Raw genomic sequence first — 288,358 nt, forward strand, 5'->3', positions numbered from 1 at the left:
ACATCTTTAGGATAAAAGTCCTTAAGCCACCATGCCACTGGGGACAGTTTCTTGGCAGCTTCATTCTCACTTCTATTTCATCTAATTCCTTCTCAGCCCCATACAATATTGCTGGCTTCTCGGCTCTCAAATACAGAGAGGTAAAGCTCTCTTTGGTCCTTATTCCCAAAGTTACCCTTGCATATTCAAGGTGAACTTTCGTATTCAAGTTCCACTGAACAGCACAGCTGGATGGCAGTTGTGATTACATGTAGCAGGTTTTGTAGGCATCATACCTGCATTGGGCTACCTTTGGCCCATGGTCTGTTTTTAGGATCGTAGCAGTGAAAATGAGATGATGAATGTAAAAGGCAAATCACAGCATCTATAAGTGAATACCTGGTAGTCATTTAATAAGTGTTAGGTATTATTATTATTATTAGAGTAACAATGTTCAATTGATACTGCTTCTCTCATTGAGAAAAATGTTGAGTTTTTCTATTCTTCTAGTGCAGAATAGTCTTAATTCGAACATAGAAGCCTCCAGAATCTGGATTTGGAGAAGGAGACTGTCAGGGGTCATGGACAGCTAGTTCTCAGGATAGATTGATTCTTGGGGTGATTTTATAGGAATGCCAGCTGTGTTTCTCTGTTACCATATTTCAGTGGTGGAATGCCACAGCTAACCATGCAATAGTCAAGCACATGAGCACTGGATATCAGTCAAAGAACTAATTCATCACTAAGGAAATGTAATAACTATCATTTAAAGTATCAAAGAGCTTCCTAAGCTGATTAATAATTTACCCTGAGCTTCACAACCCAAAATAAACAATAAAAACGTACAACCAACCAACATCTTGGAAATCACACCCCTTTGAATCTTCTGTCCTTCACACTCTTGCCTCTTACTCCCTTCATTAATTTTCTCCCTTAATCTGTCCTGCTTTTTTCCCCTTATTTTTCCTTTCTAAAAATTCTTCTGCCTCCTTAGATCCATTGCTTTAATTGATTATGAGTTGAGAACTACAGTAGTTTACTTTTCCTTTGAACTACTTATGCATATTTAATAAATAATCAGTTTCACTTGTCAAAGTAGCTAGACTATTTTCCTCTGTAAGTAAAGCAAAACTTCTTAAGTTATTTTTTACAGTCAAGTGATTTTCCTTTGAGGATACTAATCCTTAAGAAAATGGTTTATTCATACTGGCTCAAATGTTTCTCCTCCAGGCTGTATCTTTCTCCCTCCCTGTGGCTTCTTGACTCTAGCTTTTCAAGTTATTTATTATTCAACCATTTCTTGAAGACACTGAGGCGGATGCTGTAGATTAAATAAGATTTGGCATGTAGTATATTTTGAGAGACAAGATGTAAAAACACACAATACATATTTTAAGTAAGAGTTCAAGACATTCTATAAAATTGTCCTATGGTATGTCCTGTTAAGAGGTTTAACACTTAAATACAACAGACCCAGTTTAGTGATAAATTATATTGTCTTTAATTTCCTAGCAACAGACTAAATTCTAACAAAAGACACCAACCAATGCTCTTTCAAAGGAAAGCAACAAGTATATTTGTTATCTTTTAGAATGAGATCTGAAAAGGTGACACAGTCACGGATTATTATAACAGATTTACTCTGTATTCTAGATTTGCTATCTCTGGCACTCACTCAAAATAGAGTATCACTTAAAAGAAAAGTAATTCTTTCTTGAAGTATATGACTAATATTTCATATAAAATGTCATTTTAGATGTGACAGTTAAGTACCTGAACTCAGTCAGGCAAAAATAGCAGTATTCTCTATAAAAGGAACTTAATGAAGAGAAACGTAGGTACTTTTTTTAATGTAGGAAGGAAAAAAATACTTTCTTAGGTTACTCTCTGGTTGTTGGAGATGGGGAATAAATTACATGACCTCAGAAAGTCCTTAACCAGGAAGAAGACAGCATCTTTCCTTTCTGACATCTTGGGGACAAGTGAGCGAGGCCGACCTCACTTCTCAAGACAATGTATGTTTTTGTCACCTTTGCACCTGGGAGGCTCACAGATCTGTGACCTCCTCTGAGATCACAGGTCATTGTGGAGACAGTCAGACAAGAATTGACAAACTTACATATATTTTTCAGATAGCCACTTGAATTTTAACTTATTTTGTTAGAAAAGTATATTTCTATATAGAGAGCAGGGACAGGAATACAGGGTAGGAGAAATCAGTGTTCATATATCGCCTGAAGTCCTCAAAAATATTGTTCCCCTGACTTAGTTAACAAGGCAGTTTCTCAGAGACTTTGAACTTCCTTGGGCATGAGGAGAGAGGGGGTAGGGGTAGGGGGTAGTGGCAAATAGAAAGTTAGAAATTGTAGGCATTTAAGATGCTGAACAAGATGGTGCAGAAAAGGAAAATGTAATGAAGAAGAGAATGCTGGCTTGACTGGGGAGAGGAAATCATAGAATTTCAGGACCTCTGGTTTAGAAAGCCACATCAATGATGGGTCTTGAAACTAAGTGAGAATATTCTGTTTAGTGGGCCTGAGAAGTTTCTAATCTCTAGCATTTCTCTGTGTGTGTTGTGTACGTGTGTTTAAATATGTAATACATGCACATTTCAAATGTTTGAAAGGCTTACAAAGATATACAGTGAAAATGTTCCTACAGTCACTGCCTCTAAGCCATCCAGGTCCCAATCTTGGAGGAAATTGATGTTACCAGTATATTTCTAGAGATATTTGATGCATATATAATATGACTATATTTATTTTCTTCTGTTGCCAAGATGGAGGAAGGGTTTTTGAGTCTACTGTGTTGATGATTTTGCTTATCAGTTAAGCCATCTGAAAGTTATGTGTGCCCTCTGTAATAAAAGACAAGCTCAGGACTGTTATAAGAATTGACTAGAATGCCAACTCGTTTTCCTGAGAGATAAAACAGAAAATGGAGAAGTAATTTGCTGAAAATGGAGCAATACGTGCAATTATTTTTTCATAAGGATCACTGTTAGGAATCTGTATTTGTCTATACTATGGAAAGTATAAGGGCACTGTGCCTTGCCTCATGTTATAGGGGAGACATCACTGAATACAAGGGTAAAAGTGGAAAGGTAATGTGACCTAAGCAAAGAGGGACCTTCAGAGCTATGTTAGATTATAGTTTAGGTACATTTTTCAAGAATTATTGTGTAATATTCATTTTCAGAAATTCAGGAACTTAATTTCAAAGTCATGTCTGGAAAGAAGAAATGAGTAGCCTTGGACCTACTCATTATCTGTTTCTTCTTGATTCCATTTGACAGGCTGTGAGTTTCTAGAAACTTTTCCATTTCTTCTGGATTGTCCATTTTGGGGGCATATAACTGTTCATAGTATATTCTTATGATTTTTTGTATTTCTATGGTATTAGTTATTTTTTCCTTTTTCATTTCTTATTTTGTTTCTTTGGGTCCTCTCTCTTGGGCCTGGCTACAGGTTTGTTGATTTTGTTTACCCTTTCCAAAAACCAGTTCTTGGTTTTATAGATTTCTTTCTATTGTTTTTTTAAACTCTATTTTATTTAATTCTTCTCTGATCTTTATTATTTCCTTCTTTCTGCTGAATTTAGGTTTTGTTTTTTCTTCTTTTTCTAATTCTTTTTGATGATAGGTTAGGTTGTTTATTTGAGATTTTTCTTGTTTTTTGAGGAAGACCTGTATTGCTATGAACTGAGCTCTTGCTCAATATGGCTATGGCTATGGTATAGCCTGTTCCCACCTTATATTCCACTCCTCAAAGCCAGAAACTGTGCTTTATTTATCCTTGTATTTCTTACCTAGCCTAATGCTTAGGACTTGGTAGCTACTGTATAAATATGTGTTGAATGAATGAATAGATGAGTACATTTATAAATAAATCAACCACCCATCAAACAATCTATGTTTAATTTCGGCACTTTTCAACAATGAGTATTTCTGTTTGAGCTTTGATGAAGATAGAAAAAAAGTTATAACTGTCCAGTTTTTAATACTTCTTTATAGGAACACTCCATGAAGTATAAGGTGCATTTCTTATGTCAGTTTTGCTAAATTAAGATGTTAATGAAGAAAAATTCATGAGCCTTGAAATTCCTTTTTTAGCTGCCCTACCTTCACTTTCCAAAAGGGCAAATGAACATCTGTGTGCCTGGAACAAAAAACAAATTAAAAATAAGAGCTTAATTAAGGATTGGATAGACATTTTTTAACACAAAGTTTAGTACTATAGAAATAGGGGAAATCAATCATTTCAAATGTGCTAAATTGAGGGGAGATGGATTTTATTGATTAATTTACTTAAAAGCTGACTCAGGCTGAACAATTAGAATATCAGGCAAAGAACACAGGCTTTTGCATATAAGAAACAAGCTTTGGAAGGATTGTCCATTAAGTACTATGATTGATGCAAAAAATAAATAAATAAATAAATAAATAAATAACATGCTTTGCACAGCTCTGTTATCAGGAGCCTTTACACTTGACATTTTGGAAGCAAAGAAAGTGAATGGCCTGAAAAGTTGAAAAGCCAATACATCATGATGTCTGACATTTTAGAGCTGATATTATTGTCTGCAATTTAAAATTCAGAATTTATAAAGTGCCATCGTATAATACAGCCCAGCAAACAAAAGGTCTTGCTGAAATGTCTGTACTTATCTGGGAAAGCAATATAATCACAAAAAGTTGATGGTTTTGAATTTGAATATTTATTCCTCCCCACCTCACTCCTCAATTTTAGAAAATAACGAACTTCTACCTTCTGCAACCAACAAACTTCTATGTACAAGAAACTAATTTTATATAGGGAAATTTAAACATCTACTACATGGTCTCTGTTATTATGGTTAAGAAACTTTTCTTGAATATGCATCATATGATGTTTGTTGATCATCGTTTGCTTTATTTCTGCTCAAAATATGAAGCATATGAAAATATGTTCAAAGGTACTCTGGGAATTCTGCTTAGAATACCAATGGTAGTTGTGCTGCTGCTGTGTGATTATGAGTAAGATTTCCTAGTCCAGAGATTACTATATGGTAACATCAGAAGGTATTTTCAGTAATGTCTGCATCAGAATGCATCCAGTTGGATATATTCAGTTCAGCTTTGGAAACCACAGTCTCAAGTCACAGAAGGTGCCCCTCAGAGTTCTTGGGCCCAGATAATCTTCTTGGCCTGAACCTGATCATCTAGTTTCCTTTTCATCAAGGGAAACAGCATTAGGATTGAGAGGACATGAACCATTTTATGCTCACTCCTTTCCTTCTCTGGCATTGACAGTCTTGCTGCTCTCTCTCCTTAAGATTGTTTTGCTCTGTGTACTGTGCTCAGGTTTCCTGCAGTTATGCTTAGATCAACAGAGCAAAATATTCCCTTTCTTCTTTCCTTACAAATACTTCAAGAAAAAACACCCAGTGATTTATACAATTGACAACTGCAACCACTGCTTCAGGGCAGATTGAGAAAAAGTCATGTTCTCTCTAACATAACCCAGAAGTGCCTGTTCATCTACCTTATGGCAGAGACATGTGTTTCATTGCTGCTCTGTGATCTAATTCAGAGGAGAGATAGCTGCTGCATTTTCAGTTGATACATAAAAATAGCTGGCTGCACTAGACACCATCTGACGTCAATGGAATCATTAAAAAGCAGTGACCAGTCTGAAGAACATCTCCACGGAAGCCACTGCAGCTCATTGTGCAGATACTTAAGCCATATCATTTTTTCTTTTGGCAGACAGTCATTCTCTGTTGTAAGGTAATTTTCATCAACCACTTAGCTAAATATGTGGTCAAAGCTCAAGTTTTCTCCACTACAGCATGGTGCATAATCCTGTGTTAAAGTTCAGCTACATTTGAGAAGAGTTCATATCCTGTGGAGATGGAGAGAATGGATAGTGAGAACCTCAGGAAATATCTTTTTAGACTCCTAAATAAACTTGAGCCCACAGCTAAGCTCTTCTTGTATTGGTTTCCAACTGTAGGCTATTGTACTAAAACTTAAAGTTGACTGATGCAGGAGGCCACTGGACAATAACCAGTATGGTGCTGAGGCCCACTTACAAATTCTTTCCAAGAGATGGAGCTCATACCAGGAACCAGATATGAATATCAAAATGCCGGATGGGGTCAGGCTTGAGTCTGCCAAGTCTGCTCTTCTGGAAAAAGTTCTGCTGTCCTTCCCTCCTGAATGGATTCCCTTCTCCATTCTTCACTGTCAAGCTAAAGTCTACCCACCCTGCAAATGACCTTGAAGTTTGAGCAACCACCCTGGCATCACATTATCTTTCCCCTTACTTATCAAACTACTCCTGCTCATGGACATTGCCCTAGCTCAGACATTCATCAAACTCTCTTTCACTGTCATGAAAGAATGCTTGCTGACCCCTGTTTACTATATCTCCACTCTGTCCTTCACCATACCCCAGTGCAATCCTTCTAAAATACCTTCTGATTATGCTAGGCCCTTGCTCAACAACTATCAGTGTCTCCCTGTGTGAGAGCTCCCCCATCGGGATTCCTTTTAACCAAGACAACTCATCCATGTCCTAGCCAGAAACCAATTAAACAAATTGTTGGTTCTCTAGGCCTTGGGACCCTTGATTTTACCTTACCCCTGCTTTTAGTAATTCAACTGTTCCTGCAACCACTTGACCTGTGATACTCTTGACTTCATTTAGAGTACTTACCCCTAACACTTGACAGATTTGCCTTTGTTAATGTTGAGCAGTTGTGTTCTCTTTTGAATATAATTTGTTATACTCCTATGACTACACAGGTAACATTCTGTTCAACCAGTATCCAGACCTAGGTCTCCTGATGGAATATGGTTCATCTCCCTCTTGGGAATAGGTCATATCCTCCTTCATTACCTGCAAGATAAACCCATTGGCACAGTACACAAAACTCCAGTCCATCATTCCAGACTCTTCTTCTAGCTGCTTCCCACTAGCTAGCTATTTTACATTTGGTAGTGTATATATGTCTATGCCACTCACTCACTTTGTCCCAGCTTACCCTTCCCCTTTCCTAAGTCCTCAAGTCCATTCTCTATATCTGCATCTGTATTTCTGTCCTGCCCTTAGGTTCATCAGAACCATTTTTTTTAGATTACATATATATGTGTTAGCATACAGTATTTGTTTTTCTCTTTCTGACTTACTTCACTATGTATGACAGACTCTAGGTCCATCCACCTCACTACAAATAACTAAATTTCATGTCTTTTTTATGGCTGAGTAATACTCCATTGTATATATGTGCCATGTCTTTTTTATCCATTCATCTGTCAATGGACACTTAGGTTGCTACCATATCCTGGCTATTGTAAATAGTGCTGCAATAAACATTGTGGTACATGACTCTTTTTGAATTATGGTTTTCTTTAGGTATATGCCCAGTAATGTGATTGCTGGGTCATATGGTAGTTTTATTTTTAGTTTTTTAAGGAACCTCCAATACTGTTCTCCATAGAGGCTGTATCAATTTATATTCCCACCAACAGTGCAAGAGGGCTCCCTTTTCTCCACATCTTCTCCAACATTTGTTGTTTGTAGATTTTTTGATGATGGCTATTCTGAGCAGTGAGAAGTGATACCTCTTTGTAGTTTTGATTTGCATTTCTCTCATGATGAACAACGTTGAGCATCCTTTCATGTGTTTCTTGGCAATCTGTATATCTTTTTTGAAGAAATGTCTGTTTAGGTCTTCTGCCCACTTTTGGATTGGGTTGTTTGTTTTTTTGATATTGAGCTACATGAGCTGCTTCTATATTTTGGAGATGCATCCTCTGTCAGTTGCTTCCCTTGCAAATATTTTCTACCATTCTTTTTTTTTTGAATTTTATTTTACTTATTTTTTTATACAGCAGGTTCTTATTAGTCATCCATTTTATATATACTAGTGTATATATGACAATCCCAATCTCCCAATTCATCACACCACCCCCTCCCCACCACTTTCCCCCCTTGCTGTCCATAAGATTTTTTCTCTACATCTGTGTCTCTATTTCGGCCCTGCAGACAAGTTCATCTGTACCATTTTTCTAGGTTCCACATATATGTGTTAACATACGACATTTGTGTTTCTCTTTCTGACTTACTTCACTCTGTATGACAGTCTCTAGATTCATCCATGTCTCTACAAATAAACCAATTTCATTCCTTTTTATGGCTGAGTAATATTCCATTGTATATATGTACCACATCTTTATCCATTCATCTGTCGATGGACATTTAGGTGGCTTCCATGACCTGGCTCTTGTAAATAGTGCTGCAATGAACATTGGGGTGCATGTGTCTTTTTGTATTATGGTTTTCTCTGGGTATATGCCCAGTAGTGGGATTGCTGGGTCATATGGTAATTCATTTTTTAGTTTTTTTTTTTTTTTTGGCGGTACTTGGGCCTCTCACTGTTGTGGCCTCTCCCCTTGCAGAGCACAGGCTCCGGACGCGCAGGCTCAGCAGCCATGGCTCACGGGCCCAGCTGCTCCGCAGCATGTGGGATCTTCCCGGACCGGGGCACGAACCCATGTCCCCTGCATCGGCAGGTGGACTCTCAACCACTGCGCCACCAGGGAAGCCCCATTTTTTAGTTTTTTAAGGAACATCTATACTGTTCTCTATAGCAGTTGTATCAATTTACATTCCCACCAACAGTGCAAGATGGTTCCCTTTTCTACAAACCCCCTCCAGCATTTGCTGTTTGTAGATTTTCTGATGATGCCCATTCTAACTGGTGTGAGGTGATAACTAATTGTAGTTTTGATTTGCATTTCTCTTATAATTAGAGATGTTTAGCAGCTTTTCATGTGCTTCTTGACCAGCAGTATGTCTTCTTTGGAGAAATGTCAGTTTACGTCTTCTGCCCATTTTTCGATTGGCTTGTTTGTTTTTTTGATATTGAGCTTCATGAGCTGCTTTTATATTTTGGAGATCAATCCCTTATTAGTTGTTTCACTTGCAAATAGTTTCTCCCATTCTGAGGGTTGTCTTTTCATCTTGTTTATGGTTTCCTTTGCTGTGCAAAAGTTTTAAGTTTCATTAGGTCCCATTTGTTTATTTTTGTTTTTATTTCCATTTCTCTACGAGGTGGGTCAAAAAGGATCTTGCTGTGATTTATGTCATAGAGTGTTCTGCCTATGTTTTCCTCTAAGAATTTGATAGTGTCTGGCCTTACATTTAGGTTTTTAATCCATTCTGAGTTTATTTTTGTGTATGGTGTTAAGGAGTGTTCTAATTTTATTCTTTTACATGTAGCTGTCCAGTTTTCCCAGCACCACTTATTGAAGAGACTTCTTTTCTCCATTGTATATCCTTGCCTCCTTTGTCATAGATTAGTTGACCATAGATGTGTGTGTTTATCTCTGGGCTTTACCTGTTCCATTGATTGATATTTCTGTTTTTGTGCCACTACCATATTGTCTTGATTACCGTAGCTTTGTAGTATAGTCTGAAGTCAGGAAGTCTGATTCCTCCAGCTCCAGTTTTTCCCTCAAGACTGCTTTGGCTATTCAGGGTTTTTTGTGTCTCCATACAAATTTTAAGATTTTTTGTTCTTGTTTTGTAAAAATTGCCATTGGTAATTTGATAAGGATTGCATTGAATCTGTAGATTTCTTTGGGTAGTATATTCATGTTCACTATATGGATTCTTCCAATCCAAGAACATGGTATAATGCTCCATCTCTTTGTATCATCTTTAATTTCTTTCATCAGTGTCTTATAGTTTTCTGTATACAGGTCTTTTGTCTCCCTAGGTAGGTTTATTCCTAGGTATTTTATTCTTTTTGTTGCAATGGTAAATGGGAGTGTTTCCTTAATTTCTCTTTCATATTTTTCAACACCAGTGTATAGGATGCAAGAGATTTCTCTGCATTAATTTTGTATCCTGCAACTTTAACAATTTCATTGATTAGCTCTAGTAGTTTTCTGTTGGCATCTTTAGGATTCTCTATGTATAGTATCATGTCATCTGAAAAGAGTGACAGTTTTACTTCTTCTTTTCCAATTTGTATTCCTTTTATTTCTTTTTCTTCTCTGATTGCTGAGGCTAGAACTTCCAAAACTGTGTTGAATAATAGGGGCAAGAGTGGCCATCCTTGTCTTGTTCCTGATCTTAGAGGAAATGGTTTCAGTTTTTCACCATTGAGAATGATGTGTGCTATGGGTTTGTCATATATGGCCTTTATTATGTTGAGAAAGGTTCCCTCTATGCCAGTTTTTATCATTAATGGGTGTTGAACTTTGTCAAAAGCTTTTTCTGCAACTATTGAGATGATCATATGGTTTTTATCCTTCAAATTGTTAATATAGTCTATCACAGTAATTGATTTGCATATACTGAAGAATCCTTGCATTCCTGGGATAAACCCCACTTGATCATGGTGTATGATCCTTTCAGTGTGCTGTTGGATTCTGTTTGCTAGTATTTTGTTGAGGATTTTTGCATCTATGCCCATCAGTGTTATTGGTTTGTAGTTTTTTTATGTGTGTGACATCTTTGTCTGGTTTTGGTATCAGGGTGATGGTGGCCTTGTACAATGAGTTTGAGAGTTTTCCTCCCTCTGTTATATTTTGGAAGAGTTTGAGAAGGATAAGTGTTAGCTCTTCTCTAAATATTTGATAGAATTAGCCTGTGAAGCCATCTGGTCTTGGGCTTTTGTTTGTTGTAAGATTTTAAATCACAGTTTCAATTTCAGTGCTTGCGATTTGTCTGTTTAAAGTTTCTATTTCTTCCTGGTTCAGTCTCAGAAGGTTGTACTTTTCAAAGAATTTGTCCATTTCTTCCATGTTGTCCATTTTATTTGCATAGAGTTTCTTGTTGTAATCTCTCATGATCCTTTTTATTTCTGCAGTATCAGTTGTTACTTCTTCTTTTTCATGTCTAATTCTGTTGATTTGAGTCTTCTCCCTTTTTTTCTTGATGGGTCTGTCTATTGCTTTATCACTTTTGTTTATCTTCTTGAATAACCTCCTTTTGGTTTTATTGATCTTTGCTATTGTTTCCTTCATTTCTTTTTCATTTATTTCTGATCTGATTTTTATGATTTCTTTCATTTGGCTAACTTTGGGTTTTTTTTTTTTTTGTTCTTCTTTCTGTAGTTGCTTTAGGTGTAAGGTTAGCTTGTTTATTTGAGATTTTTCATGTTTCTTGAGGTAGGATTGTATTGCTATAAACTTCCATCTTAGAACTGCTTTTTCTGCATCCCATAGGTTTTGGGTCGTCGTGTTTTCATTGTCATTTGTTTCTAGGTATTTTTTGATTTCCTCTTTGATTTCTTCAGTGATCTCTTGGTTATTTAGTAGTGTATTGTTTAGCCTCCATGTGTTTGTGTTTTTTACAGTTTTTTTCCTGTAATTGATATCTAGTCTCATAGCGTTGTGGTCAGAAAGGATGTTTGATATGAGTTGAATTTTCTTAAACTTACCAAGCTTTGTTCTGTGACCCAAGATATGATCTATCCTGGAGAATGTTCCATGAGCACTTGAGAAGAAATTGTATTCTGGTTTTTTTGAATGGAATGTCCTATAAATATCAATTAAGTCCATCTTGTTTAATGTGTCATATAAAGCTTGTGTTTCCTTAATAATTTTCTGTCTGGATGATCTGTCCATTGGTAAAAATGGGGTGTTAGTCCCCTAGTATAATTGTGTTACTGTTGATTTCCCCATTTATGACCATTAGCATTTGCCTTATGTATTGTGGTGCTCCTATGTTGCATGCATAAATACTTACAATTGTTATATCTTCTCCTTGGATTGATCCCTTTATCATTATGCAGTGTCCTTCTTTGTCTCTTGTTATAGTCTTTATTTTAAAGTCTATTTTGTCTGATATGAGAATTGCTACTCCAACTTTCTTTTGATTTCCATTTGCATGGAATATCTTTTTCCATCCCTTCACTTTCAGTCTGTATGTTTCCCTAGGTCTGAAGTGGGTCTCTTGTAGACAGCATATATACAGGTCTTGTTTTGTATCCATTCAACCAGTCTATGTATTTGGTTGGAGAATTAATCCATTTACATTTTAGGTAATCATCAATACGTATGTTCCTATTACCATTTTCTTAATTGTTCTGGGTTTGTTACTTCACTTGTGTTTCCTGCCTCAGAAGTTCCTTTAGCATTTGTTGTAAAGCTGGATTTGTCGTGCTGAATTCCCTTAGCTTTTGCTTGTCTGTAAAGGTTTTAATTTCTCCATCATATCTGAATGAGATCCTTGCTGGGTAGAGTAATCTTGGTTGTAGGTTTTTCCCTTTCATCACTTTAAATATATTCTGCCACTCCCTTCCAGCTTACAGAGTTTCTGCTGAAATATCAACTGTTAACCTTATGGGGATTCCCTTGTATGTTGCTTTTCCCTTGCTGCTTTAATATTTTTTCTTTGTATTTAATTTTTGATAGTTTGATTAATATGGGTCTTGGGGAGTTTCTCCTTGGATTTATCCTCTATGCGACTCTCTTTACTTACTGGACTCCATTGACTATTTCCTTTCCCATATTAGGGAAAGCTTCATCTATAATCTCTTCAAATACTTTTTCAGTCCATTTCTTTTTCTCTTCTTCTTCTAGGACCCCTATAATTCAAGTGTGGGTGCATTTAATGTTGTCCCAGAGGTCTCTAAAACTGTCCTCAATTCTTTTCATTCTTTTTTCTTTATTTTGCTCTGTGGTAGTTATTTCCACTATTTTATCTTCCACGTCACTTATCCATTCTTCTCCAACAGTTTTTCTGCTATTGATTCCTTCTAGAGAATTTTTAATTTCATTTATTGTGTTTTTCATCATTTTTTGTTTGCTGTTTAGTTCTTCTGGGTCCTTGTTAAACATTTCTTGTATTTTCTCCATTCTATTTCCAAGATTTTGGATCATCTCTACTATCATTACTCTGAATTCTTTTTCAGGTAGATTGCCTATTTTTTTCTTCATCTGTTTGGTGTGGTGGATTTTTACTTTGCTCCTTCATCTGCTGCATATTTCTCTGTGTTCTCATTTTGCTTAACTTACTGTATTTGGGGGTCTCCTTTTAGCAGGCTCCAGTTTTGTAGTTCCTGTTGTTTTTGATGTCTGCCTCCAGTGGCTAAGGTTGGTTCAGTGGCTTGTGTAGGCATCCTGGTGGAGGGGACTGGTGCCTGTGTTTTAGTGGATGAGGTTGGACTTTTTCAGTGGGGTGTCCAGCACTAGAGCTTGCTGGGTCTTGCATGGAGCTGGGTCTTAGCGTTGAGCTGGAGATCTCTGGGAGAGCTCTTGCCCATTGATATTACATGGGGCCAGGAGGTTCTGGTTGTCCAGTGTCCTGAACTCTGCTCTCCAACCTCAGAGGCTCAGGCCTGACAGCCGGCTGGAGCCCAAGACCCTGTCAGCTACACGGCTCAGAAGAAATGGGAGAATAAAAAATAAAATAAAATAAAATAAAAGTTTTAAAGTAAAAATTTAAGAAGGTATTATTAAAAAATAAAGTAATAAAAATAAAAGAAGTGAACAATCAAACCAATAAACAAATCCACGGATAATAACAAGTGCTAAAAAGTATACTAAGATACACATAAAAATCAGAAACTAGTCAGTCGCATACAGCACACCCCATGTCTACAGTTGCTCCCAAAGTCCACCACCTCAATTTGGGATGATTTGTTGTCTATGCAGGTATTCCACAGATGCAGGGTACATCAAGTTGACTGTGGAGATTTAATCCGCTGCTCCTGAGGCTCTGGGAGAGATTTCCTTTTCTCTTCTTTGTTCACACAGCTCCCAGGGTTCAGCTTTAGATTTGGCCCCACCTCTTCATGTAGGTCACCCTCTGATGTCTGTTCTTCCCACTGACAGGACGGGGTTAAAAAAGTCACTGATTAGGGGGCTCTGGTTCTCTCAGGCTGGGGGGCGGGAGGGTTATGCATTGTGGGGTGAGCCTGTGGAGGCAGAGGCTGGCATGACGTTGCAACAGCCTGAGGTGTGCTGTGTGTTCTCCCGGGGAAGTTGTCCCTGGATCATGGGACGCTGGCAGTGGCAGGCTGCATAGGCTCCAGGAGAGTAGGTGTGGATAGTGACCTGTGATTGCACACAGGCTTCTTGGCGGCTGCAACAACAGCCTTAGTGTTTCATGCCCATCTCTGGTGTCTGTGCTGATAGCCGCAGCTTGTGCCCATATCTGAAGCTCATTTAGGCCGTGTTCTGAATCCCCTCTCCTTGTGTACCCCAAAATAATGGTCTCTTACCTCTTACACAGGTCCAGACTTTTTCCTGGACTCCCTCCTGGCTAGCTGTCGTGCACTAGCCCCCTTCAGGCTGTGTTCATGCAGCCAAGCCCAGTCCTCTCCCTGGGATCCGACCTCCGAAGCCCGAGCCTCAGCTCTCAGCCCCCACCAGTCCCGGCGGGTGACCAGACAAGCCTCTCAGGCTGGTGAGTGCTGGTCAGCACCGATCCTCTGTGTGGGAATCTCTCTGCTTTGCCCTCCGCACCCCTGTTGCTGTGCTCTCCTCCGTGGCTCTGAACTTCCCTCCTCTGCCACACTCAGTCTCCGCCCACGAAGGGGCTTCTAGTGTGTGGAAACCTTTCCTCCTTCACAGCTCCCTCCCACTGGTGCAGGTCCCGTCCCTATTCTTTTGCCTCTGTTTTTTTCTTTTTTCTTTTGCCCTACCCAGGTACGTGGGGAGTTTCTTGCCTTTTGGGAGGTCTGAGGTCTTCTGCCAGTGTTCAGTAGGTGTTCTGTAGGAGTTGTTGCACATGTAGGTGTATTTTTGATGTATTTGTGGGGAGGAAGGTGATCTCCATGTCTTACTCCTCCGCCATCTTGAAGGTCCTCCCAAGGATATAGATTTTAAAGTTTTCAGTTATGACATCTTAATTGCTTCTGGAATGTGAATAATACTTTAAAACACACTATTTTTAGAACATTGAAAAAATACTAATCGAAAAATGACTCCAAGGAAAGTATACATGGAAGTTTTCTCCATTATTTTGGCAAGTTTTCTGTAAGTTTGAAATTATTTACAATAAAAAATGTTTTAAAAAAAGACCCCAAAAAATAAAAGTTAAAAATCTACTTAGCATTAATTTTTACTCTCTCATCTCTGGAATTCAGACTGAAGCCAAAGCAATAAAGGCCAACACTTTGAATAAAGGAAAGCAGTGCCCCCTACAGGACATGATTTCAGGGTAGTGAGAAAGTCTGTAAAGGATATTTGTATTTGTACTTGGTTAGAGCAACTTCTCACATCTTCTAGTCCAGAACTTCAATTTTCCTTGTAATCCACCATTTCCCCATCCTCCATCCATTCTCACAATTGGGAACTTGACGTGAAGCCCATCTCAGACCAATGAGACTCAAAATTTTCTTTCAGTTCAAATTATTGAGAAAAAGAAATTCTCTTTGATCATCTTGCCTTAGTGTGAAAAAACCGTACTTAAATATAGTCAATGTAGAGGCAAGTAAAACTGAGAGATGGAGAAAAATCAAGCCCTGATATTGTGTGAGAGCACAGATACAGTTATCCCCAAAGCTACTTCTTTTTCAGTTTCAATTAGCCTGAAAATACCCTCTTTTTTTTCCCTTTGGCTTAAATTAATTTGGGTTGTATTTCTATCACTTACGAACTGAGAAATTAAAAAAATAGCTTGGACTAAGAAGGTAAAATCTGCCTGGCCATTCATTAGGCTGGAATAACAGGCAGAGATTAAGTCAGCTCTTCAAAGTTAACAGGAAATACTTCTCTCAAGGACACACTGCAGCTCTGAAGTGTCACAATAACGCCCTTCTTGAGTAACGAAGGCTATTGGAAATTCTATCAGGACGAATGAAACATCCCACTCATGCACGCAGGATCTAAGTCAATTTGATACAGGAAATCAGCTTCAATTCTGAACCTGGGAGCAGAAATTCAGATCCAGGTTTTCTGCACACAGCCTTCCTCAGCTATCTTAACTTTGAAGGGCCAAGATATTAGGCTTGTTTTTCAGCCCAGACCCTTTACACAGGCTTACTTTGCTTTGAGCCTATCATAATAGACTTAAATTTCATCTAAAGTCCACCCCTGCACTGAACTCTGTAACAACTCTGTTTTCCTTAGTTTGGTGAGATAATCCATGTTTCAGCTTCCGTCTGGTCTCTCTTACTGCTATGAGTAAATAAACCTGACTTCATCAGACCACAAGTAGTTACTGGTGGCTTTAGGTTGATGAGGCTTGGTTTTCTTCTTTCCTTTATTAATTCCTCCACTCAAACTGTTTGTTTTATAGTTAAAGATTTGGTCATTTACCCTTCCCCCCCAAGTAAATCTCATGGAAAAGTCAAGACTTAGCAGTTGTTCTAAAGTTGGGCTCCATATCCTGGCTACTCAAAGTGGGATGCCTGCCATAGCAAGATCAGCATCATTTGGGAGCTTGTTTGAAAGTCAGAATCTGGGGCTCCATCCTCATTTTCCTGAATCAGAATCTGCATTTTATTAAGATTCTGGTAATTGAGGCATAATAAAGTTTGAGAAGTGCAGCTCAGAGGAGTCCTAGGAGTTTCTGTAGGAATACCCAGGAGAACTCATAGAAGGGGGACACAGAGCCATTGGCCTTTCCCATCTGTAATATGTTGTCTTGTGAGTTTAACCTTTCTGTAAATGTATCTTTAAAGTAAAAAATGTTTGAAAACCACTATTTTAAGCCCTGTTAATATCAATACTTCATTGTGAATAAGTTCATCAGATTGTTTGAGAGGGAATAAGTTTTCTTTGTGGTGGACAGGGGAAGGAGGAATCCCAGTAAGGAGAAGCTAGGTACCTGTACACAAAGTCCCTTACCCAATTTGCTCATTTGTCCATCTTGTGGAGATGGCTACATGCAGGAGCTGCTGGTCCTTTTAGGCCACATGCATCTGGGGTCCTAGAATGAAAGTAAATAACAGAATTGGGAGGGTGGGGGCCTCCCTGGTGGCGCAAGTGGTTGAGAGTCCGCCTGCCGATGCAGGGGATACGGGTTCGTGCCCCGGTCTGGGAGGATCCCATATGCCGCGGAGCGGCTGGGCCCGTGAGCCATGGCCGCTGAGCCTGCGCGTCCAGAGCCTGCGCGTCCGGAGCCTGTGCTCCGCAACGGGGGAGGCCACAGCAGTGAGAGGCCCGCATACCGCAAAAAAAAAAAAAAAAAAAAGAATTGGGAGGGTGGGTCTATCAGAGTCCTATTGTATAAGAACTAAGGAAATCCCTAGGATAACTTCTTGAGAGAAGGAAAAACCAGAAGATAAATTTGACCAGCAAAAACGCCTTGGTCCTCAGAGGGGAGCAGTGATTTTCAGAATGACATGGTGGCTGTCACTGGAATTGATTTCTGTCCCAAGTCCATAATGGGGAGAGAAAGAAAGAGGGAGGGAGTTGAATAGCTCTTTGCCTCTGATCTTGGTTAATTAATTATTTTGGGACACAAGAATGTAACATAAAGAGAGAAGTATTTCCTTACCTCTATTCACTTGGCAGTAGACCACTCATCACTTTGGCACCTGAGGACTTTATCTCTGGAATGATGTTCAGCTGGGGGTAAGCAGTGCCAACTGGGCAGGTTGCTGGTTCTGGTGGAGAAAGGGCAATGACTGGAGACCACAGGGGGCATTGAGATGAGAGTGCAGCAGCATCCAGTAGCCAGAGGCCATGAAGTTTTACTCGGCACAGAAAACATCTTCTGGGGATGCAGAAAAGTCTGGTGAAGGGGACAACCTTTCCAAAGGGTGTGTGAGCAGAACTCTTGTGTGGAAACAGGAGCCTGTGGAATTTTAGTTAATGTATTCACTCAACCCCACTTGTATCTGAAAGAGGATGAGGGATGGGAAAATTTAACAAGAGATTTGTTGAAGCTCAAAATGGAATCCCCTCGCGTACCCTTTCTCAGCTCCTTTTAAATCGATGCATCTTAATGCAAGTTCCCCTGGGTGCATATTCTTCACAAAGATTTAGAGTTGACTTTACAGCTAAGAGAAGAGGCCTTAGTGTTTGAAGAGGAAACCACGCAGTGTATTTTCCCCTAAAGTCTCCCAATATTGTCAATATTTCTCCAAGGAATGCAAGAGGTGGAGGATACTGCTGGTACTTTTTGGAACACTCATCAACATCCGACTATGCTCCGCATGTGCACAGCCCTGATCAAGCAGTTGTCTACGACTCGACTGGGTCATAACCTGTCACAACTTCATTTCATTGTTTCCAAACTGTTTTAATAACTGCTATGCCCTGGGAATACAAAAACAGCGAAGATGTGCCGCTAACTTTAAAGCTTAAAGCAAAGATTCATAACCTTTTAGTCCAATGAGAAAAGAATTATTGGTTCGAAATTAATATTTTCTGCCTTTTCTCCATGCCAAAATAGAAACCAGTCTGCAGGCACATTTTTCTTTTTCCATAATGAAAGTGTACAATTTAATAATAGCTGAGCAGTTGTGTTGAGGCAAGAGTTTTTTTTTTTTGTTTTTTTTTTTTTTTTTTTGCGGTACGCGGACCTCTCACTGTTGTGGCCTCTCCCGTTATGGAGCACAGGCTCCAGATGCGCAGGCTCAGCATCCATGGCTCACGGACCCAGCCGCTCCACAGCACGTGGGATCTTCCCGGACCGGGGCACGAACCCGTGTCCCCTGCATTGGCAGGCGGACTCTCAACCACTGCGCCACCAGGGAAGCCCGAGGCAAGAGATTTTTTCCTTCATTATTTCTCAATAAAACCCCAAGGGGTCAAGCTTACATGTTTCTCTGAAGGAAGAAGTGTGAGTAGAGGATAAACGTTCTGCCAAGGAAAGCTTGCAGCTTCCAACACTGGAGTTCTCCACCGCCCTCCTCTGCTTCTCACTCAGGGCACTAAATCCCACTTTCTAGAATTTAATGTGGTTCACCGTTGCCTAAAGCTCCAGATGCTCCCAGGGATATTTCTACCCATGGGACTGAAAGATGAATATGGTAGAAGATGCCCAGTTACATTTAGGTTCATGTCTTGCCACTTAATTCAGGGCGGTCATTATGACGGACAAATATTAAACCACCTGTTGACATCCAATGTTGAAATGCTCCATCGTACCACAATATTACTTTCCACTAAGAAAGAAATATTTCCTCCAAAGCCAGCTGATATGTGGACTCCTTTGATCTAGGAGGTATCACCATCTTTACCCCATGGGAGGGAGACACTTCTTTATGGGGTCTGCTTTACTTTAGGAGGTCAGCCTCTGCTGGCGAGAAAAAGAAGTTTCATCTGAAGCTCTGGAAGTGAGGGGAGCACAGAGAAGGGATGGAGCCTCTGTTTTTGCTGTTTTGGAGCTATGGATAGAATATGGCACCCGAGTTCATACACAGCATCCTATGCATGGTGACAGGGATCATGGCGGGGGAGAGGGGGGATCCACTCTTCATGATATGACCAACCTATTTCCCATTATACTTACTGTAGAAATTGTCCCTTTCTTCTCAGGCTTTCAGAAACAACTGTGGTTCAAACAGTTTTACTATCTGGGGATATTTCTTTGAAAAGATCATTGAGAATGAATTTATATTTGTTTGTTTAGAGGACAAAATGATGCCACCTGCTATTTCTAATGATAAACTACCTGAGATGTACTTATTCATTGTCCTAAAGAACATCTTAGAAATGCTTTGTAGTGATTAGCAGGGGACCTGCTGTATAGTAGGCATTTGGCAAATAATTGCTGAATTACTGAATAAATAAATAATGGCTGTGATAAAACTATAGTAGTGTTATGTTAAGGTCAAAGATATACTTATGTGGAATATTGTTTGAAGATATATATTATTTCATAAATGTAGAAATCATTACAGCTTTATAAATAGAAATCGTCTAATGTCATGAACATACTAGTGTATATAACAAGAAGAGCCTTTCGGGGGATTTATGTCCAAATTCAACCTCAAAAATAATCTTGGACCACATTTTTTGCTGGGTTTTTATAATACTATTACAATGCTTAAGTTTTGTTTTAAGACTGATTTAAACTCAACAAGTAGGGTTTATTTGGCGAAATACAACTTCACTTCTGACATAATGTTTCACGCATTGGACATAGTGGAGGTTCAGCAAAAGTAAATTTCACATTAAGCTTTTAACCTCAAGATGGTGTTTTATAATATTAATATACTATATTAACATAGTATTGCTATACTGATATTGGCCTTTGTGGCACTATCAGAAGCTAAAAGCATCAGACTTTTAGGTATCGGAGATACCTAACTTTGATGTAACAGAAACACTATGGCATTGCCTTTATTGGTGGAGAATACTATATTCTTTCACAGAGGAAATTCTAATATGGTGATTTATATTTTTCAAAAAGAATGATATTTCCTGTTGTTCTGAGTCATGTCCTATTTAAGAAATCCACTTTGGGGTTATCATGAGGCACTGATGAATATGAAATAAAAAAATTAAGACAACTGGTATCAGGACTTTATTAAGCTTTTCACTGGATACAAAGAAACTGTTTTAAACATTAAGAACACGACCTTATCAAAAAAAATTTCACATTTGCTAAACAGAACTGTAGGCATGTATTTTCTTTACACCACATTTATTAAAGTATCAATGACCAGATCCTAAAAAGAGAAGGCACAGATCTGTCTCCCTCTGGTGAATTTCTAGTGTCTAATGAAGGAAACGTCACCAGCTCTGCAAACTCCCATCCTATAGACATGAAGCAAATCAACACAAATGTGTGACAGCAGGGTCATGAGATGGAAAGGTTACATTAAGGGATTTGGATTTTCTTATCACTTACACAAATTTCAAGAGAGGAGGTAGCTATCCAAATGTTCTGAAACTCCATCCACACTTGGACTCTGCCAAGGATTCACCATTGGATACAACAGTATTTGAAAACTCTCTTTTAGGAATGCTATCATGGTTCTACTCTCTGAAAAGTGTTCTAGAGACTGGCCTTAGATCCCACTGTTCTTACTCTGGGACGTGTTGGGTTTCCTCAGAAAAATTGCTGGTTGTTATAATCTGCTTTGGCGAGCGTCTCTGTCAGGTGCTGGCTTCATTCTTAGGCACTACATTCTATCTCCCACCTGCTGCCCGAGTAGGCACCGACAGAGCTGTGTTCATACCTCAGACTCTTCTCTCTTCCTCAGGCAGTCAAGAGAGTTCCTTTCTATGTCAAAATTTCTACAGTTCCATAGGAGACCAGTTCTAATCTGATAAAAATAATTTATGGTAGGATGTTAATGAGAAAAGTAAGGGATTAGTTTGTTACCTCTCTGAAAGAAAAAGATAATAAACTTTAAAAGAGGTCCTGGTATGGGTTGGAACATGCTACTATACTCCAGGGTCATTTTAAATGTCTGGGTGTGTTACTGGTTGTTCCAATTATTGAGGAATGTTACTTAAGGGATTAAGGGGGGCAGGCAGAGCAAGACTTGGATCTTACAACAGGCCAGTGAATGTAGGATTAATCTTATAAAAGTTCTTATCTGATTATTCCTCCTATATTTGAGTTGGTCCTTCATAATGCATTTGTAGGACTTGACATGGGCCAATATTTTCCTTCATGAAGGGTTTTAGGACTATTTATTTTCATGAAGTATCTTAACACAGGAGTGTAAAAAGAGGTAGGATTTTACCCCCTATAGGTAGCCCTGATGAAAAAAGTAGAAAGTCAGGATGGATAGGAATGCCAGATTAGAAAAAAATACAAACACAACCAGTTAAATGTGAATTTCAGATAAACAATGAGTAATTTTTTTGTATAAGTACATCTCATGAAATATTGGGAAAATACTTATACTAAAAATATTCATATGTATCTGAAATTTGAATTTCACTGGGTGTCCTGTATTCTATCTAGCAACCTTAAATATGGGACAAAAATAATTGAAGGTGAAGAAAGAGAGGAAAGAAGATTGATTAATATTCCATACCAAGATCCCAGGCCCAAAGATTACAGAGTTTTGCTTTGAACATGACCACCTGTGCAGATCCTCAAATTAGTACTTAGTTTTTTATTGCTAGACTGCACATAGTCAGATAGCAAAAATTTAAGAGTGTTGCATCCTGTTTTTTTGCAAAGGGTACCACCTAATGTTGATGGGTCTTTAGTGACTCTCACAGGGCCAAGGTAGTTCATCTCACTTGAGAAGATCCAATTTTTTAAAAAGTAATGGTTTGGAGAAACAATTTTTTATGGAAAACATCCTTATAAGCAAAATGGGTTCCATATTTGGAAGAACAGCTTTAGGAATGCACTGGTTCTGTTGTTGATGGAAATGAATCTGAATTTAGTTTCTTTGCATGTTAATGAAGTTAATAAACTAATTGATGTTTGAAACTTAAAGAGCATTGGGTGTTCCACAAGCTGGACTATTTGCTTGTGGGAACTCAAATAAGTGCTAAAGCACATTTCTCATATGATTTTTAAAAAAAAGGCCATTTTAAACAAAAATATAATTTCTTTTAAAATTTTAATCCCAAATTGCAACAATAACAAAAATGTCAATGAATTAAGGCTGGTCATAATGTGCCCTTTTTCTTTAGGATAAGTTTGATTTTGTATAAGATACAGTGTACTTAACACACACATACCACATACAAGCACATACTTCTGACTCATACAAATACACATTTAGGACTAATACCTACAAAAGAGTATCACATATGAAATAAAAATTGCACAGTTTTCAACTGACTTAATCGACACGTTTAACAAACTCTACAGAACATTTTATCGCTGTCATTGGGAAAACAATTTAGAGCATTATTTAAAACTGTATGTAACACAGGAGCCACCAATAAGTTATGGCAAATACAGCATTTACACCATTGTATCACTGAAATCTAGTTGAAAAGACTAAAGTGCTATAAAATAAAATACTTTTAAAAACCTTGTTTAGCATATCCTGAGGGACACTATGCATTATTTTCTATTAGCAATTCAAAAAGCTAGCACTCTACCTGTGGAGCTCTCATTTGGACTAGCAACCAAAGGTAAGAAGATTGTGTCATTGGATCATTAAAATTTTAGAACTGAAAAAGTCATGAAAACTTACATTTCCTGAGACTTCCAAACTTCCAGTTTGGAATCCTAACAGGGGAGATCCTGAATGGGTAACCTTGGCTAAAACATGTTAGAACTCAAAGAACTTAAAACAACATTAAGCGAAGACGCACGTCTGTCTGTTTGTGATTTATATTTAAGTCCATCTTTGATTCTCCAGCTTGAAGTGTAATTGACAGTGCAGTTAGACTATTACTGCTAGGCATTTCTTATTTATGATGGTCTCATTTTTCATTGGTTTTCTAGTGATTTTTCTCCTCTTAAATATTTAAATATTTGAATTATGTTTGTTCCTACTTACGTAGGAGATATTAATTTTAAGAGTTAAAATGGCAATAGAATCAGGTTGAGTGATTAGAGTGCAGTTTCAGCTTGAATAATGTGTGAGATGTGCATGCTGTGTGTGTGTGTGTTTGTGTGTATGAGTACGTGTGTACACACACAGGTGCATACATACCAAACACTTTATGCTTTAATACATTCATTGTTAGGTGGCACACCATGAAACGTGAGTTTTCCCAGTATGGCTGAAAGTAAATATTGAGGTCATCATATAGAATATCCTAAGGCTTTTAAAAGATGCCTCCTCATTCTCTGCATTCATATGATTGTGTAGTGATAAGGGAGACATAAAGAATAATGGCAGGAGTATCTAAATATTGGCCCTTCGCAATTACAGACAGGAAAGCAAACCAAAAAATGATACTCTTTGTATACTTTCCCTCATCTCAGCCACTCACTCCTTTGATTTCCTGCTGTAGATTGGGTAAAAGTTGGATTTTGTTTCTGTTTTCTTTGCCTTGCAGGACTTGTGATGGAAAAGTCTTAAGAAATAAGCAAAACAAAAAATGCACCAAGATGTATCTCCTACCATTTGGGGGTCTATTTGTAGCCCTTGTGCTCTAACTCTCTGGAAACTCAATGCCCAGCTAAGAAAAAGGAGCTTAGGCTGATGGTAAGCTCTGATTGTATACCACTAGTCCTCACTCCCTACCTCTTTATTTAAGGCCCACAGCCTGCTCCCTAAGTGTGTCCCAGAGCAGGACCAATGGGCAAAAGACAGCCAAAGGCGTTTTCTCTCCATTCCCCTTGCAAAGGAATCCCTCCTAGTGAACTCTTCCTCTAGTGGAGGATGCATGGTTCACTTCTACCTGTTTCCTCCTTTAGAAATTAAGGCAAGTCCATTTACTCCCAGTGCCTGTTACATAGATAATGTATATACACATGGACACCAAACATTGGCTTGGAAGTATCTTTCATCAAACAAGGTCTCTATGTGCATATCATTAATAACAATTAAAAGCTTTCTCCAACTGAGAAACTGCACAATTAATCTAATGCTTCAGCATGTTTGTTTTTTTCCAGCACCCAAATGACAGATAGGACAAAGCTATTTCTAAGCAAACATAAGAAAGCATCTAAGTTCACGAAAATACAACATAGTTACCTCTATATTTTATTCATTTTTCATTTGTATTGAATATGTTGAAAGATCTGTTTTCTCATACATGTATAAGTTAAATCCTTGTGTCATTGCAAGTGTGCTTGGCTAAAGATCCTCCTGAGGGATGAATAATGAATAGTCAGAGAAAACCTCCCCCCAAAACAACTTCACAGGACATAAATTTCAATAAGCTATAGTCCTTTAGAAAGGATTCATATTCAATTGTATATAAAGAGCAGGTGAGAGAGACAGAAAGACAGTAAAACTACAAGGGGAGGGAAAGCAGAAAGAAAATTATATTTGTAGATAATTAATATCTATTTTTACAAAAATATTTGAATATGATCAGCTACTCTACTTTCAAAAATCTCATCAACTCCTTCTCATACATTGTTAAGGGTTTTGGTCCTAAAATTAAATTATTTAATATTACCTAAGTTTTCACTTGAAAAGAAGAATTTCACTGTGGCTATCCATGACTGTGTATGTTTGTGTGTATTTGTGTCTGTCTGCCTGCACAAGAGTGGGTATATATTGATATATTTTGTCTGTTGAGACATATACACACAATTGGAATGGAGATCATATCTGTTGTGTGTATATGCATGCTACTTGGTCAACCACACACACCTGCACACTTTTCATAAACGTTCTCTTCAGTATAAACAATTTATCTTCCTTCCCCCACAGTTGCTAATAAGCACTATTTTCTGATAGTGAGTATTTATAATCTTTTAATCAACTCTTGATTATTTATAATTTTGACGTACGTAACCTTGGAGTCAAATCCCTTACCTAGGACTCAGAGATTAAACCACATGTCATACATCTAAATTAATTGAAAGCTGAGAGCATGCTTTTATTTCTCTATGGCCCCAATTTACATGGACTGTGTTTTCCCAGGAAACTATTGAGGTGAGATTATTTCTAAAGAGGAAGATAAAATAATTCAGAATTGTATGAATTCAGAAAATTTTATAGATTTTTATAAATGCCTCACAATATTCCTGTGAAGCATATTCGTAAGGGTTATCATGCTCTTTTAAGATTGTTTAGAGCTGTCAAATATCACAAAGACACCAAGGCAGAAGCAATGCTCAAATTTGCATTACCATTTTTCTTCCTCATACACCTGGACTATCAAATGGTGGATGGCAGAAACTTTCTGTGAAACTTTGGCCTCTGCCTCAAACTTGACCCTGGGGTGGGACACAGTAGTGATTTTCAATAAGTCTGCCCAAATCACATGTAATTAAGAAACTCCTAAAAATGCTTCATGGATCCTTGAGAGTTCACGGTCATAGTTTCAAAAACATTGCTCTAATTCACTCTGCCACCCTTCCATTTTCCTCAACTTCAAGTAAAAATACTCAGATTGAAGCTTCTCAGAATATACTCCTCAAAATCTGGGATTTAGAATGACATATTTGGAAATCTCAATTTGTTAGGAAAGCTTGCTCAATCTTCCATTTCTTTCTTTTCTTCTTTTTATTTTTTCAGTCAAGATAATTGTTAGAAGAACTTTTGTGAGGGTTCTTTTCAGAGTTTCCTGATTTTAACAACACTTGTCATAATTTTTTATTTACTGAGCATTTGTAGGACAATATTATTTAAGAGATTTCTGAATTAAAATGACATCCATCTCTTCCCCCACCCCCATTTTTCACTATGGAGTTGGCACTAATAGTTCTTCCACAAAAGTTTTTACTCTATATTTATAGCTGCCTTAAATAGAAATACTGTGAAACACTATTGTTTTTATATAACACAAAAATTACTGATTATGGCCACCAATATTACTTATGCAGGGAAACAGATTTGATGCATATTGTTTATGACCCAAAGTTAGTGAGATTGCAGACTACAGAATATTATACCAGGTCCCACAAAACAAGTACATTTCGGTACAACAATGTATTGATAATACAAGTTATGTTGGACATTTAATTATTTTTAAGTCCCATACAACATCTGATTAAAAAGAGAGAGCTAGAGAGGGAGCAGAAAGGTTCATTTAGAGGATACACAGTGTAGGAGCCCTAGGTTGAAATCAGAAACACAATCAAGTAAACACTCATAAGTTACAAAAACTAATTCTGAGAAATGAAATGTACTAGTCTTTTTTTATTCCTAACACTAGAAGTAGGTTTTGCTCATCAAATGGCAAATGAAATATTTATAGTAATGAAGAGTATGATAATAATCACTGAAGAAATGGTTTCCCACTTTTCCCACCCACTTTCATCCCTTATTCCCTCAGAGACTCAGTGGAATAGGAAGATCAGAGTGTTTATAGATAATATGCCTAATACAGTGAGTTTTCTCTATCTTATTCACTGGCACTCCAAATGGTACTATCAAGTGTTGGCTTCCCCTTCATCAAAGACATAGTTGAGCTTTATGACAGTGCTGATGAAATCACCAAGTTCTACGAAATCGGCAGTGACAATATTGATGCCACTCTCTCCTGGCTTCTGCGTGCGGACCCACTGCATCATGGCAGGAAGAGCTCTGAGAAAGGAAAGAAAAAAGATAAGTCACAGAAGGAAAGATATTATTTTTTGAGCTCACAATTCCCAGGACTTCCTTTAGTTTTCTAAGTTATTAAAATAAATGCCCCAGTTACAGATACAGAATGGAGAAAAAAGCCAAATGAACAATGTCAAATTCTTAACCTCTGAAGTGACTCTGCAGGAGAAATACTGCCATTCCTGGAATCCATGAGGGATTGGTTCCAGGAATCCCCACAGATACCAAAGTCTGCGGATGCTCAAGTTTGTCTTATATAAAATGAAGTAATAAAGCCATACTTTCTCATCCGCGGTTTCTGCATCCGTGAATTCAACCAACCCAGGATCAATTTTATGGATACGGAACCCTAGGATATGGAAGGATGACTGTAGTCACTACCTTGGTCCACTTTGGACTCCATCTTTGGAGATCTCAGATGCCATGAGAATTTATAGAGAAGCTTCTCCACTAAGAAAACAATATTTTTGCACTCATATTCTAGTTTGGTATGGTGTGATCACAAACCCTGCAAAGCTATGGGGTAGTGAGGTCAGAGATGCATATATGCACTTAGCAAACATTTATTATGAACCCACTATTTTCAGCAAATATGCTGGATATTGTAAATAGATGTAAGGGCAAAACTCCCTGCATTTGACAAGTGCATGGTTTGGCGGTGGGCAGGTGGGCAAGGAAGAAAATTTTAATACTGTATAGCACAATCAATGCTCATCCTTTAAACATATTTACTGATCATCTCTTCTATTCCAGACACCCTTGAAGGCACTTGGAAAACTTGAGTGAACAAAGCAGATACAAATATCCACCTGTGTGGAGCTTACAGTCTAATAAGGGAAGACAAAAGATGACTAATAATCATAAATTAATTATATCATTTGATAGGAGGGAATAAGTGCTATTAAAACACAGCAAAAAAAAAGGATGTGGAGTGCATAGATAGAGAGGTGTGGAGCAGATCGCAACTTAAAATAGGTGCTTACACAGGTCCATTGACAAGCGGACATTTGTGAGAGGGTTTGAAGGAGACCAGGGAGTTGTCATGTAGAAAGCTAGGGAAAGCGTTTCAGTTACTGCCATGGCCCTGAAGGGGTAGCATGCCTAAATGTGGCAAAAGAAAGAAGAAAGTATTAAAAGATGAAGTTAGAGAAATAATAAGGAAAGGGAGGCAGATGCTGTAAAGCACTGTAGGCTATTATAAGGGTTTTGAGGTTTACTCTGAGCGAAATGGGGAGTCTTTGGAGGATCTTGAGCAGAAGAGTGTTATGATCTGACTTAATTATAAAAGATGATTCATTACCATGACAGCATAGTGGAGAGTTACCTAGTCTAGCTTGCAAAGTCAGGAAAAACTTTTCAGAAGAGTGCTCCCTGAATGTTGAGGGATTAGGAAGATTTAGCTGGGTAAAGGTGGGAACAGGGTGATGCAGTGCATTTTCAGACGGAAGAAATAGCATTCCTTCATTCATAGTCAGGAATAGGGCGTGCTTAGGAGTAGGGCATGCAGACAGATCCAGGAGATATCAGGAAAGATGCAATATCCTATGACAGCATATTGAAGAGAAACCACTCTGACCTAAGGGAGCAGGAAAGGGGGTTGACATGAAAAAGGGATAAATGAACTGAGGTCTGAGAGGTGGTAGTGCAATAACAATGAAAGAGTGAGGAAATACATGTGGACATTAATTTCCTGGATGAGATGGAGGGAGAGAGAGAAGTGAATGGGTAGAGAGACAATGATGAAATTTAGAATCTCAGAGAAGCTACAAAATTTAAGGAAGTCTTAAAAATGTTGGAGAAATAAGAAGGAACCAGATGATAGAGGGCTTTCAGAAATGTAGACCAACTGAAAGCTGTTAACCAGGGAAATAATATGCTTAGACTTGTGATTCAGAGAGAGTGGTCTGCCTTCATTGTGAACAAATGAATGGAAGAAAGCAAGACTGGGATCAGGGCTAACAATTAGGGAGCTGTGGAAGGAAGCCAGACCAGAGATAATGGTAGCTTACATCTCAGTGGCCACAATAGATATATTTGAAAGGAACTGAGGAGATAAAATGACAACATTTGACTGGTGTGGGATTGGATGTAGATGGAGAGGGAGAAAGAAGCCATGAATCTAGATTTCTAGTGGTATTTTGGTAGGTGAGCATCATTCGCTAATCTTGGAAAGACAGCACCAAAGGCTTTCCAGTGGATGTGCTAAGTTCAGTCTGAGACATGTTGACTTTTTTTTTTTTTGCGATTCGTGGGCCTCTCACCGCTGTGGCCCCTCCCACTGTGGAGCACAGGCTCCAGACGCGCAGGCTCAGTGGCCATGGCTCACGGGCCCAGCCGCTCTGCGGCATGTGGGATCCTCCCGGACCAGGGCACGAACCCGCGTCTCCTGCATCAGCAGGCAGACTCTTACCCACTGTGCCACAAGGGAAGCCCTGAGACATGTTGACTTTGAGGTGACTTTGGGACACATGAGTTGAGATCTTAATTCACAGTTAAGTACAGTTCTGATATTCAGGACATAGAGCTGGTCAAGGGTCATCACATAGAAAGAATAGTTAGAGTTATGAGAGTGGATAAAATTACATGGGAAGATAGTATAAAGAAGGACGAGAAGAGAAAATTTGAAAATCAACAACATGGGCAGAAAAGTTGATTCAATTAAAAAAAGAGAGAAGTAGACATAGAAGTAAGATGAAAATTAGGAGCATGCAGTGTCATGAAAATAAAAGAGAAAAGAAAGCCGTGCTTCTTTTGGTTTGTGAGGTTGAAGCATAGAATGTAATATGTGTGTCTTTCTCCAGACCTCAGAAAGTGTATCTAGTCAAACTTGACCCATCGGCAAAACTGAATCAACTGCCTTGGACTACATTCATCCTGTGGGTAATACCTTAAAAATTCGGATCCACATTTTTCAGCATACAGATAGAGGAGGACACAAGTGCTTCTAAAAGAGCATAACATTGATTTAAAAGGTCCATTGCCTTCAGAAAATAGACTGGCAGGTGGAGAAATTTGATCTTCACAGCAACAGCTTCAGAAGAGAATTCTATCTTGAAATGAAAAATCTGGATCCCTAGAGCACAGACTCAAGTGTATTCAAGTTCATTAGAAAGATAGATGCTGTGGCAATGTGTGTGCAGCCACTTGGGTTTGAATTCCATTACTTTCTCTTCTGGACTTGCTAGCACAGATGGTTATATCTCTGTTGTGAATATAGTATCACCTTGGCATTTTAGAAAAAGCAGACACTCTTTGGAAAAAGTATCAGAACGAGTGCATTTCCTGGGAAGAATAGTTCTCTAGCAGATATACTCACCTTGAGAGGTGAGAGGTGGGGTAGAGAAGCATGATGCTGAGGCCAATGCTGACTCTGTATTAAGTTCAACCAAGTAGCTGGCTTACCAGATCCCTGGGGTACTAGGTTTTGGGAGGCTCCTGAGCAACAGAACCCCCATTTTAGAACCATGACCATCACAGAAAGAGATACTCAGATGCCCACTACTGCTCTAAGACTGAAATTCCTGGGCCTGTATTTAGAACAACTAATTGTTATCCCCATGGAGATATGTTAGGAGAATATGAGGGCTCCTCTCTGTTCCTCTATAAAATAGATTGCTTTGAGGATTGATGAAATATCATTTTGGAATAGCTTTTAGGCCTCAGGTGAAATAGGAGTTTTACATTTAAATGCCATTTCTCTGAGTCATGGGAATATTTCTCTTTTTCTATTCAGATATAGTTTTGTAAAGTCAGTATGATACCAAAGACAAAACAAGCAATAACACCAAGTTGAATATGAAATACTCAGATAGACTTAAGTAGAATTATGTTAAACAGAAGACTCAGTATACTGGATTAAAACTAGCAAATGCTACTGAAGTAATGATGATTATTTAGAGTGGCATTTCTTAAACTTTTAAAATTATTTCCCCCTTATGGAGCCTTTAAAAATATTTTTTCCTCCTCACCCTCCTTCTCAATAAAATTTTAATACCACAGATAGACTCTAAATATGTTTATAAGTTGTTTGTATACACCTGTGCTTTTTACGTAAAAAGAGTAAATTTTTTATTTGTCCTCCTGAGAATCAATTTTTATATTAGGTAATTAGAGTAAATTGAAAAGCCTACTCTGGTGGTAATAAAGTATTGTCTCAGTGTAATAATTTTCATGGTATAAGACAAACTGGTTAACAAAGACCTACTGTATAGCACAGGGAGCTCTACTCAATATTCTGTAATGACCTATATGGGAAAATCATCTAAATGAGTGGATACGTGTACACGTATAACTGAATCACTTTTCTGTACACTTGAAACTAGCACAACATTGTTAATCAACCATACTCCAATATAATTTTTTTTTAATTTTTAAAAAATTAAAAAGAAAAACTGGTTTAACTTTAATTTTAAAAAATCACCCATTCACTCATTCAACAAAGATATACTGTATCTGTGGAAGACAGCATTCTAGGTGTAGCTCCCTAGAGCCATTTTGGGGTTCAGACCTTCCTCACCTCTCTCCAAGAAACGTTGCCACAGCCCTGCCACCAAACTGTTTTTTCGTGCCTTTTCTACACTACAGTCACAACACTCTTTCTCTCAACCAAATGCATTATTCTTCTACATGAACACTGCAAAGTCTTCTCTCACCTACAAGATACATAGGCTCTTGATCAGTATATATGAGTCCCTCCATCCTCCCTCACGCATCCATCACACACACCTCTCTTCAGCTGCATTTGTTGCTACTTCCTACCTGCTAATTTTTTCTCTAGTAATACTGAAATGTTTATGTTTTCTCCCAAACATACCCTGTGGTTTCATGCCTCTTTTTTTTTTTTTCAGGACTTCTCTCTATATGAAATACCATTCTTTATTTCAGTACCCTTCTTGGTCTAATTTCTGCTTGCCCTTCAAGACTTGGCCCAGGCAGCATCTCTATCCCTCAAGTCCAAATCTGGGTGAAGAACTCTTTTCTTGATGCTTTATCTCCTTAAGCACAGTTCAATAACTACACACTGCACATGGCATTCAGATTTCCCACTTCCATGCCTATTTCTATCAGCACCTGCACACTTTTCAAAAAACAAAAATCATATCATAGTCATCAAAATACCCCCTGTACTTGCCACAATCCCTGGGACCCAAAGGAAAATAGCACATTTATTGAACTCAAATGTTACCTAGAAATCCTGGTCTCAGCTGTCTCAAAGTCTAACAAGTAAAATGGATGTGAACTAACCATGACAATACAATATGGCACAGCAGACATGGACATAGGATTCTATGGGAGCATGTAGGTAAAATAATTTATTTCACTTGGGAGAAATTATGGAGGAATTTAAGGAGCATGTCACAAAATAGGTGACATATGAGCTTGGTCAAGACTTTTTAGATAAAGAAGAAGAAAGCATTTCAAGAAAAGGGAACAGCACATCCAATAGAATATGGGCTGTATAGTAGATCTCCAGAACTTATCTCTCATAACAGAAACTTTGTACACATTAATCATCACCTCCCCATTTCTCCCTCTCTCCAGCCCCTGTGAACACCATTCTATTCTCTGCTTCTACGAGTTTGACTGTTTTTGATTACACATATAACTGAGATCACATAGTATTTGTATTTCTCTGTTTGGCTTATTTCACTTAGCATAATGCCCTCCTAACAAAACTGTACTGTATACTAAGATTTGCTAAGAGGGTAGATCCTATGTTAAGTGCTCTTACCACACACACACATAAAAAAATAATAAAGGGGGCAGGAGGAAACTTTGGGAGGTGATGGATATATTTATAGCCTTGCTGGTATGGTTTCATGGGTATATACCTATCTCCAAACTCATCGAGTTGTATACATTAAAAATGTACACCATTTTATATGTCAGACCTCAATAAAGTGTTTTTTTTAAAAAAGTATATGGGCTTGAAAGAGAGGACATGATTAGGAAAGACAAGGTGACCAGAGAGTAGGCGCCATGGAGTTGTGGGGACACTAGGAGGACTGACTGGAATAGGGGAGGAACAGGAAGGTGTTGGGCCAGATGGTTAATGCCTCCTTTGACAACCTGTGAAGTCAGAGCTTCCCTTTATATGCACTTAGGTTTGCTGTTGATCTCGTCCAAAGAAGAGTTCTTTGATTTTCTCATGCAATGAAGAATCTCATATTAATTCCATACAAAGTCTATCATCTAATGGCACTGAAACTTGTATTCTCTTCACTTATAAATAAAGAGCTTAGGAAGTTCCCTTTGGAAGTTCTCAGATTGCTACGAGATCCTAAAAAGCCCTCATTTGCTCATTCATTCATTCATTTTTTCATATTAGTTCCACCTTTATAACCAAAAAGTTGTTAGCAGAAATTTGAAGAGCATTCACTAATATTATGAAGGAAAATATTTCTTAGTGAAATTATGTAGTCTGAAGAGATTACTAAATTCTCTTTGAATTTGTATATTGATATTTTAGTATCTATTTATGGAATAGTCTCCTTTGGTCTCCTATAGTCACATAGAAAGATGTGACTAAATAGATACTGCAATGTTGTCTTTTAAATGCCCCTCTTTTTCTTAATCTCTCATTTTCATTAGGTGCTGGATTTACAGTGTGGATTTAGACTGTTTATTCACAAGACCTCACTGACTACCAGGAGAGTCATTTCAAGATAAAGAAAAATTTAAATAAAATCCTAGCACTAGTGTCAAATCTGGAGCCAGACTGTTTCTGCTCAAGTCTCAGCACCAGCATTAATTATGAGCAAGTTAGTTAACACTCTAAGCCGCAGTTTTACCATCTATCACATTAGCATATTAATGAGGATTAAAGTGCTTAGATGAGTGCCTGGCTCTCTGTGAGTGGTAATGTATTGAATATCCACTGAGTGACAGCCCCGGCAATGCCCTGCTCCAGAGTCTCAAAGAAGTAAGGCAGCAGGGAATTCTGAGGGCAACACCCAGCCATACTACAGTTGTGATGTAAAAATGAGCCTGCAGGATTTTTTTCCAACCTTCACAATTTCCAATCAATGATAGAAAGTGGGTGGGGGAGATGTCCTTGTGTATAAGGGCAAGACTGAAAATGAAGCTTTAGGGAAGTATCCTTGGAAGGGTTTTTTTGGGGGGCATATAATTGGGGCAAACGTCCAAATATGTTTTTCCCATCATAGATTCTAACTTAAGTTAGCAAAAGAGCAGGTCCAGAACCAAAATTTGGTACATGAAACCTCAAAGCCCTTCTCCGGAATATGGAGCTCTCCTGAGGAAAGTCATCTTCAAACAGTTTGCAGGCTTCTTAGAGGAGAAACAGGCAAGTCTACAGGAATCAGAAAACCTTCCTCCAAGGAAGCAACAGGAGAGCAGAGATGTGGGAGCCAGGTCTTCTGATGTTCTAGCTTTGAGAAACAATTTTGAAAAGATTTAAAGGAAAAGATTTAGGAATTGGAAGTGCTGAGTTCAGTAACCCTCAGTGTGCTGACCCTGACTTATTAATTCATGTCAGTCTCCTACTTAGGATGCTTCAATCACCCCTCACTGCTTTTAGCATAAAGATAAAAATTCTTAACTGGTCTACAGGCTCTGAATAGCAGCTACTAGCTGCTCCTGCAGTTTCATCTCTGGTCACTCTCTCCCTCACTGAATTCTAGCCACATCCACAGTCTTGCTCATCTTGACCAGCCTAATTTTCCTCAGGGAACATTGTAAGGGCTGTTGTTTGTTCGCTGTTTTTTTTTTTTTTTTTTTTCACCAAGAATACCTCATCTTCCCTGCCCCTTCACTTGACAACTCACTCACTTTTCTTTCAGGTGATAATTTAAATGTCACTTCTTCAAAACACTAGTCAGAATTGTAATTATATTTACATGTTTGATCAGCACCTGCCCCTATCTAGACAGCAGTGGCTTTGAGGACAAAGACTGTCTGTTTTCTCATTGTTGGAGCCCAAAGGCTCAGCATAGCACTTGGCATAGACTGAGTACTCAATAAATTTGTATTGAATAAATAGATTTTATTTTTAGAAACAAAAGGTTGATTTTTAGAATAAAAGTGCATGCAGTAACATAATTCATGGAAAGACTGCTCAGTTTTCCTCACTGTGGCTATTGCCACAGATTTTAGTTTGTGAATTCACTGCTATTTTGCTGAACAAAAGCCTTTTAAAAATTAACTTGAAGGATTTTAACTTTTCTGTACTTGGCAGGTCTTACTGGCAAATTTCCAAATTGAACAGTCAATTTGCAAAATGACTTTTCCTGCATTATACGTAAAGTGTCCTGAGAGTCTGTGTTAATAACGGCAATAGTAGTCATCATCTTTCTAAGAATAAAGTTTATTAGCATTAAACTTAATTAAACAGATTTCTTTATTTACTATCAATTTATTATTAATTATAATTACTTATCATTTAATTAGAATTAAGTTTATTAGGAACCCATGTCAAATTCATGTTCAAGTGTGTGTGTATACATAATACTTTTACAAAAAATGCATTTTATATATGCTACTTCTCTAAATTCTCTAAACTATTGTATTTTGTGGTTATGAATGAACAATGTGGATAATAAAACACTTGAATCTTTCAGTGAATTTTATTTGAATATATTTAATTTTCAATGAAAATTTCTTTTGTTGAATGAAATAGAATCTTTAAATTAAATTAATTTTTATATAACTCTCTGATGCCCTTGGAAATAAAGATTACAATGAAATGTCAGAGCCTTGTTACTGCATTTCTTAAACCCAGCCTCTCCTGAGAAATGGAGGCTTCACTGGTCTGCAAAATTTAAAATAATGATCACAGGTCTTTCTTCCCTTGGGCAACTGAGTCACTCAGGACCAACTAATTCAACTCAAGTCTGACATATTTAAAATGTGATTTCCTGTCAATCTGGCCATTCTGAAGGCTTAGAAATTTCACTTGAAAATGTAAAGGAGAGAAAGATGAAACAAAAAGAAACTCTTTCCCAAAAGGTTGGCATTTCATGCACTGAATCATACAGTGATTGATAAAAGGCAGGGCCTTTTCATCTGTAGTTTTAAACCCCAGAAAGGGCTTCAAAATAACTTCAGGTAGATGGATGTATCTCAGAGATTGTAACTTGCATGAAGACAAGGCTTAGCATTTTTTGCTAAACCTATTTCTGTTTAGAAAGGAGCATATCTGATTTATGCCTGATAAAAATAACTCATTTTTGGAAAAAAAAAAAAACCTTTTTCCCCTGAGATTGCACTCAGAGAAAGAATGAAGTCATGTGAATGATCTGCAAAAACAAATGCCCTAAAATCAACTCTGGAGATTTTAGAGGACTTGGGCTTTCTTGAATAAGAGACTAAAGTCCTCCCAAGTCTTCCTATGACAAGCAACATGTACTTTCAGAACTAAATCACCACAACTATTTAGGTGTAAAACAGAAAATAATGAAAGTTACAACTAAATATATAGCTGGTTTGAATTTTTCCCTCTGTGGCCATGAAAGGAAGAAATACCTCTCTCCTTAACCTTCCCAGATTCTCTGCTCAAATCAAGTTCATACTCCATCTGCAGCTTGATAAAGACATCTGTTCAATGCATATTTATAAAGCACCTCTTATGTGCTACATATTATTCTGTGTGCTGAGGATGCCAGGGTGCTCAGAAAGAGACCCAGCCCTTGCCCTCTTGGTCCATACCCTCTAGTTGGGGGGAGAGAGATTTATGAAAAACAAACAACAAGCACCATTTATTGAAGAGGCTGTCTTTCCTCCATTGTATATTCTTGCCTCCTTTATTAAAGATAAGGTGACCATAGGAGCATGGGTTTATTTCTGGGCTTTCTATCCTGTTCCATTGATCTATATTTCTGTTTTTGTACCAGTACCATACTGTCTTGATTACTGTAGCTTTGTAGTATAGTCTGAAGTCAGGAAGTCTGATTCCTCCAGCTCCATTTTTCTTTCTCAAGATTGCTTTGGCTATTCGGGGTCTTTTGTGTTTGCATACAAATACCCTGAGAAAACCATAATTCAAAAAGAGTCAGGTACCACAATGTTCATTGCAGTACTATTTACAATAGCCAGAACATGGAAGCACCCTAAGTGTCCATTGACAGATGTATGGATAAAGAAGATGTGGCACAATATACAATGGAATATTACTCAGCCATAAAAGGAAACAAAATTGAGTTATTTGTAGTGAGGTGGATGGACTTAGAGTCTGTCATACAGAGTGAAGTAAGTCAGAAAGAGAAAAACAAATATCGTATGCTAACACATATACATGGGATTAAAAAAAAAAGGTTGTGAAGAACCTAGGGGCAGGACAGGAATAAAGATGCAGATGTAGAGAATGGACTTGAGGACAGGGGGAGGGGGAAAGGTAAGCTGGGACAAAGTGAGAGAGTGGCATTGACATATATACACTACCAAATATAAAATAGATAGCTAGTGGGAAACAGCCACATAGCACAGGGAGATCAGCTCAATGCTTTGTGACCACCTAGTGAGATGGGATAGGGAGGGTCGGGGGGAGATGCAAGAGGAAGAGGATATGGGGATATAAGTATACATATAGCTGATTCACTTTGTTATACAGCAGAAACTAACACACCATTGTAAAGCAATTATACTCCAATAAAGATGTTAAAAAAATAGACTATGTAAAATAAAAACAAAAACAAGAAAAACAAACAATGAACAAACAAAAACTATCAAGTCAATTGGATTGGTGTTGAGAGAAATTTCAGTTCTGGTCCTGACTATAGTAATGTCTTTTATTGTGTTTTATAATCTTGCATAAATTATATTAACCCTGTGAGTCCCAATTTTTCCTATTTGGAAAATTAGGTGTGACAACACTTGGGGTAGACACCCCCACACAAGGTGATGATCTCTATGTGGGTACTATTCAGATGTAAGGTCGAGGTTGTTCATAACACCTCGGCCACAGCCATGAGGGCTGACATGCTCTGGGGGCCACAAGATAAGGACACAAGAGCCACTGTCACACCAGGAATATCGGGGGACTGACTGACCCTCACCTTCACCCTAACTATCCTAGCCACCTTCAGTTTTCAAAGGGACAGATTCCAAGTTCTCAAGAAGACATGGGAACAATCCCACCTCTTCTCATGCCTGGAAGTTTGTTAGTTTAGTTTAGCTTTGTGTTTGTTTAACAAAAAGTAATGCAGTCAAATCAAAGCAAAAGACGCCATCTGTTTCCTTTGATGATGGCAAAAGTAGCCCTTTTTATTGTGGCAAGGAAGAAAACCATTAAAATCCATTTTCAATTAAAATAAGATCATATAAACTGCAAGAAGAATGGTGCTTAGAGTTCATAAAATGTGCTGTGTCCTCAGGCCCATCATTCCCTTCAGCCCCTGTTTCAGAATAAGCCATAGACCCTGCCAGAAGACAGAATATGAGCACAGTCAGCCCTCGATGGGACCTCCGGCTATGCGGGGACTATTCTGTCTGCTGATTTTCTAAGGGAGAGAAGGAAGAAAGAAAGCTTCGTACATTCTAAACAAAGAGACCCTTCAGTGTATTAATAAGATTTAGACTGCCAATGAGCTAGACAGTGTGTTTTCTTTCAAGGGTAGAGTCTCAATATAATGAACACTTCTGTGTGGGATCAAGTGTTCTCACCTCACAGTCTCTTCCTCAGTACCAAATAGCTGCTCACTCAGAAAAAATGCTCCGGGAATCTGGGGACTCAAAGCTCAGAAGCAATTTACTTTACTCAAAGCATACAGTTTCTATCTGATGGCACCTCCCTGTCCTTTCCATTTGCAGAGAAAGAGCTGCTGCTCACCTGTGCAGAAAGGAAGTTTTAACATTTCTGGTTTTGCCTGGAACAAACATGTCAAGGACTATCTAGGTTTATCTCTTCACTCTCAATTGTTCCTGACTTGAGGATCCTGGATCTCGGGATAGCAGAGGTAATAATGCTGAAAGTCACAAAAGAAATCAGTCACCCATGAACTGTGGTCACACAGTTTAACTGAAATGTTGCTCTTCTTTACCATGGGCAGAATCATTTTATCAGTTCAGGTTTAGTATTTAACCATCTGTTGCTTATTGGAAATTCTAGTGGAAATCTGCATGCTTTTAATTTTAACAATGGAGAGATAAATTATAACCTATAAAATATACATGTATTAAGAGAAGATGGTCTCTGTGAGGAAAAATGGTGTAAGAGATTCTTTGTTTAAACTGAATTATAGTTCTGTACAATATTATATAAGTTACAGGTGTACAATAAAGTGAGTCACAGTTTTTAAAGCTTACACTAATAGTTATTATAAAATATTGGCTACATTCCCTGTGTTGTACTATATATCCTTGTACTTATTTTATACACAGTAGTTTGTACCTCTTACTCCCCTACCCCTATATTTCCCCTCTCCCTTTACCTCTCCCCACTGGTAACCACTAGTTTGTTCTCTATATCTGTGAATCTGCTTCTTTTTTGTTTTATTCCTAGTTTGTCGAATTTTTTAGTTTCCACATGTAAGTGAAATCATACAGTATTTGTCTTTCTCTGTCTGACTTATCTCACTTAGCACAATACCCTCCAAGTCCATCCATGTTGTTGCAAATGGCAAAATTTCATTCTTTTTTATGGCTTAGTAGTATTCCATTGTATATATACCACATCTTCTTTATCCATCCATCTGTAGAGATTCTTGATGGTGAAATCCTGGGAACTATTTGTCCCCATCATGTTCATATATTCTCTCTCACTTTCAATAGATTTTATTGAGTACTAATCATGTAGCAATTGTTGGGGTGGGTACAGGGATGATCAGACATGGCCCTTGCCTTAATTATAGGACTAATTCAGGAAATACCTGAATTGTTACAAATAGAAATTGTTTAATTGCTCTGAATAGAGTTGCATGAAAACATTTGACAATGATGTCCATGAAGCCTCTTTTGGCCTCATGAACTAGCTGCTGGCCTCTTTCTTGGCACACATTCCAATTCCAAATGGAAATATTCCATGGAATCTTCTATATTTATGAGGCTAAATAAAGACTACTCTTTAAGTACTCATAAGTTAAGTGAGTATTTGTTGAGTTTTAATGGACTGCCTACAATTGATATAGGGGCAGTAGAAAGAATGAGAGCTTTAGAATTAGAGCCCTATTTGAGTTACTAATAATGTGTGACTTTGGGGAAGGTTGTTTTTCACTATAAAATGGGGATAACAATGACATGTAAATCCTAGGGTTTTTGCAAGACTAAAACAAAACAATACAAGATGGATAGGTGGTGTAACATAGAGGTTAAGAAAGAGGACTTTGCAGCAGACTGAGTTCAAATCCTGGCACTCTCACTAATACTCATGTAACTTTAGGTAAGTCACTTAAACTTTTCTAGCTTCAGTTTCCTCACTTGTGAAAGAGAATAAAAAGAGTGAATTAATGTGGAGATTAAATGAAATAGCATGCATAAAATTTTAACATAATACTTGAGTGGTGATAACTCAATAAATGATAGCTGTTACTCCATTCTTAGTGTTCATGCTTGAAGTGTCTAGTACATAGTAGACAGTAAATAAGTGTTAGCTACCTTCATTTTTCTTACTTTCAGATTACTTGAAGGCAAGTAACTCTATGAAAAAGTTACTCTCTATATTGATGTGTAGTGCCTGTTGTGAAGAGCTGACCAGATTTTCCCTTCCGGATTGAGAACAGTCATCTCAATGAGTGCTAGGAATGTTGTTGGCTGTCAGTTCTCAGCTGAGTTTCTATCTGAGAATTGCCCTCAGCTAAAGAGTTAGTCACACCACTCAAGGTCACACACCCTCTCTGGGGACAACCTGCATCCCATGACTGATCTTTGGGAAGGAGTGTATACAGGCACTTGCCTCAAGGTGAGACAACTTGGAAAGTTCATCCCAGCTCCAGAGCTTCCTGTAGGCTTGGCTAAGACCTTTGTTGTGACTGCATCACAACAGACCCCTCCCTCTACTCAATCCTGTTCCTTTCACTCTCCCACAGTCATGGATCCCAAGGGAACTCTGGAATAAAACTGCACACAAATCTCAGAGCCTTAGAGTCTATTTCTTGGGAAACCCAACCTACAAGTGTTCAATTTAAATGGCAAGAAATTCTGTGATCAGTGGACTTTCACCCAAGTAGGAATCAAGGGTAGCCTTTGGTAACCTTAATGAGATAGAGAAATTAAAACTACATTTCCATTTCTTAAATGCAAACAGGGTAGGTCCTATGGTGGTTTGAGGGTTGTTTTTCAAGAGGGAGAGTGGGAGAAGATCACCTGAGAAAAACTTCCTTTATGCTTAGTGCCATGCACTATGCAGAGTCATGTGGGCACCTCCACTTACTCTGGCAAAGCAGAAAGGCTACCAAGTCTAGACTACTTAGAAATAGTGATCACATAGTCTTACATTGGTCATCTGTTAGGATTTCCCTCTGGATACCATTATGCTATGAATAATGTATCAGAAGCTCAGAACATCTAAACCTACTTCTAAAGGAAACAATTGTCATGGTCACTCTAATGGGAGACTTTTCCAGTCCAAATTGCCCAGCAGAAGCTGGGGGTGGGGTGGTGGTGGCGAGGTGGTATTTATTCCATCATCACAACCTTTTATGTATAGTACTTTGTGCAACTCCATGTCCCTGACATGCTCTATCAAAGCTAAATATTGTTATAGCATCCATTTCAGATGTTCAATTTTTTTAAAAAGTCAAATTCAGAGATTTCCCATTCCTTAGAGAAAATGTTAACATGCAGAATGAATACAAACAGAATTTAATTTGATCATAATTTGCCAGGTGCTAATGTGTCTGTGTGTCTCTGGGGCTCTGCAATCATGTATAATTATCAGGGGGTGATTTCTTTGACCTTTTCCCCTTTAATCAGTGACAACTGCAGGTGCAAAGGGCAGAGGAACATGTCATTTGTTCTGCAAGAGAATAAGATTCATTATGCTGTTAATTCTATAATTTCCTCCTGACAGTGGTCTTACAAAGTCACGGTGTTTTAACAGTACCAAAAGAGTGCAAAATTTTAAGTCAGTTAGTATGAGAAGAGTGCTTTCCATTGTGTTGTCTGTTGGTTATATTTTTGGGAAATCGTGTTACCTGACACTTTAAAAATATTCTACTTTAGCATTCTTTGACAACATGGAAAATTCCTAGGAACTTAAAAACATACAATAAATATTGCCAAACCATATTGGTGCCATATATGTGTATTATTTGCTAATGCATCCTCCCTCTTCCTTGTATATTTCCTCCTTGCCACATTTAGAAAAGCACCAGAGGATATCAGGTTTGAAAATGTCTCTAAGATATTTATAATCTGTGACCACATTCTCTAAAAAATGTTACCTAAACAGAGTCCCATGTTACAATGTTTCATGAGCTACTGAAAGATATTCCTAAGACAAATAAATATTCCTTTGAATATTGGTTGAATAAATTTAGGTAATAGTGAAGCCTCTTTGATGTTCACAATACACATAGTAGCATATTAAACATATTGTCATATTAAGGACATTGAGATAAGTCAAGAACTTATTCCCCTGTCCACAGACTGGTGTTTTCCAAACTTATTTGACCCAAGAATAGTCCCAAAACTATTAACACATGGGCATGCACACACAAATACACCTTTTAAATTTCTTCCTACAAACAACCAACAGACATCTAGTGGACCTAATGTTCTACAGAACACTGTTCCGGAATTACTGTTGGAAAGCATCCTTTTCAGACTCAACTCTGTCATATGTTTCAAGGACTGAAAATTCTCACAGCCTCCTGAGTCAGACCCTCCCATCTTAAGACTGCTTCCACTATTAGAAGGTTCTTAAGTTCCCCCAGAACAAGTTTGCTCCTCTTCAACATGATATTCCTTTAAATGTTTGAAAATGATTGGGATTCTCCTACCCCACCATCTGTACCTGCCCTTCTCCATCTTAAACATCCCATTTTCTTTCCTTAGATGATTCCATTTGGAACATTTTTATTGTCCTTGCCAATCCCTTCTGAACACTCCACTTTGTGTATATTCCATACAAAAGAGTTGCCTTTGGAAAATCATGCAATTTTCTAACTTAGGTATAGAGTATAATAGAGTATCTCCACCCTCATTCTGGGCACTATGCTTCTCTTATTATGGCCAAAAATTCTTTTGACTATTTCTCTATTCATGTTTCCCAGCCATTCCATTGCCATCTTTTCCTTGGAATTCTTTAACAGCTTCTTCTTCTGAAGGAAGAAGGTATTAGGTGGTACCAATGGAGGGGAATCAGCTCTCCTTCTAGAAGAGTCAACACTAGCTTGTTACCTTACACATTCTTCTTCCTCTTGAGTTCAGGGAATCTCCTCTCTGTCACCAAAAAAGGTACCAAGCATGCAGAAGGCGAGGTCCCACCATAAATTTAAGAAGAGCCTTCAAGAGTAATCTGAGGCTGGATAGTTGCTGTAGACTAAGAAGCAGCAGCAGATGAGAAATATGGAAGTTTGATTCCTCTAGGAAGTAGCCCCAGCTGGCAGCAGCAACGGTATTGTCAGGGGATGTTAAACATCCAGGTGAGTCTCCACTGGGTTGTTTTAGAGTAAAGATAGCAATGAATACAGAGAAATCTAATTTTTTTCAGAACTTGGAATCATATATGCATGTGAATAGTTGGCCATGTAAATTATCTGCCTGTCTGATTGAGCCTGCACTTAGTGACTACAGAGCAGGGTTTGACAAAGTGACATGATGACAATAATGCTGCCCTTCCTCAGGGCTGGTACTCACTGTAGTTTTAATTAAGTCATTAATTAACTAGCTATTGATTCTAAGAGTCATTGAGCATAGATGTGCCCTATGAAGGAGAAGCATTATTTGCAACTGTGTCTGGTTATGTTTTAGGGCAGTGTTTGAAAATGTGGTCCTAAAAAGACACTTTTTTTAGCGGTATGCAGGCCTCTCACTGCCGCAGCCTCTCCCGTTGCAGAGCACAGGCTCCAGATGTGCAGGCTCTGTGGCATGTGGGATCTTCCTGGACTGGGGCATGAACCCGCATCCCCTGAATCAGCAGGCGGACCCCCAACCACTGCGCCACCAGGGAAGCCCACTACCCTTTTTTTTGTTTGTTTATTAATTAAAATCTCCCTCACATTCATCTAGAATGCAATAAAAATGACTCCTAGAAAGGTGAAATAAAATGCTCCCTCATGGCAGACACTATCCAGTCCTGGATTATCTCAGGGGAGGTTTGCAGGGATAGGTCTTTAAAAGTTGTTATAGGATTGATTCTGACTGGAATAGAAGAAAAATCACTGGCCATAAAGAAGATCAGAGGAGCCTTCAGGTGGGCACATGAAGACCTGTTGAAAATTCAGAAAAGAGGCTCTGGGGTGTGTGTGTGTGTGTGTGTGCATTTTCTGGGATCTCAATTAACTTCCAAAATTTTATAGAGTCACACCTACAATTGCATTAACTGCATGTTTTTCTATAGATGCTGCTCTCTTGACATCTGTTAGCAGTACCTCTGTGAGATACCAAGAAGCAGTCTCATTCAGGGAACATGATGGCCAGCAGGCACCATAGTCAGCCTTACGTCAGGGTATTTGCCTACAACTGAATTTTGAAATTGACTGCACACAGTGTCCTGAAAACAGATAACATGATCTTATAAAACAATTTAATTAAATAACTAGTATACTAAAATATCAAAATTACCCTAGAGGCAACAAAACATATGATATATAATTGATATTATATATCAATTACCTGAAAGTCATAAAATAATGTGAATGCCAAGTGTTCTCAGTTTCTCTGTTCTAGACTAGAAGTACAATGATAAAAGAAATGCCATGTATTCTTTTTCACTCTAGACTGGAAACTTTTCTTTCAAACAACTTGAGTCCAAATTTGAAAAGAAACCCACAAAGGGAAGTCGGTGGAGAACTAGATGGCAGCCCCTGTGATGGGCACTGTCTCTGACGGCTGTATGGGCCAGCTTCTCAACAGCTTTATGAGGGAGAGGCAAGAACACAGTAGAATCTTCTCCCAAGGTGTAAAATTGTCTCTGATAGGGAACTGTTTCAGAGGGTCGGTGCTATTTTCAAGAGAAAAAAATTAATGAATACTTTTCAACTAAAAGCTGAAATCAGCAGGAAAGAACCTAAAGAAAGTTGCTTCTAATTTTATTAGGAACTCATGTCCCACTGGAAGTCATTAAGTAGAAATCAGATGAAAATATCTTCAAATGTGTGGCTTTTGTAGCTACTAATGATAGAATATATTTTATAACAGGTTTTATTCCTGGTATTCAGTTCTATTTTAGGGGATAAAAAGGGTCTGATATTTAAAAAACAAATAGAAACATTTGATAATATCCTACCAAAGTACGACATTTCACATAAATGTAAAAGATGCTGCTCCTAAAATACTTTCCATTTTTGAATGACACTCATTACTATTTCCATAATGGTCCATAATGATGATTTACTTTTCTCAGCTACATTATGTTATTATATCTAGTAGAACTGAGTGGAAAAGAAAATCAGTAAGATTGACTTGAGAATTGTGAATCTTTGATTCTAAACCTGGTTCTACTACTAAGGACTACCCATGGAAGACAACAGCATCAATTTCACATCTCTAGACTGCTACATCAGTGTCCACATGGACATCATTCTTCCTGACTCTGAAAAAGTCATTCTTGAAACCAAGACTGCAAGCCTACTTAAACCATGTGTGCAAGTCACTGACCCGCTCTGTGTAATATACAGAATGGAAATATATCACTCCAACTCAGGGGTATTGGGAAGCTCAGATATAATTATGACTATGATCACCCTTGAAAATTGCAACGTGCCTTACAAATTTAAGTTGTTCCAATTAAATGAATTATGTGGAATTATGTAAACTGGAAATCCTCCTGCCCTCATTTGAACTTTTCACTTGTAAAAGGGTTGGATTGCCATTGGGTTTTCCATGTTTATTCATCCAACCTGCCTTGGCTATACATCATTCTTTTTACCTTATTAGAGGTAATAAAGAGTGGTGGAAAATAGTCAAGGTCATGGTAGAAAGTGAGTTTCTATCACTCTGTATTTTTACATTTCTTGGAGTCTTCCCCATGTTGCTAATCTCAAATGACTTGAATCTAAAACAAAGTTGGAGTCATCTAGTACTATGTACCTATAGGTTATAAACTGAAATTCCAGCTTGCTGCTTTGGGACCAAACAACTCAACTGGGTGACAAAGGAACACATTTTTAGTCATGGAGTTTCTACCATCCACAAGAAGGTTTTCTTCCAATTGTAATGAGACTTGATTATGGGGCTGAGGTCTCCTGTCTTCTCATTTATCTACTCAAGAATAAATCTAGGTAGCCTGGAAAAGATCTGTCCATTTTTGTAAATGAGCACAGCAGCAAGCAGGTGTGATTTTGAGGTCACCATCCCTTACAGGGTAATCTATATATCCTCCAGTTGATCAAGCCATGGTAACATCAGCTTGAGCAGAGTATTTCACTTTAGGATCATTCTGGCTAATGATGCCATAGTTTTCTATTTGCTCTTGTTAAACCAAATACTACTGCCCTTCAGGCACTGTGCTAGGCAGTGGAGGCAGTGCTCCAGGTGTTGAAGAGTGAGCTCAGAAGAGTATGTGAAGATGAGACCTTAAAGTTTTTAGTTTAAACCAAACACTAGAACATAAACTCAGGAAATGGCCCTAGTTTCACCATCTGTGCAGTAGTTTGATGTTACTAACTCTGTCCACCAAGCTCCTTAATGATGGTACAAAAAGATTTTGGTAAAAGATTTGGTAAAACTTAAAGAGTTTGAGCCAAAAGGCAGCTTGATGATTTAAGACGAAGGTTCACAAACTATATTTTATTGAACATACAAAATAAAATGTCCAGAATGCTTTGCAAATTTAATGTCAATATTCTATTATCAACTTCAGCATCTCATTCTTGTCTCTGTTTAATATATCAATAGTCACCAGCAACTATGATAGGAAAAATTTCAAAACAGAAGCAAAACACCCTAGTGCAGCAAAAATGTAAAACAGCAGGAAAGAAGGAGCTGATTCAGTCCAAAATTCACATATATAAGATTTTGTAATCTACTTAGTTATTTCAATAAGCTGATATCCTTGCTTCAAATACAGAAAAATATGAGCAATGGTGTTCCCCCCTTTTGGCGTTTTTCACATTTTACCTAAGAAGGATAACATCTGAACAAAGTTAAGAATAGTGGTGAATGACTGGGTGGGTCCTAGAAGTTGTCATGTCCTTAGAACTGAACATTTGACAGCTTCAAAGACCTATACTTACCCGAATGTGAGTATAGAGTGAAAATGGATATTCTTTTCATTAGAAGCACGTAAAAGTTTAATGGTAACTCATTACCATCAACACGCCTGTGCTATCAAAGCTGCTTCAAATTCACACAAGCTGTAGGATCCTTAGAGTTAAACCAGGTGGCTCTATCTTTTTCTGCCCTGTGTCCTTCACATACTGAGCTTCCAAGGGTATGGTACGTGGAGACTACTCAATACAACACAATGATACAGGGAAATTGGACTAAAGGTATTAAAAACATGTTCTTTCCTTCGAACAGAGGGACTATCTTTTATTATGCAATCTGAAGCCTTTATGTTTAATTGAAATCTGTTGCTTTGCTTCAAAAATCTTTTATATAAACAGAAAAAAATCCAAAGCCAAAACAAAATATCTCCAAGTATCCAAATGAATATTTTGAAGATGAATTACCATTAGGCAAAGGAAAATTAACTTTGTTTATATACAAAATGCCTTCCTTTTGGCTAAAATAAATGGTCAATTCAGTTCCAAAGTCAAAATATCTAACCCCAGTAGGTGGTTCTATGTTGGACTACCGCAAAAATCATTAAACTCAGTGTGTAGCCACAGCCTGACCATTGGATTGACATAATTTAAAACCATAACACATGTCTAGACTGAGTATATTTTTATTCACAATGAAAATCCAATATGCTTAAACCTGGAGAAAATAATGACTTCAGCTAATAGTGTATTCTGACATTTTTCTGATCTTAATGAAAATGTTTTTCAAGGTCAAGTCACAGTCATATTAAAGCATTTTTCCCTAAAACCCAAGCTTACATATGTTATACACAAGGCAAACATTTTAATTGTGTTATTTACTTGCTTGAGCTGAACTGGATGATTCTTTTGTTTGAAAAATTCTTTTTTACACCTCAGGCATCTATTTCAATTTCAGATGAGTAACAGAAAACTGTATTGCTTTTTTACTATCTTGTATTTGTTCTAAGTTTTTTTTGCGGTACGCGGGCCTCTCACTGTTGTGGCCTCTCCCGTTGCAGAGCACAGGCTCTGGACGTGCAGGCTCAGCGACCATGGCTCATGGGCCGAGCCGCTCCGCGGCACGTGGGATCTTCCCGGACCGGGGCACAAACCCGTGTCCCCTGCATCGGCAGGCGGACTCTCAACCACTGCACCACCAGGGAGGCCCTGTTCTAAGTTTTAAATGGCATCTATGGTTCTCCATTTGCCATAGAACATTATCTTGGAGTGAAGAAATAATCTTTCTAAATTGATATTTTGAATTAATGAGCATGTTGAAAAGGAATGATTTCAGATGGAGTTCTAAAACATGAATAATAAATTGGTCATAAAGGGCAAGAATTAAGCTGGCATTTAGAATCATCTCCATGAACACAGGATAGAAGAAGGCAAAAGGTAGTCTGTCCAATAGCTTATTGACATATTTGACCGAAAGAATAAGTGCCAAGTCAACCATGCAGAAGTGCAACTTATTTTTAGAAAGGGTAGAATTAAATCTGAAATTAAAATTTCAGATTTCTTCAGCTCTTATTCAAGAAAAAGTAGGACTTTTTATATTTGTCATTTCTTTTTCCACAGCAAAATGAAAATATAAACTCCAAATGACCAAATCATCAATTGAAGAAATATTTGAATCTAAAATGAAAGATCTATTTCCATTTTGTCACTTAAAATATTTTTGTTTTAAGTTTTATACTCAGCATACCTCTCATTAATTTTCTCTTATGACTTAATTTTAACTCATCAGTTTGCCTAGAAATTATTTTAGATGAAAAATATATAAATGTAACTGATGCCCATGACTCACATCAATTAACAGTAAATCATTAGTGTAAAAGAAATTACTATTGATTCCTAAAAATTAAAATTCCTAAGTTCCTGTTGGAAAATTTTCAGCTTAAAATTGCAACCTATGTTAGATACCATTTAGGAAAAGTTTCCTAATTCATTCAGAGCAAGGCATGTGTTAAAAATCATAATTTTATTTTACTTCACATAATTGAAATTTATATTTGTATTGGATTAAACTAATATATTTATCCATTCATTCATTTACTTACATATGTATTGCCTACCTACTCTGGGCTCCAGGGACTGGGGAATTAATGGTGAAAAAAATAAATTCATTCTCTACTCTCACATAACTCACAATTTAGTGGTGTGTGTGTGTGTGTGTGCAGGCATTAACAAGGTAATCATAAAAATAAGGATGTAATTACTAACTGTGGTAAGAGATATGTAAGGAGGTTAAATGGCTCTATAAGTGCATATAACAGGGTGACTTTGACCCAGTCAGGGTAGTCAGGATACTGACTTGGATATTTTTTTTTCAAAGTCCAAATACTAATTGATGAAGTAAGTCAACATTTGATTTCCCTCAAAATGAAATTATCTCTGAAGACATGGCTTGTCTTTGAGATTCTCCAAATTATGTCTTGGCTAAATTTAACCAGAGAAGACAAAAGAACTTGAGAGCAAAAATGTAGTTCAGAGAGCATGTAGTCCAACCCTCTTTTTGGATAGATGTGGAAATTATGCATGAGGAAGGGTGAGTAGCTTGCTTTGCATTGTTTCCACTCAGTGGTAGAGATGAAATTAGAACCCCATTATGCTAAAATCCTGTCCACAGTGAATCCCTCTCATCTGTACCACTCTATGTCTGGTTTATGTAATGTTATCTAATGCACTAAGGCAATAACTGGAATAGCAATATGGTAAGAAAACCAAGAAAATGAGAATATTCATGAAGGAACAATTGTTTTCTGAACACAACCTATCACTCAGCTCAAGCCACTGCTGAAAGAAAAATATAGCTATGCATACAACCAGATATCTTGTAAGTTTCCAATTATTTATCATGTTTAATCCTTTTCCCTATATTGTGTGTGTGTGTGCGTGCATGTATATTTTCAGGTTTAGAGCCACTAACTTTTATAGATTTTTACTCTTTTGCTCAAATCAAAACTGAAATTAACTCATGCTCCATCTTATATTTCATTTTTCCTGTATAATTATTTGACTTTATCCAAATGGATATTTTTTAATAGACTCTAGTTTTTAGAGAAGTTTTAAATTTATAGAAAATTCACAGAAAGTATGGAGAGTTTCCACATATACACTCTATCCCACCTCCCCACATGGTTTCTCGTATTATTAATATATTGCATAAGTATGGCACATTTGTTACAATCAATGAACCAATATTGATACATTATTATTAACTGAAGTCCATAGTTTACTTTAGAATTCATTCTTTGTGTTGTCAGTTCTATAGGTTTTGACAAATGAAAAATGTCCTGAATCTACCATTACTGTGTCATACAGTTTCACTGCCCTAAAAATCCTCTGTGCTCCACCTATTCAACCTATCCTCCCGTCCCCTAAACCCTTGGCAACCAATGATCTTTAACTGTCCATAGAGTTTTGTGTATGTGTACATAACATAAAATTTACAATTTTAACCATTTTTAAGTGTACAGTTCAGTGGGCACTAAGTATATTCACATTGTGCAACCAACAACCACTATCCAACTGTCTCTATAGTTTTTCCTTTCCCAAAATGTCATGTTGTTGGAATTGGAAAACACGTAGCCTTTTAGACTGGCTTCTTTCACTTATCAAAATCATTTAAGTTTCCTCCATGCCTTTTTGTGGCTCATTTCTATTCATATTGATATTATTCTGTTGTATGGATGTATCACAGTTTGTTTACCCGTTCACCTATTGTAGGACATCTTGGTTGCTACCAAGGTGTCGCAATTATGAATAAAGCTGCTGTAAACATCCATGTGCAGGTTTTTGTGTAGACATATTTTCAACTCATTTTGATAGATACCTAGGTATGAGATTTCTGGATCATATGGTAAGACTACGTTTAGCTTTTTAAGAAACTGCCAAACTGCCTTTCAAATAGCTGCTCCATTTTGTATTCCCACCAGGAAAGAATGAGAGTTCCTGTTGCTCCACATTTGGTGGAGCATTTGGTATTGTCAGCATTTTGGATCTTAGCCATTCTAATAGATGTGTAGTGGTATCTCATTGTTTTAATAAATGGACATTTTAGAACTTTCCAAATTACAATGTTGAAGAGAGTCCTCAGCACAGTAAAAGAAAATGCTTCACTTATTTAAATGATCTTTCATCCATTATTGGCAAAGCTTGCCACTCTGTAGAGTTGGTCCACTCTGGATATTTACTAGATCAGTTTCTAGGTCTTTAGCAACCTTTCAGTACAAGATGAAATGATTGATCTTTTTTCTGAGCTCTCATAGCACATTGTTCATACTTATATTACTTGCTTATCACACTGCACTGTAACCATCTACTGCAATGCCAGACTTTTTCACTGAACTCTGAGGTTCTAAAGGCAGAAAGCTTGATGTATGTGAGACTGTGGCCCTGTACTGAGCACAATGTCTATATGTGATGGTCATCATCTTAGAGTTATTCCTGATTGTGACAGATATTAGTAGAGGATGAGTGAGCCCAGCTCAAATTCATCCTGGCCTCAGTCTCACTATCTTCTCTCTAACACTTTTGCCTTAAGTTGCAGTTTTGGGCTTTCCCTGTTTTAAAACTAGATCAAGTAGAGGCACTGTTACTCAAAAAATCAACAAGTAAGGACAAGAAAGAAAAGATTGAGAGAGAAGAAACAAAATAGTCCCCAAGGGGTAACTAGTCCATTAACAATGAAAGTTGATGGCTTTATCAGTCTTTCCCTTTGCTTCCCCACCTCTCCAGGTAAAATATCAGTATCTACTACTCTAGCTTAACTAGTTAATTAACAAGACACAGTGTCTTTTGCAAATATAATAACAAAACGTCTTCCAACTCTGAAACAGATTTTTTTTCCAGAAATTTCATAACCATCATATAAAATGATGACTTGCAAATAGAGCAAGTTACCAGGGCATTTTGCTTTGATTTGGTTAGATCCCAAAGCCATTGGGCCAGAGATGATCTTGAATACAGTAGGTGATTGGCAGTCTCTACAATGCAGGCTCACTAACTAGAAAGGCATTGGGATCGAGACCTGCAGTTTCTCCATGAGTAATAGGTAAGGAAAAAGAGAGACATTTTTTTTAGTGTTCTTGTGGAAATCTTTACTCAAAATTACACTTGTAAAATGACAAATTACAAGATTCTTTTGTAATTTTGTATACTTCTTTTGTGATTATAAATTATGTAACAAATTATCAATTTGCTGTTTGACCACGTGATTCCCAAGCACTTTTGGACACTTTTTTCCAAGGATCTGATTGGTTCTTTTTTTTTTTTTAACTTCTATTGGAGCATAATTGGTTTACAATGTTGTGTTAGTTGCATGTGTACAGCAAAGTGAATCAGGTATACCTATACATATATTCACTCTTTTTAAAGATTCTTTTCCCATATAGGTCATTACAGAGTACTGAGTAGAGTTCCAGTAGGTCCTTACTAGTTATTTATTTTATATATAGTAGTGTGTCTATGTCAATCCCAATCTCCCACTTTATCTCTCCCTCTCTTTCCCCCTGGTAACCATAAGATTGTTTCTTACTTCTGTAACTCTATTTCTGTTTTGTTAATAAGTTCATTTGTACCATTTTTTAGGGTTACAAAAATGGTACAGAAGAGAGATTTTAAACTGCCTGAGAATGAGAACAAGCCTTCACTTTCAGAGAAAATGTAGAAACACTGAGCTTTGAAAAGTCTGCCAAGGGTAGTGAAAAGTGGTAGGGTTTAACAAGGTCAAATAGTAATCACACATCCAAGTACTTGCTCCAATTATCCAGTAACTGGATCTAAAACATATAATTCAAAATCCTTAGATGACTGTAATGTGATTTGCTAATCTTTCCTATGATTTATTGACAATATACATCAACAGATAGTGACTATCAATGCAAAAGTATTAGAAAGAGTCTAGATACTTATACTTTACCAGTTCTGCATCTGCAAGAAGACTCCTAATTTTATCCAATAGTTGTTTAATTGGCCAGTGTTTCCAAAGCAAGCTTTATTTTTTAAAAGGATAACGGGGCTTATTCAAGGCTGTTAGAACACTAAACATGACTTTAGGAAAAAAGGAGCAATCAGAAGTTCAAAGTGTCATGTCTGGCTGAAAAAAATGTTGTTTTGAGAATCAAACAGCTCCTAAGGAAGGCTGTCATTCTCAGGGAAATAACTTTCCCCACATTCAGAAATGTCAAGTCCTCGTTAGGAAAAGTGTATGGAATTCTTTAACATTTTGTTGTACTAAATTTATCACACACACAGTGTGATAAAAGGACATTATCCTGGAGAAATTAATATTCCTTTAAGCAGCAGCAACCAGGGCATATCCCACTCCATGGTGGGTGTGGAGTTGGAGGTGAGGGGTTGTCAAAAACATCTCATACTTTTCCCACATGAAATGGTCCAAGGGCTTAAAGCAGTGGGTCTTGTCCTTTGGAGATTTAAATGATGCTTTAAAATGCTAGAATTTTTTTGCTGCACGCTTGAGGAGATTAAAAGACAAAAAAGCAATAAGCAGGTGAGTAATTATTACAACACAATCACATGTAACACAGTGCCTATAAATCACCTAGGGTTACACAGCACTAGTCCCTTGGTGGTCCTTTAGTACTATGCTTATTCTTTTTACAGCCCTGACTGTATCCATGAACTCCCAAAGCAAAGTTGGAACGTCCTCATAAAACACAGGTTTTATTTTTTATTTACTGCTCTGTAGCATCTTGTTGCAGAGAACTGTATCCAGCTCTACCCTGTGCTGCCTAAGCTGTGCAGTTCAGCTAATATCTGTTTTCAGATGACTCCACGATGGCGTGAGGTTGATGAAGACCCCACTCACTTCCCATGCCAGAAGTTTGCACTGTCCCTTTTGTCACAAGATACCATAATCCTCACACATCTCCCGTTTGCTCAGGTTTTAAGTAGTTCTGCATAGAACATTTTTAACTTCAAGGTACCGAGGAGCTTGGAAAGCCAAATCATTCTCCTCTGTGCTGAGTATCTGCTAAGTCTCTTCCTCTTCATGTACTAAACATCAGGAGAAGTTTGCAGTCTGCTTTATTTTCACAACAAAGTCTAAATAAATTCTACACATTGATCAAAATTTGACAGTTCAGCATGCAGTTTTGCAACATGCTGCTTGAGTACCCTTGCTTTAAGATACTGAAGGATGGGCTTCCCTGGTGGTGCAGTGGTTGAGAGTCCGCCTGCCGATGCAGAGGACACGGGTTCGTGCCCCGGTTCGGGAAGATCCCACATGCCGCGGAGCGGCTGGGCCCGTGAGCCATAGCCGCTAAGCCTGCGCGTCCGGAGCCTGTGCTCCGCAACGGGAGAGGCCACAACAGTGAGAGGCCCACGTACCGCGAAAAAAAATAAAATAAAATACTCAAGGTCATTTCCACAGTGAGAATCCTAGAAATGACTGAGCTTGAAACACCTTACTCCTGGATTCGCCTCTTCTCCATTTCCCTCTCTTTAAGAGTCCAATTCTCTTATTCTTTTAGTTTCTCCTCTCTGTTTACTCATTGAAGATGCATGAGGCATATTTGATTTTAGGCAATTCTACAGCAGACCCCATAAGGGAGGTCCTGGGAGAGGTCTTTTTGCTACAGTTCTCACCACCTGACCCCACGTCTGCTGCACACCCCAGCTCTTTTTAAAACTCTCTCCACTTGCTCTTTTCCTCCATTTTTTCCTTTCTCTCCACATGAAGCTTAAGTATGGGAATTAATCTTAGGATATTAGGTCCTATCTCCATTATGCAGAGGATACTATGAATTTTCATGGGATTCTATCTTTCTTCTTAGGGTTTAGATACATTCCATTAGAAAAACTATTAAGGCAATGGAGAACTGGGTAACTAAATAGAAATTTCATCTTTCCTGAATCACACTTAAAGGAATACAATAAGTGATACCTGAGCATATAACATTGTATTAGAAAAATTAGGTGCAATCCTGTCCAAAGAGGAGGTCAATAAAATTTTTCTGGGTAGCCATTCTAAAATACTCAATATGGAAATACCCAGAAATCCATGAAGTAGGGCAATTATAAATAATAGAATTTTTCCCAGAAAATTACCTTTTAAAGTATGATGAAAAACAAAAAATATTTGCATAAACTAATAAAAATCTCATTAGTTGAATTCCTTTTTAGATCTTGTCTTTTTTTAAATTGTGGAATATGGGACTAGTATCTATTTTTGGCAACTTTATTTATGCCTTTACCACCATCTTGAAATGAAAAGCTCTACAAAGAACTGATTCCTACTCTTACAGTGGGCAAAATTCACCAAACCATACTTGATAATATTGTTTGTGGCAAGGATTGGAAAAACTTTAAATTAGGTGATGATATGTTTCATAAACTATCAAAGAAATCCCAAGAACTCAGAGCAGATACTTTTTCTGAAACAAACTTGCTCTAATCTTCAGATGGCTTGGACTTCTAAGAAAACAACAACAACAACAAAATCAGGGTAAATAATCTGACTCACTAGGTCCCTCTGACAAGTGTTTTCATTGGGCCATACATCTTTGCATGTAGCACGCCTTGCGGCTTGTCATTTCACATCAATGTGACTTCATTAGTACCACGCTAATATCTATTCCTGTTGAAGGCTAGTAGGGATGCTGTTTCCTTTTTCCATCATTGTATCCCCAGAACCTGGCAGGAGGTCTGAGCACACAGTAGGCTTCAATGAATACAAGGGAAATGAGGATCTCCATCCAACTTCCTATTTGGGCTCCTTGCAGAACAGAGGCTGTTCAAACATTATCTCAGTGATGAGAGGAAACATATAGTGAAAAGAAGCCACTGGAACAGGAGTTCAAAGGCCTGAATTTTAGGACCAACTCTGCTAAATTTCTCTTTGATTTGTGGTCATCAGTTTTCATATATTTAAAATGAAGTTGCAATAAGGAGAACAGTTAAGATGCTTTCCATTTTTCAAATTCCAGGGTTCTTTCTGCTGCCAGTGTAGTAAATTGTTTCTTCATTCATTCAGTGAATAAGCAATGTTAATGATATTACTACTGCCCATTACACTTTAAGGACCAATCAGATCTTGGTCTCAAGATGTTGAGTCTATATGATTTTTAAATTAAATCATATCACTCAACTTCCATGCATCACTTTACTGCTTTGAAATATGTCAGAAATATGCCATTTATTTATTTTTTTTGAGGAGACATTTGGGGAAAAAAAAGCAAAATAATTACAGTGTTCTGGCATGGTGAATATTAAATTTCATGGTGACTATTAGATTTTAGAACTAAGGCGTTTTTACCTAATTTATCTACTGCAACATTAAGTTATGTGGGCTTAATGAGGCCAGAAATGGCCTCTCCCAGAAATGTTCAGATTCTGAGAATTTTAATCAATGAACTTGACTGATGATAAAACTGGTCACAGTATGGACTGTAGCCACAGATACATTCTCCCTATGCATATATGTATTTAAAATTATAAAATACAGAACCATGTCTTCTTGTCAATTAAAAGGCTCGGCACACAAGGGAAACACTCCATTGTCTGACCTCTTTTAAACTTCTTGTTACTTCATCTGGTCCTTCCCACATGAACTTAGGTTCAAGACCCATTAAACACCTGTGTGTCTTGAATATGAACATTCTTGCCTATTTCTCACCTCCTACAATTTATATATAGTAGTCCTTCTGCCTCAAAAACTCTTTTTCCTGGGCTTCCCTGGTGACGCAGTGGTTGAGAGCCCACTTGCCGATGTAGGAGACATGGGTTCGTGCCCCGGTCCAGGAAGATCCCACATGCTGTGGAGCGGCTGGGCCCATGAGCCATGGCCGCTGAGCCTGCGTGTCCGGAGCCTGTTCTCCACAACGGTAGAGTCCACAACAGTGAGAGGCCCGCGTACCGGAAAAAAAAAAAAAATCCTTTTTCCTCAGATTCATCTGGGAAACTCTCAGATCAAAAATCACTTTCTCTGTGAAGTTTTCCTGAAAACCTCTGGGTTCATGAAGGCAGAGACAGTGTCTTATTTAACTTTAAATGGACAACATCTAGCAAATTCTAGAAAAGCAGGTGCTTGAGATATGAATGAATGATAATTAGCCCAGTATTAAATATCTGTCTTTTTTTCTTAATTTTCTTAATGTACTTGATCAGAATAAAGGTGTAATACATTATACAAGCCACCTTTTCTATTCAGAACTCTGTACTAGTAAGTCTGAAATGTTTTAAGACCCAGCTGTCTTTGATTTATTCAAGCAAATAACAAAAATACCTCTGAACAATTCTTGAGAGCTGAAAAAAGCTTTGTTTAGAGAGCTTAAAATGAGACAAATGTTTTTTAACAAGTCATTCTTTTGGAGTTGTGAAATTTTTTTTTTAAGTTTCAGGTAATTTTCTAGGAGAGCTCTACACGAGCAGAATTAACTTGAAAAAGGACCCATAGTGTCATCACTGGCTACGGAATACTTCCCAGACTTGAACCTATCTGAAGGAGAATCCTCTTAGTGAACATTTTAAAGAGCCAGATAATATGAAGATTTTCTCATATGATTTAAATACAGTGCCCATCATGCTAAGAAGTTTTACTAGAGGCACTGACTAATCCTCATGACACAGTGAACTCTTGCTTAACTAAAGTCAGCACACTGGAAACTTCAGTCAAAACCAATATCTTGAGCATTCAGCTTTCAAGAGAAGCCAAACACAAGAAAATTAATTCATATTAGTAGTTTTATACAAGCAGGCTTTCCTAGATATGGTTTGAGTTTAGTACACAACCAGTCCAGATGTATGATTGACATTTTATTCATACAACAAATGTTTTTTGAGCTTCTGTTATATGCCAGGCACCATGCTAGGCACTGGGGACACAAATGTGATCAAAAGAGACAACAATCTATGCCTTTGTGGAGTTTAAATTTTATCAAAGGGAGACAGATAGTAAACAAATTATCAGGTAAAATACAGAGTTACGCTGTGCTATGAAACCACTCCTTAAGTAAGCAATTGCTCAGGATTCTTCTACTTCTGAGTTTTAGTTGGAAACTTAGACGTAGAGGGACTGGTAGAAGCACTTTTCCTCTGGGCTCCAGCAATACTTCATTTCTCTACTCTGAGTGTTGGTGGCTCTGTATTATCCACTTGTCTCCCATCTCAGCAGACTTTGAACTTCTCCATGGATGAACAATGTTTCTTTTATCTTTATGTCTTCAGTGTATAAAATATGGGCCCCTTCTTGAAATCTTCTCCTTTGGCTTCTAGGAAGCCATACTCCTTGAGGTACTTTCTTCCAACCTTTGGCCCCTTCTTGGTTTTTCTGCAACCACTTTTCTTCTGTCCCAAACTAAAATGTTGGTGATTGTCAGAGTTCTGTCTACTTCTTTTGGATTTTCATTCCCTCTCTCAACAACCTCATGATTCCCATAGTTTAATTCCCATCTGTGTGATGTAACCCCTCCAAATACTTTTGCAGCCCAGACCTCTCTCCAGAACTCTAGACCTTTCTATCCAGGTTGCCTTATGCTCCTCAGGATATGGATGTCCTACATACCACTCAAAATACACATAGCTGAAACAAAGTATCATCTTCCCTCCCTCAACCTGCTCTACATCCAATGTTTCCAACCTCAGCGAATGGCATCATGAGTGATCCAAGCCAGAAAACTCTGTTTTTTTTTATTCCACCAAATCCTCCCCTCTCCCTATAACAAGTCAGTTGTTCAACTCCTATAGATTCTACCTCATAACATCTTTAGAATCTCTGTCCACCTCTCCTCTTTCAATCCCTACTGCCATCGCATTAGCTTAGTCCATCATCATATATCTAAATTACTATCACAGCCTCATTCAACAACAAACATTTATTGACTATCTGTTATGAACCTAGATCCTGAGGAGCAAAAATAGACAAAGTCCCTGCTTCATTGGGGATTTTGGTCTGGTAATTTCTCTCTGGTCTCCAGGGCTGTAGTATTTTCCCACTCAAATTCATTCCCTCCACTAAATCCAAATCTGATACTATTAATTCCCTGCATAAAACACTTCAATTAGTTCTCAAGAAAATCCTCAAATTTCTTAACATGAAATAAAAGGAAAGCCCTTCATAATGTGCACTGTTTTTTCCTCTAAACTTATCTCTTGCTTTAATCTCAATTGCTATATTACAGTACATAGAACCCATTGCTATTTCCCTAATGCACTGTGTGCTTTCTCTTACCTCCAGATACATTGCAGGTCTATATATCTAAAGAAAAAAACTCCTAGCAGAGTACAGACAGATATACATCAAGTTTCTGATATCCCAAATTTGTCTATGCTTACTCCAAGACAGACCTGACTGTACCCCCATCTCTTCCTTCCCCTAACACTAGCCTGATTCCAGGTATCAGTCTACTAAGAGTACAGAAGTAGGCAGTCTCTTAGACCTATGACAGACAGAAAATACCCTTAGAGTTCTAGATATCACAACTCCTAACCCAACATTCGATTGTGTGATGTAAAGGATTCTTCTGTCTTTGGAGACTGTATTTTAAAATACACAGAGCTACAAAGAGCCACACAGCACCTGGGGAAACACCTTTCCAGCCAGAACAGGGATGATGTACTCTAGAACACTCTTCAGCTTGCATAAGTATCTCTCTAGGTAATAACGCACTTATCTGAAATAATAACATCACGATCCACATCTACTGCAACCTCCATGCTCCTGCTTCAGCCTGAAGCTCCAGCTTTTTTTGAACTCTTAACAGAGTCATGCCATGGACTGTCAATGTTCACTGACACTGTCCAAACTCTCCCTGCGATGCTTGGAGAGGATGTCAATGTCAGCTAGGGGAGCTGGAAGACTGCCTAGGGATTTTTCTTGAATCCCTTTGACACATTGAAAGGAAATGTGTATCTTTGCATTGTTTTTATTCACTAAATGATGTCTCCCTCCCCATCCACACTGCCCAACTCACAAGAGCGGGCTGCATATAAGACATGGAGAATCAGCATGGGGGAGTGTTGGTCAGGTTTGAGCTTGGATTGGGACAGGTGACGATATCAGGAGAAGAAAATAACTTCTGCTCACCCTACCTCAGGGCTTATTTATTTTCCAACTACTGTATCTTTTTTTTCCTTGGACATAAAATGGTTTCCTTTGGCTTCAATTTTTAACTTATATGAAATGATTGTTTGCAAAACTGGGTCATTTATCTTTACTACCCAATCACTTCTTATCCAAAAACCTGAGCATCTTGATGTCCTTGACAGATTTACTACAATAATGGCATTATTACCAAAAGATGCTCTTGTGGTAGTGGGGAGAAAACTAGGCATGATTATAGAAGATGTTGATCTAGGCTAAAATTAGTAAATGACTTTGGGTAAGTCTTTTCATGTGATCTAAAAGCATAGGCACCAGCAATTACTGAGATACTATTACTATTGCCTGACTTTGGGGTCACTCATTTTAACTGTCCCTTCATTAACATAAGTGTTAAGTTTCTTATTATTGGGCATATCAATAATTGCCAAACTATGTGGATCCCTGTTTTTAAGAATGAAAATGACATCTCACTTTAACCCAGTTTACATATAACCTAGTTTACAGAGTATCATATCTGGACAAAGCTTTCTGCTATTAATGTATTTTGAAACACATGCTCTGAAACTTTATCAAAACCTCTTGGGGACATGCCTCCAGTGATAGGAGAAATCATCCTCCCTTCTCATCTTTCTGCTGATGGGGACAAAATGGGAAAGGCGCAGTAGGCCATGCCATCTGGAGGGTCATATGGTGTTACCATAAGCTACATGGCAAACAGGGAGAGCTGCGTGGGAGTGTGGAAAATTCATACATCCCAGGGCTCCACATGAGCTCCCAGAATTAGCTGCACAATTACCCCAGTCACACCAAGTTGTCACCAAGGGTGACAGAGATCCTAGAATCAACTTAATGAACCATTTTCAGTTTTACTATCACAACACTGTGTATGCAGACACGCTTGACCTCACCCCGAGATGGACATAAGCTTACTTGCAACAGAATCTGCTGGGTTGTTTTATGTATTTAAATAATGGTAATGTGATTAATGACAACAACATTTCTTTCTCAGAACAGTGCTTTGTCAACATTATCTAGCCAGCCCAACCTGTCAACAGATCCCTGAAGAACAAGTATTTAAACTATTCATTCATTGTAGCTAGTCTTTGCTCCTTGGTATAAATTGATATATCAATAGATGTCAGAAAAATACTAGAGACTGAGATTTTAGAAAACAATGTCATCAATTCAAAAATTGTTATTGTCATAAGTTAAGGTAACATTGGCCAATTATGAATTTGTCAGATATTAATTCATTTCTTAAAATATGAAAACTTTGTTTTTGTTTGGAATACATAACTCAAGTTCTCTTTTATTATCTTCTATGGTATGACTTCCAAAACTACTTACAAAATACATAATATATATCTTAAGACATTTTAGGGGTACAAAACTGAAGAGGTGGTGGTCCATTTCTTCAAGGACACGTGTAGATTGTAAAGTCCCACTGGTAATTCTGATGCACAAAATCACTGTAACACACTTCAGCTCAGTTCTCAAAATGATTATAGCAAAATAAAAATAATGATAAATATAATAAAAATCTATAATATTAGTATTAGAAACAAAACCCCAAGATATCTGTCACAAGATGGCCACAAAACATCTGACAATTAGTGTATGGAATTGTTATGTTTGCCCACATGTATTGAAAAACCCAAATCATCATGATGAACTCTACTTCAATGCAGTTCTATTTAAAGTAAACTTAATTAGTCTCATAACGAAATCGCTTCCTAGGAAATCAGGTTCTCAAAGAGGAGTATTTACTCTTTTAATTTAGCAGAGCATCATTGAGTGTCCTTACAAAATGCTTATTGTTAATAATAATAATGAAAGTCAACATTTATTAATCACTCACGGTGTGCCAGGCAGGTAAACACCTTGGGTGATTGTCTCCTGTATGCTTCACAATAGCCCTATGAGACGGGTGTATTTTTTTTTCCATTTTATGGAGAAGGAACTGGGCTCAGAGAGTTTAAGGAACTTGCCAAAGGTCACACAATGGCCAAGTGGCAGAGTCAGGACAAGCCCAGCATTGTGTCCAGAGTGGATGCTCTCAGCTACTTCATCTCTACTGGAAACTTGAATGAGATTCCCTAATGGAATGAACATGAGACTCTGCCTCACTCATTCCCAGGAAGGAGAACAAATAAAGGAATTAAGAAATGAATGGACAGATGTTTGCTCTTTGTTGGCAGCCACATCTCAAGGCTGTCAGTTAATTTCTTGCCTTATAATTCTCTACAATTTTACATACTACAATATGACCCAAACGTAATATGGTTAAAATGGATATTTCACTTAATTGACTATTTTAATCTTGAACTAATTATCATGATTTTAATATAAATAAGTCTCTCACAGATGGAAGTTAAAAGCTAGAGATAGAGGTGGCTGCTCTTTGGGCAAGCCACCAAACAGAACAACACACTTATTTTCATGTTAACATGTCTGGTAGTACACCAACCGAACGGATAACCTACAGATTGGATTGCCTTTTCCCCTCTCCCTGAAGCATTGGGATTTCAAAATATTCTGGATAAGAACTAATGACACTCCTTGGAAGTCATTTTCACATGTTGGGGAAAGCTACTCTCCTGACAGGACTTTTAAGTTATTGATCATTTAAAATCCCTGAATTTGGAAGTAGATATAAACATTTTCTTCTCTTTTATTTTGCAGTTGTTAGTAAATATGGGATACTTTCACATTATCACTATGGGTTACTTGTGAAAAGAATTATATAATTTCAGAACTTAATCACAGACAACTCCAAAGGTGGAGGGATATATGGGGGTAAAAAAAAGAAACACACACCCTGAAATCAGACAGACATAGGTTTGACTCCCAGTTCTGCCACAGACACTGTATAAGGTTAGGTGAGTTGGTTTACTTTGCTGAGCCTCATTTTCTCCCCCACACATAAAATAGAAGTGAAAATATCTGCATCATTCATTTGTTAGGAGGTCTAAAATGAGAACATATATTATGTGTCTATAGTAGTCACTTAGAATATATTATTTCTCATTCCAAGCCGTTCATTTTACAGTTGAGAATGGAGAATTCTGTTGAGGTCAGAAACCGATGTCCTGAAAGTCATACAAACTTGAACCTAGGTTGATGGATGTAACTTACATTTTTTTCCAATAATACATTAATTTAACAAAGAATTTGTGAATTATTTTAAATATAGACATTTTATTGTTTATATACTTCACTTCCCACTGCTTGCCATTTTCCTCGGATACAGCAACTTCTGGTCCACCAAAGCTACATATAGCTCACTATAACTCTGCCTAGTCCAGGAAGAAGAAAGTCAGGATAATTCATTTGGTTTATGATCATTCTTTAATAATGAACTATCAGTAACAGGTCACATCTCTCAACAGTTGCTCATGAACATCTAATGGGGCATTTCATCCTGTTTTGGTAATGATTCAAATGGAACTAATGGTTAATATTTAGATACTATAAGATTAGATTTCCCTTACAAAACACTGTAATACATATGCACTTGGGAATTGTCACTGTTACCATAGGCTCAGAATATTGATGCTAGAAGAGAGGACAAAGGTTAGCAATGTCTTCTCTGTACAAGATCAGGAAACTGAAGGCAAGTAAAATTAACTGACTTCCTCTAGTTTACACAGTTAGTTAGTAAGAGGCAGTGCTGGGTTGAGAAACCAGGTAAACACCTGCTTCTGATTTATCTTAGCACTTACTACACTGTTGGAATAAACTGTTCATGAATATGTCTCCCTACTAGAAAGTAACCTCCTTGAGAACCAGGATGTGCGTCATAGTCAATCTGAAGTGCAGGAACTTAACACAGACTCAGTAAAAGTTTTGTAAATATCTATCATTTTATCTAAGTAATACAAATAATAATAAATATATTTAAGGAAAGACTCTTTTTTTCAAAAACCAAGAACATTTTCTCTTAATCTTATTCTATGCAGTATGACTCCAACGTAGTTAGGTTTTCTTTTTATAACAAACACCCCCAAACTTACAAGCTGAAAGTGAGATATCATTCAGAATTGTTACCTGTGGAGATGATTGTTCACTCAACCCGTCAATGGTAGGAGACTCAAAATCTTTTTATGACTCCTCTATTGAAATTGCCTTCAGACTATGTTCACAAGGCACAAAAGAAAAATCAACCTCATTATTGTTCCACTTGGATTTGTCTCCAAACAGCATTCATCAGCTTTGCTCACCCACCTTATTTACTTGGCTCTGAATGAGTTTAGGCTGTTTCAAAAACCAATTCACCTTGAAAGGATCAAGATTTACCCCTCACTAAAATTATTCTTAAATTTCTTCAGTATCACTTGGATGGATGAGTAAATTCCCAGGGTGACTAATCTGAAGGCACCAGACACTGAAAATGGATACATTTTGGCATATTCATTGACACACAAAACAAGCTATATAACTAAATATTCTATGTTTCCTTAATCCCTGGGCAGTTGGTACCATCTATCTAACAAGTAAAGAAACTGAGCTTCAGGAGAAGTGATTATCACAAGACCTTTCGTGTGGGTGGCTGCCCTAGGCCAGTGGTTTTCAACCGGGGGTGGGGGGGATTTTTTTTCTCACATACACCCCTGAAGGGTGAATATTTGGCAATGTCTGGAGACATTTTTGACTGTCATGACTGGGGGGAGGGGAGGAAGTGCTACTGGCATCCAGCAGATGAGGCCAGTGATGGTGCTGAGCATCCTGCAGTGCACAGAACAGCCCCCCACCACAAAGAATTATCCTCTCCAAAATGTCAGCTCTGCTGAGGCTGAGAAAAACCCTGCTCTAGGCTGAGAATTCTGACTCCCAGGCTCTTTGGTCGCCTTCACTAGTATCAGTGTTAATATCCCCATGTCCCCCTGTTTCCATAAGTGAAAGGATGCACATGAATTCTTCTTTGGTGATGAAAGAGTAAATTTGTTCCATGCTATTATGCCACTTGAACATTTCCCTCTGCCTTAGGCTCCTTTACCAAAGAGTACTAAATTGTCACAGAGGTTGCCTGGAGATGTATTTGGCATCTTAAAACTCTAATTGGCAGGAAAATTAAAGCAACTTAAAATGTGTGTGCTCTTTAGAGAGATGTGCTATTCCCACCATATATTATTAGCTCTCAGAGACAGCTGGAGCAAGAACAGCTGGGACTTCTTGCTCTGCTGTTTTGTCAAGTTGCTATAAAATTGTCCCCCTCACTGAAAAACTGAGAAGAGAGGAAAAAAACAGGGCAAAGGCCAACTACACGTGTCAAAAGTTTGTTTCTCAACTGCCTTTCAGGTGTCCCAAAGGTGGCCCCCCTGTTTTAAATTCAATAAGTGAAGGAATGTACTTGGTTTGGTATGTAACTTTGAAAATAAAGCATATATCTTGGCATATACACTGCATAGGACAGAATGTCAAGCCTAAATGCATTCTTTTCCACCTCAGGTTTGTAAATTAAAACATGTAACATGTAGTTACCAAATTTTCTCAGAGGATTTGCTGAATTTTGTGGTCAAAAGAGAACACTTTCACATCATGCTTTTGCTTTCCCCCTCTCTCTCATAAACAGTTGTCACTAACACCAGTGAGGACACAAAGTGTTGAATGTCTGTGGCTGGGTCTTTCAAACTCCATGAAACTCTCACTCGTTGGCCTAATCTGAACCTTATTGTCTGGAAATAGTCCCCAAACCAAGCATAATTTTCTACCTTAGAAAGGACGCTTTTTACTCTTTTCACTGGTCAGTGATTGAACAACCACAAGAGTAGATTACATTTAAGTAGAGAAAACAGACGTGCTCTTGATATTTGAGCAAAATATTACAATCGTTCGAGGAAAGGTAAAGGGCAGGAAAGGTCAGGGTATTATTGTCCTGAGATATTAGAGAAGTCACTTTTGTCATCTTTCCTTTCTTTGAGCCCCTTCGGCATATGAAAGCTACAGGCTGAAATGTTAGTATGCAGCTGCACTCTGTCTTATACCATTCTGGAATTGTGTCTCATGTAAATCTCACATGCTAAGGAGATTGCCCTGAAAACCAAGGGCAAAGATCATGAGGCAAAATTTTATGACTCTACACCATGCCTTTCTTGTCTGCATGCCCAGTGCACTGCAGGGTCTTATTATGTTGTTGTTGAGGAACTGGCTGACTCAATAAATGGATGGATTCTTATGCTGGGACCCTGGGGAAAAAATGCTTTGGTTCATTTTGAAAAAGAGAAATTAAAATTCTTTAATGACATAGAATAAATAACATCCTGGTCACCAACTGGTGATATTACTTTCTTTCCCCTCTCCACCTCACCATATCTAAGTTCTGTCTGAATTTTTAGCAAGGATTAGAGAAGAAAAACCCCTCAAATATCACAGAGATAAATCATGCACTGTTGGGGAAGAACAAAAGTTTTCCCAGGTACAACCACCAAAGAAACCCCTCAAGAAAAACACTAAAGAAGAAATGAGGTCTAGAGCAAGCTTAAAGAATATAAATGCTCATTCCAGGACAATTATGAAACTAGGTGAGAAAGTTCTATGTTAGGTATTTGAGGATTTTTTCCTCTACCCTCAATTGGAAGATAAGGAAACACTGGATGTAAAACTCTTCCTTCCTGAGACGTTGTACATATATACAATGGAATACTACTCAGCCATAAAAAGAATGAAATAATGCCATTCACAACAACATGGATAGAACTAGAGATTATCATACTAAGTGAAGTAAGTCAGAAGGAAAAAGACAAATACTGTAAGATATCACTTATATGTGGAATCCAAAATATGATACAAATGAACATATCTATAAAACAGAAACAGACTCACAGACATAGAGAACAGACTTGTGGTTGCCAAGGGGGAAGGGGCTGGAGGACGTGTGGATAGGGAGTTTGGGATTAGCAGGTGCAAACTATTATATGTAGGATGGATAAACATCAAGGTCCTACTGAATAGCACAGGGAACTTTATTCAATATCCTCTGATAAATCATAATGGAAAAGAATATTAAAAAAAGAATGTATATATACATATAACTGAATCACTTTGCTGTACAGCAGAAATTAACACAACATTGTAAATCAACTATACTTCAATAAGGAAAGAACCTCTTCCTTCCTGCATGAGCAGGAGTAAAGCAATGTACTCTCACAGGTGTTGAGAGAAGAGTAGATTTCTACTTATTTTAACTACTTCTCTCACCCTTTTCAACACACACACACACACACACACACACACACACATTTAAAGCCTAAAGCTGCCTACCTACCTCGTGCTAGTTGGAGCAGAAATTGGTGGTTCACTGAAACAGCTTTTGTATGCGCAGCCCATGGCATGGAAACATCAAAATGTCCCTGCCCGTGGTTCACAGCTTTAAGGAGCCTTTCTTTATGATACAAGAGTCATTGGCCATATCTGGTTTGGAGGCTGCCTGGACACATGGGAGAAGTGCAAACACACAGTGGCAATGAGTTGTGTGTGCCTGAAAGGTGTGAAATTCTCCTACGTCTCGTAGAAGTGTGTAGGTATGCACATGGCAGCCTGCTCTGCTTGTGAATGACAGTAAGAGTCAAGTTCATTGCATAACCCCCTTAAGTGCTAACCAATAAATTGAAATCTGAGGTGGGAATAAAACTAATTTTCCTGGCTATTTTCTAACAACAGATCCATCATGACTTCCCTGAATCCACATATGGTCTCTGTTAACAGATTGAACTTAGACTGAACCTTGCACTCAACCAAGTTTCCCTACAATCTATTCATGACAAGCTACTTATTACAAGTATTTTTTTGGAGAAACAGGCAATATAAATTAACCCTTTCAGAATGAATCTAAAAAAATCTGAAAGATGAATTTTCATGAATAACTTTTTATAACATTATGGTGTTATTTATTTTCATGACTGTTTCATTTCTGAACCTGAGCTAAATCATATAGGCAACAGCTTTTCTGTTCAGTGTTCTAGATAAGCAGCAGCTCCATGGTGAATTTGATCAGTTTTACATTGGCCAAATCTCACATACATTTCCAAAGGGCAGTCTGTGTTTTAGCATTCACTAATGAAATCACACCTTATAATCTCACTGCCACATACTGCTCCTTCAAGACAGGATGTCACAGCTCCAGAAACAACTTGTAAGCTTCTTCTCTTTTAATAGCTGAGGCCACAGGGAAATAAGTGGTCAGCGGGTAGGAGGAAGGAATATTTTAAAGCCAAAATTCAAACTATACTTGTGATTTCTGAAAAAAAAAAGTCAATTATGACAAGCAAGTCTCTAGCTATTCTTGTCGAATTACTTTTAGTACTTTGAAATAAGTTAACTAGCAATAGGCTACAATCCCAGACATACAGAGCAAGAGCCAGAAGATTTGTACTTCATATAATAAAGCCAAATATTAGTGTCTTCAGTTGATACATGCAGTATTTTCTTCTGAAGTCCTCCAAGGCCAGATATTCTGAGAAAATTTCATATACCCAGCATTTTTTTTATTGTTGTTATTACATTGAAAAGATTATGAAAGAAAACATTTTATCAACTGAATGTGATACGTTAGAAGCTGAAATGTCATTGCGTAGAGTGGTGTTAGAAAGTTATTTGAGATTTATGCAACAATTTTGTTAGGTGGGGCACACTTTTTTTTTTTTTTTTTTTTTTTGCGGTACGTGGGCCTCTCACTGTTGCGGCCTCTCCCGTTGTGGAGCACAGGCTCCTGGAGCACAGGCTCCAGACGCACAGGCTCAGCGGCCATGGCTCATGGGCCCAGCCGCTCTGTGGCATGTGGGATCTTCCCGGACTGGGGCACGAACCCGTGTCCCCTGCATCAACAGGCAGACTCTTAACCACTGCACCACCAGGGAAGCCCAGGTGGGGCACATTTTTGACAGAGAAATGTTGGCTTATATCACCTCACTTAAATAAGCACTTATACTTATTGGAATCACCCTTGGTAATTAATAGATCAGTCACACAAAGTTGTGTCTTGCAAGTACACCCAGCACAAACAAGTTTTCAGGGACACTCATTCAAACAAGGCCAAGATAAATACATCTCCTGCTGCCAAAAAGGGCAAGAAAAAAAATTGGTTGAAAATATGATAGCTGGCCATCTCACCTTCTGCTCCTTTCTGCCTGGAATGAGTTGTAAAACCTTGGAGAAGGAAGTTGGAATGTTCACCAATATTAAAGAATCAGCAATTCCCTTTACAAAATGCTTTGTTTTCACATTTTTTTTTCCCGGTCTCAACTCCTTTGCTCTCCACCACCCAGGATTCCTGATACTTGTCAATCAATTCCAACCTTGCCCAATGAGACGGGCAGAAACTTAAGACCACAGGGAAAGTTGATTGTCTATATGACTCAATCTGAAGAGTTCGCATATTAGTAGATAAGCCCTGGGCTAGGTTTTCACCAACGCTTTGATTTGCCTCATTGTCAATATGATCTGGGCTTCTGCATAGATACAGCCTCAATTGTTTTAATGAGAAAAAGAACAACAAAGAAAAAGAACATGTAAAGCCTAATTCACATCAGAAAATTTCAAACCAAATGGAAATAAGTGCACTGAAAGGGGTGAATGAAAAGAAATTTAAAAGCAAGTCCTGACACCTGGAAGCTGGCCAGACTCTCACAACTAGGACAAGTTCTCCTCCTGATGGATGTAATCTCCCAGAATACCAACCTCAGACAAGATTACTTGAGACCATGAGAAAGTGAGATAAAAAAGGATACTTTGTAATTTTGTCTGAGCACAGAAACCATATCACCTACAAAATACAAAACACTGACCTCTCTAAACTAAAATGAACAACTTTCATTTCTTTGCCAATTAATTTATCATCACTCTAGTCCTATAGATAAGACATATTGAGATACCCAATTATAGACTTGCCCTGACAGCATCCAATCTAAAGAGGACCTCTGTTTCCTTTAAACCTTCCCCCAAGTCACCAACCTAAACCTTGATTCTATAAGAAGTCCTTTCTAACCTCTCTCACTGGGATATCTCATGGTTCCCATTGTGTGTGTCCTCCCGAAGGCCTCCTCTCACAGCCTCAGAATGTGGTCTGGGCTGTCCAGATCTAGTCCATTTTACTTCTTGAATCAGAAAACTCTTACTTGTTCATCTACTTGACAGTTCATGTCACAGTTCTTTTCAACCCAAACAAACCCCCCATTCCCTAAGTTGCTGACTGAAGTCCCCACACTATTGTGCCATGACCTGGTTGACTAAATATCCCTGCTGCCTAGATACTTCATCTTTATTCCCTCTACCCCCATCGCCAGCTACATACTAGGTTAGTTCCTCTTCAGATATTAAACTCCAGCAATTCCATATAAGAAAACTGAGATCCAGAGAGATTTACTAAAGTGAGTAAACCTCTATCCTAAACCATGTTTCCATGCTTTTTAGAAAAGTATATGTATTCTCTCTCTCTCTCTCTCTCTCTCTCACACACACACACACACACACACACACACACACACACACACACACACACACTCACCAGGCACTGAATGGGTATCTGACCTCTCAATAGCTTGGCAATTCTCTCCAGTCTTCGACTCGCTTGCTACAGATAATGAAAGGTTCCTATCCACATTTGCCTGTACTTTAATCTTACAACATCAGCAGAATGAAGGAGAGCAAGAGCTTTTATGCGTGTGCCTGCTTCAAAAATTCTTAGGTCAAAAGTTGTTAAGAGAGAGTTACAAGACAACCCTCCCTCCTTCCATACTTCAGCATGACCCAGGCTAAAATCACTCTTCTGTCACACAGCCTCGGGGTTGCAAGCTATTACAGAATCTTTTTTTTTTTTTTTTTTTTTTTTTTTTTGCTGCTTAAAATCAGGGCTGGGGAGGCCATTGGGTTGCAAAGAGCTGTGATGTTAATTGGTGCTGAAATGTTTATTGGTTTTGATGGAAGACACTGAGTCTGGAAGTTACTAAGCCTTCCATGGGGTGTGCTTTACAGCCCAGGGGAACAAAGAATCCCTCCCAGGAGCATTTCCCTGTGCTTCTGAAGCACAGTAATCCAAGGATAGAGCTATGTGACATGGGAGAGAAGATACATGGGAGAGAAGAACAGAGGACCATTATTTGGAAATCGATGATGGGCAGCTCTACCTTAGTGATAGGACAAGCAAATTTGAACTTAAATCTGGCAGGGCCTGTGGGTAGAGGAGTCATGGTTTAGATTTAAGGAAGAACTATCTGAACCTGGGGTGGGGAGGGGACTGATAAACCTTGGGGTTGACTCTCTTTCCAGATTTTTTAAAACCAACTTCAGCTGTTGGTGGGGGCGATTCAGGCACAGCTTGTTGGCAGACAAGAGCAGTGTTGCTCAAAGTGAGGCTCACTTGGGGTGCGTTAGAAATGAAACTCTTTGAGCATTGATTCATGAATCATAACCTCTGAGGGTGACATAAGCACTGCCCAGTTCGCCAAGCCCTGGGCTAGGGCAAATAATGCTTTCTGGAGCTTCCTTCTGATTTACAAACGAGACTTCTCGTTCTAGTGGTTCAAAAGACCTAGATTCTTTTTTTTTTAATTGAAGTATAGTTGATTTACAATATTGCGTTAGCTTCAGGTGTACAGGAAAGGGATTCAGTTATATATATATATATATATTTTTTTTTTTTCAGATTATTTTCCATTATAAGTTATTATAAGATATTGAATATAGTTCCCTGTGCTGTACAGTAAATCCTTGTTGCTTATCTGTTTTATATATAGTAGTTTGTATGTATTAATCCCATACTCCCAATTTATCCCTCCTTCCCTCCATTTCTCCTTTGGTAACCATAAGTTTGTTTTCCGTGAGTCTGTTATATATATAGATCCATTTGTATTACTTTTTAGATTCCACATATAAGTAATGTCATACAATATTTGTCTTTCTCTGTTGGACTTTCTTCAGTTAGTATGATAATCTCTAGGTCCATCCATGTTGCTTCAAATGGCAATATCAATATTTCACTCTTTTTTATTGTTGAGTAATATTCCAGTGTGTGTGTGTGTGTGTGTGTGTGTGTGTGTGTGTGTGTGTGTGTATCATATCTTCTTAAACCAATTGTCTGTTGATGAGCACTTGGGTGTTTCCATGTCTTGGCTATTGTAAATAGTGCTACTATGAACATGTATGTATCTTTTCCAATTAGAGTGTTCACAAAAGATCTAGATTCTGATTTGATACCAGCACTGGCTCACACCACCACCTGAACAACTTATTTAGCTTTCTGACCTTTGATTTTCTAAATTGCAAATTGGGAATAACATCTGTTGAACAAATGAAGCCTCTAATAAATATATGTTGAAAAATGAATCTTACAATGAAAGCATCTTGTAAACAATGATTATTGTAATGCTGGTTTTCCATAATGTCCTTGATATACTTTCTCCTTAGGCATATGTAGCCCAAAGAAGCAGCTTTCCCTTTTACTGAATAGAATGATAGCAGACCAGCTCTACTAATGCACTGACCTATTTGGGGCCATAGTCTAGGGGACAGAGCCAGAAAGCTGTCCGTCACCTGTAGCTGTCTTTGAACCATTCTGAGTCTCACTCCCTCAGTGTGGTGTTTCTTGGCTCCCCAAAGCTGCTAGGATGACTAGTGCTGCAGGGGAACAACTTCCCAGAGCCCAGCCCCCCACCAGCTGGGTCAGTGCACTGACAGGGTAAATCGGCAGCACAAGTGCTGTTTGGGGAGTTGCTGTGAGCTGGGATGTGTCCCCACTGAAAGGAAAAAATAGTCTATTATGCTTGTGAAGCAGAAAGAGATAGCACCCAGGGAAGTCTGCCCTGAACAAAATCTGTGGTCCATCCCCAGGCCCAACATCTGACCACTCTAGTCAAGGTTACAGGGCACCATGCTATGTTGTGCACAGTTCAGTCTGACAGCTGGTTCGCCCTTCCACGTTGTTCCCTGCAGCCTGATGTTCCCTGGCCCCCCTGATCTTCCTGTTCATTTTCTGTCCTCATCCCTCCCTGAAGTATGGAGGGCAGAATCTGCCTGCAAGCCGGGAGACCTGATTATGATTCCACCTTTGCTGCCAGTTACCTCCGTGACCTTGGGCGATATTTTAGCAGTCCTCTGGCCTCAGTTTCCTTACTAAATGGAAAACAGTGACATGGGCAATAGGCACAAGGAAAGGAGGATTGAGTCAGGTCACCTCTAAGTTCCCTTCCTTTTTATTATTCAACAGCAGTGCTTCCCTAGGGGACCCCTGCCAGTGTGCTATCTGGAGGCAAAGCCATACACTTCAGATCTGCTCTTTCATAGCCTTTCCTATCCCACCTCCAGTATACTTTACCTTCCCAATGCCTAGACCTGACTTTGCCCTCCAAGATGACAAATAATGCATTACATGCACCCACTGCTAAGAGGGTGAATTTCACCTAATTTGCAGGAGTAAGCATGGGACTTGGAGTCAGATCCAAATAACAATCCTGCCTTTGCTAAACTAATCTGGGACTTTTGAGCAAGGTACTAGACATTTCTCAGGCTCCATTTTCCATCTCTAATGGATGTAATGCCTACTTTGCAAGGTTGCAGGGAGGATTAAATGGATACAATTCATGTAAAGCACTTAGTACAGTGCCTGGCACAGAAAATGGTCTCAACAAATGTAGTTGCCTCCCTTTCCCCAGTTGGATAAAATTGGTGCTTAGTAAAAACCAACCACATCCTTCTTCCTTACCCTCAAGGCAATGACTGTGATCATGAGAATAAATGGGCAGGGCAGTTAGCATAGTGTTAAACAGAGAGCACTTAATAAATCATCATTACTATTACCATTATCATCATCATCATGATATAAACTGTTGACTTGTATAAACATTTTCTAAATTAATTTGGCATCAATTTACTTACAAAGATGCACTGCTCCTTAAATATTCTGACAGGTGGTCTAGCTGAACTTTTTTTTTAACTAAAAAAACCTATAATTTAATAAATTTCCACAAATTAGGGAAGGACTTGACTCAAGTTACACACCTTCTTTTTAAGAACATGTGAATTCTGTGAGGGTGAGGTGAAAAAGCTGGTGTTTGAAAAATAAATTAAAAATAGGTCTTTAAGAAATTAAAATCTGTGTCTTTTGGCATTGCTAAAATGTAGAGAATGCATCTGCAGTATTTGGAACCGGTGGCCAGAGTGAAAGGTATGGTACCTAAATCCAGGCTGGATTTAGTTCCCTGAAAGCCACCCACATCTTCAAACACTGTTTTCTAAATTCATGTGCTCAGAGTTTTATTAATCCAAATATAGACATAATGAAAAATTATAGTGAAACTAGTCAAATCCAGGATTGTAGGATTTTGGAACTGGAAAGGATCTTGGAGATAATTGAATTCAAACTCCAAATTTTGCAAATGAAAATATACTAAAGGTCCAGAGAAGTCTTAACATTGCCTAGTGACTTCTCCTTTGATGGCAAAGGACTTTCTTAGTGAGCAGCTTTGGCACAACAGCAAAAGGAAAGTGACAGTAAAAGTCTTTTTTGTGGGCTTTATCACTTGTGGAGAAGAGAAAAGAAATATATTTGGGGGGAGTCAAGTGCTTTTTCACTACCTGTATCAGGAGTAATAAGTTACCTTTGCAAGGCATTATCCAAGGATTGACAATGACCTTTTCCTATAGGCCTCACCTAGAAAGCTGAAATATGTCCAAAACAAACCTCTGGATTTCACATTAACACCATACACAGAATACAGGTTTTGTAATTGGTTTAAAAAGAGGCTTTCTAGTACTGAGACAAACTCCATTGAGAATGCTTATAGCAGAAGTATCATGGCCAGGTTCGGATATATTTGCAAGTCATTTGCATAATCCTAGAGAGGAAATAGTTGACTCTACCTATAGGTTCTTCATTTCTACTTTTTAAATTCTTTTCCCATTCTCTCTTTTCACTGGTAAAACTCTACTTTTCCAGATATATAAGCCAGAGGCAAGTGAAAGGTTCTGAATTAGAGCAGATGGCTGAGGACATTTTGTCAAAATTAATTCCATGGGTTGTTAATAAGTGTTATCTGAAAAAAAAATCAAGTTGCTTGGAAAACATTGTATTAGTTAAAATTAAATAGGATTCTTCACTTAAATACTTGTTAGTGCCTTTTATATGCTAATGTGCATTGTGAATCTTTTGGGAGAGTTGTGTAGATATATATTATCATGTTCAACACTCTCCTAACTTATCTGATCTTTATTCTACAAATCCTACTTTGGTAATGCTGTACTAAAGCATAAGTAACCAAAAAGCTGTTCAACATATAACTTGCAAAGTCCTATTGCATGAAATTGCATAAGAGAGAAAAATGAAAGTCATTTATTCCTTGAGTAGATTTTCCTTCTTGACTTATCAAAGGCTATTCCCTACACAGGTATGGAGTCAGGATATGGTTCTTGGCCAAATGCAAAGTAGGCAAATTGTACAGAAAAATGTTTTCCTAAGAATAGAACTATACAACAGAAGGCAAAGCTGGAAGGGAAGACTCCTTTCATGCCCAATATGTAAATGCTCGAAGTAAAGCTTTTTAAATTAAAGGTGTAGCAAGAATGAACAGAATTAGAGTCAGCCATTCCCCAGGCCCCTCCTGTCCCCTCCCCACCTCTACTGGGGATTCCTCAAAATCTGGAGGCTCTATGGGGTAGGTTTGAAAACAAAACATTCTTATGTGTATATAACTCCCTCATTTTTAAGTATGTAAGGTAAGTTGTTATTTATGAGAACAATTAATTTTTATAGAAAGTGGTTCTATTAAAGAAAAAGTCTTCTTGTTCTGATGAATACGTTGATGGGACTAACTGAATGTAGGCTTAGGGCCAGGGAGAGAGGTGAATAGTTTGGTGCAATAATCTAGAGGAGAGTGCAGCGTCTTCACTGCAATATGGGGTTGGGCGAAGAAAACAGATGAGAAAAGGTCAGGAAGGGGGTGGAGGAGAGGATTCAGTCAGGGGACGAGAGTCTAGGGTGAAAAGTGATACAGATGTCATCATAAGATATTCCAGGTCAGGAGATTTGTAATTCCAGATGAGTCTAAAATTCAACTTTAAGTCATCTACATTATTATGATTATAAAACCTCCCTTTTATGCTCAGATCTTCAGTAAAGTCTAAATAAACCACTATATAGAAATTGAGCAAGAAGCAAGTTTCATGTCTCAGGTTATAGAGGGTGGGACATGGATAGGCCACATGGAACGATCAATCCATAAAATTATGTAATCCAGAAGCAACAAGGGCTCTTTCCATAAGAATGTAAGAAATCTAGACATCAAGCAGAAATCTTAGGGAAGGCTTTACACTTGCATAGAGCGTACAGTGAGGATCCCCAGTAAGGGTTGGGGATCTTACTTGAATTGAAAGAACAGGGAGATCCCAGCAAATACCTGAATAACAGAAGGAAGTTATAATTTTGCATGGAGGAATACTTCCTCTCCAAGGACCTGTGGCTTTCATTGCCAAAAAATGCAGTATCCCCCAAACGAGTTAACCTATATTCTTAATGATCAACTGGATCTACTTGGATGCCTTTCTAGCACTTTAAATTTAGCATAATCCTGATTGTATCTTCCCCCTGTCCTCCCCAAGTCCCTGTATCTTTGTTTCTTCCTTCTTTGAATGCATCCATCACTCATTCTACTTCTCAAGAAGAAATTTTATTCTCCCCTCTTTTCTTTCATTCACACCACATAGCTAAAGAGTCATCCAACTTTTGCTGTCACATACTGTCCCCTTCTACATTTTCTCACTTCTTCAGTTTAGCTTGCATATCCTTGCTAAAATAGTTCCAAGCACCTCTTAACTGCTTACTTTCTCCACTCCATCTACGCTCCATGCTTCACCAATTATCTACCCAAAATGCAGATCTGGTCAAGTCACTCCACCACTAAATATCATTTTCTAGCTCCCCATTGCTCATAGGATGATATTCCCTGTAGCCTGGCTTTTAGCCATCCTCAGTGCCAGTTCCTAAGCTCCAGCCAGTGCCGGCTACAACCCCAGAGCCCTCCTCCACCTCACCTGTGATGGCGACAATTTTTTTCTCTTTTATATGTTATGATTTATTATATTTAATATGGTAAAATTTAGATTCATTATAATTTAATCTCTCATTACTTTAAGTTGTACAATTCATTAACTATATCCTCTAGACTGTGCAACGAGGCTTTTAGCCTTCTTGCAAATGTGTTCCTGCTCCACTACAAATTTCATCTGCCATTCTCCACCATATAGCATTTTCATCTCTAAAGGCCACCCACAGCATTTTCACCTCTGAATCTTTTCTCCTCATTTTCTTGTCTTTCCCTACAAGACCTTGTGCAAAACATTCATCCTCTGCCTCTTTACCATAATTCAAAATATCAATTAAAGTTAAAAATAAAAGGTGTGATAGGAATTGTGTTTGTTCTTCAATGTTTGCCTTGTTTAATACTTTAACTCAAAAGACTAAATAATATGTACAATGCTACATGTTGTATCAGGGGAATGAGTTACAAAGGTCTTTGGTGATTGCTAATTACACCTCACAGGTGACCACTACCCTACATGTATGTCTGGGCTTGACCAATGGAATGCCTACTCTCTGGGGATTGATTCTTGCTAACAATGTAGTGTAAAGGCATAGAATACAGCTTGAGAAAAATGGTGCTTGAGTCTTTGTTTCATCATTCATTGTCCAAGTGGCTTTAGGCAAAACATTTCACTTCTCTGAACTTTAATTTTTATCTGTTATACAGTCTCTACTTCCCAGGATTGTTATGCAGATCAAATGGAATCAAGTATGTGAAAATACTCTGAAAAAAAGTAGAGAAAGGGCTTTGTAATCTATAAAATGCTATGCAAATGTGAAAAGGAGTGCTATGAAAAGATAAGTGGACATGGGGTCAAAACGCATGGTGCAGGAATCCCCTGGCAGTCCAGTGGTTAGGACTCCATCTGTGCTTCCACTGCAGGGGGCCCAGGTTAGACCCCTGGTTGGGAAACTAAGATCCCGCAAGCTTCATGGTGTGGTAAAAACAAAACAAAAACAAAAACAAACAAACAAACAAAAGCCATGGTGCTGTGGGTTGACCTGTGTCCTACAAAATGACGTATTGAAGTCCTCATCCCCAGTACCTGTAAGTGTGACCTTATTTGGAAATAAGGCATTTGCAGATGTAATTAAATTAAGATGAGATCACTAGGGTGGGCCCTAATCCAATATGACTAGTGTCCTTATAAGAAGAGAAGACAGAGAAACAGGGAAGAATGCCATGTAAAGATGGGTTCAGAGACTGGAGTGTTGCATCTGTAAGCTAAGAACAACAATGGATGCCAACCATCACCAGAAGTTAATGCAGAGGCATGGAAAAGATTCTCCCTCAAAGCCCTCAGAAGGAGCCAGTCCTGCTGACACCTTGATTTCAGACTTCTAGCCTCTGGAACTGAAGGATGGTAATTTTCTTTTGTTTTAAGCTACCCAGCGTGTGACACTTTGTTGTGGCAGCCCTAGGAAACTAACTCACATGGGTGTGAATTAACTCCATCACTTATTAACTATTTGAATTTGGGTTTAATTACTTAAAAATTTCCCCTGATAACTTAAGGACACTTACCTTTCTGTGATCGTTTCTCTGAGACCACTGGCCACCCCTTTGACCACGGTGCTAGCTTTGGGGGTCAACACCACCTGAGATATAAAAAATGATCCCTTCTTCCTTCTCTCAGTGATGGATGCCTGAAGAAACTGGATCAGTTTTTCCGGGTCTGTGGTGTTGGCCCAGGGTGCTGGCATCATCTGCCCAGGCCAGAGAAAGGGTACTTCCAGAGCCACTGGACTGTGGTAGAAGACCAGCACTTGGTAGTCCTTCTCCCACAGGTACTTTAGACTCACTTCCTGGGCAAAAATCGCTGGGCACATTTTATTTCCATAGATGTCTTTCAGCATTTGGACGAGTTTTTCATGGTGATACTTCTGCATCCCATAAAAGTGGTTGAAGTCCAAGAATACTACCTCCTTATGGTGATCTGTGAGGAATGCATTGATCTCCTCAAGGCCTTCGTTGACTTTGGCACTGAACAAACCATGAGCAAAGTAGAGTTCATTGTCGGGGTCTCTAGGCTTGGTGGAAATTCGAAGATCAAAATAACGGATCCCAGCTCCTAGCTGACCAGTAAAGTTCATGGTTTGAGTGGCTAGCCATTTCCGCATCAGCTTTTTCGCCACAGTTCCAAACACAGAGACAAAATTCTGGACAGTTTCTGGCTGTTCAGGCCCCACTGGAGAGGCTTCATCAATGTAGAAGCTGAAGGAATCATGAGATCCTAGAAGAATAACAAGGCAAAATGTGGTTACATTTCAGTCCTTTGTCCTTCCCAAGTTCTTTCCCTCTTGCCATGTCCATATCTCCCCCTCAAATGAGCCAAAGGAAATACTAAGGAATATTTACCTAGCACATTCGAATGTCTTAGAAGGGTCTTTTTTTAATAACCTAGTATAGTACATGGAGGACTTCAACTGACCGAATGGCTTGTAAAATGATAAGAAAAAAATCCCAACTAATCAATTTTTTAAAATTCAAAAGATCATCTTCTACTTCTGTAAACCAAGAATTTAATATACTCATTAGGATTGGTTTTCCATATAGGTGGCGTAAGTGTCCATTCATAAAGTAGAATTTATAGGAACTCACCAGTTCCCAAATACTTTGTCTACAATCTTGACCTTTCCCTCTATTTTGGGTTGATTGTAAGCCTAGAGGGCTTGTTTCAAAGAATAAAGAAGACCTTTTCACAGGTAGATGATCAGTGTTACTTCCTGCACTTTGGAAAGCACAAGAGGTCATGGGAATAAAGGAGGGGAGAAATAAGGCAAGAGGACGGTACAATTGCTGATATTTTAACATCATTCTTGACCCTGCATTTGGGCAATTGTGAATGTAGATGAAGTCAGGTACTTTTTACATATTGAATAAACAATTATTTTTTTCTTGCAAGTTAACACAACTGACAGTATTTAAAAATTAACTAGTAGACTATTTTCTTCACAGATATTTCCTCTCTACAGTGAATGCTGTCTTTGGAGTTGTTTCCAAATTTAGAAGAATTTCTTTCTAGGGAGAACCAATTTAATTATTTATTTTTGGCAGTTACAAATATCAAACCTCCAGAAATGTAGCAATGAACATGTGTATGATTTGCCTGTAAGTACAGAGTGCCATTTAAAATATCATTGGACACAATAAAGGAAAATTATTTCATTTTAATTTTAGAAACACAGATGTAGAGAACAAACATATGGACACCAAGGGGGAAAAGTGGTGGGGGGTGGTGGTGGTGGGATGAATTGGGAGATTGGGATTGACATATATACACTAATATGTATAAGATGGATAACTAATAAGAATCTGCTGTATAAAAAATAAATTGAATTAAATTAAAAAATTTAAAAAAATATTCAGAAACATTACAGAGAATCTTCACCTAAAAGTTCTTTTAAATAATTTTTAAAGGTAAATGTAAGATTACCAGATCAAAATAAAGTTCTTTTGACTTTGAAAAAAAAAAGCCTCCTTTACTTCTTGGTAAAATTAAATTAATATATTCTGGATTTTTCACACATTAGAAAAGGCAGATGTCATTATTCCCCATCTGTTACTCAGGCTTCCTTACACCTTGCTGCTCACTCCTGATTTACATCCATTGAGGTACAGCTTTTTCTAGATTTTTCACTCTTCCAACCAAGATGTGTACCTGTGCACATGCATGCACACACACACACACACACCTGTAAGTTTATTATCATCACCTCAGGGCCTTTAACTCTTAAGCTATTTGAAGCAAATTTTTTTAGTGATGTGATATTTATCTTGTTTATATTCCATATCTATGTCAATCTATATCTCTGTGCCTGTACGTTTATCTATTTATCTATGTCTAGCAGTAAACAGCCTACAGTAATCACAAGAGTATGGATTTTAGACACCATGGTGGGTTGTTAGAAAAAATAGTTTGAAAAATACTTTGATACCTTGTAAATCATAACCTTTTAACACTTGGAACAGATAATTCCTCAGAATTATTGGAATTTTTCAAACAATGAAAGGTAACCCCAAAGTATAGAAATGCCACATTTAATTTCACCCAGAACTATCTGATCTATTTATCTTCAGTAGGTGGTATGGGAAGAAAATGTCAGCACTTTCTGGATAAGGAAAACTATCAGTTTGGGTCTGGAATTGGCAAATTTTAATAGGGATTTAAATTGCTGCATGTTGATTTATTTGTTGCTGTTCAGTGAGTGGCTAATATAAATGAAGAAACTAAACTGTACTATGGTTTAATATACAGCAAGATTATGTTTAAAGAAAGAAATAAAAAAGTGAGCTTAAGAAGAGTTATAATGAAATGATCTAGGATTGGATTAAAATAAGTATAAATAAATAAATAAACCCTCAAAATAAGGGTTATATTATAAAATTTTAAATTACTTTACAGGCATGTGAAGAAAAGGTGGATGAAAGTAATTAGTTACTTCTGTAATCTAATAGAAGACATATTTGGAAGCACGCAGAAAGGGAATTAAATATGACTAGATTTCTTCTTTCAGAAATGAGTTGCTCCTTGTTTTTGACATGTTACTGGAAATATTAATTTGTTATTAAGGCCAAAATAAGGTAATATTAAAAATAAAAAACAGATAACAGGCAGAAGGAGAAAGCACTGATACCCCCACCAGTATTTGTTCTAAGCTAGATGACTCTGATGTGCAGAATTATTCACCAGATGCAAATATTATTTGAAGAAGAGAATTAAATTATCAATCAACATAAAACACAATTTATGCATTTTGGGAGAAAATACATAACCTAACATTGTCCAAGAAAGAATATTTTCAAGACTTTTAATTTCATTTGGAATAGTAGTTCCTCCCCAATTTCAAAATTTCCTCTAAACCATGAAGATTTCTATTTATTTGAACTTAAAACAAAAATACAGCACTACTACTTTATGACTTTCAATAACAGAGAAAGCCTCTGGCCCAGCCCTGTGTCTTTAAAATCAGGGAGCCTGCCCATGAGCAACACAGTGCTAAACACTATTTCTTTGTTCTAAATCCACAACCTGTGTGCCTTATCTGGTCTAATATTTTGCTTCTACACTGGTTCAGCAGTTAAATATTTACATTCTGCCATGTTAAGAAAATTGATCTGTTATGTATATTAAGTACTACCTCTCTTCCATTCAATATCTTTCCAGTATTATTTATAAAATCTCTTTGAGATGGAGTTCTGGCTGGTCTCTCAGTTTGGCCACAGTTCCATTTCAAATTCTGTAAAATTATGGGTTTAATAAACATCAAAGAAAATGCATCAAGTTCATTTCATCTGTGAACCTTCAGAACAAGAAGGCCCAGGGGGCTAAGGTTTGACATGCTCATGAGTGTGCAATTCTGATATCTATATCCTGATCTTAGAATTCAGGCTCTGACTCCATCAATATAAGAACTGCTCCTCTCCTGGTCTCTGCAGGGCACTAATCTTGCTTGCAAAATTTATGCATGGCACTATGTATTTCCCTTTCCTTGCCTGTTTTATTCCTGTTTTATTTAGCACAGTGCCAAGATTTTTAAGATTCCTGTTTTCTGGGAACAGGTTTCCTGTGTATTTGGTATCTTGGTACCTTTTGTGATTATAAGGCCAACACCACAGGAGTAGGGAAGCATACGTACCTGCAATCTGTGAACCGAAAGAAGATTGCTGGATGAAAGGGTGCAAGAGTATATTTAGCTTTTGACGCCCTTTTCTAGGGCAGAAAATAAGCAGGTGGTAGTATCTCCACTTTCCATGGGAAGAGACAGAGTTCTGGAGTGAAGTTTACCCACTGGTCTTCCCTTCATGAAAGTCTCAGTCCTAGTCTTCTTTTGCAACTTACATGTATTCCCTTCTCTGTGGCAAAGCTTTTGTTCATTCATGGTGGTCTTCCTTTCCCCTGAATTCCAAGTTCGTCTAGTCTGAAGCTCCTTCTCATCAACCAGTAACAGTTATTAGATGTTGAAACTAATGCTCATTATGTTCATTGAATTTTTATTCAGTCTTTATATCTTGTTCTCCACTTGCAATCCCCCAACATACATATTGATTTTAATCTAGATTGTAAGCTTCCCCAAAAGAAAAAACTATGCCTTATAATCTCCTGTGCCCACTACTGTATCCACGTTTATAAATATAAAAACATTTGGTTCAAGTCAATGGGTCAAAATTTTTCACATGGGATATGCTATAAAAGTAAAATCACTACTTCTACTAATAACCATTTTTGCAGATTAGGCCATTATTGACCCCCTTTTTCTTTACTATTTCCTTTTAGATTTCTCAGAAAATTAGTCTACACAGCCTGGCTCTCTCTCCCTAACTTTGGTTCCATCTTTAACTGCTGTAATCACACTATCATGATTGTAACTCATATAAAACCTCTGTGAAATATCTTCAGTGACTACTAAAGAAACTCACCAGCCTTCTGTGATCTCATTCCTAAATCCTAGCACAGAGTTTAGCAGGCATTTAAATTAACATTGTTGAGTAAATGAATGAGTGGATCCTGCTCAGCCTTGCTGGAACATTTGATACTGCTATACTTCCTTCTTGAAATATTTTCCTCCTTTGGCTTTTTAGCCATGACTCTTTCCTAGTTTTTCTACTTTCTTGTAACTGTCTTTTCTCAGTCTCCTTTGCTGCCTCTTGCTGCTCTTACAATTTCTAAATGAGAGTGTTATCCAAAGTTCTATTCAAGACTTCAACTTGCTCCATGCTTCTTCCTAGGGTGATCTCATTCGTTTCTTTGGCCTCATGCCTTATAATAGATGCATAATAAATTGATATCATCTAATCTGACATACATTACAGAGTCCCTGTCTGCCTATCAGGTAACTAAATTTCACTGCTCCATGGGAAAATTAAACTTAAAATGTTTTAGATGAAACATAGTATCTTCCCCTTCAAACCTGCTCCTTTATATGTGTCCCTATCTTACTTAACTCATATTCCTTCCATCTCATCCTTGGATTCATCTTGAATTCTTACCTGCCCCTCAAACTTCACATTCAGTCAGCCTTAAAGTCCCATTGTACTGACCTCCAAATCCTCTCTCAAATATGGCCTCTTCTTTTCCATTCCATTGCCAATGGCCTGGTTTCCGGTTGGGACCACTGACATAGCTTTTAGGTAGTGTTCCCTTTATCCTAGCTACTACCATTTAACCTTCCTCTTCAGGCATTAACCTGCCTCAGCCTCTAGAATGGATTTAATCTTAGAAAAAAAGCTATAGAATTGATTCCAGACAATAGAGTGGCATGTCTCATCAAATTCCTCTTGCTCTCTGTCTCTCTTTCATTAACAGGAATCTTGCCTTGGTAACTTATCCAGTATTCAAGTCTTCTAAGGAAATTATTTTCTCTTATGACCCCCTCCCACCCTTAGGATACTGAAATTTCACCACTAAATGTTAGGCTGGTAAGTAGAACTTAGTTATGTGTTGAGTCTCTCTGCCTGTTGGCGTTCCTTCAATATCATTGACTCCAGAGTACTAATTAGTCAGCTCCATTCCCTGTTACCTTGTACTAAAATACCTAAACACAACTCTGTGTGGACTCTGGCCTTGAGAGGGTACAAACCTGATTGATGGCATATAGGACTCTGACGTCAGCACATGATCATCTCTGCAGGTAGATCTGTACTGCCCCATTCCCGGTAGTACTTAATAAACAAAACCTACTATTGGTTTCTGACTGTAATAGAGTAGGGAAAATACACAGATTATGAAAAAATATTAATTCTCAAATCACTTTTACTTGATCTGGGAGTCAGTCAATTCTCTCCAATTGTAACTACACAATGCTCAGTCTGACAGAAAAAAAAGTCAAAATTAATTATTTGGCTATTATTTGACAACCTACAATTAATCTCATTAATTTTCCCCCCATTGATTAAAGTGATCGGTTATTTGGATTTTTCAGAGACAAAGGCCAAACCTTGAATAAAGATCACTCCTTGCTTCAGTCCTCCAGCACACAATCAGGGCTTTGTGGACAATACAAGCGATTTTGTGTCATCAGAGACAATGCACAATATGTAACACAAACTAAAACACTTCTAAAACTGAACAGATAATTAAAAACTACACGTTTGTAATTTAATATTTGTACTTCACTTGACATAAATGTATAGGAAATACAATTTTTAATATTAAATTAAACCCGACACATCTTGTAGAACACTGAGATTAATCCTTTTGTAAAGGAAAAATCAAAATGATCATGCTGTGTTTTCTCCTTGGATAAATCTGTATCTTTCATATTGTGTAAAGCCTCACTCAGCACGTCTCAGAGACAGTAAGCTGAAGTAAAGGAGGTTGGTTTCTTTACTTTTAAGTCTTTTGATCCAGGATCCCAGATGCTAAATTTGAGAAGCCTTATTACATTAATGCCTCCCAGTAGAGAAGCTCAATATTCATCACAATTTCTTTAAACTTGCTGGGTTGTTTCTTTAAACCAATAGATGAGCTGACAGTGAATAGTTTAGAGCAGCAGCATTTCAGTCAAGGGGCAGAAAACAAAGCCTGTTCCAACTGCCACCCTTGGTGAAACTTATTAAACCTCTTTTTCATATAGATTTCCTTTTAAGGACTATCAATAGGGCTGTCTGAAAAATAATTAAAAGACACCCCAAGAAATAAAGAATCCTTAAATTACCGCTAACTTCACATAAACCAGCTCAGCTATACATTCTCCCTCTCCACTGCAGCATCTGCCTGGACCATTCTCAGCCGAGAGTCAAATGGAATCATTCCCTGAGGTTTTGCTGTGTACAGGAGCTGCTAAGCCAGGGATAACAGTATCCCAAACTTCTAAATCTGCCAACACAGCATTGGTGAGGGCAGCTTCCTAAATGGGAAGGTCCTGAGACCAGGAAGAATCTATATATGAAATCTAAAGATTTAAGAGGAAAATCAATAGAGCAGCAATACTGTTAAGTAATCAGAAAGACCAATAGACCCATCTGTTTCCCTAGAGAAGTGGTACTTAACCAGGGTTGATTTTGATCCAGGAAATATTTGACAACACCTGGAGATGTTTTGTGTTGTTATAAGTGAAGGGGGCAGTGCTACTGGCATTGAGAGGGTAGAGGGCTAGAGATGCAGCTGACCATCCTGCAATGCACTGGACAGCTTCCACAACAAAGAATGAACCAGCCCAAAATGTCTGTACAGCAGTCCCCCTCATCTGCAGGGGATATGTTCCAAGACACCCAGCGGATGCCTGAAACCAGGAATAGTACCAAATCCTATATATACTATGTTTTTTCCTATACGGACATACATATGATAAAGTTTAACTTATAAATTAGGCACAGTAAAAGACTATCTGAATTGCCAGTATCACTACTCTTGTACTTTGGGGCCAGTATTAAGTAAAATAAGTGTTACTTGGAACACAAGCACTGAGATACCATGGCAGTCTATCTGATAACCAAGATGGCTAAGTGACCAATGGGTGGGATACCCCGCTCAAAGGATGATTCACTGCCAAGGTGGGACAGAGTGGTCAGCATGAGGTTTCATCACACTAGTTAAACAGTCAGCAATTTAAAACTTATGAATTGTTCATTTCTGGAATTTTCCATGTCATATTTTTGGGCCAGAGATGACCCGGATAACTGAAACCTCAAAAAGCAGAACATCGAATAAGAGGGGACTACTGTACTAACAAGGTTGAGAAAGCTTGCTCTAGTTGAAACTGTACATGCAGATAAAGTAATTTCCAGAAGTAGAAACCAAACATGGAATTGTCTCCCTCCACCCACACACACATTTTCCCACAGTAAAACTCATCTCTCACGTGCTTCTCATTGTGCCAATTTACTTTGAAGATATAACAGCAACTAAAACTATCACACATGAAGCACTGCTTTTTGTGTGTGTGTATGTGGTATGTGGGCCTCTCACTGTTGTGGCCTCTCCCGTTGCGGAGCACAGGCTCCGGACGTGCAGGCTCAGCGGCCATGGCTCACGGGCCCAGCCACTCCGCAGCATGTGGGATCCTCCGGGACCAGGGCACGAACCCGCCTCCCATTCATCGGCAGACGGACTCTCAACCACTGCGCCACAAGGGAAGCCCTGCTTTTTATTTTTTAACATCTTTATTGGAGTATAAGTACAATCTTCTGTTAGTTTCTGCTTTATGATAAAGTGAATCAGCTATATGCATACATATATCCCTATATGCCCTCCTTCTTGTGTCTTCCTATCCACGCCTCTAGGTGGTCACAAAGCACGGAGCTGATCTCCCTGTGCTATGCAGCTGCTCCCCACTAGCTATCTATTTTACATTTGGTAGTGTATATATGTCCATGCCACTCTCTCACTTCTTCCCAGCTTGCCCTTCCCCCTCCCCATGTCCTCAAGTTCATTCTCTACATTTGTGTCTTTATTCCTCTCCTGTCACAAGGTTCTTCAGAACCATTTTTTTTTAGATTCCTTATATATGTGTTAGCATAAAGTATTTGTTTTTCTCTTTCTGACTTACTTACTCTGTATGACAGACTCTAGGTCCATCCACCTCATTACAAATAACTCAATTTCATTTTTTTTATGGCTGAGTAATATTCCATTGTATATATGTGTCACATCTCCTTTATCCATTCATCTGTTGATGGACACTTAGGTTGCTTCCATGTCCTGGCTATTATAAATAGAGCTGCAATGAACATTGTGGTATGACACTTTTTGAATTATGGTTTTCTCAGGGTATATGCCCAGTAGTGGGATTGCTGGGTCATACGGTAGTTCTACTTTTTGTTTATTAAGGAACTTCCATACTGTTCTCCATAGTGGCTGTATCAATTTACATTCCCACCAACAGTGCAAGAGGGTTCCATCCTCTCCAGCATTTATTGTTTGTGGATTCTTTGATGATGGCCATTCTGACTGGTGTGAGGTGATACCTCATTGTAGTTTTGATTTGCATTTCTCTAATGATTAGCGATGTTGAGCATCCTTTCATGTGTTTGTTGGCAATCTGTATATCTTCTTTGGAGAAATGTCTCCTTAGGACTTCTACCCATTTAGGGATTGGGTTGTTTGTTTTTTTTTGATATTGGGCTGCATGAGCTGCTTGTATATTTTGGACATTAATCCTTTGTCAGTTGCTTCATTGGCAAATATTTTCTCCCATTCTGATGGTTGTCTTTTCATCTTGTTTATGGTTTCCTTTGCTGTGCAAAAGCTTTTAAGTTTCATTAAGTCCCATTTGTTTATTTTTGTTTTTATTTCCATTTCTCTAGGAGGTGGGTCAAAAAGAATCTTGCTGTGATTTATGTCATGGAGTGTTCTGCCCATGTTTTCCTCTAAGAGTTTTATAGTGTCTGGCCTCACATGTAGGTCTCTAATCCATTTTAAGTTTATTTTTGTGTATGGTGTTAGGGAGGGCTCTAATTTCATTCTTGTACATGTAGCTGTCCAGTTTTCTCAGCACCACTTACTGAAGAGGCTGTCTTTCACCCATTGTATATTCTTGCCTCCTTTATCAAATATAAGGTGACCATTTGTTCGTGGGTTTATCTCTGGGCTTTCTCTCCTGTTCCACTGATCTATATTTCTGTTTTTGTACCAGTACCATACTGTCTTGATTACTGTAGCTTTGTAGTATACTCTGAAGTCAGGGAGCCTGATTTCTCCACCTCCGTTTTTCTTCTCAAGATTGCTTTGATGGGCTTCCCTGGTGGCGCAGTGGTTGAGGATCTGCCTGCCAATGCAGGGGACATGGGTTCGAGCCCTGGTCTGGGAAGATCCCACACGCTGCGGAGCAACTAGGCCCGTGAGCCACAACTACTGAGCCTGCGTGTCTGGAGCCTGTGCTCCACAACAAGAGAGGCCGCGACAGTGAGAGGCCCGCACACCGCGATGAAGAGTGGCCCCCGCTTGCCACAACTAGAGAAAGCCCTTGCACAGAAACGAAGACCCAACACGTCCATAAATTAATTAATTAATTAATTTTAAAAATGATTGCTTTGGCTATTCGGGGTCTTTTGTGTTTCCATACAAATTGTGAAGTTTTTTGTTCTAGTTCTGTGAAAAATGCCATTGGTAGTTTGATAGAGATTGCATTGAATCTGTAGATTGCTTTGGGTAGTAGAGTCATTTTCACAATGTTGATTCTTCTAATCCAAGAACATGGTATATCTCTCCATCTCTTTGTATCATCTTTAATTTCTTTCATCAGTGTCTTATAGTTTTCTGCATACAGGTCTTTTGTCTCCTTAGGTAGGTTTATTCCTAGATATTTTATTCTTTTTGTTCCAATGGTAATTGGGAGTGTTTCCTTAATTTCTCCTTCAGATTTTTCATCATTAGTGTATAGGAATGCAAGACATTGCTGTGCATTAATTTTGTATCCTGCTACTTTACCAAATTCATTGATTAGCTCTAGTAGATTTCTGGTAGCATCTTTAGGATTCTCTATGTATAGTATCATGTCATCTGCAGACAGTGACAGCTTTACTTCTTCTTTTCCAATTTGGATTCCTTTTATTTCTTTTTCTTCTCTGATTTCTGTGGCTAAAACTTCCAAAACTATGTTGAATAAGAGTGGTGAGAGTGGGCAACCTTGTTTTGTTCCTGATCTTAGTGAAAATGGTTTCAGTTTTTCACCATTGAGGATGATGTTGGCTGTGGGTTTGTCATATATGGCCTTATTTTGTTGATGTAGTTTCCCTCAGTGCCTACTTTCTGCAGGGTTTTTATCATAAATGGGTGTTGAATTTTGTCAAAAGCTTTTTCTGCATCAATTGAAATTATCATATGGTTTTTCTCCTTCAATTTGTTAATATGGTGTATCACATTGTTTGATTTGCATATATTGAAGAATCCTTGCATTCCTGGGGTAAACCGCACTTGATCATGGTGTATGATTCTTTAATGTGCTGTTGGTTTCTGTTTGCTAGTACTTTGTTGAGGATTTTTGCATCTGTGTTCATCACTGATACTGGCCTGTAGTTTTCTTTCTTTGTGACATCTTTGTCTTGTTTTGGTATCAGGGTGATGGTGGCCTAGTAGAATGAATTTGAGAGTGTTCTTCCCTCTGCTATATTTTGGAAGAGTTTGAGAAGGATAGGTGTTAGCTCTTCTCTAAATGTTTGATAGAATTTACCTGTGAAGCCATCTTGTCCTGGACTTTTGTTTCTTGGAAGATTTTTAATCACAGTCTCAATTTCAGTGCTTGTGATTGGTCCGTTTATATTTTCTATTTCTTCTTGGTTCAGTCTTGGAAGGTTGTGCTTTACCAAGAATTTGTCCACTTCTTCCAGGTTGTCCATTTTATTGGCATAGTGTTGCTTGTAGTAATCTCTCATGATCCTTTGTATTTCTGCAGTATCTTTTGTTTCTTCTCCTTTTTCATTTCTAATTCTATTGATTTGAGTCTTTTCCCTTTTTTTCTTGATGAGTCTGGCTAATGGTTTATCAAATTTTTTATCTTCTTGAAGAACCTGCTTTTGGTTTTATTGATCTTTGCTATTGTTTCCTTCATACCTTTTTCATTTATTTCCAATCTGATTTTTATGATTTCCTTCCTTCTGGTAACTTTGGGTATTTTATGTTCTTGTTTCTGCAATTGCTTTAGCTATAAGTTTAGGTTGTTTATTTGAGATGTTTATTGTTTCTTGAGGGAGGATTGTATTGCTATAAACTTCCCTCTTAAAACTGTTTTTGCTGCATCCCATAGGGTTTGGGTCATTGTGTTTTCATTGTCATTTGTTTCTAGGTATTTTTTTTTATTTCTGTTTTGATTTCTCCAGTGATCTCTTGGTTATTTAGTAGTGTATTGTTTAGCCTCCATGTGTTTGTATATTTTACATTTTTTTCCTGTAATTGATATATAGTAATTGATATCTAGTCTTATAGTGTTGTGGTCAGAAAAGATACTTGATGTGATTTCAATTTTCTTAAATTTACCAAGGCTTGATTTGTGACCCAAGATAAGATCTATCCTGGAGAATGTTCCATGAGCACTTGAGAAGAAAGTGTATGCTGTTGTTGTTAGATGGAATGTCCTATAAATATCAATTAAGTCTAGCTTGTTTAATGTGTCACTTAAAGCTTGTGTTTCCTTATTTATTTTCATTTTGGATGACCTGTCCATTGGTGAAATTGGGGTGTTAAAGCCCCTTATTCTTATTGTGTTACTCTTGGTTTCTCCCTTTATGGCTGTTAGCATTTGCCTTATGTATTGAGGTGCATAAATATTACAATTGTTATATCTTTTTCTTGGATTGATCCCTTGATCATTATGTAGTGTCCTTCCTTGTCTCTTGTAATAATCTTTATTTTAAAGTCTATTTTTTCTGATATGAGAATTGCTACTCCAGCTTTCTTTTGATTTCCATTTGCATGGAATATCTTTTTCCATCCCCTCACTTTCAGTCTGTATGTGTCCCTAGGTGTGAAGTGGGTCTCTTGTAGACAGCATATATATGGGTCTTGTTTTGTACCCATTCAGCCAGTCTATGTCTTTTGGTTGGAACATTTAATCCATTTACATTTAAGGTAATTATTGATATGTATGTTCCTATTACCATTTTCTTAATTGTTTTGGGTTTGTAATTGTAGATCTTTTCCTTCTCTTGTGTTTCCTGCCTAGAGAAATTCCTTTAGCATTTGTTGTAAAACTGCTGTGGTGGTGCTGCATTCTCTTAGATTTTGCTTGCCTGTAAAGTTTTTAATTACTCCGTTGAATCTGACTGCGATCCTTGCTGGGTAGAGTAATGTTGTTTGTAGGTTTCTACCTTTCACCACTTTAAATACATCCTGCCACTTTCTTCTGGCTTGCAGTGTTTCTGCTGAAAGGTCAGCTGTTAACCTTATGGGGATTCCCTTTTATGTTGCTTTGCCCTTGCTGCTTTAATATTTTTTCGTTGTATTTAATTTTTGATAGTTTGATTAATATATCTCTTGGCTGGTTTCTGCTTGGATTTACCGTCTGTGGGACTCTCTGTGCTTCCTGGACTTGATTGACTTGTGATTGACTTGTGATTGGCTTGATTGACTGTGTTTGTGGTCTCCTTTTTGAAGGCTCCAGGTTCATAGTTCCTGTTGTTTTTGGTGTCTGCCCTCAGTGGGTAAAGCTGGTTCAGTGGCTTGTGTAGGCTTCCTGGTGGAGAGAACTGGTGCCTGTGTTCCAGTGTATGAGGCTGGATCTTTTCTTTCTGGTTTGCAGGACCACGTCTGTTGGTGTGTCTTGGGGGGTCTATGAACTTATCAAGATTTTAGGCAGCCTCTCTGCTAATGGGTGGGGTTGTGTTCCTGTCTTGCTTGTTGTTTGGCATCGGGTGTCCAGCCCTGGACCTTGCTCGTCATTGAGTGGAGTTGGGTGTTAAGGTTGAGATGGAGATCTCTGGGAGAGCTCTTGCTGAGTGATATTACATGGGGCCAGGAGGTCTGTGGTGGTCCAGTGTCTTGAATTTGGCTCTCCCACCTCAGAGGCTCAGGCCTGACACCTGGCTGGAGTACCAAGACCCTGTCAGCCACACAGCTCAGAAGAGAAGGGAGAAAAGAAAGAAAGAAAAATAAAATAAAATAAAATGAAATGTTATTAAAATAAAATGTTTAAAAATTATTAAAATAAAAAAATTTTTAAGTAATAAAAATAAGGAAGACGCAGCCAAACCAGTAAATAAATCCACCAATGATAACAAGCACTAAAAGCTATACTAATATACACATAAAAGTCAGTAACTAGTCTGTCGCATACAGCAAACCCCAAGTCTACAGTTGCTCCCAAAGTCCACTGCCTCAATTTGGGATGATTCGTTGTCTATTCAGGTATTCCACAGATGCAGGGTACATCAAGTTGACTGTGGAGATTTAATCTGCTGCTCCTGGAGCTGCACAGAGAAATTTCCCTTTCTCTTTGTTTGCACAGCTCCTGGGGTTCAGCTTTGGATTTGGCCCCGTCTCTGCATGTAGGTCACCCTCTGGCATCTGTTCTTCACACAGACAGGAGGGGATTAAAGGAACGGCTGATTAGGAGGCTCTGGCTCACTCAGGCAGCGGGGAGCAAGGGGTATGGAGGCAGGCTGAGCCTGCGGCGGCAGAGGCTGGCATGACGTTGCGACAGCCTGTGGTTCTGTGCATTCTCCCAGGGAAGTTGTCCCTGGATCCCGGGACCCTGGCAGTGGCGGGCTGCACAGCCTCCTGGGAAGGGAGGTGTGGATAGTGACCTGTGCTTGCACACAGGATTCTTGGTGGCTGCAGCAGCAGCCTTAGCATTTCATGCCCGTCTCTGGTGTCCGTGCTGATAGCCGCGGCTCGCGCCCATCTCTGGAGCTTGTTTAGGCGGTGCTCTGCCTTCTGTGGGCAGACGGGGAAGGAATCCCCTCTCCTTGTGCACCCCGAAACAATGGTCTCTTGCCTCTTCGGCAACTCCTGGTTTTCCCGGACTCCCTCCAGCTAGCCGTGGTGCACTAACCCCTTCAGGCTGTGTTCACGCCGCCAGCCCCAGTCCTCTCCCTGCGCTCCGACCAAAGCCCGAGCCTCAGCTCCCAGCCCCGCCCGCCCAGGCGGCCGAGCAGACAAGCCTCTCGGGCTGGTGAGTGCAGGTCGGCACCGATCCTCTGTGCGGGAATCTCTCCGCTTTGCCCTCCGCACCCCTGTGGCTGCGCTCTCCTCTGCGGCTCCGAAGCTCCCCCCTCCACCACCCACAGTCTCCGCCTGTGAAGGGGCTTCTAGTGTGTGGAAACCTTTCCGCCTTCATGGCTCCCTCCCACTAGTGTGGGTCCCGTCCCTATTCTTTTGTCTGTTTTTTTCTTTTTTCTTTTGCCCTACCCAGGTACGTGGGGAGTTTCTTGCCTTTTGGGAGGTCTGAAGTCTTCTGCCAGCATTCAGTAGGTGTTCTGTAGGAGTTGTTCCATGTGTAGCTGTATTTGTGGTGTATCTGTGGGGAGGAAAGTGATCTCCGTGTCTTACTCCTCCGCCATCTTGAAGGTCCAGCCAAAGTGTTGTTTTTGAGTTTGTTTGAAACTCAACAGAATATGTGGCTTAGGCACTTATTTCTACCAATCTCTTGATTTTTACCTCAAAATTTCTTTCAATTGTTCTGACAATTCTCAAGATAATCAGTAAATTTTTGAGGCTAAAATTAAACCATGCAGATAAGTACCTTTTATTCACTGATCTCCATCTCCACTCCAGGAACTTCTGTGTGGCACAAGTTTTGCAGGGACTAGATTTGTCTAGTTCTTATTTAACTTATTTAATAAATAAAGTGCCTGTTGTGTGCAAGACACTATGTTAGGAGTTCTGTGTGTGGCTGAGAAGAGGTGGGTAGTTGGGAGATTAAAATAACAGCACTTATCAAGTAAAGGAAAAGAAGGCGGTTCCTTCTATTAAGTATTCCTTATGCTTCATGTCCTGCTCTGGACTATCGAGCATTTGGTAGACATTTATTGAGTATCTATTACATGCCATGCATTGGGTCAGGGATATGGAAATCAAAGAGTACACAGTTGATCCTTGAACAATGCACATGGGCTAGGGGTGCCCACCCTCTGTGCAGCCAAAAATCTGAGTATAATTTACAGGTGGCTCCCTGTATACTTGGTTCCTCTATATTCGCAGTTCTGCATCTGCCTACTCAATCAACCATGAATCACGCTATGCTGTAGTATTTACTATTGAAAAAATTTACATATAAGTGGACCCAAGTAGTTCAAACCCATGTTGTTCATCCTTGTGGAATTCATATCATAGTGGGGTGAATTAGGCAAGAAAAAATCACTATTGTTATAAAGTATGATAAATGCTGTAATAAACTATATGTGATATTTTTTGATAAAATAGTTGTTCAGTCCTGAGCTGGACATGATCTTCTAGAGATCCTTGATAACCAAAGATAAAGGGTGAGAATAATATCCAAGCATATGCAATCATTAAGGCTATACTTTTTCAATGTTAATGTGCATATGGATCACTTTAGGATCTTGTTAAAATCTGAGATGGGGCATGAAATTCTGCATTTCCAGTAAGTTCCCAGGTATTATCAATGCTGTTGTTTGAAGGACCACACTTTGAATAGCGAGGAATTAAGGAAATATTGGCATCTCTTGCTCATAAACTACATACCCATTACACCGTCTTCTTGCCTCAGTTTCCTATGCTTCTCCACTCCCAGTTCCCCTTTCACACACACACACACACGCATAGACACACACATGAATACATACATATACATTGATTCACACACTTCTTCTTGTATGATTTCCAAGTTTGGAGAGATGTCATAAACACCATGTTGTGGGTTATGAAAGAAATGTGGCAAAGATCAGGGAGAAAATGGCATATTTTGTTGAGAATGTTGGCCTTGCCTACTTTAGTAGAGCCTAGAGAAGAACTCCAAAGGGATCTTTGTTGGTAAATAATGTGGGAAAGAACCAGAAGAAAACCACACTTTCTCTGGTATTCTGCTCTGCTTCAACTCCCAAAACTCCTGGACAGTCCAAGAAAGACAAGACAGCCTGTACCTAAGAGAGAGATGTACTTTACCTAAGAGGAAACAAGAAAATCTGTTTTGCACAACATCGTCTGGTTCTTCCTCCATTCACTGCCCCCAAAGATGCTCCATGAAGTCGAAAGAAATCAGACTCCCAGGAGCCTTTAGTAACATGTAGCTCAGGGTCCTAAGGCCCCTCAAGATGGGACTCCCTTTGCTTGTTGCACCCAAGCTACACCAGTCTTCTTTCTGCTAACCAAATACCTAAGCCCATTCCAATTTAGCCCTTGTGCACACTCTTCCTTCTGCTCTGCCCCTAGTTGTTTGCATGGCTGACACCTTTTCATTCAAGTCTTAGCTTAAATGTCATCTTCTTAAGTTGACCTTCATGTATCTAAAGTATCTAACTCAACCCACCCTCACTGTTAGTCTTCAGCACATGATCATGTTTTATTTTCTTCATAGTATTATATTTATCACCAACTTCAAGTTTCATACTATTTAATTGCTTATTGTCTACCTGCCCCCCACTAGAATCTAAATTCCATGAGAGTAAATATCTAATCTGTCTTGCTCACTATTGTATCTCTAGCAAAAGGCACAGCAATTGGCACATAAAAGATACTCAAATATTTGTTATATGAAATAATATCTTTCCATCCCTGTAAACCTCAATATCCTAATCTATAAATGGACAGATGATGCCATCTACATATAAAAGTATAAAGTAAAATAAATGATAAGCACTAGACATGGATCACATAAAATACTCCACAAATATTAGCTTTTATCATCACTATTAATTATTATTTCTGCATTATTAACTCTGAGCACTAAGTGCCTGGCACATGGTAGGTTCTCACCAAATACTGGCTGGGCAAACAAATGAATGAGAACTGCACCAAAAAGTTATAAATACTATGGCTGCCAAAAGTTCTTAGTACTACTCAATGGAACTATTGTCACAGCATCCAGGAGTGCCTAAGATAGATAAATGTGTTTTAAAGTTCTCTCCCTTATTGATTTCCTGGACCATGAGTTCCCTTTCCTGAACCAGATGCAGCAATGCCAAGAGCCACCATCTCTCAAAGGCTCTGTTCCTTATCAACATGCCAATCCAGATTCTTACCACAAGTATAGGTTCTCCTGAAATCCAGAGCCAGAACCCACACGTAGGGGGCTCAACTGTAGGGTAACTTACTCCATGACCATATCTTCTCCCTGTAGTTTTATCCTTGGGACAGGTACCTAAATCTAACTGTACACGGCAGGCATTGAAAGAGACGCAAAGAAGATTCAGTCATATTCAGGGAATATGCATCATAAGGGAAAGGAAAAAAGTTGGGATGGCAGATGTTGTTGTCACACAGTCAGCCCTGTCTTCCCACTCCTCTTTAGGAGCTGATTGTTTAAGACACTGATGTCTTTTTAATGCCACTTCCTTCTCTGGATTCTATCTCCTTCCCTGGATTCTGCACTAAAACCTCCCTGTAGTGTAAGACTCCAGAATTTGGGGCAGCTTTGAATATCTGTAAGCACAGGAGCAGCTCTGCTTACCTGGACAGACAGAAGAAATGTACTGGGGAAAGGGAGGGGCCAGAGTAGATAAAACCAAATCCCCATCACTAAAAGCAACTATTCTGAATGAAGAATCTCTACTGTGTTTTTCCCTCTAAGAAAGCAAATATGAAACATGGCAAATAAACAGTCCAATTATTATATTCTCTTAGATTTGAGAGCCAGAAGGCCTCTGAAGTCTATTTAGCTTTGTTCTTGCACGTCTGACACTATTGGTTTTCCTTTTATGAATAACAAAAATCTGAAATAACACAACATTACCCTTAATCATGTTTGTGCCACAGAAATAACATCTCCTTGAAATACAAGCCTTTGATTCTACGATGCCCTCACAAAACACCACTTGCCAACAGCTGGATCTTTTTTTCTCTTATCAAAGAAGTGTTTGAGGCATGGGGATTATTTATTCCTCCTGTCTTCCTTCCAATCTCCCTTCCTCTTCCTCCAGACTTGAGATCTGAGATCTGTATGTGTAGAGAAAAGCATACCTCATTTTACTTTCTAAACTCATGCAAAACTAAAATAATAAGCAATGTCTGTAGATCTGGTGCACACATACACACTGGTTTATAAAAACTAGAACATAGGTACCATTATTAGACTGAAGAAGATTCTGAATAACATCACCTTAATGTTACATGATATCTTGTTCCATAAATCCAAGAACACACATATGTATTACATGCTATATAAACATTCCCAAACTACTTACCCCAAAGTACATATTTGTTATAAAGCATTATTTCTTGCAATAGTATTGGTTATATAGAGTATTGATCAGGGATGTACAGTATTGTCTTACTTTCAAATGAAAAACCCATGACTCTAAATTGTATCTAAAATGGGTGATGGATGTTGCTATTTGTGAAATGAAAATATTGCAATGACACTCAAAATGTATTAACTGAAGACTAACTTAGTATTTCACAAGCACCTAGTATGTGTCTTGTACCAGGCTAGCAGTCAATAGAAAAATAGACAGCCGTTCTGTGCCATCAAGATCTTTCTTAATTTCTCATGGTAAAAAATAAGACAACAATGGAAACTTGGGGAAAATGACACCAACAGTCTCATCTAGGGCCTGGTGATCCAGCAGCTTCACCCTCCTGCCTCTTCCACATCCCAACATACATATGTTGATTTTATTGGCTGCAAAGCAAATGTGGTAACCTTAAGGGATAGATTAAAAAATAAAGAAGATATGCAATTTTCCTACCTTAAGAGAGCTTTCTTAGAGAAAACTATCCATTTACCCATATATCCTTTTAATCTGTGTTCATATGCATTCATATTTTACATAGTTTGATTGGTGTGTACCAAGCACATTAGATTGTATCATCAATGTTTTTTGATAGTATTACATAGTCTTCAAATATTGTTTAAATGATTGCATCATATTGCACATGCTAATACATACTTTAACAATTCCTCTATTAGTATGCATTTTTGAGTTTCCTCTCATATAAATTATATAAAGAAAAGTTCTTCCTTTTTTTGTTTTTTTAAATTGTCAGAAATTCAGTAGACACATTTTTGGGATGATTTAACAATCTTTCTTCCTCTACTTGATCACTTCTTCCTGCATCCTCTCAGAGTTGTGTAACTACCTTAAGAGAAGTAAAGGACACTAAAAGCTGGCTGTGGAAGTCATGACAGTTATGAGTGGGGAAAATTACAGTGGCAATGAACTCCTTTTCCACTTGCTTCTGATAATGACACTCTTCTAATCCCATACTTTTCTCAGTCAGCTCCCCCGAGGACACAGGCATTTCTAGTTTCAGTTTTGATGCCTCACACCTCTATTTCCTCATATACATGAGGAAATATTCTTTTTTGCCAGTCCTTAAAGTGTCTAGCCACTCAAGACCGTACCTCAAAGACTTCCCCATGCACAAAAGCCTAGATATTATCTGGACATGGAGGCACATTATTGAGAGCACACACAGAAACAAATACATCCCAAACAGCCATTTTACTTCTTAAGGAAATTCTTTTATTTGAAAAATCTTTTTTATTGTGCCAGACTATTTGTATTGTCTCTGATAGGAACTGTTCGGATTGGATTTAAATTTTGGTCAAGTATGTACTCCATGTTCTTATTCACTTTTGGTGAGTGAAAGTTGGAATGATCTTCCATGGTAACCAGTCATTTTCTAGTGATCCCAGGTTGATATAAAAACAAAACAAGACAAAAAGTAACAATAATAAACCCTGTTATTTGCTGTATTACACTTGTTAGAGTTTAAATTTACTTAGGGAGTTAACACTTGATCACACAAGATTGCAAATAATTAAAAAAACAAGTTCCTAATTAGAAGTTACTTATTTTATACAAGTCAAGCAAATACTTTGTAAGTGAATAAGCCCAAGATTAGATCATGAAAGTCACAAACTCTGTGCAAACATAAGGAAGGGATTGCTGTCAGCTAGCTCTATTTCTGTGTCAGAACAGGCAGAACAAGAGGAACTATTACGGCCACTTTGTTTTACATTGGACTTGGAAGAGTCAATTCAAATCAGCAAATATATTTTGAACACCTGCAATGTAAAAGGAAACATGCTAAACACCATGAGGGATATGAAAATAAATAAAACAAGTCCTAGCTCCAATAAACTCAAATGAATGTCTTTAAAAGAATGGTCCTTACCTTTAAGGAATTTTAAATTAAAAATTCTATAGAATACTGCCAAGGAGGCTATTATTTTACTTTCCACTATTCATTTCTCACAGCCAATGTACTTGAATTGCAGCATATTTGAATTCGCTGAATTAGTTTCTTGGTCATAAAAATTTTTCTCAATACATTTGAGGCTACTAGTCCTATGAAGTGACTTGCCCCAAATCACACAGTGTGTCAGAGTATCAACAGAAAACATATGGAAAAATCCAATTAGGGTAATTCAAGGAGAGTTTATTTATAAAGGGATCATGTAGATGGGTAATGTATAGTCTCAAGGCTAGTAACAGCTGAAGAACTGTTGCCACTTCTAGGCTGCAAAGAATAAGGATAAGGAATGTTACCAGAAACTGGTAGAAGAGGGCTATAATGAAGGCTGCATTGAGAGGGACAAGCAACTTCAGTGAAAGGACTCATCTGTCTCAAAGCAAGCTCAGAGAGGGATGCAGAGCAATAAATACCCCAACATCACTTTCCTACAGCCACTTGAGATACCTCCACTGGTTAAACTGAATTGTAAACCTGAGAATGCAGAAACCCATTAATTAATTCCATAGTAGTGAGCCTTCTGAAACCAAGGGCAAGGTGAAGAACAGTGGAGAGATCTGGAGGGAAAAAGAAACACTATCTGGGCATATAACTTTGGTTGTAGTAGAGTTCTCCTAACTCTAAGTCTGCTGTCAACTAGAACATAATTCTTCTCATATTACTCAAGATGCTTAATGAATTGAGTTGAGTTACTGAATTGAATGATAACTCCCCAACAAGAAGGAAGCACTGGGCATGTAATGTTGAGTCAGGGCCCAATGAGGGTGGGTCTCAGACCTCCTACTTTCAGAATTGGAATCAGATCAAAGAGCTGTACTCAGAAGCAGATGGGAAGCCAGTGTAGTGCCCAGGGCCAAGTGAGTAGAATGTTCCAAACGACCAGATCCATTCAGCATCCTCTTTTGCTAAACAGTGACACAACGCAGCATATGACAGGCCAGACACTGTGTGAAGTGTGGGACCATAGCCAAAGACAGATCTGGTTTGGCTTAAAAGAGACATGGTAGTTTTCAGAATTGGGGAGTTAACTCTGTGAAGTGTCTTCCCACGTGAGAAGAGATATGGCAGGGAGAAAAAGTTTAAGAACCATTGGTCCTTTGCACACACCTAAGACCCCCACTCTAGTCAGAGGTGGAAGTGAACTCCAGAAGACAGGAGGAGATGCACATCTCTTTGTGGGTTTAAAGGCAGCTCTCTTAGAAAAAAGAACCCTCCTACATTGTTGGTGGGAATGTAAAATGGTGCAGCCACTGCGGAAAACAGCATGGAGGTTCTTCAGAGAAACTAAAAATAGAATTATCATATGACCCAGCAATTCCACTCCTAGGAATATATCCAGATAAAACAATAATTCAAAAAGATGCATGCACTTCTATGTTCATAGCAGCACGATTCACAATAGCCAAGACATGGAAACAACCTAAATGTCCATTGACAGGTAAATGGATAAAGAAGATGTGGTACATATATACAATGGAATACTACTCAACCATAAAAAAAGAATGAAATAATGCCATTTGCAGCAACATGGATGCAATTAGAGATTATCATACTAAGTTAAGTAAGTCAGAAAGAGAAAAACAAATACCATATGACATCACTTATATGTGGAATCTAAACTATGACACAAATGAACCTATCTGTGAAACAGAAACAGAGTCAGGGACATAGAGAATAGACTGCTGGTTGCCAAGGGGGAAGGATGTGGAAGAGGGTTGGATTGGGAGTTTGGAATTAGTAGATGCAAACTGGTATATATAGAATAGATAAAGGACAAGGTCTTACTGTACAGCACAGGGAACTATATTCAACATCCTGTGATAAACCATAATGAAAAAGAATATATCAAAGTGACTGAGTCACTGTACAGCAGTAATTAACACAACATTGTAATTCAACTATACTTCAATGAAAAAATAAATAAAATAATAAAGGCAGCTCTCCTAAACCTCCACTACAGCAGAATCCCAGAAATAATAATTAATCTTATATGAATAAAAGACACTTCCCAGGACCAGTCATCAGGCTGGGAACACTGACATGTGTGGGCATGACAATAACAATGGTGGGGCCATTTTAGGATGATATACTAAATATCTTACTAGACCTCTCTCTTTCCTTCTTGAATCTGTATTTAATAATAATGGTGCCTGTTATTCCTTTTTACACATATCTCATTGGGGTATTATAATAATCAAGGGAAAGAGTGAAATAGCACTTTGTAAATTATACAGCTTTATACGTATAACAATTGTTATTATTACCCTATTATTACCCATTGCGGGCTGTCTAAGCATCCCAGAAAGGAATACCTATTTCTACTCCTTACGATGGCTATTATCCTGAAAGATGGTTCCATTGCTGATACTTGCATTACAAAGAAAGTTTCCTATTGTAGTTGGGTGGATAAGGTGATGAAATCTGCCTTCTCAGGGGCCCCAGCTGAATTCCTGGGTCAGCTTCCTCCTTCCCACCCCAGGAACTAGTAGCTAGAAGCAGATGATAACTCTTAGCTCAATACCAAGAGAGGGGCTCAGGGTGATGTTTGATGAGACCATGAAAAAGTATTCCCTTGCTTCCTGTTCTAACAAGCAAGGCAAAAAGACAGCTGGTGACTGAAGACTCAACAGAGGAGGGGCAATCAGGCCTCTGAGAAAGCCTTGGAGAAATCCCAAGGGAAGGAAAAAAAAATCCTGGAACGGAATAACACATTCATATTAACTACTCCCTGATTAGTAGTTAATTGTTGCAAATGAGTTTATCAATCTTTTCCCTGACTATTAGGAAAGTGTGACCACCACAATGCTGTCAAGCTATGGCACAGATCTGTATTGTACAAACCTTTGATGACTGGACTTCTGTGAGGAGGCCACAGATATTCAGGCAAGGTGACTCTGGTTACTAGGGGAGGGTGGCCAAGGAAATTTGCTTACAGTGGAGGCTGATCTGGTGCACATCAGACTGGCTGAACAGACTGGGCAGGATTTTGGAGATTAGGATATATGGGATAGGGAAAAGAAAATAGTCTTATATGTTGTTTCATCTCACTACTTACTAACAGTTTGGAATTATCTATGTAATGTTTTTCAGAATTCAAATGGCACATTAGAGTGTCCAAACTTAAGCTCTATCAAACAATCAAACAACAAATGTAACTGCCTCTTCATTATTAGAGGGAAAATTTTGTCCAGGATGGCTTGGGATAGTCTTTTCAAACTGTAATATAGGCACATAGCAGCATAGTGTTCTAGAAGCCAATGCATAAGCATGGTATCTTTTTCTAAAACATCATTTTTACCTGATATTTGAAGAAGGAATAGATTATTTTCATCAAACACATACACACATACATACACATGAAGGAGAAGAGGACTTTCTTCTTTGTGGCAAGTTACTCTGAACAACACACAGCCCCACACACCCCTGTCTGGGGGTTGCTGTTCATATACAGCCATTAGAAGTATTTGGATGGAAAATTCCAAGGAATTCTACTGACGTAAAGTCCTACATAGTAGCAGAGGGACAGGCAGTAGAAAAAGCCCTTAAAGTCTTTTATAAACCTAGAAGTTGAAGACAAAAAATGAGTTATATTAAATTTTTGGTAAACAATATTTAACATGTGCCTGGTGATATCCTAGGCAATATACTGAAGTCCTCCAGGTTATGACTCAAACTAGATCAGGGGCTCCTAAAGTGGACGTAATATCTTCTTGTTCCCTCTCTTCTTCCTGCCACACCCCCTCCCCACATCTTCCGCCCCAGTTTCCAGCTGAAAACACATTCACTCATAAACTATCTGAACCATTTGTCATTCCAACAGTGACACTGAGTGACTCATCATTTTTTGGAAGACTATGACCCTCAAATATTTTGTCATTTCTTATGATTCACAATGAAATGATGAATGATTACACACCAAAAGGTTACATTGTTCATCATAAAAGTCACCTTGTGAGTGGAAAGCAGTAGAGTCAGGGAGGGGCCAAGACTGACCTGCAGGCAACAGAGTTCTGGGTTCTGCCATCTTGGAGGAGTGATTGAGGCCACAGCCCTTGACTGATGGAAGTGGGTCTTGCTTTATGTCAATATTAGTTCCCTCTTCTCCTTCTGTGTAATTAGAAACATGAAAGTTGGAAATTTGGAAGGATAGGCGTTGGGGAGTAAGTGTTTTGAAAGAAAATGCCCTCTAATGGGGTTTCCAGTGAGAAGGAAATTGGAAAATGCAACTAGTAGCAAGAGTCCCTCTCTTCCCAGTTCAATCTTGTGGCTCAAGATTTTACAGCCACAAGTCTCCCCCAAATCAGATAATACTCCCTACCCTCAGGTTTCATGATAATAAAGATGACCTCACAAAAAAAGAGGGCCTATGTTCTATACAATGCATTCATTATCTAGAATAATTTCCCAGAATATTAGAATCAGAGCTATGGGAAGATTTAAGAGATTTCCTAGGATATGATATTTTCTTTCCAATAGACAACAACATATATGGCAAGTCAGACAAATCTCCATTATGCCAAGACATAGTTGGAGTTTTGGGAAAATAGTAGGTAGCATTTTGCTCTACGTTCACCATGAAGTAATTTTAAAAAATCAGATGGAACCCCCAAAGGTCTAGGACAAAATCTTATTATTTCTTTGAATAGTATAATCTTATTGTCCAGTAAATCATTCTACATCAATGGACATACTGGAAAGAATGACATGGATTCTATAATTAGATTGCCCAATTCCACTTATTCTTAGCTACATGGCTACAGGTTAAATGAGATAATCTCATTGTGCTTCAGTTTCCTTAGCTGTGAAATGGGGAAAATACCACAGACTAACCTCACTCAATGGGCTGTTATGAGAATTAAGTGAGGTAATGCATGTAAAGCACTTAGCACAGTACTTAAATGGCAAAGAATTAACTATTATAATTATGATTACTGTCAGAAAATTATTTCTCTGAGCTTCCTTCACAAGCTCCTTTAGTAGCTAGATAATTCCATGTTAGAGGTACATGGTACTTCCTCTTTTTTCTTTATCTAAATTGCTAGCTCCCTTTATTTTTATTTTAATTCCTCTGTGTCAGATGTGTTATTGCTGTAATACACTCGAATATTTTCAAAAAGTATGTGGGGTATAAATTATAAATAAAAAATGAAGACCATGCCAGACAAAGATACCACAAAAAAAGAAAATTACAGGCCAATATCACTGATGAACATAGACGCAAAAATCCTCAACAAATTACTAGCAAACCAAATCCAACAACACTTTAAAAGGATCATACACCATGGTCAAGTGGGATTTATGCTGGGGATGTAAGAATTTTTCAATATCTACAAATCAATGTGATACACCACATTACAAAACTGAAGAATAAAAATCATATGATAATCTCAATAGATGCAGAAAAAGCTTTTGATAAAATTCAACATCCATTTATAGTAAAAAAAAAAAAAAACCCACAACTCTCCAGAAAGGGGGCATAGAGGGAACCCACCTCAACATAATAAAGGCCATATATGACAAACCCACAGCTAACATCATACTCAATGGTGAAAAGCTGAAAACCTTTCTTCAGGAACAAGACACGGATATTCACTCTTGCCAGTTTTATTCAACATAGTTTTGGAAGTCCTAGCCACAGCAATGAGAGAAGAAAAAAATAAAAGGAATCTAAATTGGAAAAGAAGAAGTAAAATTGTCACTGTTTGCAGATGACATGATACTATATGTAGAAAATCCTAAAGATGCTACCCGAAAACTACTAGAGCTCAGCAATGGATTCAGTAAAGTTGCAGGATACAAACTTAATACATAGAAATTTGTGGAATTTCTTTGCACTAACACTGAAATATCAGAAAGAGAAATTAAGGAAATAATCCCATTTACCATCACATCAAAAAGAATAAAATACTTAGGAGTAATTCTGTCTAAGGAGGCAAAAGACTTATACTCTGGAAACTATAAGACGCTGACGAAAGAAATTGAAGATGACACAAACAAATGGAAAGATATACCATGTTCTTGGATTGGAAGAATCAATATTGTCAGAATGACTACACTACTTAAGGCAATCTACAGATTCAATGCAATCCCTATCAAATTATCAATAGCATTTTTCACAGAACAAGAACAAAAATTTTTTAAATGTGTATGGAAACACAAAAGACCCTGAATAGCCAAAGCAATCTTGAGAAACAAAAGCAGAGCTGGAGGAATCAGGCTCCCTGACTTCAGACTATACTACACAGCTACAGTAACCAAAATAGTATGGTATTGGCACAAAGACAGAAATATAGATCAATAGAACAGGATAGAAAGCCCAGAAATAAACCCACACACCTATAGTCAATTAATCTATGACAAAGAAGGCAAGAATATACAATGGAGAAAAGACAGTCTCTTAATAAGTGGTGCTGGAAACCTGGACAGCTACATGTAAAAGATTGAAATTAGAACATTCTCTAACACCATACACAAAAATAAACTCAAAATGGATTAAAACCTTTTCAGATTGACTTCTTTTATTAATATGCATCTAAACTTCTTTCATGTCTCTTTATGACTTGATAGCTCATTTCTTTCTAGTACTGAATAATATTCCATTGTCTGGATATATCACAGTATATTTATTTATTCACCTGAAAGTAACATTTTGGTTCCCTCCAAGTCTGGGAAATTATAAATGAAGCTGCTATAAATATCCATGTGCAGGTTTTTTTGTATGGACATAAGTTTTAAATTCCTCTGGGTAAATACCAAGGAGCACAATTACTGGGTCACATGGTAAGAGTACATTTAGTTTTATAAGAAACTGCCAAACTCTTTTCCAAAGTGGATGTGCCATTTTGCATTCCCACCAACAATAAATGAGAGTTCCTGTTGCTCCACATCCTCACCAACATTCAGGATTTTGGCCATCCTAATAGACATCTCGTTGTTTTAATTGCATTTGCCTAGTGACATATGATGTGGAGCATCTTTTCATATGCTTACTTGTTATGTGTATATCTTCTTTGGTAAGGTGTCTGTTAAGGTCTTTGATGTACTTTCTAATAGAATTGTTTCTTAATTACCGTTTGTTTCTATCTGTTGTTTCAATGGATCTGGGTTTGTTCTTGCCATTTTATTTGTGCCTTCTATTTGCTAAACTTTTTCTTTCTGTCTTATTTTATTGTTTTCTGTCTTCTTTTGTATTAATCAAATTTGCTTTATCTCCCTCTTTTTCCTCTACTGGTTTGGAAGTTATGCATTTGATTTCTATTTTATTCTTCATCCTTAAAATTTTAACAAACATACTTACTCTACAGTCTAGCATTGATGTTTCTATCCTTCTCTTGAAAAACATAATAATATTAGAAAAGTGAGTATTCCTTCCCACGTTATATGTCATTATTGTCAAAATTCTTATTTCTACCTTGATTTTAATCCTCTGCCCAAATTAATAATCATTGTTATTATTGTTTTGCATTTAATGTTCATTTAGATTTACTTCTGGCATCCTTGTCCTTAAAGTTTTTTTTTTCTTTTTAATGCAGTTCACTGATGAGGGTCTTTGAGTAATCAGGTGTGGGTGGGAGGGAGCAAGTGAGCCACAGGGGTACAATGAGCTGGGCAGCTCGGTGCTGCATCCACTTTTATGTGGGCACCTCTGAGACTCCAGCTGCGAGAAGGCAGGATGCCAGAGCCAGGTGTCCCTGTGCTCTAGGGCCCCTCACAGTCAGAAGTCCCCGAACTGGTTCTCGTCTTGACAGCAGGCTACCTGTAGCTTTTGGCAGGACGTGTTTTGTGAGAGAACTGAGAGAACTCTCAGTTTTTGCTTTTCTGAGAATCTTTAATTTTGTTCTCATTTAAATAATTTATCTTAAAAGATAATTCTAGAATGACTATTTTGGTACCAGTATTTTGAAGGTATTATTTCACTCTTTTCTGATCACTAATGATATTATTGAGAATTCTCCTAATAGATTTTATTCTTTGTAACATAGTAATCTTTCCTGTCTTTTTGCTATTAAGAACTTTGTCTTTGTTGTTTTGTAATTATACTACATATGCTTGCATGTAGATTTCTTTTTTGTTTGTTTTCCTATTCAGGATGTATTTTTTTTTTTAAATATGAGGATTCATGTTGCTAATCAAATCTGGAAAATTTTTAGCCCTGATTTCTTTTAATATTACCCATTCTCTACTCTCTTTACTTCTTTCAGAAATCCTATTAGTTTTACTTTGTTTTTTCTTTCTTTAAACAGCTTTGGTGAGATACACTTAATACCATACAATTCACCCAATTTAAAGTGTATGATTCAATGGTGCTTAGAATATCCACAAAATTGTGCAGCCATCACAATATTAAAGCAATTGCATCCTTCATTAAAGAAACACCATAGTCATTAGCCGTCATCTGCCATTTTCTCCCACAATCCTTCTTCCCCTATCTTCAGCTCTTAGCAGATACTGATCTCTTTTCTCTCTCTACGGATTTGCCTCTTCTGGATATTTCATATAAATGCAGTCTTGCAATATGTGGTCTTTTGTAACTGGCTTATTTCAGTTAGCATAATGTTTTCAAGGTTCATCCTTGTTGTAGCTTGTATCAGTACTTCATTACTGTCAGATAATATTTTATTACATGGATAGATATACCAATTTTGTTTACTCACTCACCAGTTGATGAACATTTGGGCTATTTCCACATTTTGGCTATTATGAATAATGCTGTTGTGACCAACCACATACAAATTCTTGTGTGGACATATGTTTTATTTCTATTGAATATACCTAGGAGTGAAATTTTTGGTTTATATGGAACTTTATGTTTAGCTTTTTGAGGAACTACCAAACTATTTTCCAAGGCAGCTGCACCTTTCTCCTTACTAACCCTTGTTGTTTTCCATCTTTGGATTTTCTTGTTCTATCCTCCATGACTCTTACTCTATCATTCATATTTCCATTTCTTTCCCATGGTGTTGCAATCTTGTTAATTTTCTCAGCTCTGTTTTCTATTTCATCAAATTTCTTCAGCTATTCATAATCTGCTATTACCCAGTATCTTGTGCTTTAAATTAAGTGAAGAATCATATACACAGAAGTTTTGTTATATTTTTCATATTTCTCCTATTCTTATAAATGACACCTTCCACTTTCCTTTTGGCTTCCAAATCTTATTTTAATAATCCAAATAATTATTCCAAATCTTATCTTTAATAATTTTAACTATACCTACATGAATTTCTCTTTCAGATGATTTGTATATTATCTCAAGTTTTGTGGATGTCAAACCTCCAGTCAGCCTTAAAAATTATTTGCTGTCTCATGTTTATGGTAGATAATTTACAGGTGTGTTTAGGAACTTTTTGGGAGGTCATTTTAAGCAAGTATTGTTTTTCCTAAGGGGATCTTGACTCCTTTTCCTCGGGGAGTTTGGCTTGTTGAAGTGTTGCTCCCAAACAGTTTGGCGTTTTCTTCCTCCATTCACCCCACGAGTATAATTCACATGGGAACAAATTTTATGCCAATTTCCTCAGCCTAGGGTTTGAAGTAGCACTTAGGTAGGATAAATTTGGGCTCCAATCCCATTAAGGGAATATGGGAAACATTTTTTGATCCACTCAAAACCAGAAAAGAAACAAACATCTTGCACTTTTCCCAAACCAAGTAATGAATCCACTTAGTCCCGTTTCCTTGAGGTAGTAGTCCTTCGATATTTTCATCTCTCATCAGAAGCCTCAGTATCTATTTTCCCCTTCTATGGCATCTCTTTGGATCATATATTTAGTCTTCTACCTCTGGGAAGATGTTCAAACCTAAGATTTATCCCTCCCCCCCACACCTTGTACCCCAATCTGTCATGACCTAAATGGAAGATAGTTCCTCTAGCCTTTATCTCCCTCTCCATCTCTGTCTCACAGGAATTTCTATATCTTTCTTCTAAGCTTAGACATATATTTAAAAAATTATATTTCAACCAGCATTCCTAGATGTTTGTTATGGACTGAATTTTGTCCCCCACAGAATACATGTGTTGAAGCTCGAACCCCCTAAACTCTAACCTTAGAGTGTGACTGTTTGGAGACAGAGATTTTAAAGAGGTGATTATGTTAAAATGAGGCTATTAGGACCATTAATTCAATCTGATTGGTGTCCTTATAAGAAGAGGAAATTTGGATTAACAAAAAGAGACACCAAGGGTGTGAACACACAGAGAAAAGGTCAAGTGAGGACACAGCGAGAAGGTGTCCACCTGTAAGCCAAGGAGAGAGACCTCTGAAGGAACCAAATCTGACGAAACCTTGATGTTACACTCCTAGCCTTCAGAACTGTGAGAAAATAAACTTCTGTTCTTTAAGCCCTCACTCTGAGGTAGTTTGTTATGGCAGCTAACAAACTAATATAGTGTCTTAGGACAAGAGTCTTCATCCATGTCTACTCTGATATTTTTTTCAGAAATTGTTTAATTTTAAAAATTATTACCACCACCTTCCCTACTTCCACCTCATAAAAGTTAGTGCACTTTTCTACACAAGAAAAATGCTTTATAGAGGTTTCTTATATTATTTAAAAACAAACGGTTGATGAGGAAAGGTAGTTTTAAAAATTGGTGTCACACTCGGAGGAGAGGAAGATGGCGGAAGAGTAAGACGCGGAGATCACCTTCCTCCCCACAGATACATCAGAAATTCATCTACACGGGGAACAACTCCTACAGAACACCTCCTGAACGCTGGCAGAAGACCTCAAACCTCCCCAAAGGCAAGAAAACCCCCACGTACCTGGGTAGGGCAAAAGAAAACAGAAAAAACAGAGACAAAAGGATAGGGCAGGGACCTGCACCAGTGGGAGGGAGCCGTGAAGGAGGAAAGGTTTCCACACACTAGAAGCCCCTTCGCAGGTGAAGGCTGCAGGTGGCGGAGGGGGAAATCTTCAGAGTAGCCGAGGAGAGCACAGCAACAGGGGTGCGGAGGGCAAAGCGGAGAGATTCCCGCACAGAGGATCGGTGCCAACCAGCACTCACCAGCCCGAGAGGGTTGTCTGCTTGGCCGCCTGGGTGGGCGGGGCTGGGAGCTGAGATTCGGGTTTCGGGTTTCAGTCGGAGCGCAGGGAGAGGACTGGGGCTGGCGGCGGGAAGAGAACCTGAAGGGGTTAGTGCACCACGGCTAGCCCGGAGGGAGTCCGGGGAAAAAGTCTGGACCTGCCGAAAAGGCAAGAGACTTTTTCTTCCCTCTTTGTTTCCTGGTGTGCGAGGAGAGGGCATTAAGAGCACTGCTTAAAGGAGCTCCAGAGACGGGCCTGAGCCGCAGCTAAAGGAGCGGACCCTGGAGATGGGCGTGGGATGCTGGGGCTGCTGGTGCTGCCGCCACAAGGCCTGTGTGCGAGCGCAGGTCACTGTCCACACCCACTTCCGGGGAGCCTGTGCAGCCCGCCACTGCCGGGGCCCCGGGATCCAGGGACGGCTTCCCCGGGAAATCGCATGGAGCGCCTCGGGCTGGTGCAATGTCACACCAGCCTCTGCTGCCGCAGGCTAGCCCCGCAATCCGTGCCCCTCCCTCCCCTCGGCCTGAGTGAGCCAGAGCCCCCGAATCAGCGGCTCCTGTAAACCCATCCTGGCTGAGCGAAGAACAGACGCCCTCCGGTGACCTACGCACAGAGGTGGGGCCAGGTCCAAGGCTGAGACCCGGGAGCTGTGAGAGCAGAGAAGAGACAGGGAAATCTCTATGTGCAGCCTCGGAGGCAGCGGATTAAAGCTCCACGGACCACTTGATGTGCCCTGCATCTGTGGAGTGCATGAATGGACAGTGAATAATCCCAAATTGAGAAGGTGGACTTTGAGGACAAGGTTTAAGATTTTTCCCCCTTTTTCCTCTCTTTACAACGAATTATCCCAAATTAAGGAGGTGGACTTTAAGAGCAAGATTTTCGATTTTTTCCCCCCTGTTCTCCTTTTGTGAATGTGTATGTGTATGCTACTATGTGAGATTTTCTCTGTATAGTTTTGCTTCTACCATAGGTACCAGGGTTCTATTCGTCCTTTTTTTTTTCAATAATTACGTTTTTATTTTAATAACGCTACTATATTTTGTACTTTATTCTATTTTACTTTATCATCTCTCTTTGTTTTTTTCCTACCTTCCCTTCCTCCCTCCCTCCCTCCACCCCTCCTTTCTTTCTTTCTCTCTTTCTTTCCTTCCTCCCTACCTCCCTCCCTCCTGTCTTTCTTTCTTTCTTTTTCTTTCTTTCTTTCTTTCTTTCCTTCTTTCCTCCCTCCCTCCCTCCCTTCTTTCTTCCTTTCACTCTTTCTTTTTCTTTCGTTCCTCCCTCTCTCCCTCTCTCCTTTCTTTCTTTCCTTCCTCCCTTCCTCCCTCCCTCCTTTCTTTCTTTCTTTCTTTCTTCCTTCTTTCCTTTCTTTCCTTCTTCCTTTCATTCGTTCTCCCTTTCTTTCTTCTACTAATTCTTTCTTTCTACCTTTTCTCCCTTTTATTCTGAGCTGGGTAGATGAAAGGCTCTTGGTGCTGCAGCCAGGAGTCACTGCTGTGCCTCTGAAGTGGGAGAGCCAACTTCAGGACACGGGTCCACAAGAGACCTCCTAGCTCCACATAATATCAAGGGGCAAAAATCTCCCAGAGATCTCTATCTCAACACCAGCACCCAGCTTCAGTCAACGACCAGCAAGCTACAGTGATGGAAACCATATGCCAAGCAACTAGCAAGACAGGAACACCAGCCCACCCATTAGCAGAGAGGCAGCCTAAAAACATAATAAGGCCATAGGCACCCCAAAACACACCACCAGATGTGGACACTAAATAATGATCAAGGGATCTGTCTGTCCACCAGAAAGACAAGATCGAGCCTCAACCACCAGAACACAGGCACTAGTCCCTCCCACCAGGAAGCCTACACAACCTACTGAAACAACCTTAGCCACTGGGGACAGACACCAAAAACAACGGGAACTATGAATCTGCAGCCTGCAAAAAGGAGACCCCAAACACAGTAAGATAAGCAAAATGAGAAGATAGAAAAACACACAGCAGGTGAAGGAGCAAGATAAAAACATACCAGACCTAAAAAATGAAGAGGTAATAGGCAGTCTACCTGAAAAAGAATTCAGAATAATGATAGTAAAGATGATCCAAGATTCTATTTCCCAGATCCAAAATCTTGGAAATAGAATAGACAAAATGCAAGAAACAGTTAACAAGGACCTAGAAGAACTAAAGATGAATCAAGCATCAATTAAAAACACAATAAATGAAATGAACAATACTCTAGATGGGATCAATAGCAGAATAACTGAGGCAGAAGAACGGATAAGTGAGGTGGAAGATAAAATAGTGGAAATAACTGATGTAGAGCAAAATAAAGAAAAAAGAATGAAAAGAACAAAGGACAGTCTCAGAGACCTCTGGGAAAACATTAAATGCACCAACATTCGAATTATAGGGGTTCCAGAAGAAGAAGAGAAAAAGAAAGGGACTGAGAAAATATTTGAAGAGATTAGAGTTGAAAATTTCCCTAATATGGGAAAGGAAATAGTTAATCAAGTCCAGGAGGCACAGAGAGTCCCATACAGAATAAATCCAAGGAGAAATATGCCAAGACACATATTAATCAAACTGTCAAAAATTAAACACAAAGAAATCATATTAAAAGCAGCAAGGGAAAAAAAACAAATAACACACAAGGGAATCCCCATCAGGATAACAACTAATCTCTCAGCAGAAACTCTACAAGCCAGAAGGGAGTGGCAGGACATAATTAAAGTAATGAAGGAGAAAAACCTGCAACCAAGATTACTCTACCCAGCAAGGATCTCATTCAGATTTGATGGAGAAATTAAAACCTTTACAGACAAGCAAAAGCTGAGAGAATTCAGCACCACCAAACCAGCTTTACAACAAATGCTAAAGGAACTTCTCTAGGCAAGAAACACAACAGAAGGAAAATACCTACAATAATGAACCCAAAACAATTAAGGAAATGGGAATAGGAACATACATATCAATAATTACCTTAAATGTAAATGGACTAAATGCTCCCACCAAAAGACACAGACTGGCTGAATGGATACAAAAACAAGACCCATATATATGCTGTCTACAAGAGACCCACTTCAGACCTAGAGACACATACAGACTGAAAGTAAGAGGATGGAAAAAGATATTCCATGCAAATGGAAATCAAAAGAAAGCTGGAGTAGCAATTCTCATATCACACAAAAGAGACTTTAAAATAAAGACTACTAGAAGAGACAAAGAAGGACACTACATAATGATCAAGGGATCGATCCAAGAAGAAGATATAACAATTTTAAATATTTATGCACCAAACATAGGAGCACCTCAATACATAAGGCAAATGCTAACAGCCATAAAAGGAGAAATCGACAGTAACACACTCATAGTAGGGGACTTTAACACCCCACTTTCACCATTGGACAGATCATTCAAAATGAAAATACATAAGGAAACACAAGCTTTAAATGATGCATTAAACAAGATGGACTTAATTGATATTCATAGGACATTCCATCCAAAACAACAGTATACACATTTTTCTCAAGTGCTCATGGAACATTCTCCAGGATAGATCATATCTTGGGTCACAAATCAAGCCTTGGTAAATTTAAGAAAATTGAAATTGTATCAAGTATCTTTTCTGTCCACAATGCTATGAGACTAGACTTCAGTTACAGGAAAAGATCTGTAATAAATACAAACACATGGAGGCTAAACAATATACTACTCAATAACGAAGTGATCACTGAAGAAATCAAAGAGGAAATAAATAATACCTAGAAACAAATGACAATGGAGACACGACGACCCAAAACCTATGGGACGCAGCAAAAGCAGTTCTAAGGGTGAAGTTTATAGCAATACAATCCGACCTTAAGAAACAGGAAACATCTCGAGTAAACAACCTGACCCTGCAACTAAAGCAATTGGAGAAAAAAGAACAAAAATCCCACAAAGTTAGCAGAAGGAAAGAAATCATAAAGATCAGATCAGAAATAAATGAAAAAGAAATGAAGGAAATGATAGCAATGATCAATAAAACTAAAAGCTGGTTCTTTGAGAAGATAAACAAAATTGATAAACCATTAGCCAGCCTCATGAAGAAAAAAAGGGAGAAGACTCAAATCAATAGAATTAGAAATGAAAAAGAAGTAACAACTGACACTGCAGAAATACAAAAGATCATGAGAGATTACTACAAGCAACTCTATGCCAATAAAATGGACAACCTGGAAGAAATGGACAAATTCTTAGAAATACACAACCTTCCGAGACTGAATCAGGAAGAAATAGGAAATATGAATAGCCCAATCACAAGCACTGAAATTGAAACTGTGATTTAAAATCCTCCAAGAAACAAAAGCCCAGGACCAGATGGCTTCACAGGCGAATTGTATCAAACATTTAGAGAAGAGCTAACACCTATCCTTCTCAAACTCTTCCAAAATATAGCAGAGGGCAGAGCACTCCCAAACTCATTCTATGAGGCCACCATCACCTTGATACCAAAACTAGGCAAGGACGTCACAAAGAAAGAAAACTACAGGCTAATATCACTGAAGAACATAGATGCAAAAATCCTCAACAAAATACTAGCAAACAGAATCCAACAGCACATTAAAAGGATCATACACCATGATCAAGTGGGGTTTATTCCAGGAATGCAAGGATTCTTCAATATATGCAAATCAATCAATGGATACACCATATTAACAAATTGAAGGAGAAAAAGCATATGATCATCTCAATAGATGCAGAGAAAGCTTTTGACAAAATTCAACACCCATTTATGATAAAAACCCTGCAGAAAGTAGGCATAGAGGGAACTTTCCTCAACATAATAAAGGCCATATATGACAAACCCACAACCAACATCGTCCTCAATGGTGAAAAACTGAAACCATTTCCACTAAGATCAGGAACAAGAGAAGGCTGCCCACTCTCACCACTCTTATTCAACTTAGTTTTGGAAGTTTTAGCCACAGCAATCAGAGCAGAAAAGGAAATAAAAGGAATCCAAATTGGAAAAGAAGAAGTAAAGCTGTCACTCTTTGCAGATGACATGATAATATACATAAAGAATCCTAAAGATGCTACCAGAAAACTACTACAGCTAATCAATGAATTTGGTAAAGTAGCAGGATACAAAATAAACGCACAGAAATCTCTGGCATTCCTATACACTAATGATGAAAAATCTGAAAGTGAAATCAAGAAAACACTCCCATTTACCATTGCAACAAAAAGAATAAAATATCTAGGAATAAACCTACCTAAGGAGACAAAAGACCTGTATGCAGAAAATTATAAGACACTGATGAAAGAAATTAAAGATGATACAAATAGATGGAGAGATATACCATGCTCCTGGATTGGAAGAATCAATAATGTGAAAATGACTCTACTACCCAAAGCAATCTACAGATTCAATGCAATCCCTATCAAACTACCACTGGCATTTTTCACAGAACTAGAACAAAAATTTTCAAAATTTGTTTGGAAAAACAAAAGACCCCGAATAACCAAAGCAATCTTGAGAACGAGAAACGGAGTTGGAGGAATCAGGCTCCCTGACTTCAGACTATACTACAAAGCTACAGTAATCAAGACAGTGTGGTACTGGCACAAAAACAGAAAGATAGATCAATGGAACAGGATACAAAGCCCAGAGATAAACCCACTCACATATGGTCAACTTATCTTTGATAAAGGAGGCAGGAATGTACAGTGGAGAAAGGACAGCCTCTTCAATAAGTGGTGCTGGGAAAACTGGACAGCGACATGTAAAAGTATGAGATTAGATCATTCCCTAACACCATACACAAAAATAAGCTCAAAATGGATTAAAGAACTAAATGTAAGGCCAGACACTATCAAACTCTTAGAGGAAAACATAGGCAGAACACTCTATGACATAAATCACAGCAAGATCCTTTTTGACCCACCTCCTAGAGTAATGGAAACAAAAACAAAGATAAACAAATGGGACCTAATGAAACTTCAAAGCTTTTGCACAGCAAAGGAAACTATAAACAAGACCCATGGACAACTCTCAGAATGGGAGAAAATATTTGCAAATGAAGCAACTGACAAAGGATTAATCTCCAAAATTTATAAGCAGCTCATGCAGCTCAATAGCAAAAAAACTAACAACCCCATCCAAAAATGGGCAGAAGACTTAAATAGGCATTTCTCCAAAGAAGATATACAGACTGCCAACAAATACATGAAAGAATGCTCAACATCATTAATCATTAGAGAAATGCAAATCAAAACTACAATGAGATATCATCTCACAACAGTCAGAATGGCCATCATCAAGAAATCTAGAAACAATAAATGCTGGAGAGGGTGTGGAGAAAAGGGAACACTCTTGCACTGCTGATGGGAATGTGAATTGGTACAGCCACTATGGAGAACAGTATGGAGGTTCCTTAAAAAACTAAAAATAGAGCTACCGTATGACCCAGCAATCTCACTACTTGGCATATACCCTGAGAAAAGCATAATTCAAAAAGAGACATGTACCAAAATGTTCATTGCAGCTCTATTCACAATAGCCTGGAGCTGGAAACAACCTAAGTGTCCATCATCAGATGAATGGATAAAGAAGATGTGGCGCATATATACAATGGAATATTACTCAGCCATAAAAAGAAACGAAACTGAGCTATTTGTAATGAGGTGGATAGACCTAGAGTCTGTCATACAGAGTGAAGTAAGTCAGAAAGAGAAAGACAAATACCGTATGCTAACACATATATATGGAATTTAAAAAATAATGCCATGAAGAACCTAGGGGTTCCTTAAAAAACTAAAAATAGAACTACCATATGACCCAGCAATCCCACTACTCGGCATATACCCTGAGAAAACCATAATTCAAAAAGAAACATGTACCAAAATGTTCATTGCAGCTCTATTCACAATAGCCTGGAGATGGAAACAACCTAAGTGTCCATCATCAGATGAATGGGTAAAGAAGATGTGGCACATATATACAATGGAATATTACTCAGCCATAAAAAGAAATGAAACTGAGCTATTTGTAATGAGGTAGATAGACCTAGAGTCTGTCATACAGAGTGAAGTAAGTCAGAAAGAGAAAGACAAATACCGTATGCTAACACATATATATGGAATTAAAAAAAAAAAGTCATGAAGAACCTAGGGGTAAAACGGGAATAAAGACACAGACCTACTTGAGAATGGACTTGAGGATATGGGGAGGGGGAAGGGTAAGCTGTGACAAAATGAAAGAGAGGCATGGACATATATACACTACCAAACGTAAGGTAGATAGATAGTGGGAAGCAGCCACAGAGCACAGGGAGATCAACTCGGTGCTTTGTGACTGCCTGGAGGGGTGAAATAGGGAGGGTGGGAGGGAGGGAGACGCAAGAGGGAAGGGATGTAGGAACAGATGTATATATATGACTGATTCACTTTGTTATAAAGCAGAAACTAATAAAAAAATTGGTGTCACAGTAAGATAAATAAGATGGGGTAAATCAAATGCTGGTTTTATTGATACAATATTTCAAAGACTCCCTGAATTCTGGCTATTTCCAGAAACTGGAATAGACAGACCATGGACAGACTTGGGAGAGCTGGAAGACAGTGTTTTTCCTTTGGGGAAGTACCGAATTATTCCAGCTTCCTAGAAAGTCTCTCTATATCCATATTGCTCAGGCTACCCAAGCAGCCCAAACTTTGGGATTTCATTTAAAAGCAAAATGACTCATTCTATCTATCATGCTAGGCATACTGTCAAACACCAAAACACATATGCAATATTACCTAATGAAAACTTTTACCACTCAAAGAAGCCATTGGACTCATGATCAGTTTTCTACTAGGGCTTGCTTAGAAAAGACCAAGTGATCCTTGAGTGAAGTTAGAAATGGATAAGACTGAAAACTAAATAAATGAAATAGGACAAAGAAGACACCACTACTGTGGGTGGGGGGATGGACACATTGAATATCTGGAGATAATCCACTGAAGGGGTTTGTGGGGAAGCATGGAGGGATGGAGGGAGGAAAGGAGGAAAGGGGAAAGAGAGAGAACACTAATGATGTTATCTCTTGTTACCTTAGCAACTACCTGGTCAAACTGAATTACAAGGATTGATTAAACAGGAGTATATACCAAATGATTTAAGGAAAATTTTGTGGATTTGTGTCTTATAGGACTAGGATTTCTAATATCACTGAATTTGGGCTCCCAATCATCTAGAACATGAATATGTTCATATGATTTCAAATAAAAAAGTCAGAGTCAAGTTTATTGGCAATGGATGCTGTGAATATGTGGGTGCTTTGGGAAATAAATGTCCATGAAAAAGAGAAGCAAGGAAATATGATAAGGAAGGAAGATGAGAAAAAAAGAGAAAAAGGAATGAGGAAGGAAGTCAGATCTGAGACTTTTCTGTAAGAGTTAACATCTATTCAAAAACAAATTGATCCAAAATTCATTTGAGGAGTCAGGTAAGTTAAAGTTTTAACTTATGTTTAATGTTCTTATTTAGCACCAATTAATTACAAGTGTCATAAAGGTAGAAAAATATGCAGTGTCTCATCAACCTTGATGCCAATATCAGAGGAAAGCAAATGTCAAAGATGGGGCCCAATGCCAAGTTGGTAAGGCATCTCCCAGTGATCTAAATCAAGAGAGAAGACTCTAGAGCAAGACTGTCAGAGTTTGAATCCTAGTTTGCCACTGTGCAGCCTTGAGCAAGTTACTTAACCTCTCTGTGCCTTAGTTGCCTCACTTATATCTTATGACTAATAATAGTATTTACCTCATAAGGTTGTTATAAATTAAATCAGTTAATCTTTGTAAAGCACTTTTAACAGTTCCTGGAATATACTGAATGCTATAGAAATGTTTGTCAATAAAGTAAATACACACATTTAATTAATTTGCTTTCCATGAGAGAGCAATGAACCCAAAAAAGGTTTGCTGAATTGAAATGAATAGTTGCTTAGAACTCTGATACTTTTAGATTACAGAACCAAAATAGTGAACTCATAAAGAATTGGCCTATCTATAGTTTTCCAAAGTTAAATATGGAAACAGCATGAATTCAGTTTGTTGAAAATGCTGTATCTTGAAGCAGCAAAAATTTCTACATCTTCCTTCAGTAATGGGGTTTCATGAAGCAAGAGGATATAGGAAAGACATAAAATGCTTCACAAACATGGTTGGGTTTTCACTTGCCTCCTCTGCTCAGCCTTTACCTGTCCAAAATTAACTCAGCAAGACTGCAAGAGAATTCTTTGACCTGGCTGGTGTGTGCCGTATGCTGAAGGACAGTACTCACTTATCTGTTCAGTGACCTTCGCTGGTTTCTCTCCAGGACACCTTCAAGGGTGCCAGAGTAGTCCCTGGGGCTAACGTAATTTGAAGATATTAATTACCCAAAGTCTTTGTGAGGGAGAATGAAATACTTAAATTATAAATTCATCCTTAAAAACATACTATCAAATGTAAAGAAAATAGAAATTTTTCCATGAAAGAGAGGGGAAAATTTTGACACATCAGGTATCTGTCCCCACAGCCTATCACAATGCTTCCATCTTCTGCTTATCCAAGCTGGCTCTAAGAACAACTATTTTCCCCCAGCTTTGACTGACCAATTGGTTGTCCTCTAACGGATATTTGACCAAATTGCCTTCACTTGGAAATATGCCAGAAAGGAATTCTCTACTGAGGAGCTCATTGTACCATGGGCAAGAGTCACGGAACAGATGCACGAAACATCAGAATTAGGGGAGATTCATGCCAATACCCTGGACTGGAAATCATCTATTTTCATGTAGGGATTTAATCTCTCATTGATAATGTCCTGAATTCCAAGCACGAGATTTGGGGTTATTACCTAAAATTTTATTTAATTAAAGAATGGTCATAGATAGAACTCTTGGCCTATTCTCTGGTTTGAATAGGAATAAGAAAAATACTTATTTAAGTATAGTCTTCTCAGTATACAAGAGACTGTGCTAAGAGTTTGTAAAGGGAAAAATCACACCAAGTATATAAAATATACTTCTTTTATATGATCTTTCTTTTTTAAACCACTCTACTGAGGTATGATTGACATACAAAAAGCTACACATATTTAATGTCTACATGTTGATGAGTTTAGAGATTAGTATACATCTATGAAACCATCACCACAATCTATGTCATAAATATATCCATAAAATTCTTGATATTTAGACATAAATTTTTGCACATTACTTGGTGGTGACATTTGTATTAGGTTATAGATTTATTCATGTAATATAATCACTTTAGTAATAAATGTATCCAAATTTTCTTGCCAAGGTATATAATTTTGTAGAGATGTTCTAGAAATTATACAACATGAATTGGGAGGGAAATACTCACTAGATTTTACATTAAAGGGCTGGTTGCCTGTCTGTGTATTTCACTTTTCTGTTCTTCACTTAAAAAGAAAACTAGCAGAACAAAATCCAATCATCCTTTTTGTTTGTTTTCTGACTAAATGGGAGTATTTTACATTAAAGCCCACAGAGGGAGCTCTCATTGACCTGGCTGTCTTTTTGACCCATTATTAACAGATCTCTAATAGAAACAAGATTTTTGAAGGTAAGAAGCAGATAATTTCAGATTTCAGATGACACTTTGCTTTTAGAAATTTAGGAGGGGAATAGTAATGTGATTACCTCCAATTTCAAGTCACTCTCTTACAAATGGTCCATGATGGGTGCCAGGCCCATGAGGCTTGTTTTATGCCAAGAGCCCAGGGCAGCCACATGGGACCTCAAACAAGATGAGCAAGAGAGAAGCCAGAAAGATGGAGCAAGTAAGATGAAGCATAGGTGAGAGATCCCTCTGTCTGCAACATGAGAGGGACTTCCAACTACCCAGTGTCCACCCAAAAAAACACAGCTTTCCCTGGTTTCCTGCCCTCGGATGCTGTGAAATTGTTTAAATTGACTTTAGAATCCAGAGAGGATATGAATATCTGGTGAATATAATCCAGACTGAATATTACAAGGCCCTCTTCCCTTACTTTGTAATTTAAAATAAAAACAATTTTAACAATTGAATGCAGAACGTGCAATTCTCATACTGGTAATAAAAGTAGAGGAGTTTCTTTCTAAATGTTCCAATTGTGAAATTTGGGTAAGTTTATCAAAGCTGAAAAACTCTAATTTCTTTGGCTGCCACTGCTTTTCTGGTGGCCAGTATCAGTTAATTCAAAAGGTAAAGGAAAGTAAGAAGGGAAGAGAAGGAAAGGGGAAGGAATGAAGGAAAGAAGAGGGAGAAGTTGTACTGAAATAAGGTCATTAATTCCTTGTGATAATAAGTAATTCCTTATTTCTTATAAGGTCTTAAAATTTTCAGGGGTAAACTGCATGCCATTTTTTCAATGTCTACTCCTTCAGTAATTACTTTAAAACTGTCCTTTCCAAAGCACAACTTGCCAGAGAAAAGCAAGTGAGAGAACCAAGTTCCAAGAGGAAAGAGATGCTGTCAGTGGTGTCTGAGCACCCAGCACAATCTGCCACAGCCAGTGCTTGAAGGGTGTTTGTTGAGCAAATAAACGGGAGCAAGAAGATGCTGCTCATTTTCATATAATAATTCAACTCACCGATGAAAAGAAAAAAATGGAATCAACCAGTTGTGTCTTAAATAAATAGCTGTGCTCCAGTGGCTCTCTTGACATTTTTGCCGAAGTGACCTGCTTATAGGTTGAATTGACTGCTGTATCTTTTCCCGTAAAAGGACAAAAAGGGCTGTCTACTCTGTCCACATCTCACTCTGTGGTTTTCTTTTGGGCCAGAACCATTTTCTTATGTCACAAGGAACTTGACCTTATTTTCAAGGTCCTGGAGCAGCAAGCTAGTGTTGACGTTGAGGTCAGAATATTGCAGTCCTGAAGCTCTGTGCAATCATCCTTGCAGAGCGCAACCTGCTCTATTCAATCAGCCTGAGAGCAGTGCTCTCACCATTTTATGAAAGAGGAACTCGGAGGTAACCTGCACAACACCAGCCTGCCCTCTGCCTTTGTGGCCGCTCTCCTCTGCTGGAGTCAGACTGGGATGAGAATTTGGACTCTGCTACTTACCAACCAGGTAACCTTGGGTAAATCTTTGCTTCTCTGAGCCTCAGAATCCACACCCTAAGTGAAAATAATCAAACCAATCTCATTGCCCTGTTTGAAGATTATATGATAGTAAATCCCTAATCCTCATAACCTGGAATATGCCCAGTGTTTGTTAAGTGATACTTATCTCTTTCCCTTTTGCCCCCTTTCCCACCTATTATGTACCTAAATGATGCTAAAGAGAAAATCAGAAAAATAGCCTGAGGTTGGCTCCCCCAAACCTCCCTATTGTAAAAAATCCCACTCAATCATTGCCAAAACACCTTTCCTCAGTCTCAAGATGGAGGTGGCTAGATTAATTGCTCAGTGACCTCTGAGAGCAGTTTTATAGATTTTTCCATGTTTGCTCAGGCACAGAAGAAACAAGACCTGAGCTCTTGATGCCAAAGTGGTTTTTCTATTACTGACATGAAAAGATGACAGTAAAAATTAGCAAATAAAACGCTCATCCTAGGAATGATTAAAGTGGTGTGAACACAGCCCTGTGTTCTAATCAGCACCGTCACAGTAGGGAGAGAAAATTGTTGTGATATTAAGTTAAAACTTCGTGAATCAATTCTTAATGCACAGAAACAAAAACATAAAATGACTCTTCTCCATTGAGGTGATATGATTTTGCCCCCTCCTCTAATCTCCTTCCATCAAAAGCCTGGAGGTGGAAAGGGAAAATGAATGGATCACTTGAGTAGCTGCGATGTGATATGATCTGATTGGAGCCAATGGGATGCAGCGTTTCAGCACGGGCAATGTACGCACGCATGGCAAACACATTCAGCAGCAGTGCCTGAGCCATTCACTCCTCCCCTACTGCACAGAAAAACAGCAGGAGATGCGCTCACAGCCACTGCAGAAAAATCCCAGGGCTGCTTGCCCAAAACACTGAACCCTATGGTTCTTCCACATGACTGCTTACCTCCATTTGCCCTGGTGGCTGCTACCCACATTGCTATAGTACAAAGCACACCCGGTTTGATTTCTGTGTGTGATTTTGGCCAAGTCATTTGACCTTTCATTCATTTATTAATTCATCCGATGAAAGTTATTGAGTACCTTCTGTGTGCCGGACACTGTACAGGGGCTATGGATACAATGGTAAGCAAAAGCAGATCCGGACCCTCTCCTCATTGGGTGATGAAGAGATGGGTATGGATAATGTATGATTATCCAGTGGTACATTATCCATATGCAACTGGGACAATGACTAATAACAGAAGGACGTGACCTAGTTAAGGAGGTCAGGGAGCCCATCTTGGTGACCAGATTGCAGCCTGGATTTTATTCTTCTTTCAGTCCCACAGTTGCATGCCTTTATGCAGGGTACAATGAGCACAGAGGTCCTGTTTCCAGTCCCATGATAGTAAGTCTTGTAAAAGCAGAATAGGAACACAACAGATAGGATGATTTCAAAGGCATCAAGAGTCTGAGTTATCCAGGATGAATCTTGGAATGGGCCTTGAAAGATGGATAGAATTTTGGTGGATGTAGGTAATATGGTGAAAAGAGAAGAGGTGGCATTGTGTTCAAAAGTAGGAAAGTGATTATCAAGGACCTGGGTGAAAGTGAGGTTGGTAAGAGTGTGGGCAAGAGGGGCTGTCCCTAGAGAACCCTTAGGGTTGTGCCTATAGCTGGTGTTACAGGTATTTTGGAGGACTCAGAGAAAGTAGGTAGGATTAGAATTGGTAAACAGGGGAAAAAGGGGTCTAATGTTTTGTTTTTCTAAATGAAAACAGCTTCATAGCTTTTTCCTCTTTATTTTAACTGTAGTACACACACCTTGCAAAACATTTCCAGCAGTATAAAAAAGTACTGTATATGAAGACAACAGAATTTATATATAATGCCTCTATTCAAAGAATTGTCTATTAGTATTTTGGCATATAGGATTTTAGATATTTTTCTTTACATAACAGACATGCATCCACACGCACAAGGGCACATATGGTTTTAAATGATGCCATACTGAGAATATTACTTTGTAAGCTGCCTTTATCACTTTTTGATATTCCCTGGGCATTTCTCCAATTCAACAAGTGTATGACTTTTTCATCATTTTTATAAAAATGGTAGATGCCACTATATGGTTGCACCACAACTTATATAATTAGCCCCATGGTGATGGATATTATTTTCCAAGTTTGGACTATTGTAAGTCACCTTCTGATAAACATCCTTTGAGAAGCCAGAGTATGCAAAAAAAAATGTCAGTCTGCCTTTGAAATCCAAGATTACTGTTTAGCTTTATCATCTGACAGAGAGGAATGTTGTGGAGAGTGCACTGGGCTAGATGGTAAAGATGTTGAAAACTTAAAATCTCAGCTCTTGCCTGAAGAATCTTAGAAGAGTCACCTGGCCTCTCTGAATCTGAATTTCCTCATATGTAAATGAGAGAGGGGGTTTGGTTGGGGTGGGGGTGAGAGGTTGGGGGAGATGAGGGCATGTTAGATCACAAAGCACTTCCCAAAACTCTAATTCTGGGCAAAATGAATAGCTGTTCTTTGGTAAACATAATGGTTCTGCTGCAGAATACGTTTCAAAACACTGGATAATGTGTTGTTTTAGAGAATGGGACCTGTTATATTACTAAATTTGTTCAAATCTTGGCTTTGTCTCTTACCAGCTGTATACCATTTGTAAGTTACTTAATGTCTCTAAGCCTTGGTTGACTCAGCTCCAACCAGAGGCTTGGTTAAATAGTTAAATTACACCCACAAGTACAGAGTTTTCTACTTAACATGTTCAATAAATGTTAGCTATTACTCTTGCTGAATTATTTGAAAAGTTATTAGGCATATCCTTGTAATAGCATCAGCAAGCATTCTACTAAGAAATCCCAAAAGTAGAAGGTTGTGACCGTCCAATACTACCTAGCATAACACGCAGCCATGAAATCTTTCAATTCAATACTACAGCCCCTTACTAGGCACTTTCTTAGCAGGTGCACAGTAAAAGGGTACAGAGGGCCAAATCAGAGCTTGCAGAAAAGACAGCTACTTCACATTTCTGTGGGCTGTGTTGGACAAAAGATAGACACCTACCTGCGAATAGATTTTTAAAAACCAAACCTAGTGTATTAAAATCCAAAATAATTTATTTATAGAATTCAACTAAAGTTCTGTTATTTGATTTTATGGATTCTGTACTTTGGGGTATTTAGTATAGTCAAGGAAAAAGTATGAGCTTAAAGTGTCACCTTAATTCTTCCTGGAAGCTCTTTTACTTAAGCAGCATATGGACAAGTCTTGTCATAGAATCTCATGAGGTTAGAAAGGGGAGTGGTGTAAAAATCTGACCTTCTGATTTTGTCCTTAGAAACCTTCTGTATTTTTTCCCTTTTATCTTTCATTTAATAGACTCACCCTAGTGGGAATGTAAAGATACAATTAAATTAGAAGACATCACCCCTGTCTTTGTGGAGCTTATAATCTAAACATGGTGACAACGTACATAAAATTAATGGAACTATGAAATATTGAGACTTTGGGCTCACTGGAAAGAATTATGAGCCAGTCTGATAGAGGCTCTGGCCACAATAAACCTTCATTCTATTAAGTGGTGATAAACGCTTAGCAAATAAACAACTGCTGTAAATAAGTAAATGCATAAAGAAAGGATATTCCAGAAACTATTTATTAAAGAAGACCATAATGACAGCCTTGTGATAGTAACTGGTGGAAACGGGAAGTGTTTGGGGAAAGCCTGCTTGCAGAGGTGACGTTTGAGGAGGAAGTGGACTGATGAAAAGGAAGCAGAAATGTGAACATCGCAGGGTGCTCCTTCCAGACCCAGGACACAGCACATTCACACACTTGAGAGTAGGAACAAGCTCAGTGAGGTCAATAAATAGAAAGAAGCCACTGTGGCTGAACCCAGCTGATGCAAGAATGGAGCGGGTGGTGTCAACAAGAGTCATTGGCCAGATAATGTTGTGTCTGGTAGATACTGGCAAAAACTTGGGACTTATTCAAGTGTTAGGGGCAGCCATTGGGGAGATTGGATCAGAAGAGTAGTATGATATAATTTACTTTTCAAAAGACCTCTTTGTCATTGGTGGAGACTAGATTATGAGGTACAGAGCGTGATAGAAGGGAGACGAACTACTGTCCATTAATGTGTGATAAATGATGCTAGCTGGTCATCCAAATCCAATTTTTCCTTCTTCCTGGACACAAGGCTATAGGATACTCCCCAGTTTCTCTTGTAGCCATGTGTAAGTCTTATCACTGGAATGTGAGGAAAATAATGTGTGAAATTTCATTCTCATTTGTTTGGAAAGAAACCCCTAACCCTAGTCCTCTTATTTCAGCGACTTAATCATTTTACCTTAATTAACGCACAAGGCAATAAGAGCAGCATGCTTACACATGTGAACATCTCTCCATTAGAAACGTCCAAGGTTTCAATCTGGGCAGTGTCCTTCGGAACTTATTTAGTATTGAGACTATGGTTAGAAAAGCAACTTTACAAACTATTTATATCAACAAAAATCAGAGCATAAAAAAAAATCTAAGTGATCAGTCAAATGTTTTTCCCCTTGAAAAAGAGCCAAGGAAAGCAAAGCTTTATATGTGTTTATTTCTGTATCCATAAAAGTACATTTATCCAGATAAATTTCAAGGCTTTTTGTTTGTTTTGATGCAGGAGAGCCCCCATTTTTAACAATCTAAGCAAAGGATAACAGCATCATTGGTGATTTACAATGGTGCTCAAGGGTGTGTCCTGATATACTATTTTCATAAAAAGGAGACCAGGCTGTTCTCCAGGTGTCCTGCACCTCCCAGAAGCCACCCAGAGAACATTTCAATTTCTTGCATGGCTAATGATTGGAAAATTTGTCCATGAAAAATTAAAGGTAGTGAGAAGAAACTAATAGATTATTTCCATTCTTTATGTGGCAAAACTTACTAGCTGCGTATCTAACATGTCATCTTCCCTTCCAACTTACTACGAAAACCTTGATTTTTAGGTGGGTACATTGATGTGCTAAATAAAGGACTACATTTCCCAGCCACCCTTGCAGCTAGGAGTAGCTGTATGAAAAGTTCCATCCAATGAAATGTAAGCTAATGTATTATTTGAGACTCCAGGAATTCTCCTTAAAAGAAGGTTTCCCACTGAGGAGTGCACTTCCTCTTCTCTGCTGACTGTAATGCAGATATAGTATCTGACTGAGATGACTTTAAGGGTGGAAGCTGAGAACTAAGGATGTCAGAGCACAAAGATAAGTGCCTTCATCTTTATGATGAAGATATCATAAAACTACCATTTCGGCCCTGGACTAACATCTTCCAAACTTCCTTCAGGTGAGAGGAAAAAAAATCATCTTATTTAAGCTACTATTATTTGTATTCTGTTATATACAATGAAGCTCACTTTTTTAAACATTTTTTTAACATCTTTGTTGGTGTATAATTTACTTACAATGGTGTGTTAGTTTCTGCTTTAGAACAAACTGAATCAGTTATACATATACATATGTTCCCATATCTCTTCCCTCTTTCATCTCCCTCCCTCCCACCCTCCCTATCCCACTCTTCTAGGTGGTCACAAAGCACCGAGCTGATCTCCCTGTACTATGCGGCTGCTTCCCACTAGCTATCTATTTTACGTTTGGTAGTGTATATATGTCCATGCCACTCTCTCTCTTTGTTCCAGCATACCCTTCCCCCTCCCCGTATCCTCAAGTCCATTCTCTAGTAAATCTGCATCTTCATTCCCATCTTGCCCCTAGGTTCTTCTGATCATTTTTTTTCTTTCTTTTCTTTTTTTTTTTTAGATTCCATATATATGTGTTAGCATGCAGTATTTGTTTTTCTCTTTCTGACTTACTTCACTCTGTATGACAGACTCTAGGTCCATCCACCTCACTACACCTCACTACAAATAACTCAATTCATTTCTTTTTATGACTGAGTAATATTCCATTGTATATATGTGCCATATTTTCTTTATCCATTCATCTGTCGATGGACACTTAGGTTGCTTCCATGTCCTGGCTATTGTAAATAGTACTGCAATGAACATTTTGGTACATGATTCTTTTTGAATTATGGTTTTCTCAGGGTATATGCCCAGTAGTGGGATTGCTGGGTCATATGTAGTTCTAATTTTAGTTTTTTAAGGAACCTCCATGCTGTTCTCCATAGTGGCTGTATCAATTTACATTCCCACCAACAGTGCAAGAGGGTTTCCTTTTCTCCACACCCTCTCCAGTATTTACTGTTTGTAGATTTTTTGATGATGGACATTCTGACCAGTGTGAGGTGATACCACCTTGTAGAAACTCACTTCTAAATTGACAGTATCTCATAGATTTAAACCTAATATCTAAAACCTTCAATATCTCAAGTTTCCATTGAATTGTATATTGGTCCCTTATCAAGTACTAGATTCTCCAGCGACACAAAAGAACCATAAAACATTGTTTCTCTTTAAACATTTTCTTACGCTAGTTGGGTAGGCAGAATAAAAAGTGAAAACAATAACAACTGTGTTAAATTGGATAGAAGTGACTGTGAATTTTTAAAAGTGGAAAGAAGTCTACAGCAGGTGTAGAAGGGGAAGGATTCATAGACAGCTGGGATGTGGGCATGGTTTATATGATGGCCATTTATAGAGTAGTAGAGAATAGTGATTAAGTCTATGGATTCAGGAATCAGATCATCTGGGTTCAGATCCTCTTTCCACTGCTATTAATTCTGTGTCCTTGGGCATATTATATAATCTCTCATGCCTCAGTTTTATAATCCATAAAGTATAGGAAATAATATCTACTTTATAGAGTTATTGCAACGAGTCTATCTGTTGATATATATGTAAGTACACAGAGGAGTGTGTGGCATATAATAAGTGCTCTCTAGAATTTAGCTGTTATGATTATGATTCCGATTCAGACTCTTTCTGGTAATACACTCTCTTCACTTTGGGAACTCTTGCTCATACTTCATGATAATCATGGCACTCCTCTCCCCCAACACCTCACAGGTAAAAAAAAGGGCCCAAATTAGGCCAAAGAGTAACTCACCCACGGGCCACTTTGATTCTTCCAGGAAGTTGGCATGTGCCCTAATATAAGGCAGGCAGAATGTTCCCTAGAGTCTTTAAAACAGAAGCTGAGAAAGAGGGATTCTCCCCTTTTAGAGAGACTGGAAAGAGATGGACCTACAAACTATGGGTCCAAACTCACAGAAGAAACTGGTTTAAGAAGAAATCACTAGTCCTGAGTGAGCAGGGCCCTACACTTTGAAGGGCCTTCCTTGAATATGTTAAAGCCCCCTCTGGTGTCTGGAACAAGCTGGGTTTGGCAGTGACATCTGTGTGGCCTCTGAGCCTAGATGAGGACCTCTGTGTCCCTAGTCCCTGTTTATTCCCTTTGGTGTGCTCTCAGGCTCACTATTCCTGCACGTAGTGTTGACCAGCTGCTCTGAGGGACTCTGGGATTTTTGCCTATATGGTCATTGCAAGGCCCTATGCCCAAACCCTGATTTTATATTCCTTCTGCCCAGTGTGGTATTTCTTTCACAGGATATTGTCTGAGGAGATTGGGAGATTGGGCTGTCAGAACAGGATGCCTAGGGGTGACCATGAAAGCCAGTGTATTGGGAGATGCAGGAAAAAAAAAAAAAAAACAAAAAAAAAACGGAGAAAGTTCTGATGGTATTCCTGGTGCAGAGAATCAGAGCTGTCTGATTACTGCAGCTCTTCCTTTAATTTTGTGAACTACCCAAATATCATGCCACTAATTTCTGTCCATTTGTCTACTCATTCATTCATTTATTTATTTAATTTTTGCTTAAAATAGTTCAAGCTGGGGTTTGGGTACCTGAAAGTATGACAGACCCCAAAAATACAGTCTTAAAGAGAAGTATAGTGAAAGGGGAGTGGATGCCTAGCAAAAAGGAACAGAACTAGCCAAAACACAGAAGAGAACTGGATTAGAAAACTCACTTATGCCATGTCAGTGTCATTACTCACTACATGTGCTGCAACTCTAGCAGAGACAAGGCATCCCTTCTGCCACCATTTGCAAGATCATTACTTTTCACAGCGAAGAGCACAAATGCATCCGAACCCATAAGTATTGCTCTGATTTTCACTCTTCTCCTCAACCTCATGAGAAATCAATTTCTCTTTTTATGGCCAATAGAAGTTCCTCACCTGCAATAGCGGCTCTAAGCATCCTCATGGAGAAACCTCTCTCCAGGGAGGAGTTCAAGGTGGACCCAAGAGATTTCTCCAGAGCCTCCCATTTGTCCACATGCACCACCACTTCTTTAGGTCGATTTACATATTCTGGACCTCATCATGCACTTTTAAGGTAGTTTCTTGATTCTTTTGTCTCCCTGGGTGTCTTTCATATCACCTGCAGCAGAAGTCCAGGCCAAGTCTTAGGGATAATCTCAATTTGTCAAATGAACATGAAGGCATCATCTCACCTCCTTATATTTCAAGTTCCCTGCCTGTAGATGAAAATAACATGGTCCATGCTATAAATATAAATATCTAGACTGTCTCCACACTTAGGTCACAGATGCTTGTTTTGATCACCTCTAAACACTCAGAAAAAAGTTTAAATCTATATGAGGGCTAATTTTTGTGGAAGTCTCCATGTCTGGATTTAAATCATTCTTTTTAAAAGTATTACTATGTTTGGAAAGCAAAATTTAGATTTTGAGAAACAGACCATTTTAGATTCTCCCCTAAGTCGATTCAAGTGTTGCTGTCCATTAAAGAATAGTATGTAGATCAGCAAAGGATTCCAGAGTCTTACTATATGATCATATTGAAATTTTAATCATCCCATGGAAAGAAATCATTCCATCCTATGGAAAGAAAATAATTACTATTGAAAAGAGCAAACTTTTCATATTCCAGGATAATAATGATTTTTTTTCTAAATCCATATATAATAATGAATAAAAAACTCGACAGGTGTTAACTGACAGGTAAGTGAGTGCACGAAGTAGGCATGCTGTATGACTTAGCTGACAATATTCTACATTCTTCCAAGTTCACTGGAAAGTTTCCAGTGCCAAAGAGCTTCTTTAATATGTTCTGGTATGTTGGTGCATCCCCACCTTTTACAAGTCATGGCACACCTTAAAATAATGGTAAATATATATGAGGTCTAGGCTACTGCCATCCTGCCCAAATCACCTTGTTTCTAAACCACAGTTTTCTTATTTATGAGTGGAAGAAAAATAAAAGTCACCACTGTGAGGATAAATGAGATCATGAATGTGTTAAACCACACATAATATATCATGGAGGTATTTTATGGTTTGCCTGAGCAGAGTCACACTGAGCAGTGACACTTTTAAAACATCCAAAAATAATTAAACTAAGCAAGCTCAAATAAATTGTGTTGCAGTGGTAAAACAATGCCAAAGGAGAGTTCCACTCACTACACAGGAGAAATCTCACAGTCTACTTTCCCCACCTCATGAGCTGCTCCTAATCCACCTTCCCTTACACAAACACCTCAAATCAAACCTTATTGGATGACTCTTGTCTTCCTTGTCCTTCCTCTCACCTTCTCTATCTGTGTCTTCTAATATGACTCAGTCAACTTGTCATGGTTTGTTTTAGTCCTTCCCTTCACCCTTCACTCCAACCCACACAAGTCACAAAAATGAAGACAGCAAATTCAGAATTCTCCTTATTGTGAGGAGGAAGAGAAGGAATAGATCCAGGGATCCCGACACATTAATATTTGTCCAGTAGAGAGATGACACATAGATAAATAGATAGATAAAATCAGCCATTACAGGACCTAGTAAACATTCAATATATTGTCATTATGATGATGATGATGATGATGATGATGATGATGATGAGAGGCACAGCCTAGAGCATGGAAGAAATGGGCCGATCGTTGGCAAGAATGCCGAGAAGGGTAGCAGTCTAAGGGAAGAAATCTGAACTCAGTCTCCCCTTTAGGAAACTTGGGATGCGTTGTTAAAACAAAATGATTACCGTTTTGGACAAGCATTTCAGGGCAAGCTGGGTGAAGTACAGACAGACCAGACTTAGGTATAAGTATAAGGAGAACCTATGAGTTGCTAAAAAATAAGAAATTCATCTGAGAATCCATGTATACTATTCCTCAGCTATTGGAATTTTTAACCCTGTTCTGTCTTGATACAGAGCTATTTTTTTGGTAAGAAGTTGGAGTCTGCTTTTTTTCTAGTTAAATGATTGTGGTCACTCTTTTTTTAATTTTTTTTATTTTTATACTGCAGGGTCTTATTAGTCATAAATTTTATACACATCAGTGTATACATGTCAATCCCAATCTCCCAATTCATCTCACCATCACCACCCCCCGCCACTTACCCACCTTGGTGCCCATACGTTTGCTCTCTATCTGTGTCTCTATTTCTGCCCTGCAAACCACTTCATCTGTACAATTTTTTAGGTTACACATATATGCATTAATATACGATATTTGTTTTTCTCGTTCTGACTTACTTCACTCTGTACGACAGTCTCTAGATCCATCCATGTCTCTACAAATGACCCAATTTCAGTCATTTTTTTTGCTGAGTAATATTCCATTGTATATATGTACCACATCTTCTCTATCCATTCATCTGTTGATGAACATTTAGGTTGCTTCCATGACCTGGCTATTGTAAATAGTGTTGCAATGAACATTGGGGTCCATGTATCTTTTTGAATTATGGTTTTCTCTAGGTATATGCCCCGTAGTGAGATTGCTGGGTCATATGGTAATTCTGTTTTTAGATTTTTAAGGAACCTCCATGCTATTCTCCATAGTGGATTTATCAATTTTTATTCCCACCAACAGTGCAAGAGGGTTCCCTTTGCTCCACACCCTCTCCAGCATTTGTTGTCTGTAGATTTTCTAATGATGCCCATTCTAACTGGTATGAGGTGATACCTCATTGTAGTTTTAATTTGCATTTCTCTAATAATTAGTGATGCCGAGCAGCTTTTCATGTGCTTCTTGGCCATCTGTATGTCTTCTTTGGAGAAATGCCTGTTTAGGTCTTCTTCCCATTTTTTGATTGGGTTGTTTGTTTTTTTAATATTGAGCTGCATGAGCTGTTTATATATTTTGGAGATTAATCCTTTGTCCATTGATTCATTTGTAAGTATTTTCTCCCATTCTAAGGGTTGTCTTTTCATTTTATTTGTAGTTTACTTGGCTGTTCAAAAACTTTGAAGTTTCATTAGGTCCCATTTGTTTATTTTTGTTTTTATTTCCATTACTCTAGGAGGTGGATGGAAAAAGATCTTGCTGTGATTTATGTCAAAGAGCATTCTTCCTATGTTTTCTTCAAAGAGTTTTACAGTGTGTGGTCTTACATTTAGGTTTTTAATCCATTTTGAGGTTATTTTTGTGTATAGTGTTAGGGAGTGTTCTAATTTCATTCTTTTACATGTAGCTGTCCAGTTTTCCCAGCACCACTTATTGAAAAGGCTGTCTTTTCTCCATTGTATATCCTTGCTTCCTTGTCGTAGATTAGTTGACCAGAGGTGTGTGGGTTTATCTCTGGTTTTTCTATCCTGTTCCATTGATCTATATTTCTGTTTTTGTGCCAGTACCATATTGTCTTGATTACTGTAACTTTGTAGTATAGTCTGAAATCAGGGATTCTGATTCCTCCAGCTCCATTTTCTTCCCTCAAGATTGCTTTGGCTATTCAGGGTCTTTTATGTCTCCATAATTTTAAGATTTTTTGTTCTAGTTCTGTAAAAAATGCCATTGGTAATTTGACAGGGATTGCATTGAATCTGTAGATTGCTTTGTGTAGTATAGTCATTTTCACAATATTGATTCTTCCAATCCAAGAATATGCTATATCTCTCCATCTGTTTGTATCATCCTTAATTACTTTCAACAGTGTCTTATAGTTTTCTGCATACAGGTTTTTTATCTCCCTAGGTAGATTTATTCCTAGGTATTTTATTCTTTGGGTTGCAATGGTAAATGGGAGTGTTTGTTTAATTTCTCTTTCTGATTTTTCATTAGTGTATAGGAATGCAAGAGATTTCTGTGCATTAATTTTTTATCCTGCTACTTTACCAAATTCATTGATTAGCTCAAGTAGTTACCTGGTGGCATATTTAGGATTCTCTATGTATAGTATCATGTCAACTGCAAACAGTGACATTTTTACTTCTTCTTTTCCAATTTGTATTCCTTTTATTTCTTTTTTTTTCTGATTGCTGTGTCTAGGGCTTCCAAAACTATGTTGAATAATAGTGGTGAGAGTGGACATCCTTGTCTTGTTCCTGATCTTAGAGGAAATGCTTTCAGTTTTTCACCATTGAGAATGATGTTTGCTGTGGGTTTGTCGTATATGGCCTTTATTATGTTGAGGTAGGTTCCCTCTATGCCCACTTTCTGGAGAGTTTTTATCATAAATTGGTGTTGAATTTTGTCAGAAGCTTTTTCTGCATCTATTGAGATGATCATATGGTTTTTCTTCATCAATTTGTTAATATGGTGTATCACATTGATTGATTTGCATATATTGAAAAATTCTTGCATCCTTGGGATAAATCCCACTTGATCATGGTGTATGATCCTTTTAATGTGTTGTTGGATTCTGTTTGCTAGTATTTTGTTGAGGGTTTTTGCATCTATATTCATCAGTGATATTGGTCTGTAATTTTCTTTTCTTGTAGTATCTTTGTCTGGTTTTGGTATCAGGGTGATGGTGGCCTCATAGAAGGAGTTTGGGGGTGTTCCTTCCTCTGTAAATTTTTGGAAGAATTTGAGAAAGATGGGTGTTAACTCTTCTCTAAATGTTTGATAGAATTCACCTGTGAAGCCATCCAGTCCTGTTCTTTGGCTTGTTGGAAGATTTTTAATCACAGTCTCAATTTCAGTGTTTGTGATTGGTCTGTTCATATTTTCTATTTCTTCTGGTTTAGTCTTGGAAGTTATACCTTTCTAAGAGTTTGTCCATTTCTTCCAGGTTGTCCACTTTATTAGCATAGAGTTGCTTGTAGTAATGTCTTAGGATGCTTTGTATTTCTGTGGTGTCTGTTGTAACTTATCCTTTTCATTTCTAATTTTATTGAGTTGAGTCCTCTCCCTCTTTTTCTTGATGAGCCTGACTAATTGATTCTCAATTTTGTTTATCTTCTCAAAGAACCTGCTTTTAGTTTTACTGATCTTTGCTATTGTTTTCTTTGTTTCTATTTCATTTATTTCTGCACTGATCTTTATGATTTCTTTCCTTCTACTAACTTTGGGTTTTGTTTGTTCTTCTTTCTCTAGTTCCTTTAGGTGTAAGGTTAGATTGTTTATTTGAGATTTTTCTTGTTTCTTGAGGTAGGCTTTTATTGCTGTAAAGTTCCGTCTTAGAACTGCTTTTGCTGCATCCGTAGGTTTTGGATTGTCCTGTTTTCATTGTAATTTGTCTCTAGGTATTTTTTGATTTCCTCTTTGATTTCTTCAGTGATCTCTTGGTTATTTAGTTATGTATTGTTTAGCCTCCATGTATTTGTGTTTTTAACTTATTTTCCCCTGTAATTGGTTTCTAATCTCATAGCTTTGTGGTCAGAAAAGATTCTTGACATGATTTCAATTTTCTTAAATTTACTGAGGCTTGATTTGTGACCCGAGATGTGATCTAGCCTGGAGAATGTTCCATGTGCACTTGAGAAGAAAGTGTAATCTGCTCTTTTTGAATGGAATGTACTATAAATATCAGTTAAATCTATCTGGTCTATTGTGTCATTTAAATCTTGTCTTTCCTTATTAATTTTATGTTTGGATGATCTGTCCACTGGTGTCAGTGAGCTGTAAAAATCCCCCACTACTACTGTGTTACTGTTGATTTCCTCTTTTGTAGCTGTTAGCAGTTTCCTTATGTATTGAGGTGCTCCTATGTTGGGTGCATATACATTAATAATTGTTATATCTTCTTCTTGGATTGGTCCCTTGATCATTATGTAGTGTCCTTCCTTGTCTCTTGTAACATTCTTTATTTTAATGTCTATTTTATCTGATATGAGTATTGTTACTCCAGGTTTCTTTTGATTTCCATTTGCATAGAATATCTTTTTCCATCCTCTCACTTTCAGTCTTTATGTGTCCCTAGGTCTGAAGTGGGTCTCTTGTAGACAGCATATATATGGGTCTTGTTTTTGTATCCATTTAGCCAGCCTGTGTCTTTTGGTTGGAGCATTTAATCCATTCATGTTTAAGGTAATTAATGATACATATGTTTCTATTACCATTTTCTTAATTGTTATGGGTTTTTGTTGGTAGGTCCTTTTCTTCTCATGTGTTTCCCACTTAGAGAAGTTCCTTTAGCTTTTGTTCTATAGCTGGTTTTGTGGTGCTGAATTCTGTTAGCTTTTGCTTGCTGTAAAGCTTTTGATTTCTCTGTCGAATCTTAATGAGATCATTGCTGGCTAGAGTAATCTTGATTGTAGGTTTTTCCCTTTCATCACTTTAAATATCTCATGTCACTTCCTTTTGGCTTGTAGAGTTTCTGCTGAGGAATCAGCTGTTAACCTTATGGGAGTTCCCTTGTATGTTATTTGTCATTTTTCCCTTTTTGCTTCTAATAATATTTCTTTGTCTTTAATTTTTGCCAATTTGATTACTATGTGTCTCGGCATGTTTCTCCTTGGGTTTATCCTGCCTGGGACTCTCTGCGCTTCCTGGACTTGGGTAGCTATTTCCTTTCTCATGTTAGGGAAATTTTCGGCTCTAATCTCTTCAAATATTTTCTCGCATCCTATCTCTCTTTCTTCTCCTTCTGGGACCTCTATAATGTGAATGTTGTTGCGTTTAATGTTGTCTCAGAGGTCTCTGAGACTGTCCTCTGTTCTTTTCATTCTTTTTTCTTTATTCTGTTCTATGGCAGTGAATTCCACCATTCTGTCTTCCAGCTCACTTATCTGTTCTTCTGACTCAGTTATTCTGCTATTGATTCCTTCTAGTGTGTTTTTCATTTCAGTTATTGTATTGTTCATCTCTGTTTGTTTGTTCTTTAATTCTTCTAGGTCTTTGTTAAACAATTCTTGCATCTTCTCCATCTTTTTTTTTTTGCATTATGCTGGCCTCTCACTGTTGTGTCCTCTCCCATTGTGGAGCACAGGCTCCAGACACGCAGGCTCAGCAGCCATGGCTCACAGGCCTAGCTGCTCTGTGGCATGTGGGATCTTCCTGGACTGGGGCATGAGCCCATGTCCCCAGCATCGGCAGGTGGACTCTCAACCACTGCGCCACCAGGGAAGCCCTGTCATCATTCTTTTAAATGAGAAGATTAGTGAAGGACAAATCAGTCTGTAGATATATTTTCTTCTCAGGTTTTGTTACTCATCTCTAGGCCAGTATCTTTAATTAAGTTTTGTCCTATAATCAGTGGCCTGAATTTGAAGTGAACAGTGATGATGACCGAATTTCTCACATAAGAGTTATTTGGTGATTTGGTATTTTAATGTTATATCCTCAAGTCTACCCATGGGTATCACCCTCAGGTTAGGGTTTCTTCCTACAAGTCCCCAAGAATCCTCAAGGTTTTTTAGGAATATCAATATTGTACCCATTCTCTCTGAGGATGGCAAAGTTAGAGTCAAAGAGAAGAAATTCTAAGGATAGCACTTCAGGTGCCAGGAGTAACAGATAAAGTCACAATTTTGGTTGGGTTAGAGGAGCTCATTCAATGCTTCTCAGAGATCATGAGCCAATATCTTCCAGCTGAGCAGTAGTGTCAACTTTGTCAAGAATAGCCTGTTTGTCTATAATTGAACTAAATTCCTGCTGCTGAAGTGTAAGCCCAATTCTTGTTTTGTCCTAATTACTTAAACAAATAACTCAGGTCCTATAATATCAGTTAAGCTGCAATACATGCTGGTAGGTTAACAATACATGAATTAATAAAAGAGGACACATTTTAAGCAGTGATTTCATAGCTGCAGATAATGATATTAATAAAAATGAATAATCCAATGTCCAGTTCCATTTTAAGTAGGTATCATAGGCTGAAGCCCACTAACTATGCATCAAAGCAAACAGACACAAGCAAATTACTCATAGCAAAAGTGTGCCAAAGTTATTTTATTAGCACCTGGTAGACATTTTGATTATGGTAGCATATATAAGGGTTTGCTATTAATATGGATATTAATTTTCATATTAATTAATGAATAAAATTAGTAGAGTACTTTGGGATATTATCTTTTTTTAAAAAGGTAGAGAGGGAAGTAAAAATTGGTTCATATTCTTGAAGTGAACAGAAGAGAAAGAGCTTGTTCAATAAGCTTTTGTCACATAGACAGCTTGTAACAGTGTGTAAATATGTAATTTGCTCTCCCTGGATGTAGCTCCAGAAATAATTCTCCACTGATGAGACTCCCATGGCCCTGAAGAGGAACCTGTTTCTTTAATGTGCTGAGCATAGTCGACAAGGGGGAAGGTCAATTTTGATTTGTGACTTTGAGGTTCCTGCCAACTGAATTCATAACAAGCCTGGTTTATTGCATCGTGGGGAGTAATTCCTGGTGACAGACTATTTTCAAGTACCAATTCATTTATATCCAGCGTTCAGGGTCTCTCATTATGGAAGGCCATATCATGACTCCCAACCTAGGAATTATGCTGATTGGGACATCCTTATTATGCCACCTTTTACCCAGTGAGTCAAAGGAAAACTAATATCACACCTCAAATGCATGACAGAATTTCAACAAGCAAGTCATTCAGATGGGAAGAATTATTAAAGTCTTCAAGTCTCCTTCTATGGGAATATGGCAGTGATGCCATGAATTCTCATTAGGAAATGAGGCTTCAATTCAGTGAGGTAAGACTTCCTTGAACCCTCTCTGAAACTGATTAGCAGAGTCTTCTCCGGGGAAAAGATCAATGAAATAATTTCTCCAACAAGTTAAATGCAAGACAAAGTATATTTTGGGGGAGAGGAAGGAGGGTGAAACTATTTTTCAGAACAGTCAGAGAACAGTGTATGGCAGGGAGGACAGTACTATTGTTTGGTTCCTTCCTACCAGTGAATTAGCACCTACAAGCTATTTTAAGGTCTCCTTGGCTTTAGAGGCTGGATTAGCCAATCACATTCATACCAAAGCAATTAACCAGTAATGGAAAGTATGGCTTCTATCCAGCTGGCTGTTCATTCTAAAATTTATTGGACTGTGATCTGACTCAACTAGTCAATTCTGAAAAAGAACTTCACATGGGTGTTTCATACTGGCAAATAGAGCCTGTGTAAAAATCCCCATAGGATGAATAAATATAGTTTCAACTGAACAAGCTTTTTAATTTGAAAGCCAGTCTTCCAAACAAATGCTAAATTAACTATAAAATTACTTTATTCTGAACCTAGCTGGAGCTACATGTAGGGGTGCTCTAATAATTGCTCAATAGTTGAAAAAGCTATTAATGTTCATAAATAACTTCCACCTACATGCCACCCATGCCAAAAGCTCTTATACAATGGTTGTATGTGTAGGGTGGAGGTCAGAAAACCTCATGAAGTTTGGCTTGGAAAATGGGCTGGAGAATGATTCTATTAACCTTTAGCGCTTGTAAAACTCTTACCCAGTTCCTGGTTCATGACTGATTATGAATCAATTTGATTGTGTTAATAGACCTGTTGCCCTTTTCTTCTCATTGCTAAGCATTAATAAGTTACCAGAAAGGCAGACTGGGAAAGAGGTGGTTGTTAGCCAGGGTTAAAGATTCAGTGGTAATTGAAGTGAATGGAGAAAAAGAATTTGAGAGAAAAAGGACAAGGGCAAAGTATTTGAAAAGCTAAAGCATCGTGTTAATTTCTCTTTCTTTGGAAGGTTTAGGTTTTCATGTCATATTATTTCCAGGACCCTAAATCCTGCTGGATTAAAAGAGAGAGGAAAGGAGGGAACAAAGAGGACAAGGAGGAAAGAGAGAGACAGAGCCAGTACACTTGCAGACCCTGTTTGATAACAACATATCAGAATGAAGATGCAACTCCATGGATTATGTGACTTGAGCAGCCTCTTCATCTAACACATGGGTGGGCATCAGGGAATGTTGTATTTAATTGCCAAGAATAGAGAAGGAGAAAAGTCGAAATGGCCCAAAGAACATAGCAGCAGGAGGAGGTCATAACATCTGTCTTTCTGTACAAATGGACCTGACAATACGTCAGCATAAAGCTACAATTTTTTCTTCTACCCACTTAGGTAAGACTGACAAATAAAACTAGCATAAACCTTCAAAACTGGGTGGCAAACAGTTATCTAATTAAGGCAAAGCCCATTAACTTGCTATCATCATCTGGCTGAACACTGTTCTGTGAATAAATTAAACATGGATTCAGAAACATTCTGGCTGTTGCTGGTTGACATGCAATATAATAGTACAAACACAACCGATCATTCACATACAGAAATGATGGTGCAGAAAGGAGTAGGAAAGAGAAAAATGACACTCAGACACTGGTGCAGCTGTAACTGAAAGCCTCATAAACAGTTCTTAAAATGCCATAAAGAGTTGGAACATCAACTCTATAGATCATATTTCTCTGGATCTCCAGGACCAAAACAGACATCAAAGGCTTCATGAAATCAATGCATCTGACAAGGTGCTCTTGGCTGGCACCTGGAGTCCATTTCTCCCATCACTCCTGGAGCCTGCAGAGCTGGTCCAAGCCAGGAACAGTTTTGACTTCTATGAGCCAAGAAGGATGAAAAGACCACCTGCCCTTGAATAGCGGAGGTCTGGGGCCAAGCTTGGGGCATTTACCAACAGGGCTGGAGTCTTCTTAATTCCCACATCCCAAACTGGCCACTAGTCAGTACAGTAATCCTTTGAAAAATGCCTTGAGAATTGGTACCAATTAGGTTTTCCAAAAGTAACTGAGAAGATGGTTAGAATCAGAGAGCAAGATAAAATCTGTAACATGTCTCACATTGTAAAACCATTCAGGGCTGCTATATGGGTTCTGTGTGTGGCCTGCCTTAAATCTTTCTGGAGAAGTTAGTGAATAACTAAATAAATACATAATTTGTCTAAAGCCAAACTCATTCTCCCTTAATTTTCCTAACTTTTCAATCATCCAAGGTCTGAGTCATCCTCTTCTCCTTTTCTTTGTCTTCTTTTCACCAGGTAACAAAACCCAGTGTATACCTTTAAACAGAGCAGAATCTCAGTATGTGTTTAATGAAACAGATGAATGAAAGAATGAGTGAATGCTAGTACTTTGTTCAAAAACAGAAAAGGGAAAATTATATTTACCTTCCAAACTCCTTAGCCTGACATTCAGATTCTTCTTAACCTCATATTTTTAGCTTTAATGCTTCCCTAAAAGAATCTTCCATTTCAGCCAGATCCAGAATGCCACACATACACACTTTATCCTCTCTGTTCCTGTAAAATTCCTCTAGCACATCAGGGATCCTATTTCATGAGATTTTCCAGGACACTTTCCGTACACGTCTTCCTCTCTGAACTCCTCCAACATGTATTGTCTCCATTTTCATGTTATATTTTGACATTGACTCCTTGGCATCCTGCATATTATTTTATCTATTATCTTTTAACTTTTTATGTTTTCCCCTATTCTCCTCAAATGTGCTAATATTCTTATAAATAGAAAAAGATATTACATTTACTGATATCCTCATAGCAATTTGCATTAATGCCTTACATATCAGAGCTCAGAAAATTTTTTTTAAATGAGTGACTAAACAAGATTGTGCTGAGATTATAAAGCAGAAATCTTAGAGCATAGGCCCTGGTCTAATTTCAAGATAACTTTCTAATTTTCTAAATTATATGCAGATTTTTTCTATTATTATCAGTGACACCATAGATTTTCATGTTAAAAGAATAAAATATATTATTTCTGTTTGTGGCTTATTTTGGCTTGCCCAAAAGCAGATGCTGAGTCTAAGATTTTTTTTTTTTTTTTTTTTTTTTTTTTTTTTTTTTTTTTGCTGTATATGGGCCTCTCACTGTTGTGGCCTCTCCCGTTGCGGAGCACAGGCTCCGGACGCGCAGGCCCAGCGGCCATGGCTCACGGGCCCAGCCGCTCCACAGCACGTGGGATCTTCCCGGACCGGGGCACGAACCTGTTTCCCCTGCATCGGCAGGCAGACTCTCAACCACTGCGCCACCAGGGAAGCCCCTGAGTCTAAGATTTTAATGCAAGTAGTTTACTTGAGAGGTGATCCCTGAAGCACCAGTAGGATATTGGGCAAGTGACACAGGGAAGAGAAAGAAGCCTATGCAAGGCTTAATGAGCAGGATATCATTGTGAGACTTGGGGATCTATCCCACTGAGAACATCTGGGTTATAATATTGAATATGTCTCAGAGCTGTTTCACCAGGGGTTTAGGAGGCTGGGATATTTATTTACCAACTTCTTTTTGTTACTGGTTAAGCCTCTGCCTGCACTTCACCCCTCAGTCAACCTTTTATTAAAAAGCCTTGCATTTAGAAGCCATTGGTAGGCACAGGAATGGGGAGTGCCAAGGACACCAACGGTGTCTGCTATACCATATATCTCAAAGCATAATTATCAGCTTAACCAGAGAAATGGTATTGACACCAAATACTTTTATAATTTTAATCCTAAAAGAGATGTCATTGGCATTCTTTGGAGAACCACACAAGAGAGCAACAATGTAGTAAGTATGTCTACATACAGAAATGGTACCCTGGAAACAAACTGAAAGAAAAGAAAATGATTCTGCCCTATGGCACCCCATCATTTCTTCCAACTTCAAATCTGCCCTTGGTCTTAGCTTGATTGCCCCAGGATCAAGATGTTGAGGAGCCTGGTGAAAGCAGGGACAAAAGACAGCCTGGAAAAACTCTGTATAAAAAAACTGATGCAAGGAGAGCAGAAAACCTGCTGATTTCCTTGGCAAGTTGCAATTGATAGGAAATTAACATTTATAGCATCTTAGGCACAAAAGGTTCAAGCCAGGTGGTAGTCATGTTATCTCTAGACAAGCTTCTACACTCCATTTTTCAAAGGTCTCTAACATAAAAGAATGTGGAATTTTAATTAGCAAGTTTCAATTGACAGAATTAAAATTGAACCTTCTATTCATCAATAATTTAAAGATGAAGTTCCTTTGGGCAGTGCTTAGGAAAGGTGGCTGTCAGGAGAGGGGCTGGTCATTTACACATACCCCACCGACAACACTGTCAAAGCAGGATGCAAGTTTCTTGCAAAATAAGAAACTTTGGGTCTCTCCAGCAGTAAAGAGAGAGGCTAATTTACCGTTTTCCCATTTAACTCTCGTCTTCCTAAGAATACTTTACTTGCTAAGGTTTTCTATAGAAGTTCCTTATCAGTGACACATTTTCTATATGCACGTCTCTTGAAACTTTGGGCTGCCTCTAATGCCTACACATAGATCCTCCTCCATGAGAAAAGTAGAGAGGGGTAGCCACAATTGATTCCCTCCTCTTTGTTCATTGGATTCACCAGATGGAGAAGAACAGAGAAGAGGGGCAGTAGGAAGAGGGGAAAGGAGATGGGTTGCAGCACAGACTGTGGGGAGGATGCAAGCAGAAAAATGGAGGAAGAGGAATAGGAGCTCAACTAGTAAAGCTGGAGCTGGAGTCTCCTGCTGCCTCTATGCCAAATTAATGAGACCCTGGAGTCAACTCTGTGTCCTCATCTCTGGTCTAGAGGAGGCCTCCACATCAGGAGAAGATTCTCTGCATGCACACTTCTGATGAAATAAATGGAATCTGGAAAAACACTGTTCTTTTGGTACATTTTGAACAAAGAGTCTTCCTCTAGGGGGGACTTCATAAGATACTGAAGGCTCAAGGATTCCAAACACCTTAAGGTATCCTGAGACATCTCACTTAAAAGCAGAAATGTAAATCTAAATTTGTTTTATTATTTTTTGGCTCCTGAGATACCCATGTAGAATATTTTGAAAGCTAGTGAATTGCTTGATAGAAGAAAGGTATGTATAGAATATTTGCCCTATGATGATCTTTGGAGAATGTTATAAAGATCTCTGCTTGAGGGGGAAAATGGTGGGATTGTATTTACAACTCAATTTGATAGACCACCATGTACCTATTATTGCAAAAGTGAGCACAAAACCATCACTGATGCCAGCAAGATCAGAGTCTAGCAGAAAAGATGAGTATAGACCGCTGAGATAATAAAGGTGGCATGCCCCAAATACTTATGCAGGGAGGAAAAAGCACTGCTTTGCCAAAGACATTTGAGAGAAACACCTCAGAAGAGGAATAGAGTGATTATTTTGTCAGGTAGACCTGGGCTCTGCTTATTTTCCACTGGGTGTCAACCCCAAATCCTTGTTATCAACAAAGGACCAGATAAACTCACCTAACGAAAGACATTGGAGGGAGTCTGTGCCCTAGGAACTGGCTCTCCATGGGGGTTCTTCCTTTATTCACATTTGTCACTTTATTCTAGAGCCTTCAGATAGCAAATTTCTTTAAACAATGTAATCAACTGATTCACTGAACAGTGAGATAAAATATCATCTTGTTGGTTAGGAGGCTTTCCAACACCTGCCTGACACTTGGACACTTGGAGTATAATATTTATCCAGTTTTCCAATGAAGACAATTTTGTGGCTATGTTGAGCAACAGTGATATCTTGATTGCCACACTGTCAGCAAAATCTTGCTTACCTCTCACAGGGGTTATGTTCCTTATTGAAATATAACCAATACCCCAGGTACTGGTGCCTGAAGGAGGAGTTTGATGGGAAGATCAAACTGAGCTGCCCTGATTTTATCTCCCAAGTTTGTCCTTCCCTTGGTGTTCTCTTCTTTCTAATTTTGCAGCTGTTGTCTCCTGCTAAATCGTTTGTCCGAGTTTGGACACGACCACTTTCCTTTGGTTCTCTTTAGCACTGTACCACCAAGATTTCAGGGCAGCACCTAAAATAAGTAGGCAATGATGTCCCAGATCAGGTGAAACCAAGTCCAAGAGTCCTGTGTAACTGCTGATAAGGAGACATGCCATAGATTACAGAGCAAACAGAACAAACAACAACAGAAATAGTGTCAAATATGACCTCCAAATGATAACTCTCAAGAGCAGACAGACAAGGCAGTGATACTCACTCAAGCTGTGCCCCACGCAGAGCATTTCTGTGTAGTCTACTTCAAGGTCAGTGTGGGCAGAGACATATTTATTTAAACAATGGTTAATGATTTTCTTGAACAACGCTGGCCAGCCCAGCTAGCAACAGAAATTTAAAAGCATTTGCACTTAAAGGAACACACTTCTCAGGCTCCCATAGCTAACTCCAGTCTCAAAAACCCTGGGCCATTCCATTCTTTTTTGCCAGAGAGTCTATCAATATTCTTATGCCAAAGAACTGATACAAGTGTCACAGACTCTTGGCTGGATACTTTGCTACTATGCTCACTATGTTCTATTTTCTTTTCTCTGCTACATGGGAACTAGTCTACTAGATATCCTTATTCTTTCATAAGCATGTCCCCTCATCCAGCCACTCACCTAGGGTGTGTCCATTTGGTTTTGCTTCTGTTGTATGACATAAGCATAGACAATTCAAATTCTGGCTCAATGACTCATTAGAACTGTGTATCTTGGGCAGATTTGTTAACTTTCTTAATACCTTTGCCTCGTCTGTAAAATGGGGCTAATAAGTATTTTACACTGCAGTTTTGAGAAATAAATGAGTTACTTATGTTTAACAGAGAATCCATCATAGCACTCAGCATGTGGTAGGTGCTAAATATATTTCTTCAATGGAACACAGATGCTTTTCTGCACAGAACTGTATAACCCCAGGTTCTAAGGACAAGAAAATATGTTCACGTGTAGGAAATTTTTGTCTCAGTCACTTTTCCTCAGAGAGGCACATCCACTGATTTGCCCAGAGTCATTCAGCTGGTCTCTGGTTTCTAGAGACCAGCATCACATTTCCTGACTCACTCTATGTGCTGATGTTGGCAATGGGAAAATTCAGTTATAGCACACAGGGCTTGATTTGATTATGTGTCCTTTTAGATTTTATCCAAAGCAATGATCATGACTTTTAGGCTTCTATGTTCTATATTACAAATAACTAAATCTGCACAAGTTATTTCCATTGACAAGAGAAAAATATCTTTATTGGAATGGGTTTAGACTTTCCAGGCATCTGCTCAGTCACATACAAGAACACCTCATAATACCAGCACTCCTTTGAAAACTAGAAACAGATCACAAGATATACTGGGTTAGATAATGTACTCTCCCAAATTCATATTTACTCTTAAGCTCAGAATGTGACCTTATTTGAAAATAGGGTGTTTGCAGATGTAAATCATTAAATTAAGGTGACATCACACTGGATTAGAGTGAACTTAAATCCATGACTGATGTCCTCATATGAAGACACAGAGACACACACAAAGGGAAGAAGTTTATGTGATGATGGACTCAGAGATTCGAGTGATGTGTCTATAAGTCAAGGAACACCAAGGATCTTCAATAACCACCAGAATATAGGAGAAAGACATGGAAAAGATTCTCCCTCAGAACCTCCAGAAGGAAACAAACGTACCCACACCTTGGTTTCAGGTTTTTAGCCTCCAGAACTGGGAAATAATAAATTTCTGTTGTTTTAAGCCACTCAGTTTGTGGTAATTTTTTACAGCAGCCTTAGGAATCTAATACATGACGTCTTTCATTTTTCTTCATTTTTCCATTGACTTGACTCTCTCTTTCCCAATATTCACAGCCTAAACCATCAGTTTCTCAGTTTGAATATGACTGAAAACTGCAAGGGACATCAAATAAGGATGCCCAGTTGGGCTCTTCCAGAAGGACAATGAGATCAGATGTCAGGCAGGAGTAAAGGAACAAGCCTTAAACACAAACGCAATGGCTGAACAGCACTGGAGAAGCTGAAAACAGAAGAGAAAAGAAATCGAACTCTGATGGAAAGAGGAAATGGGAAGGAGAAAAGTTAGATGTAGAACCATGTGGATTGAAGTACAGGAACACAGACTCCAGAAAATAAAACAAAGTACAAAAGGACATAATCCTGCCATATGAGAGTTCATGCATTCTAAAAGGATACAATGCCTATCTTAAAATATCTGCTCATATTTTTAGAATATTTGTTTTTAGCAGATCTCAAAAACCTTTTGAATGATTATCAATCCTGTAATAAGCTCACAAGGGGAATTTCAGGAACTATATTGCCTCTACCACATTTTCAAGTATGGCAATGCAGGTCATGAGAGAAAGAGAAACACATAAGGTTACTGTTCCATATCATCATTTTAAAAATAATACATGTGAAAATTTGTTGCAAACTATAAAAACACTTAAAATATATTACTACTACTACTGCCCAGTCCTTTTTTCCTAGGTAACTAGGCAGCATGGTACATGGTACATGGGGTCTAGAGGCAGGGAAATAGAGATTCAAATCCTACTGTACACTTATTAAGCTATGTAGAGTGGCATAAATGGAATTGGCAAGTGCTGAGGGAGAGTGGTTCTATTTTATATGGGATGGTCAGGGAAAGCCTCATAAGGAAAGTAATATTTGAGCAGAGATCTGAAGGAACTATGGGGTTTATCCCTGTAGCTAGATAATAGGCAGTTGTTTATTATTCTCAATAATTCTAGAATTCTCCTGGCATCCTAGGTTCTGTCTAGTTTTGTGGAAGCTGTCTGAATTCTGTGTATGATCTTTGTACATATCTACATAGCAAACAAAAACATAACTATCCAGTAAAACCTATTGTTCCAAAACATTCTATGTGTTTCTAAGTATGAAATACAGTATGCAATTGCTGATTTTTTTCTAAAAGAGATAAGTTCAGGATGGAAAGACCCTCATAAGGAAAAATGAAAAATAAAATGGTCATTCATGTTGAAAAAAGAAGTTCTCAAACTCTGCAGTTATCCATTTTATTAAGGAAGGTCACATTTTTGTTGTCTTCTTACACTTTTTAGACTGGATGGTGTATTATGAGAGCACATTAGCACTAATGAGAAAATGCACATACCCAGCACATACAAATCAATAGGACACAAGAACTTTCTACAAAAATATATTTGGGGAATGCTTTTGCCATTTCAGAAGCATGAAAGTAAGTTAAGCCAAATATAAATACTTGAAATATATAATTCAATTTCATTGGATTACCAATTTAAGGGCCTACTGACACTTGTATAGCCTGGTAACCACCCTTGTCTGCCCCCATCAGACAGCCATTAGAAAGTGAATGGCATGAAATGCTGTCTGAGAACACTAGGCTTTTTTTTAATAAGAAAATTAAATGTAACTATGACAATAGCCTACTAATAATAGAGGGAGATATTTATACAGTTAAGTGACTATGGTGGATGTAGTCAGCTATCTATGTGAAGCTCATGCACCTGGGAGTTGGCAAGTCACTCAGAGAAACAGACACGAGGGTTTAGTCTTGGTCAAGGGAGTGCCCAGTCTCCTCTCAGATGACTGGAAACCAGGAGGGTGCCTTCTCTGGTACAGCTTATTCCTGGGGAACTTGTATTTGTTCCTGGGTATAGTACAGGCAGGACATTGATACCCAAGCTGACTGTGTTCATGTAACCTTTGATCCCAGAAAAGTATGACTATATTCAAAATGATGCCCTTTAAAGTAAGTCACATCAATTCTTTTTGCTTATTTTTGTTTCAGAACACTCTCATGGGACTAGGTCTCTTAGGAGGCACATGAAATCTCATAATATAACAGATTACACCTTGGGACAGGGCAATGGAGGGAAAGGTAATTCAAGAAGACTGGGTCTCCCCCATCCTCTGTGGACCATTGTGTTTCAGCTCCCTCTCCCTGCCTGCCATGATGTTCTGTAGTTCTAAGAAAGAAAACAGTTCATAAACCACAGAAATATAAGGCTCCTTGTATATGGATGCTAAGAAAAACTGTGTAGCTATATGAGTGGAAAGAACCAACAGAAGCAGCAAATTTAACTTAGGAAAGAATCAACCATCATCATATACAATGTGTTTGAGACACAACAATGATTTTAAAAGGGAGAGAACAAATGTGAATTGTCACTGGAGTGATGTTTAACCAGCATGCATAAATTGGTATTCCTCCTGCCTCTCCCCATTCTACATAATAGCCATGGTGGTAAAGATAAGCTTTGTCAGAGGTGACAGGGTAGAGGGTGGTCAGTGTCATATTTTAGAAAACAGATTCAGATACAACCCAAGTAGATGAAGCTTTAGGGATTTAATCTTTAAAGAAGTGAATATAGAAGGATAAAAAACACAGTGAACAGCCTGAGAATCTCCAGTGGAAATTACAGGTTAGAAACTGAAGCTATAAAGTTGAAAATAAAACTGGAAGTAATGAAAATGTAATTCTGGATAGTAAGAGAGAAGAAGCAATGTGACCAGGATGAATAAGAAATATAAACAGTCATTTACCTCGACGAGTAAAAGTTTTTCAGTGACAAAGAACGTTGGAGCAAATATTACGAGGTCTAATAGTTTTCACTTAGTAAATATTAATTGAATGCCAATCCAGTGTCAGGCACTGAGTTAGTTTCTGGGAATAAGTAAGTGGTGGACAAAACAGTGGATTTAAAGCAAAGAGTCAGGGCCGAGGGTTGGGTCATTTCAGAGTAATTCTGAACTCCCCCCAAAATCGGAATGCTTTTCTTTGTACTGTGAGGCCAGAAAAAGCTAAAGCTGGAAGAATGGGCTCAAGTGAGAAACCAGGGTTCCGAGGAAGAACATCCAAAGACATCTACATAAATTGCATTTATTTCAGGAGCTATACACACATTTCACAGGGAAAGTACCCTATCAGACCCTGTAAGATAATTTACACAGAAACATTGGGTGGTATTATGCAGACATATGCAACATACACCACATTTTAGCTGTTCACAAAAAAAAAAATATTTATATTTTTTCAGTGTCTGTCCTACAACTTATTTCCTTATGAAAAGCACCTTTTGTTTAGACGTTTCCATAGAGTATTGCTTGATTTTTTCTTTCTTTTATATTATTTTTTCCAAAGAAAAATATTTCCCTTAAATGCCAAGTACTTTTTCAAATGGTTAAATAGAAGAACAGTAAAGTTATTGATTAAATGTTCTCTTCTCTTTCTGAGTCTCTTCACTTAGGTTCAAAGCTATAAAGAAAATATGGCTTAAGAAGACAAATGACAAAAATACATTTGCAGCCACTTTCATATTTGAACAGGTTTGGGGGATTTTGTGTCTTGATTCTTCCAAATGTAAATGGCATTCAGACTAGACAAAAGGAAAAAAAAATAGTCTCCAGGATTTCAGAAATGTTATAAAAAATCACCCACATCAAAGTGGCAGAGTAGCTTGCTTAAAAGCCCTTCAATTAGATTCCATTGCTACATATGGAAGTGAGAAATCAATCACCACAACCTCGGACCAGAAATAATGTCACAATGAATAAATACTATAAGTCTAGCTTGATCTCGATAATTTTGTAAGAATGGTAAATTCATTTAAATGAATGGAGCATGTCCAATTAGCATCACAACTCAAGCCCTTTTAGCACACCAATGTCAAGTTAATATTCCTAAAATACCACATTTGTAAGGTCAATAACAGAATCTCATAGCCCTGTCTTCAAGACTGCCAACTGGTTAGACGGCCTTATCTCTTACTGTTTCCTAACACATTCCACTGCATTCAATCAGATACTCCCCACTACAATTTCTCAGTCTACCATTATGTTTTTTTCTCTGCCAGCATCTTCAGTTAGCACTCTCAATCTACCTGTCAGATCCTGACCTCTTTCTAGCAACTTCTTTTGTTCCCAACTTAAGGCTTACCTCCAAGTATACAATCAAGCAAGTGGCAAGTATTGACTGAGCATCTATTCTGTGCCTATCATCGGGCTAAAATGTCATGGAGGAGAAAGGAAGGAGGAATGATTAGATACATAAACATGAATCTTTGTAAGGTGCTAATGCTGAAGGTCAAGACATAGCTTTAAGAAACAATCCCAGGGCTTCCCTCGTGGCTCAGTGGTTGAGAGTCTGCCTGCCGATGCAGGGGACACGGTTTCGTGCTGTGGTCTGGGAAGGTCCCATGTGCCGCAGAGCAGCTGGGCCTGTGAGCCATGGCTGCTGAGCCTGTGCGTCCGGAGCCTGTGCTCCGCAACGGGAGAGGCCACAGCAGTGAGAGGCCCGCGTACCACAAAAAACAAAACAAACAAACAAAAAACCCCCAAAAACAACAATCCCAGGTCAAGGTCATATGTAAGAAAGAGCTTAATTGTGCAATGCAAAGAGAAAAGGAACTACAATTTTGAAGACTTAATTAGCTTATATTTTCTAACAAGATATGTCTATATAAAATATGTCAGAATGGTCCCCAGTCTCCTCTAAACAGTGCTTTTATGGGTGCTTTATCTTCCCATTTGTGTTGTAAACTTTTCAGAGATAAAATTTTCATTTTTAGCACTCCAATGTCTATCACAGTGATGACCACATTGTTAGTTCTCAATACTGTTGGCTGAATTTTAATATACTACACATTTGCTCCTGCTGAACTGTACTTAAAACGTTGAAAATGTGGGCAAATGTGTCAGGTGCACAGGTAGTACACATGTGTCTTTCATCTTCTGTTAGTATATATACTATAGACTGAATGTTTGTGTCCACACATAATTTGTATGCCAAAAGCTAATCCCCAATGTGATTGGAGGTGGAGTTTTAGGGGGTGATTAGGTCATGAAGACAGAACCCTCATGAGTGGAATTAGTGCCCTTATAAAGAGGCCCCAGAGAGTTCCACTGTGAGGACACAGTGAAAAAACAACCATCATGTAAGAGCCAGGAAGCGGCTTCTCACCAGACATCAGATCAACACCTTGATTTTGGACTTCTCAGCCTCCAGAATTGTGAGAAATAAATTTCTATTGTCCTAAGCCACCCTGCCTACAATATTTTGTTATAGTGCCCCTAATGGACTAAGACACATAGATCATTAGATTTACTTTTTTTTTTTAACTTAAAGAAACTTTGGAGTGATGGCTATGAAATCCCAGTGTGGAAATTCCAGGGTTTATTCCAACTCATCAACATTTAGAACAAAGTCCCTCCTGGCACATTGAAAAAAACCAAGCAGTTTATGTATGCTTCTACTTTAATGCCATTGTACTCTGGGTAACCAAGAAATTAAATGTGTTTCCACACAAATAATTCTACCTAGTGAGTCCTCATTACTCTGAAACAATTGAAAGATTCATTGCTATATTTATGACAGATTTATAAGATAAAATTGTATAATGTATTTATAAAATATGTATTTTATGTATTTATAAAGTTTCATTTTAAATCTTTGATAATTAGATTTTATGTATTATCATTAACAAGTGGTTTACAGTGCTGGCATCCAAAATAAAGCAAATTTTCCTTTCCACCAACTTGCTCTTTATTGGCTTTTGAGCGGTGAGCAGCCAGACCCCACTTTCAGTTATAGCAGGAGCATGCTTGTCATATTCAAGGAGTGGCAAGCAGGCAAGGGTGGTCTAGTGGAATGAGCAAGGGGGAGAACGATACAGAATGGAAGAATAAGAGATGAGGTCAAAGGGGTGTGGGATGGGAGGAGGCAACCATGCAAGGCCTTGTAGGCATTAGAAGGACTTGGGCTTTTACTCTAAGTGAGATGGGGAGCCATTGTAGGACGTCGAGCAGAGCAGTGACCTGTTCAAACTTAAATCCTTAAATCCTATAAAGCGTTCTGCATTCTGGAAGTAATTTAGAATTTTGCTTATGAATGTGTAAAATTATTTTTTTAATAAATTTATTTATTTATTTATTTTTGGCTGTGTTGGGTCTTTGCTGCTGCATGCGGGCTTTTCTCTAGTTGCGGCCAGTGGGCTTCTCATTGAGTGACTTCTCTTGTTGTGGAGCATGGGCTTTAGGCACGTGGGCTTCATTAGTTGTGGCTCACGGGCTCTAGAGTGCAGGCTCAGTAGTTGAGGCACACGGGCTTAGTTACTCCTCAGCACGTGGGATCTTCCCGGACCAGGGCTCAAACCTGTGTCCCCTGCATTGGCAGGCGGATTCTCAACCACTGCATCACCAGGGAAGCTCTGTGTAAAGTTATTGAAACTATTCTTTGATTGTTTAGGAATTGTCAAGTTTTTTCCTTGTTGCTATTGTCACTGCCTAAATAGTTTGTCTTTGATCAAAGGGATTATAACAAGTTCTGGGTTCCATTTTCAGTATATGATTAATTTTTTAATATTTTATCAGCAAATGCACTTAAAATGTTCTTAGTAGTATCAAATCTTTGTCCTCTAACAATTGGTTTGTTATTTTCTGAAAGGACCAAAAGTTGTCTGGACTACACCTACATTATCCATTTGAAATGGAAAGTCAAATTATATAATACAGTTTGGTATTATATTGGTTTATTGGTAAATAAACTAAGCAAAATATTCCTTCCAGGTATTGGAACAGACTTTGCTATATAATCCATAAGTTGACTCAACAGACAAAACCAGAAAGGATACATTAGTGTGTTATGCATTGATAATGAAGAGATTAGGATTCTGTTAGAGAAGCCTGGAGGAACTGTGTAACACACGACTGAAATAATTTCCCTTTTTTTTCTGTATCCTACAAAAGATCAGGAAATTATCACTCCTACCTCAAAAATCTATAAAAGAGGAGGAGGAATAATGTGATTTTTTTAAAGTAATAACTCTCCATTAAATTACTGCAATCTGTTTCACATACATTTGATGATTAATTTTCTCTCTTCCATAAAATGTGCAGCAAAACCATGGTAGTTTCTTTCTTTCTAAGACACTGGGTTACAGGAGCATTTTTCATCACTGCCTCACTTGTTAACCAACACTGATATTTCTACCTTTATGCTTATTTTTACAGTATTTCAGGGGTGTCTGATCATCTTTCAAATGATTAAGTGATAAGACAATCGAGAGAAAGAGAAAGGGATGTCGACACCAGTCACAGCGGTTGCTTAAATGTGGGAGAACAAAGCAGCTTCTGCTCCCAAATCATAGCAGCTGACCAATTCAGTGTCATGGTCAGAACCCAACTGGCTTCACACTAACACCCAATTAGGTTCACACCAACACATCAGCATCCCACTCCCATCACAGGGACAACTCTTTAGAAGTTGAGTCGTGATAATTTAGTCTCCCATATTTCTGTTTTCCATTAACAGAATCAGCTTTAATTTAGGTATCAAATCCACTGAAGAAGTAGGTACCTCATATTTGATAACTTTGTTCTATCCACAGCCCTGAGAAACTCCCAGGAGCCTAAGAGAGCCTCAAGGTCACATATGGTGACTCCAGGCAGTAGGTGTCACACCCCTGCAGGAGAAACATCCAGTTACAAGAATCACCATATTCAGGAAAGCCCAAAGATTTGATGTCCACATCAGATATGTAGAGTTTCCACTAGCAAGATCCAGTTTAGAAATCCAGGGTCATTTTATCATAAGCAATTCTGCTTAAAAACATGGTTGACATTTTACCCTGATTAAGTTTGCAGGGGGAACAAAGCGGTCAAGTTAACCAAAGGGCAGATCCTGACATGGCAAAGGAAATGGGGTATGAGCAGAAGTGCAGTTTTGAACATATTTGCAATACTTGAGACAATCCAATGGCATATTGGCAGTTGGATAGTCCTGGAACTCAGATGAAAGATCTTGACTGGAAATATAAATTTGGGAGTTATTTGCATATAGGTAGTGTCTCATCTAGAGTGAGCATATAGAGTGAAAGGAGAAGAGGGTACAAGACAAAGCCTAAATCTAATATTTAGAAATCAGAGTAGAGGAGGGCTGAGGAAGAATGGCTCAAGAGGTAGGAGGAAAATCCTCTATAGTATCATGTAGCAGAGGCCTGCAGAATAAACTGTCTTCTTAAAGAAAGATGTTGTGCTCAACTTTGTGAAATAATGCTGAGATGCTGATTTTAAAAGTTATGGTGAATTAGAATGAGCATTCTTAGCAGAACGGTGAGGGCAGTAGCCAACTGATTTGAGTAGGAAAAAGAATGGAAAGTGAGAAACTAGAAACAACATGCATAGAACTCTGAGAAAACTTGACTTTGAGGAAGGTTTATATATTGTGTATCTTATAACCAATTGTATAAAAGAGTTGTGGTCTCATCTAAACACTAGTCCCACCTAAAAAAGAACTTGTCATATTGTACTTGCTTCTGCTGCTATGAGATTCACATTTCTGGTATTTGTCTTAGTGTTACCTTTCTATCTCTAATACGTGTTTACAACTTCTTAGGGATCTTTCCAGGGCTTGCTTTCTGGATGCCAAGGCTCCATGTTTTCCCCAGAATTTAAATAACCATAGCACAAGGCTTATATTCCTGACCATGGCAGGTGTCCCTGTACTGCTGTAGCACTATTAGCTGTAAGCTTCGCTGAATTGTGCATTGGCATTAACCACTATTAGGCTTGGTTTTCCTTGGGCTTCCTTCTTTTCCACCCATCATAGCATTCACTTTCAGAGCTACCTTCCTCTTTGGATACTTGTCCTGTCAAAGAGAATTAAGCTTTCTAAATCCTTGGGAATACAACAAAATGAGCGACAACACTCTTTAATGTACTTTTTTTATTAGCAATTTTGCTACAGGCCTTGCTCTAGACACATGCTAAAAATAGCAGTGAGATGATGAAATAAAATATTTGGGTAAAAATTATATTTACTTCCTGTCTCCACTTTCAAAAATTTATCCTTTAGCTTACACTGGTCACCATTTTTCTAGCTCAGTACCCAGAAGGTGTTCCCAGTCTTAGATTTATGTCTTATGTTCGGGGAATTCTCAACCATAATCTTTTTAAACTCTGTCCTCTTCCATTCTCTGTATTTCCTCCTTTCTGAATTTGTAGCATATGTATGTTGGACTTTCTGAATCTTCTATGTCTCCTAATTCTTTTTTCACATTTTTCTTTTCTATATCTTTGGGCTATGTTCTTCTAGTTCATTAGTCTCTCCTCAACTATTTCCAGTCTTCTACTCAATGCATGTAATTGTGTTTCTCTTTATTTCAATAACTACTAAGTTCTAAGAATTCTAATGGTAATTTTCAATACATCTGCTTTTTTGTTTCATTATCTCTTATTCTTGTTTTATTATCCCCTGTACTTTTCTGGTGTTCCCATTCAATTCTTTATATTTTAAAAGATATTAAAAGTATTTATTTTATTTTTTTTCAGATTCTTCAATGTTTCCTATGTTGGGGGATGTAAATAGATTCCTAAGCCTGCTAAACTTATTGCATGTTTTTCATCATATTGACATTCTCAGAAACCCAGGGAGGTCATCTTTTGTGTAAATCCAAAGTAGTTTCATGGAGGCCCCAGCATTGATGGTGTAGTGCTCAGCATTCAGGCCCTGTTAGGGAAACTCAGACAATGTAATGTTCCTAAACTTCAGTTCCTACTTATGCCCATGGGTTTCTCTCTTTTTTCAAAAAAGGATTTCTACTTGTGGTTTCCAGAGACTTCCCTTTCCCAGAGTTTGAAATATTTATGTGTTTTCTAAGTTTTTATAAGTATTTATCCAGTATATTTTTATGAGTTTGGACCAGATAGGAGAGGATTTGACATGTGCTAAATTCTCAATTCACCCTTTGAATCAGAAACCTTGTGCTTGGTCTTTGCCTCAGCTTTGCTTTCAACCCAATAATCAACCATGGAAATAAAAAAAAAATTGAGATTGAGTAAGGAAGTGACTCACAGTCTCTTTAGAGATATTCAACCACTGCATATTCTAAAATGATGCTCTAAGCAAGCGTGGGGATCAGGAAGCATTTGTCTGTGGTCTGAAACCTGGACTGGCCATTACAAACCACTATTCTTAGCTCTGATCTTGACTTTTGGAATAGCTTGGGGCAAAACCTGCTGTCTCAGCTCCCTTATTGATGTTTCTTACTAACCTCAAAAGAACGTTCCCCTCGATTCAATTTGAAAATATATCTCTGCTATGAAATTGGCTAAGAGTTTTTAAGCCCCAAATTTTCCTATCCCATAAAAACAAGATCTTGAATTTAAAAAAAAAAGCTACCCAATTAAGTTTTTCCTTCCTTTTCTCCCCTTATCCTTCTACAGACACAAAAGGAAACCCATTACTTTCATGTTTCTCCTTCGGTTTCATTAACTGACACTTAAAACAAGTATTGCTCTCTTTCATTCCCTCTTTTTCTAATCTTCTAAAGTGTTGTAGTCTCCAAATAGAATGAAAATTTTAAAAAGAATATGATCTTAAAATACTATGTATAGAATTTAAGGGTCAGAAGATTGTTTTTAAAAATTTCACAGAGGGGCTTCCCTGGTGGCGCAGTGGTTGAGAGTCCGCCTGCCAGTACAGGAGACGCCAGTTCATACCCCGGTATGTGAGGATCCCGCATGCCGTGGAGCAGCTGGGCCCGTGGGCCATGGCTGCTGAGCCTGCGTGTCCGGAGCCTGTGCTCTGCAGCGGGAGAGGCCGCGACAGTGGGAGGCCCGCGTACCACACACACACAAAAAAACTTCACAGAAAAGTATTTTCAAATGTGTAAGAAATTTGAGCACTGGACAGAAAAAGCACATCTAAAAAATGCTTATAAAGTTATAATTAAATCTAGCAATGTGGGAAAAATAATTACAGGTACTAGAAAAAAATTATTATAGTTTCATTTTTATAAAACTGCAATAATATATTTTTTAAAAAACTTACTATTGATTAAATAACAAGTGAGAAGAAATTAGGGTATATTTTCATCTGTGCCATACTAATATATCATTTTTGTAGGAAAATGTTCTTTCTGTATCAGAACATATCTTGTTTTCATTACTTTTCTTGGTGATGTGAGTCATAAATTCACCTACTGTATTCTTTTACTCAATTGAAAGGTCTTAGGTGCCAACAATTTATCCACAGTTTCTATTTTTTTAAACACCTTACTTCTCTTGGGTGAGATGAAAAATGAGAATGGTAGGACAAAAAGAGATAATGGGCTGATAAGAGCTAGTTTGGAAAGATCTCAACAATGGACTCTTTGGTGTGATCAAGACCAGCAGCTCTGTCCAATGATATCGCTAGCCAAGGCATTTAAAAATACACGATGAGGGGCTTCCCTGGTGGTGCAGTGGTTGAGAGTCCGCCTGCCGATGCAGGGGACATGGGTTCGTGCCCTGGTCTGGGAGGATCCCACATGCCGCAGAGCGGCTAGGCCCGTGAGCCATGGCCGCTGAGCCTGCACGTCCAGAGCCTGTGCTCCTCAACAGGAGAGGCCACAACAGTGAGAGGCCTGTGTACTGCAAAAAAAATAATAAATTTTAAAAATAAATAAATAAAAAATACATGATGAGGAATGAATTTAGATTAAATATGTGTGTTTATCTCTATTCCCATCCCAAACTAAAGAAAAAAAAGAGAGAGAGAGAGATGTAAAAATTATAAGAATAATGAGAATATGAAAGGAAACAGAGATATCAACAAACAACTGGAAGATTAAAAGTAGATGAATTAATTAATTATAAATAATTTAGAAGAGCAGAGGGAGCCGAAACCCAAGGGCCTGAAGAGAGGATACTGATAAAAAGAAAGACAATCATTCCACAGAACCCTGAAAAAGCATAGGATTTAGAAGCACAAGTATCATGGAAGATGCAAGGAGGAGACAAGCTGGAAATGAAGGTAACATTAGTCAAAACTCTATGAATCAGAGTAGTTAGGTCTCTTCCTTCCTCCCATACAGCTGGGCAAAGATTCCACCCCCCACTGGAGGAAGAACAAAGACTGCTCTGGGGGAACGGATCTAGGAGGGGCATGTGTATGGTGGAAACTGAAGGTGGGGAAATGTCACTCAACAGTGGGAACCCCAGCTCCCTTACTGGTCTAGTTCCCCTAATGTTAGAAGCCTAAACAGACAAAAGACTAGAATATTCTCTTCTGGATAACCTGCAGAACTTCTGAGAGAAAAAACAATAAATTCTTCCACAAAATGAGCAGGGAAGATGTCTACCTCGGTGAACAGACGTGCTACCATCTGATCACCTTGGAGTGAATCCTAAGAGTTGATAAATGAACTTCATCCCTAAGCCTCCAACATATATCATCATCATCATCATCATCATTATCATCATCGAACTTGCAATAAATCTCTTTGCTCTTTCACTTTTAAATATGAGTGGACATCCAAGATCACCAGATATTTGAATGAAGACTCCAGCGTGAAAGAGAGAGACTCAAAACAAATGAGAAAAGGAATCTCTAAGGACACAGACTAATAAGACTTTATGTTGTAAAGAACAGATAAACAAACAAACAAAAAAACAGGAAGGAAACTAGTAAAAAAGGAAAATTTTGAAGACGTAAAAACATAAAGTTTATAGATTGAAAGGGCCACCAATTACCCAGCAAAATGAATGAATAAAAGGAAATCATCATCAGAGGTCAAAACTCTAGAGATAAAGAGTTCCTAAGAGGTTACAGAGGTTATTTACAACAGGTCATACAGAGGAAGTCAAATGACATTTTATTTCTTAAAAGTAACATTGATGCTAAAAGATAATGCTTCCAAAATTCTGAGTTAAAACAAAATTCCATACCTAGCTAATATATCAATCAATCATGAGCATAATATAATGACATTTTCTGACATTCAAGGATTCAAAGCTTTACCCTCTAAATAACTCTTTAATATGTAATGAAGACATATCTTGAGAACAAGAGGCAGTATATTAAAATGATTAAGGTACAGATCCTGGAATCAGAATCCGGGGTTTGAATATTGACTCTTCCACTTTCTAGCTGTGTGCCATTAAGAAAACTAACTGCTACGTACCTCAATTTCCTCAACTATAAAATGGAGATAATAATAATACCTAACTCATGAGCATTCAGTGAATTCTTGCATGTAAACAGTGCCTGGCACAAAATAAATGCTACATGGTAACATTATTATCTTTATAATATCATGGAAGATATGGACTTAGTACACAGGATATAGGAAGTTTATCTATCTATATATCTATCATCTATCTCTCTCTATATATATTATATATATATAAATTATATATATATTCTACACAGGGTCAGAAATGGTAAGTCCAGATAACAGCTGCATATCAAATCTACAGGGTAATCCATACTAGAGCAGGAGATTGGAGGGCTCAGGAGTGAGGTGTTCAGGGAAAACTGGACCTGATGCACTGTTTGGAACTGTGAGCATTTAGAAAAAATATTATAAGCAAGTGACAAATCTTTGTATTTGGAACACAATAGCCATAAGCATAAAGAAAACAAAAACTTAAAAAATGCAACCTTTAACTTTAGGAAAACAAAAAAATCTTTATGAAGTATAATCATATCATTACTTGGCTTAGTAGTAAAAAATAGTTGCCTAGTCATAGGAATGTAAAGAGCAGCTAATCGATTTAACCAAAAATGGTAATATAATTATAATGAGAGCATAAGGGGTGGAGATAGGAGTCAGTAGGAGTCAGTGAGTAAGTAGTCCTCAAGTATACTATACCAAAAAAGTCAAAAGATGGTGACTAAAACTGACAAATCAGTAAGTATCAATATAAAGTTATTATTTAGAGATAAGGAGGTAAATATCATAAAGTGTAGCTTAAAAGAAGTTAAGAGTGGTTTTTCTCTATAAAAGGGACAGGATGGGGACAGGAGACTTCCACTTTTCAGTATAAGCTTTTGTACTATATAATTTTTAGCTATTACTTTGTTTACAAAATTATCATAAAACAATAAAGTAAAAATTGAAAACAATAACTGAAGAGAATCATGGCATGTAAAAATGCATACATTCTTTCAAACATTATTGAACCCCTATCACATGCCAGACATTTTAGATCCCGAGTGTGTTAAAATGCATAAAATGATCCTAGGCTTAAGAAGCTCACACACTAGCAAGGAGATTCAACAGAAAATCCTTAACAGGAGACCGTTTGATAAATGTGATGATAGGAAATGAATAAAGTATTCCAGAGAATAGGTAACAAGTCCATTTGCTCTTCCCAGGCAGGTGAATTTTTTAAAACAATGTTTTGAATAGATAATACACACAACTTACAAAAGTCGAAATATCTAACATGACATAAATGGTAAAATTTAAATCTCCCTCTCATCCCTGGTCTCCAACAAATTTTCACCTCCCAAGGGCTAATGATTGTTACCAATTACTGTGTATTTTTCCAAAGATAACTATGCATTCTGAGCATAAATATAGATATATATTCATACATAAGCATTAAAAATATTCTTGAACACAAATGGCTGCACATAATACAGATTTATTCATGATAGTTTTCATTTAAAATACGGTGAAGATCATTCCACGTTGGACATATAGAGCTGTCTTAGTATTTTTTTAATATTTGCAGTGTATTTCATTGTAACATAAACTATTTAAACAGACCCCTCCTGATAGATAAAGTCATTTCCAATGTTTTACTACTGCAAACAATGCTGAAACATCTTAGTATCAATACATATATCACTTTGAAAATGTACAAGCATATCAGTAGGATACATTCCTAGAAGTGGACTTCCTAGGTAAAAGCAAGTCTCAAAGTGAGTTCATACTGACAGTGACAGTTAACCTAATGTCAGTTTTAATTGGGTAACTTAAGTGAACACCTACAACAAACCTACATGGACTTCAATAAAATGAGTTTGATCTTGAATCTAGTTGAATCAATAAGGTAGGAACATTTCGTAAAGCACATCTTTCAAGATAAATGAAACCCATCTCTATTTCACTAACCAAGGTTTTGATATTGAGATTGACCTTCAACTTGCCCAAGGGTTTTAATCTCTCAGTTATAACCCAGGTTAAATACCATTATGATTATTTGTCAGACCTAAACATGGTCTTTCCTATTACTACATATAGAAATATTTGTCAGCAAAACCAAAATGTAGTAGGGCACTTCCCTTTCACATTGCTTTACTTCTTGTTGCCCTTTCTATATAGCTGTGTTTGAATGATTATCCCATCTCCTTCACTATTCACGTGACAACCAAGACTCCAAGCCCCCGGGCTAATTTCAGAACAATGTCACAAAATTAAAACCTGGATCTACTTCCCACTTAAAATGTAAGTTGATAAATATAATGAGTTCACAACTGAAAGTTTCAAATCAAATGATATACATAAGCAGGCCTCTGCATAAAGAATGCCTTATTTGGTTACAAAAAATTTATTGTTGAAGCAGTTTGTTTCTTAATTTTTCAAACTCAATGCTTCTGCCATTCTGTACATTTTAGGGACAGGCAGTTAATTCTGTAAGCACCACTGACTGCATCCAAGCTGCCCTGACTGGTTTCTGAACCATTTGGTAAGTAGAGTGTGGTTTAAGAATTGAAAAAAGCATTTATTCTCTTCATTGTCTAATTAAATACCATTTTTCTTATGACCTAATATTTCCTTGCCTACAAAACTGAGTAAGAGGTTTAAGATGATGAAGAAGCATATAAACTATGTTAAATTGTACATGATAGAATTGGAAATGGCTATATTATTGAGTTTTCACCCAAGTGGATTTCTTTAAAGTCCTCAAATAATTAAAGCAGATTCTTAAAAAGAAAATAATTAAACAATCTAGACCATAATTGCTACATAGTAAAATAACATGAATCTCATTCCAGGATAGGCAGGCCGTGTCACTCTCTTTCTGAGAGATGACATTGCAATGGCTTAAAGCTCTGCCTTCTAAGAAGCAGTGAAGGTTTGGAGGTTATAGTTTTGTCAGAAAAGCACTGCATTATTAGAGAGTTGATGATCTTTAGCTTGGTACCAATTTCTCAATACTCAGGAGATTCATTAGCTGACCAAAGAAGGAAAAACTGTTCATTGCAGATACTAATGTACTATGTCACATCTCTATTATTAAGAGATAACTGGTTTATTAAGTGTAAAGAGCAGAATACTTTTTTTGTTTTCCTTTAAGAACACATGTGTTTAGAAAAAACTCATGATTGACCCAAATATCAGCATCAAGATTGTGGATCATCAAAAAAAAAATAAATGAAACTATAAGCCTCTTCTATCTCCTTAACGATTTGTATATTTTATGCCAAAAATTTATTTTTAAATATTTTACTTTCTAAAGCATTTTCTATTGTCTAAAAAAATCTGCACATGAAGGAAAATATTCCGGATGGCCAGAGAAAATCTACCTGGTATTAAAAATTAGCATCTAAAGTAGCCATAAAGTGGAAAATGCATTGGCGGGTAATTGAAAAGTAACAATATTGCAACAGAAAAATAGAGGAACTTTGACATCTTGGGTCTTTAATGAATCAATTTAGAGACACTGGGGTTTCTACAACACAAAACAAAGTAATGACTTACTCCCTCATACAAAGCACAATAAATGTGTGATAGTAAATTTATCATCCTTTCTTGGTGCCAATTGTGAGCAATACAATGATGGAACTGGTAGTAGAACCATCCCATATTCAACTTTTCTTAGTAGGGAGAAAGGCACATAATGAAAGAGTCCACAGAAGTAAACTTGTCAACTACTACTGTACAATAATTTGGATGTCACCTTCAATGGAAACTTGGAGCAAAAGGTCCCTTCTTTGTTAATTTCAAACAAATCTGCAAAGTTTCAGAAGTACATGAGTATGAGTATCCTCCACTATCATGGGAATTCTGTACACCAGGATGACATTGTCTCTTGTGTGTGGACCTCTTTAAGTATCTCTTTGGCCAATAGGGCATAACACTCAAGAGATTCCTGGGAAGATCATATTCTTAATTGCTACAGCTTGCCAGATGGAATTAATGACATTTTCCCATGTGGTTATATGGGTGTGTAATGACTCATAACACACCAATATAACCACAAAAGATCATGCCATTTCTTCAACTCTCTGAAACTTTCTCTCTATCCTTCCTTGCCTCCTGGTTAATCTGCTGAGAGTAAAATATACTGTTTTGTGGGCTTATTCTCTGCCAAGAATTATGTAAGCCTAATACCTTATCTCATTTTAATCCTCCCCACTTTGGGAGAGTATGCAGAAAAGAATTAACTAGGCATCTTGAGTTTTATTCTTTGAAAAGCCTACCTACAAGTTTCACACTTGACTGGTATCTAGGAACTTGGATTTCAGGAGGGTTCCCACCATTTCCCGAATTGATAAGAGTGTCTAAATTGTTTGTATAAACAATACGGTTTATGTTGAACACCTGCTTTCCTTCTGGGTGTCTAGAGCTTGATACGTGCCAGGCAGAGGACACTTACATGATCAGCCTCCAATTAAAACCCTAGGTACTGAGTCTCTTATATACTTCCCCAATTGGCAACATCTCACGCGTGTTGTCATGACTTGCTGAGGGAATTAAGCATGTCCTGTGTGACTCCAGTAGGAGAGAACTATTGGAAGCTTGTGCCTGGTTTTCCTAGACTTTGCTCTATGTGCCTTTTCCTGTTATGATTTTTAGTTTTTATCCTTTCACTGTAGTAAATCATAGCTGTGAGTATCACCATATCCTGAGTCCTGTGATTCTTCCTAGTGAGGCATTGAACCTGGGGTTAGTTTCAGGGAACCTGACACAGAGAATAAGTATTATTATCCTCCACATTATACAGAGGAGAAAACTAAAGTACAGAAAGATTAAGGAAATCTCAAAGTTCTCATCAAGGCTTTTAGTAAAGGTCAAAAATTATTCTGCAGGAAGTAACAATGCATAATACCCCAATCTTCCACTGATTCTGACATGGATACAAAATGTAGTTTCTATAGATTTTCCTATTTAACCAGTATTCAGTGACAATGTTCTTTTCATTTCCTGTTACAAAAATTTAATTAATTCATTAAACATATGCATATGTATACAAATGTACTACTAGACACTAGACCAGGAATCAGCAAACTACAAACCACAAGACAAATTTATCCTGCCACCTCTTTTTGTGCATCCTGCATCCTAAGAATGGCTTTGTATTTTTAAATAGTTTAAAAAGACAAAATAATAATATTTTATGATATTAAAATTTTTAGAAATTCAAATTCGGGTGTCCATATATGATGTTTTAATACAACACATCCACGCCCATTTGATTACATATTTTTGTGGCTGCTTTTGTGCTACCTGGCAGAGTTGAATAGTTGCATCAGAGATCATATGGCCCTCAAAGCCCTTTACAGAAAAAGTATGAGATCCCTCCTCTAGACCCATCATGTTCAAGGCCTCCCTCTCCTAGACAAACTTATGCCACTTGTACTGTTCTCATCTCCCACATATCACTTTTCGATCCCTGTCATCCTGAGAAAACTCCCTTTTCTAAAAACCAGAGCCCATGTTTTATATTTCTGGTCCTGTGAACTTGGAGAAAAATCACTTTTTTTCACTGGGATTCAATTTCCTCATCTGAAAAATGGGAATAATATTATTATCCTTACAGTAAAATTATGAAAATTAAATGAAATAGTATAGATTAAAAAATCATTTAGTTCAAAGTAAGAACTCAAGAAATGGTACTTGTTACTGGTATTAGTTGGAGTTTCTATAATAGGCAATAATCCTTTTATCTCTTAGTACAGTGCAGTGCTTGTTATAGCTGATTAATAAAAAAACAACATACTTCATTAGCATGGCATTATAGAAAGTAACAAGGATGCACTGGGTAGTAGAGAGAATTTGGGCCAGTTATCTACTCTGAGTTTCAGCATCCTTGTTGCTAAATACACCTGTGACATTACCCGATTCTTTCTGAAGCACACTTCAAAGAATCAGGTACATCTTTTCTCAGATCCTTGGCCTGAAATAGTACTCAGGATCAAGATGTCTCTTCCATGATCCCTAAGATCCAGCCTCCTTGTACCACAGCAACTTCCAAATTCTGGATTTCTCAGCATTGCCGCTTGTTCAAAAAAAACTCATGTAGGTATTAGAAGTCATTTTGAAGAGGCTGTCCTATATCTCAGTGCAGTTTCCTAATTATCCACTACAGACTATCCCCTGCTTTTATCAGATTGTAACTGACCTAATTTATAAAGACTCCAGTGTAAAGAGTCTCATTAAAAACCTTCATCTCTTTAGCGGTCTCTCTTTTCTCCCCCAAATGATCTAGGACAAAATGGCCCAATACAACCAGCTGGGAAAATTACAAAGTCACTTGAGAACATTTTGAAGGGAGCTTGCAAGGAGTGGGGTCTCTAAGGACTGGTGACAGACATGCACTGGCTAGGAGTGGGGTTGGCTGTAGTTGCAGGCTTAACAGCACTTTAAGAAATGTCTGGCAAAATATAGCACTGGGTCACTACTACTCCACTTACAGAAAAGTTTTAAGAATCCCTGGCCACTGCACTTTGGATTGATAATACCTGTGATTCAGAAGACATTTTATTTTGACCCTTGTCCTTCATGCAAAACAGGTACAATAAAACAATTCTCAATAACAGCATCACTCAATCAATATTTATCAAGTCTGCTATGTGCAAAACACTGCAACCATGGAGGCTGAATCAGTTAAGTATTCCCATAATAATACTGCGTAACAAATGACTTCAAAATCTCAGTGGCACACAACAATGAGCATATACTTCTTCACAGATTTCAAGTGGCTGAGAAGGCTTGACTTCAGAAAGCAATGGCTTGTGTGGTTCTACTCCACATATCTCTTGGCTTCCTCTTGGGGCTGGCAGGCTACCCAGAGAAAGCTACTATCACAACAATGGCAGAAATGAAAGAGGGAGACCTCTTTAAGACTCAGAATTGGCATACTGTAACTTCTGTCCCTATTCTCAGCAAGTCATATGGCCAACTCTGAAATCAAGAGGTAGGGAAATATCCTCTGCTCATAATGAGGCTACGCCAAATGGATACAGGAGGGATGAAGGTATTTCAACATTTCAAGCTGCTACAGAGTCATAAGATAAAACAGTCTACAGGATCCTGGGAAGCATCTAGTCCAACCCTGAAATTTCAAAGACAAGAACTCTGAACATCAGAAAAGTTAGCTTACAGCTAGCCCAAGGAAACAATTTTTTTTTTGTACCATGGTGAATCATACATACCACAATCTGCCCTCTAAAGGAATAAGAGCTTAGAAAGATTGATTGAAATCACCCATCATAAACAATACTTGGCTCTTAGGCTCTGTTGGCAGGTTAGGTAGCTGAGACAAACCCGGAAGGCAATTGGGGGAAGTTTAAATAGAAAACAAGAAAAGAAAGCTGAGACAGGGACAGTATCCTGGTGTCCAACTGGATAGCAGGATGGATCATAGGAGCTATGATTCAAGGCATAACTTAAGTCCTTTGGAGGATTATGGGGAAAGATAAAAGCTGAAGTCCTATAGACACTTGAGCAGAGAGTATTTGAGGGGAGAGAACTTCCTCCCTCACTTCTGACGTTTCTGGCCTATCTCCACAAACTTCTGCAGTCCTCCCCATGAAGGGTGCAGGAAGGACTATCACATTTAGCTTGCCCGTCTCTCAGTAGACACCCTGCCCTACCAGAGAATGTGTTATGTTTTCCTCTCTGCCAGGTGGTAGCAGTTAGAGTCCCTGAGGTTAAGCCAGTTTAATTCTGGGATTTTGTATTAAGAAGCGCATATGTACCTCATATAAAAAGTTGGAGTAAGACCACCAATTGGATTGAGAAGCTAATCCAAAGTCACTCTTACATTAAAAATTTAGTACACAAGAAAATGAAGCTAAATTAATACTAAGTAACTAAGCCATTGCTCAGAGTCAGCCTTTTATGAAGTGCCTGGAGCTGGGTACCCTATAAAGGGAAACCTGAGAGGTCCCAGTTCCAAAGATCAAGGAATGCAGTGATACGGGATTCCCCAGACTTATTGCTACTCCAATATGAAGTCTTACTTGGCAGTTCTTCTCACCATGTGATATTTTACATATACCTTTTCATTGTTCACTAGGCATAGGTGAAAAGATGGCTCCAGCTGAGGCTCTCATTCTCCTAGAGCTCTTATTCACTGCTCTATCTCATCTCCAAACATGTTGCTCTGTGTCAAACAACTAATGATTCCTTGACTGTGCCATATTACTTGACAATGTGATGCTTTTTGCATGTATTGACCCTTCTGCCTGGAATTGCCCTGAACTTCCTTTCCTGATAAGAAAACTAATTCTTTGAGACTCAATTTCAGCATTACCTCTATGGTAAATCTTCCCTGTCTACTCCCCTCACTACTTATACATTCCAGAAAAGCTAAGTATGTCTCTACTTTGGTTTTGTTCATACTGTATGAATATTATTTTAAATATTTGTGCTTTCTCCAGGAAACTATGAACTACTTAAGGATAGAGACTATCTTATTTTTTGTGGGCACAGAACCTAGCAGTGGCTAGTAAATTCTATAAGGTAAATGGTCATTGAATGAGTATAAGGAGGGAGGACATACTGATTTCTTATGACTAATCCTCAAAAACAGTAACTTCTCCATTTCAGGAGAAGGAAGTCTTTTCCATTTTGGTTTTGCTTTCTGTGAAGTTTCTAATGAAGATAATTCTTCCTATTTTAGTTTGCAGAGGTCTATTTTTCTCTATGTCATCAAGTATGAAAGACAACTGGAAATGGGAGATAAAGCCAAACGGGTCAAAATCCAAGTAGACTTTGGATAGAAACATGGACCCAGAGCACAAGTGGGAGTGAAGGAAAATAACCAGGAGACAAGATAAATGCCCTTACCTGAATTGGAATATGAGGGACCTAGTGGTGGCTGGGTGGTTTGGCTAGCCTAGAAAAGGCAAGGATTCAGGGAAGATAATTTGCTGAAATGCTGCAGTAGTTAGAAATGGTAATCCCTCAAAAGTCTGAGGATAATGTTATGTCATAATTCTAGTTATTGCTAAAATGTATATCTCAGAAATAACTAAATTTCCTTGTCAATTGCATTATTATGAATTTTCATCAAATCTTTAACCATGGTCATTTTTAAGTCTTTTGTCACTTACAGACAGTTCTGGGTGTACTCTGATGTTTTGCAAAAATGTTCCTATAAGAGGGTTTCATCTTCAAGGAATTCATGGAAAGGACTCTGACAATACAGGCTTCTGGTAACTGACTATACTGCTGAACTGAATGAATAAGCATTTTCAGAACGCTAATGGAAAACTGATGAATTCATAAAAGTGCTAACAAAAGATCAAGATGAAAAAATAATTAATTACATGGGACTGAGTGTACTGATGAGGATGATTATAATTTTTATGACTTTCTGTTTGAATTTTTTTTAAAAAGTAAAAAAAAAGCATTCCAATATGCATCAGGTGCAGACAAATACTGGTTGATTCCACTTATACGAGGTACCTAGAATAGTCAAATTTATAGAGTCAAAAAGTACAGGGGTAGATGCCAAGGGACGGGGAGAGGGTGGGGTGGGGAAGAGGAATGGGGAGTTAGTGTTTAAAGGAGACAGAGTTTCAGTTTGGGAAGGTGAAAAATTCAGGTGATGGACGATGGTGAGAGTTGCACAACATTGTGAATGTACCTAATGCCACTGAACTGTACAGTTAAATATGGTTAAATAGTATGTTTTATATTATGTGACTTTTACCACAATAAAAAAATTTTTAAAAAAAATGAAGGGGCTTCCCTGGTGGCGCAGTGGTTGGGAGTCCGCCTGCCGATGCAGGGGACATGGGTTCGTGCCCCGGTCCGGAAAGATCCCACATGCCGCGGAGCGGCTGGGCCCGTGAGCCATGGCCGCTGTGCCTGTGCATCTGGAGCCTGTGCTCCACCGCGGGAGAGGCCACAGCAGTGAGAGGCCCGCGTACCACAAAAAAAAAAAAAAAAAAAAGAAGTGGCCAAAGCAGACAGCTTTTATACTTTTTAGACAAAGAAACAATAAATTTGAGAGGAACTGACAGGACAAAGAAATTGACGTTTGGGTGCTTAATTAGGTGCTTAATTAGTAAAGAATTTAAGCAAAGTTTGGGCTTGGGTAATAAATTAGTGAAGAATCAACAAGGCTTGTTTGTAACAAGGATATCTTTCTACCTCCTAGTACAGGGAGGGCAGCTTTCACATGGGAGAAATATATGCCACTGAGGCATATTTTTGGGGCACCTGCCCTGGGCCCTAACAGTAAGATCTATCAACTACTTAGCACAGCGTCTAGTACATAATAGGGGCTCAATAAATGTCAGTTGTTATTACTTAAAAAAAAAAAAGACCACACCGTTGAGAAATTATCTTAGGATGACTTGCATATATCATGGCTAAAGACAATATTTAATAATCGTGAAAAACTGATTATTATTATATCCCCTTTCCATGTGGCCATGTCATTTATTGGTATTTATTTATTTTGAGTGAGATCACTGGCTATTATTAATGCCATTTGTACCTCCAGTCAATGATGTTTTGTTCTGGTCTTTGGCAGGTGCACAAAGGCTTATATTTGCATTTTATACTCAACATCTAGACTAAATATTTCCTCACGCTAATCCAGACTTGTGCTTAGGGACTGACACAGATAGATAATAAGCATCCATAGCTAATAATAATTCATGAATTTCCAAAAAATAGTTCGTTATGAATATCATCCAATGTTTGGTCCATTACCAGAACATAATCACACACAGTTAATATCTAGATTAAGAAATCTGAATTCAAATAACTATAATATTTTACTTATCTAGAAGTCACTACTCCTATGAACTTAATTACCTAAAACACCATCAATAACACTTTCAATTATATACCCTGAAAGTACATAAAATAAAAGAACATTTCAGTGATAAAATAAATATAAAATTTATATACTAAAGCTGATGAACTTTATTTAATTAAATGTCCCTCAGAGTCTATTTACTTCTATTCTAAACACAGCTGTAATCAAATTAGCTAAATCCCTCTTCAGCTAAGAGAAAATAAACAGCAAAGTAGAAAGAGGTATAACTAGGTAGGGAAAGTTTCTTGAAAATAGGCATAATGAAAAGGCTGCAAGAGAGATCAAACTACAAGAATAAGATTCCTCAAAAAATTAAACATAGAACTAACCATATAAATTAGCAATTCCACTTCTGTGAATAGACTCAAAAGAAGTAAAAGCAGGGACATGAACAGATATTTGTGCAACAATATTTATAGCAACATTATTTACAATAGCCAAAGGTGGAAGCAACACAGATATCCATCAACAAATGAATGGATAAACAAAATGTGATATATACATCCAAAGCAATACGATTCAGCCTTAAAAAGGAAAGAAATTCTGAGATGTACTACAACACAGATGAACCTTAAAAACATCATGCTAAGTGAAATAAGCCATTCAAAAGAGGAAAAATATTATATGAGTCCACCTATATGAAATACCTAGAGTGGTCAAATTCATAGAGACAGTAAGATGAATGGTGGTTGCCAGGGAATGGGAGGAGGAAGGAAGGGAAAGTTAGTGTTTAATGGGTTTCACTAGAGGAAGATAGAAAAGTTCTGGAGATGGATGGTGGTGATAGTTTTCAGGACAATGTGAATATACTTAATGCAACAGACTATATACTTAAAAATGGTTAAAATGGTAAATTTTATGTTGTAAGTATTTCACCACATTAAAAAAAACTAACAACAAAACATAAGAAGTTAGAAACATAGATATCTGTTCCAGCAGGTATATGTGCAAACAGCTGTGAACATACCAATGTTTTTCCAAATATCTCTTCATGATATATAGTTTAAAAATTCATGCTACTAATAATTATAATCCTGTATCATAAAATGGTTAAATTATATTGGTCCTTAGTACTTTGAAAAAGGAGAGAAAGAGAGAGAGGGAGGGAGCGAGAGAGAAAATATGGTCCTTAAAAAATTATGCAAAATACTTGAAATTAATCATGATATTATCCTTATTTTTTATTTTTTAACATCTTTATTGGAGTATAATTGCTTTACAATTGTGTGTTAGTTTCTGCTTTATAACAAAGTGAACCAGCTATACATATACATATATCTCCTCCCTCTTGCATCTCCCTCCCACCCTCTGTATCCCACCTCTCTAGGTGGTCACAAAGCACAGACATGATCTACCTGTGCAATATGGCTGCTTCCCACTAGCTCTCTATTTTACATTTGGTGGTATATATAAGTCTATGCCACTCTCTCACTTCGTCCCACCTTACCCTTCCCCCTTACTGTGTCCTCAAGTCCACACTCTATGTCTCTGTCTTTATCCCTGTTCTACCCCTAGGTTCTTCATAACCATTTTTTGCTTTTTATAGATTCCATATATATGTGTTAGCATACAGTATTTGTTTGTCTCTTTCTGACTTACTTAACTCTGTATGACAAACTCAAGGTCCATCCATCTTACTACAAATAACTCAATTTCGTTTCTTTTTATGGCTGCATAAAATTCAAATGTATATATGTGTCACATCTTCTTATCCATTCATCTGTCGATGGATACTTAGGTTGCTTCCAAGACCTGGCTATTGTAAATAGACCTGCAATGAACATTGTGGTACATGACTCTTTTTGGATTATGCTTTCTCAGGGTATATGCCCAGTAGCAGGATTGCTGGGTCATATGGTAGTTCTATTTTTAGTTTTTTAAGGAACCTCCATACTGTTCTCCATAGTGGCTGTATCAATTTACATTCCCACAAAGAGTGTAAGAGGGCTCCCTTTTCTCCACACCCTCTCTAGCATTTATTGTTTATAGATATTTTGATGATGGTCATTCAGACTGGTGTGAGGTGATACCTCATTGTAGTTTTGATTTGCATTTCACTAATGATTAATGATGTTGAGCATTCTTTCATGTGTTTCTTGGCAATCTGTATATCTTCTTTGGAGAAATGTCTATTTAGGTTTTCTGCTCATTTTTGGATTGGGTTGTCTGTTTTTTGTATACTGAGCTACATGAGCTACTTGCGTATTTTGGAGATTAATCCTTTGTCAGTTGCTTCATTTGCAAATATTTTCTCCCATTCTGAGGGTTGTCTTTTCATCTTGTTTATGGTTTCCTTTGCTGTACAAAAGATTTTAAGTTTCATTAGGTCCCATTTGTTTATTTTTGTTTTTGTTTCCATTTCTCTAGGAGGTGGGTCAAAAAGGACCTTGCTGTGATTTATGTCAAAGAGTGTTCTCCCTATATTTTCCTCTAAGAGTTTTATAGTGTCTGGCCTTACATTTAGGCCTTTAATCAACTTAGAGTTATTTTGTGTGTATGGTGTTAGAGAGTGTTCTAATTTCATTCTTTCACATGTAGCTGTCGAGTTTTCCCAGAACCACTTATTGAAGAGGCAGTCTTTTCTCCATTGTATATTCTTGCCTCCTTTATCAAAAATAAGGTGACCATATGTGCATGGGTTTATCTCTGGGCTTTCTATACAGTTCAATTGATTTATATTTCTGTTTTTGTGCCAGTACCATACTATCTTGATTACTATAGCTTTGTAGTGTAGTCTGAAGTCAGGGAGCCTGATTCCTGCAGCTCTGTTTTACTTTCTCAAGATTGCTTTTTCTATTCGGAGTCTTTTGTTTTTCAATACAAATTGTGAGACTTTTTGTTCTAGTTGTGTGACAAATTCCAGTGGTAGTTTGATAGGGATTGCATTGAACCTGTAGATTGCTTTGGGTAGTATAGTCATTTCCACAGTGTTGATTTTTCCCATCTGAGAACATGGGATATCTCTCCATCTGTTTGTATCATCTTTAATTTCCTTCATCGGTGTCTTATAGTTTTCTGCATACAGGCCTTTTGTCTCCTTAGGTAGGTTGATTCCTAGGTATTTTATTCTTTTTGTTGCAATGGTAATTGGGAGTGTTTCTTTAATTTCTCCTTCAGGTTTTTCATCATTAGTGTATAGGAATGCAAGAGATTTCTGTGCCTTAATTTTTTATAGTGCTACTTTACCAAATTCATTGATTAGCTCTTGTAGTTTTCTGGTAGCATCTTTAGGATTCTCTATGCATAGTATCGTGACATCTGCAAACAGTGACAGCTTTACTTCTTCTTTTCCGATTTGGATTCCCTTTGTTTCTTTTTGTTCTCTGATTGTTGTGGCTAAAACTTCGAAAACTATGTTGAATAAGGGTGGTGAGAGTGGGCAACCTTGTCTTGTTCCTGATCTTAGTGGAAATGGTTTCAGTTTTTCACCATTGAGGACGATGTTGGCTGTGGGTTTGTCATATATGGCCTTTATTTTTTTTTTTCTCTCTTTTTTTTTTTTTTTGCGGTATGCGGGACTCTCACTGTTGTGGCCTCTCCCGTTGCAGAGCACAGGCTCCGGATGCACAGGCTCAGCGGCCATGGCTCACGGGCCCAGCCGCTCTGCGGCATGAGGGATCTTCCTGGACCGGGGCACGAAGCCGTGTCCCTGCATCGGCAGGCAGACTCTCAACCACTGCCCCACCAGGGAAGCCCTATGACCTTTATTATGTTGAGGTAAGTTACCTCTCTGCCTACTTTCTGGAGGGTTTTTATCATAAATGGGTGTTGAGTTTTGTCAAAAGCTTTCTCGGCATGTATTGAGATGATCATATGGTTTTTATCCTTCAATTTGTTAATATGGTGTATTACATTGATTAACTTGCATATATTGAAGAATCCTTGCATTCCTCGGATAAACCCCACTTGATCATGGTGTAAGATCCTTTTAATGTCCTGTTGGATTCTGTTTGCTAGCATTTTGTTGAGGATTTTTGCATCTATGTTCATCAGTGTCATTGGCCTGTAGTTTCCTTTCTTTGTGACATCTTTGGTTTTTATCAGGGTGATGGTGGCTTCATAGAATGAGTTGGGGAGTGTTCCTCCCTCTGCTATATTTTGGAAGAGTTTGAGAAGGATACATGTTAGCTCTGCTCTAAATGTTTGATAGAATTCACCTGTGAAGGCATCTTGTCCTGGGCTTTTGTTTGTTGGAAGATTTTTTATCACAGTCTCAATTTCAGTGCTTGTGATTGGTCTGTTTACATTTTCTATTTCTTCCTGGTTACATCATGGAAGGTTGTGCTTTTCTAAGAATTTGACCATTTCATTCAGGTTGTCCATTTTATTGGAATAGAGTTGCTTGTAGTAATCTCTCATGATCCTTTGTATTTCTGTAGTGTCAGCTGTTACTTCACCTTTTTTATTTCTAATTATATTGATTTGAGTCTTCTCCCTTTTTTTATTGATAAGTCTGGTTAATGGTTTATCAATTTTGTTTATCATCTCAAAGAAACAGTGTTTAGTTTTGTTGATCTTTGCTGTAGTTTCCTTCATTTCTTTTTCATTTATTTCTGTAGTGTAGTGTTTAGCCTCCATGTGTTTGTATTTTTTATAGATATTTTCCCTGTAATTGATATCTAGTCTCATAGCATTGTGGTTGGAAAAGCTACTTGATACAATATCAATTTTCTTAGGTTTACCTAGACTTGATTTGTGACCCAAGATATGATCTATCCTGGAGAATGTTCCATGAGCACTTGAGAAGAAAGTGTATTCCATTGTTTTTGGATGGAATGTCCTATAAATATCAATTAAATCCATCTTTTTTAATGTATCATTTAAAGCTTGTGTTTCCTTATTTATTTTCATTTTGGATGATCTGTCCATTGGTGAAAGTGGGGTGTTAAAGTCCCCTATTCTGATTGTGTTACTGTTGATTTCCAATTTTATGGCTATTAGCATTTGCCTTACATAATGAGGTGCTTCAAGGTTGGCTGCATAAATATTTACAATTGTTTTATCTTCTTATGGGATTGATCTCGTGATCATTATGTAGTATCCTTCATTGTAATCGTCTTTATTTTAAAGTCTATTTTGTCTAATATGAGAATTGCTAGGCCAGCTTTCTTCTGATTTACATTTGCATGGAATATCTTTTTCCATTCCCTCAATTTCAGTCTGTATGTGTCCCTAGGTCTGAAGTATGTCTCTTGTAGGCAGCATATATATGGGTCTTGTTTTTGTATCCATTCAGCCAGGCTATGCCTTTTGCTGGGAGCATTTAATCCATTTACATTTAAGGTAATTATTGATATGTATGTTCCAATTATCATTTTCTTAATTGTTTTGTGTTTGTTATTGTAGGCCTTTTCCTTCTCATGTGTTTGCTGCCTAGAAAAGTTCCTTTCGCATTTGTTGTAAGGCTGGTTTGGTGATGCTGAAATCTCTTAGCTTTTGCTTGTCTCTAAAGTTTTTAATTTCTCCATCGAATCTGAATGAGATCCTGCTGGGTAGAGTAATCTTGCTTGTAGGTTTTTCCCTTTCATCACTTTAAATATGTCCTGCCACTCCCTTCTGGCTTGCAGAGTTTCTGCTGAAACATCAGCTGTTAACTTTATGGGGATTCCCTTGTATGTTATTTGTTGTTTTTCCCTTGCTTTTTAATATATTTTTTCTTTGTATTAAATTTTTGATAGTTTGATTAATATGTGTCTTGATGGGTTTCTCCTTGGATTTATCCTGTATGGGACTCTCTGGACTTCCTGTACTTGATTAACTATTTCCTTTCCCATATTAGGGAAGTTTTCAACTATAATCTCTTCAAATATTTCCTCAGTCCCTTTCTTTTTCTCTTCTTGTTCTAGGACCCCTATAATTAGAATATTGGTGCTTTTAGTGTTATCCCAGAGGTCTCTGAGACTGTACATAATTCTTCTCATTGTTTTTTCTTTATTCTGCTCTGTGGTAGTTATTTCCACTATTTTATCTTCCAGATCACTTATCCATTCTTCTGCCTCAGTTATTCTGCCATTGATTCCTTCTAGAAAAATTTTAATTTCATTAATTGTGTTAATCATCATTGTTTGTTTGCTCTTTAGTTATTTTAGGTTCTTGTTACACATTTCTTGTATTTTCTCCATTCTATTTCCAAGATTTTGGATATCTTTACTATCATTACTCTGAATTCTTTTTCAGGTAGACTGCCTATTTTCTCTTCATTTGTTTGGGCTTGTGGGTTTTTACCTTGCTCCTTCGTCTCTTGTGTCTTTCTCTGTCTTCTCATTTTGCTTAACTGACTGTGTTTGGGGTCTCCTTTTCATAGGCTGCAGGTTCATAGTTCCCATTGTTTTTGGTGCGTGCCCGCAGTGGCAAAGGTTGGTTCAGTGGTTTGTGTAGGCTTCCTCATGGAGTAGACTGGTGCCTGTGTTCTGGTGGATGAGGCTGGATCTTGTCTTTCTGGTGGGCAGGTCCACGTCTGGTGGTGTGTTTTGGGGTGTCTGTGACCTTCTTATGATTTTATGCAGCCTCTCTGCTAATGCATGGGGAGGCATTCCTGTCTTGCTAGTTTTTTAGCATAGGGTGTCTAGCACTGTAACATGTTGTTCCTTAAGTGGAGCTGGGTCTTAGAGTTGAGATGGAGATATCTCAGAGAGCTTTCATCATTTGATATTATGTAGATCCAGGAGGTCTCTGGTGGACCAACGTCCTGAACTTGGCTCTCCCACTTCAGAAGAACAGGCCTGACACCTGGCCAGAGCATCAAGACCCTGTCAGCCACACGGCTTTTCCTCCTGGAATCTCCTGGGTCATCAGGACCCCAGCTCCTGTCAGCATGGACACAGCCCCGTGTTGTCCTGAAGCCCAAACACCAGTGAGTCCAAAGAAGACTCTGCTCCTGTCAGCAGAGACACTGACCCTGGCATCCCAGCCCAAGCTTTGGCAGTGCCTGAGAGAGAACTTCTTCAGTGGTGCTGAGCCAAGCATGTTATTATCTTTAAAGGGGGCAAATTCTATAATTTAAAAAAGTGACCCAATGAGTGAATTACATATAAATGTTAGCTAATACTTGCCAAAATATCTAACACACTTCCTAGAATTATAGAAAGCAATTGTTAAAGTTGTTTTCATATGCTATTTTTTTTAGTGAAGAAAAAAAATCTAGTAAAATGTATTTCTTTCATTTAATTTCCTATTAAAATATTGTCAAAGTTCAGAAAAGTGCATGTGTTATGACTGTCAGCAAATGTCACAGTGAAATCAAATCATTTTAGAGAGACTGGAGCCAATGCTTTGTCATATTCTATTCTGAATTTTGGTAGAAAACAGGTTTTCAGCAGGAATAAAAATGGTTTTTGCTCAGACATTAGCCAAGAAAAATCCCTTGATAACAATATTCTGGGAATGGCTCTAAATTCTCGATAGAAAAGCAATCAAAATCAAAATGCCATCTCCCAGGGTCAAAGGCCAATGTGTCAACCATTGGGAGACTCCCAGTAGTGTCCTTCTGAATATAACATTGGGATTCAAAGTTCCATTAGGCCCTTGTGAGGCTAATGTAGCTGCTCTCAACATTTTTTTTTCATTTATAACATTTGCTTTTTTCTCATCATAGAAGATGGTATGATGACATTTTACAGGGGGTAGGGTGTGAAGGAAAAACACAACTTGGGGTTTAAGGCATAAAGCAAACTGTTAATCTCACTCTTGCTGAATTTAATTACATTAGTTTTGGTGTTTTACTAGTTTAAGTATTTAAGAAAATATCTGAGTACATTTTTAAAGTTATAGCATAATGGAAAAGTAGGTTAAAACATTAAAATACATAAATACTGATTGTTTTTGAAAGGGCTTAAATAAATATGCACTTAAAATAATACAGAAAAAGATCATTTATAATTGTCAATGAAGAGAATCCTGGAAAAATGGTGAAGACTGCTACTCAAGACCTAGGAGCTTTATTCTGGATATAAGACCTAATTTTTTAAAAAAAACTTAGACTTTGAAACTTGACAGCTCTCTGTCTTCATCACCTGATACCTCTTTGAGTACAAGTATTCAATCTCTCTGTTTGCACATCTGTGAAATGGGAATAGTATTGACTGCACAGGGTTATTACAAGGGTTAGAGTTAATATGTGTAAGTGACTGTCAGAAGGCAGGCCCTTGATAAATGGCAGTTATTACTATGATCTTTTCTTATGATATTGCTGCAATAGTACTTTTAGCTGCATATCCTGAAACTGTACTTCTGCCTGTGGGAGAGCTTTCCAGCCTACTGAAATTGAATCAGTTTATACTTTCGGAATCACATATAAGAAGAAAAACCAACAACTGTCTTTAACCTCTAAAACAACTTCTTTCAGACTCTTGGGATGCAGGGTGCCCCTAAAACTAAGCAAATGCTCTCCAACTAGAACAACAGCTTCCAAAAGGTCTAGGCAAAAGGAAAGATAGTACTTTATTACTACCCTGGTCCATGTCTGAAATTGAGGATGCAGGCAAATAGTGTAATATGATGATTGCAAGCAAATGTGGCTGGAAGGAGGCTGTAAAAGAAACTGATATTGTGCATGTTGGGACAAGGTTAAAGAAAGAGAGAACAGCTTCTAGGATGAGCACCTCAGTCACAACCTGCCCTTCTCCTGAGTTCTGGCATGAAGAGAAAGGAATGGGCCCACAAAAATATCCCTGTGAAAGATGGAAAGTTCAGGCCTTCATCTAGATGTTGGAACTATCTAAAATAAAGCCTGAGATTTTCACTATTTAATTGGCTATGCAAGGCCAAGCCATGTGAACAATAATCTAAGAGTACGCATGGGAGTATATGACAGTCCCAAACATTGTGCTCATTTTCTTCATTTCAAAGTGAAAACAAAAAGTGAAGTCCCCCAGAAGAAATTGTTAGGACCTGGAGCTCAGATATTTTAACAAAAATCAACGTGATTCCTCTGGTTTAGGTGAATTCTTCCAAAGAGTCTTTTTCTCTGTAGTTGTTTATTGTCTTCTTACTACTACTAGAATGGAATTACCTAATCTAGCTGGTCTACCTCCATTTCCAACCTCTAGAACAGCCTGAAACATATTCAGTGTTTAGTATGTAATTTCTGAATGAATGAATACTGATCTTGTCCAAGTTATAATATGGTGCCACCAACTTTATCCAAGAAGAGAAATTGTCCTTGGGAGGTAACTCTGGGTGATGTGAATCCCAAATGTTCACAAACCTAGGAATATGTTTCCAATACAAGGAATTTGAAAGCATCCATATATTATTTCATTAACCCTTACGAGAACTTCCAGGGATGATGGCGGAAGAGTAAGATGCGGAGATCACCTTCCTCCCCACAGATACACCAGAAATACAGCTACACGTGGAATAACTCCTACAGAACACCTACTGTACGCTGGCAGAAGACCTCAGACCTCCCAAAAGGCAAGAAACTCCCCACGTACCTGGGTAGGGCAAAGCGGAGAGATTCCCGCACAGAGGATTGGTGCCAACTGGCACTCACCAGCCCGAGAGGCTTGTCTGCTCACCCGCCAGGGCGGGCGGAGCTGGGAGCTGAGGTTCGGGCTTCAGTCAGAGCGCAGGGAGAGGACTGGGGTTGGCAGCGTGAACACAGCCTGAAGGGGGCTAATGCGCCACAGCTAGCCGGGAGGGAGCCCGGGAAAAAGTTTGGACCTGCCGAAGAGGCAAGAGACTTTTTCTTCCCTCTTTGTTTCCTGGTGCGCAAGGAGAGGGGATTAAGAGCGCTGCTTGGAGGCACTCCATAGACGGGCGCGAGCCGCGGATGAAAGCGCGGACCCCAGAGATGGGCGTGGGATGCTGGGGTTGCTGCCATCGCCGCAAGGCCTGTGTGCGAGCGCAGGTCACTGTCCACGCCCCGCTTCCGGGGAGCCTGTGCAGCCCGTCACTGCTGGGGTTCCGGTACCCAGGGACGGCTTCCCTGGGAGAACGCACGGCGCGTCTCGGGCTGGTGCAACGTCACGATGGCCTCTGCCGCTACAGGCTCCACCCGCACTCCGTGCCCCTCCCTGCCCCCAGGCCTGAGTGAGCCAGAGTCCCCGAAGCGGCCGCTCCTTTAACCCTGTCCTGTCTGAGCAAAGAACAGATGCCCTCGGCAACCTACACAGAGAGGTGGGGCCAAATCCAAAGCTGAGACCCGGGAGCTGTGAGAACAAAGAAGAGAAAGAGAAATTTCTCCCAGAAGCCTCAGAAGCAGCGGATTAAAGCTCCACAATCAACTTGATGTACCCTGCATCTGTGGAATACATGAATAGACAACGAATCATCCCAAATTGAGGAGCCAGGAGTCACTGCTTTGCCTCTGAGGTGGAAGAGCCAACTTCAGGACACTGGTCCACAAGAGACCTCCCAGCTCCACATAATATCAAATGGCGAAAATCTTCCAGAGATCTCCATCTCAACACAAGCACCCAGCTTCACTCAACGACCAGCCAGCTACAGTGCTGGACACCCTATGCCAAACAAGTAGCAAGACAGGAACACAACACCACCCATTAGCAGAGAGGCTGCCTAAAATCATAAAAAGTCCACAGACACCCCAAAATACACCACCAGACGTGGTGTCCACCAGAAAGACAAGATCCAGCCTCATCCACCAGAACACAGGCACTAGTCCCCTCCACCAGGAAGCCTACACAACCCACTGAACCAACCTGAGCCACTGGGGACAGACACCAAAAACAACGGAATTATGAACCTGCAGACTGCAAAAAGGAGACCCCAAACACAGTAACATAAGCAAAATGAGAAGACAGAAAAACACACAGCAGGTGAAGGAGCAAGATAAAAACCCACCAGACCTAACAAATGAAGAGGTAATAGGCAGTCTACCTGAAAAAGAATTCAGAATAATGATAGTAAAGATGATCCAAGATTCTATTTCCAAGATCCAAAATCTTGGAAATAGAATAGACAAAACACAAGAAACAGTTAACAAGGACCTAGAAGAACTAAAGATGAATCAAGCATCGATTAAAAACACAATAAATGAAATGAAAAATACTCTAGATGGGATCAATAGCAGAATAACTGAGGCAGAAGGACGGATAAGTGAAGTGGAAGATAAAATAGTGGAAATAACTGATGCAGAGCAAAATAAAGAAAAAAGAATGAAAAGAACAGAGGACAGTCTCAGAGACCTCTGGGACAACATTAAATGCACCAACATTCGAATTATAGGGGTTCCAGAAGAAGAAGAGAAAAAGAAAGGGACTGAGAAAATATTTGAAGAGATTAGAGTTGAAAACTTCCCTAATATGGGAAAGGAAATAGTTAATCAAGTCCAGGAGGCACAGAGAGTCCCATACAGAATAAATCCAAGGAGAAATACGCCAAGACACATATTAATCAAACTGTCAAAAATTAAACACAAAGAAATCATATTAAAAGCAACAAGGGAAAAAAAACAAATAACACACAAGGGAATCCCCATCAGGTTAACAGCTGATCTCTCAGCAGAAACTCTACAAGCCAGAAGGGAGTGGCAGGACTAACTTAAAGTGATGAAGGACAGAAACCGGAAACCAAGATTATTCTACCAAGCAAGGATCTCATTCAGATTTGATGGAGAAATTAAAACCTTTACAGACAAGCAAAAGCTGAGAGAGTTCAGCACCACCAAACCAGCTTTACAACAAATGCTAAAGGAACTTCTCTAGTCAAGAAACACAACAGAAGGAATATGCCTACAATAACGAACCCAAAACAATTAAGGAAATGGGAATAGGAACACACATATCAATAATTACCTTAAATGTAAATGGATTAAATGCTTCCACCAAAAGACATAGACTGGCTGAATGGATACAAAAACAAGACCCATATATATGCTGTCTACAAGAGACCCACTTCAGACCTAGAGACACATACAGATTGAAAGTAAGGGGATGGAAAAAGATATGCCATGCAAATGGAAATCAAAAGAAAGCTGGAGTAGCAATTCTTATATCAGACAAAATAGACTTTAAAATAAAGACTATTAGAAGAGAAAAAGAAGAACACTACATAATGATCAAGGGATTGATCCAAGAAGAAGATATAACAATTGTAAATATTTATGCACCCAACATAGGAGCACCTCAATACATAAGGCAAATACAGCCATAAAATTGGAAATCAACAGTAACACAGTCATAGTAGGGGACTTTAACACCCCACTTTCACCAATGGACAGATCAACCAAAATGGAAATAAATAAGGAAACACAAGCTTTAAATGACACATTAAACAAGATGGACTTAATAGATATTAATAGGACATTCCACCCAAAAACAACAGAATACACATTTTTCTCAAGTGCTCATGGAACATTATCCAGCATAGATCATATCTTGGGTCACAAATCAAGCCTTGGTAAATTTAAGAAAATTGAAATTGTATCAAGTATCTTTTCTGACCACAGTGCTATGAGACTAGACATCAATTACAGGAAAAGATCTGTAAAAAGTACAAACACATGGAGGCTAAACAATACACTACTCAATAATGAAATGATCACTGAAGAAATCAAAGAGGAAATTAAAAAATACCTAGAAACAAATGACAATGGAGACACGACAACCCAAAATCTATGGGATGCAGCAAAAGCAGTTCTCAGAGGGAAGTTTATAGCAATACAATCCCACCTTAAGAAACAGGAAACATCTCGAGTAAACAACCTGACCCTGCAACTAAAGCAATTAGAGAAAGAAGAACAAAAAACCCCCAAAGTTAGCAGAAGGAAAGAAATCATAAAGATCAGATCAGAAGTAAATGAAAAAGAAATGAAGGAAACGATAGCAAAGATCAATAAAACTAAAAGCTGGTTCTTTGAGAAGATAAACAAAATTGATAAACCATTAGCCAAACTCATCAAGAAAAAAAGGGAGAAGACTCAAATCAATAGAATTAGAAATGAAAAAGGAGAAGTAACAACTGACACTGCAGAAATACAAAAGATCATGAGAGATTACTATAAGCAACACTTTGCCAATAAAATGGACAACCTGGAAGAAATGGAAAAATTCTTAGAAATGCACAACCTTCCAAGACTGAATCAGGAAGAAATAGAAAATATGAATAGACCAATCACAAGCACTGAAATTGAAACTGTGATTAAAAATCTTCCAACAAACAAAAGCCCAGGACCAGATGGATTCACAGGCAAATTCTATCGAACATTTAGAGAAGAGTTAACACCTATCCTTCTCAAACTCTTCCAAAATATAGCAGAGGGAGGAGCACTCCCAAACTCATTCCACGAGGCCACCTTCACCTTGATACCAAAACCAGGCAAGGATGTCACAAAGAAAGAAAACTACAGGCCAATATCACTGATGAACATAGATGCAAAAATCCTCAACAAAATACTAGCAAACAGAATCCAACAGCACATTAAAAGGATCATACACCATGATCAAGTGGGGTTTATTCCAGGAATGCAAGGTTCTTCAATATACGCAAACCAAACAATGTGATACACCATATAAACAAATTGAAGAAGAAAAACCATATGACCATCTCAATAGATGCAGAGAAAGCTTTCGACAAAATTCAACACCCATTTATGATAAAAACCCTGCAGAAAGTAGGCATAGAGGGAACTTTCCTCAACATAATAAAGGCCATATATGACAAACCCACAGCCAACATCGTCCTCAATGGTAAAAAACTGAAACCATTTCCACTAAGATCAGGAACAAGAGAAGGCTGCCCACTCTCACCACTCTTATTCAACTTAGTTTTGGAAGTTTTAGCCACAGCAATCAGAGCAGAAAAGGAAATAAAAGGAATCCAAATTGGAAAAAAAGAAGTAAAGCTGTCACTCTTTGCAGATGACATGATACTATACATAGAGAATCCTAAAGATGCTACCAGAAAACTACTAGAGCTAATCAATGAATTTGGTAAAGTAGCAGGATACAAAATTAATGCACAGAAATCTCTGGCATTCCTATACACTAATGATGAAAAATTTGAAAGTGAAATCAAGAAAACATTCCCATTTACCATTGCAACAAAAAGAATAAAATATCTAGGAATAAACCTACCTAAGGAGACAAAAGACCTGTATGCAGAAAATTATAAGACACTGATGAAAGAAATTAAAGATGATACAAATAGATGGAGAGATATACCATGCTCCTGTACTGGAAGAATCAATATTGTGAAAATGACTCTACTACCCATAGCAATCTACAGATGCAATGCAATCCCTATCAAACTACCACTGGCATTTTTCACAGAATTAGAAGAAAAAATTTCACAATTTGTTTGGAAAATCAAAAGACCCCGAATAGCCAAAGCAATCTTGAGAACGAGAAACGGAGTTGGAGGAATCAGGCTCCCTGACTTCAGACTATACTACAAAGCTACAGTAATCAAGACAGTGTGTTACTGGCACAAAAACAGAAAGATAGATCAATGGAACAGGATAGAAAGCCCAGAGATAAACTCACACACATATGGTCAACTTATGCTTTGATAAAGGAGGCAGGAATGTACAGTGGAAGAAGGACAGCCTCTTCAATAAGTGGTGCTGGGAAAACTGGACAGAGACATGTAAATGTATGATATTAGATCATTCTCTAACACCATACACAAAAATAAGCTCAAAATGGATTAAAGACCTAACTGCAAGGCCAAAAACTATCAAACTCTTAGAGGAAAACATAGCTAGAACACTCTATGACATAAATCACAGCAAGATCTTTTTGGACCCACCTCCTAGAGAAATGGAAATAAAAACAAAAATAAACACATGGGACCTAATGAAACTTCAAACCTTTTGTACAGCAAAGGAAACCATAAACAAGACAAAAAGACAACCCTCAGAATGGGAGAAAATATTTGCAAATGAAGCAACTGACAAAGAATTAATCTCCAAAATTTATAAGCAGCTCATGCAGCTCAATAGCAAAAAAACAAACAACCCAATCCAAAAATGGGCAGAAGACTTAAATAGGCATTTCTCCAAAGAAGATATACAGACTGCCAACAAACACATGAAAGAATGCTCAACATCATTAATCATTAGAGAAATGCAAATCAAAACTACAATGAGATATCATCTCACACCAGTCAGAATGGCCATCATCAAGAAATCTAGAAACAATAAATGCTGGAGAGGGTGTGGAGAAAAGGGAACACTCTTGCACTGCTGATGGGAATGTGAATTGGTACAGCCACTATGGAGAACAGTATGGAGGTTCCTTAAAAAACTAAAAATAGAACTACCATATGACCCAGCAATCCCACTACTAGGCATATATCCTGAGAAAACCATAATTCAAAAAGAAACATGTACCAAAATATTCATTGCAGCTCTATTCACAATAGCCCAGAGATGGAAACAACCTAAGTGTCCATCATTGGATGAAAGGGTAAAGAAGATGTGGCACATATATACAATGGAATATTACTCAGCCTTAAAAAGAAATGAAACTGAGCTATTTGTAATGAGGTGGATAGACCTAGAGTCTGTCATACAGAGTGAAGTAAGTCAGAAAGAGAATGACAAGTACCGTATGCTAACACATATATATGGAGTTTAAAAAAAAAAATGTCATGAAGAACCTAGGGGTTAAACAGGAATAAAGACACAGACCTACTTGAGAATGGACTTGAGGATATGGGGAGGGGGAAGGGTAAGCTGTGACAAAGCGAAAGAGAATCATGGACATATATACAGTACCAAACGTAAGGTAGATAGATAGTGGGAAGCAGCCGCATAGCACAGGGAGATCAGCTCGGTGCTTTGTGACCGCCTGGAGGGGTGGGATGGAGAGGGTGGGAAGGAGGGAGACGAAAGAGGGAAGGGATGCGGGAACAGATGTATATGTATGACTGATTCACTTTGTTATAAAGCAGAAACTAAAAACAAAACAAAACAAAACAAAAAACAAACCCTTACCAGCAGGGTACTTAAGAGTACAAAGTACATTTGTCTGATATCACACTAAAGAAACAGAGACCTAAGAAGGTAATGTAATTTGGCCATCTTCAATCAGCGAAATCATGAATGAAATAAGAAGAGGGAAAAGCAAGATTATTAGCCTCATAGCCAGAAGCAATGCTGAACAAGATGCCTTTTCTTGGTGTTAGAGCCTCAAAGAATTACAAACACTGCCGAAAACTGTATAGCAAGCCTCCAGGAGCTTATTTCAAAACCCATAAAACTTGATCTGACTGGGCAAGTTTTTTCTTCCCAGTTGTGGTTTAAAAAAAAGCTATAACATAAAACTTACCATCTTTACCACTTTTAAGTGTACATTTCAATAGTGTTAAGCATATTCACATTGTTGTACAAGAGTTCTCCAGTAAAACGGAGGAGATCTCCAGTAAAACTGAGGAGATCTTCAGCTAAACTGAAATTCTAATAACACTAAACAACTCTCCAGTTCCCCTTCCTCTCCACCACCTCCTGGCAACCATCATTCTACTCTTTGATGCTGAGTGTTGCCAAATTCTATAGTGTACCCCCATTAAATTTTTGAAATGGTTCTTGGATGAACTGCACATTAACACAATGGGATGTCTGGAGAGTAAGCTGGCTTTAAGGAGAAAAACATTCCTCAAAACATTTTGAACTCAAAGTTTTTGTTTTCTCCTTCAAGAACTTTGCTTGAAGTCAGGTCCTTAGGGTCATTCTGGCATCTTGACTTCAGGAAAGGCCCAGGGGATCCCAATTTGTGTATGGGTAATGGAATGATTGCAGGTGGGAAGCTGCATATCTTCTATCACAGGAGGTCAGTTTCAATAATTACATTGACACAGAGAAAAATAAATTCTACCTACTGATACACCAAAATATTATTCTTAATCTAATAGCCCTGGAAATAATATTCAGGTCTTAAATTAAAATGAGCTTTGTTCCTGGGGTACTCAATTTTCTGTTCATATCCTGCCTGCTAGAAGAGATTACTAAATTCTTCCAGGCAATTAAACAATAAATAAAACTTTATGAAAACGAAGGGAAAAGAACAAAAACATGCTACAGATGGAGGACAGGTTAAGGCAGCAAGAGTGATCAGTGAGTTGATTTATACAACAATCATATGAAGATGGGTACTATGTCTACCCCCATTTTCATATAAGAAACTGATGTTGTAAGACAATAAGTAATGTATCCAAAATCACAGTGTCTTAGAAGCAGAAAAGGCCTTAGAGGTCATCTGGATCAAATTCTGTGTAAATGCAGATGTTTCAAAAATGACCATTCAGCTCTCTTTACACACTTCTACTAGAGAGGGTAAAAATCACATTGATAAAAGGTTCTTCCTTGCTTTCAGCTTGCCAAAATCTTCATCCCTTTAAATTCTTTTTTTTTATTGCTTTAATTTAGAACTTCATAGACCTCTCCTTCATGTGTCTGAAGAGAGGTGGCTATATTCCCAGGCAAGTTGGCTTCCAGAAACTTCAGAGTCAATGACTCGGTAAAGCCCTCCCCACAATCCACAGTCCCTTGTTCCCCCTACACCCTGAAGCTTTCCAAAGTCTCCGTGAAAGTTTGAAGCCCAGAACAGAGCACCATGCTGCAGATGGCTCTGCCCAGGACAGGGTCAGCCAGGCTATTATACCCTTTGCTCTGCTAACTATATCTGGCGCTGCAGCCCACGCATGCATACACATTATTGCTGCCATGTCACCCCACTGACTTACAGCCAGCTCCCAGTTGGCTATGTGCCCTAGATCCTTTTCTCACAAACCACAGTTAAATCAAGTTTCTGTCGACCTGCTTTTACATATTTTATATTTTGATTTTTTTGTTTGACTCTTGTTAAAGCTTGTCAAAATAGCTCCAATTAATCTTCAAGTTTATAAATCATTTTAAAATTTAGCCTCTGTTACCTAATGTATCAACTTGTAACAATCAGGAGTTTTCTCATAAATCACAGTGAAAGAGACCTCTGGCAGGCACAAGGTATTCTGGGACTGGGTGGGACTGGGAAGAATCATACAGAACTTTTCTCATCCTAGGATATGGGTACAGCCTGGGGCTAAAGAACTTAAAGAGAAAATTCAACCATCTAAGGTGGTGTCCAAAGCTCAGACTTGGACAAGTAAACTTCATGTGAGCAAGTTCAACCTGGCTGAAGTTTCCCTGTGTTTCTGGGAAATCTGATTTTAGGTTTCTTATTATCTCTGTCCATGTATTGGACCCTGTTCTCTGTGCTGGACCAGAACTATTGCTGGACGCCGTCCTCTCTGGATATGGATATTCTTCTAATCACTTGCCACTGGGTCTACCTGGCCAATATCTTTTTCACCAATGGGAAGCTCCGTTCCCCTCTCTGGGCTACTCATGTGTGCCCCTCCTACAACAGTTCATTGTTCTCTACGCAGCTGCATTAGAAGCTGAGTAATAGATGCAGTAAGGAAACTGGTGCAATGGCCTTCTTTACATTCCCTTGTTTATGGTGGGATGGGTTCTGAAGCCTATGGCAGGGCTGAGCCTGCAAAGGGAAAAGAGAAAAGTCAACAGGCTTTAACTGAGGGGAGACAAGGGAAAAGGAGCTACAAAAGCAAAAAGCCAGATAGGTCCCACCAGGGACCCTGTTAGCAAAGTAAATGAGCTTAATTAAACATGATGGAATGAGAAAAAGAGTTACATTTATTGACCATTTATTCTGTGACAGGTATGCTAGATACTTTATTTTATTGAATCCTCACCATAAAGGATGTGAGTTTGGTACTGTCATTATCTCCATTTGGGAGCTGAGGAAATTGTAACTCAGAGGGTTTTTAGTGGCTCCCCTGAGTCAGCTGGTAAATAGCAGAGTCATGGTTTGAATCAAGTTTGTCCACAACATTAACTGCCAAGCAGTTTTACAGATGTAACACCACAGACCTAGTAGAGTTAAGTGACTTGCCCAACACTTGGTTGCAGATCCAGGACTGCCATCAGGGCCCCATGTCAACCAACTGATTCACTTTTCACAGTACAAGGTGATCCCTTACCATCACTTCCTTTTTTAATCACTTACAAATCATTCAGGTATTACCATATGAAGTCGCTGGGATTTATTTTTCTTCTTTTGGACATTGTGACATTTGCATACCTTTATACCTCAGTTTTCACAATCTCTAGAAATGATTCCTTGATTCTATAGTATTTTATCATTTTTCCCCCTTAGTACCCAGAGATATACATTGCCTTGGCACAAAAGCTTGAACACATTTGAAAACATTTTTTCTTACAGTCCTCTCACTTTTCTTCTGAAGATTATTCATCCTGATTGAAAATCACAAGTGAAACATGAGTAGGTAATATCATGTACACCAGGCTTTCTTAGCCACTTTACATGCATCCTAATTTAATCCTTACAACAACCTAATAAGTATTATACCTATGAAGTACTCATAACAGTCTATGAAGTACTATTATTATCCCCACTTTTTAGTTGAGAAAACTGAAGCACAGAGCTAATAAATGGCAAAGCCACGCTACAAACCCCAGGTGTTTGAAACCAGAGCCAGCATTTTTAAACTATATCTCCTCTGTCTGAATTACATAGTCCTTATTTCTTTTTATCATTTGTTCATTTCACACCATCTGCCCTAAACAATGTTCTAACCTTTCCTTATACTACTTCTAGTTTCAAGTATAGCAAAGAGAGATCTTAGTATTGTCTTCATTGTTTTAATCTCAACCCTTTCTTGACTTCACCCTTGTTAACACATTTGTGCAATTAAGTACCAGCTCTTACATCTTTTGTACATGACATTTTAAATACATTACACTGGTTTTGTAGATGGATCCTCTTTTTTGCCTTGTGGCTATCATGTATACTTTTGTTGTATTTTAATAGAATTCCTCATATTCCTTTACAGAGGCTAACAAAAGCATTATTCAAAATAATTGTGGAGTTGAATATTATTACTATATTTTGGTTTAATAAGTCACTATACAGATCATAATTGAATTACCAACTTATAGATAACTGAAATACAAAACTTTAAAATCAAAGCAGTATTAAAGATAGCAAAGTTTTTTTTTTCTCCTTGAAGGCACAGGCCAATCTAATATTTCTTCAAAGTCTTTATTATAACAATTATTAAGTATATAAACATATAAATTATAAGAAATTGGTTGAACATTCGGTGCCATAATGGCTAAAAACTGCTATATAAAACAAATTTCTATTTCATTTTGTTCGATTATCATGTGTCTCATTCAAAAAACATTGAGCCCAGTATAGTCTTCATTAAAGTTCACTGAGATCATCCCTTTACTGAAATTAACCCATTTTTGATCCAGACTTGTTAAAAATTTTGAATAATGGAGCTGACTTGAATAATTTCTTTGGGTTTGCTTGTTCTCAGATCAACAGAACAGAATCTTTTGTGCAAGATCAGAGTCCCTCTATACTGGCTATGTCATTTGTCAACATATATATACCACACAACTATAGGCCAGACATATTTTGGGCACTAGAAAAGATTCAAATAAGGTCTTGCACTCAAGGTGTTTATATTCTACCCAGTTGACAGACAATAAGATATAAAAGTAATTAATTATTGTTACCCAAGCACTATGAAGAAGATAAGCCAATCAATTGTTAGAAAAAATGATGAGGGTGGAGGTGAACTGCATTGGCTAACACAGTCAGGGAATATCTCCTGAGGAGAAGGCATCATACTTGAGGCCATAAGGAGAAGAAGTCAGGCTGTTGATAATCTGGAGGAAGATTCCAAGCAAAGCTCTAAGACAGGGAGGAATCTGGAGGGTATGAAGGTCAGAAGGAATAGCTGGGAGTAGTGAGTAAAGAAAGGGTAGAAAGAGTCGAGGTCAGAGAGATAGGGACCAGTAATTTTAGTAAGTAAATGCAGGGGGTTTTAAACAAGTTAATGATGTACCTGATTTATACTTTTAAAAGATACTCTGTAGAAAGGCAAACAGAGGTCAGGGAACCTGGTTAGGAGGCCTTTGGAGTAATTCATGTGGGAGATGACAGTAACTAGATGACTAGTAACTAATAATGATTAGTGATTTTGTGCATCTTTTAATGTACCTGTTGGTCATTTTTATGTCTTCTTTGGAAAATGTTTATTCAGGTCCTCTGCCAGTTTTTATATGAGATTATTTGTTTTTTGCTACTGAGTTGTAGGAATTCCCTACATATTTTGAAAATTAACCCATTATTAAATATATGGTTTCCAAATATTTCCTACCATTCTTTAGGATGCCTCTTCATTTTGTTGATTATTTCTTCTGCTGTGCAGAAGCTTTGTAGTTTGTTGTAGCCATACCTATGCATTCTCAGTTTTGTTGCTTGTGTTTTTTGTGTCATATCCAAAAAATCATTGTCAAGACCAATGTCAAGGAGATTTTCCCTATGTTTTCTTCGAGAAGTTTTATAGTTTTAGGTCTTATGTTTAAGTTTTTAATCCATTTTGAGATAATTTTTGTGTATGGTATAAGAAAGGGGCCTAATTTCATTCTCTTGCCAGTTTTCCCAACACCATTTATTGAAAAGATTATCTTTTTCCCATTGAGTATTATTGACTCCCTTGTCAAATAATAGTTGACCACATATGCATGGGTTTATTTCTGGGCTGTTGATTCTATTCCATTGGTCAACATGTCTGTTTTTATGCCAGTAGAAAACTGTTTTTATTACTATAGCTTTGTAGTATAGTTTGAAATCAGGAAGTGTGATGCTTCAGCTTTGTTCTTCTTTCTCAAGATTGCTCTGTCTATTCAAGTCTTTTCTAGTTCCATATGACTTTTAGGATTTTTTTTCTATTTCTGTGAAAAATGCCATTGGAATTTTTATATGGATTGCATTAAATTTATAGATGGCTTTGGGTAGTATGGGCATTTTAACAATATTAATTATTCTGATCCCACAACATGGAATATCTTTCATTAATTTCTGTCTTCTTCAATTTCTTTCATCAACATCTCATAATTTTCAGTGTACAGATCTTTCACTTCCTTGGTTAAGTTTACAGGTTTTCCTCACTCTCTGAAAGTAGAGTGTTCCTATGAAACCTTTTGTAAGCAGAAATGGCATAAATCAAAGAAGCAATTAGAACAGATGTTGTTAGTGGATGTATAAAATAAATCAAGATAATGCAAAGATGCTCACAGACAGATTTCAATGTATGGTGGCTTGATGCTGAGACACTGAGCATAGCTCCCAGGGATGGAGCTTAGCAGTGCCACTCTGGCAGCTCAGGGTGAGTCTGCCTTTGTAATGGCTCACTGCAAAACAAATTTGAACACTTTTTGCCTTTTGCTTTTTTTCATAAAAGTGAAAATCTTCAGATTTCTTTTGGTTATAAAAATATGTACTAATGTAGGTCTTTCATAAAAGCAAAATGGCATAAAGCAAAATTTCAAAAAGTGAAGGGTACCTATAGTCCTAAATATTTTATTGTTTCAATTTACTATTGTAAATCAGATTGTTTTCCTTTTTTTCTCTTTCAGATATTTTGTTGTTAGTGTATAGAAAGGCAACTAATTTTTGTATATTGATTTTGTACCTAGCAACTTTACTGAATATGTTTATTAGTTCTAGCAGTTTTTTTTTGGTGGAGTCTTTAGGGTTTTCTATATATAAGATCATGTCTTCGGTAAACTGAGAAAATTTACTTCTTCCTTTCTGATTTGGATGACTTTTATTTCTTTCCTTATCGAATTGTTATGGCTAGGTCTTCCAGTACTAGATTCAATAGGAGTAGTGAGAGTGGGCACCCTTGTCTTGTTCCTGTTTTTAGAGGAAAATCTTTCAGCTTTTTACATATGAGTATGATGTTAGCTGTGAATGTGTCCTATATGGCCTTTATTACATTGAGATATATTCCCTCTATATAATTTGTTGAAAGATTTAATTATGAAATGGTATTGAATTTTGTCAAATGTTTTCTCTGCAACTATTGAGAAATCATGTGATTTTTACTTTTTACTGTATTAATGCTGTGTATAACAATTATTAATTTGTGTATGTTGAACAATCTTTGCATCCTAAGGATAAAACCCACTTGATCATGGTTCATGATCTTTTTAATGTGCTGTTGAAATAGGATACTCACTTTATATTTAAGGACACACATAGACTGAAAATGAAAGGATAGAAAAATATATTCCATGCAAATGGAAACTAAAAGCGAGTAGGAGCAGTTATATTTATATCAGACACAATAGACTTTAAGTCAAAAAACTGTCCAAGAGTCAAAAACTGTCACAAAACTGTCACAAAAGGGTCACATAACAATAGAGATATATAAATTATAAATAAATATATACACCCAACATCAGAGTATATAAATATATAAAGCATACATTGACAAAACTGAAGGGATAAATAGACAGTAACACTATAATAATAGGAGATTTCAATACTCCACTTTTCATAATGGATAGAATGTTCAAACAGAAGATCAAGAAAACAGAGAACTTGAACAACATTATAGACCAAATTACACAGAACATTCTATCCAACAGCAGCAGAATACACATTCTTATCCAGCACACACAGAACATTCTCCTGGATAGATCACATGTTAGGTCAAAAAACAAAAGGATTAAATAAATTTAAAAGATTGAAATCATACCAAGTGTCTTTTCTGACCACAATAAAATTGAACTAGAAATTAATAGAAGAATAAAGCTGAAAATTTCTTTTATATATATATATATATATATATATATATATATATATATATATATTAAACAAAATACTCTTTAATAACAAATAAGTCAAGTAAGAAATCAAAATGGAAATTAGACAATATCTTGAGACAAAGGAAATGAAAACATACCATACCAAAAGTTATGGGATGCATCAAATGCATTAGTAAGAACAAAGTGTATAGCAATAAACACCTTCATTAAAAAAGAAGAAAGATCTCTTTTTTAAGGCAAAAAATTTCAAACAAGAAGTAGAGTATGTCTCTTCTGATTTAAAACAGTTTAAAAAGTCTCAAATGAATAACCTAATTCTACACCTCAAGAAGTTAGAAAAAAAAAAAAAGAACAAATTAAGCCCAATGTTAATGGAAGAAAGGAAATAATAAAGATTAGAGAGGAAATACATAAAACTGAGAATAGAAAAATAGCTTTAACAAATTATCAAAACTAAGAGTTGGTATTTTGAAAAGATAGACACAATTGACAAACCTATAGTAAGACTAAGAAAAAAAGAGAAGATTCAAATAAATGAAATCAGAAATGAAAAAGGAGACAGTACAACTGAGGCCACATAAACAAAAAGGATCAATAGAGACTACTATGAACAATTTTATGCCAATGAACTGTATAGCCTGGAATAAATGGATAAATTTCTTGAAACATACACTCTACCAAGACTGAATCATGAAGAAATAGAAAATCTGAACAGACCTATAACTAATAAGGCAATTGAATCAGTAATTAAAAATCTCTAAGCAAAGCAAAGCCCAGGACCAGACAGCTTTAGTGCTAAATTCTAACAAATATTTAAAGGGTTAATGCCAATCTTTCTTAAACTCTTCTAAAATATTAAAGAGGAGGGAACACTTCCAAACTCATTTTTGAGGCCAGCATTATGCTGATACCAAAGCTAGCCAAAGACACTACAAGAAAACTACAGTCCAATATCCCTGATGACTATAAAGGCAAAATTCCTCAACAAAATACTAGCAAACCAAATTCAATAGCACATTAAAAGAATCATACACTATGATGAAGTGGGATTTTTTTTTTTTTCTTTTTTTGCGGTATGTGGGCCTCTCACTGTTGTGGCCTCTCCCGTTGCGGAGCACAGGCTCCGGATGCACAGGCCCAGCGGCCATGGCTCACGGGCCCAGCCGCTCCGCGGCATATGGGATCCTCCCAGACCGGGGCACGAACCCGTATCCCCTGCATCGGCAGGCGGACTCTTAACCACTGCGCCACCAGGGAGGCCCTGAAGTGGGATTTAATCCAAGAGTGCGAGGAACGTTCAACATATGAAAATCAATCAATGTGATACACCATTAACAGAATGAAGGGTAAAAAATCACATGATCATCTTTATAGATGCAGAAAAAGCATTTGACAATATTCAACACCATTTTATGATAAATATACTCAACAAACTGGGACTAGAAGGATATTTACCTTAACATAAAAAATGAAATGCCCACAGCTAACATCATAGTTAAAGCTGAAAATGATTCTGCTAAGATCAGGACAAAGCAAGTATACCCACTGTTACCACTTCTATTCAGCATAGTACTGGAAATCTAGCCAGAGCCTTTAAGCAAGAAAACGATATGAAGGACATCCAAATAGGAAAGAAAATCTAATATTATCTCTGTTTATAGAAGACATGATTCTATATGTAAAAAACCCTAAAGATTACACACATACACACAACAACAACAACAAAATCAACAAAAACCTGTTAGAATAAATGCTTTTAGTAAAGTTGCAGGATCAAAATCAACATACAAAAATCAGTTTTATTTCTATATACTAAAAATCAACAATCCAAAAGGGAATTTAAGAAAATCTTATATATAACAACATCAAAAAGAGTAAAATATTTAAGAATAAACTTGACCAAGGGGGACTTCCCTGGTTATCCAATGGTTAAGACTCCACAGTCCACAGCAGGGGACACGGGTTTGATCCCTGGTTGGGGAACTAAGATCCCACACGCTGCATGGCATGGCCAAAAACAAACAAAAAAACAAAACTTAAACAAGGATGTAAAAGACTTGTACTCAGAAAACTGAAAAACATTTGTGAAAAATTAAAGAAGACTCAAATAAAAGGGAACACATCCCCTGTTTGTGTATGGAAGACTTAGTGTTGTTGAGACGCCCAAAGTACCTAAAGTAATCAGATTCAAAGCAATCCCTGTCAAATCTGAATGGCATTTATTTTTACAGAAATAGAGAAAACAATGTTAAAATTCATATGGAACCACAAAGGACTCCAAATAAACAAAACAATCTTAAGACAGAAGAACAAAGCTGGAGGCATAAACCTTTGTGTTTCAAAACATATTACAAAGCTAAAGCAATCAAAGCAGTATGGTACTAGCACAAAGACAAACATATAGACCAACAGAACAAAATGTAGAACCCAGAAATAAACCCACATATATACAGTCACCTGATCTTTGACAAGGTTGTCAAGAATACACAATGATGAATGTTTAGTCTCTTCAACAAATGTGTTGGGAAAAATGGATATCTACATGCAGAAGAATGAAACTGGACCATACATCATACACAAATAAGCTCAAAATGAACTAAAGATCTAAATGTAAGACCTAAAATTGTAAAACTTCTAGAAGAAAACATGAGGGGAAACCTTCTGGACATTGACCTTGGCAATGATTTCTTGGTTATGACATGAAAAGCACAGACAACAAAAGAAAAAATAAACAAGTGGAACTATATGAAACTAAAGAACTTCTGGATAGCAAAGGAAGCAATAAACAGAGTGAAAATACAACCTATGAAATGGGAGAAAACATTTACAAATCATACATCTGTAAGGAATTAATTTCTAAAATATATCAACTCCTACAACCAAATACCAAATAACCTGATTAAAAAATGTCAAAAGACTTAAATAGGCATTTCTCCTAAAAAGACATACAAATGGCCAACAGGTACATGAATGGAAGTTCAGCATCACTAATCATCAGGGAAATTAAAATAAAAACCACAATGAGATATCAACCCACACCTGTTAGAATAATAATTATCAAAAAAAAAAACAGAAATAACAAATGTTGGTGAAGATATGGAGAAATTGGAACCCTTGTTCACTGTTGGTAGGAATGTAAAATGATGCAGCTGCTACAGAAAACAATATGGCATTTCCTCAAAAAGTTAAAAATATAACTACTATACCACCCAGCAATCCCACTTCTAGGTATTTAATCAAAATAATTGAAAAAGGCTATTAAAGAGATATTAGCACTCCCATGTTCATTGCACCATTATTCCCAATAGTCAAGATACAGAAAAAACCTAAATGTCCACTGACAGATGAATATATAAACGAAATTGGTATATACATGCAATGGAATATTACTCAGTTGTGAAGAAGGAAGGAAATCCTGACATATGCTACAACATGAATGAAACTTGAGTCCGTTATGCTAAGTGAAATAATCCAGTCACAAAAGAACAAATACTACATTATTCTACTTATATGAATTAGGTATCTACTTCATCAAAGTAGAAAGTAGAATGGTGGTTGCAGGGCCTAGTGGGGAGGGAAAATGATGAGTTGCTATTTAATGGGTATAAAGTTTCAGTCATGCAAGATGAAAAAGTAATAGGGATATTCTATATACCTTTGTGCTTATAATTAAGAATACTGAACACTTAAAAAACCATTAACAGGGTAAATCTTATGTTGTGTGCTTTTTAACCACACACACACACACACACACACAAAGTGTCTTAAGAAACCAAAGGAAGAACATATTTCAAGAAGAGGAGTGTGGTCAGTCACATCAAATGATGCTGAAAAGTCAAACAAGATGATAGAGAATTATCCATTAGCTTTAGCAAAAAAAAAAAAAAAATCATTGGCAACCTAGATAAAAACCATTTTAGTGCAGTGGTGGGGAAATAATGAGATTAGTATGCGGTAGGCAGAGGAAAGGAAATAACCTGAAGACAGAGGGGATATTTTTACAAATATCAGAGAAATAGTGCAGTGGATAGAGACACAGGTGTGGAGTCAAGGGGGATTTTTATTTCTTTAAGAGAGGTAATATTGATAATAATATATGTTTGTGTAGTGACTGAAATGATCCGGTAGTGGCAGGAAAGAGAGGGGATAAATTTGAGATCAAACGTAGGAGATTTGAGTGAATGGGATCCAGACCATGAGTAGAGAAGCTAGACTTAGGTAGGATCAGGTCATGACTTCTTCTTACCTAAAGAAAATACAGAATATGCAGAAATAGATGCAGGGAGGTGATGGGTTAATTGTGGGAAACTGAGAAAGTTCTTATCTGTTTGCATCTATTTTTTTTCCTGTAAAATAAGAGGTGAGGTCATAAGTTTAGAGTGAGGTGGGAAGGAGATATTGATTTGAGAAGCAAGAAGAGTATGAAGTTATTATCTCAGAGAATAGGAAAATGAATTTACTAGGGATATGCAGTCAGATTACTAGGTATATGCAGTAAGATTACTAAGAATGTGCAGTAAGATTCATGGTCAAAAATGTCTAGTTAGTGGAGCCATCCAGGCTGTGTACTCTTTCTTCAAAAATATTTAGCCACTGAAGTTTTCTGGGATTGGAATAGGTAGAAAAATGAGTTTAACTGAGTTGGAGTTTCTTCCAAGTAAGCAGAACAAGAAAGAGTAAGACGAGAATTAAGGACACTTTCAAGAGTGAAACTCTAATGCTAGACCCAAGGAATTTGAACTGATGCAAAGAGAAACGAGGACATGAGGGGTGACAATTCTGCAGCCTTCCTTTCTAGCAACTTTCAAGGTGATATCTTTATATCCCCTTAACCAATTTTTTTTTTCCTGAGAAAAGCCCAGAGCAGGTCACAGCAGGAGTGTGTTTAGGGCGAGTGTGTCTCTGTGCTGAGACAGCCCTGTTCCTCCTTCTCCTCATCTTCCTCCTCCTCCACATGGCAACAGAGGAGTATAGTCAGAGTTGTATATTGAAATAGGTTCCCATTTGCCCATGAAGACCCCTTCAAGTACATCTTCCTCTTCACCAGCCAACAAGAGAGAGGGGACCTCCAGGGAAGCCTACCAGGAAACTAAGATTGTCATTCATTCATCAGAGTCCACTTACCTTCATGAAGAACAATTCTCCAAGTGAATCAAGGAACACAACCATCATTTATAATGTTGACCATGGCTGCTTCATAAAAATTAATTCACAAGAAGAATCCTTCTATGTGAAACATAATATTAGCTGACATTTAAGATAGAGTGGTGTAAGAGTTGTCCACTCTCAGGATCTATAATGAAATATAGGAACATAACAAGAGCACATCTAACAAATCAATGGACCATCCTTTTCAGTACCTGATTTCTGGAGGTGACTAATCCTGGCAGCTTCTCAAGCATGTTTAACCGTCTCCTTCTGACCCTCTTTCTGACCCATCTTCCTCTCTTAATGGAGCATAATAAAAGCATATGTTGCTGTAGAAAGCTTCTGGTTGCCGAATTTCATTTGAACCATGGTAATTTTCTCTCTCACTTTCCCTTGCCTTCTAGAATATATGATTTTTATAATTTTCTGGTCCCCAATCTTCTGAGACTGATCCTAACCCTGCACAGAGAAAGAGAACTAAGATAATCTATAAGCTTCTTGAGGATAACAAATTCCATGATTGTACCTAGAAGTTCCTTGGGTGCCCATGGGTAATGGTTATGGATAAACCTCATTGGTGGTAATAGGTAAAATTTCCAGATTAACAGAGCTGACCCCTTTAACCAACAATAGTTAAAATGTGTGCATATGTGTGTATGAGATTTAACCTTCTTTTGAAGGCTCAGAGCACATCAATTAATTAATGTGCTTTAAAGCAATGAAGGTGTTAATAACTACCTTAGGTCTATCAGATTATTTGGCTCTATTTACATTGTACCAGGCTGTTCACTGGGAACAGTATGGACCCCAGCTTCTGTTCCTACTCTGGACCTGTCTGGAGGAATGATTAATTAGGTAGCACCAGAGGTCTACTTATAGGAAATATCAAGAAGCTTCTTGGAAAAGAAGTTATCTTAAGAGAAAGTTGATACACATATGGGCATGCACACACACACAAATGCACATACACATGTGCAGGCAGAGAGTGAATTAACATTGAGAATGATGCAGAGTACAGAATAAAACCTATTGTCCTCTGCCCAGCCCTCATAAACTCATACCTGAGTCCTAGGGCAAGGTGGCAACACCAAAAGAATCAACATAAATTCAAAGAGCTCTTTTGTTGGCATGCATACAAAGAGCAAAAGGATTGAAAGGATCTAGTGGTGTTGGCACTCATGGCTTCAGCAGTGACAGCGTCAGCAGTAGAACTGGCATCAGCACCTTCCACAATGGGGGACTCAGTTCTGAGAGCCTTTGACCATAGTGGAATCCACGGCCCTTGTTACTCATTAACATCCTCAGTGTTGGGCCTCTGCAGACTTAGCACAAGCCCTGGTGGGTCTACCAGCAGCAGTGGTGTTTTGGGTATAAAACTATGGAAGTACAGTTCCTCTACATGTCAAAGCAGCAAACATGACAATTCCCCATAGGTTCCCCAAAACAGGAAAGAAGGAAAGTTGCTGATACTACGTGTGTGTTAGCCAAAAAAAATCGGTTTATAAAATATATTTAAGAATTTTTCCAGAGATTTCTAGAACTATTTTGGGTTTTTTAATTATTTTATTTATTTATTTATTTTTGGCCGTGTTGGGTCTTCGTTGCTGTGCACTGGCTTTCTCTAGTTGCGGTGAGCGGGTCTACTCTTTATTGCGGTGCGTGGGTTTCTCATTGCAGTGGATTTTCTTGCTGTGGAGCACAGGCTCTAGGCACAAGGGCTTCAGTAGTTGTGGTATGTGGGCTCAGTAGTTGTTCTAGATCACAGGCACAGTAGTTGTGGTGCATGGGCTTAGTTGCTCCGCGGCATGTGGGATCTTCCCGGACCAGGGTTCAAACCCGTATCCCCTGCACTGTCAGGCTGATTCTTGACCACTGCACCATCAGGGAAGCCCTCTAGAACTATTTGGAAGTCCATGAAGGAGGTACTTGAGAGTGGTCAAAACTGACAATGAACATGACTCCGATTTTACTTTGGGGCTGATAGAGTTTAGGGGACATTACACTTTGTGTCCCTGTATCCTCATTTATTAGTCTTTCCTCATAAATATTTGCTATTTTTATTGCTGATGTATGTCACTCAACAATTTTACTCCTCCTCTTTGTAACTTATTCTTTCTATTTTGATTAGGTAGGGTTGGAATTAAATAGGATACAAGAGGGCCTCCCTGGTGGCGCAAGTGGTTGAGAGTCCGCCTGCCGATGCAGGGGATACGGGTTCGTGCCCCGGTCTGGGAGGATCCCATATGCCGCGGAGCGGCTGGGCCCGTGAGCCATGGCCGCTGAGCCTGCGCGTCCGGAGCCTGCGCGTCCGGAGCCTGTGCTCCGCGACGGGGGAGGCCACAACAGTGAGAGGCCCGCATACCGCAAAAAAAAAAAAAAAAAAAAAAATAGGATACAAGAAATTCTAAGTAATGATATGAGAAATCTTCATATGAGTAAAGTGTGTGAGCCTTAACATATAAACGTATCTATTTTAAAAACTTGAAGGTTCTTTTTAAAATTTTAACTCTTTTAGCACACTGATTATGCTAAAATAACTAAAATTCAAGCGAGTTATAACCATATTTATGCATGTTTCTATTCCATATAAACCATGATTTAAATAAATGAGCTATGGTTTGCAAATACGAAGATTGATCTTCTTTCCATCAAAACTCAAGTTACTGTTTACCTTTGTGTTTGAGATCTTTCTGATGTTGATTATTACTACAGTTTGCATTTATGATGCCACTATTACTTCAGAGCAATATTGAAAAGTTTTAGTTTATAGACAAGGTGAACAAATCTGTGACCTATAAATATAACAAAAGTACCTGGTCCTGTAACACACACAAAAAAGTGGGATTAAATGGACAAGAACCAATATGGAGTGTCTCCTAAATTGTCATTAGTGACCACTAGCATCACCAGATGGTCTGATTTTAAGTGCTGTTGATGGCTGGTATGGAGCATCAGGACTTTAAGGAAATGAGGGGGAAGATTTTACATTTATCACAGTGACATAATTTGAACACTTAGGTAGCAATTAAATCACTTTTATTGTGATTTTATTGAACTGTAATGTCAGTTATCAGAAATGTTCCCAACCTGGGCCATTAGCCTTGAATCAGATATGGGGCTCTGGCTCTAAACCTGATTGTAAATTTTAACACTCACAGTTAGACTGCATGGTCCATTAGAAAGAACTTAGTCAAAGATGTATATTTAAATTTGGTTCTGCCACTTACATAAAGGTTCCTCTTAGAGATATAAAGCAGTGTTTCTCAAACTAAATGGGTATATAAATCACCTGGGGATCTTGTTAAAATGCAGATTGTGATTAAATCGGTCTGAGGGCTGGGGTCCAAGATGCTGCATTTCTATCAAGCACCCATGTATGCTGATGCGGCTGATCCCTGGATCAACGTTGAGTAGCAAGGCCTGAGGAGACTATTGATAGAACATGTGAAAAGCATGTGTGTTCATGAGAAAACACTTTGTAAATTGTAAAATGATGGAAGTATCATTTTATCTTGATTAGTAATAGTTGGTGATTCCGTTCAATTCATCAAGAAAGAGCCCCAGTACGATAAATTATGTTCCAGATATTCAATGAGATTTAACTTTTTAAATGAGATTTTTCTTTTTAGCAAAATCAAAAACAAAACTGGGAATTGGAAAGGCAACACAAGAAAGATAGTCATTCTAAACAATTTTGTTGTTTTTTGATTGCTTTGAAAAATTAACTTCCATATCACTATCAGAACTAAAATGATGAAAAAAAATGCCCTGTGTTTTAAAAGAAACGTGTACAATTAGACCCAGTCCCAGATTTGCTCTGTAGATTGTCTCATCCTAATCAAAGTAGAAATAGTAAATTACAAGGAAAAGGAAGATAGTTGGCTCCAGGAACAACAAGAAGAGATCACTGTGAGGGAAGAAATTTAAAACTAATAAAAACCAACACAAGAACACAGAAACTGGAGCTATATATACATCTAGTTTCCCTAAGTAAGACTGTTCTTTTTCATTGGTGTTAGCATTTTCTGGAAGAGTGTACAAAATCTGCAAGAACAATGATCGATTTCTAAAGCATTTCTGTGTTCCTTATCTAAAGTACAGTCAACAATTCCTGTTCAAGTTTTGATTTGAAAACTGGCAAGGAAGAGACCAAAGAAAGGCATATCACTTCCAGATTGGTAGGTGGAAAGTTTAATAAGCAGGGAACTTACCTAAGAAGCTTGTTTTAAGGCAGCTGCAAGATGTCTGGATATCCGCACCTACCTGCCAGAATCTTAAAAGTTTATATAGAGGCCTTAAAGAGGTTCAGCCACTTACACTGTCCAGATGGTCTCAGTAACACATTGCTCTCTCAAGGCTGCATCCTTGAAAATGGTTCCCACTGTGTGAACAGTGGGCAGAAAGTACATTCCAAGGACAGGGGATGGGGTAAGCAAACTCTGCCCGGGTCCAGCTCGAAGGCCAACTGGTGGTCAACTCAGTAATCAACTCTGACACCAAGGAAACATACACTCTTTCTGAGATTCTAGTCGACAACATTTTAGCCAATCTTTCATTATTACATGGTCAACTTACTGTATAATGTGAAGAAGACTATCATCACATATCAGAAAATGCATAATGGAACCCTCCCATGGAGTGAAAACCCTTCCTGATCTTTTAGATTTTGGACAGAATGACTCCCTGTCATAGATCCAGATCACCAACAAATTACCCAGGTCAAGCAACAGCTTGCTTGCTCCCATGATGGATCTTTTTACAATGGTTCTGGCAGCACTATGATTATAGAGTTAGAACTCGGTTTCAGCGATGCCAGAAATTCATCAGACTTCACCTGAATTTGATACTTTGTCTCCCTCCTTCCATCCCCGTTTATCTTCTCTCAACTGTTTGTGGTGGGAGGACACATTATTCATAAACCAAAATGCCAGGATATTGTTAAGCAAACATGTATGAATGAAAACTTAGCTTGGTGTCATCAGAGATAGGAAGAAAAGGCAAATGAGACCGAAATCCGAGTAACTGTCAGTGTGTTACAACACTACCATTCCTTTGAAAAATAAAGTGAAAGTAAAACTACTAATACCGATTACTAATTTAATTCCTTAGGCCAGTCAATACCAAATCATGAGGCCATTTAAATGCAAAACAGCCACGAAGAAATTTGGTTATGAAAGCATTCAAGATGCAGACACTTGAGAAACATTTAAAGATGCCAGAACCGCACACCTGGTGAGGAATATCACACACCTGCAGATTGTTCTTTGCACTAGCTCTGGGTAATCCAGATCAGCTGCCCCAGGTGGATGGCTTCATAATTAGACAGCTCTTCACCTTCCAGTTGCTCCACCTAAGAAAACCTGAAGCTTTGAGGATGACCGAGCAGCCGTTCCCTCCTACAGAAAAACACTTGTGTGGTACATCAGGAGTGGTTTTAAATGGTGGAGATAATTACTTAATTCAAGCTGTAGCAACTGGCCAAGTAAACAAGCAGCAGCCAGGAAGCTATTAGCATGATTTTAAGGCAATTATTCCATTAGTGTTTAATAGTCTCCAATTAGTCTTCCCTGACTATCGAAGTTTGAACGTCTTTTTTCCTCCAAAAATTCTCACAAGTTGAGTAATGCGGAAAGGTACCAAGCCCATTTTAAAACCTGGATTTATACGTGCGGATCTGTCAAACATACATTACAGAATCATGGAGGAATTCAGGCGTGTAGATTGGTGAAATAGGGTTTTTTTTTTTTTCTCAGAAGTATTGAGGGTGAGAATGGAAGGCTTTGCAGGGGATCCACTTTGAGTATACAACTAAGAGGAGTTGGGAAAGCAGTGGAAATTCCCACTGCATCCAATGCCATCATCAGTATGTCTCTGCTGTAGGACTATCAGAATATCAAAGCCTCTGATCTCAGGTTTTCACTTTGTCCTGTGGAAAGCAAAGAAAACTCATCCTGTTCCTGCGAATGCCTATTTCCTTGTCCTCTCACCCTGATTAGTACTTGTTGTTGCTGAATCATCCAGATACAAACCCCAGAGCATTTCCCTCCAAAATTCCTAGGAGATTTTTCCTAAGGACCATTTTATGGGTTATATCACTGAACTGATTGTAGGTCATTTCCCTTCACTGCGGTGCAATTTTCACATCTGTGAAATGGATTTAATACTTATCAGCATAGACTGCTTCACAAGGTTTGGGGAAGGATTATGTGATCTGGGTTACATACTAGGGCTTTGAAAAGTGAAGTATTATAAAAAAGTAAGTTAGATTCAGACATGGTATCATACCATCCCTCAGAACTTGCAGTGTGAACTTGGGCTTTTAACCTCCTTGTGTCTCTGGAGAGTCACCTATCAGGAGGCTGGCAACAGAGTCCTTGCCCGTCTTACCTTTTGTGTGAGCACAAATCCTCGGGTGAGACCATGTAAAAGTAACCTTCTAAAAACCAAAAAATAAAAAGGAAGGTAGAAAAGAGGACAGGAATGACTGTGGAAGTGAGAGTGGAATTTGGCCAACAAAGTTCTGTGCTTTCTACTGTCTCCTGCAAAAGAGCAATCCCCAGGCTCACCCAGGGAGCAGGGTAAGTGCAGAGTGGAGAAGCTGTCTTGTTCTTTTCCTTGGAAATACCTGGGCTCTTGGGAAGCTACCTTTTGAAGGAGGACAAAAGTAGATGAACCCTTCCCTTCCAGGGTTGGCTCTCAGAGTGTAGCCTGTGCCTATCATAACCACCAAACATCCACTTGATGAACGACCATTGATTTGAGTTACTGATCAATTCCAGGGCTACTGGTTAGAGACTGTTGGGATTTTCGAGAAAACCCACCTTTTCCTTTTTTTTTTTTTTTTAAGTATGATTTCCCCCAGTGGCTGAGAGGGGGCGCCGGATAGGGAAGATCTAGAGAAGGCAGACCAGAAGGTTGAACTTGATAACAGGGCACAGCTTGGGGCAGGGGGTGGACAGCCTGTCGGTGTTTTGCCCTCTAGCCGAGTCCTGCAAGGGTCAGGCATCTGCACCCTCAGCCAAAGCGAAAAGTCAACGAAGTATGGCTGTGTCCCCAGCCGTCACCGTGGTACACCGTCCTGAAACGACCCTCCCTCCTGCACATCCGAACTAGGGTCTGCTGCGCTCGCGTCCCCAAAACCTGCCTCGTCCTCTGGTCCCAGACGTGCGCGCTATGCTGGAGCCTCTGGATGCCTCCAGTCTCTTCCTCGCTTTGCCCAGGCTTCCGTCCTGCTAGCCTGTCTGGACACCGCCGCAATCATCTTTTTCCTAAGATTTGCCTATTAATCCCACCCCTCCGCCGCAGCTCGCGCAGGTTCTCCTGCCCCACTTCTGTTCGGAACAACAAATGCACGGTCCACGAGGGTTTGCTTTCCTGACCCGCGCGCTGCAGGCTGCTAACAGCCCTTGGACCAAAATCCAGACGGCGGCCACCCGGCCAGGCCCTCTAGGTCCACGCAAATCAGGAAACTGCTGCCTCCGCTCCTCTCCCCCCTCAGCTCCAGGTCAAGGGCAGCGATCACGCCGCCGCCGCGGGTCCCTGAACTTTCATCACTCTTCGGGAAGCGCTTAGTCTCTTTAAAGGAGACTAGGGACGAATATAAATGACTCGGGTAGGTTCTAACAGAGAAATCCACCAGATCCGCTTGATTCCGTGACAGGGATGCAGTGGGAGGTCCACGGGCCGGAGCCGAGCCCTTAGGACAGCAGCTTGCTCTCACGGGTCACTATCACCCCACAGCCCCAGAAATCGCCCCCAGCCCCAAGTCTTCGGGGAAAACGTGGCAGGGGGGCACGAGGGGCCGTCCTGGAGCCAAGCCTTTCCCCTGCCCCAGCCCTCTCACACAAGCTGCTTCAAAAACCCATGGAAAATCAGTCACCTTGACTCCCCCCGCCACTGTCCCCAGACGTTTGGAAAACGCCAGGAGCCCGGAGGCTCCCAGGCACGCACTCGCCTGGCCGAGACCCACCCCTGGAGACGGGTTTCCCTCCCGCGGGCATCGTGGCAAGTTACCACTTCGTGGCAGATAAAGCAGGGCGGGGCAGGTGGAGCGGACGCCGAGCGCCCCGTCGGTAGCCTCAGCGCGCCTACCTGGGATGGCTAAATTGGTGAGGGGGATGCTGTGGATGCTCTCGGGCAGAGTGGCCATCCAGTCGGCGAATTTCAGCTCGTTCTTCCCTTGAGACGAGGCCATCGTGCGGTCGCTGTGCCGCGCGCTGGTCCTCACGCTCCTCGGGCAGGCTGGCAGGCTGCTGCCGCTAATCGAATGTTTGCTCCAGCCCCGCTAGAGTTTACACTCCGCTGCGCTGCGCGCCACACCCACAGGATGGCGCAGACACATGCTAATTTTAATAATTATTCAAAACACCCCATGCTCCCTTCGTGCCTCCGCCAGACTCCGCTGGAGCTTTTGTTCCTGACGTCCGCGCTCAGCTTTCTCCTCTCTCCCCGCCCTCCCCGACTCCCTCCTCCCGTCTTATACCTCCTATGCGTCTCTGTCTTTTCTCGCCATTTCTGCAGCGTTCCTTGGCTTCTTACTATCTTTTTTTTTCTTTTTCTTTTTTTTTTTAAACTTGGTTCACACAGCTGCTTTGCCCATGATCTTCCTCGGTCCTTTGATGAAACTTCCTAGTCCTGCTTGTATAAAAGACAATCTTGTGGTTGACCCTAAAATCCTAGTAGACTTTGGGATGCTATCACCTCCTGGGGAGCCGACTCTCATACTGGCTTTCAGGACTTTCCATTCTTACAGAAGAGCTTTTCTTTTTGTAAGCTACAACAGGTTATTTTATTTCCTCAGTCGGGGCCCAGAGCCCTGCTTATAACAAAATGGTGGTCTTTCTTCACCACTTTGCCTAATTTTTGGAGTAGTTGACAAGTGTGCAGTCATCAAAGAGCAGGAAGTTCCAGGTGGTTCCTACTTAATCCCTGGCATCCTGTTCTAGACATTTCAAGGTAAAGAAGCACATCAACCCCTTCATTTCCCTGATTATGAGAAATGTATGCTATATCTATGGAGAAAACTGTTTATGTCTTCTCTGTGTCATTTTCGTGGCACTCAGGACAAGACTGAAGCCTGATGCTAGAAGAAAATCACCACATTTCCCAGTGACATGTTGTAATTATTGCCAGTAGCATTTGGTGGAATTTATTTGGCAGCATTCAAAATGATCTATGTGATTGTCTGAATTTTCATTCCTTGGCAGACTAGAGAGGTGTGCCTCTCTCAAGAGAAATCACTTGTCGAGCCTCCAAAGAACTGTCTTGGTCCACCTGCTCTCAGATGAGAAAGAGGAGAAAAATCAAATCTCACAAATGTGAGGAGTCCAGGGATGGCCTGAATAGGAATGATAAGCAATGGACTGAAAATGTGTGGGGTCTTTGCAGCCCAGTGAATGTAGATGCAATAAAGGTGCCTCTGTTCTTTGAGCCAGTGATGTAAAATCCTTTTCCTAAAGTAAATGCTGTTAAGTTGGGAAAATGAAAACCAGGGTAGGAGAGAGAGCTCTAAAATATGGGAATAATTTCTTCAATTCAGTAAACCATATAGCATTTTTTAAAAACGACCACAGCTAAAGCCTGCTTATTTGTACAAGGATGCAGAACTCAAAGAATATTCACTCCAAATAGGGAGCACTGTGAGAAATGTGGAGAGAGAATACCTTATCCATGTGATCAAATTTTCTGTTCTCCCATAGAATCAATTCATAATTGCAAAAGGACATGGTAGGGTTATCTTTAAGAATGAGAAAGGATGTACTGGGATTTTTTTCCCAAGGTAAATCTTAATATTCCTGTTAGCACAGTAGAACTCTCATATCCTTTTGATTAGGGTGAGAATTCAGCTCACTATAGGATTGTTGGTCAAGAGACCTACAAACACCACCCTCTGGCTGATGCTGGTGCTCTGTGGGCATCATTGCAGGGCAATGAGGAGAGCTCAGATCTGGGAACTGGCTGCTCTGTCTCTGAGTCATTTAGGCAAGTCTTCTAGTCTCTGTCAGCCCTGGTTGTCTCCATCATAAAATGGTGAGAGTAACTCAGAGACTTGTGGTGAAGCTTCCAGAAAAGAGTGTAATGAAAGAGCTTTGTTATCAGCAAAGCATCACACAAAATGTGAGACCTATGTTTATTAAGATAGCAATGTGTATTTCCCTCTCTTCGTCACTTCTATCTTTATAAAATATTCATTTTCAAGAGGATGAAATAATTATTGAATCGGGATTTTTTTTTAGTAAGATGCACTTTAAAAACATGCCCTGTTCAATTGTGTTGAACCTATGTGTCCCTAAAAGTTTACAAAGCATTTTTAAAAAATGAAACCACCTTAAATATTGAGGAAATTTGCCTTTTTAAAGAATAGTACACTTTATCTTTTGGTAAAGCAAACAAACAATCCCTCCCCTGTTTTATCTGCTTTGAACTTCAGATTTTTTACTGTATTGGTTTTTCATGAAACTTTACGTTTCTCTGCATGCAAGCCACTAAAAAGGACGGTTCTGAAAGTGGATAGTTTACGAATTTCTTTCCCAGAATTATAATCAATATTTTAGGCAATTTATGACCTGGTTTCCCCATCTTTCTATTATAGCTTGGTCACCATTTACTAAATGATATTAGAAAAAGCATATAATTTCTCTGGGCTTTAGTTTGCCCACTGTATTAGTCAGGGTTTCCCAGAGACACAGAAATATGGATATAAATATAGACATATAGAGAGATTTATTTTAAGGAATTGGCTCATATAATCATGAGAACAGGCAAATCTGAAAGGCAGGCCAGCAGGCTGGGAACCCAGGTAGGATTTCTGTGTTGCAGCCTTGAAACAAAATTCTTCTTCAGGAAACCTCAGCCTCTGCTCTTAAGACCTTCAACTGATTGGATGAGACCCACCCGCATTACAGAAAGTAATATCTGCTTTATTCAAAGTCACATAATTACATATGCTAATCACATCCACAAATACCCTCACAGCAACATCTAGACTAGTGTTTGACAACCCTATTGGGTATCATAGCCTAGCCAAGTTGACACATAAAATTAACCATCACACTCAGTGGCAAACTAAACTAGAAGTTGTTACTAATCTCCCCTTTTGACTCTATTATTCTATCTTTCTGTTTCCTTTATGATTATTTCTTAACATATAGCTGCTGGCAATAGCAGGAGGAGGAATGAAAATATTTAGTTGTTTTACTCTATTCAGAGAATTCAAGGTATGGATCAACATTTTTATCATTACAACAGAGATAAAAAATACTAATGATTTTTAATTGTGCTGTTGAGAAAAACTTTAAAAAACTTATCCTAAAAAATTTTTAAGCATAAATGGAAAGAGGAGAGTGACTTATTGCAGTGGTTTCCTGCTCCTATTAAAACTAATTCATGTAATCCTCAGCTGTCGATCAAAACGACACTATACACAGTTTATAAACATGCTACTCATTTGGAACATTTCCTTACTTCATATCCTCCTCCACTCAAAAATACATGGCTCTTTACTACACGTTTTCTTTCATTAGTTCATAATATTTCTCAATTGTTGAAGATATATACCTTTATTTTATATATATATATTTATTTATTTATTTTTTCAATTAAACTGATGTTGAATTATGTCCCAAAGAACAAGGATTCTTATAGCTCAGAAAACTTTAGAACACATTTCAGTTGAATAATATTTTTAAAGAGGAGCTCTGTTTAAAACAACTCAGCCAAATCATTAAAAAACATTGTGTTCATAAATACGTATTTATAGAGTCAAACTTAAAGAAAACACATACAAAAGGGGAATAAAGAATCTTTGTAAAAACTAACTACTAATAATCAATGCTTTCTGATCATTCTCTGCAACCTCTATCCAGATATTCCATCATAAGATGGAATTACTATATTTTAAGCATATTAAAATGCTTTTTACACTTAAATTCAAAGTAGAAAAAAGTGACAACTTCCACTTCCCTCCACCATTTTAACCCTGCAGAGTTTTTGGTTGTACCCCTCTCTCTTTCCCTACATCTACATCTTATATACAGGCCCAAAATAAGCTAATTAATACTCACTAAATACAATCTAGTGGTCGGAATCATAAGCTATGGAATCTGAAGGCCTGGATTCAAATTCAGGTTTCCCCAGTTAACTACTATGTGTTTTTTGATTTCCTTAACCGAAGCATGAAGAATGATTATTCCCTCCTGAGGGGTAGGAAAATGGAAGATGCTATGAAGCTTAAGTCAAGTGAAGACTTTAAAGTTTATTGAACAGAACGGAAGCTCTATAAACTATAAACTATAGTTCATCCTTATGCTTCTTGCAACCACCACGCCTTTGCTCATGCGGTTAACTCCACATGGAATACACGTTTATGCTTTCACCTGTAAAAATCCTTTCCATTCTAATTCATCTTTGCAACTTCTGTCACTATTCATAAGCAGAAGTAATTTTTCCTTTTTCTGAACACCCATTACAGTTTGTTTATAGTTGTCATGTAGTGTGTTTCTAATTCCCTAGTTAGCCTTAAAGCATTATGTGGACAGTGATGGTGATATTTGATACCCAGTCATGCCTCTCACAATGCCTAAGACATAATAAGGACTCATTATAATCATTCATTTACTTATTTCATACGTATTTATTGAGTGTCTATTATGTGCTCTGTCCTAGAGAGGGAAGATAGAGCACAAGTCCCTGAACTCACTGAGTTTATGTTTCAGGCTGAAAGTGGCAAATGATAGCTTAATGTCTGAATAAATAAATGACTTGGCTGTATCTCTCACCTCAATGTCAAAAGCTCTCCTTTAGCATGCTTGATTTTTAGTACTTCACTATGTAGCAAACAACTTATAACTTAATTTTGAAAATATATTTTGAAAGAAAAATTGTTTCAGAATTGTTTTGCCTGTCTATACTGGCTCTTCTAATTCTTTCCATCCTATTGCTATCTTGGTAAAGTCAGTGATCACACTTGGAAATAACATGGTGTACTCTTCCAGAATTCTAGAGGTCATCACTAGCAAACTGTTTGATTTCTCAGAGCATGGGGATTCCTGGGGGTAGAGGTTAGCCAGGGAAGGAAGAAGGAGAATGTTTTAGGTTTACTTGTAGAATCAGAAAAACCCTGAAACTATTCTACTTCTCATTGCTAAAATAATTATGACCACAATTATACCAGTGCTCATAGGAGCATTATTCACAATGGCAAAAAGGTGGAAACAACCCAAATATTCATTGACAAAAAATGGATAAATATAATGTGGTATAATCATACAATGGAATATTATTCAGCCTTAAAAAGGAAGGAAATTCTGATACCTGCTAAAACATGGATAAACTCTGAAAACATTGTGCTAAATGAAATGAGCCAGACATAAAAGGACTAATATTCTATGATTCCACTTATGTAAAGTACCTAAAATAATCAAATTCATAGGGACAAAAAATAGAACAGTGTTATGAAGGGTTGGGAGAGTGAAGAATGACATTTTAATTGATGCAGACTTTCAGTTTAGGATCATAAAAAATTCTGGAGATGGATAGATAGTGGTAGTAGTTGTACAATAATGTAAACATTATTCAGTGTCACTGAACTGTACACTTAAAAATAAGATGGTAAATTTTATGCTATGTGTATTTTGTCACAATTTTAAAAACTAATGACTCGGTTGGACGGAAGAATCATGCTTGTTTTATCAATTATAAGGCTCCCATTGTAACCCTTTAGTACTATTATCCTCCAGCCAATGATTGCCAGGAACACACCTGAAATTATACAAATTGGATTTATCACTTTTTGTAGCAAGAGAGAATGCAAATCATAGGAACCCTGGGCCATATCAGTAAGAAGATGTTAGCAAGAAATTATTATAGGATTTGCCCTTATGTTTGGTGATTTGGGGAGGATTTAAGGAAGTGGGGTTTTGCTCTGATTTGGATGCTGTTAGGAAGTGGTGTAGGGGATAATTCAATGAGTATCTTCATAAATCTTATCTAGAAGGAGGAGAGACTATACTAATGCTAGAGCTATAAGAAGTAAAGAAGCAGGAGTCACTCATTAGAGTGGGGTATATAAGATCATTTTTGTGGCATGGACAATACTAATGTTTTGTCCATTTTCAGCCATGATTACAGAGGGCTCATGTTCTTTTTTGTTGTTGTTGCTCAAGGTCTTGGGGTGGCCTTGTATAATGTTGATGTTCCATGAATGTGTTTATGTTCAACAGGTGAACACCAAGGTCTGGCTGATAATACCAGAAATCCTAGATGTCAGGGGTTATTTTTCTCTTTCCCACCAATAAGTAGAAGGACACAGCCCAACTTAATTTTTCTGGAGCTCCAAGAGTCTTGCCTTGTAGACCTTTGCAAATGATAAGTGTCTTTGGCAAGTTTGATATGTACTCCCCATCAATAAGCTTTTCACTTAAATTTTATGGCATGAACAGATTGATGCAATAAAGCAAATGATACACCTGCATGTGCAAGCTCATGAGTGTTTATTCACAGTTATGCCCTGAAAAACCATTTGTATCCTCCTGCCATTCTCGAATGGTTCCCAAAGTACACAGAAGCAATGATAATCCTTGTTGCAGAATAACTCACTCAATTTGCATTTCTTTTCAGTCTCTTCTTGAAAACCCCAAAGGCAATCATCTGTAACTGGGGCTGTCTGACAGGCAAAGATAATGCTGTGGTACACCACTAACACCTTAGAGAAAGAGATTCTGAGAAGAAAAGTCAAATAATGAGCTCTCAGTCTAGCCCTAGCCCAAGAACTGCAGATCAGCTGTGGAAGATAGTGTCAGAAATCTGGACACAGTGTGTGAGGCAGGACAAGTATCTGACTGTTCAGGGAGCTTTGAGCAATGCTCAGCACAGAAAAATGAAGAATTAGATACAATGACTATTTGTGCTTATTCATCTTTCTGACTACCATTCTAGCATCATTTAAGACTACACCTTTGTCCAAATCCTGCATTTGTCTTAGTAAATGCATAAACTTAGGGGATCTGCATCTAAGCCATAAACTACGTTTGCTCAGAGTAGCTGTCCATAACTTTAGTGCTGAACATGAACAGATTCATAATTTGCTCTGAGTGTATGTTTATGATGGCTAGCTCTTATAAACCTGTGACTCTACTGTTCTGGTGGTAAATAACAAACATTTTTTTGGTAGTTTACAGCCACAGCTATCTTCTCACTTGGTTTCTTTTAAAACATGTCATCATAAAAAATTTCACACACTTGCAAAATTGGAGAGAACAATTAATAAACCTTCACATACTCATCCCTCAGACTCAATAATTATCTGCTAATGGGCAACTTTTATTTTTTATGCACTGCTCCTTCAAATTGAATGATTTTAAGTAAATTCCCTATGTGATAATATTTAATCCATAATATTTTGATATGTTATTATCTAATATAGTCAATCAACCAATCAATTCAGATTTTAAAAGTCACCAATTAATGAACGAATTAACTGAGATTTTTCTCAACTCACTGATTAGTAGCCTAGATACAATATAAATTGGATGCTTTAAATTCTGTTATTTAACTCAAGTTGTATATAGGGAAATATATATATATATATGTATTTGTTTATAAAACTTGTAGGGAAATTGTAAAAAGTAAAATTAAAATTTTACAAACATAGGCTACCTTAAGTTAAAGGTAACCACACCCTCTGGTTGTATAATTACTATGTGAATACACTGTTGAAGAGAGAATTAATTTCCTCAAAACTATATGTGCTGTAATCACCGCATTTATTCTTTATAGTCTAAATACTTTATCTTTTAAAATGATTGAAGTTTGTGTATTTTTTTATCAAAAGGTTAGTCTTTTATTTTGAAAAAGCTAAAGAAAATGCATACATCTCTAATAAAAAAGTCAAGCCTAAGACCTAAGCCTCATTTTGTCCACTACACACAAAGTAACCCAAATGACTACCAAATTATTTTATTATGTACCACATTTATATAAGACATATTTTTTACCTTCCCATAGAGGCAATGCAATAATATAATTTCATTTAATTATTACATATAGCTTGAAAATACCATTTGACAAAAATACTAAGAACACTTTCAGATGTCTCTGAAAGTACATATAAAGACTTTTTTACAGCTACTATTGAGAAATAACATAATTCTAAGATATAAGAATTCATTCTATTTAATAATTATCTAATATTTGCACTGAGTGCTAAATGGCTATGTATGGAGTCAGAGTATCTTTGAAAGCTTGTATAAAGAACTTGTAAATAAACTTGCCTTTACAAGCACTGGAGAAAGTGTTACAAAATTTACACTACATAAAATAAGGACAAATTATCATTAATACAAAATGGCTAAGGAGCAGCTTTCCTGGCCCAACAAAGACAATTGTGGACCCGGAAGAGATGAATGCCAAAATCTATAATAAATCACATAACAACTGATATAAATTTCTGGAAGGAGACTGCAAATGCCTAAATGCCTTATTTCCGGGCTGAGTGATTCTAATTTGTAAAGCACATGGAAAAGAATAGGAGCTAAGGAAATATAATCCAAGAGGACACCCACACATAAATATCACTGGGGAATGAGAAATTATAGTGCTACCTTCCTAAAATAAAAAAATTAGTAAGCATGCAACCTCCAAATGAATGGATTTGGCAGAAAACCTATGTGGTCAGGACACTAAAAAATGGCCCAGTTCTCAAAGTAAATAATGCTGGTTTGCAGACACAAAGAGTCACAAGACTAATCTTGATTTTGTGTGGAAATTCAAAAATGCAATATTAAAAGTTATGGCTCCATTGTATATTCTTGCCTCCTTTGTCAAAGATTAATTGACCAGCACTGTGTGGATTCTCTATTCTGTTCCACTGATAAATATAAAACCTCTCTCCTTTGAGCCAGAATCAAACCAGCGACCCAAGGATGGCCACAGACAGGCATCTACAGTCTTCTGCTCTACCAGCTGAGCTACCAAAGGGAACACACATTTGATTGAATATATAATGAATATACTATAGAGAAAAGACAGTCTCTTCAGCAAGTTGTACTGGGAAAGCAGGAGAGCCATATGTAAATCAATGAATTTAGAACACTCCCTCACACCATATACAAAAAATAAACTCAAAATGGCATAAAGACTTAAATATAAGACATGGCACCATAAAACTCCTAGAAGAGAACATAGGTGAAACATTCTCTAAAATCATAGCAATGTTTTCTTAGGTCAGTCTCCAAAGACAATTGAAATAAAAACAAAAATAAACAAATGGGACCTAATCAAACTTATAAGCTTTTGCACAGCAAAGGAAATCATAAATGAAATGAACAGACAACCTAGGGACTGGAAGAAAATATTTGCAAACAATGTGACAGACAAGGAATTAATTTTCAAAATATAAAAACAGCTATACAACTCAATAACAAAATAACTAACTAAACAAATAACCCAATAAAAAATGGGCAGAAGACCTAAATAGACATTTCTACAAAGAAGACATACAGATGGCCAAAAGGCACATGAAAATATGCTCAACATCCTTAATTATTAGAGAAATATAAATAAAGTCTACAATGAGGTATCACCTCACACCAGTCAGAATGGCCATCATCAAAAAGTCTACAAATAATAAATGCTGAAGAGGGTGTGGAGAAAATGGAACCCTCCTGTATTGTTGGTGGGAATGTAAATTGGCACAGCTACCGTGGAAAGCAGTACAGATGTTCCTTAAAAAACTAAAAATAGGGTTACCACACTCCTGGGCATATATCTGGAAAAAACTCTAATTCAAAAAGACACATGCACCTCAATGTTCATAGCAGCACTATTTACAATAGCCAAGACATGGAAGCAACTTAAATGTCCATTGACAGATGAATGGATAAAGAAGATGTTGTACTCATATACAATGGAATATCACTCATTCATAAAAAAGAAAGAATGCCATTTGCAGCAACGTGGGTGGACCTAAAGATTATCATACAAGTGAAGTAAGTCAGACAGAGAAACACAAATATCATGTGATATCACTTATATGTGGAATCTAAAAAATGATACAAATGAACTTATTTACAAAACAGAAACAGACTCATAGACATAGAAAACAAATGTATGGTTACCAAAGAGGAAAGAAAGATGGGGGAAGGATAAATTAGGAATTTGGGATTATCAGATATAAACTACTACATATAAAATAAACAACAAGGTTTTACTGTATAGCCCAGGGAAGTATATTCAGTATCTTGTAATAAACTATAATGGAAAAAAGTATGAAAAAGAGTATATACATATATAACTGAATCACTTTGCTGTATACCAGAAACTAACACAATATTGTAAATCAACTATACTTCAATAAAAATAAATAAATAAAGTTATGGCTAAGTAATATGGCCACCTGCAGGCTGTTAAGGAAGAATGTCCCAGTATGCACTGGCTAATAACAGGGAAGTAAGTTACTTTCTATTTAAAATTATTTATAGCAAGGAAATTATTACCCAGCATAGTCTTATACTCTGTGTATTTATAAAACTTAAATTCTCCATACATGACAATTGTTGGTATAATTTTCCATAAGATATTACTCATTATTCCTCATTATTAAATTTGATTAGTGAGATTAAAAAGAATACATCCATTATGATTATTCATGTCATTCTTATTTTGTTTCACCAATATTTTAAAAAGCTGAGATGTGGCTCCTGGCTTATGCCTAAGAAACACAGGATTTGAAAAATTCAGCATTTGTAAAGAATGGGTTTGAACTGACTGAAGTTTATTAAAATGGTTCTAAAGGAGATTAGAAGGCCTTCACCTAGTTAAAAATGACTTTAAAATAAACTATACAAAATAGCTGTTGGAAACGATAGTAAGACAATGTGAAATAAACACATTTCCACCTGTAATGTATTTAGTGGTTTGATTTGATGGTAGGACATTTGCTGAAGTTATTAGTTATAGGAGTAAATTAAATATAAACAATTTAAAAATTATGCAGACAGGTTCCATGTGAAGCAAATATTGGCAGGTCAGCTAATTGGTAACATGGAAAAATGGTTTCAGACTAACAAAGGATAATTTTAAGTATCCGTCACTGATAAGTATTAACCATTTGAAGGTTAGGCTATAGACAAGTCTGTATAATCTATTCTGCAAGCAATGAACAAAGAAGGAGAAGAAAAGCAGAAACCATCATGGGCTGAAAGTAGGGAAAGCTAAGAAGAGAAACAAAAACAAAAGTTAGATGAAATTTGGAAATTATCCAGTTAATACAATTACTGTAGAAAATTTGACTGATTAATTTGGATGAAGATACCAAATTTGGCACCTCTAGACTCTTGTTTATTTGACAACACTAATTAGCTTGTTCCTCTTCACTTCACTTTCCATTGTGTGGTTGTGCCTAAAGCTACCCTTTAATACAACACCAGATGAAAATGGGGTGATTTATTCAATTATTCAGATGTTTTGTCTATATTAGTAAGGTTTGATTTTTTCTTTTTTCATTTAACTATTTTTGCAGTGTATATCATTTCAATAGAAATTACACCCAAGTGGTAAATTTTTGTTTAATCCCCAGGGACATAAGCCAGGCCAAAAGATAATGAAAAATAACATTTAAAAAATAATTTAATTTTTTTGAAAAATAGTGTTGGAAGATACACCTTCCTCTGACAATAATTAAAAGAGAAATTCATAAGCCACATTTCTCTCAGTGACTCAGACTCCCTACCATCTATTCCCTGAAAATCACTCCCAGAAAAGAGGGCAGGCACAGTAATAATATTAGGTCCAGTTGCTGAGTGTTAGTACATACTGTAGGCACTGGGATAAGCAACACATTATGTATATGATTCTATTAGATCCTCACATGAGGATTAAGATGCATTAACCCATTAATGCCCAAGGACCCCTCTTTAGGTTTGAACTTTCAGTTGAGTCATCAGAGAAATGCAAAGGTTCCAATGAATAAATATATATCCATTCAAATTGATTTGTCATTTGGCTCACTGTAGCCATATTCTACGTCTTTCTTTTGCTGATGTACTAAGTATCCTCAGATCTTCTCTCCACAACCATAGCCTTTTTATGTCCCTTAATATATGTTATTCCAATAATTCCACTTTTCCCATGCTCACTGTCCTGTGACATTAAGGTGAAGGACTTATTGGAGTCTGGGCCCAGCACCAAGGTTGCCAGTTAGACCTTTGTCCATAAATTTGAATTGTGAATCTGGTTTATAAACTTAAAATTAATTTCTAATGGGTTTTGCTCTTCTGTCATTTGATTCCTCCTTTTAATCCAGATATCTTTAAGTTTGATATTATTCCTCCAGAATTTAAACTCCAAGGACAATTCTTGTTCTTACTTATAAATTTTCAAGTTAAAATTAATATTTTTTCATAGAATTTCTCTTTTCTAACTAGCATATATTTGAATCTCTTATATTGCACGATAATTCAGACTATTAAAATCATTTCTATGGTGGGTCAACGTATTGGAAAATGGCATAACTAATTTTATCATAAGAGCCCATTAAGTTCTCAGTAAACAAGCCTTTCTCAGGGTAAGGTGAGCTTTCTCTTAACCCTGAGGCTCTGTGCTTTAAGAAGGAGGGTGCAGCAGAAGGATGGGCAATGACTCACTCAGCAGCCAGTGGGAAAGAATCTATACATCTGAACCTCTATTACAGTCCCTGGGTTTCTTACTACTAGCACTAGACATCAGATTGGAATGCAAGAATATTATCCACCTTCTACACCACGTACACACACACACACACACACACACACACACACACACACACACATCACTTCAGTTTTTCCTTCCGGGAAATATTTTTCCCTTTAAACTCCATTGTTCATGTAACCCATCTTTAGATATATGGTAACTTTCAGTGTGACTTGCTCTAGGTTCCAAACTCCTTCTATCCAACCCCCAAGGTGTTGTCTTTTTATTGCATGTACACTTGATTGTTTTGACTTCTGGTAGACTGATATCACATCACCTCCTCCCAGTGTCTTGATGACCTTAAAGAGCTCTACAGACCACTGAGGGTGAGCAGGGGGTGGGGAAGAAGGGGGTTGTGGTCAGGATCAGGACATTTGTAAAATAATTATATTAAGTCCATTAAGAGAAGTGCACTCCTAAACAAACATCATTCCTATCTGATGAATAACCTCTTCAAAGACTGGGTGTGGAGGTTTAGAAGGGGCTCTGAGTTGCTAATTAATGTCAGAGTATAAAAAGCAGATTTAAACAGGATTAAGATCACATTTCCATGGTTGAAACATTACTATTTTATGTCGAGTGCATTTACTCTCTGGCAAGAGTGTAATCGAAAGGATATTCAAACATGTAACAAATGAGGTCATAAATTGTGAGTGTGGTTTTACTATAGCACACACATCTAGAAATTCAAATGGATTGCTTCTTTTGGCAGCTTATTTGAAGACTGTAAAGTTTTATGACATAAATCTCCCTCTCTCTCTCTCATACACGTGTGTACACACACACATCTGCCTATGAAATTTTATTAAGATCTTCACTGAGATGGACTATTAAACTACTGGTATTAAAAATTACATAAATATTGAATTAAATCTGGCCAAACTAAACCACTTTTTGCATATTTTTAACTTTAAGATGGATTAAGATTTTCTAGTAATCCAGTATCTTATTCCTTTAAATGATTTTTCTGTTTCAAAAAGAAAATCAAAACCAATGTATTTTGGGTTTTGGTTGCTTCACATTAAGAAGAAAATTTTAACCTTATAATCCTGTGAAATGATTTTGTTGGGAAGATAGATTTTTCTTTCCATACCATAATGTTTCCTACAAAACAGCCAGCATCAGACAGGCTTGAGATCATTTGTCTTCCCTCACAGCTATTCCTATTCATTTCTTCAAAGGCTATTATCACTCTTTAATTTCACACCCATTTGTTAGGAGATTTGAAAAACTGACCACAGTGCAAATATGTCAGGGAACCAAACGTGTACTGGGTATTCCAACCAAGAGATTTTAATGTAGGGAAATGGTTAAACAGATGTTGGAGAACTGAAAAGTCTAAAAATGAACACTGTAGTAATTATTGCAAGAAATGCTGTCATCTCTAGGGTTGGAGAAACAAAGAAAATAATTTGAGGTTATCAGAGAACCCAGATGCTTGGAGCAGTGGCTCTGATGAGTTGAGATTTGAATCTCTGAAGAGGTCCATTGCCCAGCTTCTGTGGGTAGTCTGAGGGTAATGAGACTGATTCTGAAAGTGTGGCCGTTCTGGGAATGTGGAAAAAGGCTGTGATCCTCACCATCTGCTGCTGCCTTAAGGACCACTGCTGGAGCAATGCCAGTAAGAGCATCAAGCTATACAGAAAGAATTCAGTCCCTTCTTCTTCTTGCCTTCCGATATCTTTTAATGCCCCCTATTGGCATAATCTAACAGAGAACCAGCAACTAAAGCAGAAATATAGTGTGTAAAGTCCATTATCTCAAATCAGCGAAATAGAAAAAGTGGGTTTGTCACCAAGGAAAAAGCTTAGCAACTGGCATATCGGGTAGACAGACTAATGGCTCCCGTGAGGTTATCCACATCCTAATCCCTGAAACCTGTGTGTATACTACCTTATATGGCAAAAGGGACTTTGCAGATGTAAATATGTAAAGGACCTTGAGATGAGGAGATTACCTTGATTTATCTGAGTGGGCTCAATGGAATTATGAGGGTCCTTACAAGAGGGAGGCAGGAGTACAGGAGCATCAGAGTCAGAGAAGGAGATAGGAAGACAGAAGCAGAGGACAGAGAGAGCTACTTAAATATGATGTACGGTAATAGAGATAGTGTTAGGGTTTTTTTTAAGTTTTTTTTCTGATGTGGACCATTTTTAAAGTCTTTATTGCATTTGTTACAATATTACTTCTGTTTTATGTTTTGTTTTTTGGCCACAAAGCATGTGGGATCCTACCTCCCCAACCAGGGATCGAACCCACACCCCCTGCATTGGAAGGCGAAGTCTTAACCACTGGACCACTAAGGAAGTCCCTAGTGTTGGATTTTAAGTATACACTTATGAGTAGTGAATAAAGTTTTCATTCTTTTAAAAGCATATTTGCTCTACTAACAATACCTCTAATATTTTGTAATCAATCAGAGTTTTAACCCAAGAAAATTTAGAAAATAATACTTTCCATTCTCCTCTTCAAAGATAGGCAGGATGAAGCTTAGAGAAAATTGTACAGGCACTGTCCATCAAGTGCTCAGTAAATATTGTCAACTAAATAATACCACTTTTTACATTGCCATTACTTCCTCTAAGAAATTTGAGTTTAATGGATTTTTTTTTTCAGGAGAGTTCTGCTCACTAAACTTAGCAACATTGTTCCCTGCTGTTGGGAGAACAGAAACATGTCCATCATAATCCTTCAGTTCTGTCGCTTGTGTGGGCTGATCCTTGAACCAACTCTAGAGTCAGTTCTTAAAGAGAAAGGAGTAAGCAGTCATGTGATGGCTTTCAACTTTGAAAAAATGTGCCTGTATAGGAAGTGGGAGAAATGCAAGAGAAGTAAAAAAAAAAAAAAAAAAAAAAAAAAGTTACATTGAATTAATTCTAATTGAGGAGTTGACTGGTTTGTCAGCAGTCTATGTCTTTTACAGGAGATGTTGTTTCATGTTGTTGGCCCTATATTACTTTCAGCCAAGATGGTAAAAAGAAAACAGGATACTCTAGATTCCTCCACCCAAAGAAAACAAAAGGAAGGAATCTTGCTCTAAATTCCTTTTCTCTCTTTTCGTCCTGTTCCCCTACCACTGAAGTCCCAAGTAAAGCTCCTGATGAATATTGGGTCAATTTTCACAATCTGATATGGACCATCTGGAGTCTGAGAGAGATTGGGCTTCACTGCATTCACGTAGGTGGTCTCCTTTAATATTTTAAATTAGTTTTATAATTATCAATATAAATATTACATTCACAAAGCAACAACAGGGGACTCTATCCTGTGGAGTTAATTAAATACCTATAAATTAGCTCAGCTCATCAGCTAAGCCTGCATAACCTCATACTTAAGTGTGTGCTTTAATTGCAAATGGAATTGAATTCCTTCGAGTTTTACTTTCACTATAAATTTCCATCTCCTTTTTCTTCTGATATCCAATGGATAACTATAATTTTCATTTCATCATTTTTATCATGTATCTCTATCTTGGATCTAATGGAAATATTTATGTAATCTATGGTTCCAAGGAGGAAAAAAATGACCTTAAATCTAACTTTCAGAAAAATTTACTGTATTTTTAATGGAAAAGGGACGGTGCCTCTTGGGTACTTTATTAGCACTTTATTAAGTACTGTGCGGTATGCTTTTCTTTGAATTCTCAGCGTGTCACTGCAGATTCAGGAAACAAGAATGGACCCCACAGCATCATCCCTTTAAAAGGGAATTTTTATTGACTAACGTTCAATCAAGACGAGTGTTCCCAGCATGTTAAAATATAATGATGCTTGCTCTACACACAGTTGGAAGATGCCAGCAGCAGCAAATTCTTACTTGTCCGATTAATCATCCCTTCTTCCTCTGTGGGGTTTCAGTCCAGGATAGCTTGCTCATTGATAAAGTTCCCATCCCTTACTTTATGGCCAAGTTGCAGCTAGAATCATAGAATTGTGGAATTAAGCATTTCTACAAGTACAGCACAGTTCTGTAAATTCTGTTCTCTAATAGATTTCTCCTGTAAAACCAGAGCAGTATTCATACAGGGGAGAAAAATCTCACACTGGGTTAAGTCAAAAATTATTGATGAAGGGTTTGTGTTGTTGTCAAAGAAAAGAAGAGCAACATATTTCTTTAGAGCCAGGGAGCTGGAGTCCACCTCCAGCAGGTTCTACTTTCCTGACAAAGGGTCTTTCTTAGCTCTCTCTGTATAGGTTAGGGTATTCCTTAGCTTTATAGCTCCAGACCTCAACCGTGTGTACCCTGGAATAATGGTAAGATTTACAGAGTCTGACAGACATAGCTCCACCGCTTAGGGAAATTATTTACATATTTAGCATATGAATACATAGCTTAACTTCTGTTACTGGATTTCATGGTTTGTCAACACATTTTAGGTAATTGTAGAAAGTCATAAAACATACATGATATAGGACTTTAGGGGATGATAGGATTATTTTATATCTTGATCGGGTGGTTGTTATAAATTGCGTGTGTTAGCCAAAATTTGCAGAACTGAACACTAAAAAAGGAGGAATTTTGCTAAATATAAAATTATACCTTACTAAAACAATGGAGAAAAATAACGTGGATAGTGTAGGAAATAGTGACAGTTCATGAATTGTATTTTTAGTCATTTCACATGCTGAATGAAGTTACAGAGAATTTAATTTTTCTAATTAGCCTTTTTCTTAGAGTTAAGTCCTATATGTTACACTTTGTAAAAGAAATTAGGGACACTTAGGTGTTTGAGATGGCAGCTCTGCATTTGCCTCCCTACTCTAATGATTTAATAAAAGTTGTCTGACACTCTCTAAACCTAAAGCAAAATGTGAAGCTTTGTTTATCTTTTTTTACAAGCTCCCTACTTTCATCACAGGTGTCTGTTTGGGAAAATATAACAAGAGCTCCGTGTGGTTCATGCTCTTTGCATGACCTACTTCAGAGAATGGTGTGTTGAACATCTCCTGCATAAATGTCAAGAATTGAAAAGTTTTGTGCTAATGTGAGAAAAAAAAAGAGGGGGGGAGAACACTTGCTAGATCAACCTCTCAAGTTTGAGAGCTCAAAAGCAAAAGACTTCACTTGCGAAAGTCCAGCCTTTCCAATCACAGAAATTGCAGTAGAGCAACTAAAATATATGCATTCTAATTTCATATCCTCCACTTACTTGGTGACCTTGAGTGGATCCCCAGTGGATATGGCACCTATTTTATAGAAATTTATGAGGATCAAATGAGACAATGTGTATCAAAGCATGTTGAAATTTTAATGTCTTATATAAATATAAAGATAACATTAGTAAGTATGAATGTGTGCTGGGCAAAAGAGCTACCTATTACAATGCTATATCACTCTTTCTAGACCTCATCTCTAAAAATCATTTTTTACTTACTTTTAAAAACAATCTCTGAGATTTCAGTTGGTCAACAAATGACCACAAATACTAATGTGCCTCCCTGTACAGCTTGAGATGAATAAAAGGCTGAGATGGCCACTATCAAACAGAGTTCTTACTTTAGTCATTATACCTTATGACACTAAAGACTAGAAGTTTTTGGTCCAGCTCAGCATCTGGGCCAGCTTCTACACAGAGCAAGCTTAGGGCAAAAGAAAGCAATGATGTAGACAGAGCTCTTTGTTAATCTCAACTATTTTACACAGAAAAGTTTGAGAATGTGATAAGAATTCCAAGCATCAGGATTGAAATAGTCTTTCAGTTATTGAACAAATTTTTCCATCAGAATGGATTACAAGTAATTTTCCAATGTCCTAAAATACATTACTTAGTGGTAGTCTCCTGACAATGCCTAAAAACCCATCATGAGAAACAAGGATGGAACTCCTTTTTTGTGGATAATGGACAAAAGGCAAAGGATGGTGGCTGTGACAGTCCATGCCAGAGGCATACTCCAGGGGTCTGCTGGTGAGAAAAAGAAGGTCTAAATGCCAAAAATTCTCTTCTGGTTGCTACAGGCTACTGGACTGCAGACAGTTCAGCTGGGTGCCTGAGGCTGCTTAGAGCCCTACTCTCTTTGAGGTGTTAATGCCTGTTTGGTACCAGTTGACCCATCCACAGGAGCCAAAGGCTGCTATCTCTGAAGCCTGATGCTCAGGGAATTAGCTGACCTCCAGTGAACCTAAATTCTGCACCGACCTCAGTATACACTGAGTGCTGTTTCACTGCAGGGAGCTGTAACCTGGTGGTCTGCTCCAGAGATGTGAGAATTTGGGACCTGTGTTCTTCTAGCTGTTGCCTTATCTCTTATTATTTTATCCTATTTGATTATGTTCTTTTAACTGATGCCTTTTACGTTCACTAAAATCTAATTTTTAATTTTGCTTCCTTTTGAATTGGTACTATAACATACATAGAGTGCATTCATCTTAACAATACAGCCGGATGTGTTTTTACATATGTATCCACCTGGGTAACCACTACTGAATCAAGGCATAGAATAGTACCAGCATTGGAGGAATTTCTCTCATGCTCTCCCAATAATTGCACTCCCCCAAGATAAACACTATTCTGACTTCTGTCACAAATACATTGGTTTTACCTGTTTTGAACCAAATGTAAATAAAATCAAAACTATGTACATTTTTTGTCTGGTTCCTTAGAGCATAATTATTTTGATTTTCACCCCTGTTATTCACCAGTAGTTGATTGCTTTTTATTGCCTGTATTAATTCCATTGTGTGAATGTACAATGGTTTTTTATCCATTCTCCTGACATTTTGTGATTTCTTGTTTTTAGCTCTTATGAATAGTAATTCTGTTAACATTCTTGTAGAGGTTTTGGTGAACATATGTATACATTTCTATTTCTTATGTAACTAAGAGAAAAATTCCTGAATTATAGGAATGCAGATTTCATAGAAACTGTAAGATTTCTAAAATGTTTGTTTACCCTCCCACCAGCAGTATTTGACAATAAGACTTCATACTGTAAATACTTTAACTTTTTGCCATTTTAGTGGATGTAAAGTGGTATTTTATTGTGGTTTGAATTTCACATTTTTCTGGTGAATAATAATATCTATTAGATTTTAATATGCTTATTGGTTATTTGGATGTACTATTTCATGAAATGCCTGAAATTTAAAAAAATGTATATGGTTTGTTTATGTCATTAATTTACATGAACTCTCAATATATTCGGGATACCAGTCCTTTGTCAGATATATAAATTACAAATATCTTCTTCCAGTATGTGACTTGTCATTTTATTCTTATAATGACTGATACCTTTCGATGAATCTGCAGTTGTGATTTTATTAAAGTCCAGAGTATCAGGGTTTGAGGGGTTTTTATTGAAGTATAGTTGCTGTATAATACTATATAAGTTACAGGTGTACAATATAATGATTCACAATTTTGAAAGCTTATATTCCATTTATAGTTATTATAAAATATTGGCTATATTCCCCATGTTGTACAATATATCCTTGTAGCTTTTTTTTTTTTTTTTTTTTTTTTTTTTTGTGGTACGCGGGTCTCTCACTGCTGTGGCCTCTCCCGTTGAGGAGCACAGGCTCCGGACGCGCAGGATCAGCGGCCATGGCTCACGGGCCTAGCCGCTCTGCGGCATGTGGGATCCTCCCGGACCGGGGCATGAACCCGTGTCCCCTGCATCGGCAGGCAGACTCTCAACCACTGCGCCACAGTGGAAGCACCTTGTAGCTTATTTTATACCTAATAGTTTGTACCCTTTACTCTCCTACCCCCATATTGCCCCTCCCTGCTTCCCTCTCCCCACTGGTAACCACTAGCTTGTTCTCTATGTCTGTGAGTCTGCTTCTTTTTTGTTATATTCATTAGTTTGTTGTATTTTTTAGATTCCACATATAAGTGATATCATACAGTATTAGTCTTTCTCTGTCTGACCTATTTCACTTAGCATAATGCCCTCCAAGTCCATCCATGTTGCAGCAAATGGCAAAATTTCATGCTTTCTTATGACTAGGTAGTATTCCATTGTGTGTGTGCATGTGTATATATACATATATATATATATATATATATATATATATATATATATATATATATATATATACACATACATATACACACACACATACCACATCTTCCTTTTTTAATTTTAATAATACATTTTATTTCATGTACATATAAAACATGGTATTTCAACATATACCAACATAAAAAATTATTAACAGTATATTTTATACTCTTTTTCTCATTTGAAGTCTTCAAAATCTGGTGTGTATCTTACACTTTCAGCATCTCTCAGTTAATTCTGGCCACAGTTCAAGTGATCAATAGCCACATGTGGCTAGTACCACATCTTTATCCATTCATCTGTTGATGGACACTTAGGTTGCTTCTATATATTGGCAATTTTAAATAATGTTGCTATGAACATTGGGGTGCAGGTATCTTTTTGAAATAGTGTTTTTGGTTTTTTCAGATATATACTCAAGAGTGGAACTGCTGGGTCATGTGGCAATTCTATTTTTGTTTTTTTGAAAAAATTCCATACTGTTTTCCATAGTCACTGCACCAATTTACATTCCCACCAGCAGTGTACAAAGGTTCCCTTTTCTCCACATCCTTGCCAACATTTGTTGAGTTCTTTTTGATAATAGCCATTCTAACAGGTGTGAGGTGAGATCTGATTGTAGTTTTGATTCGCATTTCCCTGATGATTAGTGATATTAAGCCTCTTTTCATGTACCTGTTGGCCATCTGCCCTTCTTCTTAGGAAAAATGTCTATTCAGTTCCTCTGCCCATTTTTAAATCAGGTTGTTTGTTTTGGGGTGTAATTTGGTTTGGTTTTGGGTTTTTGGTGAGTGTTTTATGTATCTTGTTTAAGAAATCTATGCCTACCCTAAGGTCAAAAACATATCTTCTATTTTCTTCATTAAGCTTCATTTTTCTATCTTTCACATATAGACCTATACTCCATCTTAAGTTACTTTTATTGTATGCTGTAATATAGGAGGAAAGGTTCATTTTCCATATAGATATTTAAAACTATAGCACCATTTAATGCAAAGACCACCCTTCTCCCACTGAACTGCAGTGGCACCTTTGTGATAAATCGAGAGACTGTATACATGTAAGTCTATTTCTGGACTCTTAATTCTGTCCAATTGATCTATCTGTCTATTGCATAATCCCATACTGTCTTAATTAGTGGAGCTTTATAGTAAGTCTTGAAATCTGAGAGTGTCAGCCCTCTAGCTTTGTTCTTCTTCAATATTATCTAAGTTTTTTAAGGTCCTTTCATTTCCATATAAATTTTAGAATTAGCTTATCAATTTCTACACAAAAACAAGTTAGAATTTTGATTGGGGTCACATTGAATTTATAGATCAATTTAGGACAAATGACACCTTAAAAATATTAACTCTTTGAGTCCACAAAATTGATATGTCTCTTTATTTCCTTGTCTTCTTTAATTTCTTTTAGCAACACTTTGTAGATTTAATTATAGATGTCTTATACATCTTTCATTAAATTTAATCCATAAATACAGTTTTAAGGTACTATTTTAAATGGCATTGTTTTTCTAATTTTTTTCTTTTCTTTTTTAGCTGATGTATAGAAATAAAGTACTTTTTCTCTACTGATTACCCATCCAGCAAATTTGCTAAATTACTCACTAATTCTATAGTTCATAACTTCTTTTGGAATTCTCAAGTGGCTAATTATGTCATTTGCATATACAGGCAATTTTATTTCTTTTGTTCTTAAATATGTTTATAATTTTCATTCCTCTCTTCCCTATTGACTGAAACTCCAAAACTACACTGCATAGACATGGTAGCAATGGACATTCCCAGACTTAGGGGGAAAGAGTTCAATATTACAGCATTAAATATGTCAGCTCTAGATTTTTGTAGATGTGTTTTATCACATTAAGTTCTCTATTTTCCCAATTTATTCATATTTTTAAAAATCATGAAAGGTGCTGAATTTTGTCCAATATTTTTTGTATCCATTGAGATTTGATTTTCTCTGTTTTACAGTTATTTTTGAAATTATATCGACTAATTGATTTTTAAAGATTAAAACATCATTGTATTCATTAAATAAACCTTACTTGGTCATGAGGTATTATGCTATTTCTATATTGTTGTATTCTATTTATTAATATTATGTTTAGGAATTGTGAGCCTATGTTCATGGAAGATAAAGGAATATAATTTTTACCTATAATGTCCTTACCATGTTTCAGTGTCAGGGTTATACTGACCTCACAATGTGAACTGGAAGTGTTCCCTTTCTTTATTCTCTGGAAGAATGTGTGTAAACACAGCATTATTTCCTCCCTAAATTTTGGAGAGATTAGCCAGTGAAGCCATTTAGGACTGAAGTTTTCTTCATAGGATTTTCATCATGGATTCAATTTCTTTCACAGATATAGACCTATTCAGATCTTCTATTTTGCGTCAGCTTTGATAAGTTTTGCTTTTAAAGAATTTTTCTATTTCATATAAATTGTCAGCTTCTTCACATAAATTTATTTACAATACTTTATAATCATTTTATTGTCTGTAGGGAAAATCTTTAGGGCTACTTAGGGATGTGGATTTCCTCACCTTGGGAGCAGATATCAGAGTTCAGTCCCCTAAGACCAGAGCAACCATGTACAGCAAGTGCAACATCTTAGACTGGAAGAATGTGGAGAAAGAGTAGGAAGAAAGAAGACAGGAAAAGATAAAGGGAGGGCTTCCTTGGTGGCACAGTGGTTGAGAGTCCGCCTGCCAATGCAGGGGACATGGGTTTGTGCCCCGGTCTGGGAAGATCCTACGTGCCGCGGAGCGGCTGGGCCTGAGAGCCATGGCTGCTGAGCCTGCGCGTCCAGAGCCTGTGCTTCTCAACGGGAGACAACACAACAGTGAGAGGCCTGCGTACCGCAAAAAAAAAAAAAAGAAAAAAAAAAGAAAGAAAGAAAGAAAGAAAAGAAAGAAAAGAAAAAGGGAGAGAAAACTAACAAAAAACATAGCACAAAACCATAGAAACAAGTTTATGGGGGGCCAACACCTGAGGCTATATTTAAATTAAACAAAGTTTGACTTAGCAGGCACAACTTACCTAATATATACATATTTTTCATATTTTTTAAATTTTATTGCCAGCTTTATAAACTTTTTCATACTATACTGATATATATATATATATATATATATATATATATATATATATATATATATATATATATTCATTTTTAACATCTTTATTGGAGTATAATTGCATTACAATGGTGTGTTAGTTTCTGCTTTATAACAAAGTGAATCAGTTATACATATACATATGTTCCCATATCTCTTCCCTCTTGCGTCTCCCACCCTCCCACCCTCCCTATCGCACTTCTCTAGGTGGTCACAAAGCACAAACTGATCTCCCTGTGCTATGCGACTTCTTCCCACTAGCTATCTATTTTATGTTTCGTACTATATATATGTCCATGCCACTCTCTCACTTTATCCCAGCTTACCCTTCCCCCTCCCTGTATCCTCAGGTCCATTCTCTAGTAGTTCTGCATCTTTATTCCTGTCTTGCTCCTAGGTTCTTCTGACCATCTTTTTTTCTTTTTTCTTTTTTTTTTAGATTTCATATATATGTGTTAGGGTACGGTATTTGTTTTTCTCATTCTGACTTATTTCATTCTGTATGACAGACTCTAGGTCCATCCACCTCCTACAAATAACTTAATTTCGTTTCTTTTTATGGCTGAGTAATATTCCGTTGTATATATGGGTCACATCTTCTTTATCCATTCATCTGTTGATGGACACATAGATTGCTTCCATGTCCTGGCTATTGAAAATAGAGCTGCAGTGAACATTTTGGTACATGACTCTATTTGAATTATGGTTTTCTCAGGGTATATGCCCAGTAGTGGGATTGCTGGGTTGTATGGTAGTTCTATCTTTAGTTTTCTAAGGAACGTCCATACTGTTCTCTATACTGGCTGTATCAATTTACATTCCCACCAACAGTGCAAGAAGGTTGCCTTTTCTCCACACCCTCTCCAGCATTTATTGTTTGTAGATTTTTAGATGATGGCCATTCTCACTGGTGTGAGATGATATCTCATTGTAGTTTTGATTTGCAATTCTCTAATGATTAATGATGTTGAGCATTCCTTCATGTGTTTGTTGGCAATCCATATACCTTCTTTGGAGAAATGTCTATTTTTGGATTGGGTTGTTTGTTTTTTGATATTGAGCATCATGAGCTGCTTGTAAATATTGGAGATTAATCCTTTGTCAGTTGCTTCATTTGCAAATATTTTCTTCCCTTCTGAGGGTTGTCTTTTCATCTTGTTTATGGTTGAATTTGCTGCACAAAAGCTTTTAAGTTTCATTAGGTCCCATTTGTTTATTTTTGTTTTTATTTCCATTTCTCTAGGAGATGGGACAAAAAGGATCATGCTGTGATTTATGTCCTAGAGTGTTCTGCCTATGTTTTCCTCTAAGAGTTTGATGGTGTCTGGCCTTACATTTAGGTCTTTAAACCATTCTGAATTTATTTCTGTGTATGGTGTTAGGGAGTGTTCTAATTTCATTCTTTTATGTACAGCTGTACAGTTTGCCCAGCACCACTTATTGAAGAGGCTGTCTTTACTCCACTGCATATTCTTGCCTCCTTTATGAAAGGTAAGGTGAAGATATATGCGTGGGTTTATTTCTGGGCTTTCTATCCTGTTCCATTGTTCTACATTTTTGTTTTTCTGCCAGTACATACTGTCTTGATTACTGTAGCTTTGTAGTATAGTCTGAAGTCCAGGAGTCTGATTCCTCCACCTCTGTTTTTCTTTCTCAAGATTGCTTTGGCTATTCAGGGTCTTATGTGTTTCCATACAAAGTGTGAAATTTTTTGTTCTAGTTCTGTGAAAAATGCCAGAGGTAGTTTGATAGAGATTGCATTGAATCTGTAGATTGTTTTGGTTAGTATAATCATTTTCACAATGTTGATTCTTCCAATCCAAGAACATGGTATTTCTCTCCATCTATTTGTATCATCTTTAATTTCTTTCATCAGTGTCTTATAATTTTCTGCATACAGGTCTGTTGTCTCCTTAGGAAGGTTTATTCCTAGATATTTTCTTCTTTATTTTTTATTACTTATTCTTTTTTTCTTTATTCTTTATCCTTCAGATTTTTCATCATTAGTGTATAGGAATGAAAGACATTTCTGTGCATAAATTTTGTATTCTGCTACTTTACCAAATTCATTGATCAGCTCTAGTAGTTTTCTGGTAGCATCTTTAGGATTCTCTATGTATATTATCATGTCATCTGCAAACAGTGACAGCTTTACTTCTTCTTTTCCAATTTGGATTCCTTTTATTTCCTTTTCTTCTCTGATTGCTGTGGCTAAAACTTCCAAAACTATGTTGAATAAAAGTGGTGAGAGTGGGCAACCTTGTCTTGTTCCTGATCTTAGTGGAAATGGTTTCAATTTTTCACCATTGAGGATGATGTTGGCTGTGGGTTTGTCATATATGGCCTTTATTATGTTGAGGAAAGTTCCTTCTATGCCTACTTTCTGCAGGGTTTTTATCATAAATGGGTGTTGAATTTTGTCAAAAGCTTTCTCTGCATCTATTGAGATGATCATATGGTTTTATCCTTCAATTTGTTAGTATGGTGTATCACATTGATTAACTTGCATATATTGAAGAATCCTTGAATTTCTGGAATAAACCCCACTTGATCATGTTGTATGATCCTTTAAATGTGCTGTTGGATTCTGTTTGCTAGCATTTTGTTGAGGATTTTTTCATCTATGTTCATCAGTGTCATTGGCCTGTAGTTTTCTTTCTTTGTGACATCTTTTTCTGGTTTTGGTATCAGGGTGATGTTGTCCTCGTAGAAGGTGTTGGGGAGCGTTCCTCCCTCTGCTATATTTTGGAGGAGTTTGAGAAGCATAGATGTTAGCTTTTCTCTAAATGTTTGATAGAATTCGCCTGTGAAGCCATCTGGTCCTGGACTTTAGTTTGTTGGAAGATTTTTAATCACAGTTTCAATTTCAGTGCTTGTGATTTGTCTGCTCATATTTTCTATTTCTTCCTGGTTCAGTCTCAGAAGGTTATGCATTTCTAAGAATTTGTTCATTTCTTCCAGGTTGTTCATTTTATTGGCATATAGTTGATTGTAGTAATCTCTCATGATCCTTTGTATTTCTGCAGTGTCAGTTGTTTCTAATTCTAATTCTATTGATTTCTAACTCTATTGATTTGAGTCTTCTCCCTTTTTTTCTTGCTGAGTCTGGCTAATGGTTTATCAATTTTGTTTACCTTCTCAAAGAACCAGCTTTTAGTTTTGTTGATCTTTGCTATCATTTCCTTCATTTCTTTTTAATTTATTTCTGATCTGATCTTTATGATTACTTTCATTCTGCTAACTTGGGGATTTTTTGTTCTTCTTCCTCCAATTGCTTTAGGTGTAATGTTAGGTTTTTTATTTGAGATATTTCTAGTTTCTTAAGGTAGGATTGTATTGATATAAACTTCCCTCTTAGAACTGCTTTTGGTGCATCCCATTGGTTTTGGGTCATCCTGTTTTCATTGTCATTTGTTTCTAGGTGTTTTTTGATTTCCAATTCTGTGATCTCTTGGTTATTAAGTAGTGTGTTGTTTAACCTCCATGTCTTTGTATTTGTTACAGAGTTTTTCCTGTAATTGATATGTGGTCTCATAGAGTTGTGGTGAGAAAAGATTCTTGATATGATTTCAATTTCCTTAAACTTACCAAGGCTTCTTTTGTGACCCAAGATATGATCTATCCTGGAGAATGTTCCATGAGCACTGGAGAAGAAATTGTATTCTATTGTTTTTGGATGGAATGTCCTATAAATATCAAGTCTATCTTCTTTAATGTATCATTTAAATCTTGTGTTTCCTTATTGATTTTCATTTTGGATGATCTGTCCCTTGGTGAAAGTGGGGTGTTAACAACCCTACTATGATTGTGTTCCTGTTGATTTCCCCTTTTATGGCTGTTAGCATTTGCCTTATGTATTGAGGTGCTCCTATGTTGGGTGCATAAATATTTACAATTGTTATATCTTCTTCTTGGATTGATCCCTTGATCCTTATGTAGTGTCCTTCTTTGTCTCTTGTAATAGTCTTTGTTTTAGAGTCTATTTTGTCTGATATGAGAGTTGATACTCCAGCTTTCTTTTGATTTCCATCTGCATGGAATATCTTTTTCCATCCCCTCACTTTTAGTCTGTATGTGTCCCTAGGTCTGAAGTGGGTCTCTTGTAGACAGCATATATATGGGTATTGTTTTTGTATCAATTCAGCCAGTCTATGTCTTTTGGTTGGAGCATTTAATCCATTTACATTTAAGGTAATTATCGATATGCATGTTCCTATTACCATTTTCTTAATTGTTTTGGGTTTGTTATTGTAGGTCTTTTCCTTCTCTTGTGTTTCCTGCCTAGAGAATTTCCTTTAGCATTTGTTGTAAAGCTGGTTAGTCATGCTAAATTCTCTCAGCTTTTGCTTGTCTCTAAAGGTTTTAATTTCTCCATCAAATCTGAATGAGATCCTTGCTGGGTAGAGTAATCTTGGTTGTAGATTTTTATCCTTCATCACTTTAAATATGTCATGCCACTCCCTTCTGGCTTGCAGAGTTTCTACTGAAAGGTCACCTGTTAACCTTATGGGGATTCCCTGATGTTTTATTTGTTGTTTTTCCCTTGCTGCTTTTAATATTTGTTCTTTGTATTTAATTTTTGATAGTTTGATTAATATGTCTTGCCTTGTTTCTCCTTGGATTTATCCTGTCTGGGACTCTCTGTGCTTCCTGGACTTGATTAAATATTTCCTTTCCAATATTAAGGAAGTTTTCAACTCTAATCTCTTCAAATATTTTCTCTGTCCCTTTCTTTTTCTCTTCTTCTGGGACCCCTATAATTCGAATGTTGGTGCATTTAATGTTGTCCCAGAGGTCTCTGAGACTGTCCTCAATTCTTTCCATTCTTTTTTTCTTTATTCTGCTCTGCAGTAGTTATTTCCACTATTTTATCTTCCAGGTCACTTATCCGTTCTTCTGCCTCAGTTATTCTTCTATTGTTCCCTTCTAGAGAACTTTTAAGTTCATTTATTGTGTTGTTCATCAGTGTTTGTTTGCTCTTTAGTTCTTCTAGGTCCTTGTTAAACGTTTCTTGTACTTTCTCCATTCTATTTCCAAGATTTTGGATCATCTTTACTATCATTATTCTGAATTCTTTTTCAGGTAGACTGCTTATTTCTTCTTCATTTGTTATGTCTGGTGGGTTTTTGCCTTGCTTCTTCATATGCTGTGTGTTTCTCTGTCTTCTCATTTAGCTTAACTTAGTGTGTTTGGGGTCTGCTTCTCACAGGCTGCAGGTTAATGGTTCCTGTTGGTGGTGGTGTCTGTCCCCAGTGGCTAAGGTTGGTTCAGTGGGTTGGGTAGGCTTCCTGGTGGAGGGGACTAGTGTCTGTGTTCAGGTGGATGAGGCTGGATCTTGTCTTTCTGGTGGGCAGGTCCACGTCTGGTGGTGTGTTTTGGGGTTTCTGTGGCCTTGTTATGATTTTAGGCAACCTCTCTGATAATGGGTGGGGCTGTGTTCCTGTCTTGCTAGTTGTTTGAAATAGGGTGTCCAGCACTGTAGCTTGCTGGTTGTTGAGTGGAGCTTGGTCTTGGTGTTGAGACGCAGATCAATGGGAGATTTTCGCCGTTTGATATTACATAGAGCTGGGAGGTCTCTTGTGGACCAGTGTCCTGAACTTGGCTGTCCCACCTCAGTGGCACAGCCCTGATGCCTGGCTGGAGCACCAGCAGCCTGTTTTCCACATGTCTCAGAATAAAAGGGAGGAAAAAAAGAAATAACAAAAGAAGAAGATAAAATGAAATAAAATAGAATAAAGTAAAATAAAATAAAGTTATTAAAATAAATATTAAGAAAAAAATTTTTACGTGAGAAAAAAAGGACAGACAGAATCCTAAGACAATTGGTAAAAGCAAAGTTATACAGACAAAATCACACAGAGAAGCATACACATACACACTCACAAAAAGGGAAAAAGGGGGGAATATATATATCGATGTCCCCAAAGTCCACTTCCTCAATTTGGGATGATTCGTTGTCTATTCAGGCATTCCACAGATGCAGGGTACATCAAGTTGATTGTGGAGATTTAATCCGCTGCTCCTGAGGCTGCTGGGAGAGATTTCCCTTTCTCGCCTTTGTTCTCACAGCTCCCGGGTTTCAGCTTTGGATTTGGCCCCGCCTCTGTGTGCAGGTCACCTGAGGGCGTCTGTTCTTCACTCAGACAGGATGGGGTTAAAGGAGCAGCTGATTCAGGGTTCTGGCTCACTCAGGCCGTGGGGAGTGAGTGGTAAGGATGTGGGGCGAGCCTGCGGTGGCAGAGGCCGTCGGGATCTTGCACCAACCTGAGGCGCACCGTGCATTCTCCCGGGGAAGTCGTCCATGGATCCCGTGACCCTGGCAGTGGCGGGCTGCACAGGCTCCCGGGAGGGGAGGTGTGGATAGTGACCTGTGCTCGCATACTGGGTTCTTGGTGGCGGCAGCAGTGGCCTTAGCATCTCACGCCCATCTCTGTGGTCCGTGACTTTAGCCACGGCTCGCACCGTCTCTGGAGCTCCTTTAAGCAGCGCTCTTAATCCCCTCTCGTTGCGCACCAGAAAACAAAGAGGGAAGAAAAAGTCTCTTGCCTCTTCAGCAGGTCCAGACTGTTTCCCGGACTCCCTCCCGGCCAGCTGTGGTGCACTAGCCCCTTCAGGCTGAGTTCTCGCCGCCAGCCCCAGTCCTCTCCCTGTGCTCCGACCAAAGCCCGAGCCTCAGCTCCCAGCCCCCGCCCACCCCGGTGGGTGAGCAGATGAGCCTCTCGGGCTGGTGAGTGCTGGTCGGCACCGTTCCTCTGTGCGGGAATCTCTCCAGTTTGTCCTCCGCACCCCTGTTGCTGCGCTCTCCTCCGCGGCACCGAAGCTTCCCCCCTCCGCCACCCGCAGTCTCCGCCCGCGAAGGGGCTTCTAGTGTGTGGAAACCTTTCTTCCTTCATGGCTCCTTCCCACTGGTGCAGGTCCCGTCCCTATTGTTTTGTCTCTGTTTATTCTTTTTTATTTTGCCCTACCCAGGTACGTGGGGAGTTTCTTGCCTTTTGGGGGGTCTGAGGTCTTCTGCCAGCGTTCAGTAGGTGTTCTTAGGAGTTGTTCCACATGTAGGTGTATTTCTGATGTATTTGTGGGGAGGAAGGTGATCTCCGCGTCTTACTCTTCCGCCATCTTGAAGCTCTATTTTACCTAATATTTAGTACTCAGTTATTTTCTTAGTCTTAGCACTGTCTAGAGTGGGTATAAATAAAGATTTTCAATCTTCTTTCCCCATGAAAATACAAGATGGTACAACTTCCTGTCTTGGAGGGACTATACCCATGACTGCGACCTAGTCTGGTGGGACATCAATCTCCAGTCTCCTCTCTGACACCCACTTAACAGGCAAGCAAACCAATTTCAGTGACGTTAATGAATAGTCCAAAGTCATACAGTTAACAAAGTGTTGCTAATCTAAAAATATCTACGTTCCCTTCCAAGAATCTGATTGCATTATAATGATGACATGCTTTATTGAGACCTTTGCATGTTTTAAATTATATGACATTCCAAAATATGGCTCCAACCCCTGAATTTCTACAGTTATGGAATAAGACAAGGTATGCTCAGAACTTTGGCATCAGGGAACTTTTCCTAGACCTGTGTTTGATAAATTTGCTTTCTTCATGTTCATTACAGCATTTGAAGTTTCTTCCATCCTTAATACTGCCTGGAAAAAAATCAAACTGGAAAAAAAACTTTGTAGCCAACCTTTCAACCACAGATTACAGGCAGCTCATCCAGTAACTAAAAGAACAAACTATATTTTAATGTCCCTGTCCCTTAGCTCCAAATCTTATATTTCACTTCTACCAGAGGGAGTCATCTGCTATCCCACTAAGAAAGGCAGAGGGAAAGAAAGATACTAATATGGAAGAAAAACAACAAAGGAAGGCTCGAATGAGGTTTAGGAGTGAGAAAGGAAAGTAGGAGTCATGGAGAACAGGGGAGCATGTCAGTTGCCAATGCATCAGGCTATTGTCACCAGCCACCGGAGAGAAAGCCTCGACACTGCCACTCACACCTAGCCTTTGCCAGCCCCAGCACAGCCTTCCCTCACTCTCTGATGCTCACCTAGCTCAACTCTTCTCTCTTCTGCCTGGGGTCAGGGAAAATGATGCACTAAGCTCTTACAAGTAGAATTAGGTTTTCATAAAAATTCTTTGCAATTAGGACCAATAGCTCCCAGCTGGGAGTTGTGTTCATTTCATCATTTTACACCACGAGTTTAACTCCATTTTCCCACCATGCCTTTCAACTCATTCAACTTTCATTCAGCCATAATTGACTAGAGGTTGAAGCAGTGATCATCTCAAGTACCTGCTCTTGTAGAATTCATGTTCCAGTTGAGGAAACAGACTATAAATAACCCTACCCAAATATAAAATGCAGTGAGAAGTTTGGAATATGTGCTATAAAGAAAAATAAAGGAGAGACCTAAGCAAAGTGAGGATAATACCACACATTGACGTGTGAATTCCTTGCTGAGGGCACAGCAATGATCTCACACTCCTTTTCTAAAATATTTCTGAAAAGGGGTAATTTTTCTGTAATTTCAAAGAATCTAGTTATTTTCTTAACCACTGTACAAGCCAAGGAAGATAGCACATTTTCTTTCTCATCATCTTCCAGAATGGCAAAAGTCAAATTCTGATGAAAGTCTCATAGCAGAAGAGCCTCCTTAAGCGTCAAAAATACAATCTACAGAACCACAATGCCTTTACTCTCTGTGATGATATAACAAAAACTCTTAATTAAAACATGCCTCATTTGTTGACAGCCAAGCTCCCTGTTCAGATTGCCAGCCAAAACTCAGCTCCAGTCAAGTTCCTGGTTCATTTTCAAATTGATGTTTTCCTTTAGCCTGGTAGTTTTAAATTCACAGTTATCCACTAACCAGCTCCACCTAGTTAAGAGGAAAATGAAACACTCAGCTAGATCATTATTTCCATGGTATGAAATAAGAAAAGTGAAGGTAATGCTGGGGAACCAGAATCCCCATGATACCAGGCCTTAAAGAGGAAGATAATTGAAATAGGGAGGCAAAGTTTCCAAGAGGGTCAAATTGTCATGCTATGTACTGTGGTCAGTTCATACGTTTGAGAAAAGCTTTTCATGGGAACTTGCAAAGAAACATTAGTAAGGCAATAGTAATAAAGTTAACTCATCATGGAAGAATTTTTCTCCTCCTCTATGTGATGCTTTGAAATTTGTGAGGCTGTCTCTCTGTTTTCTCTGGAAAAATCAGGGGGAATTTCCTATTCCCCAAAGTTCTTCAAGTGTCTCAGTGATAGGCTCTACAAAAATGGGTGGATTTGTCTAATTAATGAGAGGCTAAAATGTACTTTGAAAATCCCATCATCAAAGGAGTGATTTAAGTGAAAATATCATTAGATTATATATTTACAGTCAAGTAAGATGAAAAGGATAATGATGGGAAGTGATACAGTAATTAATCAGGAAGACTGTGAATGATTCCTTTTCCAGTGTAATAGTTACTGTCAACGAGCATATTCAGATCATTTCCTGAAAGGAGATTCTGAGCAGCTCTACAGCAGTGAGCTGAGTCTCTTTCTCAATAGGTGTTCTATCATAATGTGTTAAAATAAATCTCACCTACAGGTAGTAATTGCATTGAGAGACATAACAACAATGGGTACCATTTTCTGAGGACTGAACTAAATATTTTCCATGTGTATTTCATTTATAACCCACAACAACACTCTAAGGCAGGTATTATCCTGGGAAATTTAGGACTAGTAGTGACCATCCACAGCTATTGAGTCTTGGAAACAGAATTTAAATCCAGCTCTAACTCCACAGCCTATTCCCCCAAACATTGTACTACATTGCCCTAGGAGTCCTCCTTTTCTTTTTCAATTCCTTACTTTTTGTCCCCATAACATTTTCTATTTATATTTACAGACCAGGGACAAGATATAGGGCATATCCTGGGTGATGGACAACATTTCTCTTTGGTGTCATTCTAAATGCTCTAAAACATTCTAGAGAATGTTTTGTACATTGTGCATTGCTTTTCTAACATGCTAGTTTCAGAATTCAATAATGCATATAATATTGTGTTACAAAGATAATACATTTTCCTTTGGGGCATAGTGTTATTGAGACACTTTGTTGTGAAAAAAATTAAAAGCTATTAAAACTAACAAAATGAGGAGAAAATAGAGGCAAGTAAATTTTTGGCAAGATATTTTCATAACTGTCAGGAATTCTCTGTGATATGTGCCCTTCTATGTTCAACAAAATGATGAGCATTTTCTTCACCTAGTATGCAGACACTTACGTAACCCGTTTCACCACTCAGTCTGGGCACGTGATCAGTATTAGATGCGAGTCCAAATGGATGATTTCCTATGTGGTAGCACCACAGTTCATAGAGTCTCCAAGTTCTACCTAGTGCCAAATTACTCTTTTACTATCTTTAGCTGGAACTAGAGTGTCACTTTTTGTTTTTAGTTCTAATTTTCATGAGATTCCTTTGAAGGTTCACACATGAAGCATTAGGACCAATCAATCTTTAGACAGAAGTCAGATTGGGTAGAACCCAGCAGAGATCAGAGCAGTGTGGAACAGAGTCAGAAATGCTATATCCTCCCTGGAGCTTGCATTATAGCATTGGGGAGATAAACAATAAACACAAAAACTATGTAGAATATGTAGTATACCAGATGGCATGAAATATTCTGTATTCATTTTCTAGGGCTGCCATAATAACATACCACAAACTGCATGGCTTTTAAGAACCACCAGAAATTTGTTCTCTTATAGTCTAGAGGTTGCAAGTCTAAAATCCAGGTGTTCCTTGGCTTGCAGCTGCATCACTCCAATCTCTGCTTCTGTCATCACAAAACATTCTTCCTGTGTGTCTTTGTCTTCCTATGGTGCCTTCCACTTCTCAAAAAGACACAAGTCATTTTGGGTTAGGGCCCATTCTAATGATCTCATTTTAATTTGATGAAATCTACAAAGACACTATTTCCAAATAAAATCACATTCATAGGTACATTGGGCTTTCAATATATCATTTTAGGGACACAATTCAACGCATAACAGATGTTAGGAGAAAAATTAAGCAGCGAAACTCATTATGACATGTGTGTAGGTGGGGAATAGGGAATAGATGCATTATTAAATAGAGTAGCCAAAAGAAGTCTCACTGAAAAGGAGATCTTTGCATAAAGATCCGAAGATGAGGGAACCAGCTAATGAATGATTGAACAAGAACACATGCAAAGGCTCTGTGGAATGTAGCAGACATGTTCAAAGAGCAGCAAGGGGGCCAGAGTGGCTGAAGCAGAGTGAACAAGGGGTAAAGTAATGAGAGGAGTTTTGAAAAATAACAGGGGAGCCAGATTGTAAACACTTTGACTTTTATTCCAAGTGAGATGGAAGCTCTTGAAAAATTTTGATCAAAAGATAACATAATTTCACTTGTATCTTAACAGGACTTTTCTGACCACGGTTAAAAGTAGACTCTAGGGGAGCAGGTGGAAGAAGGGATCCAGTTTAAAATGCTATTGAGAGATGATGGTGGTTTGACAGTGGAGATGGTCAGTTTCCGAATATTTTTGGAAGGTATAGCTAACAAAATTTGCTGACAGATTGGTTGTGGGGTGTGAAAGAAAGAGAAGAGTCAAGGATAACACAAGATTTTTGACTAGAATAACTGAAAGAAGACAGTTGCAAATAACTTAGATGTACAAAATTTAAAAAAAGAGCTGTACTAGAGGGAAAATCAAGAAATCATTGAACATACCAAGTTTCAAATTTGAGCGGGGTGGGGGGAGTTGGTACCCAAATGGAAATGTCCAGTGGAGAGTTGACTATGAGTCTGTATGTGTGAGAAAAAACCTCCCTGTTCCACATCTCACCTTGGCAGGTGCTGCGGCAAAACTGGCCGATGCTATAGTGTGAGCAGGAGCCTAAACAGAAAGCTCCATGGTTTGTTTGGGAAAATATCCCAAAGGAAAAGTGGAGGAATTATAGTGTGTTCTCATGATACAACTTCAGCGTTTATTTATTTATGTAACAAACAGATATTCATTATATAGCTTGGCAGTTTTTAGAACTATATATTACAAGGACTTCCAAAAGGTGAGAGACCAAATTTGCAGATCTAACATAAAATAGGTTGCTCTCTTATTAGTAAAAGACCTCATAGATAAGAGAAATGATCTAGCCAGAAGACAGAAGCAGACAAGCACAAACATTCATGGAGGAGGGTGGATGTATGGTTCTTCATTATGTGGTGCCAGGAGGCTCACCTTTAACCCTTCCAAAGAAGAGGGCTATCATTGGCTCTGGGAGGGAAGGATCCACAAAGCACCCAACGCAGGCCCCATGTGGGACCCATCCTCAGTTTGGGACAGAGTGAAAGTGTTCTCTCCAGCTTTGCCTGGGGAGCAGCTCTTTTGACAAGAGGAGATGCACCTACCAATTCATGCTCTCCAAGAAGTGCATTCCAGGCACTCCAGGAAGTTCTCCAGGCAGCACTGATGATCACATGACTCATTCTGCCAGGAAATGAGGCAAAAAGTGTGTTCTTGTAGGTTTGTAAGATGGAGCTGAAATTCAAGTACTTAGCCCAGGAAAAAGCTTCAATTTGCAGATTTCTTCCCATATTTTCATTTTTTCTCTTCCAGGCTAAGATGCCACTATAGAAATGCATCATGATCTTGAGGTCCAAAGCTGGGATCCAGAGGTATTTTCAACCATGGCTGTGTTCCTTGTCTCTCTATTCAACGTCTGGTTCTACACCACAGACACAGCGAAGCCATTTTGTGTGGACACACAGCTCCTCCAGAACACATTCTGGGTTGTTAAGAGAGGCTGTGAAGCTCTAAGTGATGCAGGAAAATGTAAATTCTTACACAAATCTTAGTTAACTTCTTAATTAATGCCACAGCTTATAGTTAACTTCTTAATTAATGCTGCAGATTAATGGAAGGCCTTTACTTCTTTAGAAGAAGTCATGTAATCAGTCTATAAAATTTTACTAATTTTACAGAGGAGGAATAGGAGGGCAAACTGGCTCTTGGCTTGCTCAAAGTCTTACAGTTTGTTACCCATGGAAATAAGGGTACAATACAATTCTCTCTTGACTTCTTGACCACTTTTTCATACACTACTCAGTATTTAACTGTAAATAGTATGGCTGCCAGGAGCTCTAATATTTGGCAGACATACAGCATCAACTTACATCTCTGCAAGTATCTCCAATAGTCCTCTCACTCCAGGCAAATTGCAGTCAAATCTTCTTAAGATCTTAAAAATCTTTCCAGACACTCTGAGGGAAAAGGTTGCCTGATATAATTGAATGGCCACAAATTTTGAAATCAGGCAGCTGCCTATGAATCCAGGCTGTCATTCACTAACTCTGTGACTTAGAGCTTCTAGGAGCTTCAGTTTCTTCACTATACAATGATGAAAATAACATTTATGCCAAAGACTTGTCTTAATGATTAATTGTGATACTGTATTTAAAGGTTGTAACAGGAACAGAATAGTAATAACTGCTGAATAATAATAATTATTGTTATTAAAGGAAAGCTGCAAAGTAAAGTGCACTCAAGTTGACAAACAGGTAGGATGCAGTTATGAACTGCTAGGTAAAAACAAAAAACAAACGAACAGACAATATACACAAATAGGTAAGTAAATATGATAGTGAATAAATAACTAGAGGCTTCTGTGATTAAAACAGTTGGTAGAACCAGTGATACTACACAGCCTGGAACCTTTTCATATCTTATTTTCATGAGTATCTTTAGCGCATAGTACCAAGAATTTTGAAAATCTATCATTAACAAAAATAAGTTAGAAGAAGAAGCTGAGGAGGAGGAAGAGAAAGGAGGGATAGGAGGTGATGGAAGATACGCAGTATATAGAGACATATGTGCCCCTCAGAACTACTTGTACAATACATAAGGGAGCCTTTTGTAATTGAAAAGGAAATACAGACACACTACCTTGTTGGTGTCTGTAAAATCACCCATTGGTTTTCTCATCCTTGCAGAAAAAAATATCTGAACATCAGTGCTTTTGCATAGAGGAGGATCTTAGGGGGATGGTAAGAAGAGCCTGGAGAACATTCAGGCCAGACACATCCCCTCCGCATGTCCCATGCACCCAGCCCCATTCCACCTATGGAGAAACTGAAGCAACGTATGACTTTCCACCACCATTATGGTCAGTGCTAGGAGCAGCCAAGTAGCAAACTTTTTGATCCTTTGTAGTCAGAAAGCTCATCAATATTATTTCCAAATACATGAAGACACTTATGATAAAGGGGCCACTCTGGCAGTGGTTTTCTTCTAGACTCGTGTTGAAGATTTCTTTCCTTCCAATTAATACTCCTTCCAGCCAAAGAAAATCTAGGGTTCTCTCTGAAAGGTTTCCATCTCCCTCAAGTTTTCCTCTGTGGTGGCACAGTTGGTCTTGCTAATGAGGCCCTTGTGGGAGAGTTCACGGTTGCCAGTGCCTCCCTCGTCCTGGCTGCTGATTACAACCTGGTATCAAAGCTTCCGAGAGTTTATTACCATATGTTCCATTTCCCTTTTTAGCATTGTTTGGGCTCTGTGTTCAAAGACGAGGTACTTCCTACAGTCGGGCTACAGCAGTTTTTAGAAGATGATTTGAGCTATAACAAGAACGCTGTGCTCAGGGTATATGCTCAGTAGTGGGATTGCTGGGTCATACCCTGAGAAAACCATAATTCAGAAAGAGTCATGTACGAAAATGTTCATTGCAGCTCTATTTACAATAGCCTGGAGATGGAAACAACCTAAGTGTCCTTCACCGGATGAATGGATAAAGAAGATGTGGCACATATATACAATGGAATATTACTCAACCATAAAAAGAAACGAAATTGAGCTATTTGTAATGAGGTGGATGGACCTCGAGTCTGTCATACAGAGTGAAGTAAGTCAGAAAGAGAAAAACACATACCGTATGCTAACACATATATATGGAATTTAAGGGAAAAAAATGTCATGAAGAACCTAGGGGTAAGACGGGAATAAAGACACAGACCTACTAGAGAATGGACTTGAGGATATGGGGAGGGGGAAGGGTAAGCTGTGCCACAGCGAGAGAGTGACATGGACATATATACTACCAAACGTAAAATAGATAGCTAGTGGGAAGTAGCCGCATAGCACAGGGAGATCAGCTAGGTGTTTTGTGACCACCTAGAGGGGTGGGATAGGGAGGGTGGGAGGGAGGGAGATGCAAGAGGGAAGAGATATGGGAACATATGTATATGTATAACTGATTCACTTTGTTATAAAGCAGAAACTAACACACCATTGTAAAGCAATTATACTCCAATAAAGATGTAAACAAAAAGAACGCTGTGCTTTGTTGAAGACTCATCTGGAAGAGAACATTCTACCTTTCGTGAGTAGCTGTGTTTCAGCACAGGATTACATATACATATTAAAGGCTCTATCAGCTAGCCTGGGCAGGCAGGATTTTTCCTGCTATTCTAAACTTACCTTTCACACTGTCAGCCTCAGTAATATTAAGGATGCCTGTCAGGGTTGGAATGGAAGGAAATCTCAGGCATAAAGTTTTCTTGTAGCTAGAAGATCAAAATAGATTCCTCAAATTAACTTCTTGTTTGTTTTTCTTGGAGGTGATTTTCCAGGAGGGTTGACATAAGCAAAGACTTTCTCCTGCAAATTCCGTGCTCTGATTGTGAAACAGGGTTTGTAGAACTAAAATCCTGTCAGTGTTGTTCTTTAAAGCGCCAAAGATTTTATTTTTAGCCTGTTCTATGGAATGTTTTACAAGTGTGGTTTGTGTTTATATTTGAATACCCTGGCCACCCCCATATTCCATATAATGTGATCAAACTTACTGAAAAAGACTTATGTAGCAATATTTATACCACAGGCAGAAAAAGGCTATGGAAACTTATACACACAAGCTGCACTCACTCTTCTCACTTCCTCACCTCTCACTCGACTTCTGGTGGTCTGGTGTCTATCCTTACCACGCTTCCAAAACTGCTCTCTCAGGCCAACAACTGAAGTCTTCTAGGTCTTTATATTCACCTTTCAATCATCTTGCCTTATAGCATTTGACAGTGTTCAAATACTTCCCTCTTAAAATACTCTTCCCTGACTTCCTTGTTGTCACTCTGTCTTGGTTTTGCTGCAAATTCTCTGGTCACTCCATCTCAGTATTTTTGGCTAGCTGCCCATCTCTGCCCATACATTCAATGTTAGAGTGCCTCAGGGCTTTATCCTGGACCTTTTTCTTTAGCTTTTTCTTTATAAACTCTTCCTGGGCAATTTTTTTCTGCTTCGGTAACTTTAGTGGCCAATAGTTCTGACATCATTTGCTTCTGAGCTCTATATGAGTACCAACCTGATGGCTTCATTCTTATGATCTTTAAGAAACCTCAAATTCAACCTGCTCATATCATTTTCCTTCCAAAATGTGCTCTTTCTCTTATTTTTTATTTTAATTAATGGTCTTATTATGCACCTAGTGGCTAAGGAAAAAAAATCTAGAAGGCACCCTTATTCCTCTCTCTTCTTTAATCCCATTTTATACATTCATTCTTTTATTCATTGAGACAGTTGAGTTCCTACTAGGTACCAGGCTCGATTTCAGTCATCTCTAATCCATTCTGTTTAATTCATTCTGTTATCTAAATAGTGATCTAGTTTGCCAAATTATCTTCTCCACCACACGCTTAGTTTATGCTCTATGTCTTATCTGAACTACTGCAATAACCTCTTAACTGCCCCACATTCACTGTTTCTTTCTTCATTTATCATTATAATATTTAATCTCTCTATTACCACTTTTAATCATCAAACCTTCAAAGAAGTTTTACAATGAACAACAAGCATGCATATATGTGCTCTCCACTTATATTCCACAATTGTTAACACTGTACTATATTTGCTTTATTTTACTCTTTCTATATCATGCTTTTGTGAACATAAAAGCATTCATATTTTTATCTGTATTATTTGAAAGTAAGTTGAAAATAACATGACACTTCACCCCATGACTTCAATGTACATATCTTAAGAATATGGAGAATGTCCTATATAATCACAATACCATACCTAAGAGAATTAACAATGATATCTCATAATATCCAGTCTGTATTCCCAATTTCCCAATTGCCCCAAGAATCTCTTCTCTTGTTCCTCCCTCCACCCTCAATCAGGATTCATTCCATTGTTATATATCTCTTTTACGTTTTAGTTTAGAATTGCCCCCAATCATTTTTTTTAATGACATGAACTTTTTGTTAAGTTCAAGATAGTTGCATTGTAGAGTGTCCCATATTCCGAGTATGTTGGTCTATTTCCTCCTTATATAGAGATGTTACATCTTAACATTTGGTGAAGGTACTAACAGCTCTCTGCTCTCTTCACCACAAACATATATTTTTCCCTTTTCAATTAGAAAGTGATTTTTCAGGTGACCCTCTGGCACCATGCTAATATCTTGTTCTCTAACAAGGTTTCACTCAGTGTTTTAGCATCCATTGATGATCATTGGCTGCATCAATTACTAAATTTGGGGTAAGCTTTTCAAACTGTAAATCTGATCATTTCTCATCAGTCATTTTCTATTACTAGAGAATAAAGTCCAAAACACTTAGAATGCCTTCCAAGTCCCTTCAAGGTCTGTTTACCCCTCCAAACTGTTACCTAGTTTCTCTCATCTTCACGCTACACGTTCTATCCAAATTGGTTTTCTACTGGAAATATGCAAGTTAGATTGAAAGTTCACATATTCTGCCTTTAGCGATGCATTTGACCTTCTAAAAATCTGCTTTTCTGCCTTTTGTGTTTATTTTTTTTTTTCGGGGGGAAAAAACATATGACTTGAAGCAAAGCTGAAAGTCTCTGTGAAGCCAGATAATAATGTTTTCTTTTAATCTAATCTCTTTTGCAAAGCTATGGATTCCAAAACTCTTAGCAGGCAGTAGAGGGTCCGCTTCTTGGAAGGGATAAAATGTCTCAGACAGTTTCACCCTGATTTTTGCTTAAGGGAAAGGAAAAGTCATTTGATGCACTTTCTGTGTAACTACTGTTGACAAAAATGTTCGGCCTGAAATTTCTGCCCCTCTGTTTCCTCCAGAGAAGGATTAAAGGGGAGACAAATGATAATGTGTTTAATTTTTCTTCCAGCAGTTTCAACTTCCACTAAATTTCACTTTTCAAGTTCTTTAGCTTTCTGAGGTTATTGCTGTTAACAGAAGCAATAATTGCTATTATCATTATGATGGTAATATAGCATCTGTACTTTTATTCTGCCATCTGGAGAACATCAAAACTTGAATAAGCCATTATCATCTTTTTAGGTGAGAGAACACATCTGTAGACTAACTGTTCTGGCCAACAGTCAGGGTGTGTCCCTCGGAGGTCAGTACTTTGGACCACTCAATCCTGCATGCCAATGGGTAGCCCTCATCCATGTTAATAACACAGTGGCATGCAACCTAGGAAGTGTTTGTTAAAGAAGAGAGTACAGTCTGAAGCAAACTTACAACTTTTCTAATAGGAGACCACGTCTATATTGTGTACATTAACAACAAACAACAATTTTGGTCAGGAATAAGCAGGACGTTCTTTTACAGAGTTCTCACTTTTCCCAGGTTCCTATGAGTCTTGAGGATGGTGCTCCAGTTTCAAAGTTTGCTTATCCTCCCACTTCATCAGGTTCACAAAGAAGACTTTCTCAGTTCCTGTCACTCCTACTTAAGTATTGTCTTTCTCCGCCTCATGGTCTCCTAGGGCAAAAATCTCAGCCAATTTTAATCGTGTACTTTATACAAAGCCAGCCTGTGGGGTAAAAAAGAACTTTGGAAGGCCAACCAAAATAAGCTCTTGGTCCAAAACAACTGGTCTCAGTCTAGATGAGCATGATCCTTGAGAAGCAAAAGGTGGAGGCCTGAGGGTAAAGGGGCCAAAGGTTGTTGGCTTTCTCTAGCGGCCACATTTCGGGTTTATTGTCATGGCCTCTTATTGAGCTTATGCTCTCTGCAGTCTCCTCATGTCCTCCGAGCTCCTCTTGTCTCCTAGGAGAAGTCACTCATTCACAGCTGGCAGGTACTAGGGTATCCCTACTAAAATAATAAAGCTCCGGTCATTTGGACCATGATATTAAACAGTCACACAAAGGATACTTCCTTCATCATACTATTTAATCAAAAGCCACATGTCAAAACCCACTGAAGACAAAATCTATAATCAGTGAGTAGAGATATAACCCTTATGGGAATCAGGTAGGCCCAGTTGCCTTCATTATCAAAGGTTGAAAATATATGGGGAAGTATAGATGAACTGAGTATAGAAATATTCTAACTATATTCATTATTTAGAGAATACCTACTGGGTGTGTGCTTGACTCTAAGGATAACGATCCTCATTCATAAAGGACCAACAGTCTTGTGGGGACTCAGATACATCAACAATTTACCAAGTATTAACACAGAAATAACTGTGTAATAACTGATACAGGGTCACAATGATAAGGCAGCTATCTCTCTGGGAGCCAGAAAATAGTCCACAGCAGAAGTACAATATCAAAAGTGACCTTAAAGAATCACTATGAGGTGATTAGGTCTAGCAAGAACAGTGGTATTTCAGGGCAGAGGGAAATGTAGCAACACATCCAATTTTCTTTTGGTGATACTTCTCTGGGAAAATTTTTCATTTCAATCTTGTTTCCCTAACCACAGCATATGTCACCTCCCACACACCATCAGGTAATTTTGGCTACTAGATTGAGAATGAAGTTTTCATACTCATTTAAATGACATGAAACGGAGACAGAAGGGTGTTACTTAGGAAAGTAAAATACAGATAATTTTACTAGATGGCATATAACTGAATGAAATAATTTATTGTTATGAGGTTTTCAGTCTTTTCCTGACTACTTTTACCTGATTATTTACTTCCTCTTTTCATCTTCTTCAAGGAGAGAAAGGATGAAATTTTGCCCATGAGTCGTTTCTTGAGAACACAGTGCAGAAGGAAGATTTCTATACTCCCAGTATACATTCTATACTGGGAGATTTCTATAGTCCCAGAAATCTGACTACAACTGGGGGAACTGAAGTATCAGGAACATGTTCTGGGGTCACAAATGGCATCCACAAAAGAGCTGGTCTTAGAACTAAGATGATAGGGACTGGATAGCATGGATGGCAATGTACTTTTAGGTCAAAGAATAAGAGATTCCTACTTTTAAGGTAGAGGGGCATAGAAGCAGATAGGAGAATTTAAAGTAGCTGTTTGGGTTTGACTTGTTTACATATGACCCTCCTTTGACCTTGAGTCAAATGGGGCATAGCTCCAAAAGTATTTCATTTATAATATATATAATTCTGCAGTGTTGATCTATGCCTAGCAATATGAGAAGGGGACCGGGATGGGAATTTATGTTTATTAAATGCCTATCACATTTATCTTGTTTCAGGAATTTTACTGGATATTTTACATGTGTTTCTCAATACTCATATTGGGTTTCTTCACCTTTCTTTCGAAACTGCCTACTCTTGGGAGCCTCCAGCTGCAATTAGCTGTACGTGCTGCACCAGGTGTGTATAGGGAGACTCCCAATGCCAGCTTTACCCTCCACACAACACTCAGGTCATCAGACATATTGCATATTCTTTTAATCTCCATCAAAATTTACCTGTGTGCCAGATCCCAGCTATAGAATGGATACGCAGTTCATGTATTAATGTTTTCCCATATACCACTCCTCACACACATGCAATTTTTCTTAATGTGGCTGCATATAATGAGATTTTCATGGTTAGGTTTGCCCCGCCCATGCAGTAGTTATCTGCTCTTGATCCTTCTCTACTAACAAATACGGTGTTCTCAATGACTGAGAAAATCCGTCTGTATGTAGTCAGATGCAGTGACCTCATGGGGATTTGCCTCTGTCTCAGACAGTTTTACAGAGTTGTTTGCTCTTTGTATTTGTTTCCTAGAGCTGCCATACAAATTAGTACAAACTTGGTGACTTAAAACAACAAAAATTTATTTTTCTCCTAGTTCTGGAAGACAGAAGTCTGACATCAAGGTGTCAGGAGGGTCACACTTGCTGAAAGCTCTTGGGGAAGATCCTTCCTTGCCGCTTCTGACTTTGGTGCTCCCACACGTCCCTTGGTGTGTGGCAGCATGACCCCAATCTCTGTCCTTGTCTTCACATGGCTTTCTTCCCTGTGCTTATGTGTATCCTCTCTTCTTCTTATAAGGACACTAGTCATTGAATCCCCAAATCCAGGATGATTTTATCTTGACACCCTTAACTAATTACATCAGCAAAGACCATATTTCTAAATAAGTTCACATTCTGAGGTTCTGGTTGGACATGAATTGGGAGTGAAATGGGGACATTATTCAACCCACTATATTCTTTTACATGGTCAAAGCAAGGGAGAAGGAAGTGCAAAGGAAAGCAAATTCTTCCCTGACCCTCCAGGGAAATGCTTCTTATTTTTTCATCTACCTATCTCAGGAGGTGGCTTTGCATCACAGCAGTTACCTCTCACCTGGTTGTTATCCCTCGACAGCTTGAGGAGAGGCTGCCTCCTTACATGCAGCCCAAACAATTTGCCATCTTATTGCCTTTCATCACCTGTTTCCATGAGTCTATTTTTGAGATGGCCAGCATACTCATGGATAATTTAAATTATCTTTCAACTTGTGCCCCTTTCAGGATGACTGATGTGTGAGTTTCTCACCCATTGAGAATTGCTGTTTACAATTATTTCTCCCTAGTCCAATCTGCATTTTAATCAATTGAATTCTAGATGTGGCTCCAGTACTAACTGTTGTATCCATTTTAAACACGTTCCTGGTGTCCTTTAAGTCACTTTTCACTGTGTGACAGTTTTCCTATTCCAGCCAATTTGAACTAAGCTTTCCAAGTGAAAATTGGAAAATTGGTAAAATCTACACTACTCTTGCTGTCTGCATGTAATGTCCATGTTTTCTGAACACTAAGCCCAGACACGTGATCTAACCTGGATGAGTGCACTCACTGGAATTACAGATTTGAAATCCAAACTTCTCTGGAAAGTCAGCTTGTCATAAATATAGAAGACCTCAATGAATACTAAGCCAGGTTTTGTGAAAAACATACAACAATAATGCCCTTGCCTTCTGTGAAGACAAAAATACTTCCACAAAAGAATATTTTCTCATGTCAAATCTCAAACTTTGTTTACATGATTTAGAATCAAAATTAAGATAGGAAATAGAAAAGGCACTTAAGTTTTAGAATAATCTGTCAGCAAAGCAAGATTTATCTGAATATGTGCAAACTAAGTATTTGTCTTAATATGTGCACACATAGCACTATTCCAAGATTCTATAGATGAGTTCCAAACTCAATCATCTTACCAATGAAGGCCTATATGATTCTTAAGCTTTAGTGGTAAGGATAGTCTAGACAATCAGTTTAGTAATGCAATGTGCAAATTATCCACCAAAGCAGATAGAACTATTCTAATTCACTGAAAAATTAAATATTTTTTGTTTGTTTTTTTAAACCATATTGCAACTTCTCAACTCCTAATTCATTTAAACATGTTCATTTTATTTTCTTAGTAAAAATGATATTCTTGAATAAGGTAATTAGGCTATCAATTCAAAATATTTAATTTATTTCTTATAAAAAGAACATTTTTAAATGTTTGCCTTATTTCAGTTATTTTATTCTTTTTTAGTTTTTAATCAATTTTTTATTGAAGTATAGTTGATTTACAATGTTGTGTTAATTTCTGCTGTACAGCAAGGTGATTCAGTTATAAATATATACACATTTTTAAAAAAGTCTTTATTGGAGTATAATTGCTTTACAATGGTGTGCTAATTTCTGCTTTATAACAAAGTGAATCAGCTATACATATACATATATCCCCATATCTCCTCACTCTTGGGTCTCCCTCTCACCCTCCCTATCCCACCCCTCTAGGTGGTCACAAAGCACCAAGCTAATCTCCTTCTGCTATGTGGCTGCCTCCTCACTAGCTATCTATTTTACATTTGGTGATATATATAAGTCCATGTCACTTTCTCACTTCGTCCCAGCTTACCTTTCCCCCTCCCTGTATCCTTAAATCTATTCTCTACATCTGCATCTTTATTCCTGTCCTGCCCCTAGGTTCTTCAGACCTTTTTTTTTTTTTTAGATTCCATATATATGTGCTAGCATAGGGTACTTGTTTTTCTCTTTCAGATTTACTTCACTCTGTATGACAGACTCTAAGTCCATCCACCTCACTACAAATAACTCAATTTCGTTTCCTTTTATTGCTGAGTAATATTCCATTGTATATATGTGCCACATCTTCTTTATCCATTAATCTATTGATGGATACTTAGGTTGCTTCCATGTCCTGGCTATTGTAAATAGAGTTGCAATGAACATTGTGGTACATGATTATTTCTGAATTATGGTTTTCTCAAGGTATATGCCCAGTAGTGGTATTGCTGGGTCGTATGGTAGTTCTATTTTTAGTTTTTTAAGGAACCTCTATACTGTTTTCCATAGTGGCTGTATCAATTTACATTCCCACCAACAGTGCAAGAGCATCCCCTTTTCTCCACACCCTCTCCAGCATTTATTGTTTATAGATGTATTGATGATGGCTATTCTGACTAGTGTGAGGTGATACCTCATTGTAGTTTTGATTTGCATTTCTCTAATGATTAGTGATGTTGAGCATCCTTTCATGTGTTTGTGGGCAATCTGTATATCTTCTTTGGAGAAATGTCTATTCAGGTCTTCTGCCCATTTTTGGATTGAGTTGTTTGTTTTTTTGATATTGAGCTGCATGAGCTGCTTGTATATTTTAGAGATTAATCCCTTGTCCTTTGTTTCATTTGCAAATATTTTCTCCCGTTCTGAGGGTTGTCTTTTCATCTTGTTTATGGTTTCCTTTGCTGTGCAAAAGTTTTAAGTTTCATTAGGTCCCATTTTTTTTATTTTTGTTTTTATTTCCATTTTTCTAGGAGGTGGATCATAAAGGATCTTGCTGTGATTTATGTCATAGAGTGTTCTGCCTATGTTTTCCTCTAAGAGTTTGATAGTGTCTGGCTTTACATTTAGGTCTTTAATCTATTTTGAGTTATTTTTGTGGATGCTGTTAAGGAGTGTTCTAATTTTATTCTTTTACATGTAGCTGTCCAGTTTTCCCAGCACCACTTATTGAAGAGGCTGTCTTTTCTCCACTGTATATTCTTGCCTCCTTTATCAAAAATAAGGTGACCATATGTGTGTGGGTTTATCTCTGGGCTTTCTATCCTGTTCCATTGTTCTATATTTTTGTTTTTGTGCCAGTACCATACTCTCTTGATTAGTGTATGTTTGTAGTATAGTCTGAAATCCAGGAACCTGATTCCTCCAGCTCCGTTTTTCTTTCTCAACATTGTTTGGCTATTTGGGGTCTTTTGTGTTTCCATACAAATTGTGAAATTTTTTGTTCTAGTTCTGTGAAAAATGCCAGTGGTAGTTTGGTAGGGATTGCATTGAATTTGTAGATTGCTTTGGGTAGTATAGTCATTTTCACAATGTTGATTCTTTCAAGCCAAGAACATGGTATATCTCTCCATCTACTTGTATCATCTTTAATTTCTTTCATCAGTGTCTTATAGTTTTCTTCACAGTTATTTTAAAACCACTTCTCATCTCTTTAACTACTTTTGGTGTAAAAAACAGAAAACATATTCGCCTTCATTTATACTCTATTTCCAGTCAGAGCTCTCCTTCCTGAGTCTGCTAACAACTTGAATCAATTCCCGCTATTATCCTTGGGGTACAGTATAAGTAAACAAACACAATACAAATAAAACAGAATTACCTGCAGGAAATAACTATTCTAATACCAGCAATAAACAACTCAATTTCAAATTTGTGCAGTCTTCAAATGCTTGCTTTTTTAATATTTTGTTCTTAACAGATCTCTATAAATGGCCATATGGTCAAGATATGGGCCTGTCTGAGGAGAGTCCATATTGCTCTTCCCATTTGCCCCATTTTCTCTGAACTTGGGCATGTGTCCAGATGGGCAAACTTCTGCCTTGCTCTATTCCCGATCTCCCATGTGCATTCCTCAGCACTTCACAGTCTCTCTCACCTGTACCCCCTCAAGGTCACTTGTAAATGGGCTATCTCAGTTGACTCAGAGTATCAGGCAAGAGTTGCAGATGCAAATTGGGGTGTCTCCTTAGTTCAAACCTATTGCCTCGGAGACGTTGCACATGTCTAGACTATGCTTGGTAACAGGCCCCTCTCTCATCACAGGGCTGGGCAGTGAGCCCAAGCTGAGGCAGCCATAGCCCTTTACCCTCCAGTGATTGCTTCAGCTGGGCACATGTAGTGATACTAACAAGGAAAATCTTTTTCCTTCTCTGGTTTCCTGCTAAAAGGATAGAAGCCCTGAACTCTGTAGTTTTGTTTCCTGACACACATTTATAGCAAAAGGAAATGAGAAAAGCTGATGTCAGGATCAGAAGGTAATCTTTTGGATCACTCCCATGATCCATTTCTCCTAGAGGATGGTCCCCTTCCTTCTGTTGAGTAAAAAAAGTAACAATAAATTCCCCCTTTTAGACTAAATGGGATTTAGTTGTATGTGTATCTCTTACAACTGAAATAATCTTGACTAATATAAAAAGGGTGAGATTCTGGGAACAAAGTTGAGCATAAGCCTTAGGCATGCCGTCAAGTGGGACCAACTGGAGATTTACCCTTTTGGAGGGTTGCTGAGGCAGTGGTAATAACTGGAGAGGGAAAGAGAGTGCAAGGATGAGAGGGGGCCAGTCCAAAACTCAGGATGTTGTTGTAAGTAAAAGTAGGTCAAGCAATCTCCAAATCAGAGGAACTGCAGAGGCCCCAGGCAGGTAAGAGACATGTGGCAGCAGGTGTCTCGGATTTGATCACTGGGAACTGGGCTACCAGGTAATGATTTGGCACAGGAAAATGAGCCATGAGTAATTAGGAGTTGGTACACAGAATCCTAGTAGGCTCAAGCAAAAGAACAACTGATACAGATTCCTTTAGCCATTATAGCCACCCTACCTAGGGGTTTGATTGCCCACAGAACCTGGGCTGGAACAAAACAAGTTGCAAGGACAGATATCTATAGCCTCCACCACTCTCCTCCACAGAACCACTTCAATTGTCAATATCTTTTTGCAGGCTTAATTTTAAGTCATACCCCCTGAGTGTAATTTTTGCCACTTCTTCACAGATATGAGACTCTTTCTCTCCAGTCACTTTCCAGATTCCAAATAGGTCAGATTCCAAATATTTGTTTGTGTGAGATAGAAAAGTAATTATTCAGAATGTACATGAGCTTTAGTAGGTTTTTGAGGTCTGCAACCCAACCACAAAGGAAATTGATTTTATGGGTAAAAGGACTTTGAGCTGAGACTCTAGACTCCAAGCATACATCTCCCCACCCCAGCTTCAAACCTAAAGCCACAGCTATTGTAGAGAGAACATGGCAAGATCCAGAATAATCCCTTCCCTACTTGGCATTTAGTAGTTTGAAAATAATGAAAAGCATTGAATGTTCTGGTTATATACTGCTGTATAACAAGCCACTCTGAAAATTAGTGACCATAAGTTGAATAGGGATAAAGACCACTCTACTGTACCTCATGATTCTGGAGGTCAGAATTAGGGTAAGGTTCTACTGTGCAATTCTTCTGTTCACTTGAAGCCTACTGGGATGACTTGTGGCTGGTAGCTTGGTTTCTTATATTCTGGAAGATCCCCGAGGGCTTCACTCACATGCCTGAAACCTCAGCAAGAATAGCTGCTAGGCTGGACTCAACTGGGCCCCTCTCCCTCTCCGTGGAGTCTCTGAGCCCCTCGTTATAGTCCTTCCAATACGGTAGTTGGACTTCTCACATGGCATCTCAGGACTCCAAGAGAATATAGTAGGAGCTGCCTATCATTTCAAATGCTAAGTCCAAACTGGCAAAGCATCTCTTCTATCATATTCTATTTGCCAAATTGACGCAGGCCAGCCCAGATTCAAAGGGAGAGGAAACAGACCTTCATCTTTTCATGGGAAGAATGTCAAAGAATTTTCAGCCATTCTTAATCCACCACAGTGTTCTTCTAGGACTCTTAAAAGGATTACACCCTCAACTTTTGGGGTCTTTTGTTGTTTTCATCTTCAAACTACTTTTAAAATCCACTGCTACAGATTTCTTCAGGTGAGTTCAATAAGCCTTTATTTATACATTACTCACTGGGAGAGAATAATGTGCCAGGAACAGTGCCATGCCCTGGGAATATAATGATAAACAAGGCAGACAGATCATTTCTGCCCTTATGCATATTACATTCTGATAGATAATATAAGAAAGTAAAAGGCAATCACTATATCCTTTGACAAGTTCTATGATAGGGTATTTGAGCATGGAACCTGTTCTAGAAGAGGTGATATTAAAGGGTGACCTAAAAGATGAGTAGGAGTTAGCCAGACCAAGAAGGGAAGAGTATTCAAGGCAGAGAGAAAAATTTGCAAAGGACTGAAGTTTTTATAGACAGCCTGGTGTCAGTCTGCTTCTACAATAAAGTTGAAAAGGGGTAAAGGGATAGAGAGTATATAAAGAAAGAAGTAGCAGAAAGACAAGGCTGGAGAACTAATCAGGAGCCAAATTAAGGAGAGCCTTATAATCACTTCAAGAAATCAGGACTTTATTCTTAATGTGGGAACCCAAGACTGGTGGAGAACTGAAGGATTTAAGCAGAGAAAAGGCATAATTAGATTTGTTTCCAGTAGATTGCCTGGCTGCAGTAAGAGGAAGGCATTGGGTGATAGCAAAGCTGGAGGCAAGGAGATTATTTAGCAGATTGTGCAATAATATTGGTAAAAGGTCATGTGGCTTGAATAGGGAAATAGCAGTCATATAGCAAAAAGTGGACAGTAATTTTAAAAGCTATTCAGAAAGTCATATCAACTGGACTTTGTGATTGGTTGTAGATGGTGAAGGAGATGAAAGAGGAAAGGTTGCCATCCAACTAGTGATTAAAGTTTTGGGGTAGACTGATGGTGCCAATTCATCAAGGCAGAGAACACAGGAGAAGGCTCAGGTTTAGAGATGGGAGTGAGTATATTTTGGATGCACTGACTTTGAGGTACCAATGAGACATCCACATAGAGAGAATGTGGTGAGAAGAAACACTTCAAAGGAGACTAAAAGGGCATGACCAGAGTTAAAGAAAAGGGTAATGACACAGAAACCAACAGGAGTCAATCTTCAAGAAAAAGTGACCAGTAGTTTCAAATGCAATCCCCATGCAACAGGCACTGAGCTAGAAAAAGGAACCCAAAAGACATTCTTCCTGCCCTTGGAAACATTATTGTGTTATTTCACTGCGTCTAATCCCTAACTCGACTCTCTTGGTACCGAGATTTTTATCTTCCTCTCCACAACTTTCCTGGAATCTGGAGTTCTGGCCTAAATGCCAGTTTATATTGCATGGTACCTAGTCATGCTAACTCATTACTTCTTACAAAATATCATTGATGTGGTACTTGACTTCCCACTGCTAAAAATTGTCTATATTCCTTTCTTTACTTGATTGGGGTCTGCTGTGTCTATGCCCCTGTTATGATCTGGTTTATTTTGTTTCTAATTGAGTGCCAAGACCAATTCTCCTTCCCATTGTTCCTACCCAACATGAGCTACCTGTTCTAATACATATATGGAATGACACTAAACTGGATGTTCATAAGACAGAGATGATCTGTATTCTTAAAGACAAGAGTCCAAGAGGCGTTTCAAGACTTGTTTTCAGCAGAGAGTTTTCACTTCCTTATAACGCTGGCAGTTCTTTTGTGTGTTCCCTTAAGAGAGATACTGTGAAATTTTTTACTTCTTTCAGAGGATATTTATCAGCAGGGTATTGACCCTGCAGTATCTTTGTGAACATGCAGGTTTTATTCAGTACAGGAGTCCTCATCCTTTCCTCCTGTTATATCCTATATGTTAGACTCCCCGTGGGGTGGGGAAATCAGGGCAGACCATGGAATCATCTGTTCCTTGGTACTGCAATATCACCTGGCAGATGGAACTTTATGGCTGAGCTTTGGAGGAAGGCATTCTTTCCTGCTATTGCCAGGAATTTAGGGCAGCTTCTTTCTGGCTCATAAAGTTGTCCTTTGTAAACACTGTCATTTTGGCTGTCTAGTCCTTTCTCAATTTTCCACGCTAAAAGGAGCTGAGCCTTGGCATAGATAATGCACAATATACTACTTGGATAATAATTGGCGAGCATATTATAATGGATGATTTTTTTGTAATAGATGTAATTTTTTCCATCTATGCTTTGCCTAGACTGGTATTAAATGGGCACACAGCCACTGCCAGCAGTTTTATGGGGAGAGGAGAGGACGTTGAGTAAAAGCCAGGCTACGATTTTTCAAATGTGTGGTGAAAAATTCACATATAGTTTATAAAGTGCTGATTGTGCATTTAACCCAACAATACACAAGGGAATTAAAGTGTGATTCAGCATACATCAAATGTTTCAGAAGAGTAGAGTCACATCATATACGAAGGTTACCTTCAAAAGAGTATCCTATAAACCCAATTTTGCATATAGTCAGAATTATTCTTAAAATTTCTTAAATCTTGGCAATGTCTCACACTTTAGATATGAATGTACTTTTAGTAAGTTCAGAACAGGCACTTTTTTTTGCAGAGTTAATATAGATTACTATTCTTTTGGTAGTCTAAACTATATTCCAACACTTGAATTCTCAGAGTTGACTTCAAGTTCCAGGTGTTGAACAAAAGCAGAAACTTTTCTTAAGATTTAAATCTTAGAATAAAATTAGCCAGGCAAGAAATTGTACAACTTCAGATACACATAAGCTAGCAATCAGTGGGAGAGCACGAGGACCCCAAATATGCCTCCTTTCCAGGAGACATCCACAGGAGTTTCTTCTACCCTGAGAATACAGCTCAAGGATGTCACCAAGTCCTGGCTTAGAGTTTCTCACTGGATGGAGGAATAATCATAGTTATGCCTATGCTGCTTCCATCTGACTTGCTGGTCAAGGAATGGCCTGTATCAAGGAGTTAGCACAGAAGTCCTAGTTCAAAGTGCTGGTAGTACATAGTTGGAAACAGTTGGCAGTTAAGTGAACCTCATTTGAACTGAAACATGGTCTACATAATACACATAATTTTGTGAAATAATGGAATGGCATACATAGTTGCACTAAATATGTCGCATTCCAATAAGATGCAACATGACCATAGAAGGAGCCAATCTGGATCTCATTCACAGCTTGAGTGCATTTTAGTTTATCAACTTACAAAGCAAAAGGAGCTTGCTTCAAATTGATCCTAGCAAGAACCACAGAAAATATCTCTAGTATATCTCTTTTGTGCTAGTTCATTGAAAAGAAAAATATGCTACATTTCAGAAAAGCTCCTTCTTATTCCAAATTCATCATAGATCCCCGTGACTACAGCAGTATCATATGACTGCTTCTCCTTAATACGTAGTTCAGTGCAAAAATATTCAATTCTAAGATATTTCATTTTCCAATTGAACCTCAGTAGTATTTTAGATCTTTTCACAGATGGTGCCAATTAGATAATGCACTAGAAGAATTTAATCCATATTTTTGTTTTGCTGTTGATGCTTGAGGCAGAATAGCATAGTGTGGAAGTGTGGGCTTTAACGCAGACAAGTGGAGATGTGAAACTTCATACTTCGTTTATGATCTATGTGACTTTGGGCAATTCTCTTTGCCTCTCTAAGCTCCAGTATCTCTATCTGTAAAATGGAATTAATAATATCTATTTCAAAGGTTGTTGTGAAGAAAACATAATGTATTTTAAGTTGCTGATGTCAGCTAAGCCAGTAGTTCTCAAACTAAATTTGCATAGGAATAACTTTAGGATCTTGATAAAAATAGCAATCCATTCAGATGTTCTGATTCAAAAGATCTGGGGAAGAGTCTGAGAATCCACATCGATTAACAAACAACTCAGGTAATTCTGTTTCAAATTTCCAAAGAGGATTACTTGAGAAACACTACACTGGACTCTTTTTTTTTTTTTAAATTGAAGTATAGTTGATTTACAATGTTGTGTTAGTTTCATGTGTACAGAATACAGTTGCAAAAATCCTCAACAACATATTATCAAACCAAATCCAACAGCACATAAAAAGGATCATACACCATGATCAAGTTAGATTCATCCCAAGGTCACAAGGATGGTCCAACATATGCGAATCAATTAATGTGATACACCACATCAGCAAAAGAAAAGACAAAACCCACGTGATCATCTCAATAGTTGCAGAAAAAGCATTTGATAAAATTCAACATCCATTCACTGTAAAAGCTCTCACCAAAGTAGGTGAGAGTGGAATATACTTGGCCTTCAAAATTCTAATCATTGTTTGCCGCTGTCTATTAAGGACTTCAAGTTAACTGAAGACAGAGGCCATGTATGCTTAGCTGATCATTGTCTGGACAGCACCAAGTAGAGTACCTCACACATAGTAGGTACTTCACAAATATTTGTGGAGTGAATGGATGAATATTTTAGAAAGATCATTGACAACAAAATAGAAAATGTTTTGGCGTAGGGTTGGGAGTGGCAAGGCATGAAACACAGAGCCAAGCTGGGAGAATGTTGTAATAGCCCTGGTGAATGATGATTTTGATCTGAACAGGGGCAGTGGAAGAGAGTATGGAGAGCTGGGGACACATCTAAGAAATAGCAAAAAGATAGAATCAGCAAAAACTGCAGAATTTGCACTAGCTGTATTCGTCGATCTTTTGAATCCTGTACTTCCTTCACTCCATCCCTTCTAGATGCTTATAGTCCCTTCTCTTCGATCCCTTATGTTTTGATTACTCCTATTCCTAACAGTCTGTTTTTGGCCTCTCCTATTTTTTTTTTTAATGGATGCATTTTCTCAGATGCTCAGGGCCATTCACCATAGGGATTTTCAGTGAAATTTCCTCACTGGCTCTTTCTTAATCTATAAGCTACAGCTTGGTTTTTCTGCCAAGAAGAAGAATGAAACTCAACAGGAAGCTCATTTGTCCAAAAGCAGAGCATCTGACAAACTCTGGCCTTGCTTTTTCTGGAAATGTCAGATCTCTGAAGATAGAGAATGCTTTAAAAGGTTGTTCCAAATACTTATCTCCTTTTCACCTACTCCTAATTCCACTACAACGCAGCAGCCTGAAGTGAGGTAATGTCATTTATAATTGTATGTTTTTATGTCTTTTATATTATATGTTTTCTCTTTATTTTGCCCTGCTTTATCACTCAGGATCTGCATAATCAACCAATCACATCAATCACTCCTCTCTCTACAATTTGACGGTCACCATAGATGAACCATACAATCTCACATTTTGTTAAACTACCCTCTATTACCCTTGCACTATTCCCTGTGTCCTTCTGTTTGAACTTACCGTCTAATCAAGTGCTAGAAGTACCTGCCTCTGCTGTCTCCCTGCCCTCACTCCAAGTGCTTACGTAAGCAAGCAGGCTCAGTAGGTCAGTCCCTGACGTTAACACATTGACTTGCGTTGTTTTCTTCAGAACACTTTCTAATTACCTAACCTCCCTGCAATAGATAGGATAGCTATTCTCTGAAATAGCTACCCTCTGAGCCCACTTAGATTTACTCTTTAAATTGAATATCCAGCCTCTTCACCATCTGCAAAAACCCTTCACATTTTGCTCATTTTGATATCCACAAACATACTTCATTCACTCCTCCTTATTCACCCACCTTGTACTCTTTCTTTAAGATGGAGCTTCTTGGGGTTTCCATTCAAGATGGCAATGTAGGAGGATCCTGAGGCTCACCTCTTCCCATGGACACACAGAATCTATGGCTAAATATGCAACAACTTCCACTTTAAAAACCTAAAAAACTGTCTGATCTACATATCAGGCAGATGACAGAACGTCCACATCGAAGTGGGTAGGAGAAGTTGGACACAATATCGCCATAAATCCCATCCCAGTACTGCAACCCACAATCAGGAGGGAACTCAAAACCCAGAGCTTCTCCCTGAGGAGCAAAGGGTTTGAACCCCACATCAGGCATTTCAACTTTTAAGACCCGCACCTAAGAGATGAGCCCCCAAAACATCTAGCTTTGAGAATCAATGAGGCTCATGTTCATGAGACCCAAGACTGTAGTGATCTGAGACACAGCTCTTAGAGGCCTACACACTTGGATTCACACCCCCCAGGGCCCAGTGCAGAGGCACCCAGACTTTGAGTGAAAGGGGCTCATTTGCAATCTTAAAGCATCAGTCTGAGGGGTAGGCATCTAACTCAGCACACATCTAGGGTCCTGCTGACTGGCAGGTAGATGCTTTCTCTGCCTTGTTCTAGCTAGCAGGTGCCATTTTTTTTTCAACACTGGCTTTTTTTTTCATTTTTTCTGCAGGTGGCATCTACATGCTCTCCTTCTGCCTCATTCCAGTTGGTGGATGCCAAATTTGCACCCTCTCTCTGCCCATTCCGAAGTACCATTGTCTCCTAGAGGGGAGCTTTTATGCATGTCTTATGCCCAGGGGTCACCTCTTGATCTCCTGGCTCTGGAAGTCAGGGGAGCTTGTGATCCTGGGTCCCATGGGACTGTAAACATTGGAGAGTCAGTTTTTGGCAGGCTACCACCCCACGGCGCTGCACAGAGAACAGACAAACACACCTTTGGTCTGTCTGTGAAAGAGGCCTATTTGCTTGCCTTGGAACTTCAGCACAAGGGGTAGACTTCTGGTTTGACACACAACTGCAGGCCTACAGAGGTGCTCTCAGGAACAGTGGGTCTACCTTTAGTACCTCATTGTCAGTCATTGGCCACTGGCTCTGGTGGAGGAGAAGTGGTTAGGGAGAGTACAACCTCCACTGGGGTAGTTTCTTTTGACATAGAGCAATCCTCTAGAGAATTCTCCTATGGCAATCCTTGCAGCAGCTGGGGGGTAGGTACATCACCCAGTGAAGGAGATCTGGTGGGGGACCAACAGTCTCCACTATAACTTGAATTCTCAATGGGGCAATGTTCCCTCAAGGGGGTGATATTAGTTCTTAGAGGGTGTGGGAAGGGGAAATCTTAGACATTACAATGGTTTATGTCTCTCAAAAGGACCACAGTATATAAACAAAATGTACAGTGTTAACTAGTCTTTCAAAGCTGAAAACTGGTTCTGCAAACTTGCATTTCCTGGTTATTAAGCTACTTCTCCCAGCTCCAAACCTACCTTTCTGCACTCCACTTTGAGTTCCTGCCACTGGGACTCTGAACACATCTCACTTTTGCTAGATGGCTCCCAGTTTGGTTCTGGCCAAATGGGCTCCCCTAACTAAAGGGATGCTGATGACAGGCAGAGGGAAAAGGGACATGCTCCTTCCTGAGTACTTGCTGTCCTATCACTCTCCTATTAGCAACAGCCCATCACCTGGGCAGTGGCAGGTGATTCTGGTTTCCTGTATTTTTTCACACTCACATAACTGGCCTCATTGTGCCCTTCAGAGATACCAGAAGACTGCCCAGCACCATCTCCACAGCAGTGTGGGTCCCAGCTCTGTGACATTCTTTTGCCAGGGACAAGTTCCAACCACTTCCTTGTGTCCCTCCTGTAGTTACTAGATCTATGTCATCTCAGTGCTTCTTTCTTGCCCTTTCAGTTCTCCAATTCCTTATATTAAATCCTCTCTATTCAAAAAGCTGGAGTGCTTTCTGTTCTCCTGACCAGATTCTGGGTTCCAAATGTTAACATGTTGCCCTCAGCCTATCACTTCTCTGATTTTTTATTTTTGCTTTATTAAAACTGGGGAAAGATGGGAAACCTGCCTTAAGAGTACCTCAGAGAGAAAGCTGCTGAGAAAGGAAATACACAGCAAAGGAATAGAATCAATACTTTGAGATCCAGATCACAGAATGATGTTCAAGTTCCACCCCCACCTCCTGCCAGTACCTGTGAATGTGACATCACTAAGAAATAGGGTCTTTGCCAATGTAATCAAGTTAATATTGATGTCATACTAGATTAGGGTGGGCCCTAGTATAATGATGTATCCTTACAACAAGAGGGAAACAGGGACACAGAGACAGACACGTAGAAATGACCATGTGATAACCAAAGCAGAGACTGGAATGAGTGCTCTACAAGCCAAGGAATGCAGAGGACTGCTGGTAACCACCAGAAGCTAGGAAAGAGGTGAGGAAGAATTTTCCCTTAGAGGCTTCAGAGAGAGCACGGCCTTGACGACATCTTGATTTCAGAATTCTAGCCTTCAGAACTGTGAAAGTACACATTTGTGCTATTTTAAACTGCCAGGTTTGTGGTAATTTGTTACATCAGCTCTAGGAAACTAATATAATTTTTTAAGCATTAAATCATTTATTTCTTATTTATGTGTGTGGTTTCAACATATCTATGCAAATAAGCCCTTTCTTTAATTTAGGAAAAAATTTTCACTTAAACAGAAATGACAGTGAAACTAATATTAACCCCTGCCTATCTCCTGGTTCTGAATGAATGATTCCTAACCATTATAACACTTAAATATAGGCTCTTTTGCCCCAAGTTTTTTAGATCCTGACATCAGGCTCTTAGGCAATTCCTTAAGCGTAAATATTGAAAATGCACTTCACTAGTATTTCCCTATTTTCAGCCCAAAAGGACAATAGAATATTTTACTTACACAGGCAAACAGACACAACCAAGCCATTTTTAGACTTTGCTGATTACTTATATTTCTTTTTTAATGACATTAAAAAATCATAATTAATATGCCAATGACCTCCTGTTAAGTTGTTACTCTTCCTTATATAATGGACCCTTTTGGCAATAATAAGACAAGAAGAATTTTGACCTTAAATACCAGAGAGAAACATGTTCCCAAGGTAATTTGCCATTGCTAATTAAAGGCAAAACTTTGGGAATTTTCTTCCATTTCAGTTGAACTTCAAATAGCTAAAAGCCAATGACTGCAGTCAGATCCTCAATTACACCAAGGCAAAAATGTATTCCACTCAGGATTATGAGTCCATTAGGAGGTCACACACACCCCGTCCCAGACCAGTTTTTCCCAGTTGTAATTCCATGGACTCTGGTTTCCAGCCCTTGTTATGAGCTGAATTGCTGAAGCATCACTGCCTTTTTTCTTCCACTAGATCTGTGGACAAGTCTGCCAGAATAGCAGACTAACAACACCGTACATGAAGACCATGGCAAACCCTCTTTTGTCCTGGGAAATATCCTAGGAATGGTTGTCTTTTAAATAGCTATTTTTCTTCCCATATTCTCTTTATCACTTTCATTAAGGCCATGGCTAAAATTTGCCAAAACATTCAAGTAGAAGTTAAAAGTGTTTCAACTCTTTGTCACCTCAGCCCTCCCCTGCCCTCACCCTATGTGTTCTCCATGCCTCCTGGAGAGGAAGGTAGCTCATCTTTCTTTATGCTTCTTCATGTCACTCCTTTGTTTTATTCTTTGCCTTTTTGTGATGGAGAAGCACCACAGTATAGTAACTAAGCACATAGGCTTTGAAGTAAAATGAAAAGACTTGGGTTCACATTCTGGCTTTGCCACTTATTAGTTGTGTGTCCTCAAGCATATTATTTAAACTTTTATGAAACCTATTGTCCTCATCTATAAAACAGGAACAGTAGTATTTACTTAGGGTTATTTTTGAGAATTAGTGAAATTATATATATAAAGTGCTTAGCTCTCTTAATATAATAAGTAACCAAATAAATTGGCACTTGTCTTCCTCTGCTTGCTATTTAGCCATAATCACATTTAGATTAGACCCAATTAAACTGTGATACATTCTACATTCCAGCGGGGCTTAGCTACTAAATCTCAGGGCAAATGAATACTCCAATTTTGTTCTATTGATTATAGCATATCAGTGCAAAGGCACTGTCAGTACATGGCAAATGAATGATCATCAAATGCATGGAACAATGAATAATCATAGTAGGTTGAATACCATCTTTTAAAATACACTGTATCTGTACAAAAGACAAATGAGAGGGAAATTTTAAATAAATATATATTGCCATTTTCTGTTCATCTGAGTTGTCAGCGGGTTTTGCTTTTATTTATTTATTTATTTTCCTGTAGAACAGTAAAGCTGTTGAAATTTGCTCTGGAAATTGAACAAAGAGAGGCAGAATTTGTTCCTTTTCCTCTGAGAAATATTGTGGATTATTGTGTTCCATGAATAGTATAATTACTTCCACAATAACAGAAGACTGAACAGTCACAGGTGTTGGGTTTTGCATTGCACCTTGTGGGTGAGAGCATCATTAAAATCTTTGCTCTCAGTGGCACCAAAAACAGGCATTACCGTGTGTCTAACAGTTGCCAACACTTGAGTGCATTCAGAGTCATACTCTCCCAAACTTCGTCCTCTCCTGGAGGAAGCTATCCATTTTAGACTATAACTTTCCTTATGCTTTTCTCTCCCTCATCTACAGACCTGATGAGAGCAGCAGGTGTCCTGAACTACAGTACTCTTCTGGAAAGGTACACCCAGTGCTTAATCTTCACTGTCAAGCATCTCCTCCGAATATGCTTCTGAAGGCTTCTTCAGGCTTGCTGGGATGAGACTGGCTTCTACTTGATCTATGTGTGCACTCCATCTTCCTCCTACACATCTGTCAGGCATTATGTCCCCTTTGCAATGATCAGAGAGAAGCATGACTCCAATAGTTTGGCCCTAAGCAAATGAAGGAGGCAATTGTCACTAACTTAGATGGGGAAGAAAGCCTAAGAGGAAGGCTTCAGGACAAAAGGAAATGAGGGCAATCAGGGTAGGAATTCAATTTTGACACCTTATGTTTGAAACTTCTATCATTCATCCATGTAGAGATGTCAAGTAAATAGTTCAATGTAAGACTAGAGTTCCCGGGAGTGGTCAGGGCTAGAGATATACATGTGGTTAGCATGTAGATTATATTTAAGCCATTAAGACCAGATGCAATGATCAGGGGAGTTAGTTAGGATAGATGAAAAAGAAAGAAGGACAAAGAACTAAATTTTTGTGGCAATTCGACAAGAATAGGATGTAGGAGAGGTGAGGAGGGATTAGTATGTTTTTATTAAGTTCATTTGCTTCTCCGGGCAAAATATTCTCAGGTTGTCTAAATCACTTTTGTGGGACATGTTTGCCCAACCGTAGTACCATGTTTCACTTTCCTGGTGAGAAGTAAATGAACTTAGTACACCAAATGGAATAGAGCAAGTCATGGCATGAACTGTACAGAGGAAAGAGGGACCAGTACATCTTATAATTTGAATCCCAGAATTTTATTATTGCAGACCATGTTTCATGTTTTCTTCAAACCTGAATCATCGTAGGTTCAGTTCTCCTAAAAACAATACGTACCAGACTGAATTCCTGAAACCAGATGCAGTAATTTACACGTTTTGCCTACAAATTTCATATTGTTGTATTTGTTCCTCGTTAGTCAAACCAGATACTTTTGAATGCAGGGCAAAATACTGACTGCATCACATTTGCTTACCTTTGGTTACTTGAAAACCATGCTTTTTATATCTGCCTATTTCCCCTTCTCCAGGCAACATTAAATTTTTCATTAGAAATTTTCAGGATCTCAAAAAATTTTACAATATGAATCAACACTATTACTCTCAACCAAAACTTTCTAATTTAAAGACATTATCCTGGGCTTCCCTGGTGGCACAGTGGTTGAGAGTCCTCCTACCGATGCAGGGGACACAGATTCGTGACCTGGTCCGGGAAGATCCCACATGTCGTGAAGCGGCTGGGCCCGTGAGCCATGGCTGCTGAGCCTGCACGTCCGGAGCCTGTGCTCCGCAATGGGAGAGGCCACAGCAGTGAGAGGCCCACATACCGCAAAAAAAAAAAAGACATTATTCTTTGTGCTATTCTCAGCAGAAAATTGAGAATTATTGAGACTGAATAGACTTGCTTGCCAATGAAATGTTTGTAGCAGTCAGAAATGCCAGATGAACAACTTTGATTAAAATATCAGAAATTTTAGTTACTCAATGGTAAGTTTATTATCTTCTTCTTTATTAATTTTTCTCTTCTTAAACTTACACATGAACAATGTAAATTTTTTAACATCTTTATTGGAGTATAATTGCTTTAAAATATTGTGCTAGTTTCTGCTTTATAACAAAGTGAATCAGCTATATGCATACATATATCCCCATATGATCTCCCTCTTGCATCTCCATCACACCCTCCCTATCCCACCCTTCTACCTGGTCACAAAGCACCGAGCTGATCTCCTTGTGCTCTGTGGCTGCTTCCCACTAGCTATCTATTTTACATTGGGTAATGGATATATATCCATGTCACTCTCTCACTTCATCCCAGCTTATCCTTCCCCGTCCCCGTGTCCTCAAGTCCATTGTCGACGTCTGGGTCTTTAGTGCTGTCCTGCCCCTATGTTCTTAGGAACCATTTTCTTTTTCTTTTTTTTTTTTAGATTACATATATATGTGTTAGCATACAGTGTTTGTTTTTCTCTTTCTGACTTACTTCACTCCGTATGACAGACACTAGGTCCATGCACCTCCCTACAAATAACTCAATTTCATTTCTTTTAATGGCTGAGTAATATTCCATTGTCTACATATGCCACACCTTCTTTATCCAATCATCTGTCGATGGACACTTAGGTTGCTTCCATGTCCTGCCTATTGTAAATAGAGCTGCGATGAACATTGTGGTACATGACTCTTTTTAAATTATAGTTTTCTCAGAGTAGATTACTGGGTCATATGGTAGTTCTATTTTTAGTTTTTTAAGGAACTTCCATACTGTTCTACATAGTAGCTGTATCAATTTACATTCCCACCAAAAGTGCAAGAGGGTTCCCTTTTCTCCACACCCTCTCCAGCATTTATGGTTTGTAGACTTTTTGATAATGGCCATTCTGACTGGTGTGAGGCGATACATCATTGTAGTTTTGATTTGCATTTCTCTAATGATTAGTGATGTTCAGCATCCTTTCATATTTTTGTTGGCAATCTGTATATCTTCTTTGGAGAAATGTCTATTTAGGTCCTCTACCCATTTGGGGATTGTTTTTTTTTTTTTTTTTTTTTGATATTGAGCTGCATGAGCTACATGTAAATTTTGGAGATTAATCCTTTGTCAGTTCCTTCATTTGCAAATATTTTCTCCCATTCCGAGGGTTGTCTTTTTGTCTTGTTTAAGGTTTCCTTTGCTGTGCAAAAGCTTTTAAATTTCATTAGGACCCATTTGTTTATTTTTGTTTTTATTTCCATTTCTCTAGGAGGTGGGTCAAAAAGGATCTTGCTCTGATTTATGTCATAGGGCGTTCTGCATATGTTTTCCTCTAAGAATTTTATAGTGTCTGGCGTTATATTTAGGCCTTCAATCCATTTTGAGGTTTTTTTTTTTTCTGTATGGTGTTAGGGAGTGTTCTAATTTCATTCTTTTACATGTAGCTATCCAGTTTTCCCAGCACAACTTATTGAAAGATGCTCTTTTTTCTCTACTGTATATTCTTGCCTCCTTTATCAAAAATAAGGTGACCAGGGCTTCCCTGGTGGCATAGTGGTTGAGAGTCTGCCTGCCAATGCAGGGGACGCAGGTTCGTGCCCCGGTCTGGGAGGATCGCAGCTGGGCCCGTGAGCCATGGCCACTGAGCCTGTGTGTCCAGAGCCTGTGCTTCACAATGGGAAAGGCCACAAAAGTAAGAGGCCCATGTACAGCAAAAAAAAAAAAAAAAAGGTGACCATATGTGCGTGGTTTTATCTCTGTGTTTTCTACCCAGTTCCATTGATCTATATTTCAGTTTTTCTGCCAGTACCATACTCTCTTGTTTACTGTAGCTTTGTAGTACAGTCTGAAGTCCAGGAACCTGATTCCTCCAGCTCTGTTTTTCTTTCTAAAAATTGCTTTGGCTATTTGGGGTCTTTTGTGTTTCCATACAAATTGTGAATTTTTTTGTTCTAGTTCTGTAAAAAATGCCATTGGTAGTTTGATAGGGATTGCATTGAATCTGTAGATTGCTTTGGGTAGTATAGTCATTTTCACAATGTTGATTCTTCCCATCCAAGAACATGGTATATCTCTCCATCTGTTGGCATCATCTTTAATTTCTTTCATCAGTGTCTTATAGTTTACTGCATACAGGTCTTTTGTCTCCTTTCGTAGGTTTACTCCTAGGTATTTTATTCTTTTTTTGCAGTGGTAAATGGGAGTGTTTCCTTAATTTCTCTTCAGAGTTATCATCATTAGTGGATAGCAATGCAAGAGATTTCTGTGCATTAATTTTGTGTCTTTCTACTTTACCAAATGCATTGACTAGCTCTAGTAGTTTTCTGGTAGCATGTTTAGGATACTCTGTGTATAGTATCATGTCATCTGCAAACAGTGACAGCTTTGCTTCTTCTTTTCTGATATGGATTCCTTTTATTTCTTTTTCTTCTCTGATTGCTATGGCTAAAACTTCCAAAACTATGTTGAAAAATAGTGGTGAGAGTGGGCAACCTTGTCTTGTTCCTGATCTTGGTGGAAATGGTTTCAGTTTTTCACCATTGAGAATGATGTTGGCTGTGGGTTTGTCATATATGGACTTTATTATGTTGAGGTAAGTTCCCTCTATGCCTACTTTCTGCAGGGTATTTATCATAAATCGGTGTTGAACTTTGTCAAAAGCTTTTTCTGCATCTGTTGAGATTATCATATGGCTTTTATCCTTCAATTTGTTAATATGGTGTATCACATTGATTGATTTGCCTATATTCAAGGATCCTTGCATTCCTGGGATAAACCCCACTTGATCACGGTGTATGATCCTTTTAATGTGCTGTTGGATTCTGTTTGCTGGTATTCTGTTGAGGATTTTTGCATCTATATTGATAAGTGATATTGGCCTGTAGTTTTCTTTCTTTGTGACATCTTTGTCTGGTTTGGTATCAGGGTGATGTCAGCCTCGTAGAATGAGTTTGGGAGTGTTCCTCCCTCTGCTATATTTAGGAAGAGCTTGAGAAGGATTGGTGTTAGCTCTTCTCTAAATGTTTTATAGAATTCACCTTGAATCCATCTGGTCCTGGTCTTTTCTTTGTTGGAAGATTTTTAATCACAGCCTCAATTTCAATGCTTGTGATTGGTCTGTTCATATTTTCTATTTCTTCCTGGTTCAGTCTCAGAAGGTTGTGCTTTTCTAAGAATTTGTCCATTTCTTCCAGATTGTCCATTTTATTGACATATAGTTGCCTGTAGTAATCTCTCACGATCCTTTGTATTTCTGCAGTGTCAGTTGTTACTTCTCCTTTTTCGTTTCTAATTCTATTGATTTGAGTCTTCTTTTTTTTCTTGATAAGTCTGGCTAATGGTTTATCAGTTCTGTTTATCTTCTTAAAGAATCAGCTTTTAGTTTTACTGATCTTTGGTATTTTTTCCTTCATTTCTTTTTCATTTATTTCTGATCTGTACTTTATGATTTCTTTCCTTCTGCTAACTTTGGGGTTTTTTTGTTCTTCTCTTTCTATTTGATTTAGGTGTAAGGTTGGGTTGTTTATTTGAGATGTTTCTTGTTTCTTGAGATAGGATTATATTGCTATAAACTTCCCTCCTAGAACTGCTTTTGCTGCATCCCATAGCTTTTGGATCATCGTGTTTTCATTGTCATTTTTCTCTAGGTATTTTTTGATTTCCTCTTTGATTTCTTCAGTGATCTCTTGCTTATTTAGTAGTGTATTGTTTAGCTTCCATGTGCTTGTATTTTTTACAAGTTTTTTCCTGTAATTGATATCTAGTCTCATAGCATTGTGGTCGGAAAAGTTACTTGATATGATTTCAATATTCTTAAATTTACCAAGGCTTGATTTGTGACCCAAGATATGTCTATCCTGGAGAATGTTCCATGAGCACTTGAGAAGAAAGTGTATTCTGTTGTTTTGGGATGGAATGACCTATAAATATCAATTAACTCCATCTTGTTTAATGTATCATTTAAAGCTTGTGTTTCATTATTTATTTTCATTTTAGATGATCTGTCCATTGGTGAAATTGGGGTATTAAAGTTCCCTACTATAATTGTGTTACTGTCAATTTCCCCTTTTATGGCTGTTAGTATTGGCTTTATGTATTGAGGTGCTCCTATGTTGGGTGCATAAATATTGACAATTGTTCTATTTTCTTCTTGGATTGATCCCTTGATCATTATGTAGTGTCCTTCTTTGTCTCCTGTAATAGTCTTTGCTTTAAAGTCTATTTTGTCTGATATGAGAATTACTACTCCAGCTTTCTTTTGATTTCCATTTGCGTGGTATATCCTTTTCCATCCCCTCACTTTCAGTCTGTATGTGTCCCTAGTTCTGAAGTGGGTCTCTTGTAGACAGCATATATATGGGTCTTGTTTTTGTATCCATTCATCCAGTCTATGTCTTTTTCTTGGAGCATTTTATCCATTTACATTTATGGTAATTATCAGTATGTATGTTCCTATTACCATTTTCTTAATTGTTTTGGGTTTTTTATTGTAGGTCTTTTCTGTCTCTTGTGTTTCCTGCCTAGAGAATTTCCTTTAGCATTTGTTGTAAAACTGGTTTGATGGTGGTGAATTCTCTTAGCTTTTGCTTGTCTGTAAAGATTTTAATTTCTCCATCAAATTTGAATGAGATCCTTGCTGGGTAGAGTCATCTTGGTTGTAGGTTTTTCACTTTCAGCACTTTAAATATGTCCTGCAACTCCCTTCTGGCTTGCAGAGTTTCTGCTGAAAGATCAACTGTTAACCTTATTGGGATTTCCTTGTATGTTATTTGTTGTTATTCCCTTGCTGCTTTTAATGTTTTTTCTTTGTATTAAATTTTTGATAGTTTTACTAATATGTGTCCTGGCATATTTCTCCTTGGATTTATTCTGTATGGGACTCTCTGTGCCTCCTGGACTTGATTAACTATTTCCTTTCCCGTATTAGGGGAGTTTTCAACTATAATCTCTTCAAATATTTTCTCAGTCCCTTTCTTTTTCTCTTCTTCTTCTGGGACCCCTATAGTTTGAATGTTGGTGTGTTTAATGTTGTCCCAGAGGTTTCTAAGACTGTTGTCAATCCTTTTCATTCTTTTTCTTTATTCTGCTCTGCAGTAGTTATTTCCACTATTTTGTCTTCCAGGTTACTTATCTATTCTTCTGTCTCAGGTATTCTGCTATATTTTCCTTCTAGAGAATTTTTAATTTCATTTATTGTGTTGTTCATCATTGTTTGTTTGCCCTTTAGTTTTTCTAGTTCCCTGTTGAACATTTCTGGTATTTTCTCCATTCTATTTCCAAGATTTTGGATCATCTTTACTATCATTACTCTGAATTCTTTTTTCAGCTACGCTGCCTATTTCCTCTTTATTTGTTTGCTCTGTTGGGTTTTTGCCTTGCCCCTTCATCTGCTGTATGTTTCTCTATCTTCTCATTTGCTTAACTGACTGTGTTTGGGGTCTCCTTTTTGCAGACTGCAGGTTCTTAGTTCCCGTTGTTTTTGGTATCTGCCCCCAGTGGCTTAGGTTGGTTCAGTGGGTTGTGTAGGCTTCCTGGTGGATGAGACTGGTGCCTGTGTTCTGGTGGATGAGGCTGGTTCTTGTCTTTCTGGTGGGCAGGATCACGTCTGGTGGTGTGTTTTGGGGTGTCTGTGACCTTATCATGATTTTAGGCAGCCTCTCTGCTAATGGGTGAAGTTGTGTTCCTGTCTTGCTAGTTGTTTGGAATAGGGTGTCCAGCACTGTAGCTTGCTGGTAATTGAGTGGAGCTGGGTTTTAGCATTGAGATGAAGATCTCTGGGAGAGCTTTTGCCATTTGGTATTACATGGAGCCAGGAGGTCTCTGGTAGACTAATGTCCTGAACTCGGCTCTCCCACCTCAGCAGCACAGGCCTGACACCCGGCTGGAGCACCAAGACCCTGTCAGCCACATGGCCTAGTATGTGGGGAGTGTCTTGCCTTTTGGGAAATCTTAGGTCTTCTGCCAGAGTTCAGTAGGTGTTCTGTAGGAGTTGTTCCACATGTAGATGTATTTCTGATATATTTGTGGGGAGGAAGCTGATCTCCATGTCTTATTCCTCTGCCATCTTGAAGGTCTCCCCCACTTCACCAGAGAGCCCACAGCTGGTGCAGGAGAGAACTCAGAGCACCAACAATGTAATTTTTAAATGTAATTGAAACTTTTTTGTATCTTTATTGAGGTACAGTTGGCAAATAAAATTGTATGTATGTTTAAGGTTTACAACATGATGATTTGGTATACATGTACATTGTGAAATGATTACCACACTGAAGCAAATTAATATATCCATTTTTTTGTGTGTTTGTGTGTGGTGAAACCAGGTAGATATACTCTCTTAGCAAATGTCAAGTATATAATATAGTATTGTTAACTATAGTTACCATGCTGTACATTAGGGGTTTTTTTAATTAATTAATTAATGTATTTATTTTGGTTGTGTTGTGTCTTCATGGCTGCAAGCTGGCTTTCTCTAGTTGCAGTGAGCAGGGGCTACCCTTCATTGCGGTGTGTGGGCTTCTCATTGTGGTGGCTTCTCATTGCAGAGCACGGGCTGTACGTGAGCAGGATTCAGTAGTTGTGGCATGCTGGCTCAGTAGTTGTGGCTCACGGGCTTAGTTGCTCTGTGGCCTGTGGGATCTTCCTGGACCAGGGCTCAAACCCATGTCCCCTGCATTGGCAGGTGGATTCTTAACAACAGTGCCACCAGGGAAGTCCTAGATCTTTAGGACTTATTCATCCAACATAACTGAACTTTGTACTCTGACCAGTATCTCCCCATTTATCCCAGCCCCTGCCCTTGGAAACCACTTTTCTACTCTCTGCTTTTATGAGTTCAGTTTTTTAGATTCCACATATAAATGAGATCATGTACTTTTATTCCTGTGGAAAATATAATCTTTTAGAAGAAAAACGTAGTGATAATGTTTACTATCTACTCTCAGCAACTTTCACAAATACTATATATATATATATATATATATATATATATTTTTTTTTTTTTTTTTTTTTTTGCGGTACGCGGGCCTCTCCCATTGCAGAGCACAGGCTCCAGACGCGCAGGCTCAGCAGCCATGGCTCATGGGCCCAACCACTCCACGGCATGTGGGATCTTTCCAGACTGGGGCACAAACACGCGTCCCCTGCACCGGCAGGCAGACTCTCAACCACTGCGCCACCAGGGAAGCCCCACAAATACTATATTTAACCATAGTCACCATGTTACACATTAGCTCCTCAGTGCTTATTCTTCTTATACCTGAAAGTCTGTATCCTTTGACCTACATCTCCCCCTTTACTGTTCTCCCCAGTATCTGGCAACCATCTTTCTACTTTCTCTTTCTATAAAATTGGAATTTTTTTGTTTTTTGTTTCACATGTAAGTAACACCATACAGTATTTGTCTTTCTCTTGTCTGGTTTATTTAACTTAGTATAATGTGCTCTAGGTTCATCCACGCCATTACAAGTAGAAGGTATATACCTGAAAGAATTGAAATAATGGTCTTGAAAAGATATCTGTACTCCCATGTTATTGAAGCATTTTCTCATTCTTTTAAGCTATTTGAAATCTTCTCTTTTTTTTCATGAAAAGGGCAGTACTAAACAGGATTACAAAAATCCTTTTTAAAAAGGTAGATATCATACTAATAATTTAAACAACACTGTCAGATTAATTTAATAGTCTATAGTTTAACAAGAACCACTAGAACCTCTTCAATTTATAGTAAGAAAGTCATCAAATTATATCAAATAGAAACTGGAAAGAAATACATTAAGAAATGTCTAATATCTCATCTTAGCACAATTATAAAGATTGAGAAGTTATTTTCATACACTATTTTTATTGAATTATCCTCAAAAAGCTCTTTCATTAGCATTTTATTTCTTCTGATATAAATTACATAATAATGCTCCATTAATGCTCTGGAGTCCAGGAGGTACTACGCATATACTCTTAGAGTATGAAGAGAAGGAGCATGTGTGTGTGCATCTTTGTTTCCAGAAGACCTTACTTTTGACTCAACTTAGTAATCTTCAAGTAAAAGCCCCTTATTTTCAATCCATTTTCCCATGGATGTTTACAATGGCAATCAAAAGCTTGGAAAATCTTCACTCTTCCTAAGTGAGATATTCTGTGAAAAATGTCTCTAATTGAAATATTTTGGTAAAGACAATCATATTCTCATTGTCCAAAGAACACTGAGATGAATCTTTTATTAAAGTGAACAGTTATTTTAGAATGAAAGAGTAGAAATATTTCCCAGGCCACTTCAACTTTGGAGGGAAAGCAGGTGCCTAAGTGCACTCACAGGATGGTCATTCTTCCTCCTACAGTTGTGTCAATATAATACCCCACCTATTTATGAACATTGGGTGTTTTCTGTGCTTTTGATGATTGGATTCAAACATACACATTTTGAACCTAACCATCTTCCTCCTCTCATCTCCCATCCAGACTCCAGATGTTTGTGGTGAGATCGTTCAACTAACTGGCAAAATGCCACCTTTGCTTGCTGAAGGTTCAAAAGTGAATACCTGCCAATGCACTGCCTCAACACATGGAAGCCTCCAATGCAACTGAGACACCACTGATAGCTTCTGAAAGGGGAGCACTTGTCTATCTCCTTTGCTCCAGATGGAAGCTGGTTCACTCAATAATTCAACCTACTATATCTATTCTATATTTGAATGTTCAAGAGCAGTAATCCCTGTCAAAGTCTCCTTCTCCCATTTGGGCTAAATTCTTAACATAATCTACAAAGCAACACTGCTTTGGGTTCATGAACTCTTGATAATTCACTGAGATCATTATAAAATGCTTTAAAAAAAATCAAAGTCATCCTCACTTTAAGACTGGGGTCCAAACCCTTGCAAGGGGAGCATTGCTGAGTGGGAGGACAATTTTCATGAGACACCCTGTGTTGTATTCAAATTACCCCTCCCCTCCAATCCTGTGGTATGGTTCTTTCTATAACCTTTGAATTTCTAGCAGTTTCCTTTAGATGTGTGCTTTCCCAGGAGACCACAGTATCATTCACAGAAATGGCTACCCAACAAGCCCTTTCCTATAGAAGTCTATATGAGGTCAGTCATGCCTAAGATCTAGAGAAAACACAGCTGAAGCTCAAGGTGGGGTCCCTGATATACAAGAAATTATCTCCTAATTTATTTGTTTCAACAATATGAGGTATTTACCACACTAAAGCTATAAATGTAGGGGTGTGTGTGTGTGTGTGTGTGTCATTAAAGTCATTTAAATACTTACTAAATGTTGAGGGACTAGTTTTTAAGATATTACTTAGTTGACTGGATTTTTTATTTCACATGTTGCATTACAGCTTTATTCTTGCCCTGAACTGGATTATTAAATATAAGAAATAACCTTGAGCTATCAACTGAGAATGTCTCATTGACCACAGACAAAAGATAAATCAGGAAAGTTATAATCATGCTGAGACATACTCTTTGAATTCCCTGCAATTCTGTGTGACTCCATTGACAGTGACAAATGAAAGTGGTCTTCACACACCAGTGGACTGTGTACCACACTAACTGGGACACATTTAGTACTAAGTAGGTAAGGAAGTAGAATGTCCTCATGTTTCTATATTAGCAAGTTTTTTATCTGTGGGTTTTTTGTTTTTTGTTTTTTTGTTTTTTTTTTTTTTTACTCTTAAGCTACAAATGATAAGAAAGAAAAAGAAGCAGACAACTGAGCACAAGTTCTTTGGATTTGAGTGCCAATTGTTCTTTGCTATTTCTTTCTCCTAAAATTGAGTTTCATGCTAATATTAAAGAAAGTTAGACATGGTGTCTCAGAGGGAGTTTCAGGGAGGGAGTATTAGGGAAAATTGTTCCATGCAAGAAAACTGATACCAAAATAGTATTTATGCAGTATTCTGAAATGATTGTGACATTTGAGAAAAGCAGTTAAACGACCTTCACCAGGAGTCAAAAGATTATACCATTTTCAAGAGAAGTAAGAGGACATTAATTATATCAAGCTTTCTTTTGGACTGCACTTTCAAATTTTATCTACTGACTAGCATTTCAATTTATGAGATAGTTGGACATTGTATCCTGAAATGTTGGTCAGTGTTCAGTCCAGGTACAGAAATTGTTACAGTGATTTCTTCTACAGACACTACAATCATGGCATCTGGCAGTCCAAGGAAATGAAAAGCTATTTAGCTGATGACTAGCAAGACAATAGGTGAACTAGGATGTGCAATTCTACTTTCCTCCTAAGTGACTCTTGGGATCTATAGTATGAGACTAAGTTAAAACTGAATGTGTCTCCTAATCAGGTCCCTCCAGCATTTCAGGAGCTAAACATTCAAGAAAGAACTAGAGGCGGGGCGCTCAATGAGGTAGGTAATATTATAGCATTCTCATTATTTCTTGCAACAAAAACCTGATTTCTTCAAAATTACTTTGGGAAATAAAGTGATTCCTCATCTTGTGACAACATGAAGTCTAGCACTTTAGTTCCAAAACCATTAATAACATAACCTTATGAAACTGGTTATGTTATTAATGGTTAGGAAGAGTCATGAAGAGGAGCAATCTAAGAAACATGCCAACACAGACATATGTTTAGATGAATATGTCTAGCCTATGTCATATTTTAAACCTGAGCTCAGAACATAATGTTCTAGTCAATTACTTCTAGGATTCTCAATCCCAAATAGCTCTTTTCAACTAAGGCCATTTGCTCCTTAACCCCTGGGCATGTTAACATGGTCTAAATAGAAGCTGAGCAGTCTAAGCATGTCTAGGGGTCACCAGAGACCATAATCTCATAGAGAATCAATTTTCTTCCTATTTTGATCTCATTCTATTTTCTTGTCTCCTTGCCATGCACAGGAGCCAGATTCTGAGAATGTAAATTTCCTGAGCCAGTTTGGCAAAAAGGTTACCTGAAAGGGTGAAATCACACGACCAGAGTGAGGAGAGTATCTAGAAAGTGGGAGACCCTCAGCATCACTGTAGGCTAGACTCCAACCTCTAGGTGTCAACTCTTCAGTTGCAAGTGACAGAAAACCCAACTCAGATTACATGAGCAAATGAGGAATATAGGCTCGTGTAATACAAAATCAGAATGGCTCAATCCAATAAGCATTGTCAGCAGGACAAGCATCTGTCTGTATGTTGCCTCCACTTTCCTCTGTGTTACTCCCTTTTCAGAGAGGCTTTCTTCATGTTGGCAAGATACCTGTCAGCAGCTCCATGCTTACAGCCTCCCAGGTCTGGACCCATGGTTGAGAGAATGACTCAACAAGTGACACAAAAGTCCTGGAATTAGCTCTGATTGGAAAAAAATTACCTTGGCTTTGGTCCTAAACCAAATCTCTATAGAAAAAGAAATGTGATGGGACTTTCCTGGCAGTCCAGTGGTTAAGACTCATTGCAGGGGACGTGGGTTCAATCCCTGTTTGGGAAAATAAGATCCCACAAGCCATGTGGCACAGCCAAAAATAAAGAAGAAGAAATGTGATTCCCCAATCACCCAGTCTTGGATAACCTGCTGTTCCTGGAGCCAGAGTAGCCTCAGTTCTGCCCACAGCACATAGACCAAGAGTGAGTTAGGAGTGGTGTCCCAGGGTAAAGACACATCACCATGACCAGGAAAAGAGCCCATGAATATAGAGAGGCAAAAGCAATAACTATCCACTAAGTACTATTCTGATGATTTTATCCTGGCTATATATAATCCACAGAGCTTTATATAAATATGTAAATATACATAGGCTTCATTAGTTCCAGGGTGGGGACTGGACACATGTGTTTCAGAAAACCTCTGTAGATGATTCTGTAATCAGCCAGGTAAATCACTACTATGGTGGTCTCAGTTACTTCATTTTTTAAGTAAGTGTGGTAAAATAATTTAGCAGTTCTCAGACTTTCCAGCTCTGAGCCACTTAAACAGTGCTAAAAACACCAGAGCCCACCTTCCTACTCACCAACTTATACTTGACTAGCACCAAACACACCTCCCTCATCGAGGTTGTTTCAATAGGATACCCCTCAAGAAAATCTTCTTTTTAAAGCATTCTAAACAGGACTCTGAGCTCTGCCCTACTTAACAGTAATTGTGCTTGTCAAGGTTTCCAGGGTTCCTTAGAACATTTTTAAAGTGTATGGCTAATGGAAAACTTCAGCTTAAGCTAAATATTAAAATATATTAATATATTAAATTCAACAAACACTTAGACTCTCCCTTCCTTGATCTTCTCACTTAGCCACTCTCTCTCACAGTTACACCAAGGATCTTGGCAATGCATAAAGCTCTGCTACCCTTAAACTTACAAAATCATGCACCCCTCTCTGACCAATCTCCTTTCCTTCTCACTAATTTGTTTGACCATTCTTTACCCTCAAGTTCATTGATAATTCTGTTCTTGCCCTATCCATTGGCTTCTACCTGTCTTTATGTCCTTCCTTAGATTCTGGACCCAACTTAGATTCTAGAGTCAACAAGTTCAGTAACTCTATGCTCAATACCTCTCTGTCTTTTCTCTGTACTTGCCAACCCAAGTCCAGGACTACCTCCAAGTTTGCACTCAGGCAGCTGAGTTTTTTAGGAAAAAATCCCAAAATGCAAGATCTATCATGTCACTCCTCTGCTCAGAACCCGCTGATGACTTCTCAGCTCACTCTGATTAAAATCCAAATTCTATAACTTTTATATGGAATCTAAAAAATAATACAAAAGAATCTATAAACAAAACAAAAACAGATTCACAGACATAGAAAATAAACTTATCGTTACCAAAGGGGAAAGGGTGGGGATAAATTAAGAATATGGGGTTAACAGATACAAACTACTATATGTAAAATAAATAAGCAACAAGGATTTATTGTATAACACATGGAACTATGTTCAATATCTTGTAATAACCTATAATGGAAAATAATCTGAAAATATATATATACATAACTGAATCATTTTGCTGTACACCTGAAACTAACACAATATTGTAAATCAACTATACTTCAATAAAAAAATATCCAAATTCCTTTCCTTGCTCTAAAACACTCTGTGACTTGGCCCACATTTTCCATTCTGGTCTGTCTCCTCTTCATATACCACTCCAGCCCCTCTGACCTCATTGCTGATTCTTCTTCCTGCCCCAGGGCATTTGCATTTACTTTTACCAGGTATTTCCTGACATGAAATACTCTTCTTCCAGATCAATAAGTATCACTCCTTCATTTCATTCATGTCTCTGCTTAAATGTGTCCTTCCCTGACTTCCCTATATGGAAGGACTATAACAGATGTCCTTCCATAACTGTGATTTTTCTGCACAGCATCTATCGCCACCTAACATATCTATGATACACTTATTTATTTAACCTTTGACTGTTTTCCTCTCTAGGAATGTAGGTTCTATAATGAAACTGATTTTGTTTTGTTTGAGGCTATATCCTCAGTACTAGAACAATGGTAACACTCAATAAATATTTGTTGAATGAATAAGTAAATGAAGCAAGTATATTTGTACTATTATAAATTCATGGTCACTTACTTCATCTAACCTCTCTTCACAGCAGACAATTTTACTTGCAACTTTACTGAGAAATAGATTATCACAGACAAGAAGCTCCTATATGCCCTGTTACAAAACCTTACTCTCTCTTATATATACACATACTTTTCTAATTCTTCTTGTTATAAAAGGAAGGGTGCACTTCCTCCTACCTAAGTCAGTTGCTCTTTTTGTTAGACCCTATTTCCTCCTACCTTCTCAGGAACTCTCCCTTTCTGAGTCTTCCAATAGCCTCAAGTCAATCCCATCTTAAAACACAAAATCAGGACTTCCCTGGTGGTCCAGTGGTTAAGAATCCACCTGCCAATGCAGGTGACATGGGTTCAATCCCTGGTCCGGGAAGATCCCACATGCCATGGAGCAAGTAAGCCCGTGTGCCACAACTACAGAGCCTGCATTCTAGAGGTCACGAGCCTCAACTACTGAGCCCACGTGCTGCAACTACTGAAGCCCACGTGCTCTAGGGCCTGTGAGCCACAGCTACTGAGACTGCATGCTGCAGCTACTGAAGCCCGTGCACCTAGAGCATGTGCTCCGCAACAAGAGAAGCCACCACAATGAGAAGCCCGCACACTGCAACGAAGAATAGCCCCCATTTGCTGCAACTAGAGAAAGCCTGCACACAGCAATGAATCCCCAGCACAGCCAAAAATAAATTAATTAATTAAATAAATACAATTTAAAAAAAAATAAAACACAAAATCAAAATATCCCCTTCAGCTACGTAACCCTTTATAATCACTCAAACTCTCTCCTCCCTTTCACTGTCAAACTTTTTAAAGTAATTTTCTATCCTTGTTGGCTTTCTTCTCACTTCTCACCCACTCCTCAGGCCACTCGAATCTGATTACACACCCACCCCTTACCAGAATGGCTTTTACGAAGGTTACCATTGACCTGCTTCCACATTGCTAAAAGACACAGTCATTTTTCTGTTCTCATCCTTAGGTGAATCACCAGCAGAATTTTGCACTATTAAGTCCTTCTTTTAAAAGTCCATACTGTGTTCTTGAAACTTCTTTGACATCACACCCTCCTAACTTTCCTCTTACCTGTCAGCCAGTCCTCCTCAGTTTCCTTTGGGAACTTAGCCTCCTCTGTCTGCAAGACTCAGCCCTGGCCTCTTCTCTTCTAACTCTATTCTTTCTCCTCTGAAAATCTCACTGCCACCCAAGGCTTTAATTACCACTCACAAACCAGTAATGTTCAGAGTTAGACCTCTAGCCCTAACCTCCCTTCTGAGCTCCCAGCTTGACTCTCCAAATTTGTAATGTATTTTCTCCATTTGATCATCTTAAGGACACCTCAAAATCAACCTGTTCAAAACTGAATTCATCTTCTTTCCTTCCAATCTAGTCATTCATCCTTTTTCCAGTCTTAGGAAACAGAGTGTCCTGTATCCAATAATGAAAGCCAAAAAATGAGGAGTTTGCATGGACACCACTCTCCTCCTTAATTCTTTCATATAATCCTTCACCAAATTTTGCCAAGTCTACCTCTTGTATATCTAATATGTTCTCTTCTCCTCTGCCTTTTCTCTCTAATTCCCTTGCTACCATCTCAGTCTAAGGTGTTATCCATCAACTTTTATTCTACTTGGTCTCCCCATTTTCCTCATGCCCACTCTGATCTATTCTCCACAAGGCAAACAAAGAGATCTTCTCAAAACACAACTCTGATTATTCCACATCTCTGCCTAAAATCCTTTGTGGTTTCCCAATGCACTTAAAATAAGACGAAAATCTTCAACATGCATTGAAATGTCTGAAGGAGTGGGTCTCCACATTCCTCTACAGACTCCCTACACTTCAGACACATTGGTCTTTAGTGATAGAAAGAGCTATGCCCCTCACTACCCCGTGGCCTTTTGCCATGCTGTTACCTTTTTATCCGAGGGCTTTTCTCACCTACCTTTGCCTAATTCATTCCTATTCTTTCCTTATTCTGTATATCTCAGTTCTCAACTCAAATTTTTTAGAGAAAATCATTCTGAGTGCTAGACTGAAAGAGGTTCTCCTACTATGTATTCTAATAACTCCCTATATTTTCCTTTCTGGCATTTGTCATGGTAAATTATTATAAACTTATGCAATTATATGATCAACACTGGCTTAATAAGAAAGACCTTCAGAGAATGAATATACTTATCCTTCACTTAATCATTACTTTGCTAATTGATATCTTGGAGGTTCACATTTTTTTTTTTGCTGTTATTTTCTAGATTTTATACAATGCAGATACATTACTTTTACATTGGGGGGAGGGAAAAATTACTTTTAAAATAAACACTCACTAATTAAGCAGTTGAATGATAGTATTTGTTTCCCAGAAACAAAATTATAGACACTGTCATTATCTAAGACACCACATTTTAAGATACCAGCTAATGCCTAGGTCCCACCTCTAGAATTTTCTGATGTAATTGGTCTGGAATGAGATTTAGGCATTGATTTTTTTTAACACCCCAGGTGATTCTCATATGCAATCAAATTTGAAAACCACCACAGAGGAAAATGCTTATGAAATACTTAGTACCATTTTCATAAATTGAGTACTTTGGCAATGAATGTACCATTGAGTATAAATACAGCAGAGACCATGTCAGTTAATAGCCTTGTGTAGCACTGAACAGAGCACCATGTAATCATAGGTTCATGATGATTAATAAGACTAAGTGGGGAATCATTTGAGTGAAATGATTCAAGGAGCATTCCTTGTTCCTCCTGATTCGGAATGTGACTTACATCTGAAAGCAAAGTTGTACAAATGTTCATCCCAAGCAACAGTGTTGGGTCCCTCCAGTTAAGGAGCCAGCAGCTCCATAGCTGGTAAGTCAGGACAATAGATACTTCATGCTACAGCAGTTCCAAGAACCTGGCTCTGGGCTCAGGATGACTGGGTTTCAGTCTTGGCTCTAACACTTGCTAGGTTGTAATCTTGGTCAAGCCCTTCAACTTTTCTAATCCTCAGTCTCTATTTTTAATACTAGGGAAAGGATAAATGCATAATAAATGTATTTAATAGCAGCTATCTCAAACTCTTGGTTTGAAGGTTAAGTATTAAAATAATGCATGTAAAGCATTGAGCAGAGTGCTGGCCCATAGTTAACACAGAATACACATCAGTTATTAGTACTTTCTCAAGTTAAAGCTGGAAATTCCTACCCAAGGATTAGACATTGTCCATTTTGTTATTTTAAAGCCTAT

The 288,358-nt window shown here is 38.1% G+C and overlaps 1 protein-coding gene across 1 annotated transcript; it reads right to left on the reverse strand.

Moving 5' to 3' along the window:
* Positions 1-26,807: 26,807 nt before the first annotated feature.
* Positions 26,808-208,890, reverse strand: PLCXD3 (phosphatidylinositol specific phospholipase C X domain containing 3). Its single transcript, XM_060091658.1, has 3 exons — positions 208,788-208,890; positions 78,939-79,647; positions 26,808-26,961 (listed from the first exon to the last, which is right to left on the reverse strand). The coding sequence occupies exons 1-3, from the start codon at positions 208,888-208,890 to the stop codon at positions 26,808-26,810; spliced, it is 966 nt and encodes a 321-aa protein (XP_059947641.1).
* Positions 208,891-288,358: the final 79,468 nt, after the last annotated feature.

The sequence above is a fragment of the Mesoplodon densirostris genome, chromosome 3 (genome assembly GCF_025265405.1).
Source record: "Mesoplodon densirostris isolate mMesDen1 chromosome 3, mMesDen1 primary haplotype, whole genome shotgun sequence".
In the NCBI taxonomy this organism is placed as follows: domain Eukaryota; kingdom Metazoa; phylum Chordata; class Mammalia; order Artiodactyla; family Ziphiidae; genus Mesoplodon; species Mesoplodon densirostris.

Excerpts from the sequence above, each read along its gene's own strand:
- PLCXD3 (XM_060091658.1), bottom strand. The coding sequence starts at position 208,890 with ATGGCCTCGTCTCAAGGGAAGAACGAGCTGAAATTCGCCGACTGGATG. Across the intron at positions 79,648-208,787 it reads CACCAATTTAGCCATCCCAG|GATCTCATGATTCCTTCAGC; the intron begins GTAGGCGCGCTG and ends TTATTCTTCTAG. Across the intron at positions 26,962-78,938 it reads AGAGAAACGATCACAGAAAG|AGCTCTTCCTGCCATGATGC; the intron begins GTAAGTGTCCTT and ends TTCCTTTCTCAG.